Source organism: Homo sapiens, chromosome 16 (genome assembly GCF_000001405.40).
Source record: "Homo sapiens chromosome 16, GRCh38.p14 Primary Assembly".
Taxonomy (NCBI): domain Eukaryota; kingdom Metazoa; phylum Chordata; class Mammalia; order Primates; family Hominidae; genus Homo; species Homo sapiens.
Window position 1 is genome coordinate 10,587,410 of NC_000016.10, and position 241,932 is coordinate 10,829,341.

The window sequence follows — 241,932 nt, forward strand, 5'->3', positions numbered from 1 at the left end:
GGTGCAAACGGAAAAAAATGCCCCTTCCTCTAGGCAGACACAACCCCAAGCCAGGCATATGGTTTGGTGAAGAGTCTGTAGGCTGCATTTCACCCTCTAATCTCCAGGCTGGGAATCCTTGTGCAGGGCACAAATTATACAAAAGGAAGGGGCATGAGAACCAATAAATATTTGATGAATGAGTTAACGAATGAAAGGCACATCCTTGGGGGATGTGTGGTGGTTTTTAAAAATGTCTGCAAATTCTGTGACAGCCCATTGAGAGCTTTGGACCCATTGATTGGTGTCCAGTCAATCAACAGTATATGGTGCAAGCAAGTATGTGGCTTCCAAGGCCAGATCATAAAAGACCATGCATGCTCAGCCTGGTTCTCTGGAGGACCTACTTACTGAGCACCTACTTATTGGCACTGAGCCAGGCACGGGGACTACAATGATGAGCAGAAACAAATACAGCTCAATGCCTCATGAAGTTTACAGTCTGGTGGGATGCACTACTATTAGGATGGCCACAACATGTATCATCCAAAGTAGGACACTTCTGAGAGTGAAAAGGGTGCTATTAGTAATTGCAGTGGGACAGTAAGCATACCTAGAACTATCCCAGGGCGACAAGGGTGTGCAATTGCCCTAACTATAATCAACTAAGTAATCCCTCAACTAAATGTGAATGTATCAGCATGACAGTGTGCTATGAAGGAAGAGAAACCCAGTGCTCTGCAAATCTAGCATAAGGGGATTGACCCAAGCAGAGATATCAAGAGGGCTTCCCTGAGGAAGGGTGCTGGAGCTTAGGCCGGAGATCCAAATGGTAAGTAGGAGTTGCTTCGCAGAAAGCAATGGGAGACAGCACCGAGTGGAGGTGGCAGCTCGTGCAAAGGCCTCGTGGATGGGAACATGAAAGGCAGGAGGGCCTGAAAGAAGCCGTTGCAGCTAGAAAGGCCAGAGTGAGGATGAGGCTTGAAAGATGGTAGGGCTATGGTAAGGCTGGGGAATTTGTTCTAGGAGCAATGGAACACCATTGAAGGATTTTTCTTTTTTTTTTCCCCCTTTTTTTGAGATGGAGTCTCACTCTGTCACCCAGGCAGGAGTGCAGTGACTTGATCTCAGCTCACTGCAACCTCCACCTTTTGGGTTCAAGTGATTCTCCTGCCTCAGCCTCCCGAGTAGCTGGGATTACAGGTGCCTGCTGCCACACCTGGCTAATTTTTGTATTTTTAGTAGAGACGGGGTTTCTCCATGTTGGCCAGGCTGGTTTCGAACTCCTGACCTCAAATTATCTGCCCGCCTCAGCCTCCCAAAGTGCTGGGATTACAGGGGTGAGCCACTGTGCCCAGCTGAAGGTTTTAAGTCAGTAGCAACATGATCTGATTGACTGCTCTGTGAAGAAATTTGGGGAGGGAAAGTGTGGACTCAGGTGGAGAAATAACAAGATGAGAAATGATAGTAACTTGAAATTCAAGATTTCATTCATACTGCAGAATGATGCTGGGTCTAGGAGAAGAATAATCCAAAGGGGATTCCGAGGTTCTTTTGGGGAGATGTCTAGAGAAAATCATGTTATTTATAGGACTGAAGAGTCTGGGGGTCGGATGAAATGGACAATTCTCTGGGGGCCATATGTGAAGGGTTTGGCTCGGTGCCTTGGAGTGTCTGATGGTGCAGATGTTTCTTAAAGTGCTGGGGACACACTGAACTCTGGGGATAGGATGGTCTAACTCAGGTAATAAGGAATAATTCACTGGGCAGCTTCTATGTGAGCTGCACTTTGATGATGGAGTAGTTGGCCAGAGAGCAGGGGGCAGGGGCGGTTCCCGAGGATGCCTGGTCACAAATGAAGCTTCATGTATTTACCCGTCTGGCTTCCAAAGGGAAGCTTAGGGCAGCTTACCATCAAAGACACAGACACAATAGAGCTGACACAAAAGGAATACAAACTACACAGATGGAGGAGGAAGCAAATACATGAGCCCAGAGATTTGAAAGATGAATGCACCTATGAGTCACCGAGGAACATAGTAACTATGTAAATTTCTAGACCCCACTTCTTAAGGTGCTGGTACAGTAGATCTGGGGTGAAAGCCCAGGGATCTGCGTATTTAACAAGCCTCCCTCCCCTGCAAAGTGATTCTGACATAGGTGATGAATGGACCACATTTCAAGAAACACCGCTTTAATCCTTTCAGCAAATGCAGTCATAGTAAGTGAGTATCAGATTTAACGCTGGAGCCCCCGACACCCTAGGCACGATGGTGAGCTGACATCCTATTGAGAAAGGTATTCTTGGCTGATGGAGAGCTGCCTTATATTCCCACAGAGGTGGCCCATAGGAGAGCATCACTGGCTCAATTGAACTACCTTGACCTTCAGTTGCATCTCTCTGTTACTAGAGAGGGCTTTGTGTGAATCCTTGGCTAGGGTAGGTGTCGGATTTTGCCACCAAGGCACCATGGCACAAACAGCACCAGAATAACCAGCCTAAGTGTGTAAACTGCTGGAATATGCATGGTCAACTTGGCATTGAGAATGACGATGAGCTGGTAAGATAAGGGTTAACATTTCCAGCCCCGGAACAGCCACTCTCCCTCCTGGGAGTGATTCTGGGCAGACAAGGTGGGACCATGTTTGCTCAGCCTCCAGGACCAGACAAAGTGGATAGTGTAGGGATGTGATGCTTTTGAAAATCTAGTGTGTGTGCTGTCCTCACCTAAGCTTCCAGAGCATTTTTGATTCTGTGCTCCTTGCAATTTCTCCTACTTCTTTATTAATCCTTTCTTAGGTTTCAGTAGCCCTTTCCTTGCTTCTGAAAAGCTTGAAACCTCTCCCCAGGCATTGAGCAATGGGAGGGAGACATAGATGGTGGGGTGGCTGACTGATGAGGACAGACTTTATCTAGGACATTGCTACTTAAAGTGTGGTCCATGGACCAGCAGCATCAGCGTCCCTGGGAACTTGTGAAAAATGCAGACTCTGAGGTCCCACCCAGCCTTGGTGGCTCAGAATCTATATTTTCACAAAATCTCTAGGTGAGTCACCTGCGTGTTAAAGTTTGAGAAGTGCTGCTGTACTTATTCCTTCATCCCACAACTATTTTTTGAGGGCTTCCCAAGGGCCAGACTCTGTCCCAGTGCTGGGGCACAGTGACAAATGAAAATGACATAGTCCCTGACTCAGTGAAGGGAACAGACTAGTGAGGGGGCTATGAGATATTAATAAATACCCAAGCAAACAAACATTCCATTACAAGTTGTAGCAGCTGAAATTCAAGAAGGAAAAAAAGATCCAAGTGATAAAGTATGAAAAAAGTTGTGGCCGGATGCGGTGGCTCATGCCTGTAATCCCAGCACTTTGGGAGGCCGAGGCGGGCAGCTCATATGAGGTCGGGAGTTCAAGACCAGCCTGACCAACATGGAGAAACCCCATCTCTACTAAAAGTACAAAATTAGCCAGGCGTGGTGGCGCATGCCTGCAATCCCAACTACTCGGGAGGCTGAGGCAGGAGAATCGCTTGAACCCGGGAGGTGGAGGTTGCAGTGAGACAAGATCATGCCACTGCACTCTAGCCTGGGCAACAAGAGTGAAACTCCATCTCAAAAAAAAAAGGTCGTAAGACAAACAGCAGACTTGGAGAGGGATTTGTGACTTGGAGAGGGATTTGTGGCAGACAGAATAGACACAGAGTTAAAAGGAGGGGAAAGACCAAGGACAGCCAGGGCCAGGGAAGGCCTCTCTGAAGACGTGTCTTTTAAGCATGGAAAGTGGGTGGTCCTTGAAGGAGTTGGAAGATTCTAGAATGGATGCCCAGGTCTTGTCCTGGATCATGCAAGTGAATTAGAACCTCAAATGTCAGAGCTCAGATTGTAAGATTCCTGGAGAAGCAGCTAGCGCTGACCATACACGGTTATAAGTTCATCCCGTCCATCCGCGCCCATGGGATCCTCTTCAACCCAGCCCTATTCAGCCTGGTGCTGAAGCATGGAGGCTGAGGATGCCCGGGCTCATTCCTTGCTCCAGGATTGTAAAAGCCTGTTAGACACCAGTCCTAGTGCTTGGAAACTGTTATTCTAGGGCCTCCTTCTTCTAGGGTGGATCCGAGGTTTTGTGGCCAGAAAACTGGCAAATCAGCCTTTGGCTAAAGATTAGGGAAGGAGATGTTTTGTTCTGTTTTTCCTGAAATGGTTTCTAAATGTTCCCCCTCCCAAGGGTACTAATCACCTCTCCAACCAGCCAGTTCCTATGGCATGACAGGAGCCTACAGCATAAGTCTCCACATGGTCACCCCCTCCCGTGGCAGCACTCCAGACTCCCCTAACCAGAGAGAGGAGGCATCAGGTGGGACGGGGTGCTCAGAGCTGAAAAAATACTGGGAAGCTGGAGAAATGACGGAGGGAACCACAAAGACTTTTTCCCAACCTAATACAATGGAGGTGATCCCCCGGGCGGGGGTGGATTGGGCGGGAGGGGAGTGTTTGTTAAAAATTTACATCACTGGGTCCATCATCCAAACCCACTGAATCAGAATCTCCAGGGGAAGGGACTGAGAATTATCATTTTTAGAAGTAAGGGGTGGAGCACTAGGCGACTGTATGTCCAGGGGAGTTGGAAAATCTGATGTGGAAGGAACAAGCTCAGAGAGGACTTGACTTGCTCAAGGGCACATGGCAGGTCAGGAGACAACACAAGATGTTGGTCAAGAAAACAACAAGAAAACCAAGCTCCTGGTCCAGTGGATTTTCCCCTAATTTGGTTGGTTTCAACCATTTTTTTTTTTAAAGAGATGGGGTCTCACTTTGTTGCCCAGACTGGTCTCAAATTCCTGGGCCCAAGTGATCCTCCCATCTTGGCCTCCCAAAGTGCTGGGATTACAGATGTGAGCCACCATACCTGGTCTCAACCTTTTAAGAATCAGAATCTTTTATCTTTTTGTTCAGATGAAATATTGTGGGGAACAGAATGTATAAATCAGACCTAAAGGAGGGGGGGTTAAGGGGGCCATGGCACATAGCAGGTGCTCAACAAATACCTGTGGAATGAATGAAAGAATAATATCTCTCCTAAAGAAAGAGCACACAGGCCTCAACTCAGAAGTTTGGTTAGGCAACAGCCTCCAGGTAGAATTGAAAATCATTGTTTTGCTTTGGCTCTGTTTTTCTAATTTCCTTCCATTCAGGCTTGAGATTGTGATTTTCTGTTTATGGTAGTGGTAAAAAAAAATTCATTTTGAAATAAATTTAAGTCAAAAACATAAGTTGATTTTTTTTAAATGAAGTAAAATCAAAGGTCACGAAACTTTTTCTGTAAAGGGCCAGATAGCAAATATTTTTAACTTTGCAGGCCATTCATCTCAACTATAAATGGGTGGGCCTGGCTGTGTTCCAATAAAACTTTATTTACAAAGGCAGACTTGGGATCATATTTGGCCCACAGGCTGCAATTGAACAAACTCTGAAATAATAATATAGGTAGGAGGTACTGAAAAGGCAGTAACTGTGAAGGTGGTATTGGGATGACCAAATTCAGAACTCTGTTCCAGCATAAATCTAGGAAATCAAGGACAATAACACAGAGAAGTAGAGAGTGAATCTTGGGGCCTCTTCCCCACGTGCAGCCCCCAGACCTTTCATGGCACATCTATCGATCCTGCCCTTTTGCATCCCCCAAAAGGGATGTTAAGGGATCCCCCCAGAAACGTTCTAAGGGCTTTAATTCCTGTCTTTCCTCTTTGCAGTTGTATCCAGTGCCTATCCATTTAATAAACTGGGGCTGGGTCTGAGGACACTTAGCAGACATAGGAGGGCCAAGGAAGCGCCCTTCAACCCAAATCACCCTCTCGTATCCCCTTCTCTGTGCCAGACTCTGCAGAGAATGTTCCTTTGGCTTCTCGAGGTGTCACTGGGTAAAATTCTTAGATGGGAAGCCCCGTGAATCCATTGTCAGTCATTATCCCATTAGCTACACATCAACTGTTAGCACCTTAGCTAGAGCACGAGCAACCAGCTTTGCGAAGTGACAGAACAGAATATGGAGTGGAAAGAGTCCAGAGAGGTGGGGCCCATCCCAGCATTTTCTAGGAAGGGAAAGTAAAACTTAGGGGATAGAGAAAGGAGACATAGCAAGTGATGACAGACACCAGACTGTCCTCAGTATCGCCCATCTAAGCTTCTCTTCCTTACTCCCACCTTATTGAACACCTAAGTGCCGAACACTTTTTACGTGCCCTGGCTTCATCTAATCCTCACCACACTAGAAAGTAGGTGCTGTGACCCCTGTTTTACAGATGAGGGAGCAGAGGCTCAGACAGGTTAACTAAGTAGGTGGCAAGAGCCAAGACTCAAAGCTCTGCGGAACTCCAAATTTTTTTTTTGAAACATAGTTTCGCTCTTATTGTCCAGGCTGGAATGCAATGGCGTGATCTCAACTCACTGCAACCTCCACCTCCTGGGTTCAAGTGATTTCCCTGTCTCGGCCTCCTGAGTAGCTGAGATTACAGGCATGTGCCACCACACCCAGCTAATATTTTTTTTTTTTTTTGTATTTTTAGTAGAGACGGGGTTTTGCCATGTTGGTGAGGCTGTTCTCGAACTCCTGACCTCAGGTGATCCGCCTGCCTTGGCCTCCCAAAGTTCTGGGATTACAGGCATGAGCCACCGTGCCCGGCCTCCAAATTCTTTTAAAAAAAAATATTATTATTGCTACTATTTTTAGAGACAGGGTCTCACTATGTTGCCCAGACTGGTCTTGAACTCCTGGGCTCAAGTGATCCTCCCACCTTGGCCTCCCAAAGTGCTGGGAATACAGGCTTGAGCCACCATGCATGGCCAAAATTATTTTTTTCATTTAAGTTCATGTATTTATTTTTAGTGATATATTAGATATACATATTTTTAGGGTACATGTAATAATTTGATACATTCATATAATCAAATCAGGATAATTGGAATATCCAAGGATCTCCAAATTCTTAATGACCACACTCAACTGTCTTGTGTCCCCCTCAAGCTTTCTCTCCTTAGTGGCCTCTTCATGCATTTATCTTGACCCAATCTCCATTTCATTTCCAGCCCCGGAATACTTCCTCCTTTCCCTCCACCAGGAGGTGAGATGCTCTCAGGAAGCCTGACTCAAGTGACCTTGTGCCCAGCACATCCTCGTTCCTGGAAGGATGCCAGGGAACCTCTGGGTCCTTTCAGTTGATGGTCTCAAACCCAGAGTCAGTGCAGACTGGGGCTGTTCTGAGGAAGGGAGACCAGGTGCCTCCCCATCTGCAGGGCAGGAGTGTCACAGTTCACTGGCTGGCACCCTCACCAGCCCACACCCTACACTCACCCAACCAGTTGGGCCACACCACCCACATGCCAGGCGGATCCGTTTGGACGGGCGCACAGCATGACCCAGCTTGTCTGCCACCTGTCCTCGGCTGCTGGGTTCCTCCCATCCTCCCACCTCCCAGGTGCCCCAGGTCCAGGTGTTCAAGGGCTCCTCCGTGCACATGCCCCTCCTCCATGAGAACGCTTTGTGTGTCTCACAAAGAAGAGAAACAGATCGTTTCCTGGAAGCTCAGGGAAGATCACTGCTGGGGATTCCCTGGCCCTGGGTGCCGGGCTCCCCTTTGTGGGAAGTGATTCTGAAGCCCAAGTATTCCTGTATGGAGGGAGGTTGGAGAAGTTCTTCCCAAGGGGATGGAAGGCCAGGTTGGCGTTCTGATATGACTTCCTTGTCTCTTGCCTGGCCTCAGTTTTCCCATTTGAAAACAGGACAAAGAATTCCCTCATTGTAACTCTCTGAAGTATTCTATAGAGGATTACTTGGCATTACACACACTCCACTGCCCCCTTAATTAATTTATTCTTTTATTCAAATATTTTTAAATTTTGTATTTTAAAATTTTGTATTTTTATTTTTTTGAGACAGAGTCTCACTCTGTTGCCCAGGCTGGAGTGCAATGGTGCCATCTCGGCTCACTACAACCTTTGCCTCCCAGGTTCAAGTGATTCTCCTGCCTCAGCCTCCTGAGTAGCTGAGACTACAGGAGCCTGCCACCACCATGCCCGGCTAATTTTTGTATTTTTAGTAGAGATGGGGTTTCACCATGTTGGCCACGCTGGTCTCAAACTCCTGGTCTCAAGTGATCCACCTGCCTCGGCCTCCCAAAGTGCTGAGATTACAGGCATAAGCCACAGTGCTCAGCCTCAAATATCATTTTTTTGAAACGCTGGCCAAGTTCCAGGGGCTCTGCCTGGCCCAGGAAGGTAGGAGGAGGCGCAACACTCAGAGAAGGGGCTTACACCAAACGGGAGGCCGACAAAAGCAAATCAACATATAAGGCAGCCAAGCAACCTCAGCTCACGATATGTGCCCTGAGGAAAATATAGCTGGAGGACGTGGTAGACACTGACCACAGGGGCAGGGCAGGGCCTGAGGACACCGCGGATAAAGGCTGAAACAACCAGAAAGAACCACCGTGAGAAGGAAGGTCTGCCGCTGAATGTTCTGAGCGAGGAAGCAGCAAGTCCAAGTGCCCTGGGGTGACTAGGAGCTTGCCCTGTCTGAGGCATAATCAGTGACCGTGTTGCTGAAACATGGCGCACGATGGGGAAAGTGGCAGGAATGAGGTCAGAGGGAAAGGCTGGGGCGGGAGCCTGTGGGGAGCCCTCTGAGGATTCTGCGTGCAGCAAGAGCCTCCCCAGCCACAGGAGATACAAGATCTTGCATGACTTGGGAGGAGCCTAGAAGTGGGTACCACCTTCCTCCCCCACCCCTGGTTCCCTGGGGCTGGGACTCCTATTTGGAGAGAGGATCTGATCGGCTTAGCTTGGGTTATATGTCCACCCCCATGGCCATGGGGAAGCCAGAACCCCTTATTAGACACCCCCATCCCCCAGATCTGTACAGCATGGCCAAAGGGTAGTTCCCAAAAGGGAATGCATGCAGCTAGCAGAGAAAGGAGGACTGGGCACTGGGCAAACAGAAGCCACAGCTGTGCGCTCCTTTCCACCTGACTCCCACTTCCGACCTAGATTTTGATGCCTTTCTCTGCTGTCTGAGCCCCACTCGCCACCATTTCCTACCCACCCCAGGAGTTTCTGGGATACTGGGTGGCACCCATTTGTCACTTAATAGAATCATAAAACTGAGAGAAATGCCCAGGACCATCGTGTCACTGTTGCACTTTGGAGATGGGGAAACAGTCTGGCGTGGTGAGAAGCCATGGGTCCTAGAACTTTGTGCTTCTGATTTACCCACCATGGAATTCTGCTGCTTCTTTTAGGATTCCTGAAGGAATTCCTTGTCCCCCGCTCCCACCTTCAGCAGCTTCATTTCACCCATGTGGGTGTGGCCACAATGTAAGGAGATGGTTTTTCTTTTCCTTGTGCAACCCAGCTAAGAAGTTTGCATCACACGTCATGTTTCCCCATAGACATACTACAGCTTATGGAGCTGGCTATGCCTGGGTTTGACTGACTGTGTGACATTACACAGTCATTTAACCTCTCCGTGCCTTCATTTTCTCATCTGTAAAATGGGACTACTACTACTACTACTCCCTACCTCCTAGGACTGCGGAAAGGTTGAGTTCGAATACGCAAAGCACTTAGAATAACCCTTCGGGTATATTACCTTCAGAGTGGTGATGTGTAATTTGTAAGCCCCTACAATGACTTGCACACACTTCATGCTTTGAAACTCTTTGTGAATTTCTTTTGTTCCTTCATTCAACTAACACCTTTTGGGCATTTGCCAGGCCCAGGCACTCACAGTGAACAGGCCAGACAAGGTCCCCACCCTCTCTAGGGGTAGAGATAGACCATGGGGGGAAAAATCAATCAGTCAATAAGCAAGAAAACAAGACACTTTCAGTATGACAAGTGCTAGGAAGAAATGAAACAGGGTGACAGAGAGAGAGTGGTGAGGGCGCTGTTGAGGCAGTGATCTGGGAAGATCTCTCTGAAGGGTGACAGTTAGACTAGAAGAGTAACCAGCCATGGAACAAAAACTTCTTGTAGAGGACATAAACAGCAGGTGCAAAGTCCCTGGGGTAGGGAAGAGTCACGTGCGTGTGATGGAAAGGAGGAAGTTGCTATGGCTGGAATGAGTTGGGGGAATGAGAGATAAGGAGAAACCAGAGAGGCAGGCAGGGGCCACATTAAGCAGCTCTCCTTGACCATGGTAGGAATTTGAATTTGATCCTAAGGATGGTGGAAGCCTGTGAACAGCTGAAGCAGTGGAGTGAATGAGCCAATTCATGTTTTCTGGCTACTGTGGGAGAAATGGATTGGAGGGGACAAGATTAGAAAAGGAGAGACCAGTCATGAGGCTGTTGAGAAATGGTGAGACATATCCTTGGGTCCCTACAGAGCACTTAGCCAGGCACCTGGGGCACCTCATCAAAGAGCACTGCTCACAACCTGCAGGTGGTCCCTGCTTGTGAGGCTTCATCACTCCACGAATGAAAGAGGATAACTCCATACAACCTGGGGTGCCCTGGGCAGAGAACTGGAGGTGTGTCCCTGCCTGGAACCTGCTCCAGGATCAATCCTTTTTTTTTTTTTATGAGACGGAGTCTTGCTCTGTCGCCCAGGCTGGAGTGCAGTGGTGCAATCTCAGCTCACTGCAACCTTCGCCTCCTGGGCTCAAGCGATTCTCCTGCCTCAGCCTCCTGAGTACCTGGGATTACGGGCACCCGTCACCACACTAGGCTAATTTTTATGTTTTTAGTAGAGACAGGGTTTCACCACATTGGCCAGGCAGGTCTTGAACTCCTGACCTCAAGTGATCCACCTGCCTAAGCCTCCCAAGGTGCTGGGATTACAGGCGTGAACCACTGCACCCAGCCAGGAATCAGTCTTGTTCCAGCAGCCCTGCTAGGGCCCTGGCTCTGGCCTCTTTCCAACCTCCGGGGAGTGCCCAGGGCAGAAATCCGGCCCTGCCCACCCTGGGCTGCACACCGATAACCTCCCCAAAGGGAAGCCGTTTGTTTGGAAGGAAATGGTGCAGAATGAGCAGTGGCCACGCTTAAAATAGGGCTGGAGCCTGGTTTCCAGGGCTGAGCTGGGAGCGCTGGAGCTGAGATTTCAGTGGCTGAGACGTTCGGTGGCCTTTCCCGGGGCTGTGGAGATCAGATTCCGTTTGGCACCCTCTGCCTTGCCCCAAGGAGCTTCCAAGAGTTTTCTTGTAATGCCATTCTTGGGGCAATGCGCTAAGCATTCAGGGGCATAATCACTTTTTTTTTTTTTTTGAGATGGAGTTTTGCTCTTGTCACCCAGGCTGGAGTGCAGTGGTGCCATCTCGGATCACTGCAACCGCCGCCTCCCAGGTTCAAGCGATTCTCCTGTCTCGGCCTCCTGAGTAGCTGGGATTACAGGCACTTGCCACCACCCCTGGCTAATTTTTGTATTTTTAATAGAGACGGGGTTTCACCATGTTGGCCAGGCTGGTCTCGAACTCCTCACCTCAAGTGAAGGGGCATGATCACTTTTAATCCTCAGTCCTGGGAAGTGGGGGCATAATAAGCCCTCGTTTCAAAGAGCAGAGCACAGAGGTGTTGATGGGTTTAAAGTCCTGTCCAAGAGCGAGCTCCTCTCAATGCCTTGGGGGGATCCAGAGGAAGATGACAGTTCCACAGAGGGGTCTTTGGGGCTGACCCATGACACTTTACTCTCCCTGTCTCTACTTCCTCCTTCATTCTGGCATTTTCTTGTCCCCATCTCACCCCATGATGAGGAAGAGGGTTGGAAGTTGGGAATTATAATCACCTGGCTGCACCCTGGTAACACCTGGGGAACTTTTAAAAGATGCTGCTGCCAACACCCCACCTCTGACCAATTCAGTCAGGTACTGGGGTGGGGCCCTGGCACTGGTCTTTAAAAAAAAAAAAAAAAAAGATTTCCCCGGGGAATCCTAACATGCAGCCAAGGTTGACAGCCACTGCTTTAAAGCCTTTCCAATTCCAATCCTGCAGTTCCCCGCCTTGACGGATTGTCGCAAATCACCTGGGTAGATGTTATTATGAACTCACATCTGAGCTGCACCCCAGGCCAATTAAGCTAGGATCCCTGAGGATGGGGTCTGGGCACTATATTTTTGAAGAGCTCTCACAGGTGATTCCCAAGGGCAGGCAAGGTGGGGAAGCTCTGTGAGTCCAGTCTCGTAGGTGTACAGATAGGGAAACTGAGGCCCAGAGGAAGGTGGCAACTTGTCCAGGGTCACACAGCAGCTAGTGGAGTTCAAACCCAACACTCTAGACCCCCCAGGCTAGCACAGCCCTAATGCAGGAGGTCTAGGGGCCTACTGCCTGCTGTGATCGTAACCATCAGCCCTCGTGAACCTCACCCTTCTGTAATTCTCCCTTTGAGGATGGGTGGACCTGAGAATATACCGAGCTGTCGCTCCTGTGACTATATTACCTTTATTACCTTACTTAGCAAAAGGGATTTATTGGTTGAGTTTCAGTTCCTCAAAAGGAACTTATCCATGTGGGCCTAATCTAAGCACATAAACCTTATAGAAGCAGAGTATGGCCAGGTGCAGTGGTTCATGCCTGGAATCCCGAGTTGGGCAGATCGCTTGAGTCCTGGAATTCGAGAGCAGCCTGGGCAACATGGCAAAGCCCCATCTCTACAAAAAAGTACAAGAATTAGTAGGGCATGTTGGCACACACTTATAGCTCTAGCCTTTCAGGAGGCTGAGGATGGGAGGATTGCTTGAGCCCAGGGGGTTGAACTGCAGTGAGCTGAGATTGCACCACTGCACTCCAGCCTGGGCGACAGAATGAGACTCCATCTCAAAACAAACAAACAAAAAAAACCCCGCCACCCTTTCTGGTGGGTGGCCCATGGTCCCCTCCTGTGGCCAGGTAAGTACAGGCAAATGCAGCAAGGTTACTGCACCCAGTCTCCCCAACAAAGGCGTGACCCACCTTCTGAGGCTCTTAAAAAGACAGCTTTGCCCACTCACTCCCTTCCTTTATTCAAAAGTCCCAGAGACTTTCCCTGACCCCAGTCCACACGTGATATACTGCACCCCACCAAGCCCACCTTCCTTGATCCCTTTTTGCATCATCCTGTTGTATTTCCCCACAGCGCCACCTGAAATCATCTGCTTCATTTACTCATGTGTTCATTGTCTGCACTCACCCCCAACCCATAGCCACAAGAACCCAAACCCAGAAAGACAGGGACCTTGTCCATCTGGAGCCTAACGCAGTGCACCAGCCAGATCTGTGGGACTAGTGAGGGGGCAGCAGGGAGAGGGTTGGGTTGAGAGGGAGGGGAGGGGCCCGGGGCAAAGAGTTGACCCTGAGCCAGCTGCCTTATGCATCCCACCCCAGGATCCTGGGATCCGCTGAAGGATTCCTGGGTCCTCCAGACTTCAGCCAGGCTGTGCGCACTCCGTGCCTTTCAGAGAAGCCCTGGCAGGTCCCCTGGAAGTTCCTGGAGGGTCTGAGCTCAGAGACATGGAGGGAAGGAGGTGAGGCAGGGTGATCCCGACAGCTGCCAGGAGAAACTCCCTGCTCTCTTCCCGCAGGTCCCTTAGCTCAGTGTTTTTCAAATGATTTGTGGTGAAGGACCAGTCTGTGCATCTGTTTTCAGTTGCTGATTCATCACACACCAATACTTTCACAATTTACTATAAAAATCCCCCTGTGCCTACATGTCGCAGCAATGGCTAATTGCTATGTAGGTTTCCAAACCCTTACTCTGGGAACTGCACTCAGCTCTTGGGGAACAGATAACTGTTTGTGAACGGCTTGCAGGCCACACTTTGAGCTGTACAGATCTGGATATGCCAAGGCCCAGGATGGGTGGGTGGGTGTTGGCAGCTACAAGGGCCCTGACACCCGCCCAGAGGCTGGGCGTTGGAGGGATGAAGGGCAGCTGGTGAGGCGGGGACCTGACGCGCAAGCCTGTGTCCCCCAGCAGTAAAGAGTCAGGGCTGGGAAGTAGGAAAAGGAATCTCCTCTGTCCTCAAACCACAGGAGACAGGCAGGTAGGAGTGGGGAACTCCTCCAGCTCCGTCCATGCCTCCTGGTCCTTCTCACAGTTCAGGGGAAACTTCTTTGGGGGAGGGAGCAGTTTTGCCCCACTCCGTACTTGTCATCACCATGCCACTTTGGCCCGGAGTCATTAAACTCCTCTCGAGATGTTTGCCTCGTACCTTCTAGTGCAGATTCCAGTCCAGGAGGAATGCGTGCTCATGACATGAAGGCAGTGTCAGAGGACCTTGCAACTCTCTGCACCCAGCCTGGGGACAGCTGGCTTCCATCTGCCAGACGTCAGGCTGTTGACAGGGGTGGGGTGGTGATACCATCCCAGCCCAGCATTCAGGGAGCTGGCATCTCAGATTGCCCCACCCTGCCCCTCCCTGGCCCTCAAGGAGCCGAGAGGAGAGTGACATCGAAACTCCACTCCATCAAGAGTGGGCTGACCCAGCCCCCTCGATATCTGGGTGGGGTCCCAGGAATGCCTCACCCCCGTGTTGCACACAGTAGGCACTTAGAGTATTTGCTAAGCACATGCAGGGTCCTCCTCAGCTGGCCTGGAGGGAGCCCCAGCCCATTGGCCTTCCCCAGGGTCACCTCAGTAGCCTTCAGGCCCTGGCTGCATTGTTCCAATTCCTGCAGGTTTGGAATGTCTCTGTTTACCGTCAATGTCAATATGACTGGGAGAACATCCAGTTCCCACAGGCCTTCTGGGGGCTGGCGGGGGACACAAGGCTGAGAGATGGGAGCAGGCCACACCTGGGCCCCCCAGCTCCCTTCAGGTCCCCTATGTTACAAACCCCAATCCAGGCACATTGTCACTCTGGGTCCTGGAATTGCATAAGCAGATGGGTGGCAGCCAGCAGGAGTTCCACAGGGCCTCATACCTCTACCCACGCCTTCCAGCCCCTCCCTCCTTGCCCTTTTATTTGGCAGGATATGGGGAGCAGTGGCTCCTTCTGCAAGGAGCTGCCCCTCCTCCTATGCCTTTGATCAGAGTCCCTCCACCTCCCACCTCCACCTGTCCAAACCCTCTCCGACTCATAGATCTCAGCTCTGTAACTAGATGGCTTGGATTCAAATCTCCCCTCCACCATTTCTAGCTATGTTGCCTGGGCAAGTTACTCAACCTCTCTGTGACTGTTTTCTCACGGTAGAGTGGCATGTTGGGGGCATTTCTTCAATTTCTGGCTGCCTATCATCTTGGAATCCCCTTTCTGTAACTGGAGATTTCTACATTTGCCCATAGTGTGAGTCTGTACTCATTAATGTAGAAGTCAGAATTCAATTCTCCAACCCGTTTGATCATCAATCGGGTACAATCATACAGGACTTCCATGGAGAGAGAGATCACTAGCTCAAGCACTATCTTTTCTTTGGTGAACATGGTGGCAGGAATAACTGGATCTTTGGGGACATCAATGGCTAAACTCTTGTGTCTGAAGAAGCAGTTGCACATTTGCTAAAGCATCCCCCGTAGAGTGGTTGGGTGTTCTCTCTCGCTACCTACCACCCAGACCCAGTTTTCTGTCTCCTCACCCTGAATGCAAAGAGCTGCCTACTCTTAAAAAGCCTTTGCTGCTTAAATTAGCTAAAATTCTGTTATTTGCAACCAAGACCCTTAACAAAGTCATAGGGACAATAATAATATCTGCCTCGTGATGGTGTTGTGAAGATCAAACCCTCCTACAGGCTTGGTGGGAAGTCAAGAGGAAGCCAGCCCAGCTCTTTGAATATCTTCCTTGTATCTGGGGTGCCCCGCTTTATGGTTTGGGGACGGTGTCCTCTGCCTGTGTCCCAGAACACAGCCTCACTTGCAGGCAAGTTGCTTTTCTGAGCCTTCCCTCTCCTTTAAGAAGCACGAGAACCCCAGGGTTGCACGAGGTCCCAGGGTCAGTCACTCACCTCCCCGAAATAAAACCAGGACATCTGACCCATATGTCAAAGAGCTCCATTCTCTGAGTGCAGGATCTGAAACAAGACCTGTTTGCTACAGGAGATGCTATGGCAGCCGGGGCTCTGCAGCTGGGAGCAGCCCCTTTCCCCTTGGGAAGTTCAGTGGAGACCGAGAAGCATTGAGGCTCCTAACACAGGGACACATCCCCAGTCCCAGAAATACCTCACTGGAGTAGACCTGGGATTTCTAGGTCCCTGCTAGTTAGTGACACAGCCAGATCTTGCATGTGGCTCTTATATTCTTGGCCACTTCCCTGGGGCAGCCATGGTGAGCTTGACCGGGCGGATCTTAGAATCCACTGCCTTGCAACCCCAGAACTGACATCTTCCCTTAGTATCCCAACTTTCTGTATACGGAGACATGCCCCCACACAGCCACTCTGGGGCATGTCTGGCCTCCCAGGCATCCTGAGAGTGACCCATCAGTCACTGAGAGAATCAGTGCCAACCCTTGTCCACTGGTGGTGCCCAAGACATGGCCCGTTTCCATTTGCCTCTTATTCACCACAACGGGTCGCCTTGGAGAAGACCTTCAGTGTCACACTCAAGTAGGTCTCTGTACTTGGTTGAATGGTGTCCTCCCAAAACTCACATATACTTGGAACTTCAGGAAATTACCTTATTTGGAAATAGGGGTCTTTGCAGATACGGTTAGTAATTAAGAAGAAGTCATACTGGATTAAGGTGGGCCCCAATCCAATGATTAGTGTCCTTATAAGACAAGGGAAATTTGGACACAAACACACAGGAGAGAAGACCTCGTGACGATGGAGGCAGAGGTTGGAGGGATGCAGCTATAAGCCAAGGATTGCTGGCAAACGCCAGGAGCTGGGATCAGATTCTCCCCCAGCCCTTCCTGCAGGAACCAGCCCTGCCAACACCTTGATGTTGGACTACCGGCCTCCGAACAGTGAGAGGACGCATATTGGTTGTTTTAAGCCTCCTAGGTTGTGGTAACTGGTTACAGCAGCCCCGGGAGATGAATGCAGTTTCCTTTTAATTAATCTTGTTATGAACAGCAAAGACAGGATTGTGGGAAGGAGTGCCAGTGATACTTTTCAGACTTGGGTTCTGTAGGCAAATAAAGATGAATTGCCCATCTTTTCCTCGCTGTGATGTTTAATTGTAATTTAAACATAATTGTAACTGTGATGTGTAATTTAAAGGTGGCGACAACCGGTCGTGGTGGCTCATGCCTGAAATTCCAGCATTTTGGGAAGCTGAGGCGGGTGGATCACTTGAGGTCAGGAGTTTGAGAACACCCTGGCCAACATGATGAAACCCCGTCTCCACTAAAAATACAAAAATTAGCCAGGCATGGTGGCATGTGCCTGTAATCCCAGCTACTCTGGAGGCTGAGGTGGGAGAATTGCTTGAATCCGGGAGGCAGAGGTTGCAGTGAGCTGAGATTGCGCCACTGCACTCTAGCCTTGGCAACAGAGCAAGACACCATCTCAAAAAAAAAAAAAAAAAAGAAAAAAAAAGAAAGAAAAAGAAAAACAAGGTGATGAGGATTTCAGTTAGGAAATTTTGCGCAAGGAGCTCATGGGCCTTTGGCAAAGGAAGCAATTGAGACACTGTCCCCAATCTATGGGTCAGGGATTGTCCAAACCCTTCCCAACCAATAGATGTCAACTCTGTATCCAGGCAGCTTGGATTCAAATCTTACCTCCACCATTTCTAGCTGTGTTGCTTGGGCAAGTTACTCAACCTCTCTGTGCCTACGTTTTCTCACCTGTAGAGTGGTGTGCTGGGGGCCTTTCTCCTATTTCTGCCTGCCCATCATCTCTGAACCACCTTTCTTTAACTGGAGATTTCTCCATTTGCCCATACTGTGAGTCTGTACTCATTAATGTAGAAGTGAGCTCAATAGAAATACAGTAAGAGGCCGGTGGCTCACGCCTGTAATCCCAGCACTTTGGGAGGCTGAGGCAGGTGGATCACCTGAGGTCAGGAATTCGAGACCAGCCTGGCCAACATGGTGAAACCCCATCTCTACTAAAAATAAGGCTGGGTGCGGTGGCTCACGCCTGTAATCCCAGCACTTTGGGAGGCCGAGATGGGTGGATCATGAGGTCAGGAGATCGAGACCATCCTGGCTAACACGGTGAAACCCCGTCTCTACTAAAAATAAGAAAATTAGCTGGGCGTGGTAGCATGCACCTGTAGTCCCAGCTACTCGGTAGCTGAGGCAGGAGAATCGCTTGAACCCGGGAGGCTGAGGTTGCGGTGAGCTGAGATTGCGCCATTGCACTCCAGCCTGGGTGACAGAGTGAAACTCTAATGTCTCAAAAAAAAAACCAAAAACAAAAACAAAAAAAAACTCAATTTATTTTAATGTATTAATTTTTCCAGAAACAGGGTCCTGCTCCCTGCTCTGTAACCCAGGCTGGAGTGCAGTGGTGCAATCACAGCTCACTGCAGCCTCAAACCCCCGGGCTCAAGTGATACTCCCACCTCAGCCTCTCAAGTAGCTGCAACTACAGGTGCACGCCACCATGACTAGCTAATTTTTTGTAGAGATGGAGTCTTGCTGTGTTGCCCAGGCTGGCCTCAAACTCCTGACCTCAAGCGAATCCTCCCTCTGCAGCCTCCCAATGGACTGGGATTACAGATGTGAGAAACAATTCCCTACCCAAATATCTCAATTTAAACAGTAGCATCTAATTTTTAAGCTTTGTGTGGAAAAACTGAAGATGCCAGTTTGCACTAATTTTTATGAAACAACTGGCCAAAAACTGATGGTGTAACTATCTCCAAGCTGTAGATAGATTTCATCTTCTATCTCAGCAAAAGACTCCCATTATCCTTTATTTGAGTAGTTCAACCAGTGACTTTCGGAAAGCGGCTTAGCGGCTTCATGCCTCAGTTTCTGCATTTGTAAAAGAGAGATAATAGTTCCTACTGCACAGGGTTGCTATGAAGATTAAATGAATTACTTTTGTAACTCACTTATACAAAATAAGTGCTCAGTATGTATTGGCTGTTATTATTATTATTGTTAGCCAAAGCAGCTTAAAGGGGGGAAGTTCTGTGTTACAGGATGTTCTCAATTTAGCCCACTCTGAGCCTCCTGCAGGCTTCCTACTGCATTCTTGGGTTCTCTCCCTGCCTATGGAGACTCAGCCAGAGGAGACCCTTCCTCCTGACCCACCCCCACCAGTAAGTGGGGGTCCCAAGAAGGCACACACAGTCTTTGTAAAGACAGAGATTACATACTGGTTTTGGTGTGTTTGGGACGTAGCCTCCTGAGCACCGTGCCTCCAAATCATGTTTGCGAAGTGATTGTTCAAGACCAATGGTTGGGAAGCTGAATGGCTCAGGATCTTGGCTGAACAACAGATGAGAGAGGGCCCCCGGCTTCCCAGAGGAAGGCGAAGAAAGGGATGTGAGTGAATTAGCAGCATGGCAGGGAAGAGAGAGCAAGCGGGTAATAGCTTGGGCTCTGGCAGCTAACCCACCCACCGGGGGCAACCCCCACACTGCATCACAAAGCTCCTGCTCACGATAAATCCCCAGGCTGCACTCCCATGCTTGACAGCATCCCTAGCTCCTAAGCACATTCCTTAGCATTCAAGACCTTCCTGGTTTCCCCTGCTGGCTGCCACCTTCTTCCCAGCTTTGAACTTGATGCTGCCTGGAGCCCCTTTCACAGAACACACTCTCTCATGCCCATCACCTATTCCTTCTGCTCAGAAAGCTCTCTCGCCTTGCTGGATTCCTGTCCTCCTATGAAACTGCCTCCAGGAAGCCTCCTGACTCCTCAGTGGGGTCATGCTCTTCCAGGATGAGGAGGACATTTCTGTTCACTTAACCATTTCCCTCATCGAGGCTGGCAGCACCACAAAAGGGCAGAGAGGGGTCTGAGCCCCCAGCTGCATACTATGAGGTGGACCTGGGAACCCTGAGGAGGACCCCTTAACCTTAGGTCCTCCCCTGCCCCCCCACTCAAACTTTATTTTTACCAAAGATCATCTAAGGATCTCTATTGTACGCCCACCCAGTTCTGCAAGGGGTGCGGGGGAAGGAGGAGGCTCTCCCTACCTTAGGGAGGTATTATGGGGTGAATTATATCACTCCCAAGATGCATATGCTGAAGTCCTGACCCCAGTAACTCAGAATGTGACTGTATTTGGAGATAGTGTCTTTAAAGAGGTAAGTTAAAGTAAGGCCACTCAAGTGGGCTGTAACCCAATATGACCAGTGTCCTTATGAGAAGAGGAAATCTGGACACAGACATGTACAAGGGGAAGACAATGTATAGACACAGGGAGAAGAAGGCCATCAACTAGCTAAGGAGAGAAGGAACCATCCCTGCTGACACCTTGATCTTGGACTTCTGGCCTCCAGAACTGTGAGAAAATACATTTCTGTGGTTTAAGCCAGGGTCTCCAACTCCCCAGGGAACCAGTTAGGAACTGGGCCACACAGCAGGAGGTGAGTGATGGGCAGGCAAGCAAAGCTTCATCTGTATTTACAGCCACTCCTCATCACTTCCATTACCACCTGAGCTCCACCTCCTGTCAGATCAGCAGCAGCATTAAATTCTTATAGGAGCTGGCCGGGCCTGGTGGCTCACACCTGTAATCCCAGCACTTTGGGAGGTCAAGGCAGGCAGATCACCTGAGGTCAGGAGTTAAAGGCCAGCCTGACGAACACAGCAAAACCCCGTCTCTATTAAAAATACAAAAATTAGCTGGGAGTGGTGGTGGGTGCCTGTAATTCCAGCTACTTGGGAGGCTGAGGTGGGAGAATCACTTGAACCTGGGAGGTGGAGATTATAGTGAGCCGAGATCACCCACTGCACTCCAGTCTGGGTGACAGAGCAAGACTCTGTCTCAAAAAAATAAAAATAAAAAATAAAAAATAAAAAAAATTATTATCAGAGCGTGAACCCTACTGTAAACCACACATTTGAGGGATCTAGGTTGCGTGCTCCTTATGAGAATCCAATGCCTGATGATCTGTCACTGTCCCCCATCGCCCCCAGATGGGACCATCTAGTTGCAGGAAAACAAGCTCAGGGCTCGCATTAATTCTACCTTATGGTGAGTTGTATAATTACGTCACTATATATTACAATGTAATGATAATAGAAATAAGGTGCACGATAAACGGAATGCACTCGAATCATCCCCAAACCGTCCCCCAACCCCCATCTGTGGAAAAATTGCCTCCATGAAACCAGTTCCTGGTACCAAAAAGGTTGAGGACCACTGGTTTAAGCCACCCAGTCTGAGGTGCTGTGTTATGGCAGCCATAGCAAACTTACATAAGGAATTGATAGTTCTTCATTTCTGCCTTCATAAAACAGAGATAATAATGGTCTCTACCTCATAAAGTGGTCGGGAAGACTGAATAAGTCAAATGCACATAAAACAGAGCTGCAATTGACAAATACTAGCTGCAGATATTGTTATTGCTGTCATCATCTTCATTCATCTGGTTGGGACAGATAAACTTAGCAACGAGAAATAAGAGAATGCCACAGACGAGAGCTATGAGGAGCTGATATTGATGCATCAAACAATCCTAGGATTTCAGAGCTGGGAAGCCCACTTGGTGTCCCCCTCCCTTGTCTGATGAATGAGCAGAAGAGAAGGGACTTTCTCAAAGTCTCACTGTAAAGGGGGAACACCAGGGCCAGAATAGAGCTTCCAGGCTCCGAGCCTTGGCCACACCATCATGCCGCTCGTGGGTTTCTATTATTAACCAAAATGCATGCTGGTTCTCGGTTGCACAGCTTGCATCAGGGCCTGGTCAGCCCACTCTTGGGGTGCTGGCTTGATCCTTGCTTGATGAGACAAAGATTGCAAGGAGGAAACAGTCTGGCCAGCAGGGAGTGGGAAGTAGCGTTTCCAGCTTTGCATCTGCTACGCTACTTACTCTAAAGGGCCTCTCCACACCCAGGCAGCCAAGAGCTTCCCTCGTGTGGGAGCTCTGCCCAGGACGTGCAGCTGAGCAGAGAGCCATGAGGGGTCCTCCCTCTGCACACTATCTGGGAGCAGGAGAAAATGGGGGCCTCATGGAGCTGACCCTGGAGCTGGGCTAAGCCACAAGGGCACAGAAGGCAGGCAGGGTCCGGTTCTCATTCTGCCAATCCTTGCCCCCTGAACCAACAGTAGTTCATGCTGGATTATTGTTAAGAAGAGATGACTCCTGCTGTGTGGAATGAGAGCTGCTTTCTAGGCCACTTCCAGGAAGACGATGAGCTGCTCTCTAGCTATGCACTTAGCTGTAGTCCCAGAAGCCCCTACACATCGAGGAGACCCAGGAGCTGAAGAAATCTACGGGTTCTCAACTCTGATGTCATCACGTGCTGTCCCTACTTCCCAATCATCCAACCTCGGCTTGAAACGCTCTCAGGACAGGGAACTCACTACTCCACAAACCATTCTATCCCATTGTAACAGAGGTTTTAATCAGTGCTACCCAACAGAAATATAATGTAAACATGTTAACATTACTTTTTAAAGTATATTTAAAAAGTAAAAAGAAACAAGTCAAATTAATTTTAATATTTTCTTTTTCCCAATAGATCTAAAATACGATCATTTCAACATGTATTCAATATTCAGAAATTTAGGCCAGGCACGGTGGCTTACACCTGTCATCTGAGCACTTTGGGAGGCCAAGATGAGGGGATCACCTGAGGTCAGGAGTTCGAGACCAGCCTGACCAATGTTGTGAAACCCTATCTTTACTAAAGATACAAAAATTAGCTGGGCGTGGTAGCATATGCCTGTAATCCCAGCTACTCAGGATGCTGAGGCAGGAGAATTGCTTGAACGTGGGGGGTGGAGGTTTCATTGAGCTGAGATCATGCCACTGCACTCCAGCCTGGGTGACAGAGCGAGACTCAGTCTAAAAAAAAAAAGTTAGAAATTTAATGGAATGTTTTACATTGTTTTACATTCATATGTATTGTACTAAATCTTAGAAATCTGGTGTGTATTTTACATGTCACCACTTCTCAATCAGACTAGCTAGATCAGTGCTCAGTGGTCACTTGGGGCTGATGGCTACTGTTTTGGATAGTACAAACGTAAATTATAGTTTTTTCTTGTGTTGAATTAAAATCTAACTCCCTGCTATTTTTACCTGTTGATCTGTCTTTTTGTCCACTGTGCTTAGCAGGCTTAACTCCTTTTCTATATACTAGCTATTTGGTTGTTGTTTGTTTGTTTGTTTTGGTTTTTTTGAGACAGTCTTGCTCTGTCGCCCAGGCTGGATTGCAGTGGTGTGGTCACAGCCCACTACAGCTTCAACCCCCAGGGCTCAAGCGATCCTTCCGCCTCAGCCTCTAGAGTAGCTGGGACAACAGGTATGCACCACCACACCCAGCTAATTTTTGTTTTATTTTGTTTTGTTTAGAGATAGGGTTTTGCTATGTTTCCCAGGCTGGTCTCGAAATCCTGGGCTCAAGCAATCTGTCTGCCTTGGCCTCTCAAAGTGCTAGGATTACAGACGTGAGCCACCACGCCCGGCCCCTGACATTATCTTTTTATTGGAAGGTGTTGCGCTAACCCGTTTCCTTCCATGCTAAATATTCTCCATTCCTTCAACAGTTCTGTGCGTGACATCACTTCTAATCCCTTCCCCCAGATGCTTCTTTTGATCAGTGTTCCTAGGAGTGAACAACGATCTGACTATTTTTCTGTAACTTTGGAGCTCACGTCCTTTGCCCAATTTGAGCATAAGCGGTATTTCCTTTTGTCCTATTGATGTTCAATTCAGTTATTTCTGTAATTAGGAGTATTTACCTTTGTTGCAATGTTGTAAACCTTTTCTCCCAGTCATTGTTGGCCTTTCAACTTTTTCTGTGCTATCTTTGGCTATACAGGTTTCTGTTTTCAGGAAGTCAATCTGCAAATATTTTCCATTTGTAGCTTCTGGACTTTGTGGCATGCTAAGGAAAGTCTTGCCCACTCTCATGTGTATGAAAAAGCATTATCCTGCATTTTCTTTCACTGTGTCCACTTTTTAATACTTCCTTCATCTAACTGGAATTGTTTTGTGATACAAGGAAGGGGTCCAACTTAATTTCCACCCCCTCCAAATGTGTAACCAGTTGTTCTATTTTGTGAATAATCCATTCTTTCCCCACTCATTTACAATGCCATTTAAAATATCAGTTTTAGGGCTGGGCATGGTGGCTCACTCCTGTAATCCCAGTACTTTGGGAGGCCGAGGTGGGCAGATCACCTGAGGTCAGGAGTTCGAGACCAGCCTGGCCAACATGGTGAAACCCCATCTCTACTAAAAATACAATAATTAGTCAGGCATGGCAGCGTGCACCTGTAGTCCCAGCTACTTGGGAGGCTGAGGCAGGAGAATCGCTTGAGCCCCAGGAGGCAGAGGTTGCAGTGAGCCAAAATTGTGTCATTGCACTCCAGCCTGGGTGAGAGAGCCAGACTCCATCTTAAACAAACAAACAAACAAACAACAATTAATTAATTAAAAAATAAATAAATAAAAATAAAAAATCATCTTTAGGGTCTACGTTCTCTTTGTCAGCAGAGAAGCAAGACTCTAGCAGCTCCAGGGTTGCATCTGATCAGCTCAACAAACTCAGCAAAAGGAGATTTCCTCTTCTCTAATGGTCTCAGCAAAAGAGTCCTAGGACTGACTCCCACTGGACAGCCTAGACCAACATAGAACCAATGGGAGAAGAGAATCTGCTGATTGGCCACGTCTGATCCCCCGTCTCCCTCAGGAGCAGAGGGGAAGAATCACTTGAGAAAGGCGGAAGCGTAGATACTCAAGGGGAAATGAGGATGCTGTCGACAGAAAGAACAGATGCTGTTCAATCAAAATGCTGCCTACCACAATGCAGCTGCCCTCTTAGCCTGACACTGGGTGCCCCACAGCCCCAGCTCTGTAGGCATCTGGGGAGTCCAGATTGCCTCTGCCCTATCTAGGCTTCCCTCTCAAAGATCAGCTAGATTTGTGTCTGCCCCAAAAATGCAGATCTGAGGCTGGGCATGGTGGCTCACACCTGTAATCCCAGCACTTTGAGAGGCCAAGGTGGGCAGATCACTGGAGGTCAGGAGTTTGAGATCAGCCTGGCCAACGTGGCAAAACCCCATCTCCACTAAAAACACGAAAATTAGCCGGGTATGGTGACGTGTGCCTTTAATCCCAGCTACTCAGGAGGCTGAGGCAGGAGAATTGTTTGAACCCAGGGTTGCAGGTTGCAGTGAGCCAAGATTGTGCCACTGCACTCCAGCCTGGGCGACAGAGTGAGACTCTGTTTCAAAAAAAAAAAGAAAAAGAAAAAGAAAAAAAAGAAAAGAAAAAAGAAATTCAGGTCGGATTCCAGATGCCTTTTCAGGGGGATCCCACTAGCCTAGAAAATCAGCCCAGCGAGGTTGGGTAGGACACTCATGCCCGCTCCTGCCCCAGGACCTTGTCCACATTGCTTCTCTCTGCCAAAAAGAGCAGAGTTCAGGAAGGCCAGGAGGAAGGAAGGATGCCAGCAGCATGTGGATGCTGTTTACAAACAGAAAGTGATTCCTTTCTGCCCATCTCCAGGAGCGGTGCTGCCTTGCTCAGCTACTGCAGGGAGGGTCCCTGGAATGCCCCTTCTGGCCTCTTGCCAAAGACCCACAGCCAATCCCTGGGTCACCAGGGGACAGCCTGAGAATCCAGAGATCAGACTTTCTAGAGAAGGGTTTGCAGGCCAGACTGCAGACCCAGAGTGTTGACCTGAGAGAACAGATGGCTATGTTTCTACACGGGGATGCCCCAGCCCTTGATGCCTCATGCCACAAGGTGGGCACGGTGAGCCCCTCCCTCTCACTCTTGAGCCCTCAGGACATCAGGATGTGATTTGGGAGGAGTCAGTGGATGAGGTCAGAACCCCAATTTTTTTGGTTGAGCCCTCAGGACCTCAGGATGTGATTTGGGAGGAGTCAGTGGATGAGGTCAGAACCTCAATTTTTTTGGTTGCCCCCTCCATCTCCATCAGCCCCTACAAAGGCCCCATAATAATAATATGCTAAGCAGAACAATACTAAGTGAAAACGCCATAGAAAATGGAAATTAAAACTCTCTTTAGGCCAGGTGCAGTGGCTCATGCCTGTAATCCCAGCACTTTGGGACGCCGAGGTGGGCAGATCACGTGAGGTGAGGAGTTTGAGACCAGCCTGGCCAACTTGGTGAAACACCATACCTACAATAATAATAATAATAATAATAATAATAATAATAATAATTAGCTGGGTATGGTGGCAGGTGTCTGTAATCCCAGCTACTCAGGAGGCTGAGGCAGGAAAATTGCTTGAACCTGGGAGGTGGAGGTTGCAGTGAGCAGAGACTGCGCCACTGCGCTCCAGCCTGGGTGACAGAGTGAGACTCTGCCTCAAAATAAAAACGGCAGAGGAATAAAAACTCTCTTTAGTAAAGTTTGCTGTGTTGGAAGACAGGTAGCACTTCAACTAAACAAAAGCAGGCTGCTTGCCTGCAGTGTGAGGGATGCCTGAGTTCAAAGCTTAGCCCTGCCACTCGCTGACTGTGACCCAGTGACTTGCAGAAACTTCCTGTGGCTCCATAGACCCCTGTGACATGAGGCTGAGGACTGTCTCTACCTTGTAAGATTGTTGTGAGGATTCAAGACATGAGTAACTGCAGTAAACCAACAATAACAGGAACAATGTGTTAGGTGGTTATGGTTGATGACAGCGTTTGCAGAAGTGAAATGAATGGCAGCAACATTATAAAGGAGGGGAGGGAGGAATTGCAGATACTCAGTGAAGCCCTAGAGCGTTATTTGAAAGTGAACTCAGGGGCTAGGTGCGGTGGCTCATACCTGTAATCCCAGCACTTTGGGAGGCTGAGGCAGGAGGATCACTTGAGGTCAGGAGTTCAAGACCAGCCTGGCCAACAGGGTAAAACCCAGTTTCTACTAAAATTACAAAAATTAGCTGGGTGTGGTGGCGAGCACCTGTAATCCTGCTACTCCTCCTGCGGGAGGCTGAGGTGGGAGGATCACTTGAACCCCAGAGGCAGAGGTTGCAGTGAGCTGAGATTGTGCCACTGCACTCCAGCCTGGAAAAAAAAAAAAAAAAACCCACAAAACAAAACAAACAAGAAAGTGGACTCAGATTACTTGTAAATGTATATTACAAAACCTCTAGGTCAACCACCAAAAAGTTGCTTAAAAGAAGTATAATTGATATGCTAAGAAAGGAGAGAATATGGAATCACATAAAACACTCAAAACCAGAGAAGGTAGAAAAAGAGAAGATTTTTTAAAAGTAAAAACAAGTGTACTGAATGCAAAGTAGTTACAAATGTGGTAGGTATTAATCCAACTACATCAACAATCACTTTAAATGTGAATGGTCTAAATACACCAATTAAAGACAGAGACCTCAGAATGGATTAGAAAAATCAAGACCTAACTATGTGTTGTCCACAAGAAACCCACTTTAAATACAAACAGGAGTGCTAGCAGAGGGTGAAGGGTGGTGGAGCCAAACTGCCCAGGATTTATTGGGCCACTTCTTTAACTCCTTTCCTCCTTCCTTCTTTCCTTCTTTCCTTCTTTCCTTCCTTCCTTCCTTCCCTCCTTCCTTCCTTCCTCCTTCCATCCCTCCCTCCCTCCTTCCCTCCCTTCCTTCCTTCCTCCCTCCCTTCCTCCCTTCCTCTCTTTCTTTCTTTTTTTGAGGCAGTGTCTTGCTTTGTCACCCAAGGCTGGAGTGCAGCAGTGCAATCACAGCTCACTGCAACCTTGGCCTCCTGGGCTCAAGCAGTCGTTCTGCCTCAGCCTCCTAAGTAGCTGAGACTACAGGTGCACAGGTGCACGCCATCATGCCTGGATAATTTTTTGATTTTTTGTAGAGACAGGGTCTCACTCTGCTGTCCAGGCTGGTCTCAAACTCCTGGACTCGAGTAATCCTCCCATCTCAGTCTCCCAAAGTGCTGAGATTACAGGCATGAAACACCACACCTGGCCACTTCTTTAGTTTTAATAAGCCTCAGTTTCCTTTTCTATAAAATCGGAATAGTAGTAGTTCTGATGAAAAATAGTATAATTGATATGCTAAGGAAGGAGATTAAATGGGCTAACTCATATAAAGCATTTATTTATTTGAGAAGGAATCTCACTCTGTTGCCCAGGCTGGAGTGCAGTGGCACAATCTCGGCTCACTGCAACCTCCACCTCCTGGATTCAAGCGATTCTCCTGCCTCAGCCTCAGAGTAGCTGGGATTATGGGCACCCACCACCACATCTGGCTAATTTTTGTATTTTTAGTAGAGATGGGGTTTTTCACCATGTTGGCCAAGCTGGTCTCTAACTCTTGACCTCAAGTATCTGCCCCCCTCAGCCTCCCATAGTGCTGGGATTACAGGTTTGAGCCACCGCAGCTGGCCCCACATAAAGCATTTAGAAGAGTGACTGGTACCTAATAAGTGCTATAAGAATATGCTGCTTTTGTTATTGTTATCATTATTATCCAAGTGCAGCTTCAGAATAAATTGCCTAGATCTCACTCCTAATGAGCCTTTTACTTCAAAGCTTCTCCTAAATAGGAATTTTAGAGCCACTAATTTTTCCTTGAGGTTTTGTTTTGTTTTTTAAGACGGAGTCTCACTCTGTCACCCAGGTGGGAGTGCAGTGGCGCGATCTCGACTCACTGCAACCTCCAACTCCCGGGTTCAAGTGATTCTCCTGTCTCAGCCTCCCAAGTAGCTGGGACAACAGGTGCATGCCACCACGCCCAGCTAACTTTTGTATTGTTAGTGGAGACAGGGTTTTACCATATCGGTCAGTCTGGTTTCGAACTCCTGACCTCAGGTGATCCACCTGCCTTGACCTCCCAAAGTGCTGGGATTACTGGTGTGAGCCACTGCACCCGGCCCCTTGTGTTTTAAGACCAGGATCGGCTACATAATTTTCAGGGCTCAGCGCAAAATGAAAACACAGAGTTCCTTGTTCAATATTACAAGGAATTTTAAGATGGCACTTCTGTGTGATTGTACAGGTGAATGTCCATGAAGCCAGCCGTAAATAAGACCATAGATTAAGAGAGCAAAGTCAGAATCCAAGATGCCACCTACCCAGTCTGTTCCACCCTACCTGAGTCAGGAGGGCTGTGACCTCCTGGCTGTGAACACATCTCACCTCTCTGCCCCCAGGGAATCCCAGCCAAGGCGCACATTTTGAGAAAAAAAAAAAAAAAAAGAACTTCAGCAAATGCTCTGTGGAGCCCTAATGCTCGCTGTCTTGTGAAATCCTGGATCCAGGATTTCCGGGGAGCTGGGGGCTCCTTTCTGGGCCCCATGTGAGCTGGAGGCCAGTCTTCAAGAAAGGAAGGGCAGAGCTCAGACTGCTTCTGTGAAATGCACTCAGGAGTGGGCTGAGGATTTTTGATTTCCCGGGACGCCTGCTCCAGGGAGCCCGCAGCAGCAGGAGCGAGTCCTGGCCTGTCCAACGCTCTCACCCTTCACCCTCAAGTCACCCAGTTGGCCACACTCTCCTGGGGGGGGCGGAGGTGGAGGTTGGCAGAGTCTTCAGAGCCTTTTATTAAAACTTTTTGGGTGCTTTGTTCACGAGGCCTGGCAAAGTCCAGGGCTCTGGCTTACCCTGGTCTCTCCCTGTCCTGCCCCAAAGGTCACCACTGAGAATCCCAGTCCCTTGTCCTTTGGGGCACTCTCAGAGCTGCCCCTCTGGGGAGGGGGAGCCGATGGGCACAGGCCTCCTGTTAGCGGCAACCTCCGCCTGGGGTGCCTGGCCACACAGGCGATTCCCAGAGAGTGTGGGCGGCAGACAAACAAGCGTTCAGTGTCAGCACAGCCCACCCAGCTCTGAAATGCCTCCTTTCTGTCTCCCGGGGGTGGGGCCTGACAGTAACCCCTGGGCCCAGTGACAGCAGGGGCCACCCACTCCCTAGCGCCCCTACCTCCCACTCCTCCTACTTTGCAGATTCAGCCCTCCCCTCCCATCAAGGGGCAGGGACAAGGCCAGCTCTGCAGGGTGTGGGCCAGTTGGTTTTTGATCTCAAAGATACTGTTCATCCCAGCCTGGGCAGGGCACTGGGAAAGCCTGTGGCTCCTCCCGCCCTCTCTTTCCATTTCCTGCCCCCTCAGGCGCCCTGCCAAGCTAGAAATCCTGAAATGCAGGCTGCAGCCTCTTGTGGGTGCTGGCCTGGCTGCAGGGTAGGAAGCCAAGAGGCAGGAGAGCTGGGGAAAGAGGCTGGCTCCTTCTGCTACCCCCAGTCCCTCCTCCCTTCACCCCTACACTCTCACAGCAGATGGAGGAGCCCCACCACCACACCTGACCTCCAGAGCAGAGGCGATGTTCACAGAACCTGAAATTAACAAATACAGACGGAGAGGGGCTCCGATGGAGAGATTGGCAGGGAGAGAGGAGCTGTTTGAAATCCAGGACATACCGTGGTGAAAGGAATACTTCAATTCCAAGTTTAACACTTGGAGGAACTGGAAGGGGAGGGAAAAGAGAGGAAAGCGGTGCATGGCAGGATCTGGAGAGGGAGAGGGAGCAAGGGAGCAGGTGCAGCTACTAGAATGCATGACCTGAAGTGCAAAATGCTCAAAGCAGTTGCCTAGCAATATCCCGATGCCCAAAAGGCACATCTTCATTGCTGTCATTGTTACCCTGTCCTGTCTGGGTCATCAGTTCCCCAACAGGTGTAACCGATTCTCTGCCTCCACCTGACTTTGGGGAGAGATGCCCTCCCAGCAGGAGGTGGGTCCAGCTACATCAGGGTGGGTACTTGTGTCCTCTTCCCATACTCGCCTCAATCCTGGACCCCATTTGGGTTTTATTAACATCCTGTTCACTCTCTCTCAGCTCTGATTCCCAGCGCCCACATCATCCACCTTGGCATTCTTCTTGTGGGCTAGTCTTGCGTAGGCCGGGTAAGAAGTACAGTATGCTCAGAATTGAATCACAGTTAGTTACTGTGACTAATTTCATTCATTCTATAGCCATCCATCCACTTAATAAAAATGTCTTGAGCCAGATCCCATGCCAGACACTGTGCTGGAGGTGGGGTTGCAACGATAAAGAAATGGTGGTGCCCACTTCCTGGCGCTTAGAACCTAGGGTAGGGGCGTCCCTCTGCTGCCAGCCCGTGGTGGTGGTTCAACATCACCCATCTCCCTCTCTCCGAGCTTCTGACTCTAGGGATAGGAAAGGGTCAAGCAATCTGTATTTTTAAAACATATATATTTCACATGACTCTATTTTCAAGGCAGTTTGGGAAACTACATTCTAAGGAAAGGAAATCTACTGGACTGGGGAAAAAAAGAAGCTGACAGGACCCATCAGCGAGATCCAGTAAGGCTTTCCTGGGAAACTGACTGACAGCTGTGACCTCAAGCACAAGGCTGTGAACTGGGGGAAGAAGGGAGGGACACGGACCAATGTTCAGGGAGGAGGGAACAGCACGCGCGAAGACCCTGATGTGGGAAAGTGCAGCTCGGGGGTAATGGGGAGCTGGAGAAGTGGCAGTGAGTTGAAGCCGCAGATGGGGTGTCCTAGGAGCCCTGGGGAGCCCTGGGAGGGTTTTGTGCAAGAGGCCTGCTGTGATCGTTGTTTTGAAAAGGTTTCTCATTCAGCAGATGCCTGTACTGAGCCATACAGGCCCCGTGACAGGTTCTGGCAGAATCAGGCTTCTCTCCCAATTCCCTCTTCCTATCGGGCCCTGGCTAGCCCGGCTTCTGCAGGCCTTGGCAGAGGGAGGAGGGGAAGCCCAAGTGGCCTGGAGGCCCCAGCTCCGCTCCTCTCCTTGTCTTGGCAGACAGAAAGCTGTAGACTGGGTTTTGGCATCTCCCACCGGCTGTGTCTGCCTCAGCATCCCCCCAGACCCAGCGGTGGGTGGGCACCCCCTAGGGAACCTGTTGGTCCTACTGCCAAAAACCCCTTTGCTCTCCAGAAGGTGATGTCAGGTCTACCCCCCATCCCCCGACACACATTCCACCCACCTCCTCCAGCCCAGAAGGGGTCACCTGCCAAGACGCTAACTGATGGGCCGCAGGGAGCTCAGAGGAGCAGGCATGCGGCTCCTCGGGCAGAGTCCTCATCCCTGCACCTGACTCAGCCCCGCGCTCCTACCACCACCTCATATGCTCCAAAGTCTTGAGGAGGAAACGGGGAGCAGGGGGATCCCCAGCGGCTTCTCAATCCCGCAGAAGCTGGTGGGTAGGACGCAGTGGCAGTGGGGGGAGCAGGTGGGCAGTGCCCACGGTGGGCTGGGCTGGGTTGGAACAGAGCTGGCCAGATGCCCGAGGTCTGCGCAGGGGTGTGACGGGTGTGGTGCGCGTCAAAGGGCGGGGCTGCAGTGGCTTCATTTGCATGCAACCGTCATGGCGCCGCCCCTGACGCCTACCATAATTCTTGATCTGCGATCTCCCCACCTCCGCAGCAGCCAGACTTTCCCCCACCCAGCCTCGTTATCTCCTCTTTTATTAGATTTAATGCTCCTAAACCAAATTGCTGGAATCCAGGGAAGACAGATGGGGGTTAGGGACAGAATGAACCCTGCCCTGCAAACTGATGATACTGCTCCCTATTCCATTTCTGGAAAAAAATCAAGTCCACTGGGATTTCTGAGAAACCAGTATGGAGAGGTGCGACAGGGAGGGTGTCATATCCCAACAGCGTGTTCTGCATCCTTCCATTCCAAAGGTCATTTACTCTCTTCCCCAGCTTCCTGGGGTCCTCAATCTCTCTCCTCATCCTTCTCTTATTCCAGAGGCAGCGGTGAGTGAGAAGCCCCCTTCACCCAGCAGGCACCACTGTCTTGCTAAATCTGAGTGCAAGTCAGCGAGTCCTAGGTGGGCAAGGCCCCTGCAGGGTCTCCCACCTGCCAGGTAGCTCTCCGTTTTGAAGCAGGGTGTCCCTAACAGCTCCTAGGCCAGCAGGACCAGCTAGTGAGAGCCTGCTGTGTGCCAGTCTCTGTGGCCCCGACCTCATATACATTCAAATAACCCTTGCTAAGTAAGCCCTTATGAGTAGAGACTATTGTCATTGGCCCCATTTTACAGATGAGAAAACCAAGGCTTGGAGCGTGTGAGTGAGTGGCAGAGGCACCCACAGGGGGAGCTGAAGAACTCGGATTTAAATCCAGGCAGAGGGGCTTCAGACTAAGAGTGGGTGCTTTAAACTCAAGCGCTGACCCATAAAAAGGGTGAAAAGCTGTCATCTGTGCTGGGACAGACATAGGGTGACAGGATGCAAAAGCACAGAGCACCCTTAAGAGGTGACAGGGGCCTGAGTCGGGACTAAGGTGAGCCAAGGGAGGCGTAAAATGTGATGAGGTCCATGGGTTTGTGCCAATGCAGACCCTATAGTTGAAGGGCCATGAGAGCAGGTCCTCCTTATGTGTATATAGATTGATTTATTACATAAATTTTCAAGATATTTTCCAAATTTTTAATCACTAAGTTTTCTTGTATCTAATGGAAATTTCCATGCAGAAATTTCCTTAGAAAGGTTCAAGAATAAGGTTGGAGGAAGGAAGAGAATGGGCTGCACCAGCCATAACTGACCCTTTCTCTTTCTTAAAAAATCAAGGTGAAGGCCGGGCGCGGTGGCTCACGCCTGGAATCCCAGCACTTTGGGAGGCCGAGGCAGGCAGATCACGAGGCCAAGAAGTTCGAGACCAGTCTGACTAACATGGTGAAACCCCGTCTCTACCAAAAATACAAAAATTAGCTGGGCATGGTGGCGGGCGCCTGTAATCAGGAGGCTGAGGCAGGGGAATCGCTTGAACCTGGGAGGCGGAGGTTGCAGTGAGCTGAGATCGCACCACTGCACTCCAGCCTGGGCGACAGAGAGAGACTCTGTCTCAACAAAAAACAAACAAACAAACAAAAAAATCAAGATGAAATAGAAACTATTTTAAAGCATTCAGGAGTATTCACAGTGAATTCACAATGTTCATCAGCTCTATCTAGTTCTAAAACATTTTCATTGCCAACCGGAGACCATGTACCCTTGGGCAGTTGCTCCCCAGTGCCTTCCCCCAGATAATCAAGAGTGAAGTGAGGCCAGGCATCATGGCTCACACCTGTAATCCCAGCACTTCGGGAGGCTCTTTAGGAGGATCGCTTGAGGCCAGGAGTTGCAGACCAGCTTAGGCAACACAGTGAGACCGTGTCTCTACAAGAAATAAACAAAATTAGTTGGATAGGGTGGTGTGTGCCTGTAGCCCTGTAGTCCCAGCTACTCTGGAGGCTGAGAGCAGGGAATTGCTTGAATCCAGGAGTTGGAGGCTGCAGTGAGCCATGATCACACCACTGCACTCTAGCCTGGGTGACACAGTGAGACCCTGTCTGGGAAAAAAAAAAAAAAAAAAAAAAAGGCCAGGCTCAGTGGCTCACACCTGTAATCCCAGCACTTTGGGAGTCCGAGGCAGGTGGATCACTTGATCTCAGGAGTTCAAAGACCAGCCTAGGCAACATGGTGAAACCCTGTCTCTACAAAGAATACAAAAATTAGCCGGGTGTGGTAGCATGGGCCTGTAGTCCCAGATACTTGGGAGGCTGAGGCATGAGAATGGCTTGAACCTGGGAGGCAGAGGTTGCAGTGAGCTGAGATCACGCCACTACACTCCAGCCTGGGGGACACAGTAAAACCCTGTCTCAAAAAATAAAAATAAAGTAAGAAAAGAAAAAAAAAAAAAACTTGAAGTGACCCAAAGTGAAGACTTCTTAGATTTTGCACTCCCAGTGTCCTGCCTGCCTTGCCTCGCCCTGGTCCTCCCTGATCTGCCGTTCAGTTCGTGGATAAGGACAGCCTCTTATCTGCTCTCAGCTCCTAAAGGCAGCCCCTTATCAGGAGAGGAGGCCCACACCCCTGGGGAAGGCAGGTCTCTCTCATTCACACCCTCAGCTGATGGGTCTCCCTTATCTTCCGAGACCACCAACAACCCAGGGCCCAGCAGGGGCGGCTGCAGACACCCACTCCCAGCACACACACACACACACTGCCAGGTGCTGACCTACCAGGCATGGGGCCTGGGCCAGCAGCCCCTCGGATATCCCCAACTCAGGCTGTCCAGGGTTCTGCGGCCCATGGGTGCCCACACCCGTGCCTGCCCCCGGAGGAGCGCCAGGAATCCCAAGCAGCCTTGCTGGGTGGGGGTGGGGAGGGAGGGGCCAGCTGTCTCGGAGACACAGAGAATTCCACCGGGGAGCTAGTCTGGGGTCACATGGGATGGGAGAAGGTGCGGCAAGAGGCTTATAGCCCAGCCCCCTGTGCCATATGGAGACCAAGAATGTTCTGCATGTGGAATAAGACTCCATATCGCCCCTTAGGAATTTTAATTGTGTGCTTTAAACCTGTCTCCCATTCCTGCTCCGCCCCCCACCCCTCACCCTGGGAGCAGGGACACTTGTTTAGAGTGCCTTGGGAATCACAGGAGCCAACAGCCAGGACTTTGTGTGACAGTGACGCACTGACATTTCTGGACCAGGCAAAAAATGCAGCCGCCTCCCTCCCAGGCAGTGCCTTGTCACTGACACTGGCTGGGAGTAGAGAAGCGGGGGCAGAAGCACCAGTGGGGGGCCACCTGGGTGGTGGGTGCATAAGCGCTGAAGGCCAGGGCCAACCCATCCTAGCTGTGTAACTGTGGGCAAGGGACCTAGACTCGCTGTGCCTCAGTTTCCTTATCTGTAAAGCGGGGTTGAGCACGGGGATTAGATAGAGCACTTGGCGTCTATCTCCCAAGCATTCAAGCTGTTAGCACCAGTTGTTGTTGTTGTTTTGTTTGTTGTTGTTTTAGAAATAGGGTCTTGCTCAGTCTTCCAGGCTGGAGTGCAGTGGCACCAACCTGGCTCATTGCAGCCTTGAACTCCTGGACTCAAGTGATTCTCCTGCCTCAGCCTCCCAACTAACTGGGACCACAGGTGCACACCACCGTGCCCAGTGAATTTTTTTTGTAGAGATGGGGTCTTGCTATGTTGTCCAGGCTGGTCTCGAAGTCCTGGCCTCAAGCAATCCTCCCACCTTGGCCTACAATTGTTATTGTTATCATTACTCTCTTCTCCAGAGAATGGAGACACGTTTAATCAAATCAGCCCCTCTGAGAGCAAGACTGTGGGGTCCTCTGCTCTTTTAGATGCCCCTGTGGGGCTTGGCCTTTGCCTGACCCTTTTTGGTCTGTGGGTCCACCCTAAACAATAGTTTTTTCTTTATTTGGGAAGCTGTGGTCAGTAGTAGTTCAGACCCTGGATTCTCATAAGTGGACTTAAATCCTGTATCAGTCATTTATTATTTGCAAATCCTCACTTAGGGGGACCATTATATAGATAAGGAGACTGTGTGGCTATGGGTAAGTTTCTTAACCTCTCTGTGCCTTAATTTCCATTTCCATGTTTCAGGGCTCAGTGATAATTAAAATGAGATGGTACTTTTAAAATTGCCTGGCACAGAGCAAATCCTCAATAAATATGAGCTGTTATTCTTAATATATTACTGAATACCCCTTAGATATGGGAGGTATTAGTCCTATCATCCAAACTTAGTCCTCACAGTCACCCATGAATGGGAGAAATGAATATTGGCCCCCTCTGACAGATAGGGAAACTGAGATCAGTGACTCAGTGACTTTCCCAGGGCAACACAGCTAGTGAGGAGTGGAGTCAAATTAGATCTAGTTGTTAAGTTCTGCTCATGCCAGGATCAGTGGCTAGCACCTGACATCCCAGTGCTTTGGGAGACTGAGGCGGGAGGATCTCTTGAGGCCAGGAGTTCAAGAGGAGCTTACGCAACATGGCAAAACCCTGTCTCAAGAACAAAGAAAGGAAGGAAGGAAGGAAGGAAAGAAGGAAGGGAGGGAGGGAGGGTTCTGCTCTTGACCATGGTGTCATCCCACCACCTCTTTTAAATAATGACAGAAGAGGAGAGATTAAGACAGAAGGAGGCCACCTAATCTCTCTCCACATGAGATTAGGTGGCCTCCTTCTTTATATTTTCAGGATTTGTCAAAGAAAATCTATAACAACAGAAGGCCAGTATCAATTCAATAATGTATTGGTTGAACCCAATGGCATCCACGAACATTTCAATAATAGCTTAAAACGTGTTGGAGATCTATTATTTTTTTCTACCCATATTTTGGTGCTCAGATGGGCTCAAGCATTCTGTCCCAATAATGCTGAGGTTTTCCTAGACATCCTCACGGTGGGGGAACCATTATATACAGACAAGGTGACTGAGGCTCACTGAAGTGCAGGGACCTTCCCAACTCAAGTGCCTGACTTCAAACTTGATTTTTCCTGAAAGATCACTGGCCCCCGTCTGCCCAAATGTAGCTGCATCTGGTGGTGTATAGGCCCTGTGACTCCTCGTAGCACCTGTAAGCGCCTGGGGGGGTCACAGTCCAAGTTGACTCATCTGCATTCCCCACTGTACCTGTTGCCCACGTTGCCCAGGAGACATAATAGGTGCTTACCTCAGATGGTAACAGAAGAGAAGGCGAGCAGTGGCCAATTTCAGGAAAGATTAGGAAGGTAGTATGCACCTGACTTGCTGATGAATTAAATGTGGGGTGTGGGAGAAAGAGAGGAATCAAGGATGAGTTCAAGGTTGAGGATCGGCTGGTGGGGCATTTACTGAGGGAGGAACAGAGCGTGGCCTGGAGCTGGGCGAGTAAAGCTAGAAATGTCGTCAGGAGCTGAGTTCAGGAGCCTGGATTTAGAAGCCAGAAGTTTGGGAGTCAGTGGGGGGATGAATGGGATTAAAAGGAGGGGAAGGCACGCTGGGCTCATGCCTGTAATCCCAGCACTTTAGGAGGCCGGGGTGGGCAGATCGCCTGAGATCAGGAGTTCGAGACCAGCCTGGCCAACATGGTGAAACCCTGTCTCTGCTAAAAAATACAAAAAATTAGCTTGGCACAGTGGTGTGCGCCTGCAGTTCCAGCTACTCGGGAGGCTGAGGCAGGAGAATCGCTTGAACCCAGGGAGGCAAAGGTTGCAGTGAGCCGAGATTATGCCATTGCACTCCAGCCTGGGTGACAAGAATGAAACTCCATCTCAAAAAAGAAGAAAAAAAAAAAAAAAAGAGGGGAAGGAGTGAAATCCCCTACAGAAGAGGTATATTAAGAAACAGAGGCCTGGCTGGGTGCAGTGGCTCATGGCTGTAATCTAGCATTTTGGGAGGCCGAGGCAAGCGGATCTTGAGGTCAAGAGATCGAGACCATCCTGGCTAACACAGTGAAACCCTGTCTCTACTAAAAATACAAAAAGTTAGTCAGGCGTGGTGGCGGGCACCTGTAGTCCCAGCTACTTGGGAGGCTGAGGCAGGAGAAATGCTTGAACCTAGGAGGCGGAGGTTGCAGTGAGCCAAGATCGCACCATTGCACTGCAGCCTGGCTGGAGTGCAACAATTCTATGTCATTTAGTGGACTCACAATGTTGTGCAACCAACTCTCTCTAGTTCCAAAACATCTTCATCACTCCAAAGGAAAACCCTGCACACACTAAGCAGTCACGCCCATTACCTTCTCCCAGCAATCACATCTATTTCTTTGGATTTGCCTATTCTGGACATTTCATATAAATGGAATCATACACTATGTGGGATTTGTGTCTGACTTTTTTCACTTAGCATCCTGTTTTCAAGGTTCATCCACGTTGTACCATGGATCAGTGCTTCATTCCGTTTTATGGCTGAATCAGACTCCGTTGTACGGATTCAGCACATTTCGTTTTCCCATCCATCCACGGATAGACATTTGGGTCATTCCACCCTTTGACTAATGTGATCAGTGCTGCTCTGAACATTCGTGTATGAGTATTTGAGGATCGTTTTCACTTCTCTTGGGTAAACATCTAGGAGTGAAATTGCTGAGTCATAGGGCAGTTTTATGTGTAACTACTTTTTGAGGAGTGCAGTGGCATAATCTTGCCTCACTGAAACCTCCGTCTCCCAGGTTCAAGCAATTCTCCCACCTTAGCCTCCCCAGTAGCTGGGATTACAGGTTTGCACCAACACACCTGGCAAATTTTTGGATTTTTAGTAGAGATGTGGTTTCCCCACCTTGGCCAGGGTGGTCTAGAACTCCTGGCCTCAAGTGATCCACCCACCTCGGCCTCCCAAAGTGCTGGGATTACAGGCATGAGCCACCGCACCTGGCCTCCCATAGCTATTTCTCTCTTTTTTTTTTTTTTTTTTTTAAGACGGAGTTTCGCTCTGTTGCCCAGGCTGGAGTGCAATGGCACAATCTCGGCTCACTGCAAGCTTTGCCTCCCAGGTTCACTCCATTCTCCTGCCTCAGCCTCCCAAGTAACTGGGACTACAGACACCTGCCACCACACCCGGCTAATATTTTGTATTTTTAGTACAGATGGGGTTTCACCGTGTTAGCCAGGATGGTCTCGATCTCCTGACCTCGTGATCCGCCCACCTCGGCCTCCCAAACTGCTGGGATTACAGGCGTGAGCCACCACACCTGGCCTCCCATAGGTATTTCTAAAACACTCCAACAGCCAGACACAGTGGCTCATGCCTGTAGTCCCAGCACTTTGGGAGGCAGAGATGGGTGGATCGCCTGAGGTCAGGAGTTTGAGATCAGCCTGGTCAACATGGTGAAAACCTATCTCTCTACTAAAAATACAAAAATTAGCCAGGCGTGGTGGCAGGTGCATGTCATCCCAGCTAGTGAGGCAGGGAAACCGCTTGAACCCCGGAGGTGGAGGTTGCAGTGAGCCAAGATTGCACCATTGCACTCCAGCCTGGGTGACAGAGCAAAACTCCATCTCAAATAAATAAATAAATACTCCATCTACCAAGGCTGGCATTCAAATCTAGAACTTCTGATTGCAAATCCTGGTTATTTTTGTTTTTGTTTTTTTCTCTGCCCCACACTGCTGACAGTCCCCTGCACCTCGGACTACCCTCATTCCATAGATGAGGACCACAGGTTAGAAGCTTGTTCGAGGCCACACAGCTCCTAAGTGACAGAGCTGGGCTCTAGACTTTGAGCTGCCAAGTCTAATCTTAAAACACCATGGTTTACACTGTGCCCCTAAGGTGACAAGCAGGTGATAGAGAGAGAGAGAGAAAAGAAAGGAAAGAAAGAAAGAGAAAGAAAGAAAAAGAAAGCAAGAAAAGAAAGAAAAAGAAAGAAAGAAAGAAAGGCAGGCAGAGAAGAAACAGATAAGAAAAAAAGAAAGTCGGCCCTTTCAAACAAAATACTGTTTTACTTTGTTTCTCAGCCTTTTCCAATTTTACGCCAGCGCGGAATGAGGCGCCAGGGCGGTGCTCAGGTGTGGCCCACCAGGCGCGGGGTGCAGGGGAAGGTCTTACGCATGCCCATGCACTTCTCCTTGTCGATGCAGAGGGTGTTGGCCTTGATGGCGAGCTCGTGCTCCAGCCGGCACTTGGTCATGACCAGCAGCTGCAGCGTGTCCTGTGTCTCCCGCAGCCGCAGCTTGAGGGTCTGCAGGGTGTCGTCGATGGTGAACACCTCGTTCACCAGCCTGGGGTGAGGGCAGAGGAGAAGGCACAGGTTATTCATTTATTTTTATTTGTTTATTTTTTGAGACAGAGTCTCACTCTGTCACCCAGGCTGGAGTGCAGTGGCACAATCTCGGCTCACTGCAACCTCTGCCTCCCGGGTTCAAGTAATTCTGCCTCAGCCTCCCGAGTAGCTGGGATTACGGGCATGCACCACAACACCCAGCTAATTTTTGTATTTTTTTTTTTATTAGAGGCAGGGTTTCACCATGCTGGTCAAGCTGGTCAAGAACTCCTGACCTCAGTTGATCCACTTGCCTTGGCCTCCCAAAGTGCCGGGATTACAAGCATGAGCTATGGTGCCCGACCTAGCACAGGTTATTCGGTTCAAGGTAGATGCACTCACTGTGCACTGGGAACTGTGCCTGGCACTGAGAGACAGCAGCAAGCAAGACAGGCAAGGCTCGGCCCTCCAGGGGAAGGCAGAGGCAGAACAGGTAGACAAGTAAATACACAAGAGAACTGTCAAGGGTAATGTACACAAAGGAAGAAATAAGACAGGATGGTAAAACAGGATAGGAGACCAATCTGGAGATTCCTCGATAAGTTAGACATAGACTTACCACACAGTCCAGCAGTTCCGCTCCCGGGTATATACCCAAAAGAACAGAAAACAGGCGTTCAAACCAAAATATGTACATGAATGTTCACGGCAGCCCTATTCACGATAACCAAAAGGTGGAAGCAGCTCAAATGTCTGTGGATGGATGGATGAGTGGATAAGCACAATGTAATCGAGCCACAGAATGGGAGATTATTCAGCTATAATAAAAAGGAATGAAATACAGCTGGGTATGGTGGCTCACGCCTGAAATCCCAGCACTTTGGGAGGCTGAGACAGGTGGATCACCTGAGGTCAGGAGTTCAGGACCAGCCTGGCCAACATGGTGAAACCCCATCTCTACTGAAAATACAAAAAGTTAGCCAGGCATGATGGTGGGTGCCTGTAATCCCAGCTACTCGAGAGGCTGAGGTGGGAGAAGCTCTTGAACCCGGGAGTCAGAGGTTGCAGTGAGCTGAGATCACATCATTGCACTCCAGCCTGGGAGCCTGAGCGAAACTCTGTCTCAAAAAAAAAAAAAAAAAGGAATGAAATACTAATACCTGCAACAACATGAATGAACCTTGAAAAACATGATGCTAAATAAAGGAAGCCAGACACAAAAGGACAAATATTGCGTGACTGCATGCACAGGAAATGTCCAGAAGAGGCAAAGCCATACGGACAGAAAGTTAACTGGTGGCTTCCAGAGGTCAGGCGGTGGGGAGAATGTAGAAGATTGCTTAATGGGTACGGGGTTTCCTTTTGGGTTGATGAAAACATCACAGAACTAGAGAGTGGTGAGGGTTGCACAACATCGTGAATGTACCAGATGTCACTGATGGTAAATTTTGTGTTACATGTATTTTATCACAATTTTTTTTTTTTTTTGAGATGGAGTCTCGCCCTGTCATCCAGGCTGGAGTGCAGTGGTGCAATCTCGGCTCACGGCAACCTCTGCCTCCCGGGTTCAAGCAATTCTCTTGCCTCAGCGTCCCAAGTAGCTGGGATTACAGGCACGTGCCGCCACACCCAGCTAATTTTTCATGTTTTAGTAGAGACAGTGTTTCACCATGTTGCTCAGGCTGGTCTCGAACTCCTAAGCTCAGGCAATCCGCCAGTCTCAGCCTCCCAAAGTGCTGGGATTACAGGCATGAGCCACCACGCCTGGCCCTATAATTTTTTAATAAACAGGATAACAGGGCCAGCCTTGTCTAGATAAGAGCCTCACTCAGGTCTTCCTTACTGGCCAGGGCACCATCCCCAGCTGCTACGAGTGAGTGTTGGCTGCTAATGGCTCACAGGTCCGCAGTTCTCCAGGCAATTAAGTTGCTCAGCCAATCTGAGCTATCTCACCTGGGAGGATAGTCCCTGCCAGCGGCCACAGACAATGGCTTGGCTGACTCAGGTACAAAGGGCCTCTGGTGCAGACATCTCTGTGATGCACTTCAAGGTCTGGCGCCCCTTGCAGGATCAGCTGGGACTGGGCTGCCCCGTACTACTTCCTCACCCCTCTCCTTCTGAGGCTTTGCTTATCTAGAACTTTCCGAGGGGAGGACTTTTTTTCTTTTTTCTTTTTGAGACAGAGTCTCACTCTGTCTAGGCCAGAGTGCAGTGGTGCAGTCAAAGCTCACTGCAGCCTCAACTTCCTTGGCTTAAGCGTTCCTCCAGCCTCAGCCTCCCAAGTACCTGGGTCTACAGGCGTGCAAAACTGCACTAGGCTAATTTTAATGTTTTGTAGAGACAGGGTTTCACCATGTTGCCCAGGCTGGTCTCAAACTCCCGGGCTCAAGCAATCTGCACAACTCAGCCTCCCAAAATGCTGAGATTACAGGCATGAGCCACCGCACCCAGCTGATTTTAATTTTTTTTTTTTTAGACCAGATCTCCCTCTGTCACCTAGGCTGGAGTGTAGTGGTGCCACCATAGCTTACTGCAGCCTCAAACCTCTGGGTTCAAGAGATCCTCCTGTCTCAGCCTCCCAAATAGCTGAGGCTACAGGCAGGCACCACCACACCTGGCTAATTAAAAAAAAAAGTTTTTATAGAGATGGGGTTTATTTTTTTGCCTCCAGGTTGGTCTCAAACTCCTGGGCTTAAGTGATCCTCCTCCCTCCGCCTCCCAGGAGAGGACTTTGAGCAGAGAAGAAAGATAAGACTTAGCTGGACATGTTGAAGGCCAAGAGGGAAAGTATGTTGCAGCAGTGCCGTGGAGTAGAACTTTCTGCAAAAATGGAAAGATCTATATCTGCACCATCAAATATGGTACCCACCAGCCCCATGGGGCTAATGAACACTTGAATGTGGCCATGCAATTGAGAACCTGAATTTTAGCTGTATTAATTTAAAACTTAAATTTTGGCTAGGCGTGGTGACTCACACTTGTAATCCCAGCACTTTGGGAGGCTGAGGCGGGCAGATCACTTGAGGTCAGGGGTTCGAGACCAGCCTGGTCAACATGGTGGCAAAATGCCGTCTCCACTAAAAATAGAAAAAAATTAGCCAGGTGTCATGGTGCACACCTGTAATCACAGCTATTTGGGAGGCTGACCCAGGAGGCAGAGGTTGCAGCCTGTCATCCCAGCACTTTGGGAGGCTGAAGTGGCAGATCACTTGAGGTAGAGAGTTTGAGACCAGCCTGGCCAACATGGTGAAACGCAGTCCCTACTAAAAATATATCTATATCTATGTCCATATATATATATATACACACACACACACACACAAAAATTAGCGAAGTGTGGTGGCAGGTGCCTGTAATCCCAGATACTCGGGAGGCTGAGGCAGGAGAATTGCTTGAACCCGGGAGGCAGAGGTCGCAGTGTGATGAGATCATACCATTACACTCCAGCCTGGACAACAGAGCAAGACTCCATCTCAAAAAAAAAAAAAAAAAAGAGAGAGAGAGAGAGAGAAAAGCACATGCAAAATTAAAGGGCTTGGGTTTGTTCTCAGTGCTGTGGGAAGCCATGGGGTGGGGGCGGGGGAGGGTTGAAACAGGGGAATGGCATGCTGACTCGAGTTTCGGGATAACCTCCAGGCTGCTGTGTAAGATGAGATTGGAAGGGGGCAAGAGTAGAGGCAGGAGAAAGGTTAGGAGGTTATTGTGAATCCACATGGAGCGGATCGGGTGGTGTTCCTCAGAAAGATATGTTCAAGTCCTAAGCCCTGGTGCGTGTAATGTTATTAGGAAATAGGGTCTTTGCAGCTGTAATGAAGTTTAGGATCTTAAGATGAGATCATCCTGGATTTAGGGTGACACCTAAATCCAATGACTGATCTCCTGATAAGAGAAAGGAGAGGGAGGTTTGAGACATGGAGACATGCAGGAGAGAAGGCCATGTGGAGACGAAGGCAGAGATGGGAGCGATGCGGCTACAAGCTGAGGGACGCCAAGGATTGCTGACAGCCCTCCGGAGCTGGGAGAGTGGAAGGGAACAGAGCCTCTCTCAGAGCCTCCAGGAACAGCAACCTTGATTTGGGACTTCTGGCCCCCAAAGCTGTGAGGGAATAAACTTCTGTTGTCTGTAGCCACCCAGTTTGTAGTAATTTGTGATAGCAGCCCTGGGAAATGAATGCGGCAAGGTGAGCTGTGATGGTGGCTTGGTTGTGGGACTGTGCTGCGGGTCCCACCTCTGGGGAGAAGAGACAGTGAAACTGTGCTCAGGACCAGAGGACATGAAGCTGGGTGAACTTCCCCATGGGAAGCCTGGGCTAGAGAGAAGCAAAGAGAAGTGACAGAAGCAGCCTGGAAACTTCCACCAGCTCTGTCCAATAGAACTTTCTAGAGCAAGGGAGATATTCTGTGCTATGTTGTCTGATATGGTGAACCCTAGCCACATGTGGATACTGAGCCCTTGAAATGTGGTTATTGTGAATAAGGAATTGAATTTTTAACTTTATTTAATTTTCATTAAAATTCAGTTTATGGTTTTTTTTTTGACAGGGTGTTGCATTGTTCCCCAGGATGGAGTACAGTGGCACGATTATAGCTCACTGCAGCCTCCAACTTCTGTGCTTAAGCAATCTTCCTGCTTTAGCCTCCTAAGTAGCTTGGACTATAGGCATGCCACCATGCCTGGCTAATTTTTGTATTTTTTGTAGAGATGGGGTCTTGCTATGTTGTCCAGGCTCATCTCGAACTCCTGGCCTCATGTGATCCTCCCACCTCAGCCTCCCAAAGTGCTGGGGTTACAGGTCTGAACCACCACACCTAGCCTTTAAAGTTCAATTTTAAATGGACTTTCTTTCTGGGGGATAGGCATGGATGGGACCCTAGTGATTGGAGTAGGTCAGGAGAAGAGAGACCACTTATAGGAGGAAAAGGAAAAAGATGGCCCAAAGGCAGGAATGGAGAGGACGGGGACAAGGAAGATCATGCACAGATGGGACAATTTAGCCACTGGAGAAGGGAGACAGCCTGAATCCTATCATCTGCTCAATTCCGAAGACAGCCATGCATACAAACCAAAACACAACATACACAGATGCAGACACACACACACACACACACACACACACACACACACACACACACGGCCCGGCTCCTGAACCAAACATGCTCCACCTCCTTGCTTTCTGTCTGTCCTCCTCAGTGGTATGACTGTTGAACGGGAAACGGGAAGGCAGAGAGCTTGCCCCAAAGCAGTAGGTCCTCCAGGCAACTCCCCCAGAAGCCCTGTTCTGTAGAAGTCCCCTGGCGGGGCCGCCACTGTGGCTCATGCCTGTAATCCCAGCACTTTGGGAGGCCAAGGTGGCTGGATCACTTGAGGTTAGGAGTTTGAGACCAGCCTGACCAACATGGTGAAACCCTGACTCTACTAACAATACAAAAATTAGCCGAGCATGGTGGCAGGCGAGTGTAATCCCAGCTACTCGGGAGGCTGAGGCAGGAGAATCTCTTGAACCCGGGAGGTGGAGGTTGCAGTGAGCCAAGATCGTGCCACTGCACTCCAGCCTGGGCAACAGAGCAAGACTCAATTAAAAAAAAACTCTCGTTGGGGAGGCAAAGGGATCACCTGAGCCCTCCACTTCAGGAGGTACTGGGGTTCAGCCTGAGCATCGAAGAAGCAGGGGCAGAGGGAAGAGAGGTCAGCAGAGCCCAGCCCCCACTCTCCTGCACCCAGGACCTAGACCCTATCCATCTCACTTCCAGGGCTGAAGACCTAGCAAGCCAGCAGCAGGTCTGCTGGGTGTTGCTCTGTTGCCCAGGATGGAGTGCAATGGCGCAATCATAGCTCACTGCAGCCTCCAACTCCTGGGCTTAAGCAATCCTTCTGCCTCAGCCTCCTGAGTAGCTGGGACTACAGGTACATGTCACGATGCCTGGCTAAGTTTTGTATTTTATTTTTTAGAGATAGTGTCTTGCTGTGTTGTCCAGGCTGGTCTCAAACTCCTGGCCTCAAGTGATCCTCCTGCCTCGGCCTTCCAAAGTGGGAGGGACCCCAGACCCTCAAGTTCAAAGCCTTGGATCAATTTGCCTGCCCCTCCACCCCACCCCAACACATAACCTGCTTTTTCCATTTCCTAAATGGTTACTCAGGCGGTAACTGAGGCTGTGCAAAAATCATCGCTTGGGCACCACCCAACACTTTTTCTTGATTATCTATCCTCCTTCTCCTAACTGATAGCTCTCTTCTTGACATCTTTTCACATCTAGCAGTGGGGTCTCCACACCAGGATGGAGGGAGCAGGGTCCATCGCTGGACCAAGACCTGTGCTCCCTGCCCAGTGAAGCCCTGGCTTAGTGCTGTGTGACTGGGACAGCTTTTTCAACCTCTCTGGACCTCAATTTATCTTCCCATTTGACAACAGTAGGAGTAACTGACTTCCCAACTCCCCTAGGAGTGAGACTAAAGGGCAAAGAACTCAAAAGAAGTTCAAGGGATTGCAGTTAGCCATCAGGGTGAACTTCCCTTGCTGTAGGCTAGGGCTGAAATAATATGCCCAAGGAAGCCTGAGGATGGTCCTTTCAATCTTTTTCTCTTGGGGGATATCAACTCAGTATCTTGTCAAAAGAAGTACTGCTATGAAACCCGGTGAGCACAGCCCTGGGCACAGTGAATGCAGAATAAGGTTTATGGAGCAAATGAGCAGCTGAAATGGGGCCAGACTCAGTCTCTTCCCCCTCCACCGGAAACCCTGTTAGTGCCCATAGGAGGATGCTCCAAGGATGACCCTCAATGATGTGGGGTCCTCCTGGCATCACATCCTTGAGTGTGGACCTAGAGATGCTTCTAAAGAAGAGCATGCAGAAAGAGTGATGGACTGTCACTTCCATGGTTAGGTTACAAAAGACTGTGACATCCTTGTGGCTGGTACTGTCATTGTCCTTCTGGTTTGCATGCTTTGTTGAAGCAAGCCACCATGCTGGAGAGACCCATGGGTGAATGAGGGTGGCTGCCAGCCAACAGCCAGCAAAGAACTGAGTTCTACCAACAAGCATGGGAGTGAGCTTGGATGTGGAACCTTCCCCAGTCCAGCCTTGAGATAAGACCACAGCCCCAGCTGACAGCTTGATTGCAACCTGCGGAAGACCCTGACATGTACAACATAGCAAGGAACCTAGCCCAATTCCTAACCCACGGAAACTGAGATAACAAATGTGGTTCTTTCAAGTCACTACCTTTTGGGGTACTTTATTACACAGCAATAGACAACTAAGATAATGCCCCTAGCATGGGGAGAACAGAGTGGCCAAGTGGTTTGCCCCAAGTCATACAGCACGTTCATGGGAAATAATCCCCATATCTGATGACCTGTTCCTTCTTGGCCTGGCCATCATCCTATTACAATCCCCACCCCCCACCCCCCACAAACCTCCTTTCTGGGCTGGCATGAGCTTTTGACCCCTGTCCTGTGAGAAAGCCCTTCGTCAACAGACACCAGCCTCTTTAGCACAGCAGGATGGGTGGGATCCACCAGCCAGGAGCTCATGAGGCTCTTCCAGGGCTTCATGGTAAGAACTTTACAAAAAGGGAGGTGGGAAATGAGTGAGGAATGGGTGCCTCTTTCATGGAAGCCTGGAGAGAGAAGGTAAAGCCACCACCTGGGAGGCGACCATTCATTGCCTTGGCTTTCAAGTGAAACAAGAGGGTTTCTAGAGCACAACAGAGTTACAAAACCACCCCTAGTTTAGGCAAGTGAGAAGACCACAGTGCACAGGGTGGGGCTCCCAGTGATGAGGAAGCCACGCAGTGGTACAGCCCGAGCTGCATCTCAGAACTCCACCCACACCCTGCACTCTACTGAGTTGTGGGACTGGATGTCCTGATTGAAGGAGGGTCCATTTTTCAGACCCAGTGCACCTAGAAGCTCCTGAGACTCACCCCTTCCCGTTCCTGGATTCCCAGGGGTTCTCCTGCCTCCTCTGGCCTCCCTCACTTACTTCAACTGCGGGATGTCCCTGCACAGCTCCATGTTGGGGCGCCGGGTCCGGCACTCCAGCCTTGTCTGGGCCACCTTCAGCGGGCCCTCCTTGGCCATGATGGACCTTTCCAGCAGCATGATGGTGTTCTCGGCCTGGAAGATCTCCTGCAGCGTCTGCGAGGGAACACACAGGTGTCACCACCCACCAGGCCCTTCTGACCTCCTCTGACTGGGGGCCTGGGGGGAGCAAGTCAGCTAGGTCAGCCTCCAGCCAGGCACTTAAGATACTCCTTCCCCGGCCTTGAGCACCTTTAGGGCAGGAAGCTCACCCTTCCTAAGAAACCTTGAGGCTGGGCGCGGTGGCTCATGCCTGTAATCCCAGCACTTTGGGAGGCCGAGATGGGTGGATCACCTGAGGTCAGGGGTTCTAGATCAGCCTGGCCAACGTGGTGAAACCCCGTCTCTACTAAAAAAACAAAAATTAGCCGGGCGTGGTGGCAGGCGCCTGTAATCCCAGCTACTCGGGGGACCGAGGCAGGAGAATCGCTTGAACCCGGGAGGCGGAGGTTGCAGTGAGCTGAGATTGTGCCACCGCACTCCAGCCTGGGGGACAAGAGCGAGACTTTGTCTCAAAAAAAAAAAAAGGGTTAGAAACCCTGAGAAGCCGCTTCAGGTATCCTCTTGTCACCGGGGCACTGTGGACATGGAAGACGGGCCAGTATCATGGTTGGTTTTGTTCTGAACCTCCAATAGCCATTAGAGTTGCCAATCAGTGCTCAGCAGGAAGAAAGCAAAGTAAGGGAGTGAGGGAGAAGAAGAGGGAGAGGAAGGGAAGGAGGAAGGCAGGCCTTTCAGATTGACAGAGACTGTTAATCTGAAATAATCTCTAAGCCAATCTCTAAGCCAGTTTCACTTCATCTGGGTTTTTTCATATATACATACATACGTGTGTGTGTGTGTGTGTGTGTGTGTGTGTGTGTGTATTCAAACAGACTCAGAGTTTACCTTCTTAGTAATTACCTTCTTAATTACTAAGAAAGTAAACTCTGGATCTGTATGTATTTTCCATTATTATTATTATTATTATTTTGACAGGGAGTCTCGCTCTGTCGCCCAGGCTGGAGTGCAGTGCTGTGATCTGGGCTCACTGCAAACTCCGCCCCCCAAGTTCAAGTGATTCTCCTGCCTCAGTCTCCCAAGTAGCTGGGATTACAGGCACCTGCTGCCTCACCTGGCTGATTTTTTTTTTTTTTTTTTGACGGAGTCTCGCTCTGTCACCAGGGCTGGCGTGCAGTGGTGCGATTTCGGCTCACTGCAAACTCCGCCTCCGGGGTTCACGCCATTCTCCTGCCTCAGCCTCCAGAGTAGCTGGGATTACAGGTGCCTGCCACCATGCCTGGCTAATTTTTTTTTATATTTTTAGTAGAGACGGGGTTTCACCGTGTTACCCAGGATTGATTTTTGTATTTTTAGTACAGATGGGGTTTCGCCATGTTGGCCAGGCTTGTCTCAAACTCCTGACCTCAAGGGATCCACCTGCCTCGGCCTCCCAAAGTGCTGGGATTACACGCATGAGCCACCACACCCAGCCCGCTTTAAAAAAAAAAAAAATCCAGAGTTTACCCTCTTAATAACTAGATCAGTGAATAAAGAAGGAAGAAGGGAAGGATATAAGAATGCAAGAAGGGAGGGAGGGGAGGAGGAAGGAGGAGGGGAGAGGGGAGAGGAAGGGAGGGAGAAAGGAAGGCAAGAAGGAAGACAAAACTTTTTATCTGTCAAGATATTTTTCCCAATATGATGTCACCATTGTACCCTACAATTTATGAAAGTGCAGATCTCAGGGAGGGGCAGGCAAGAGCCTGCTAAGGTCTGAGAATGTTCTACATCTTGATCTGAAGGTTTCACAGATATAAACATAGATGAAAATTCATCTTCAAAATCCATCAAGCTGTAAGCTTTACTGACTGTGATGCCTCAACAGAAAATACAATGAAAATCAGAAAAAGTCAAATACAAGACGCGAGTGGTGAAATGTCAACATTTGTGTTGGGTACATGAAAGTCTTTCATTTATTTCATTTTTTTGAGACAGGGTCTTGCTCTGACACTCAGGCTGGAGTGCAGTTGCGCAATCGCAGCTTACCACAGCCTCGACCTCCAGGGCTCAAATGATCTTCCCGCCTCAGCCTGGCAAGTAACAGGGATTACAGTCACACACCACCACACCTGGCTAATTGTTTAATTTTTTTCAAGAGATTGGGGCTTGCTATGTTGCTCAGACTGGTCTCAAACTCCTGGGCTCAAGCAACCATCATGCCTCAACCTCCCAAAGTGCTGGGATTACAGGTGTGACCCACAGCACCTGGTGGGAGTCTTTTATATGATTCTCTCTACTTCTGTGTGTTTGAAACTTTCCACAACAAAAAATAAAAGAACGAGAGAATGAACAAAGAATGGGCTCAAAAGCCTATGCATTTATTCCAGAAGGAAGCTGTCCTTGCACTTGGCCAACCACAAACACCCGGAACTGAGACACTGGCACTAAACGATGTCACCTGACCGTGACTGAAACATCCACTCTCTACCCTATTGTCACCCAGTGGCCCTTGACCTGTGAGCAGTTCTGCTGGTCACGGTGTCCCTCTTCTGCGACAAGGCCCTTTGAGGACAGGCTGTCTTGACACCCCTTCCCAGACTCAGCAGGACACAATGGTGAGGTTGCATGTGCTCAGTCCCTGAGAAGCCTAGAAATGAGGCAGTGATGTCCTGCCATGATGGCCTTCAATGATCAGAAGGATGTGCCAGTGCAACTCATGATCATGAAGAGTTCGATTTCATTTGCCCAGACACTCCATACCACCTAAAGAAGCTATTCATCAGCTCCACCAGGAACATCTTCATGGGGTCACCTGCTAGAGATGCACCTGCTGTTCCATACAAGGGCATCTGCTTTGTGAATGTGACTGCTACCTTATACAAGACCACAGTGAGTCAACATCTTTGACCATTTCTACCCTGTTCACCATAATTAATGAAGAGGATAATTCAAAGAAACAACCAGTGAAGCCTTACTTGAAAGATTCATCATCAAAACCATGGAAGTCTGGGGAAAGAGACAGACAAGACTATGATGTAAAACAAAAAGTACTATCTGCAAGTGATGGGGGTAATTAATTCAACATTTGTTCAATACCGTCTACCTTTTCCATTTTAGACTAGTGATAAGTGACAATGATTTACAACATAAGGGTCCCAAAGGCACCTTCAAATCATACTCAAGTTTGGGTGCAGTGGCTCACACCTGTAATCCCAACATTTTGGGAGGCCAAAGTGGTGGAATCACTTGAGCCCAGGAGTTTGAGACCAGCCTGGCCAACAGAGCAAGACCTTATCTCTACAAAATAATTTTAAAAGTTAGCCAGGCATGGTGGTGCACGTTTGTAGTCCCAGCTACTTGGGAGGCTGAGGATGGAGAACTGTTTGAGCCCAGGAGTTCAAGGTTGCAGTGAGCTATGATCGCACCACTGCACTCCAGCCTGGAGTCCAAAAAACAAAAACCCTATCTCCAAAAAACAAAAAACAAAAAACCCAAACAGTTGTACATTCCAATATATTCTCCATCCACACACTCACACACCAGAGACAGATTGGGAATAATAGGAGTGCTGAATTGGAAATTAGACCACCAGGGGCCAAATCTTGGTATCACCACTATACCTAAAAGACCTATACCTATAAGACCTTGGGCATCCATGTCCTTAAATGGAGGTGATAAAAGTGCCCTCCCATCAAGTGTGTGACAAGAAAAAAATGGAATACTGCATGTGCAGCTTTCCAAGAGTCCCTAGCACATACTAAGTGCTCATCAGAGGTCAGCTATTCCAGTGCTCACAGTCTATTTTTCAAATAAGACACCAATACATTGAAATACCATTGTTTCCAAGAAGCCTCATCCCATCCTCCCAATTGAAACAAATCACATCTCTGGCATAAGCAAAGGTTTGTGTCTCCACTAACACACCTCAGACAGACTGGTTCACAGCAGGGTAGGTTGGGTCCCCCAATCAGAGTGTGAGCCACTCCTGGGGAGGGTCCAGGCCCACCTGTCCCCTTCTGTGTCCCCTCTGCATCTGCATCCTAGTGCCTGCTCCCAGATCTGCCTTGGGACTGGAGGCTGGCACTGCCTCACAGTCTGATCTCCCACCAGCCCACCCCTAAAGCTTATGCATGCTTCTTCTTTCTTCTTTTTCTTCCTCCTCTTCCTCCTCCTCAGTCTTTCTCTTCCCCTTCTCCTTCTTTCTCTTCCTCCTCCTCCTCCTTTTTCTTTCTCCTTCTTCTCCTTCCTTCCTTCCCTCTCCCCTCCTCCCGTCTTCCTCCTCCCCCCTTCCTCCTCCCCCTTTCTTCCCCTCCTCCTCCTCCGTGTGACAGGGTCTCTGTTGCTCAGATTGAAGAGCAGTGGCAGGATCATGGCTCACTGCAACCTCTGCCTCCCGGGCTCCAGTGATCCTCTCACCTCAGCTTCCTCAGTAGCTGGGACTACAGGTGCCTGCCACCACACTCAGCTAACTTTCTGTTGCCCAGGCTGGTCTCAAACTCCTGACCTAAAGTGATCCTGCCGCCTCAACCTCTTGAAGCACTGAGAATACAGGCATGTGAGCCGCCATGACTGGTCTGTACGTGACTTTTTAAAAAATAGATTTTTTTAAGCTTTACAGCTTTGTTGAGGCATAGTTGATATACAATAAATTACACGTTTAATGTTTACAATTAGCTGAGGTTTGACTTATGTATATACCCATGAAATCATCACCATAATCAAGATAGTGAATGAATCCATCACTCCCAAAGGTTTCTGTATACCGCTTTACAATCCATCTCTCCTGCCTCCGCCTACCCTAGGCAACCACTGATCATAGATAAACACTTCTGTCACGGTGCATTAGTTTGCCTTTCTAGCATCAGAATCTGACAGTATATATATATTTGTTTTTGGAGGGAGGGGGTTCTGGCTTCTTCACTCAGCATAATTATTTTGAGAATTATTCATGTTGTTGTGTGTATCAATGATCTGTTTCATTTCATTGCACAATATTCCACCATATAGCTAGACCACAATTTTCATCTAGCCACCTGTTCATGGACATGTGGGTTGTTTCCACTTTGGGGCTATTACAAATAAGAGCTGCTATGAATATTTGTATCTGAGTCTTTGGGGAGATGTATACTTTATTTCTTTTGGGTAAATGCCTAGGAGTGGAATAGCTGGATCATAGAATAGGTCAATGTTTCACTTTTTTAGAAACTGTCAAAGTTTTCCCCCAGGTTTCTTGTTTTCATTCCCACCAGCAGTATTCACGACTGCCAGTTGCTCCCCACCTTCGTCAACACTTAGTGTGGTCAGTCTTTTTAATTTCAGCCATTCTCATGAACATGTAGTGGTATATTATGGTTTTAATTTGCATTGTGCTTGTCTCTTTGAAGAGCAAGTCTTCAGAGAAGCATGTGGATTAGCCCAGGTGGTACAGGTGGACAGGCAGGTTGTGGTGGGGCCTGAGGGGTGAGCATCAGAGATGATATTAACCGAAAGAGGCTCCTATCCCCACACTCTCCTCCCATGGTCCCCAAGCACCAGCCACTGAGACGTTACAGCCAAGAGGGGCCTGGTATTTCCAAGGGAGAGGAAAATACCACTCCTCATCTCCCAATACACTTAGGTGATTATAAGCAGGCACTAGAAACCCCTAAATTCCCCAGACCCTACCATGTTTGGAGTTGGGCAGTAATATCACATAGAGGCCTGGCGTGGTAGCTCATGCCTATAATTGCAGCACTTTGGGAGGATGAGGTGGGAGGATCACTTGAGTCCAGGAGTTTGAGACCAGACTGGGGCAACATAGTGAGACCTTGTCTCCACGAAAAATAGACAAAATTAGCCAGGCATGGTGATGCGCGCCTGTAGTCCCAGCTACAAGGGAGGCTGAGGCAGGAGCATCACCTGAGCATGAGAGGTTGAGGCTGCAGTGAACTGAGATCACGCCACTGCACCCCAGCCTGGGTGACAGAGTGAGACACTGTCTAATAAATAAATAATCACATGAAAGGAGGAGAAAGGGATCCTGTCCCTTGAACATCTCAACTGGAATTAGGCAAAGCCTTCACAACTTCTAGCACGAGACTAGCTCCAAAGAACAGTCGCAGAGAGCGACAAGCTCTGAAGAAGCTCAGTTCAGGCAATTCCTTGAAATCTCTCTTCCTGTTAAAAGCTAAGGGGCTGGCCGCAGGCTGGCAGGGCTGAGACATGACAGAGCTACTGATATTCACCCAAACCAATCTGGATCGCTGTGCCGTGCCCCTGGCCAAATCTCTTGCAGTATGAGTACATGACACATGTCTTATCTTTTGTGTTCTAGAGCTTTGATATCTGAGGCCTTGCTGACCCTAGAGGCACTAGCCCTCCCAGGGTTAGCCAGTGATAACCTAGCGATAAGCAGACAAGTCACCCTGGAGCACACTCTTCAAATGCAAAGCAACCAACCTAGAGCCCATAGTCCAACCACCTCCTTTACTGGGCATTCACTGTCCACCAGGCCACAGTACACCTGCTCTAATCACCCCAGGCCAGGTACTATTCAACTAGGGACAGTCCCTCTCCCCCAGAGCCCACTGAAATGATCCTCATTAGCCATTCCTAAGCCTCTTACCCTGCCCCACCCTGTCCTTCCCATGGAAACCATAACAAAGGCTCCTGCCCACGTTTCTCCCCCTCCCTCCCTCCTTCCTGAGCCACCCCAGTGCTCCCCCTGTGGACCCCTGTGGTGTGGAATGCCCCCTCTTCTTGGGAACTATCTTTCTGATGGTGATCATCTGTTGATCTGTTGCCCTTAGTCTGGCTTCTTTTACTTAGCCTATTGTAAGAATCATTCACATTGTTGTGTCACTGGTCTGTTTCACTTTACTGTTCAATATTCCACCTTAGAAGTAAACCAGGGGCAGAAAGTTAAACACCACATGCTCTCACTCATATGCAGAAGCTAAAGTGTTGATCTCATAGAAGTAAACAGTAGAACAGAGGATACTACAGGCTGGGAAGGGGAAGGGAAAGGGTGGGGGATAGAGAGTGAGTTCTTAAAGGATACAAAGTTACAGCGAGGTGGGAGGAATAAGTTCCAGTGTTTTATGCCACTGTAGGATGACTGAAACATAAGTTCCAAATAGCTAGAAGGCGGATAGTGGATGTTCCCAACACAAAGAAATGATGTTTGAGATGACGGAAATGCAAGTTACCCTGATCACTACACATGGTGTGCGTCAAAACATACGCACAATTACTGTGTCAATTTAAAAAATAAAACAAAGGCTGGGCATGGTGGCTCATGCCTGTAATCCCAGCACTTTGGGATGCCGAGGCAGGAGAATCACTTGACGCCAGGAGTTTGAGACCAGCCTGGGCAACACAGTGAGACCCCATCTCTAAAAAAAAAAAAAATTTTCTGGGCCTGGTAGCTGATGTCTATAGTCCTAGCTAGTCAGAAGGCTGAGGTGAGAGGATGGCTTGAGCCTATGAGTTTGAGGCTCTAGTGAGCTGTGATGGCACCATTGCACTGCAGGCTGGGCGACAGAGCGAGACTCCGTCTCTTAAAAAAAAAAAAAGTAAAATATAAATATAAAAAAATTTACTGTATGATTATACCTCAAAATTTCCACTAATACACTGTGTTTTAAAACAATGAGGCCAGCTCTTCACATACTATTCATGCTATAGCCTGTGCTGTCCAACATGAGGCCGAGGGCCACATATGGCTGTTAAGCCCTTGAATGTGGCTAGTGCAAATTGAGATGAGCCGTAAGTAAGCACGTAACATGCACCAGATTTTGAAGACTTAGCACAAGAAAAATGTTATAAAATATCTCTGCAATAATTTTTATATTGACAACATGTAAAAATAACACTTTGGTATATTATTATCAAAGTATTATGCATTACATAAAACATATTATTAAAATCAATTTCACGCCGGGCGGGGTGGCTCACGCCTGTTTTACCAGCACTTTGGGAGGCCAAGACAGGTGGATCACCTGAGGTCAGAAGTTCCAGACCAGCCTGGGCCACATAGTGAGACCCCCGTCTCTACTAAAAATAGAAAAAAAATTAGCCAGATGTGGTGGCAGGCGCCTGTAATCCCAACTACGCGGGAGGCTGAGGCAGGAGAATTGCTTGAACCCGGGAGGAGGAGGTTGCAGTGAACCGAGGTCGCACCATCGCACTCCAGACTGGGCAACAAGAGCAAAACTCTGCCTCAAAAAATAAATAAAATAACATAAAATCAATTTCACATTTTTCGCTTTTTCAAGCAGCTACTAGACACTTTAAAGTTACACAAGGGGCTTGCACTGTATTTCTAATGGATGGCACTAGTCGAGACCCTGCTGAGCGTTTTTCAGTTTACAAAGTCCTTTCCCATCTTTTACGTCATTTGATACCCACAACTGCCCTGTGAGAAAGTGAGTCAGTGACTACTATTCCCATTGCACATATGAAGTCAACTGAGGCCCAGAGAGGAGCTGTAAACAGCTAAGTGCATCATCAGAGGTGGACATGAGGCTTGAAACCCTAAAGTCATTTTTCTCAAAGTGGCGTTCGCAGATCCCCACATCGGATTCTTCCAGAATGGCTTATTATCTATGCAGATCCTTGAGCCCTACACACTTACTGCATCCAAATCTCACCTCTCCAGGTCCTTGCTTAAATGTCACCTCCAAAGAAAGAGCTTCCCTGTCTACTCTATTCAAAACGGACAGCCACCTCCATCACTGCACCCCTCACCTGGCTTCCCCCTTTCTTCCTGGATCTATTTGTCTGCATGAATCAGTTTGTCTCCAGACCCTATGGGGGCACCAGGAAATGGCTTCCTGACTATAACATAAGCTATCAGAAATCAGGGGCTGTGTTTTGTTCACACTGTTCTCCTATCGCCTAGAACAGTGTTTGGTGCAGCATTAGGGTTACCAGTTAAACTATAGGACTCCCAGTTAAATTTGAATTTCATATAAACAACAAAGCACTTTCTCGTGTATGTTCTGTAATGGACTGCCTGAATGTCTGTGTTCCCCCAAAATTCCTATATTGAAAGCTTAATCTGTCCCAGTGTGCTGGAGGTGGGGCCTCTGAGAGGCGATTAGGTGATGAGGTGGAGCTCTCATGAATGGGATTAGTGCCTTTATAAGAAGAGGCTACTTTACTCTCTTTCTGCCAGGTGAAGAAATACAAAGGCTGTCTACAACCCGGAAGAGGGCCCTCACCAGAACCCGATCATGCTGGCACCCTGACCTTGGACTTTTAGCCTCCAGAACTGTGAGAAATAAATTTTGATGTTTACAAACCACCTAGCCTATGGTGGTACTTGGTTATAGTAGCATGAATGCAAGGAGGCAAGCCCCCCCAGTTATTGCATGAGACATACTGATGTTAAAACATGATTTGTAGGTCAGGCACAATGGCTCACACCTATAATCCTAAACACTTTGAGAGGCTGAGGTGGGAGGATTGCTTGAGCCCAGGAGTTCGAGACCAGCCTGGGCAACATAGTGAAAACCCATCTCTACAAAAAATACAAAAAAATTAGTCAGGTGTGGTGGTTTGCACCTGTGGTCCCAGCTACTCAGGAGGCTGAGGTGGGAGGACTGCCTGACCCCAGGAGGTGAAGGCTGCAGTGAGCCGTGATGCACCACTGCACTCCAGCCTGGGCAGCAGAGCAAGATCCTATATAATAATAATTTGGCCAGGCACAGTGGCTCACGCCTGTAATCCCAGCACTTTGGGAGGCCAAAGCAGGCAGATCACCTGAGGAGAGGAGTTCAAAACCAGCCTGGCCAACATGGTAAAATCCCATCTCTGCTAAAAATACAAAAATTGGCCAGACATGGTGGCAAGCACCTGTAATTCCAGCTACTGGGAGGCTGAGACAGGAAAATCGCTTGAACCTGGGAGGCGGAGGTTGCAGGGAGCCAAGATCACACCATTGCACTGGACTGCAAGACTGGGCAACAAGAGTGAAACTCTGTCTCAAAAACTAAATAAAATTTAAAAAATATAATAATTTGTTGGCTGGCCATAGTGTCTTAGTGCCTGTAATTCCAGCACTTTGCGGGGCACTGAGGTGGGAGGATCGCTTGAGCCAAGGAGTTTGAGACCAGCCTGGGCAATATAGTGAGACCCCATCTCTACAGAAAAAAAAGAAAAACTGGCCAGGCATATAGTGCACATCTGTAATCCCAGCTACTTGGGAGGCTGAGGAAGGATTGCTTGAGCCCAGAAGGTCGAGGTCGCACTCAGCTATGATCACAACACTGTACTGCATTCTAGCCTGGCCAACAGAGTAAGACTCTGTCTCAAAAAAAAAAAAAAATTTGTTGATCTGACATTCAAGTTTAAATGGACATCCTGTATTTGTCTTTGCTAAATCTGGAAACCCTACTTATGGTAGTAGCTCAATAAACATCAATTGAATGAATGAATCACAGTGGGATCTGGAAATCTAGATTTTTAACCAGCTTCCCCCCAGTGACTCTTGTGCACACTCAAATTTGGGAACAACCTGCCCTACAAATTATAGAATCCTGCCCATCTCGGATTTTAAGATAGGGGAAAACTGATTACACAGTAAATTGCTCCTGAATGAGGTGGGATTGCAAGTATAACACCCAGTCCCTGCCTTCAAGGATTTTACAGTCACTTTGCTTTTTTTCCTTTCTCATAAGCTGTAAAACATTCACACATCTTAATATGCAAGGAATGACTGAATGAGGTTGGGCCCATAACCTATGGGCACCAAGAAATTGCTTAAAACAGAATTTTTTTTTTCAAAGAATCAAAGTCCTGGCTTCTGTATTAGCTTAAGAAAAAATCCAGGAAAAATAGATAGCAGTTTGCTCCCTAAAGAGGACAAAAGGATGCCTGTTTCCTACTGGTGGAGTCAAGACGAGAAGCTGGGTTATGGGAGGGCAAGGAGGCCCAGCCTCCTCCAGAGCCCACCTAGGAAGGAGGCCAGCCCTTCACCTGGTCCTCTGTGAGCCACAGCAACTCAGCCCACACGCTGGTTAAACATTATCCCATAAGAATGTTCTGTGCCCAGAATGTGAGTGGCATATAAACACTCAATGCGGCAACACCTCTCTTGGAAGCCCTGGGGATTTTCTTCAGAAACCTCCCCTTTGTGGGGGCAGTGGGTGGGATGTACAACCCTTAGAATGCACCACTTCAGCCCAGCGCAGAAGAAAATAAAGCCTTATATAGATGAAAAATGCTCCTTGGTGCCACTTTGCCCAGTGTTTGCCCTGTCATGGAAAACAGCCCCTACCATCTAGGCGTCCCTACTTGAAGAGCCTATTGCTGGGGTGGACGGGACATTACTGAGGGTTCAGCGGGTGATAAGAAGCTGCCAGTGGGCTGGGCGCGGTGGCTGACAACTGTGGTCCCAGCACTTTGGGAGGCTGAGGCAGGCAGATTGCTTGAGTCCAGGAATTCGACCAGCTTGGGTAGCATGGTGAGACCCTGTCTCTACAAAAAATTTAAAAAAAAATAAGCCGGGCGTGGTGGTGCACACCGGCGGTCCCAGCTACTCAGGAGGCTGAGGCAGGAGGATCGCTTAAGCCTGGGATGTCGAGGCTGCAGTGAGCTGTGATGACGCCACTGCACCCCAGCCTGGGTGACAGAGTGGGACCCTGTCTCAAAAAAAAAAAAAAAAAGCAGCAGCCACCTGTGGTACGCGCCTTCCTGGCCCCACCCTGAGCCCATCCAGGGCAGCTCCCAGGATGCTCCCCTCCACCAGTAGGTGCTGTTGCTAGGGAAATCTAGAGATGCCTCAGGCCAGAGACCTGAGCCCACCTTGTCTCTTTCTTTGTTCACTTTCTCCATTTCCTGGTCACCATGCTTAGGGCTCAGTCAGCCTGTGATGGGGACCTGAAACTTTACAAAAGGCCTGTCTCCTGGGTCTGGGAAAGGAAGAGCTAATACTCATTCATAAGCTCAATCTTTTCTTCATTCATTCATTCATCCACAGAGTCATTGATTCATATGTCAGTGCAACAAATGTTCGTTGAGCACCTACTTAGTGCCAAGCACTGTTCTAGGCAGTGGATCCGAGTAACCACAACAGCTGGAAAACCCTGTCCTTGTGGAGTGGACATTCTGCTGGACTTTACACTCTGTTGTTTGCTTTTTTACACAACAATCACTTGTTGAGCACATACGAGTACTGGCTACAAGTGAGACAAATGGTCACTGTCAGCATCACAGAACTCAAGTCCCTCCCACCTCCTGTTAAAAATATTTATTAAATGCCTTTGATGTACAGCACATGGGTGGGGGACAGGGCCACAAAAAAAGGCACCATGTCAGTTCTCCTGGAATTCCTGTGTAAGCAGAGGAACAAGGGCACAGGCACACACAACCATTTATCAAGAGTTTACTCCAGGCCAGGTCCTGCGCCAAGACTCTTACATGAATCATCTCATTATAGAACCAAACCAATCCTATGCAGAAGGTTCTAGCAACATTCCCTGGCTTTTATTTTTATTTATCATTTTTTTTTTTGAGACAGAGTCTTGCTGTGTTACCCAGGCTGGAATGCAGTGGAGTGATCTCGGCTCACTGCAACCTCCGCCTCCCAGGGTCAAGTGATTCTCCTGCCTCAGCCTCCTGAGTAGCTGGGACACAGGCATGTGCTACCACATCTGGCTGATTTTTGTATTTATTTATTTATTTTTGTTAGTAGAGACAGGGTTTTGCCATGTTGGCCAGGCTGGTCTCGAACTCCCGGCCTCGAGTGATCCGCCTATCTCGGCCTCCCAAAGTGCTGGGATTACAGGCATGAGCCACCACGCCCTGCCTGCATCCCCTGGTTTTTAGATAAGAGAAATGAGACAGTTACCTCCTTGTCAATTCTCTTTCAAACCTGCTGACCATTTCCAGGCATGAGGCCCCACGTGGTGCCAGCCTATCTTTGTCTCTCTAGCCCTTGGCCATCTTGCATGGTTCACAAAGAGCAGCTTCAGCATTGAGCAGTTTCTGCAGGCCACAGGCTCAGACTGCATTTGAATGGTTGGCTCTGCTTCCCTTATATTTATTTTCTAGCTACCCTCTGCTTACAGCAAGTGCTGATGGTTTTGCATTTATTGAAGAGACCTGAAGTTTCTCTTTTATTTTCATTTTTAATTTTATTTTTAGAGACAAGTTCTCTCTCTGTTGCCCAGGCTGGAGTGCAATGGCATGATCATGGCTCACTGCAACCTTAAACTCCCGGGCTCAAGTGATCCTTCTGCCTCAGCCACCTGAGTAACTGGTACTACAGGTGCATGCCACCATACCTGGCTATTTATTTTTATTTTGTTTGTAGAAATTGGATCTCACTATGTTGCCTAGGCTGGAGTGCAGTGGCACTATCATATCTCACTGCAGCCTAGAACTCCTGGGCTCAGGTGATGTTCCCAACCCAGTCTCCTATGTAGCTGGCATTACAAGTGTGTGCCACCATGCCTGGCTAATTTTTTGTAGAGATGGGGTCTTGCTATGTTGCCCAGGCTGGTCTTGAACTCCTAGCCTCAAGCCATCCTCCTGCCTCAGCCTCCCAAAGTTCTGGGATTATAGGCATGAACCAATGCACTCCGCTGTGTCTCTTTTAAATTATTATTTTTTTAATTTTCTTTTTCTTTTTAACACAGGTTCTCTGTCACCCAGGCTGGAGTGCAGTGGCTCAATTTCTCCTCACTGCAGCCTCGACCTTCCAGGCCTCAAGTGATCCTCCCACCTCAGCCTCCTGAGTAGCTAGGACTACAGACGTACACCACCATGCTTGGCTAGTTTTTGTATTTTTTTGTAGAGACTGGGTCTCCCCAAGTTGCCCAGGCTAGTCTTGAACTCTGGGCCTCAAGTGATCCTCCCACACTGGCCTCCTAAAGTGCCGGGATTACAAGTATGAGCCACTGCACTCGGCCTATTTTTTGAAATTTTTAGGTGACTCAGTTTAAATAGAAATACAAAATCAGTAATGGTCCAGGTGGCACACGAATATGGTAAAATTGAGAACATGGCATTCCTGCGCTTGGTACGTAGATAATGCAGGTGAGAGAGAATTGAAGCAGAGCTAGGAGGAGGACACTGAGGGGCAGGGACCCTGCTCCTACGGAGCCTGTTCCTACCCCATATCCTTCCCAGGTTGGAGACTGGAACTGACAGCTGCCTGTTTCTCCACCACCCCCAACCCCGTTCCACTTTCTTCCTCCCCCTGGTCTCCTCCCACTCCCCCTGCCATTTCTTTTTTTATTTTTATTTTTATTATTATTTTTTTTGAGACGAAGTCTTGCTCTATTGCCCACGCTGGAGTGCAGTGGCGCAATCTCGGCTCACTGCAACCTCCGCTTCCTGGGTTCAAGCAATTCTCCTGCCTCTGGGATTACAGGTGTGTGCGACAAGTAGCTGGGATTACAGTAGCTGGGATTACAGGTGTGTGCGACAAGGCCCGGCTGATTTTTGTATTTTTAGTGGAGACAGGGTTTCACCATGTTGGCCAAGCAGGTCTCGAACTCCTGACCTCAGGTGATCTGCCCACCTCGGCCTCCCAAAGTGCTGGGATTACAGGGGTGAGCCACTGTGCCCGGTCCCCCTCCCATATCTTTACGGGGCCTGTCTGCAGCTTTTCCAGAATTGGCTTCCCTAGAACCTATCGATGACTCACACCCAAGGCAAATCTGCCCATGTGGGTGTGCACTCTGCCAAAAAACATGCCCCTTAACATCTTGTCCAGACTCTGTCACTCAAGGCCAGGGTCATCTTCATTAGAAGGGAGGAAAAAAGCCACATCTGGCCAGGTGGGTGGCTCACGCCTGTAATCCCAGCACTTTGGGATGCCAAGGCAGGCGGATCATCTGAGGTCAGGAGTTCGAGACCAGCCTAGCCAACATGGTGACACCCCGTCTCTACTAAAAATACAAAAAATCAGCCAGGCGTGGTGGTGTGTGCCTGTAATCCCAGCTACTCAGGAGGCTGAGGCACAAGAATCACTTGAACCTGGGAGGCGGAGGTTACAGTGAGCAGAGATTGTGGCATTGCATTTCAGCCTGGGTGACAGAGTAAGACTCCATCTAAAAAAAAAAAAAAAGCCACACCCACTGTATCTGGGGGGCAGCCCCTGCTTGTGCACTAGAAACACTGGGGCACCATGACAGCTTCCAGAAGTTTGAGGAATGGGACTCCCAATGCCAGAGAGGCAGACGGCTGCATGGGCTGGCCAGGGGCAGGGGCTGGAGACAGAGCAGCCTGAAGCTTCATGCTGAGGAGGAAGCCCAGGGGACCGTCATCCTGAGCAGGAGGGACAGTTTAGTGACATGGTCTTTCTGCAGGGCAACCCAATGCAACAAGATCAAATCAGGGAGCTGCCGATTCACCTGGGATGCACCTCCCCAGGTATCCACATGCCTCATTCTCTCACCTCCTTCAGGCTAGGGCTAAAAAGCCAAGAAGGCCTTCCCTGACCATCCCAGTTTAAACTGCAGCCCTAACCAGCCAGCACCCCCAATCGCCTGCTTCTCTGCTTCATTTTCTCTCTAGCCCTTATCCCTGGCATACTGTATGTTTTACTCATTAATTTTGTTGTTAATTCCCCTAACTCAAAAGCAAGCTTTTCCTTTGGGAGGGGTTTTGGTCTGTTTTGCTCCCTTCTGAATTCCCAGTGCCTACACAGGATCAATGTCTGGAGCATAGTAAATAATAATGATGATGATAATAATAATATGTAACACTTAGCATACTGCTATTGTGTGCCAGGCACTTTTCCAAGGGCTTTGCATATATTAGTCAATTAGTGGGTGCTCAGCAAACACTGGCTCCCTGGATGGATAAATATACACCATGGAGTGTGCGTTAAAGACAAGGGTACACAGCCGGGTGTGGTGGCTCTCACCTGTAATCCCAGCACTTTGGGAGGCCGAGGTGGGAGGATCACCTGAGATCAGGGGTTCGAGACCAGCCTGACAAACATGGCGAAACCCCGTCTCTACTAAAAATACAAAAAAATTAGCCAGGTGTGGTGGCAGGTGCCTGTAATCCAAGCTACTTGAGAGGCTGAGGCAGAAGAATCACTTGAACCCGGGAGGCAGAGGTTGCAGTGAGCCAAGATGGCACTACTGCACTCCAGCCTGGGCAACAGAGCAAGACTCCATCTCAAAAAAATAAAAAAGACAAGAGGATAAGCATTGGCACCAGACTATCTAAATCCCAGCTCGAGCACATCCAAGCTGGGGGGCCTTGGGCCAATGTCCTATCCTCTCTGAGCCGTTCCACTACAGCAGGGATCATAATCATTCCTAGTCCATGGGCTGGAGGTGAGGTTTAGTGAGACAATCCAGCAATGCGATTAGCACAGGGTCTGGGAGACAGAACTCTCGAAAACCTTAGCAAGTATGGAACCCCTTCACTGCCTCGGCACACAGAGCTGGCAGACGCAGACACCCTTCTGGTCACAGAGCAAAGGTGGCATGCCCAGCTCTTCCCACAGTTCATGCTTTTCTCCCACACACTCTGAAAAATGCCAAAGGAAAGTCCTGCCCTCCCACTCTCTCCAGGCCAGGTAGAACTATCCCTTATATACTCAGGCAAAAACACACACACACACCCTCCAGGCCAGGTACAGCAATCCCTTATATACACAGGCAAACACACACACACACACACACACACACACACACACACACACACACCCTCCAGGCCAGGTAGAGCGATCCCTTATATACACAGGCAGACATACACACACACACACACACACCCCCTCCAGGCCAGGTAGAATGATCCCTTATATACACAGGCAGACACACACACACACACACACACACACACACACACACACCCTCCAGGCCAAGTAGAGCGATCCCTTATATACACAGGCAGACACACACACACACACACACACACACACACACACACACACACCCTCCAGGCCAGGTAGAGTGATCCCTTATATACACAGGCAAACACACACACACACACACACACACACACACCCTCCAGGCCAGGTAGAACGATCCCTTATATACACAGGCAGACACACACACACACACACACACACACACACACACCCTCCAGGTCAGGTAGAGCGATCCCTTATATACACAGGCAGAGACACACACACACACCCTCCCTCTCCAGGTCAGGTAGAACAATCTCTTATATACACAGGCAGAGACGCACACATGCACAGAGCTGGCATCTCTCTGCCCATCCCCCAAGCTCTGAGGGGCTTCCCCAGAGTCCCCACTGCAGGTCCCCTCCCCAGGGATGTTAACCTTCCTGTTCCCATGAAGTTGGAGGAATCTGGGGAAAAGAGGCTTCTGGGGCACAGCCTGGCATATCCTAGTGGCTGGGCAAGGCTGCTGGGGATTGGCTCAGGGGGTCACCCCATGGGAGGAGTCCTGGCATCCTGGGTCTGGCAGCCAGCCCTGCCTTCCCCGCCCAGCCCTGCCTGGGAGCTGGAACTCTGGTGGGAAGAGGGTGGTGGCGTAGACGGCTCACCTCACTCCCTTTCCCGCCCAAACTCTGTGCTTTGCATACAGTAGGCTGCCTGCCAGTGGAGATGAGGCAAGACTGGGGAGCAGGAGTCCTAAGCCTCCCATGTGCTGTACACCTGGGGACAGGTTACTTCACCTTCCTGAGCCTCTCTACAGTTGCACAGATGTAGGTTCAATTCCACTTCCTGCTGTGTGACCTTGCATGGATCACAACCTCTCTGTGCCTCATGCAATATGCATTCAACATCGATTGAGCCCTTTCTAGCTGCCAGACACTGTGTAGGACACTTGTTCTTTTGTCTGTAAAAACAGGCTTAATAATAACTTGCCCGGCCAGGTGTGGTGGCCTACGCTTGTAATCCAAACACTTTGGGAGGCCAAGGTGGGGAGATCACCTGAGGTTAGGAGTTCGAGACCAGCCTGGCCAACATGGTGAAACCCCGTCTCTACTAAAAACACAAAAATTAGCCAGGTATGGTGGCAGGAGCCTGTAATCTCAGCTATTTGGGAGGCTGAGGCAGGAGAGTCACTTGAACCTGGGAGGCAAAATTTGCAGTGAGCCGAGACCGAGCCATTGCACTCCAGCCTGGGCAATAAGAGTGAAACTCTGTCTCAAAACAAAAACAAAAACAAAAACAAAAGAAAAACACTTGCCCACAAGGTTACTGGGGGAACTAAGTAAAATTGTGTGTGTGTGAACGTGTGTGTGTGTGTGCATGTGTGTGTGTGTGCACATGTGTGTGTGTGGTGGCTGTTCTATCATTTTTTTGAGAGAGGTTCTCACACTGTTGTCCAGGATGAACTGCAGCGGCACTATTATGGCTCACTGCAGCCTCAACATCCCAGGCTCAAGGGATCCTCCCACTTCAGACTCCCGAGTTGCTGGAACTACAGGCACATGCTACCACATCCAGCTAATTTTTGTGTTTTTCACAGAGATGAGGTTTTCCCGCGTTGGCCAGGCTGATCTCAAACTCCTGGGCTCAAGCAATCCATCCACCTCAGCCTCCCAAAGTGCTGGGATTACAGATGTGAGCCACTGCACCCAGCCAGTGGTTAATTTTATATGTCAATTTGACTGGCTTGACTGGGTTAATTGTATATGTTAACTTAAAGGGACAGCCAGATAGCTGGTAAACCATTATTTTGAGGTGTGTCTGTGAAGGTGTTTCTGGAAGAAACTAACGTTTGAATTGATGAACTCTGCGGTCATGTCCAACGTAGGCAGGCATCACCCAACCCACTGAGGGTCCGAACAGAACAAAAAGGCAGAGGAAGGGTGAATTCGCTCTCTCTGCTTTAGCTGGGACATCCATCTTCTCCTACCCTTGGACATCAGAGTTGCTGGTTCAGACTCAGACGGAAGCTTACAGCCTCAGCCCCTGACTCTTAGACCTTAGGACTGGAACTCAATTACACCACCAGGTTTCCTGGGTCTCCAGCATGCAGACCACAGGTTGTGGGACTTCTCAGCCTCCATAACCTCACAAGCCAATTCCTACAACAAATCTCCTCTCAGATACATTTCTATATATCGTATTGCTTCTGTTTCTCTGGAGACCCTTAAAACAGTGTGTAAATTGCTTATTCCAGTGTCTGCCACCATGCCATGGACTGTCCTGTCTCCCCCCCCTCCCCTCCCCCACCCCCCCCCCCCAGTCTGTGACGAGATTTTTCACTTGGGATCATTGATTTTTTTGTTTTTTAATGTAAGACAATAGGAAATTCAGATTTGCTTGAAAGAATTTGTCTTTGCAGGCAACTTAAATTCTGTAAGGCAGGAAGAGAGACTTATTGCTGGAGAAAAAACTGCCTTTCCTAAAAAAACAATTGAGGACTACATTTATCCTTCAAGAACTGTTGTCTCTTTTACATACACACACATGCTGAACGGGTAACTCAAAAGCCCAATTACATAAACAATGTTGCCTTTACAAACAGCCTCCAACCATATTTACACGTTCTTATCGCTCCCAGTCTAAACGGAGGGAGTGTAGTCCATTAGGAAAAGTAGGACTTCAGAACCCACCGGAACTCCTGGTTCCAATCCCAGTTCCACTACTTACCCCCTATTCAACCTTGTAAAAATTACCTGATCTGTCTAAACCTCAGTATTTTTTTAAAATTATGAAATAATATTTTTAAGGCCTGCCATATAGGATTATTGTGAGGGTTATGTAAGATTATGTATGTTTATATGTTTGTGGCATTGTGGCTAGTTGACACATAGAAAGGGCAATATTAATACCCACTTCCTCTTAACCTGTGGAACACTATAAAAGACTACATTTTCCAGGCTCCCTTGTAGCTCCAGGCCATGTGACTAATTCTAGCCAGTGGAAAGGAATCAAAATGTTGTTTGGGACTCTTGGGAAGTCTCTTTTAAAAGGGGGTGGTTGTACCCTTCTCTTTCTCAGGTATCTTCCTGCTAGCTCAAACTTAAGATGTGATGGTGGAGCTCCAGCAGCCTCCTTGGACCATGAGGTCTAAGTGTGAAAAATAAATGCTTGGATGGTGAAGCAGAAAAATAGCAGCCTGGGCATCTGATGATACCATGAAGCCATCTTGCAACCCAAGATTTATTTTATGTGAGAGGAAAGTAGACTTCTAACTTACTTAAACTGGTGTTATTTGGGGTCTTCTATTACATGTGGCTGAACCTAATCCCAAATGAGTTGTCATATATGACCAAAGAGTTCATAGCAAATCATCCGTGATGAGGGTATCTTGACCTCAGCACTACTGACATTTTGATAGACTCTTTGATAAAATTTGTGGAGGAGACCGTCCTGTGCATTGAAGGATGTTTAGTTAGCAGCCTCCCTGGTCTCTACCCACTAGATGCCAGTAGCACCCACTTCCAGTGTGACAACCAAAATTATCTCCAGACGTTGCCAACTACCCCCTAGAGGAAAAAATTGCCCCAGGTTGAGAACCACTGCTCTTGATTTATTTATTTTTATTTTTATTTTTTTGAGAGTCTTGCTCATCACCTAGGCTGGAATGCAGTGGCGTGATGTCAGCTCCCTGCAATCTATGCCTCCTGGGCTCAAGCGATTCTCCCACCTCAGCCTCCTGAGTACCTGGGACTACAGGCGTGTGCCACCACACCCAGCTAATTATTTTTATTTTTCTTAGAGACAGGGTCTCACCATGTTACCCAGGCTGGCCTCAAACTCCTGGGCTCAAGCGATCCACCCGCCTTGGCCTCCCAAAGTGCTGAGATGACAGGTGTGAGCCACCACACCCAGCCATCTTGATTTATTTATTGAGAAATTTGGAAGCCAAAGAGGTAAGGCCTATAGAAGTGAACCCCTAGAAATGAATACAAACACCTGAGATATAATAAACTGATGTCAAGAGGAAAAGATAACCAAAGACACAAACATTTAGGTTATACTGATCTCTCTAGAAAGGTATTCAACTGGGTACATGCAAACTACTTTTTGTTTTGTTTTTGAAACAGGGTCTTGCTTTGTTGCCCAGGCTGGAGGGCAATGGTGCAATCACTCCTCACCACAGCTTTGATCTCCTGGGCTCAAGTGACCCTCCCACCTCCACCTCCTGAGTAGCTGGGACTACAGATGCACACCACCATGCCTGGCTAATTTATTATTTTGTGTAGAGATGGGGTCTGCTAGATTGCCCAAGCTGGTCTTGAACTCCTGGGCTCAAGTGATCCTCCCACCACAGCCTCTCAAAGTGCTGGGATTACAGGTATGAGGCATTGCACCCAGCCTATATTTTTGACTTGAAATTCAAGCCTAGACTCAGATTGATGGACAATTAGTTGTATATAAAGCCAAAAATTAGGTCTGCCTTTTTTTTTTTTTTCTTTTTTTTGAGACAGAGTTTCACTCTTGTTGCCCAGGCTGGAGTGCAATGGTGTGATCTTGGTTCACTGCAACCTCCGTTTGCCAGGTTCAAGCGATTCTCCTGCCTCAGCCTTCTGAGTAGCTGGGATTACAGGCATGCACCACCATGCCCAGCTAATTTTTTTGTGTATTTAGTAGAAACAGGGTTTCACCATGTTGGCCAGGCTGGTCTCGAACTCCCGACCTCAGGTGATGCACCCGCCTTGGCCTTCCAAAGTGCTAGGATTACAGGCATGAGCCACCATGCCCGGCCTAGAGCTGCTTTTAAACAACTGTATTTAGGATAGGAATCAAGAGGATAAGACAGTAGAGAAATAGGAGTGAATCCAGTGCTATAACCAATGACTTCCAAAGTGATTTTAAGTGGTAAATGATAACATTAAGTCACGTTGTAGAAAAGTCATTCCCCTTTCAATTTTTTTTTTTTTTCCCTGAGATGGAGTCTCGCTCAGTCACCCAGGCTGGAGTGCAGTGGCGCAATCTCGGCTCACTGCAAGCTCCACCTCCCGGGTTCATGCCATTCTCCTGCCTCAGCCTCCTGAGTAGCTGGGACTACAGGCGCCCACCACTACGCCAAGCTAATTTTTTTTTTTTTTTTTGTATCTTTAGTAGAGACAGGGTTTTACCGTGTTAGCCAGGATGTTCTCGATCTCCTGACCTCGTGATCCGCCCGGCTCGGCCTCCCAAAGTGCCGGGATTACAGGCGTGAACCACTGCGCCCGGCCTCCCCTTTCAATTTTTTCCAACATCTTTATTGAGATACAATTTACCACAAAGTTCACCCACTTAAAATGTACTGTGGTTTTCAGTATAGTTACAGTTGTCCAGCCATCACTATAATCTAATTTAGAACACTTTCATTACTCACCCACAAAAGAAACTTTGTATCCCCTGTCTTTGAATGTGATTATTGACTTGTAATCTAAATGAAAGAGATGACAATTCTAAGTGTTGACTAGGATGCAGAGAAACTGGACCACTTATATGCGGCTGGTGGAAGTCAATATTTGTCAACCTCTGAAAAGCCGTTTGACAGAACCTACTGAAGCTGAAGATACACCCACTCTATGAGCCAGGGATTCCGTTCCTGGGAACGCCCATGAGAAAGAGTCCATATGTCCACCAAAAGATTTGTGCAAGAATGTTCAAGAATGTTCATAACAACTTAAACATCTATCAACAGGAGGATGGATCAATTGTGGAATAGCCCCACAATAGACCACTATCCAGCGGTAAAAAACAACTTCTAACACACACATACCAATACAATGGATGAACCTCACCAATACTATATTGAGTAGAAGCAGCCAAGCACAAGAAAAGAACATACTGCATGATTCTATCAATATGAATTTCAAGACCAGGCAAATCTAACGGCTGGTGATAGAAGTAAGAATGATAGTTCCTTTGGGGAGGGGGTGTAGACTGAGAGGTGGTATGAGGGGGGCTCCTGGAACTAGAAATGTCCTAGCCTTTGATCTGGAACAGGGTTTCCCAACCTCATCACCTATTGACATTCAGTGACATTTAGGACTAGATATTTCTTTTTCTTTTTTTTTTTGAGACAGAGTCTCACTCTGTCACCCAGGCTGGAGTGCAGTGGTGCCATCTCAGCTCACTGCAACCTCTGCCTCCTGGGTTCAAGCAATTCTCGTACCTCAGTCCCCTGAGTACCTGGGATTACAGGCATGCGCCACCACACCCGGTTAATTTTTGTATTTTTAGTAGAGATGGGGTTTCACCATGTTGGTCAGGCTGGTCTCGAACTCCTGGCCTCAAGTGATCCACCCACTTCAGTCTCCCAAAGTGCTAGGATTACAGATGTGAGCCACGGTGCCCAGTCTGGGACCAGATCATTCTGTGTGTGGTATCTGTCCTGTGCATTGAAGGATGTTTAGTAGCATCCCTGGTCTCTACCCACTAAATGCCAGTAGCATCCACCCCGCAAGCTGTGACAACCACATTGCGAAATATCCCCTGAGGGGATAATCACCCCATGACTGAGAGCCACTGAACTAGGTACTGGTCACACATGTGCGCACACACGTAAAAATCAAATTCAAACTGTACCCAGATTAATGCAGTCAAATATCACATGTACCTGACGAATATGTACAACTATTATGTCTCCATAATGACTAACCATTTTTTAAAATTTGAAGATTAATACAGTTGTGTTCTTTGCTGTGTTATACCTTATTTATTTATTTATTTACTTATTTTGAGATGGAGCCTCGCTTTGTCACACAGGCTGGAGTGCAGTGGTGCAATCTCGGCTCACTGCAAGCTCTGCCTCCCGAGTTCACACCATTCTCCTGCCTCAGCCTCCCGAGTAGCTGGGACTACAGGTGCCCACCACCACACTTGGCTAATTTTTTGTATTTTTAGTAGAGATGGGGTTTCACCATGTTAGCCTGACCTCGTGATCTGCCCGCCTCAACCTCCCAAAGTGCTGGGATTACAGGCGTGAGCCACCACACCTGGCAATACCTCACTTTAAAAAAAGTTTTAATAAGGCAACCGCAGAGAAAACAAATCAATGTATTCACATTCAAAATAAGAAAACCATGAAAGGCCTGTACGCTCATTATTAGTGTTACGATAGCTTAAAGGTGAAAGGTGAATGGGGAAAGTTTGGGGAGGATAGATTTCAGTGGGCACAGGGTTTTGTTTTGGGGTGACGGAAATGGAACTGGGTAGAGGTGGTGGTTGTACAATATTATCAATATTAAATGGCAGTGAATTGTTCACTTTAAAGTAGTTAATTTTATGTTATGCGAATTTCACCTTAATAAAGGAAAAAACTCATTTTTGTCTCCACCACTCTCAATACGTATTACTATTTTAATTTACAAGGAATCCACCTTCAGAAGCATTTAATCCAATTCCCTGGATATCACAGGCAACATTCTGAGACATTAGGCAACGTGATGAGGTCACAGCTGGAGAGAGGCAGATCCCCAGATCTCCAGTATGGGATCCAATTTAACATCCCCCACCCTAGCCCAGCCTCCCTCAACCCACTTATTCCAGTGTAAGGGGTCAAGACGGGGGTTGCCTGTGTAATAGAAAAGGGCTCTCCTCAGTCTTTGGAATGTGGCTCAGAAAAAGAGCCTGCCCAAGGCAGGTGGCAGGTGGCTCTTTGGGCCACATGCCCCCACCTTTGGCTGACCAAAGGGTTTCATGTTAAGTAACTCCCCCCACCCCACCCCCACCTGCTGGCAGAATTCTGTGCAGGGTGTCCTGGAGGTAAAAGGTCAGTCAGGAGGCCCAGGTTCCCATCTCAGCCCTAACACAAACCAACTGTGGGGCCCAGACCCCCACTCAGAACCCCTGACTGCTCTGAGCCGCTATCTCCTCATCCGGGAGACAGAGACTGGCCAGGTAATGTTCTCTATGAATTCCACCTTCAAACTCCCACACATGCCCAGAGCCGCCACTTCCTTCAAAAGCCAGTCTGAGAATGTTACCAGCAGGAGTGCAAGGCTGTGTGTGTGTGTGTGTGTGTGTGTGTGTGTGTGTGTGTGTGTTATTTATTTATTTGAAGACAGAGTCTTGCTCTGTTGCCCAGGCTGGAGTGCAGTGGCATGATCTCAGCTCACTATAACCTCCACCTCCTGGGTTCAAGAGATTCTCCTTCCTCAGCCTCCTGGGTAGCTGGGATTACAGGCCCACACCGCCACGCACGGCTAATTTTTGTATTTTTAGTTGAGATGTGGTTTCGCCATGTTGGCCAGGCTGGTCTCGAACTCCTGACCTCAAGTGATCTGCCCACCCTGGCCTCCCAAAGTGTTGGGATACAGACGTGAGCCACCGCGCCCGGCTGTGTTTTGTTTTTTCTTCTTCAAGTCCATCCTCTTTAAATTGCTGCAAGTCTCAATATACAGCTTTATGATCTCTGTTGAAACTACTCAACCTGACCACTGTAGCACAAAAGCAGCTGCAGACAACATGAAAATGTATTGGGCATGGCTGTGCTCCAATAAAACTATTTACAAAAACAGGCGGAGGGGCGGGGATTTGGCCCTTGGGGCTGTGAGTTTGCAACCCCTGTTATAAACTATTCCAGGGGAAATCACAATCCCCCAAAGCTGTCCATCTCATGTAAGTCTGCTGCTCCTCTGGGGTTTCTGTGTTCAGAGAACAATTTCTGCAGCACCTCGCTACTCCAAGTGTGGTCCCTGGACCAGCATCTTTGGACTTGAAGAGCTTGTTAGAAACCCAGGCCCCACCCCAGATCTCAGCACAGAATCTACATTTTTACAAACTCCCAAGCTATTCATATGCATATTAAAGCTTTAAAGCAAGAGAAAGACATGATTATGTTTGTAGTTTCATGCAGATCTCTCTGGCTGCCATTTGGAGGATAGACAGAGGGGACAATCTGGACAAGCTGAGAGACAGGAGGACTCACACCCAGGCAGTGTGGACAATTGCTAAAGAAACGAGGTCACCAAAGTATCCAAAAGATGAAGTAGGAAGGACTTGAGAACTTATGGAATGTGCGGAGTGAGGAGAGGCCAGTGGTATTCGGATTCCAGTGTGCCCACCTCACTACAATCCAGAGGAACCTTCTAGAAGAGAGGTTGGGGAGCCACCAGCCACTGCCAAGCATGTGGCCTTGGCAAATCACCAAACCTCTGTGAGCCTCAGTTTCCCCATGTGTATAAAGAAGATGATAATAGCATCTATCCTAGAAGGTGACTTCCAGGATGGATTTAGGTAACCCGTGTAATGTGTTCAGCACTGTGGCCAGCACACAGTAAGCCCTTCAGAGCCCTGGGTCCCTCAGCCTCCACACTATCTACCCTACCATCTGCCTAGCCATCTACCTATCTACTATCTTTTTTCCTTTCTCTCTTCTTAAATTAAACCTTAATGCTAGCAGATCAGGGTTTCTTAGCCTTGGCACTATTGACATTTGAGGCTGGGTGATTCTCCATGGTGGGGGGTAGGGACTGTCCTGTGCACTGTGGGATGTTTGGCAGCATCCCTGGCCTCTACTCACTGGATGCCAATCATCAGTAGCACGCACCCCCATTTGTGACAACTAAATGTCTTCAGACATTGCCAAATGCCCCTGGGGGAAATGGGGGCAAAATCACCTTGTTTGAGAACTGCTGCTTTAGATGTTGACCTATTACTGTTGTCATAAGGCTGGGTGGAGGTGGGGGAAGTGTCCCTATTAACCTGAAGCTCAGAATCTAGAGCAGGACTTGTGGAGTCCTAAGTCAGCAACAACGAGGAGGCGGCCCCAGGTTGGGGAGAACAATTGTTCTGAGAGACGGTTAACCACAAACAACTCACTTGCACAGCATTCTGTTCCCAAATACTTTGTTCTGCACGTAGCCCCGGCACCACCACCCTATAAAACTTCCTTCCAGCTCCTGCCTCTTTGCAGGCAGCCCCTTCTGTGCTGTGCTGCCCATTGCTTTCTTGCAACGTATCCTTGTACTTTCTCCAATACATCTGCCTTTCTTTACCCATGACTATCTTGGCAAATTCTTTTACCATCCACAGCACTGGCCCCAGCCAGTTGCACCCATGACAGGACCACCTGGAGTAAAACACAGCTCTGCCATTTCCTAGCTGGAGTGGTTAGTGGTGGGGACTTTAGGCAAATCACTTTTTGTAATGAGTCCTCAGTTTCCTCATCTGTAAAACAGGTCTAATAATAACCCCTTCTTCATGGGAGGGAAAGATAAGCTCACCTAAGTAAAGCTCTCAGTAAGGCTAATATGTCTTTGTTACAGTAAGTTATCATTTTCTTTCTCCTTCGGCTTGCAGCAGGATGGAAAACTCAATTATGATCACCCACTCTCACCCCCTGCAGAGGAGAAGCCGGAAGCAAATCTCCACTCCATCCACCCACTCACCCTCAACCCTGCACCCAGAATGTGGAAAGGGTTGAGGTCAGCACTGGGAATGGTCTCTGGCCATGCATGGGGTGTGAAAGGCAATTATCAGGTCTGCCTCAGATAAAACCAACCTCGGCTCAGTGGAAAAGTGTGCTGATATTCCTGGCTGGACTAGAAATCCACCCAACAGCTCTGAAAGCAGAGATATGTTTGGCAGGGTTGTTCACCATGTAAAACTATCTGCCTGTGTCTTGTGACAGTGGAGAAAGCCTCTAAGGCCAAGAAATTATTTTTGATGTGGAAGGAAAAAAATGGATTTAGTAGTTCCAGCCAGCTTTAGGCTTCTGGATGTTTTGTGCAACCTTGCAAATTTATTGTTTTCCAAATTGCATGAAGCCAAGGAGTTTCCAAGGAGATGCTTGGCTCAGTGCAGATCCCCAGCTCAGGAAAGAGGAAGGCAGCTTGAAATCCTTTTCTGGTCAAATGGTGGAAGATTTTCAAGTTCAGCCAAATTCAGGAGCAAGGAGAGAGAGAAAGAGGAGAGGAGCGCTCCGGAGGGACCCGGTCAGGGATTCAGAGCATGAACGCCCCAGAGCTGGGACTCTCAACCCTTGGCACTCTTGACATTTGAGCCCAGATATATCTCAGCTGTGGGGGCTGTCCTGTGCATTGGGGGCTGTTTAGCACAGCATCCCTGGTCTCTACCCACTAGATGTTAGTAGCATTCTCCACCCCCAGCCATTTCAACAACCAAAAATGTCTCCAGATATTGGCAAATGCCAGTGGGGTGCAAATTCACCCTGGTTGGGAACCACTACTCCAGGAGATAAATGTTGAGCAGGTCCTGCTCGCAGCCGTTTCTCTCAAGTGGTAGCCCAGCTGCTTTCGGAATATGTCAGGCCAGCACATGCATCAGCTGTTGAGAGGCTGTCTGAGGTCAGAGGTCCTGAAAGTCCTGAATGGGGTTAGAAACGGGTAGAAGCTTTCTTGCCTGAGAGACCAATATGCTCTTAAAAAAATTCATGATAATTCATCATCTCAGGCCTTTGAGGGCCTCCTTCTTAACACTTATTACCACTTTTAATTAATTGTGTGTTTGCTTATTTTTTTAACTCTATTTCCCCCTCTAGAATGTAAGCCCCCTGAGGGCAGAGATCTTGTCTGTTGTTCACTGTTGAATCCCCAGCGCCTAACTCAGTCTAGCACATAGGATGGGCTAAGTACATATCTGCTGCAGGGAGGGAAGGAAGAGGGAGGGAGGGAACAACAGATAATTGTTGCATGTCTACACCTGGAAGATATACCTAGCGGGCTTGTTAAAACTCAGATCGCTAGACCCCACTGGCAGACTTTCTGATTCAGTGGGTCCTGGATGGAGCCTGAGAACGTGCATTTCTAACAAATTCCCAGGTAATGCTGATGCTGATGGTCCAAGGACCACACTTTAAGAACCACTGGTCTGAAGACCTAACTTTTGGTCCTCAGTCCTGGGCTGTGCATTAGAGTCACCTGGGGAGTTTTAAAAAGATCTGCTGCAGGCCAGACCCTGGCCAATTAAATCAGAATCCCTAAAGTGAGGCCCAGGCATCTGGGCAATTCCAATGTGGCACTAAGGCTGAGAGCGGCTCACCTGCACCTTCTCACTTGTTCCTCACAGCTGGTAGGATTGTTCCTTTCTTATAGATTAGGAAACAGATTCAGAAGGGTTAGTTACTTCCTCAAGACCCCTTAGTCATACCAAAATTCAAACCAGGTGCCAGGTTCTTTCCGTTACTTTGTCATCCCTCCCACATCAGCAGATGAGAAAGCAGACCATAGCTTTGTACTATTTTTATAGCTAATAGTCATTATCACTAAGGGATGGGCACAGCTGCTGTTATTCTCACAACTGCTTGTCAATCATCATTACTCCCATTTGACAGAGGAAAAAACTGAAGCACAGAGAGGTAGGGCAACCTGACTTTGGCCACACAGCCAGGAAGTGCTGGAGCCAGAAATGAGCCCAGCACTCTGCAATACACTATGGGTCTTACCTGTCGGGACACAGAAGGTGGAGATGGAAGGGGAGGCTGGACCAAGGAGGAGGCCAGCAGATGTCAAAGCTGGAGCATAGGTGAGGCTAGCCAGTAGGTCCCATGCTAGCAAGCAGACAAAGACACAAAGGTGGAGGAGTCATCACTTGGAAAAAATTAGGGGAATGCTGGGGCATAACATTACCCGGGAGATGACACCGCAACCCTCTGCCTTGGCCAGGCTGCACCTTATATTCTTCTCATCTCACCAGGAACCAATCCCAGTGATTGCCCTGCCCAGGGCTTCCAGGCAAAGCATATGATTGGCTGTCACCATTTGAAGCCAGCCATGGGAGGAAAGAAGTACTAGCGTTCCTGAGCATAGGTGGTGTTCACAAAATGAGCTAGAAACAGTCTCGTTTGTGCTGCCCTCTCCCGTGTTCGTTCTCTCCATCTCCTGCATGGTCCCTCCAACTTCCTGCATCTGTCGCCTACCTCCCCAGCTCTGGACCTTGGCTCCACCTTCCTGATTCCAGCAGCTCCTCTCCCATTTGGCATAGTGTTCCCATGAACTGATAAGCTGTGACACAGTCACCCTGACCAGCCCACCTTTTGGCACAGCTCTCAGAATTTCCCATGTCTGAACTCCCAGGGACCCCTCATGCTGGGTCCATCCAGGCACACACCACCCACGTACTATGATGAGACCTGAGCCCACGTGACACTGGAAGGGCTTTTGATTCCTCCTGGTGCTAAGGTGGGCATCAGGTAGAGACCTACCTATGCATGCATATGGCCCTGAGCCTTTTCCTGAGAGCTATAGCCTGAGATAGCTGGAAACCCACAGATAGCAGAGCCTCTGAAAGCCACATTCACACCAAGCCCAGCACCTACAGGAACGCAGTCTTCAACAGAACAGGGGCTGGGCGCGGTGGCTCAGGCCTGTAATCCCAGCACTTTGGGAGGCCGAGGCTGGTGGACCTCGGAGTTTGAGACCAGCCTGGCCAACATGGTGACACCTTGTCTCTACTAAAAATACAAAAATTAGCCGGGCATGGTGGTGTGCACCCATATAGGGGTGTGGATGCCCTGAAGAACCACCCTGTTTACCAAGCCACGGGGAGTAGGCACAGTCCAGGTTTTATACACTCAGATTCTTCCTATCTTCTGGAATCTTGTAGTTTATAAGAGGGCAATTGGCCTGTTCAGGCAACAGTTCATGAGTTCAGGACTCACGCAGATCTGAAGAATTCTGGAGGTCTTCTACCTCCTCAAACCCTCCCCTCCTGTTCCTCGGTGGTGCCTGGAATTCCTTTAAAACAAGGTTTCTCAGCCTCAGCACTACTGACATTCAGGCCCAAACATTCTTTGCTGTGGGGGGCTGCCCTGCGCCGTGTGGGATGTTTAGCAGTATCCCTGGCCTCTGCCCAGTAGATGCCAGCAGCACCCCCTCACCAAACTATAGCAACCAAAAATGCCTCCAAACATTTCAAGTGTCCTCTGGGGGACACAACTGCCTTCAGCTGACAACCACTACAGTGAAGAATTACTCAGGCCACAACTTCTAAGAAAATGCAGACTGCAGAGAGAGGGAACGCCTGCACAGGAATGAACAGCAGCCATTGATTACTGAGTGTCTGCATGGGTGGATCACCTTATGAAGCCAGGGATGGGGTGTTGTTCTGAAGTCAATACAAGGCGTGAGAACTGTGTCTCGTCAAAAGTGCCCTTGCAACCTGGTCATCCCTCCATCAGGACATACGGCTGTTTCCTTATTTGAATACTGATGCGGGTGTGTTTTCCTAAAACATGGCAGTCACTTTCATGGCACAGTTGCCCATATGAACTATCTACACTGATGCAGGGGTAACTATTCTGCCAGGGATTCCGATGAAATGAACTAAACTTCATTCAGCCTAACACTGGCTCCTTACTTTTTTTTTTTTTTTTTTTTTTTGAGACAGGGTCTCACTCTGTTGCACAGGCTGGAGTGCAGTGGCACAATCACAGCTCACCAAAGCCTTGGCCTCCTGGGCTCAAGTGATCCTCCCACTTCAGCCTCCCAAGTAGCTGGGACTACAGGCGCATGCCACCATGCCCAGCTAATTTTTATGTTTTTTGTAGAAACAAGATCTTACTCTGTGGCCCAGGCTGGTCTCAAACTCCTGGGCTCAAGCTATCCTCCCACTTCAGCCTCCAAAAGTGCTGGGATTACAGGCATGAGCCACCACGCCTGGCTTCCTTCCTTACGTATGTTAAAGATCTCTCCCCTACACAGTGAACTGTAACCTAACTGGATGTGTGAACAGCCTGGAACCGACTCCTATACCAATCACAGAATTTTAGCCAATCGCAGGCAGCCAACTGTTCAAATCATGTTCAAATAAGGCAAACAAACAATGAGCAGTAACCAATCTGGCTGTTTCTGTACCTGACTTCCGTCTTCTGTGCATCACTTTCCTTTTTCTGTCTGTAAATATCATCCGACCACGTGGCAGCTTTGGGGTTGCTCTGAATCCATTCTGGTTCAGGGGGCTGCCCAATTCACGAATCATTCTTTGCTCAATTAAATTCTGTTAAATTTAATCTGCTTTAAGTTTTTCTTTTAACATTCCCAAATTTCAGGTACTGGGCAGCATCGTCATCATATTTCCCATATCCACATACCATCTACATAATCATTTAATATTTTTCTTCAAATCAGCCTGTTTCAGGCTTTAACATATGTATTTGAAATGAAATCTTTAAATTATTTCCACAAGTGGAAAACTACTATTGTTTTCCACCAATAGAGGGTACCATAACAATAGGCAAAATGGGAAAAATAAGTTAATAATTTTTTTTTTTTTTTGAGATGGAGACTCGCTCTGTCGCCCAGGCTGGAGTGCAGTGGCATGATCTTGGCTCACTGCAACCTCCACCTCCCAGGTTCAAGTCATTCTCCTGCCTCAGCCTCCCAAGTAGCTGGAACTACAGGCATGCGCCACCATGCCCAGCTAATTTTTGTATTTTTAGTAGAAACGGAGGTTTCACCATGTTGGCCAGGCTTATCTGGAACTCTTGACCTCAGGTGATCTGCTTGCCTTGGCTTCCCAAAGTGCTGGGATTACAGATGTGAGCCACCACACCTAGCTGGAAAAAAGAAGTTAATAATTATATCTAGGTTCTATTGCTTTCCAAAGCTTCTAAGCCTGAGGCCTGATGCCTTTGTTAGAAAGGCAGACGGGCAAAGGAAGGATAGGTGTTAAAGAGAGGTCGGCATCATGATGAGTCTTCCTCCGTGACACCATCAGAGAAGAGAGAGACTTTCTCCCTGGGATGCAGTGGTGTCTCATGAGGAGGGTAGCACAGGGCCAGGCTGCCAGCTCCACTTCCCCAGGGCTGGGCCGGTTTTAGAAACCAGCCGTCAGTAGCTTGGCTGCAGGCTCCAGTGCTGGAAGGAATCGGCTGCAAAGCACAAAAGCATTTCCCACTGCACAATGGGTTCCAGACCTCCTTGGACAAACAGAGGGGTTGGCAGTAGACACGCAGGGCCTCAGATCACCAGCAGGGGCCCTCACCCCTCAGACGCCAGGCCTTCCTGCCCAGGCCTTCCTGGGAAGGGGTGGTTTTGCTGATGCTAACAATGGCTGCTTGGGAGTCAAAACCCCAAAGAAACTTCAGAATGAAACCAAAGCCCTTCAAGGTTAAAATTCATAGCCCTTCTCTGTTCTGTTCAACCTCTTCCTATGCCTGGATGTTTTGTTTATCTGCCTGTCTGAGTTTCCTCTGATATATAAAGCAGAGTGCACAAATACAGGGCTACAGGATCAAGTAAATAATGCAAATGAGGGAAGCGTGCTGTAATAGGGAGTGGTGGGGTCTGAGGCTAACTGGAGCACCTGACCCAAAGAGAGGCAGCAGCCACTCAACCCTTACCCACTGTTCCCCTGTAGAAACATGAGCTCTGAATTGCTAGAGCTACTAATTTTTCAAGAGACGCTGGAAATCTGAAATTTTTTTATGTGAAATCACCATTTTTTACCAAATATTTTTTGAACTCTGTGAGAGTGCATACAAATATGTGTACATGAGTGTTCACAGCAGCTTTATTTGTAACAGCCCCAAACTGGAAACAACCGAAATGCTTATCAACAGGTGAGGCCACGTACGGTAGCTCACGCCTGTAATCCTAGCACTTTGGGAGGCTGAGGCCGGTGGATCACCTGAAGACCAGCCTGGCCACCATGGTTAAACCCTATCTCTACTAAATATACAAAAAAAAAATAGCTGGGCAAGGTGGTGCATGCCTGTAATCCCAGCTACTCGGAAAGCTGAGGCAGGAGAATCGCTTGAACCTGGCAGGCGGAGGTTGCAGTGAGCCGAGATCGTGCCACTGCACTCCAGCCTGGGCAACAAAGAGAGACCCTGTCTCCAAAAAAAAATTATAAAAGGGAGATTGGCAGGTGTTAAAAGAGGTAAGGAAGGCATTCTAGCACTTTTGAGATGGTCAGAAGCAATGAAGAAGGAATAACCTTCTCATTGTATGATTCAGTGATATTAATGCTATATCCATGTAACACATATAATATTTCACCTGCCAGGGTCTAGTTCCCACAATGTCAGAATAAGCACTTTCTCCATAGAAGTATCCCTGACCCCACACATCCTACCCCCAAAAACCATATTTATGCATCTTTTCCCCCTACACATTAAGAGATCCCCCACTCAAATGCACATTCACTTGGGTAATTGCATGTAAATGAGGGGTTGTTTTTCTGGAAGTTTCCAGGGCCCTGGGTCTCAGAGGAATCAGCACTCAAAGGCAGCAACCCACTCTGTGGCCACCAACTTCTTTAGTCCAGAGAAGTCACCAGCTCCTTTGCTAGCAGTGGTCAGTATGACACAGTGATACCTGGAGCCTCAAAGTGCAAGGATGAGGCCCCGGGGCAAGCTATGAGGCTTGGGGTGTGGCCGAGGTGACAGAACTCTAGCATCCCAGTGAACAGATGAGGCTGTCTGCACAGCCCCAAACCACTGTCTGCACGTGGAGCCGTGTAGATTTGGTCTTACAAGGTGGATTCCTGTGACCACTTGGGAAATAACTGCCTTGCAGCATAGGTAAGGATGGGCACTTGGAATTTTCCAGAAATGCCTTTTGCCAAGGACTATCAGGCTAAGCTCAACTAATAACAGTTACATTTTTAAAGAGAGCATTTCAGTCCGGGCACGGTGGCTCAAGCCTGTAATCCCAGCACTGTGGCAGGCCAAGGCGGGTGGATCACCTGGGATCAGGAGTTTGAGACCAGCCTGGTCAACATGGTGAAACCTCATCTCTACTAAAAATACAAAAATTAGCCGAGCATGGTGGCAGCTGCCCAGCTACTCAGGAGGCTGAGGCAGGAGAATCACTTGAACCTGGAAGGCAGAGGTTGCAGTAAGCCAAGATCTCGTCACTGCACTCCAGCCTGCACGATAGAGTGAGACTCCACCTCAAAAAAAGAAGAGAGCATTTCAAATCCTCTAGCCAAAGTAAACTGTTGAAAAGTGAAATGGTTGCTATACATTTATCTTCATTGCATCAAATTCCTTTATTATTTTAGAATAACACCATGTGAAATTCACCAACCAGAAGACAAATCCTTGCTCAGGAAAATGTCAATAGCGTAGGGTTGGAGTTTGGTGCATTTCAGATGGGTGCTAACTTATTTGCAGAACAGCTGGTGATTAAATTATGACTATTAATAAAAATCCATGAGGTTGCAAAAACCCTCCAGTCTGTAGTGATGAGGTTGTTAGTAATAATTCAAAACTTCCCTGGAGGAATTTTTATTTTTATTTATTTATTTATTTATGTATTTATTTATTTATTTCAACTTATTTTAATTTTAATTTTTTAGAGACAATGTCTTGCTCTGTCACCCAGGCTGGAGTGCAGTGCCACGATCATAGCTCACTGCAGCATCAAACTCCGGGGCTCAAGGGATCCTCACTAGAGGAATTTGGAAAGCGAAAAGGTTTTGCTCTCCCCACCTCCATTCAAAAGATCCTTTCTCTCTCCATCAGTAATTATATTAATACTTACAGTTACCTTTTTACTGAGTGTTTATCATTTGTCAAGCACTGTTTTAAGAGCTCCAGAGATTACCTCATTAATACAGTAATGTTACCATGTAGAAATTCTTATCCCTGTTTCACAGGTGAGAAACCAGGTACCAATAGCCAACTAAAAGAGCCTTTCCAAGTCATCCCCAGACCACAAACTTCAGGCAATGAAACATGACAATGAACTACATTTGATCCACCGTATGAGATGCCTCATTAAAAGAAGATGCACAAGAGCCAAAAGATGGACGCCACCAAGTCTCCATAAATGGATGAATGGATAAAGAAAACGTGGTATAGACAGACAATGGAATATTACTCTGACTTGAAAAAGAAGGAAATTCTGACACATGCTACAACATGGATGAGCCTTGAAGACATTATGCCAAGTGAAATTAACCAGTCACAGGAGGACAACTACTGTATGATTCCACTTATATGAAGTCCATAGAGTAGTCAAATTATCAAAGACAGAAAGCAGAATGGTAGTTACTTGTATTTGTCTGTTCTAATGCTGCTGCTAATAAAGACATACCCAAGACTGGGATATTTATAGAGAAAAAGAGATTTAATGGACTCACAGTTCCACATGACTAGGAAGGCCTTACAATCATGGTGGAAGGCAGAGGAGGAGCAAACGCACGTCTAACATGGCAGCAGGCAAAAGAGAATGTGCAGGGGAACTCCCTTTTATAGAACCACCAGGTCTCAAGAGACTTATTCACTATCACGAGAAAAGCACGGGAAAAACCTGCCCCCATGGTTCAATTACCTCCCACTGAGTCCCTCCCACTGACACATGTGGTTTATGGGAGCTATAATTCAAGATGAGATCTGGGTGGAAACACAGCCAAATGATATTACCATGGATATGGGGGGAGATGGAAAAGGGGAGGGAGTGTTTAATGGGTGCAGAGTTTCAGACTGGGAAGATGGAAAAGTTCTGGAGATGGATTGTGGTGATGGATGCACAATGTATGAATGTACTTAATGCCACAGAACTGTACACTTAAGAGTGGTTAAAATGCTAAGTTTTATGTTATGTGTATTTTACCATAATAAAAATGGGTCTTTGCATGAAAAAAAGAAAAAGGGACATTTAAGGCATTCATTCATGCATGCTTCATTCTTTAAAAAAAAACCTCAGTACAAAACTCAACATTGCAGGCTGGGCATGGTGGCTCACACATGTAATTCCAGCACTTTGGGAGGCAGAGGCAGGTGGATCACTTGAGCCCAGGGAACTTGGGCCCGGAAGTTCAAGACCAGCCTGGGCAATATGGCAAAACGCCGTCTCTACAAAAAATACAAAAATTAGCTGGGGCGTGATGGCGGGGGGTGTCTGTAATCCCAGCTACTCAGGAGGCTGAGGCAGGAGAATCACTTGAACCAGGGAGGCAGAGGTTGCAGTGAGCCGAGATTGCGCCACTGCACTCCAGACTGGGTTACAGAGCGAGACTGTCTCAAAAAAACCACCTCAACATTGTAGATTCCTTCCATTCATTGCAGAAAGATGTAAGGAGTACCAGGCAGTTATTAAGCAGTAGGGGGACAAGGTTAAATCAGGAGCAGTGCTCTGAAAACATATAGGCAAGTAAATCAACTAGTACATTAAGATCACAGCCACTAGCACAAACATGGTGCCTACTATGTGCCCGCACTCCTTCAGGTGTTATGCCTGCATTAACTCAATCCTCACGGCAGTTATTTTTTGTTTTTGTTTTTTTTTGTTTTTTTTTTTTGAGACAAGATCTTGCTCTGTTGTCCAGGTTGGATGGAGTGCAGTGGTGCAATCACAGCTCACTGCAGCCTCCACCTCCCAGGCTCAAGTGATCCTCCTTGCCTCAGCCTCCTGTGACAGTAATTCCTATCCTCATTCTACAAACAAGGAGACTGAGGCTCAGAGAAGTTAAGAAAGTTGTCCAAGTTTATAGAGGATTCATCATAACCATGCAGTCTGGCTCAGGGTCAGTGCTTCTAGCCAAAAGATATGAGATGGAAGGAGCAATGAAAACACAGTCTCAGAACGCAGTGGCCACCCAGAGATGGTGAGTGCAAATAAACCGTGGAGTTTAGGAAGGATTCCTGGAGGAAGCGACTTTTGAGCTAAGTTCCAGAGCAGGGGTTGTCAAAACTACAACCTGTGGACCAAATCCAGCCCACTGCCTAGTTTTGTGAAGTTTTATTGGAACACAGCCACACTCATTTTTGTACAGATTGTCCACGGCTGCTTTTGCAGTATAGAGGCAGAAACCGTATTGCCTGCAAAGCTGAAAACAGTTATCATCTAGCCTTTGACAGGAAAAGTTTGCCAACCCTGTCCTAGAGGATTAGTAGGAAAATAGTTCATGAAAGATAAAGGGAAGGTGCACAGGCCAACTCGATGCCAACTTTGCCTTCTCCAGGTATCTCACCCTTTTCTGGTCCTTCTTCCACTTGATGTCACCACCACAGCACAGGCAGCCTTCCCCACTCCCTGGGCCTCTTCTGGAGCCTCCTAACCACTGCACCCATTCTATTTTTTTTTTTTTTTTTTTTTTGAGACAGATTCTCACTCTGTCTCCCACGCTGGAGTGCAGTGGTGAGATCTCGGCTCATTGCAACCTCTGCCTCTTGGGTTCAAATGATTCTCCCGCCTCAGCCTCCCGAGTAGCTGGAATTACAGGTGCATGCCACTATGCCCAGCTGATTTTTTGTATTTTTAGTAGAGATGGAGTTTCACTATCTTGGCCAGGCTGGTCTCGAACTCCTGACCTCAAGTAATCCTCCTGCCTCTGCCTTCCAAAGTGCTGGGATTACAGCCGTGAACCACCACGCCCGGCCGCTGCATCCATTCTTAACCTCTGCGTCCCTTCTGCCACGCAGGCAGAAAAGAAATCAACAAAAGGACAAGCTTGGATCCAAACACTGTCCTGCTTAAAATCTTCAAAGGCTCCCCATTGCTCTTAGGTAGGAATCCAAACCCTTCACCAGGCCTACCCAGACCCACCTGCCCCTTCCTCCAGCTTCATCCCGGACGCTTCCTTTGCCCTTGCTGCTCTCTCCGGAATCCTCTTCCCACCAACTTTTGGCCGCTCAACTCCCTGTTGATCTGTTCTCGGTGGCAACGTCCCCTGCTTCTCTGCTCCACCCAGTGTGGGTCCCATGAGAATATCTGGCTCACCCACCCTTGCTCCCTCCCTATAAAAATGTTGCAATGATTTCATGGAAACTCCTGTTTCGAGGCCAGTCATGGTGGCTCACGCCTGTAATCCTAACACTTTGGGAGGCTGAGGTGGGAGGACTGCTTGAGCCCAGGAGTTTGAGACCAGCCTAAGCAACATAGCGAAACCCTGTCTCTACAAAAAACTAAAAAACCTAGCCAGGTGTGGTGGCACGCACACGTAGTCTCAGCTACTTGGGTCGCTTGAGCCCAGGAGTTCAAGGCTGCAGTGAGCCGTGATTGTGCCACTGTGCTCCAGCCTGGGCAACAGAGCAAGATCATCTCAGAAAAAAAAAAAAAAAAAAAAAAAACAGAGAGAGAAGAAAAGAAAAATAAACTTTATTTATTTATTTTATTGTCTCTTTTGGAGTACCAGATCAACGGGTGGCAGATGTAGGTGGGCTGAAACTACCACTGTAATTTCCATCAAACCCTGCCTGCAGCCCACTAATCCCCCCAAAGATAGAGACACAATAAGAAAGGGCACAGTTCTTATTTTTTTTTTTTTTCTTGATACGGGGTCTCGCTGTCACCCAGGTTGGAGTGCAGTGGTGTGATCTTGGCTCACTGCAACCTCTGCCTCCCAAGTTCAAGCGAGTTCTCCCACCTCAACCTCCCCAAGTAGCTGGGATTACAGGCAAGCACCACCACACCTGGCTAATTTTTTCTATTTTTAGTAGAGCCAGGGTTTCACCATGTTGGCCAGGCTGGTCTCAAATTCCTGGCCTCAAATGATCTGCCCGCCTCAGCCTCCCAAAGTGCTGGGATTACAGGTGTGAGCCACTGTGCTTGGCCTTAAAAAGGGGTACTGTTCTGCAAACACAAATTCAAGGCTAGTTCCCTCTGACTTGACTATCATCCAAGTTCTTTCTGTGTATAAATTTCACAGCCACCACTGTTCCTCCAGGAGAATGTCAAGTCCCCAGAGGCCAGCGCCCATGTTTATACGGCTCCTCATTTTATTCCTAGTGCCTAGCGCAGCATCTGGCACCCAGTGGGAATCTAAATTTGCATTGAGCAGGGACTATAAATTCCATCCAAAGAGGACTCCAAGAGCCAACCCAGAGGTGTGAAAAAGCATGACGCAAAACGCCTAAAGGGCACACTGGTGTAGGCATAGCACGCAGACGACAGAATCGGGCAGTGCTGCAGACTCCTCAGATCCAAAAAGCACCCCACCCCTCAGCAGGGAACCTTTAGACTGTTACGGTACCGTTCAGGCCTTTGGAAGTCAAAGATTACACTTCCAAAGATGCTGCTGTGGACGGAGAAGATGTGCAGAAGTGGCAGAGACTATGGTGTGCCGGGCTCCGTTCTCTGCACTCGCGCTCGGCCACATGGGTCTTAGATGGAAAATAAGGGGTCCTGGGAGTGTCACAGCCTCTTGGGCACAGCTAGGCCAAGCTCCAGGCTTGTAAGCAAGACAAGATGGACTATGGATGCTTAAATCCCCCCAGGAAGCTCAGCCCTTGGCCCCTTTTAGGAAGAAAAAGACCACAGACCTTGGGAGAGAGGGTACTGCTTTGGCACCAGGGGCAGGGCCAGCTTGGCCCAGATAACACTCAGATTCACGGGAGAAGGGTGAGGGCTTGGCAGAGAAGGCAGGGGTCCTGGGAGGATCTGCTCACCTTCGCCAGCTGCGTCTGCAGCTTATTCTTCACATCCGTCACCTCAGAGATGCGGGCGTTGAAGGCCAGGTTGGTGTCTGTGAACTGCCTCCACATCTGATCCGACAAGGTCTCAAAGAGGTGCTCCGCCTCCTCCCGCAGCTGGATGGAGTTGGCCCGCATGTTCTGAGAGTGTTTGATGTTGTCGTTACTGAACTTGGCCCAGGTCTCAGGTACGGAGATCCTGCAAAGGCACAAGGGTGAGTTGCAGCAGTCCTGGAAGACCTCAGAATCTGTGGTTTCTCCGCCTTGGCAGTCTTGGCCTCTGGGTCGGGATTATTCTCTGTCCTGTGCATTGTAGGGTGCTTGGGATGTTTAAGCAGCATCCCTGGCCTCTACCCACTAGATGCCAGTAGCTCCCCAACCACCCCGTTGTGACAACCAAAAAATGGCTCCAGACATCGCCAAATGACCCTGCCAAATGGGAGGGTGCAGTCGCCCCTTGTTGAGAACCACTGTCCTGATCCAATACCCTCATTTTACAGGGGAAGCAAGAGAACCCTAAAGAGAGCAGCTGGTTGGCAGAAGGGCACTCAGTGAGTGGGTCAAAGAGAGGGGCTCCCGCAGAGAGCTCTTTTCCCTAACACCCACACCACCACCACCAGAAACACAACGTGGACAAGCCAAGAAGCAGGCTTTGGGCCTGCTTCTTCATTGGGGTCCCTGAACCCCCTAACTCTGCGATGGGAATGTGGCCACGCTACTTTCACTGCCATTCATTCATGGAATATTTCTTCAACTTCTACGACATGCCAAGCATTGTTCCAGGCAGTTAGGAGAGAGCCATGAACAAGAACGGCAACATCCGTGTCCTCATGGCGGTTAAGTGCCAGAGGAGGGAGATTGACAGTGAATGAGGAGATAGTTACACATTGTGTTATGTGCTGGGAAGGGATTTAGAAACTGGAGGGCTGGGCCAGCCATGCCTCTAATCCCAGCACACTGGGAGGCCAAGGCAGGCAGATCAGTTGAGTCCAGGAGTTCAAGACCACACTGGGCAATGTGGTGAAACCCACATCTCTATAAAAAATGTCAAAAAAAAAAGTACCTACATGTGGTGGTGCATGCCTGTGGTCCCAGCTACTTGGGAGGCGGAGGTGGGAGGATCGCTTGAGCCCAGGAGTCCGGGACTGCAGTGAGCCATGATCGCACCACTGCACTCCAGCCTGGGCAACACAACAAGACCCTGTCTCAAAAGAAGCAGCAGCAGCAGGAGGATGAAAGAGACAAATGGAGTGGTGTCATTATGTGTTGGTCAGGGTTGTAAACGGGAATAGATGGAATACTCGGAAGGGTGTTGAGATCGTCTGGGATTAGAAAATGTATGAAGTGCTGAATGTGATGGCTCATGGCTGTAATCCCAGCACTTTGGGAGCCCGAGGCGGGCGGATCACTTGAGGCCAGGAATTTGAGACCAGCCTGGCCAACATGGTGAAATCCCGTCTCTACTAAAAATATAAAAATTAGCCGGGTGTGGTGGCACACGCCTGTAATCCCAGCTACTCGGAAGGCTGAGGCAGGAGAATCACTTGAACTGGGAGTCAGAGATTGCAGCGAGCCGAGATCACGCTACTGCACTCCAGCCTGGGCAACAGAGTAAGACCCTGTCCCCCCCAACAAAAAAATAAAAAGAAAATGCATGAAGCTGTCACTATCCCAGCTGTAAAGGGCAAGAGAAAAGGAAGCAATAGGTGTTATAAAAGCCCCAGAAAAGGAGGAACCATGGTTGACCAGTGTGTCTGGGAGGGAGGTAGCAGGAGAAGAAATCGCAGCCTCTCCCCTCCCACACTCTGTCTTCTGCTGGTACCCCTCCTCCAGGCTGAAACCATCTGGAAACCAAAGGACAGAGAGCCCAGGAGAGGTCTGCAGAGGATAGTCGGCCATGCAGGACTCACAGCGTGGTAGCTGGAGAATGGATCTGGGGAGATCAATGGACATGGACACAGGCTACATTAGCAAAGGCAGGCAGGGAAGGCTTCTTAGAGGTGGTGACACATGAGGAACTCCTCAGTAAAGTTCTTCCTGGCAGAGCATGTAAATCCCTGCAACAAGCAACCAATGGACTATGTGGGGTTTTCTCATCTGGGAAGGCTTTGAGGAAGGGCATGCATTTCTTTGACCTGGCTTCAGGTCCTGGGTAACTTCTGAAGGTCTTGAGTGGCGGGATCTCGGCTCACTGCAACCTCTGTCTCCCACGTTCAAGCAATTCTCCTGCCTCAGCCTCCCATGTAGCTGGGACTACAGGCGAGTGCCACCACACTTGGCTAATTTTTGCATTTTTTGTAGAGACGGGGTTTCACCATGTTGGCCAGGATGGTCTGGATCTCTTGACGTCGTGATTCGCCCACCTCAGCCTCCCAAAGTGCTGGAATTACGGGTCTGAGCCACCGCACCCGGCCTCTTTTCAGACATTTTAAAGCACACTTAGGTTGCATGGTGCATAGAAAGTTTTAAAAATCATATAGCTTGTGTGATTGTTTTGCTTGGCTTTTGCAGGAGTTAAAAATCAAGCAATAAACAGGCATCTCGGGCTTCTGGAGATAGGAGTGGCACTAAGTCAGGTTCAGAGCTTTCATCCAACCAAGACCTGAGGCTCAGAGAGTGAAGCATCTTGTTCAAGGCCGCACAACAACGTCCCATCCCAGGACACTGAGGAAAGAGGAGACAATAAGGACAGCAGAGAGAAACATGCAGATTTACTTTGAGTGTCTCTGTTGCCTCTGAATGGGGGGACAGTGTCAGTGTCATAAACAGCAACCTCTAAGCCCTTGTCCTCCCCTGCAGCAGGCAGCTGAGCTCCCCAGAGAAAATAACCCGCTTAATCACATTCTCCCTGGGGAGGAATTTGCCAAAGACAGTCTGCCTCCTCAGCAGGCAGTGTGTCTCAGTAGGGGGAAGTGCTTTCTGGAGTCTTTGTTCTCTAAAGATGGAGAGGACAGCTGGCTTTGCTGGAGAGGCAGGAAGGCACCATTGGTAAAACACACAGGCTCAGTATTCAATGTAGATTCAGAATCACAGCTCTGCCATTTGCTGTGTGAGCTTGAGCCAATCGATTCACCTCTCCGAGCCTTAGTTTCCTCATTGTAAAATGGAGATAATAATGGTACCAACCCCCAGGGTTGCTGAGTGTTTAAATGTGAAGTCCTTGTCATGGCACTGGACAGAGTAAGCGCCCAAAAAATGTTTATTATTCATGAGATGTTGCATATGAAGCTGTCAGCACAATGTCTAGCACATAGCAAACACCAGGTAAAAGGTGTCTCTCCCTGCCCAACATGGTGAAACCCTGTCTCTACTAAAAATACAAAAATTAGCTAGGCGTGGTGGCATGTGCCTGCAGTCCCAGCTACTCGGGAGGCTGAGGCAGGAGAATCACTTGAACCTGGGAGGCAGAGGTTGCAGTGAGCCGAGATTGTGCCACTGCGCTCTGGCCTGGTGACAGAGCGAGACTCTGTCTAAAAAAAAAAAAAAAAGGTGTCTACTGCCATCATCATTATCATCATTGTTAATCCATGGTAATGAGAACTGCAGTGAATAGAGATACTGCAATTCAGACAGTCACCAAACGTCCTGTTTCATCCGCCCAGACATAGCCCTGCTTTAAGAAAACCCTAAGGCCAGGGGTGGTGGCTCACACCTGTAATCCCAGAAATTTGGGAGGCCGAGGCGGGCAGATCACCTAAGGTCAGGAGTTTGAGACCAGCCTGACCAACATGCAGAAACCCCATCTCTATTAAAAATACAAAAAATTTAGCTGGGCGTGATGGCACATGCCTGTAATCCCAGCTACTCAGGAGGCTGAGGCAGGAGCATCGCTTGAACCCAGGAGATGGAGGCTGTGGTGAGCCGAGATCGCACCATTGCCCTCCAGCCTGGGCAACAAGAGCGAAACTCGGTCTCAAATAAATAAATAAATAAATAAATAAGAAAACCACAAATACAAAGCCCCAAGCTAGCACATCTGGGGAGCAATTAGTTGCTACAAACAGCAGCTCTCTTCTCCAGATGGAGTCTCCAGATGGGGGACTTTAAGGAGCAGGTCCCTCCTGGGTGTGGAAATTGGAGGCTCTGGGGCTGCCAGGTTTCTGGAGAGGAATCTGTTTGGGAAGAGAGACCCTCTGGACTCCCTGTGCAGATGAGGGGGGCCCAGCCCCCAAAGTCCTGCTCACCTTGCCAGTGCCATGGAGGAGAGCACCTTGTCAGGAAGAGAAGGAAAGTCCCCAGGAGTTGTCATTACCAGAAGTCCCAAAGGGTCACCTCAGCACTGTGACATTTGTAAGATCCAGAAAGTGACCCCAGGCTTGGGCCAAGGAGAATGCCAAGGAACACCTTCCTTCTCGCTTCCCTTCCTCCCTTCCTGTGGTTCTTCTTTCCCTCCCTTCCTCCTTCATTCATTCTTCTATTCAATAAAAATTTATTGCATACCAACATGTGCCAAGCACAATTCTATGTGCTAGGGATTTTTTTTTTTTTTTAACAGAAGAAGGCAGAACTAAGATAGACTCCACCCTCTTTCTCATCCCGAGCATCTCTCAGACCTCAGACTACCAACTGGGAAGCATGTTTTCATTCTGCATAAAATCTCACAATAGCAAAGACTTGGAGCCAACCCAAATGTCCAACGATGATAGACTGGATTAAGAAAATGTGGCACATATACACCATGGAATACTATGCAGCCATAAAAAATGATGAGTTCATGTCCTTTGTAGGGACATGGATGAAATTGGAAATCATCATTCTCAGTAAACTATCACAAGAACAAAAAACCAAACACCGCATATTCTCACTCATAGGTGGGAACTGAACAATGAGAACACATGGACACAGGAAGGGGAACATCACACTCTGGGGACTGTTGTGGGGTGGGGGGAGGGGGGAGGGATAGCATTAGGAGATATACCTAATGCTAGATGACGATTTAGTGGGTGCAGCGCACGAGCATGGCACATGTATACATATGTAACTAACCTGCACATTGTGCACATGTATCCTAAAACTTAAAGTATAATAATAATAATAAATAAATAAATAAGAAAAATACCAAAAAAAAAAAAAAAACCTCACAATGCTGTGATATGCCCACGATCATGACAGGCTCACAGAAGGCACCACCTCATAGCTGCTGTGACGAGAAAATGAGGTCACACAGTAAGCACTTGATAAATGTTGGCTGTGATTATTCTATACTAGGCTCTGTGCTTAAAACTTCACACACCCACCTTTTTCATACTCCCAGCAGCCCTGGGAAGTGGGTACTTAATTTTCTCCCAGTGGTATAGATTCAGAAATGGCCCAAAGAAATGAAGTGACTTGCTCAGTGTTAGCGTAGAGGCTGGGATTTGAAGCCACGTAGCCTGGCTCCAGATTCCACTCTCTGTCTCTCTCTCTCTCTCTCTCTCTCTCTCTCTCTGGCTGGTCTGGAAAACTCCTGGAACTCCTGGCCTCAGGCAATCCTCCAGCCTTGGCCTCCCAAAGGGCTGGGATTACAGGGGTAAGCCAACAAGCCTGGCGAAGCAAGAATTCACTCTGTTAAACCACCCCGCCACCAGCCGACCCCAGTTGGTCTCCCTGCCGAGGTTGTCACTTGTTTCGGAATTTTTTTTTTTTTTTTGGTGAAACTGCTGAGTGGCAGTGGCTGTGCGACCCTCACTAAGCCAATGCCATGCCCTCTCTTCCTGAAATTTGGATCTTGAATGGTGGGGCAAGGATGGAAAGATGAAGGCGCTCTGACCACACAGCTCCTACTGCCAGAACCTTTCCTTCCCGCTTTCCCCTTGAGTTCGTGGCTCCCCCATACCTCCTCCGGTAAATTCCATCTTGTCTTAAGCTAACCCGACTTGGATTCTGCCGCCTGCGCTAGAGGATCCCCGTTCAACCATGCCACTTCCCACTTAACTGGTGCACGATGCCCCTTCGCCATTCGTTGGCAGGAGCAGAAGCCCTCACTCCAGTTGGACACGCCAGGGATGGGGAGGGGGAGTCTGATACTTACGTGCCGTCAATTTTCTCCATGCCGTGGAAGAAGCTGATGCAGTCTGACGTATTTCTCAGGTTAAAGCACTTCTCATCGATACACTGGGCCGAGCTTTTGTCTTCGAGGTCCCTCTCCAGCACGTGCTGAGCATCCCGGTTATCCCTGCAGGGAGGGAGGAGTCATTCCTGGACTATGCACCTGCACAGAGTACCCAGCTTGGGCCACACAGCAGGTGTGTGTTGCAAGCCCTGGACTCCCAGAAAGCCACCCAGTAGCTTCTCAGTCCTCTTCCCACCTCCATGTCCCACCACATACCCAGAGGCTCCCCCCAATCCAAACAGATTTGTCCTTTATTCTTTTTTTTTTGTTTCCAGACAGAGTCTCACTCTGTCACCCAGGTTGGAGTGCAGTGGTGCAGTCATGGCTCACTGCAGCCTTGACCTCCCAGGCTCAAGCACTCTTCCCACCTCAGCCTCCTGAGTAGCTAGGGCTACAGGCATGGGCCACCAAGCCCGACTAACTTTTTAAATATTTTTGTAGACATGGTCTTGCTGTGTTGCGCAGGCTGGTCTTGAACTCCTAGGCTCAAGTGATCCCCCTGCCTCAGTTTCCCAAAGGGTTGAGATTACAGGCATAAGCCACCACACCTGGCCCCTGCTGTCCTTTAGAAGAAGGATGGGTAAGCACTTACCGTAAAGGGTTACATGATAAATAATTTAGGCTTTGTGGGTCATATGGTCTCTGTTGCAACTACTCAACTGTGCACGAGAGCAGTCGCAGATATGTAAAAATCCATGTGGCTTCATCTCAATAAAACTTTATTTACAAAAACAGATGGCGGGCCAGATTTGTCCCTCCAGCTGTAGCTTGCTGACCTAATTTTGAAGATATCAATCCACACTTTGGACAAAGCCTGATGCAAGTCAAATCACTTTGTAAATCAATCATTGTGTCTGACCCTATGCTGGGCACCGAGGGATGAGACGCAAATAAGACGACCCAGTCACTCCCTTCAGGTTGCTCACAGATTTGTGTGAACAAATATAAAATATATGTATATATGTACAGAACAGAATGGTAAGGGCATTGTGCAGGTTTGAAAATATGAAACAACACAGAGGAAACCATTAACTGAGGGTGAGAGGGTGGTCAGGGAAGGCTTTCCAAGGTGTCTGAGCTGGGTTTTCACAATAAATAGGAGTAGACCTTATGGGGGAATGAGAATTCCAAGCCGACAACATCACACGTGCCAACACAGAGAAGCTAGAAACACCAGATGTTTAGGGACCTCAGGATCAGGAACTGGGTGGAGTCAGGGGCTACGTGAGGACAGGGATTGGGTGGGGTCAGGGACTGGGCGGGGTCGGGGGCTAGGTGAAGACAGGAATTGGGTAGGGTTGGGGCTGGGTGGGATCAGAGACTGGGCTGAGGTAAAGAGAGGACAATGGATCAGGGCCAGGGCTTAAGCCAGGAGGGCTGGTTGGTATCTCGGCTAAGAAGCTTAGACTTAAAGATTACTGCCAAATTCCAGACATTTGAGAATCACTTCCACGATTCTTGCCAAATACCAAACTCGACTATTTACTTATTTTTCCTTTTTAAAATCACTTTTATTTAATTAATTAATTTTTTTGAGATGGAGTTTTCCTTTTGTCGCTTAGGCTGGAGTGCAGTGGCACGATCTCAGCTCACTGCAACTTCCGCCTCCTGGGTTCAAGGGGTTCTCCTACCTCAGTCTCCCTAGTAGCTGGGATTACAGGCACCCGCCACCACTCCCGGCTGATTTTTGTGTTTTTTTAGTAGAGATGGGGTTTCATCATGTTAGCCAGGCTGGTCTTGAACTCCTGACCTCAGGCGATCCGCCTGCCTTGGCTTCCCAAAGTGCTGGGATTATAGGCATAAGCCACCGCACCTGGCCTAAAATCACTTTAAAAATGTAAATAAATGTATGATAAAAGGAAAATTTACATCCCTGTCTTTAAAGAAAAACCCATCACCCTTTCCATTAATAGAAGATCACCTCAGACCTAAATATTAATACTACGTAGGCACTCGCTAAATCCTAGCTAGAATCTATTTCCTCCAGAAGGTTCTAAGCCTGGACCTTTTTCTGTTTCCCTGTTGGCTGAAAAAAAAAGAGATCAGTTGATGGTACAGACACATAAGCAGCAGCTGAAACTTTTGCCTTGAAGTGTTTAGAAGAATTGTTAGAGTAGAGAAGGGAGTAACTTCCATTAAGTGAGGGTATGTCAGACACCAGCTAAACCGAGTGTATCTGTTCTCTATCTGTCTCTCTGCCTTTCTCTCTCCCTCCCTTCTTGTGTCTATGTCTCTGTCTCTCTAACCTTTGTCTCTTTCTTGGTTTCTCTCTGTCTGAGCCTCTGTGTGTCTCTGTGGGTCTCTCCCTCCCTCCCCTCCATCTTTTTTTTTTTTTTTCCTGCTGTGGATGTTGGTTGCGGGTGAGGGGTTCCCAGCAGGCCAGGAGCCAGGAAGTGAAATCCTCACAGTGGTGGCGGTTCCCACCTATCAGGAAGCTCGGGTCATGTCGGAGCAGGAGGAACCCCAGTCCCGGGGCCCTTGGGGTTTCCAAATTGGCAGAGTCCTGGAGAAATGGGGCCCTGTCCTGCCTAATGAGCTGGAATGTGAAGCGAGGCCAGGATGTGGAAAGCAAACATGTTAGAGAATTAGAGGGAAACCTGGGGGCCTCAGAGTCCAGCGTGTCCAGCTGCCTGGCCCTTGTCATGAGGCCTAGGGAAAGAGGAGGCAGTCCTGTCCTCCCTACTCGGCCCACAACCAAGGGCCAGACCAATGCCAAGCTCACCCTGCTGTCAGCCCACCAGGAAAAGACCAAACGTGGCTCCTTCTCTATCAGGAAGAGCCTTTTCTCACCTGGTGCAGCAAGGACCCCACCCTGCCCAGATGCGGGCCTCAGGCTTCGCAGAAAACCATGAGCCAAGAGCCTGGTGTTGGCCACCTGAGCAGGTCAGTGGCAGAGCTTCCCCAAGGGGGTGAGGACACACCAGACTCTGCCTGGCTAATGAGGCTCTGGCTGGCTCTCGGTTAATTAGTATAACCCCAATCCCTCTGGCAGCACAAGCTGTGAGATGGCAGGAGTCATCTGACACACAGCCACTGCCCAGCGACAAACAGCCTCCATCCGGCGTGGCTCGGCCTCCAGTCTCCACAAAGTGAAATGCTGCCCTGACCTGCTCTCATCCTCTTCCTCACTCACTCTGTGCTTGCTTTCTCTCTCTCCTGCTGTCTGCCTCAGTTGCTCTCATCTCTCTCGGTCTCTATCCAAGCTCAAGCATCTCCCTCTCTCTTTCTCTCTCTCTCTCTTTTTTTGAGACAGTCTTGCTCTGTGGCCCGGACTGGAGTGCAGTGGCACGATCTTGGCTCACTACAACCTCCGCCTCTTGGGTTCAAGCGATTCTCCTGCCTCAGCCCCCTGAGTAGCTGGGATTAGAGACATGTGTCACCACCCAGCTAATTTTGTGTTTTTAGTAGAGACGGGGTTTCACCATTTTGGCCAGACTGGTCTCGAACTCCTGACCGCAAGTGATCCACCCACCTCGGCCTCCCAAAGTGCTGGGATTACAGACATGAGCCTCCACGCCCAGCCTCTTTTCCTCTTTCTCCATATCTGTCTCTCTCCTTCTCTTTGCCTTTCTCTGTCTCTATCTCATCTCTTGCCAGATACTTCTGGCATATCTGACTCTGTGCCTCTCTGTCCGTCTGTCTCCCTACTCCCCACCCGTCTCTGTTTATCTCTTCATGTCTCTGTCTCTTTTGATGTCAGTGCTCATCTCTCTCTCTGTGTCTCTCAGTCTCTGGGACTGTCTCCATCTGTCTCAGTCTTCCTGGTTCTCCCAGATCCCCCCACCTCTGGTTGCATCATCTGGGGTTGCAAAAGCGGCCTCCTGATCCCAGTCTCAGGATTTCTCCTCTGAGGTCCAGCTCCCCACTTCAAGTCTGGGATTAGTTCACTCTGCCGGCTCAAACTATCCCACTTCCCAAACGTCAGCCCTCCTGTCCCCACCAGCGCCACGGTTTTTCACATCCCATCGCAGCTACAAATGGAAAACCATTCTCTCTTGCCATAAATAGAAGATCACAAAAATAACTGGAAGAAAGAACAGAATAGAGAGCCCAGAAATAAATCCAGGCATTTACAGTCAATTGATTTTCAGCAAAGATGCCAAGAACATACAGTGGATAAAGGACAGCTTCTTCAACAAATGGTATTGATACAAGTGGAAAGGTACATGCCGAAGAATAAGTTAGAGCCCTATCTCACACTGCAGACAAAAATCAACTCAAAATAGATTAAAGATTAGCTGGGCATGGTGGCAGGCACATGTAACCCCTGCTACTCAGGAGGCCGAAGCAGGAGAATCACTTGAACCCAGGAGGAGGAGGTTGCAGTGAGCTGAGATTGCACCACTGCACTCCAGCCTGGGTGACAGAGGGAGACTCCATCTCAAAAAAAAAAAAAAATAGATTAAAGACTAAAATGTAACACCTGAAACTGTAAAACTACTAGAAGAAAACATAGGGGAAAAGTTCCATGACATTGGTCTGGACAACGACCCCAATAGCACATGAAATCAAAGCAAAAATAGACAAATGAGATTACATCAAACGAAAAAGCTTCTGCACAGCAAACGAAACAAACAAGAGACTGAAGAGACAACCGCAGAAATGGGAGAAGATATTTGCAAACTACACCTCTGATAAGGGGTTACTATCCAAAATATGTAAAGAACTCAGACAACTCAATAGCAAGAAAACAACCCAGTTTTAAAATGGACAAAGTTATTGCGGCACAATTTACGATAGCCAAGATACGAAATCAACCTAAGTATCTCATAACAGATGAATGGATAAAGAAAAGGTGGCATGTATACACAACAGAATACTACTCAGCCTTAAAAAAAGAAGAAAATCCTGTCATTTGTGACAACATGGATAAGCCTATAGGATATAATGTAAAGTAAAATAAGTCAGGCACAGAAAGACAAATATCTCATGATCACACATGTATGTGGAATCTAAAACAAGCGAACAAATAAAAGCACAGAGTAGAATGGTTGTTACCAGAGGCTGGGGGTGGGGTATTGGGGAGATGGTGGTCAAAGGGTACAAATTTCAGTTCGTCAGGAGGAATAAGTTCCAGAGACATGGTGACCATAGTTAACAACAATGTACTGTGTTCTTGAAAATCACTGAGCTTTTAAGTGTTCTCATCACAAAAAATAAGTATGTGAGGTAACATATATGTTAATTAGTTCCAATTAGTTCAATGTTTTGAAATACACACGTAATTTCAGAACATCATGTTTTATATGTACAGCATATACCACTTTTGTCAATTAAAAATGAATAAGTAATTAAAAAAATAAGTGTAAGAAAAATGCAATAAAACAAAGACACTGGCCTGTCCCAATTCTCCCTTTGTTAAAATTTGCCTGTTTAAATAAGAGTATTTAGGCCAGGCGCAGTGACTCATGCCTATAATCTCAGCACTCAGCACTGTGGGAGCCTGAGGTGGGCAGATCACCTGAGGTCAGGAGTTCCAGACCAGCCTGGCCAACATGGCAAAACACTGTCTCTACTAAAAATACATAAAATAGCTGAGTGTGGTGGCATGGGCCTGTAATCCCAGCTACTCGGGAGGCTGAGGCAGGAGAAACGCATGAATCTGGGAGGTGGAGGTTGCAGTGAGCTGAGCCCATACCACTGCACTCCAGTCTGGGCAGCAGAATGAGACTTCGTCTCAAACAAATAAATAAACAAATAAATATGAACATTTAAGGGATTTTATTTACTGAATTGATTTTTATTTATTTTATTTTATTTTTTAAGCCTTTAAGGGTACATAGTAGGTGTATATATTTGTGGGGTACCTGAGATATTTTGATACAGGCATGCAATTTGTAACAATCACATCAGGGTAACTGGGGTATCCATCCCCTCCAGCATTTATCATTTCTTTGTGTTACAAACATTCCCATTTATACTCTTTAAGTTATTTTTAAATGTGCAATAAATTATTGTTGACTGTAGTCACCCTGTTGTGCTTAAGGTTTTTTTAAGTGAATCAATTTATAGACAAACTATAGGTAACAATAGTCCCGGTGATAGGTGGAATTGTGAGAAATTAGAACAGGGGCACACAAATTATTGAACTTCAACTCTGTTTGTGTCCTTTCAGCCATCATCCCTCCTGCTATATTTGCATCTTCTCTGTACACCTCCACCCCGATGTCTTTCTAGGGGTCTCCAATGTGTCTGTCCGTGACCAAGCTCTTTGCTCTATGGGTAGCTTGCCTGCGATGTCTTTCTCCCTAACACCCAGAACTAACCCCTTCGGGGGATCCAAGGGCTCCTAGAGGAGGAGGTGGGTTCTGGGGCACAGCAAACCAAGATATGTGCTCCCAGGGCTGATTTGGAAGGTGCCCGCCCCCCCTGCATCCACGCCAACTGCCCATGTGCACCAGGCAGCGGGAGGGACAGCCATTGCCAGGTTGCCAGGCTGTCCCGTGCTTTCTGTGTCTCTGTGTCAAGAGGGAATGAAGTGGAAAAACCAGCAGAGCAGCGTGCCCTGAAAGAGTCAAAGGTGAGTGCCAGCTGCAGGTGGAGGTGAGGCGGCTGCTTTCGGGGGAGCTGGTGCCAAGGGCTTCACTATGGGCCCCAAGCCCCGTAAAACTTAAGTCTCCCTTTAATTATGTGAGGGGCCCCCAGGCTTGTCGGGATACTGGTTACATAATCTTGTAAGAACAAAAAGCTGATTTTGTTTGAAGACTTCTGGCTCAATGCGTCCACCAGCTCCCTTGTGGAGGTGCCCAGCCCCTGGCCTTGCTACCTAATACCACCCACCCTCTGTCATCTCCCAAGGTTCAGAACTCAAATGGGGAAGCCACAGGCTAAGAGGGGCCTCAGGGAGGCCAGTTGCCTCTGGCCAGGGCTCTCGCTGTAAACAAGAGAAACCAGCGATGCACGGGTTGTGAGAGTCAGTTGTACACATCTCAGTAACATCATATTAGCAGCTTAAAATCAGCCACTGTGGTAACATTTACACCAGCGAAACTGGCAGATACTATGATCAGGACTCTTTTTTTTTTTCCTAGAAGGCTGGTTGTTGAACATTTACCAGCATACCACTGACCAAAAGAACCACCCAGAGACAAGTGGGCCCATCTGGCTTGTCCCCCAGAAATCTGAGAGTCCTAAAACAAACCCCAAGGAGAGGGAATTAAAAAAAAAAAAAGCCCTTACCGCATCTGGATATCAATTCTTTGAGCTAATTTTCTCATCTGTTCTTGGCAACATTTTAGCAAATCCACTTCCTGAAATGAAAAATGTCAGAAAGAGCAGTGCCTCTTAGAACCTCACAGTCTTCTCTCCCAGGCCAGAGCCCTCAGCTCTCCCCTCCCCTCTCACTGACCACCCTCGACCCCAGGAGGTGAAATGTCAGCGTGGGGCCCCGCCTCAATCCACGTGACCCCAGGGCCAGGCAGCTAAGGGTTGATTGTGGAGGCTCCACCTTTTTTTTTTTTTTTTTTTTTGCCCTACTTTCTTTTTATAGACTCCCAGAATAAAAGAAAATTTAGCACCTACCATGTGCCAAGCACTCACTTATAGATTATCATTACATTAAATAATGCATATGATGTGGTACAGCCTATGACATATAGTAGGTGCTCAATAAACGCTAGCTTTTATTATTGTTATTGGTATATTATTATCATGCCCATTTTGGAGATGAAAAGACTGAGGGTCAAATAACTCCATTACTCCCTGTTCCTAAATTGCAAACTAGACCTCCACCCATGCTTCCTGAGCCCTCACTTTCCACACAGTGACACGTGTGGCTTCTGCTCCTGACAGGTAGCTCAGTAATTTCTCTGACCTGCTGGCCTTCCCGCCTCCTTCAGGGGGCTGGGCAGAACCAGGAGATGCCTTACCCGGATAAGGTTTTTCTCCACGTTGTCATGGACCAAATCAATCCCAATCCTCTTCTCTCGATGGTACAGACACTCCAAGGCCACCTGTGGGAAGCAGCAGAAAGAACGTATTCTTCCTGTAGCTGTATGTAGACCCTGAGCAGAAGGGACTCACATCCACCCTTGCCACAATCTGTTCCTTTCTCCCGGAAACCTGGGTGCTTCATGTGACCTCACTACTGGGCATTGGATGGGCTTCTGCCTCCCCTTCTCCCCGGATGAGAGCTGTGGGTTGTCATATGACCAAGGCATCCGGAGATGCAAGGCCCATGTAGAGAAAACAGGATAAAGTAGCATCCCAAGAACCAATTTTGATTCCCATAATTGCATCAGCAGCCCCAAGCCTTCCCACAATACAATAATACATAGAATAAAACTTCATAATAATTTCAGATAAGACAGTGTTGGCGGCCATCTTCCATGTAGCTTCTCTTCTGACTTCAATCGGGGCTTGACCACTTCCTATTGTGTGCATTTGGGCAAACTGCTTAACCTCTCTGCTGGTTTCCTCCTCTGCAGATGGGTGCCATATTGGTGCCTATCTCACAGGTTCATTGTGCAGGTGAAGTCGGCTTGACAAGTGTAAATCACTGAGAACACTGCCCCTAAATATTACCTGTGAATATGCATGAAAACCCCTCTTTGCAGATCTCCCAGTGGAGGGACAGTTTGGGGAAGTGGTCAGGACAACCCTGCCACCTAGCCCTGGGCCTTACAACTCTCATGCAGACCTGGGCAGAGCAGAAGAGAGGACAGGACAAGGGGCTTTTCAGGGGCGCTCTATGATGGGAAGCTGACAAACAGCAGTGATTAGCAAACCAGCCCGTGATGTCACAAAGGGCCCAGGAGCAGAAGGAAGCAGGATGTCAAGGTCTGGATGTCAGGATGCAAATGTATGTGAGAACTCAGAAATGGGAGGGGGTCACTGACCCGTGCCACAAGGATTTCCGGAGCCCCTTCTGTGAGACATGCTCTGCTGAGGTGCTGGGGATAGCACAACGAACCAGGCTGAGAGTCCCTGCTCTCACACAGCCTGTGTTCTACTAGGGGAGAGAACACCCATAAGAAACTCAGTCAGGCTGGGCACAGCGCCTCCTTCATGCCTTTAATCTCAACACTTTGGGAAGCCAAGGTGGGAGGATTACTTAAGCTCAGCCTGGGCAGCATAGTGAGACCCCATCTCTACAAAAAATTTTAAATTAGCCAGCCATGGTGGTGCATGCCTATAGTCCCAGCTCCTCAGGAGGCTGAGGTCGGAGGATCTCTTAACTCCAGGAGGTCAACTAATGAGCCAAAATCATGCCACTGCACTCCAGCCTGAGCAACAGACAAAGACCCTGTCTCAAACAACATCAACAAACCAGGAACTCAATCATTTCCAACTGTGTGAAGGGCCAAGAGGAAAATATTCAGGGTGAGGTGAGTGGGTGAGGAGTAACCAGCGGAGTGGTCAGGGAGGAATTCTCTAAGGAGGAGAAGGACTGTGTCATGAGAAGCAGAGATGCAGAGCTGGGCAGGAATGCACCAGAAGGGAAAACAGCAGGTGCAAAGGCCCTGAGGTCAGCAGAGAAACAGACAGGAAGCCATTGGCCCTGGAATAGAGGAAGCGAGTCTAGAGCAATAGCGGGGACAGGGGTTATGGGGAGGGGTGGAGGAATTCCGGAATTAAGATGTTAATTTCTGGGGGACCAGACACGGTGGCTCACGCCTGTAATCCCAGCACTTTGGGAGGCTGAGGTGGGCGGATCACGAGGTCAAGAGATCAAGACCATACTGGCTAACACGGTGAAACCCTATCTCTACTAAAACTACAAAAGATTAGCGGGGCATAGTGGCGGGCGCCTGTAGTCCCAGCTACTCGGGACGCTGAGGCAGGAGAATGGCGTGGACCCGGGAGGCGGAGCTTGCAGTGAGCCGAGATCGCACCACTGCACTCCAGCCTGGGCAACAGAGCGAGAGTCCATCTCAAAAAAAAAAAAAAAAAGGTTGTTAATTTCTGGGAGGCCATCAAGGGAACCAGTGGCTGCTGTAAGGACAATGGATTGGAAGGGAGCAGGAATTGGGAGACCAGGTGGCTTACATTGCGCAGGGAGAGGCTGCCTGGATTGTGGGGGCAGCCTAGGAGATAGAATTGAGATGTCGATGGTCCCCCTGCCACCACATGGCTGATCAGAGAAAGCCAAATGTGACCAGGCAAAGCTGGACTTTCCAGACAGGATGGGGGAGTGAGAAGAGAATGGGAGGGAGAGCAGTAGGTCTGGGATACTGCTGTAGGGCTCTGAAAAGCTGCCCTGCCCATCATTCTTCCCAGGGAGAATCTGGGGTTGTATAGAATCTGCTCCCTGCATTCCATGGATTTGGACATCCTAGAGTGATAGAAACCTATGCCATGTCTCCCAGGGAGATCCGGAGGCAGGATCTCTCCTACGGAAGCCCCTGTAGCTGCAGGAGGCTTCCAGGCAAGAGGTCCTGAGTTCCCCACACACTCCAGGGAGCAGCCGATCATCTTCCTCTGTGGCCAAAGTCAGTTCCCATAGGTGCTGCTGGTTCCTTACCCAGTGTCCACTCAACCCCTTCCATGATTTTCTCCTGGACGTGGTGAGAAACATTCACTTATCCAGACCCCTTTGCATCCAGGGTCCATGAGAGTGCTGGCTAATAGGCTAAACATGGAGACACACGACGGACCTTCTAGAAAAGACATTCCCTGATAAAAAGCAATGGTGCCCATTGATGCTTCTGCTCTTTGTTCTACCCTTGCCTTCCTGCCTCGAATGAGAATATCAAGAGGCCCCTGGCATGCAGGAACTTGCAGTATAAAATGCAAAACCTCCTTGGGAACAGGAGAACACAAACCACATGCTGTGGGTGGCAGAACAGAGAGAGGAGCCTGGGTCCCTTCTGGCACCAAGTTGAGGCTGGAGCCGCCTGATCTGTCTCCCTCTGGAATTTTCCTCATGACAGAAAAATAAATTCCTGTTTGGCTAAACCACTATCGTGGAGTATTTGTTACATGCGGCTAAAAACTATCCTAACTGAGCAGGGAGACAACTGGAGGCTAGGAGACCAAGGAAGTGTTAGGAATGTCCACATTTAGTTTTTGTTTGTTGTTTGTTTGTTTGTTTTGTTTTTTGAGATGGAGTCTTGCTTTGTGGCACAGGCTGGAGTGCAGTGGCGCAATCTCAGCTCACTGCAACCTCCGCCTCCTGGGTTCAAGAGATTCTTATGCTTCAGCCTCCCAAGTAGCTGGGATTACAGACATGTGCCACCATACCCAGCTAATTTTGTATTTTTAGTAGAAATGGGGTTTCATCATGTTGACCAGGCTGGTCTCAAACTCCTGACCTCAGGTGATCCACCTGCCCTGGCCTCACAAAGTGCTGGGATTACAGGTGTAAGCCACTGTGCCCAGTCACATTTAGATATTTACTCATTTATTCAGCATGTATTTATTGAATGCCTACTCTGTGCTTCGCCCTGTCCTAGGCTGGGAATACATTCAAAACATTAGTGTAAACAATACCAGTCAGCACCGACATTGGTCACTACGGACCCACACAGACATACAGGTGCCCTGCACTGAATAGCAGTCTTGAATACATCAGTGACAAAGCAGGCAAAAATCTCTACCTTGATGGAGACTATACTGTATTCTAATATTCAATCAAGTATAGAGCATGTTAAATGATAAGTATTACGGGGAAAAATAAGGCAGTTATGGGCCAGGCACAGTGGCCCATGCCTGCAATCCCAGCACTCTAGGAGGTCAAGGCGGGAAGATCAGATCGAGACCAGCCTGGCCAACATAGCAAAACCCTGTCTTCACTAAAAATACAAAAATTAGCTGGCCATGGTGGCGGGCACCTGTAATCCCAGCTCCTCAGGAGGCTGAGGCACGAGAGTCGCTTGAACCCAGGAGGCGGAAGTCGCAGCGAGCCAAGATCGAGCCACTGCACTCCAGCTTGGGTGACAGAGGGAGACTCTGTGTAAAAAATAAATAAATAAGTCAGTTATTTTAAGCATGTGCTTTAAGGACCAGAACACACACATGCTCAGGCATGCATAAGTATGCACACAATATTTTCATGAAACCCCTGCAACTTTGATGTAGCTTCAAGGAGAAAAGGAAATTCTATTCAGTCCAAGAAACCCTGATTTGACTGGGATTATCCTGAATTGACTAAGATTGTATTACTGATCGTATTCGATGATGCAGCTCAAACCGACCTGCAAGGTGCCTGCCACCTTCATCTTCAGTCAAGGGAAGCAGAATGAGCGTGCAGTATCCCCAGGACACAGCCACAGCCCTGTCCCCACCCCTGTACTCACCTGCAATGGGCAGTTCACCTCATTGGCCGCGCACTCCAGCCGCCTCTTGACCGTCTCCAAGTTCTGGTTCTCAGTCAGAAGCCTGTCCAGCTCATAGCTCAGCTCTGACTTCCAGAAGCCAATGTCCGACAGCCTCTGGCCCAGGTTCCGGCAGGTGCCCTCCTGCATCTGGTGCGTCAGCTGGTCCTTGTCCTGCAAGAGCCTCATGGAGTCATCCGTCAGCCGGCTGGCCCACAGCCGGGAGGCCTCGGCCCCACGCACCTGCAGCTGGTTGGACTGGTCCCAGTCGTGGGGGCTATAGCGAGAGAAGAGTGCGGAGCGCAGTGTGGGCAGGATGGTGGGCGGCCGCAGGGTACTGGTGCTCTCGTCCGGGCAGGTCTGGACGTTGGCTATCTTGTAGAAGAGGCTAGGCCTCCATGAATTGAGGTAGCGGTACCCGGGCAGGTAGTAGGGCTGATAGCATTCCTGGATCACTGGCGCCTGTACAGCTGGCAGTGAGGTCAAGCCACAGCATTTCTTGGGACCACAGTAACTGGCGGTCTGAGTAGTCCCAAGAAACTCCATCCTCCCTCATGAGCCCCACTCGGGCAAAACTCAGCTCAAGGAGCCAAAGGCATCACCAGGAAAGGTGAAAGTGCTTCTCTTGGGGACTAGCAGAACCTCTATGACTCAGCACTGGTGTCATAAAGCCTGGGGAGAGGGACTCTTAGCGGGGCCTTTGCTCACTTACAGGCCAGCTGCAGCCATATTGTCCAAAACAAAAAGACAAAAACAATAATCAGCAAAGTGAATGTGAGTTTCATAATCCACAGATTCGGTTGCAAGAAGTGACATTTTATCTTCCTATTACAACTGGGCGGGAGGAAAATTAATGTAGTTTACCCAGTGAATTCATCAGCTCAGGGACAATTTGGTCAAAGCGAGTTGTTTTCTTTCTTTCTTTGTCCCCAACATGGCATCAAAATGGTCCATCTGAGGTGAGGCATGGTAGCTCATGCCTGTCATTTCAGCACCTTGGAAGGCTGTGGCCAGAGGATCACTCAAGTACAGGAGTTACTAGTATAGGAGACTAGTATAGGAGACTAGCCTGGGCAACTTATTGAGACCCCATCTCTACAAAAGAATTTTAAAACGAGCTGGGCACAGTGGCTGGCACCTGTGGTCCCAGCTACTCAGGAGGCTGAGGCAGGAGGATGGCTTGAGTCCAGGAGGTGGAGGCTGCAGTGAGCTGTGATCGCACCACTGCACTCCAGCCTGGGTGGCAGAGCAAGACTGTCTCCAATAAAAAAACAAGGTTCATTGGTACCATGGAATACCACTCAGCAATACTACTCAAAACAGCACAAATGAATCTCAAATTTTAAGCTATGTGGAAGCAGCTAGGCTCAAAAGATGACACTGTGTATTAGTCCATGTATATGACATTCTGGAAAAGACAAATCCATACGGACAGAGGACAGATCAGTGGTTGCCAGGGTCTAGAGGTTGGGGGAGAGTTGTTGGCTCCAAAGGAGCACAAGAAAATCGGGAGGGGCGAGACAGTATGTTCTAGATCTTAATTGTGTTGGTTACACATTTAGTGGAAACCTATAGAAGTTTCCACTAAAAAGAGTAAAATTTACTGTACATCAATTATACTTCAATAAACCTGATTTTTAAAAATAGAGGGAGGGATCTTGAGCATCAGGAGGCAGAGACCACGTCTATTTTGCTCACCATTAAATTCCTGGCATCCAGCACACTATTGAATGAGTGAATGAATGGGTATCTAAAACGAGAGCTTTCTTGTTCCAGAAAAGTTATTAACTCTACATTCTATAACAATTTTTTGTTTTCAGAGAGACAGTCTTGCTCTGTTGCCCAGGCTGGAGTGCAGTTGCATGATCGTAGCTCACTGCAGCCTTAAACCCTTGGGCTCAAGTGATCCTCCTGCCTCAGCCTCCCGAGTAACTGGGACTACAGATGGATGTCATCATGCCTGGCTAATTTTTTTTTTTTTTTGTAGAGATGGGGGTCTCACTATGTTGCCCAGCCTGGTCTCAAACTCCTGGCCTCAAGCGATCGTCCCGTCTTGGCCTCCCAAAGTGCTGGGATTACAGGCACGAGCCCCCCACCCCCACCCTACCACCACCACCCAGCCTATAACAATATTTTAATTACACCAAGAAATTTTCCTCCCTCTTTGGCTGGTGAGAGTAGCAACAAAGTGACAAGGTACAGAACAAGAGGAGTGCTTGATTTGTGGGGCTTCTTTCTGCTGTTGAACTGGGAAAGAGATGAATCTAACTCTCAAATGGTCTTTGTTAGTAGAGTATGATGTTCAATAGCAATTTTCCCCCAATCGCCTAAAATCACGAGTGGGTATGAGAGGACCAAGGCAGCAAAAATGAAGATAAATAACATTTAGTAAGCATCTTCAATGTTCTTGTGCTTTACATAGACTCATTTATTTCATTTCCACAGAAAACCTTTAAGGAAGGCATCACACCCACATCTTCTAGCGTGGGATCAGAAAAGCAAGTGGGCCCTGGTCCTCCCGACGTTCACAACCCTTACCTCTCAGGATCTTCTAAGATGGGACGTCACATACAGGAGGGGACTACACACAGAAGGCAGCCAAGAAATGGACGAAAAAGTTTCGAGTATTTTTTTAAGCACTAAATGGTTATGGTAAAATATTATTTTGGAGGAAGTGTAGGGGGAGGCGAGGGGAAAAAAGGTTTTTTGTGTAACATCAACAAGTATAAAGTGAAATTTAGGGTTTCTCATCATCCTTGGCTTCTTGTAGCCTCCTCAGATATAACTAATATTATCAGATTTTTCCAGAGATAATTCATACATATATAGCATATATCTAGATATTGTCATATATAACACACTATGATATTAATAAAATATCTAAAATATTTATAATAATATCAAGTGTTAACACACAGTGTTACCACACTATGATGTTAACAAATATCTATGATATTTATAATATCTAGTGTTAACACAATGTGATATTAGTAAACTAACACAGCTACAAATTCTAGTGTTAACACACTGTGATATTAATAAAATCTCTATATTTATAATATCTAGTGCTAACACATGGTGTTAACACACAATGATATTAATAAAATCTCTATATTTATAATATCTAGTGTTAACACACTATGATATCAATAAAATGTCTATATTTGTGATATCTAGTGTTAACACACTATTAACAAACTATCTATGATATTTATAATATCTAGTGTTTACAGTGTTAACACACTATGATATTAAGAAAATATCTTTATATTTATCATATCTAGTCATGACACACTATGATATTAAGAAAATATGTATGCTATTTACACGATCTTGTGTTAACATACAGTGTAAACACACTATGATATTCATAAAATAGCTATGATAAATATAATATCTAGTGCTAACACACAGGGTTAATACATTATGATATTAATAAAATATCTATGATATTTATAATATCTAAAGTTAGCACACTGTGTTAACATGCTATAATATTCATAAAATATCTATAATATTTATAATAACTAATGTAAACACACAATGATTAATAAAATATCTATATTTATAATATCTAGTGTTAACATACAGTGTTAACACACTATAATATTAAAAAATATCTATGATATTGAAAATATCTAGTGTTAAAACATTAAGATATTAATAAAATATCTATGATATTTATAGTAGCTAGTGTTAATACACACTGTTAACTCACTATGATATTAATAAAATATCCATATTTATAATATATAGTCTTAACACACAGGGTTAACACACTATGCTATTAATAAAATATCTATGACATTTATAATATTTAGTGTTAACACAGTATGATACTAATAAAATACACATGGTATTTATAATATCAAATGTTAACACACTATGATATTAATAAAATATCCATGACATTTATAATATCTAGTGTAAAAACACAATGATATTAATAAAATATGCATAATATTCAGGAATTAATATCATGGATATTAATAAGATAGCCATGATAATTATAATATCTAGAGGTAACACACTATGAAATTAATAAACTATCCAAGACATTTATAATATCTAGTGGTAAAACACTACAGTATTAATAAAATATCTATGGCATTTGTAATATTTAGTGTTAACACACTATATTAATAAAATATCTATGATATGTATAATATCTAGTGTTAAAATGCTATGATATTAACAAAATATCTGACATTTATAATATCTACTGTTTACACACAGTGTTAACAAACTATGACATTAATAAAATTTCCATGATATTTATATCTAGTGTTAACACACTATGATATTAATAAAATATCCAGTGTTAACACACTATGGTATTAATAAAATATCCATGATATTTATACTATGTAGTATTAACACATGTGATACTAATAATATATCTATGATATTCATAATATCTAATGTTATCACAGGGTGCTAACACACTATGCCATTAAGAAAGTATCCATGACATTTATATTATCTAGTGTTAACACAGTAGGATATTAATGAAATATCCATATCGCACCCCCTGTGACATTAGGAGTAATATCTCCCTAGAATATTATGAATAATATCACAGGGTGTCCACATATGATGTACATCTCTGTGACATTAGAAGTAATGTCTCCCTTGGATATTATGAATGTCACAGAGTGTCCACACACGGTGTACACCTCCTGTGACATTAGGAGTAATATCTCACTAGGATATTAGGAATAATATCACAGGGTGTACACACATGGTGTAAACCCCCTGTGACATTAGCAGTGATATCTCCCTAGGATATTAGGAATAATATCACAGGGTGTACACACGGTGTACACTTTCTGTGACATTAAGAGTAATATCTCCCTAGGATATTCCGAATAATATCACAGGGCATACATCCCCTGTGAAGTTAGAAGTAATATCCCCCTAGAATACTACAAGTGATATCACAGTGTGTACACCTCCTGTGATATTAGGATTAATATCCTTCTAGAATATTATGCATAATATCACAAGGTGTATACCCAGTGTGACATTAGGAGTAATATCTCCATAGGATATTATGAAATATATCACAGGGTGTACACCCACTGTGACATTAGGAGTAATATCCCCCTTAATATATTAAAAATGATATCACAGGCCGGGCGTGGTGGCTCATGCTTGTAATCCCAGCACTTTGGGAGGCTAAGCGGGTGGATCATGAGGTCAGGAGATTGATACCATCCTGGCTAACACGGTAAAACCCCGTCTCTACTAAAAATACAAAAAAATTAGCCAGGCATGGTGGTGGGTGCCTGTAATCCCTGCTACTCGGGAGGCTGAGGCAGGAGAATGGTGTGAACCTGGGAGGTGGAACTTGCAGTGAGCCGAGATTGTGCCACTGCACCCCAGCCTGGGTAACAGAGCGAGATGCCATCTCAAAATAAAAAATAAATAATAATAATATCACAGGATGTACATCCATTGTGAAATCAGGAGTAACATCCCCCTAAGATATTATGAATAATATCACATGGTGTACTCCCACTGTGACAAGAGAAGTAATATTACCCTAGGATATTATGAATACTATCACAAGAAGTACACACGTGGTATACACCCACTGTGACATTAGAAGTAACATCCCCCTAGGGCATGATGAATAATATCACAAGGTGTACACACATGGTGTACAACCACTGTGACATTAGGGGTAACATTTCTCTAGAATATGATCAATAATATCACAGAGTGTACATCCTGTGAGTAACATCCTAGGAGTAAAATCCCCAGAGGATATTAGGAATAATATCACAGGGAATGTACACACATGGTGTACACCCACTGTGACATTAGGTGTAACATCTTCCAAGGATAAGACGAATAATATCACAGGGTGTACATACATGGTGGACACCCCCTGTGACATTAGGAACACATCTCTTTAGAATATCAGGAATAATACCACAGGGTGTACATCCCCTGTGACATCCCCCTAAGAATTAACATTCCCCTAAGATATTAAGAATAATATCACAGGTTTACATGCCCTGTGACATTAGGAGTAACATCACCCTAGGAGATTACAAATAATATCACAGGGTGTACACCCTCTGTAATATTAGGATTAAAATTCCCCTACAATATTACGAATAATATCACAGGGTATACACCCCCTGTGATATTAGGAGTAACATCACCCTAAAATATTACAAATAATATAACAGGGTATACACACCCTGTGACATTAGGAGTAACATCCCCCTGGGATATTAAGAATAATATCAAAGGGTGTACACCCCCTGTGACATTAGGAGTAACATATCCCTAAAATGTTACTGATAGTATCAAAAAGGGGTACATAACCTGTGACATTAGAAATAACATCCTCCTAGGATATTACAAATAATATCACAGTAGATATTACTGCTAACGTCACAGTGGGTGACCACACATGGTGCGCACCCACTGTGATATTAGGAGAAATATCTCCCCAGAATATAATGCATAATGTCCCAGAGTGTACACACACGATGCAAACCCAGTGTGAAATTAGGAGTACTATCTCCCTGGGGAATTACGGGTAATGTCCTAGGGTGTACACACAGGCTGTACACCCACTGTGATATTAGGAGTAATATCTCCCCAGGTTATTATAAATAACTTCCCAGGGTGTACACACATGGTGTACACCACTGTAATATTAGCAGTAATATCCCCCAAAAATATTACAAATAATGTCCTGGGGTGTACACACATGGTGTACACCCACTCTGATATTAAAAGTTATATTTTTCTGGGTATCACAAATAATGTCCCAGCATGTACACATGGTATACATCCACTGGGATATTAAGAGTAATATCTCCCCAGGATATTACAAATAATATCTCAGGATGTACACATAGGATGTTCATTCAATGTGATATTAGAAGTAATATCTCCCTAGTGTATTACAAATAATGTCCTAGGGTGTACACACACAGTGTACACTCACTATGATATTAATGATAATATCTCCCCATGATATTACAAATAATGTCCCAGAGTGCACACACACAGTGTACACCCACTGTGATATTTGGAGTAATATCTCCTTAGGATATTACAAATAATGTCCCAGGGTGTACACATGGCATATACCCAAGGTGATATTAAGAGTAATGTCTCCCTATGATATTACAAATAATTTCCCAGAGTGTACACCCACTGTGATATTAGAAGAAATATCTCTTCAGGATATTTCAAATAATATCCCAGTGATGTTAAGAGCAGTATCCTTCCAGGATATTACTAATAATATCCCAGTGTGTGCACACATGGTGTACACTCACTGTAATATTAAAAATAATATCTCCTCAGAATATTACAAATACTATTTCAGAGTTTACACTCATGTTGTACACCCACTGTGATATTAGGAGTAATATCTTCCCTGAATATTGTGAATTCCAGGGTGTACACCCACTGTGATATTAGGAGTAACATTTCCCCAAGATATTACGAATACTATACCAGGGTGAACACACATGGTGTACACCTACTATGTTATTAGATGTAATATCTCCCCAAGCTATTACAAATACTATCTCAGGGTGAACACACATCCTGCACACCCACAGTGATATTAGGAGCAATATCTGCTCTGGATATTACAAATAATATCCCAAACAGTACACACATGGTGTACACCCACTGTCATATTAAGATTAAGGCTGGGTGCGGTGGCTCCCGCCTGTAATCCCAGCACTTTGGGAGGCCGAGGTGGGTGGATCACGAGGTCAGGAGATCGAGACCATCCTGGCTAACATGGCGAAACCCCGTCTCTACTAAAAATATAAAAAAATTAGCTGGGCGTGGTGGCGGGCGCCTGTAGTCCCAGCTACTCGGGAGGCTGAGGCAGGAGAATGGCATGAACCCAGGAGGCAGAGCTTGCAGTGAGCCCAGTTCGCGACACTGCACTCCAGCCTGGGTGATAGAGCGAGACTCTGTCTCAAAAAAAAAAAAAAATTAATATCCCCCAGAATATTACAAATACTATACCAGCATGTACACACACGGTGTACACCCCCTGTCATATTATAAGTAATATCTCCACAGGATATTATGAAGACTATACAAGGGTGTACATGCATGGTGTACACCCATTGTGATATTAGGAGTAATATCTCCCCAGAATATTACTAATAATATCTCAGGGTGTACACACACAGTGTACCCCCACTGTGATATTAGGAGTAATATCTTCTCAGGATATTACAAATAATGTCCCAGGGTGAACACACATGGTGTACACCCACTGTGATATTAGGAGTAATATCTTTTCAGGATATTATCAATAATGTGCCAGGGTATACACACATCGTATACACCAACTGTGATATTAGAAGTAATATCTCCCCAGAATATTACAAATGATTTCCCATGGTGTACACACTTGATGTACACCCCCTGTGATACTAGGAGTAATATCTCTCCAGGATATTGTGAATATTGTCCCAGGGTGTACACACATGGTGTGCACCCACTGTGATATTAGGAATAATATCTCCCCAGGATATTATGAATAGTGTTCTAGGGTGTACACACATGGTGTACACTCTGCTGTGATATTAAGAGTAATATCTCTGCAGGATACTACAAATAATATCCCAGGGTGTCCATCCACTGTGATATTAGAAATAATATATCCCCAGGATATTACAAATAATATCCCAGTGTGTTCACACATGGTGTACACCATCTGAGATATTAAAGGTAATATCTCCCTGGAAATTATGAATACTATCTCAGGGTATACACATATGGTATACACCCACTGTGATATTAGGAGTAATATATTGCCAGGATATTGCTAATACTATTCCAGGGTGTACACACATGGTGTAAAAGCATTGTGATATTAGGAGTAATACCTCCCCAAGATATTACAAATGCTATACCAGTGTGTACACACATGGTGTACACACACGATATTAAAAGTAGTATCTCCCAAGGATATTAATAATAGTATCCCAGGGTATACACACATCGTGTACACCCACTGTAATATTAGGAGTAATATCTCCCCTGGATATTACAAATACTATCCTAGAGTGTACACACATAGTGAACACCCACTGTGATATTAAGAGTAATATTCCCCAGGATATTACGAATACTATACCAGTGTGTACACACATGGTGTACACCAACTGTGATATTATAAGTAGTATCTCCCCAGGATATTATGATTACTATCCCAGGGTGCAGACATATGGTGTACACTCTTTGTGATATTAGGAGTAATATCACCCCAGATATTACTAATAATATACCAGGGTGTACACACATGGTGTACCTACCCCCACTTTGATATTAGGAGTAATATCTTCCCAGGATATTACAATAATGTCCTAGGGTGTACAGACATGGGGTACACCCACTGTGATATTAGGAGTAATATCTCCCCAGGATATTACAAATAATGTCCCAGGGTGTACACATGTGGTGCACAACAACTGTGATATTAGGAATAATATCTTTTTAGGATATTATGAATAATGTCCCAGGGTGTACACACGTCATGTAAACCAACTGTGATATCAGGAGAAATATCTGCCCAGCATATTACGAATAATGTATACACCATGTGTGTACACCCACTGAGATATTAGGAGTAATATCTCTCCCCAGGATACTACTAATACTATCCCAGGGTGTACACACATGGTGTACACCCACTGTGATATTAAGTGTAATATCTTCCCAGGATATTGTGAATACTCTCCCAGGGTGTACCCACCTGGTGTACAGCCACTGTGATATTTGGAGTAATATCTCCCAAGGATATTACGAATACTATTACAGGGTGTAGACACATGTTGTACACCCACTATGATATTAGGAGTAGCATCTCTCGAGGACATTTTGAGTACTATCCAACACATCGTGTACACCCACCATGATATTAGGAGTAATATCTTACCAGGATATTATGAATAGTATATGAGGGTGTACAGGGTGTACACACATGATGTATACACACTGTGATATTAGGAGGAATATCTCCCCAAAATATTACAGATACTAAAACAGGGTGTACACACATGGTGTACAACTACTGTGATATTAGGAGTAATAGCTCCCCAGGATATTATGAATACTATCCCTGGTGTACACATATAGTGTCATATTAGAAGAAATAATAGGCACACATAGTGTCATAGTAGAAGAAATATCACCCAAGAATACTATGAATACTACCTGAGGGTGTACACACATAGCATACACCCACTGTGATATTATGAGTAATATATCCCCAGAATATTATGAACACTATCCCAGGGTGTACACACCTTGTGTACACCCACTGTGATATTAGGAGTAATATCTTTCCAGGATATTACGAATACTATCCCAGGGTGCACACACATGGTTTACACCCACCATAATATTAGGGGTAATATCCGTTTAGGATATTATGGATACTGTCACAGAGTCTACACCATGTATGTGATATTAGGAGTATATTTCCTCAGAATATTATGAATACTATCTCAGGATGTACACACATATTGCACAACTACTGTGATATCACCAGTAATACCACCCAATGTCATTACGAATGCTATACCAGGCTCTACACATATGGTGCACAACCACTGTGATATTACGAGTAATATCTTTTCAGTATATTAAAAACACTATCCAGTGGTGTACACACATGATGTACACCCACCGTGACATTAGAAGTAATAGCTCCCCAGGATATTACAAATACTATACTATCCCAGGGTGTACATATATGGTATACACTCACTGTGATTTTAGTAGAAATATCGCTCCAGGATATTACAAACACTTTCCGAGGGTGTACACACACTGTGATATTAGGACTAATATCTCCACAGGATATTATGAATGCTATCTCAGGGTTTAAACACATGGTGTACATCCACAGTGACATTATCTCCCCAGTATTTTATGAATAATATTCCATGATATTAAAAGTAATATCTCCCAAAATATTACAAATACTATCCCAGGGTGTGCACACATGGTGTACACCCACAGTGATATTAACAGCAATATCTCCCCAGGATATTATGAATACTATCCTAGGTGTACACACATGGTGTACAACCACTGTGATATTAGGAGTAATATCTCAACAAGATATTATGAATAATATCCCAGGGTGTACACACGTTGTACACCCACTGTGATATTAAGAGTAGTAACTCCATAAAATATTACAAATACTATCCCACACATCGTGTACACCCACTGTGATATTAGGAGAAATATCTTCTTAGGATATTATGAATATTATCACAGGGTGTATACAAATGGTGTAAGCACTGTGATATTTAGAGTAATATCTCCCCAAAATATTAAGAATACAATAACAGGATATATACACATGGTGTACACCCACTGTGATATGAAGGGTAATATCCCCCGGGATGTTATGAATACTATACCAGTGTGTACACACATGGAGTATACGCACTGTGATATTAGGAGTAATATCTCCCTAAGTCACTGTGATATTAGGAGTAATATTTTCCAGGATATTACCAATGCTATCCCATGGTGTACACACATGCTGTACACCCACTGTGATACTATAAGGAGTATCTCTGCATCATATTACGAATTCAATCCCAGGGGGTATACACAGGTTGAACACACACTTTGGTATTAGGAGTAATATCTTTCAAGGATATTACAAATAGTATCCCAGGGTGTACACACATGGTGTATGCCCACTGCGATAATAGGAATAACATCTCCCAAGAATATTATGAATAATAGAGCAGAGTGTATACACATGGTGTACACCCACTGTGATATTAAAAGAAATATCTCCCGAGGATATCACAAATAATATCTCAGAGTGTACACACATGGTGTACACCCATTTTGATATTTGGAGTAATATCTTTGGAGGATAATATGAATAATATCGCAGAGTGTACACACATGGTGTACACCCACTGTGATATAAAAGTAATATCTCCAGAGGATATTACAAATAATATCACAAGGTGTACACTCACTGTGATATTAGAAGCAATATATTCGAAAGATATTATGAATAATATCACAGGGTGTACACTCGATATTAGGAGTAATATCTCCCTAGGATATTACAAATATTATCACAAGGGGTGCACACACTGTGCTATTAGGAGAAATATCTCTCTAGGATATTACAAATAATATCACAGGCTGTACACACATGGTGTACACACACTGTGCTATTAGGAGTAATATTTCCCTAGGATATTATTAATATCACAGGGTGTACACACATGGTGTACATTTACTGTGATATTAGCTGTAATATCTCCCTACAATATTACGAATAATATCTCCCTCGGATAATATCTCCCTCTGATATTATGAATAATATCAGAGGGTGCACACACGTGGTGTACACCCACTGTGATTTTCAAAGAGAAATATTTCCCCAGGATATCATGAATAATATCCCAGGTTGGGCAAACATGGCATACACTCACTGTGATATTAGAAGTGTAATATTTCCTCAGGATATTACAAATATAATCTTAAGGTGTACACATATGGTGTACACCCACTAAGTTATTAGGAGAGTAATATCTCCTTAGGATATTATGGATAATATTTTTGGGTGTACACATGGTGTGTACACCCATTGTGATATTAGGAAAATATTTCCCTGTGATATGGGGTGTAACATCATCCTTTTCCCCGCTGGATATTAGGGACTATATACACCCCCTGCGATATGGGAAGTAACATTATCCTTTCTTCACCTGGATACTCCAGACAATATCTCACGGGGGTGTACAACCCCTGCGATATGCAGAGTAATATCATCCACTCACCCCCTGGATATTATGAACAATATCATAGGGGGGTGTTCACCTACTGTGATATGGGGAGTAATATAATCTTCTGTCTTCCTGGATATTGCAAACAATATCACAGGGGGGTGTACATCCCCTGCGATACTGGGAGTAATATCATCCTCTCCCTCCCTGGATATTATGAAAAATAAAATGGGGGGGTGCTCGCCCCCTACGGTAGGGGGAGTAATATCATCTTCTTCCTCCCTGGATATTACTTCCTGCAATATTGGGTGTAATATCATCCTCTCCCTCCCTGGATGTTATGAACAATAGCACAGGGAGGTGTACACTCCCTGTGGTATGGGGAGTAATATCATTCTCCTCACTCTTGGATATGATGAAATATAGCACAAGGGGGTTTATACTTTCTGTGATATTGGGAGTAATATCATCCTCTTCCACCCTGGATATTACAGACAATATCGCAGGGGGGTGTACACCTCCTACGATATGGTGAGTAACAACATCCTCTGTTTCCGGGATGTTAAGGATAATATCGCAGGATTTTGTAAACCCACTGCAATGTGGGGAATAACATCATCCTCTCCACCCCTGAATATTACCGACAATATCGCAAGGAGGTTACACCCCCTGTAATATGGGTAGCAACATCATCCTCTCCACCCCTGGATATTATGAACAATATCATATGAAGGTGTACACCATGAGGTATGGTGAGAAATATCAGCCACGACCCCTCTGAATATTAAAAAACCATATCACAGGACGTTTTATACCCCCAGCGATATGGAGAGCAATAGTATCGTCTCTCATCCTGGATATTACGAACAACATCATAAAAAAGTGTACACCCCCCGCTATACGGGTAGTAAATACCACCTCCCCGCTTCTGTATGTGATGAACCCTATCGCAGGTGAATGTACACCCCCCGCTATATGGGTAGTAAATGTCACCATCTCCCTCTCTGGATGTCACAAACCATAACACGGGTGGATGATACGGGGCGTACTATCACTAATTCCCCACCGGATATTACGAACGATGTCACAGAAAAGGTGTACACACCGTGCGATATAAGGAGTAGTATTATACATTTTCCTCTTGGATATTCAGAACCACATCAGAGAGGATGGAACACCCACCGTGATATAAAAAGTAGTATCACCCTATCCAACCCTGGAAATTATAAATTATATCACAGTGGGGTGAACACCGCCAGCGACATGGGGAATAACATCACCAAATCCAAATCGAATATTACGAATCATATCACAAGGACGGTGTACACCCCGCGCGACATAAAGAGTAATATTATACAATTTCTTCTTGGATATTACAAACCACATCTCAGAGGGGTGAACGACCCCCGCGATATGGGGACTAACCCTCCTATCCCGCCCTGACTGTTAGGAGCCATGGCTGTTCGCCCCTCTCGTTCGCCGTGTTTCCGACACTGGAAGAAATATCATCTCCATATGATGGAGGAGTCTGCACCCCCTGCAATATAAAGAGAAATATCATTCTCTCCTTTCCGGATATTAGGAAGAATAACACAGGGATGTGTACACCAGCTGAGATATGAGGAGTAATATCACCCTCTTCTTTCCTGGATATTAGTAGCAATATCACAGGGGAGTATATACCTCTTGCGATATTGGGTTTAATATCATCTTTCCCTCACTGGATATTACGAACAATATCACCAGGAGGGGGTTTAGACCCTCTGAGATAATGGAAATAATATCTTTTTTTCCACTCTTGGATATTAGGAACCACATCACAGACAGGTATACACTTCCTGCAATTTTGACAGTCATATCACCTTCTCCTCCCCTGGAAATCAGGAACAATATCACAGAAGTGCTGTGCACTTTCTGGGATATTGGTTGTAATATCTTCCTCTCCACCCTGGACCTTATGAACAATATCACAGGCATGTGTACACGCCCTGCGATTTTGAGAGTAATATCATCCTTTCCTTCTTTGCATATTAGGAACCACATCACAGGGGGTGTATACACTTCCTGCAATATTGACAGTAATATCACCTTCCTCTCCCCCTGGAAATTAGGAACCATGTCACAGGAGGCGTGTACATGTCCTGCAATATTGTGAGTAATATCCTCTCCCTTCCTGGATATAGGAAGAATATCATGGGCAGCTCTACACTCCCTGCGATATGGGAAGTAATACCATATTCTCCTTTCCTGGATATTGAGAACAATATCACAGGGGAGGTGTACAACCCCTGCGATATTGGGAGTAATGTTATTCTCTCCACCTTTGGATATTAGGAACTATATCACAGAAATGCTGCACACTTCCTGTGATATTGGTGGTAGTATCTTCCTATTTACACTGGATATTACGAATAATGTCACAGGGGTGTGTACACAGCCTGCGATATTGGGAGTAATATCATCCTTTCCCCCCCTGGATATTAGTAACAATATCACAGAAGGGGTGTACGTTCTCCCTGCAATATTGGGACTAATATCATCCACTCACCTCTGGATATGAGAAACAATATCACGGGGGGGGGGGGGGTTGTACACCCTTCTGAGATATTGAAAGTAACAATATCCTCTTCCCCTCTGGATATTAGAAACATATTACAGAGGGGTGTACACCTCCTGAAATATTGGGAATACTATGATCCTCTACCCTTCTAAATATTACGAACAATATCACAGAGAGTGTACACCCCCTGCGATATTGAAAGTAATACTATTTTCTCCCCTTCTGGATATTATGAACCGTATCACAGGGGGATGTACACCCCATGCGATATTTTGAAAAATATCATTTTCTCTCCCCTGAATATTATGAACAATATCACAGAGGGGAGTACACCCCCTACGATAGTGGGAGTCACATCATCCTCTCTCCCCCTGGATATTACATACAGCATAACAGGCGGTTGTAAAACTCCTTCTATCTTGGGAGCAATATCATCTTCATTTCCTTGGATATTAAAAATAATATTACAGAGGGGTGTACACTTTCTGCGATATTCAAAGTAGTATCCTCTCACCCACTGAATATCACAATAATAATAATGGGTTATTATTATGAACAATATCACAGGGGAGTGTACAATGCCAGCAATATTGGGCATAATATTATTCTCTCCATCCCTGGATTTTATGAACAATATCACGGGGGGGGGGGTGTACACATCCTGCAATATTAAGAGTAATATCATCCTCTCCCACCCCTGAATGTTAGGAACAATATCACAGGGAGGGTGTACACCTCCACCGATTTGGGAAGTAATATCACCCTCTCATATCTTCGGATATTATAAACAATATCACAGAGTGTGTGTACACCCCTTATGGTATTAGGAGACATATCATCCTCCCCCCTACTGGATATGAGTGACAATATCACACGGGGGTATACAGCCTCTGTGATATTGGGAGTAACATCATCCTCTTTTTCCCTGGATATTAGGAACAATATCAAAGGGGGGGTGTGTACACCCTCTATGATATTGGGAGTAATATTATCCCTTTCCTCCCTGGATATTAGAAACTATATCACGGGGAGGGGGGTGTACACCCCCTGCGATATTGAAAGTAATATTATCCTCTCCCTCCCCGCCTAGATATTAGGAACAATGTCTCAGGAAAGATGTACACCAGTTGCGATGTTGGAAGTCATATCATCCTCTCCCCCTCTGGATATTAAGAACAATATCGGCCGGGCGTGGTGGCTCACGCCTGTAATCCCAGCACTTTGGCAGGCTAAGGTGGGCGGATCACGAGGTCAGGAGATCGAGACCATCCTGGCTAACACGGTGAAACCCCGTCACTACTAAAAAAAAAAAAAAAAAAAAAAATTAACCAGGCGTGGTGGCTGGCGCCTGTAGTCCCAGCTACTCGGGAGGCTGAGGCAGGAGAATGGCGTGAACCCAGGAGGCGGAGCTTGCAGTGAGCCGAGATCGTGCCACTGCACTCCAGCCTGGGCGACAGAGCGAGACTCTGTCTCAAACAAAACAAAACAAAACAAAACAAAACAAAACAAACAAAACAAACAAAAAAAGTCACAGGGGGGTGTATACACCCTGCAATATTGGGAGTAATATCCTCCTCTTTTCAACTGCATATTAGGATATTACAATATCACAGAGGGAGTGTACACCCCCTGCGATATTAGAGGTAATATCATCCTCTCCCCCCCGGATATTGTAAACAATATCAAAGGGGGAGGGTGTACACGTGCTATGATATTGGGAGTAATATCACCCTCCCTTCCTGGATATTAGAAACAATGACACAGGGGGGTGTACATTCCTTGCGGTATTGGGAGTAATATTATCCTCTCTCCCTTGGATATTAAGAACAGTATCGCAGCAGGGGCATACGCCCACTGCGATATTGGGAGTAATATCATCCTCTGCTCCCCTGGATATAAGAAACAATATCACCGGGGAGGTCTACACCCCCTGTGATATTCAGAGTAATATCATCCTTTCCTCCCGTGGATATTAATAATAATATCACAGAAAATGTGAACATCCTCCAGCAAAATTGGAAGTAATATCACCCTCTCGCCCCCTAAATATTATAAACAATATCACAGGGGCTGTGTGCACTATCTGTGATATTGGGAGTAATAACATCCTCCCCCCACGCCTAGATATTAGAAACAATGTTACAAAGGGGTGTACACCCCCTGCAATATTGGGAGTAAGTCATACTCTCTGCCACTGGATATGAGAAATAATATCATCAGGGGGCGTATACCCCGTCCAATATTGACAGTAATATCATCTTCTCTCCCCGTGGATATTAGGACCAATATCACAGAAGGGGTGTACATCCCCTGCAATACTGTGAGTAATAACATCCTCTCCCTCCCTGGATATTCGGAACAATATCAAGGGAAGGTGTACGCTCTCTGCGATATTGTAAGTAACATCATCCTCTTTCTCCCTGAATATTATGAACAATATTACAGGTAAAGTGTACACTCCCTGCCATATTGGGAGTAATATCATCTTCTCTCCCCTTGAATATAAATAATATCACAGGGGGAGTGTACACCCCCTGTGATATTACAAGTAATATCATCCTCTCCTTACTAGATATTATGAACAATATTACAGGGAAAGTGTACACCCCCTGTGATATTGGGAGTAATTTCAGCCTCTCTCCTTTAAATATTAGGAAGAATATCACAGGGGGGTGTACGCCCTCTGCGATATTGGGAATAATATTATCCTCTTCACCTTTGAATATTAGGAACAATATCACAGAAGTGGTGTACACCCACTGTGATATTAGGAGTAATAACTACCTAAAATATTACAAGTAATGTCAAAGGGTGTACAGTCACTGTGATATTAGGAGTAATATCTTTCTTAGATACAACAAATAATATCACAGGGTGTACACCCACTGTGAAATCAGGAGTAATATCTCCTTAGGATATTACTAATATTTTCCTAATATTCGTAATAATATTACGAATAATATCACAGGGTGTACACCCACTGTGCTATGAAGAGTAATATCTCCCTAGGATATTACAAATAATAACACAGGGTGTACAGCCATTGTGATATAAGGAGTAATATGTTTCTTAGATACTACAAATAATATCCCAGGCTGCACACCCACTGTGATATTACAAGTACTTTCTCCCTTAGATACTAGGAATAATATCACAGGCTGTACACCAACAGTGATATTAGGAGTAATATCTTTCTAAGATACTATGAATAATATCACAGGCTGTCTACCCACTGTGATATTAAGAATAATATCTTTCTAAGGTACTATGAATACTTTCACAGGGTGTATACCCACTGTAATATTAGGAGTAATATCTCCCTAACGTACTATGAATATCACAGGGTGTACATGCACTGTGATACTAGGAGTAATATCTCCCTAAGATACTACAAATAATATCACAAGGTATACACCCACTGTGATATTAGAAGTAATATCTCCCTAAGACACTATGAATAAATCACAGGGTGTACACCCACTTCGATATTAGGAGTAATATCCCCCCATGATACTATGAATAATATCAGGGTGTACACCCACTATGACATGAGTAGTAATATCTCTCTAAGCTACTACGAATAATATCACAGGGTGTACACCCACTGTGATATTAGGTGTAATGTCTCCCTAACATATTACGAATAATATCACTGGTGTACACACATGGTGTTCACCCACTGTGATATTAGGAGAAATACATCCCTAAGATATTATGAATAATATCACATGGTGTACACACATTGGTTCACCCACTGTGATAGTAGGAGTATAATCTCCCTAAGACGTTATGAATAATATCACAGGGTGATAATGTACACTCACTGTGATATTAGGAGTAATATTTTCCTAAGATATTATGAATGGTATTACAGGGTGTACACACATGGCGTACACATACTGTGATATTAGTCATAATATATCTCTAAGATATCATGAATATTACAGGGTAAACATCCACTGTGATATTAGGAGTAATATCTCTCTAAGATAATACGAACAATATTACAAGGTGTACACCCACTGTAAAATTCAAAGTAATATGTGCCTAAGGTATCACAAATAATATCACTAGGTGTACACTCACAGTGATATTAAGTGTAATATCTCCCTCAGATATCAAGAATAATATCACAGGGATTAAACCCATCATGGTATTAGCAGTAATATATCCTTAAGATATCACGAATCTTTTCAAAGGGTGTACACCCCCTGTGATATTAGGAGTAATATCTTCCTAAGATAGCACGAATAATATGATGGGGTGTACACTCACAGTGATATTCATAGTATTATCTCCCTAAGATATCACAAGTAATGTAAAAGGGTGTACACTCACTATGATGTTAAAAGTAATATCCCTCTAAGATACCATGAATAATATCACAGGTTTACACCCAATGTAATATTAGGAGTAATGCCTTTCTAAGGTATAACAAATTATATCACAGAATGTACACTCACTGTGATCGTAGAAATTATATATCCCTGAGATATCATGAATAATATCACAGGCTGTACATCTACTGTAATATTAGGAGTAATATCTGCCCAAGATATGATGAATAACATTTCCCTAGGATATTACAAATAATATCACAGAGGGTGTATACCCTGTGTGATATTACGATTAACATCTGCCTAAGATATCATGAATAATATCAAAGAATGTACACCCACCATGATACTAGGAGTAATAGCTCCCTAGGATAATACAAATAATATTATCACAGGCTGTCCACATACTGTAATATTAGGAGTAATATCTCCCTAGGATATTATTAATAATATCACAGGGTGTTCACACATGGTGTACACCCACTGTGATATTAGGAGTAATATCTGCCTAGGATATTATGAATAATATCACAGGATGTACACCAACTGTGCTATTAGGAGTAATATCTTCCTAGTATATTATAAATAATATCGCTGGGTGTACACACGTGTTGTACACACACTGTGACATTGGGAGTAATATCACCCTAGGATGTTACCAGTAATATCACAGGGTGTAAACACATGGTGTACACCCACTGTGATATTAAAGGAAAGATCTCCCTGGGATATTAAAAATAATATCCCAGGGTGTACAACCACAGTGATATTAGGAGTAATATTTCCCTTGGATATTATGATCAGTATCACAGGGTGTACACCCACTGGGATATTAGGAGTAATATCTCATTAGGATATTATGAATAATATCACACATTGTACACCCACTTTGATATTAGGAGTAATATCTTTCTAGGATATTATAAATAATATCACAAAGTGTACACCTACTGTCCTATTAGGAGTAATATCTCCCTAGGATATTACAAATAATATCACAGGGTGTACACACATGTTGTACACCCACTTTGATATTAAGAGTAATATCACCCTAGGATATTACAAATAATATCACAGGGTGTACACAATGTGTGTACACCCACTGTAACATTAAAAGTAATATCTTCTGAGGATATTATGAATAATATTAAAGAGTGTACAAATATGGTGTACATACACTGTGATATTAGGGGTAATATCTCCTTAGGATACTATGAAGAATATCACAGTGTGTACACTCATTGTGATATTAGAAGTAATATCTCCTGAGGATATTATCGATAATATCACAGGCTTTGCACACATAGTGTACACTCACTATGATATTAGGAGTAATATCATCTCCCGACGATATTACAAGTAATATCACAGTGTGCACACACATGGTATACACCCACTGTGATATGTGGAGTAATATCTTTGGAGGATATTATGAGTTATATCGCAGAGTGTACACACATGGTGTACACCCATTGTGATATTAAAAGAAATATCTCCCAAGGATATTACAAATAATATCACAGAGTGTACACACACTGTGTACACTTACTTTTATATTTAGAGTAATATCTCCACAGGATATCATGAATAATATCACAGAGCATACACACATGGTGTACACCCACTGTGATATTAAAAGTAATATCTCCTGAGGATATTATGAATAATATCACAGGGTATACACTCATGGTGATATTAGAAGTAATATATCACCATATATTATGAATACTATGAATAATATCACAGGGTGTACATCCACTGAGAAATTAGGAGTAATATCTCCCTAGGATATTACAAATATTATCACAGGGTGTGCACCCACTGTGATATTTGGAGTAATATCTTTGGAGGATATTATGAATTATATTGCAGAGTGTACATACATGGTGTACACACACTGTGCTAGTAGGAGTAATATCTCCCTAGGATATTACAAATAATATCACAGGGTGTACACACATGATGTACATTTACTGTGATATTAGGAGTAATATCTCCCTAGGATTTTACTCCTAATATCACAGGACGTACACACATGGTGTACACCAACTGTGATATTAGCAGTAATATCTCTCTCAGATATTATGAATAATATCACGGTGAGTGTACACAGGATATTACGAATTTCCTCAGGATATTTCCTCAGGACATTACGAATAAAATCACAAGGTGTACACACATAGTGTACAACCCCTGTGTTATTAGGAGAGTAATATCTCCCCAGAATATTACAAATAATATTTCTGGGTGTACATATGGTATGTACATCCACTGTGATATTAGGAGAATAGTATTTCCCTGCGATATGGGGAGTAACATCATGCTTTTCCTTGCTGGCTATGCTGGCTATTAGGGACTACATCGCAGACACCCCTTGCGAAATGGGGAGTAACATTATCCTTTTTTCACCTGGATACTATGGATAATATCGCTAAGGGTGTACATCCCCTACGATATGTAGAGTAATATCATCCACTCACCCCCTGGATATTATGAACAATATCACGGGGGGGTGTTCACCTACTGCAATATGGGGAATAACATAATCTTCTCCCTTCCTGGATTTTACGAACAATATCACAGGGGGGTGTACATCCCCTGCGATATCGGGAGTAATATTATCCTCTTTCTCCCTTGATATTATGAAAAATAACACAGGAAAGTGTACACCCTCTGCGGTATGGGGAGTAATATCATTCTCTTCACCTCTGGATATTATGAAATATATCACAGCAAGGTGTATACTTTCTGCGATATTGGGTGTAATATCATCCTCTCCCTCCCTGGATATTATGAACAATAGCACAGGGGGGTGTATATCCCCTGCAGTATGGGGAGTAATATCATCCTCTTCACCCCTGGATATTATGAAATATGTCACAAGGGGGTGTATACATTCTGCAATACATTCTTCCACCCTGGATATTACGGACAATATTGCAGGGGACTGTACACCTACTGCGATATGGAGAGTAACATCATCCTCTTCCTTCCTGAATATTACGGACAATATTGCGAGGGGGGTACAACCCCTATGGTGTGAGTAGCAACTCTTATCACTCCCCGTAATATTAAGGGTTTTTCACATGGGTGAATATTCGTGTTGGCTAGATTTTATTGTACAGTTAATAATAGTATGTGTTAGTTGATTAAGAAATTTTGATACATGCTTATATGTATGTGGGCTAACTTTGATAACCCTGGATATTATGAACCATATCACATGAAAGTGTACACCCTGCGCTATGGTAAGAAATATCATCCCCTCCCCCTCTGGATATTAAAAACCATATCTCAAGACGTTGTACATCCCCGGCAATATGGGGAGTAATATTATCATCTCTCATCCTGGATACTACAAACATCACAAGAAGGTATACGCCCCCTGATATATGGGCAGTAATATCACCCTCTCCCTCCCTGAATACTACGAACCATATCACAGGGGGTGTACATCCCGTGCGATATAAGGAGTAATATTACACTCTTTCCTCCTGGATATTACGAACCATATCATGGGGAATTGTACAAGCCCTCCATAGGGAAAGTAATATCACCCTATCCCCCTTAGGATATTACAAACCATATCACAGGGGGATTTACACCCCCATCGATATGGGGAGTAATATCACCCTCTCTTCCCCTGGATATTACGAACCATATCACACTCCCCGCGATATATGGAGTAATATCACCCCCCCTTCCCCCCTGTATATTACAAACCACATTGCAGTGGCGTCAACACGCCCCGCGATATGGGGAGTAATATCACCGCCCTCTCCCCCCTCAGATATTAGCAACCACATCGCAGAGGGGTGAACACTTTCTGAGAACTGGGGAGTAATATCACCCCCCTCTCCCTCCCTGGATATTTCAAACCATATCACACCCCCCACGATGTAGACAGTAATATCACCCTCCTCTCCCCACCCCTGGATGTTATGAAACATATCACACCCCCTGCGATATGGGGAGTAATATCATCCCCCCTCCCCCCTGGATATTACAAACCATATCGTGGGGCGATGATCACCCTCCTGCGATACGGGGAGTAATATCACTCCACTTCCCCCTCTGGATATTACGAACCATATTGTGGGTAGGTGAACACCTCCCCCGATATGAGGAGTAATATCACCCCCTCTTCCCTCCTGGATATTGCAAACCATATCGTGGAGTAATATTCCTATGTAATATTAAGGGTTTTCCGTATGGGTGAATATTCGTGTTGGATAGATTTTATTGTACAGTTAATAATAGTATATGTTCTATAGTTGATTAAGAAATTTTGATACATGCTTATATGTATGTGGGCTAACTTTGTATGTACTTTAATATATGAATGTACTATGTGCGATTAAGTATATATAGTACAATATATTATTCTTGGGGACTAACAGTAATGCCCGAAGTACACAGAAGAACTAATGTATTAGTGCTAGTTTATTAATACTGACATGGTAGTTAAAATGTGTGCTGAGAAAAGTACATGGAAGAGTTTAATTAGAATTTCAGTTTTGGGTGTTGACGGTGAAGTGGGAATGCTTTTTGCCTGAGTTGTCCTGGGAAGGGAATCCTCCATTTCTGGTTTACAAGACCAGAGTATTGAATTATACTATAAGGGTAGTTTAATTTAAATAGCTTATTTTCCTTCAGGGCAGTGAGTGACATAAGGGTGAGGAGAGTGGAGAAATACACAATGGATGCTGTTTGTCCAATAATAATGAACTGGTAGTGGATGGGCTGTCCTCTGATTCATGTAAGTGTGAGCAGGTCAGCTATTAAGATTCAGAATAGGCATTGACTTAATGGACAGAATATTATGCTTTATTGTTTAGATGTATGAAGTATGGGATAATTGCTGGAATGAGAAAGGAGGATATAAGAGCTAGTACACCTCCTGGTTTGTTAGGGATGGATCGTAGAATTGCATATGCAAACAAAAAATATCACTCTGGCTTAATGTGGGGGGGGATATTTAGTGGGCTGGCCAAAGTGTAATTATCTGGGTCGCTTAGAAGGTCAGGTGAAAATAGTGTTAGAATTATTAGGAGGAGGAGGAGAAAAATTAAACCTAGAATATCTTTGATCGTGCAGTAGGGGTGGAAAGTGATTTTGTCTGGGTCTGATGAGACTCCTGAAGGGTTGTTAGATCCTGTTTCATGTAAGAATAAATGGTAAACAGTTGCTGGAGCTGTAATGATGAAAGGTAAGATGAAATGGAAGGTGAAAAATCGTGTAACGGTGGCTTTGTCAACTGAGAATCCACCTCAGATTCATTGTAGAAGGAGTTCCAATATATGAAATGGCTGATATTAGGTTTGTAATTACTGTAGCACCTCAGAATAATATTTGGCCGCATGGAAGTACGTAGCTTAGAAATGCTGTTGCTATGGTGGTAAGTAGGAGGATAATACCAATATTTCAGGTTTCTAGAAATATAAATGACCCGTAGTATAAGCCTCGGCCAATGTGTAGGAAGAGGCAGATGAAGAATATTGAGGTGCTGTTAGCATGAAAATGCAGATTATTCGGCCATAATTTACATCTGGGCTGATGTGGGCAACTGAAGAGAAAGCAGTTGAGGTATCTGATGTATAGTGTATGGCTAGAAATAATCCCGTGATAATCTGGACAATTAGGCAGGCACCAAGAAGTGAGCCGAAGTTTCATCATGTGGAAATGTTGGACGGTGTGGGGAAATCAATGACTGAATGGTTAATAATTTTTATTAGTGGGTGCGTTTTGTGTATTTTGGTCATTAGTGTTCTTATAGATGAAGTGCAATGACGGTTTTTCATACCATTGGTCATCATTATAGTCCATGTAGGAATAATGGCATATGCTTTATTTTCATTAAGTATTCTTTTGGTTATAGGGTTTGCAGGTTTTTCTTTGAAATCTTCTCCTATTTATGGGGGTTTAAGGTTGTTAGTGGTACTGTAGGTTGTCATATTGTGTTGAACTTTCGTGGGGCTTTCGTGGGGTTAATAGTGTTTTCAATTTATTTGGGTAGTTACATCTAGTGCTGTAAGTCTTAGGTGATGCGGTAAAATTGTCTGGGGGAATGAAGTAGTAATAATACTGTTGGTGATAAGGAACCCAGCGAAGATACTGCCAATTATCAGGCATTTAACTGAGTTAATTAGGAAGGGGTTATTTTCGTTACTAATGATCAGGTTTGTAAAGCGGGGTTGTCCTATCAGAGCGAAGAAAATTAATTCGGATACTATAGACAGCTGCTAGGGAGTTTGCAATAAGAGTAATACAGAGGGCTCAGCCGTTGGTATATGATGTGTTTGCGGTTTTGATAATAAGATCTTTAGAATAAAAGCCTGTGAGGAAAAGCATACCTGTAAGTGTGAGGCTACCAATAATTAGGGAGGAGGAAGTGAGGAGTAAAGTCTTGAATAGATCTCCTGTTTTTTGGATGTCTTGTTCATCATTGAGGTTATGGATCATGGATCCTGAACATATAAATAATACAGCTTTAAAAAAAAGGCATGGGTGCAGATGTGAAGAAATGCTAGGTATGGTTGATTAATGCCAATTGTGACTATTATAAGGCCTAGTTGGCTTGAGGTGGAGAACGCTACGATTTTTTTGATGCCATTTTGTGTTGGAGCACAGATTGCTGTAAATAAGGTGGTCATAGCCCCTAAGCATAATGTGAAGGTTTGCACTAATAGTTTATTTTCTATTAAAGGGTAGAAGCGGATGAGTAGGGAAACTCCTGCTATACTATAGTGCTGGAGTGGATTAGGGCTGACAGTGGGGTTGGGACTTCCATGGTGGAAGGAAGTCAGGGATGAAGGCCGAATTGAGCTGACTTTCCTACTGCTGCTAGGAGAAGACTAATTAACGGAAGAGAATTGGAGGCAGAATCTATAATAAATGCCTGTTGAAGCTCCCATGTGTGGGAGGACAAGAGGAATCATGCTAGAGCTAAAATGAAGCCAATGTCACCGATATGATTATACAGAACCGCTTGGAGGGTTGCTGTATTAGCATCTCCTTGGCCGTATCATCAGCCAATTAATAAGAAGGACAAGATTCCTATAGCTTATCATCCGATAAAAAGTTGAAAGAGGTTATTGGCAGTAACTAGAATTAATATTGTGATGAGGAAAATGAGTAGGTATTTGAAAAATTGATTAATGTTAGGGTCTGAGTTTATCATATTGAGAATTCTACAATAGATCAAGTAACAAATAGTGCTACTGGGAGAAATATTGTGGAGAAGTAATCTAGTTTGAAGCTTAGTGAGAGTTTAAGAGTTTGGATTGTTATTCAACGTCAGTTTGAGATAATTACTTGTTGGTCTGTATATATAAATATTGCCGCAGGGATGAGGCTAACGATGAAGGCGCACACAATAGATATTTTTACATAGTATGGGTATGAATCTTTTTTGCAGGAGTTGGCTAAGGTGATAATAATTGGTAAGATTAAGGGAATTAGAATTGTTATAGTAGTGGAAAAGTACATGTTTATTACTTTTATTTGGAGTTGCACCGATGTTTTTGGTTCCTGAGACCAATGGATAACTCTTATCCTTTAAAAGTTGAGAACGCAATGTTGTGAGACACAGGGGCATGACTTAGCAGTTCATGCATACTTTCTCGGTAGATAAGAAGTTGCGGGCTTCTATTGTTAGATTCATAGTCTAATGTTTTGGTTAAACTATATTTACAGCATGCAAATCCCACAATAATTTTAGAGTTTAAGGATAATAGGAAAATAGGTGCAACATGTGTAAGTATTAGTGTATTTTCTCATGTAAAGGAGGGTTTAATACTGTTAAGGTAATACGCAAGTGTTCCTCATTGTATCGTGGTTAGCATACACAGGGAGTAAAAGGGCTGTGATTAGCATATTAAGTCCTATAAGCATAATGGTGGTGTTTGATCAGGAGAATGAAACCATAGTGATGAAGAGTTCTCCTACTAGATTAATAGTAGGGGGTAAGGCAAGGTTAGTAAGATTTGCTAGAAGTCATCAGGAGGCTATTAGTGGAAGCAATGTTTGAAGGCCTTGGAGAAGTAGTATAATTCGGCTATGGACTCGTTCATAGTTCCAATTTGCTAGGCAGAATAGTAAGGATGAAGTGAGTCCATGGGCATTTATGAGGGTGACTGCGCCTGTAAAGCTTCAAGAGGTTTGAATGAGGATAGCCACAATAACAAGTGCTGTATGGCTTACAGAGGAGTAAGCGATTAGTGATTTTAAATCGGTTTGTGGTAGACAAATTGAGTTTGTCATGACTATCCCTCATAAGGATAATATGAGGAAAGGGTAGGCTATGTATTCTGTTACGGAGCTGAGGATAAGGGTAAGCCCTATGATACTGTAGCCGCCTAGTTTTAGGAGTACCGCTGCAAGTACTACTGAGCCGGCAATAGGAGCTTCTGCGTGGGCTTTGGGAAGTCATAGGTGAAGCCCATATAGAGGTATTTTTACTATAAAAGCCAAGATACATGCTAGTCATATAATGTTATTAGATCAGGCATTTAATAGTTCTTCGGTGGTAAACGTCATTATTAGCATACTTAGTGAACCTGAGACATTTTGAGTATAGATAAGCGTGACAAGTAGGGGAAGGGATCCCACTAGTGTATAGAATAAGAAATATGAGCTTGCATTGAGGTGTTCTGTTTGGTTACCTCAGCAGGTGATGATAATTAGGGTAGGAATAAGTGTGGTTTCAAAGAGGACATAAAATATAATTAGTTCAGTGGCTGTGAATGCTATAACTAAAAAATTTATAGGGAAATTAATATAGAAATGAGTTTTTTTCATAGAAGTGATTCATTGGACAGGTGATATTGGCTTGCTAGAATTATAAGAGGTAGTAGTCAGGATGTTAAGATTAGAAGGGGCGACGTTAGCGGGTCAGGAAAGAAGGTTAATGAGAAGTTAGATGAATTATCGTTTAACTGGTTAAAAAATAGTAGAGTAATGAGGCCAATGAATATGCTGTGAATAGTTATGTTAATTCAGATTACAGAATTTTTTGACAGTCATGTTATTGGTAACAGTATAATTGTTGGAATAATAACTTTTAGCATTAGAGTAAATTTAAATTTTGTACATAATCTAGGCCGTATGTGTTGGAGATTGAAACTAGTAAGGCAAGGCCCACAGCAGCTTTGCAGGCAGCAAATTCTAGGAGGATAATGGGCATTATGGATGCTAGAATAAAATGTATATTTAAAGTTACAAGAGTACTTATGATAAATATTGATAATATTATGCCTTCTAAGCATAATAACGATGATATTAAGTGGGATCGATAGATTAATATTCCCAGCAGTGCTATGGTATATGCTAATATGTTAATATAAATAAAGGGCATTTAGTAAATATGGTCTATCATAATCTAATGAGTCAAAATCATTTATTTTAACTTAAACTATTTATCAATTCAACTCAATCTAATCCTTTTTGGGTTGATTCATAAATTAAGCCTAGGATTAAAATGATAACTAATATAAGGGCTGTACTAATTATTAGTGTTAGCTTGTTTGTTTGAAGGGCTCAATGGCAGGGCTAGTAGTAGAGCGACGTCTAAGTCGAACAGGAGAAATGTGATGGCTACTAGGAAGAATTTTATGGAGAAGGGGAGGCGGGCAGAGGTTAGTGGATCAAATCCACATTCATAAGGGCTGGATTTTTCTATATAAATATTAAGTTGTGAGAGTCAAAATGTAACTATTATTAGTAATAGGGCCAGTAAAGTGTTGGTTGCTAGGGCTAGTGTCAGGTTATTTACTCTTTTTCAGATCTTATCGAAACTAATTGATTGAAAGTCAATGCTTATACTAAAAGAGTAGGGCCCTCATCAGTAGATAGAGACATATAAGAATAATCAGACTACATCTACGAAGTGTCAATATCCGGCGGCGGCTTTAAAGCCAAAGTGGTGGTTGGATGTAAAGTGATATTTTAATTGGCGGAGGAGGTAGATAGTGAGAAATGTTGATCCAATAATAACATGAAGTCCGTGGAAGCCTGTGGCTATAAAGAATGTTGAGTCATAAATTCCATCTGAGATAGTAAAAGGGGTCTTGAAATAGTCTGAGATTTGTAGAAGAGTGAAGCAGATACCTAAGGTAATCGTGATGGATAATGCTTGAATTATTTGCCTTCGACTACTTTCTATCAGGCTGTGCTGAACTCAAGTAATGGAAACTTCTGATGCGAGTAACCCAGACGTATTGAGGAGAGGTACTTCTAAAGGGTTACGGGAAAGAATGCCTGTTGGAGGTCAGTGTCCCCCTAATTCTGGAGTTGGCGCTAAGCTCTAGAGTGGTAGAATGCCCAGAAGAAACCGGTAAAGAAAAACACCTCTGAGATAATAAACAGAAGCATTTCATATCAGAGACCTTTTTGGACAATTGTCATATGGTGGCCTTGAAATGTACTTTCTCGGACAATATCACATCATCATTGATATATAGTTAGTGTGTTGGTTACTAGGCTTAGGGTTAAAAGAATTATAGAATTAAAGTGAAATTGTATGGCCAGGCCAGATGTTATTAGGAGAGCCGAGAGAGCTCCTGTTAGCGGTCAGGGGCTGGGATTAACTATATGGTAGGCATGTGTTTGGTGGGTCATTACGTGTTATCATATAAATAAAGGCTTACTAATAGTGTGAAGACATAAGCCTGAATAAGAGCTATGACGAATTCGAGAATACTCAGTAGGATTAGAATAATGAGAGATATTGAAGCTGTGGGGATACTAATAGTTGACAGTACTAGTGTGGCATCTCCTATTAAGTGTATTAGTAGGTGACCAGCTGTAATGGTGGCTGTTAATCGCACAGCCAACGCTATAGGTTGAATAAATAGGCTAACAGTTTCAGTGAAGACTAATATAGGGATAAGTGGCATAGGTGTGCCTTGTGGTAAAAAGTGAGCTAAGGATATTTTGGTTTTAAAGAGAAAGCCTGTGATTACTGTTCCTGCTCATAAGGGGATTGCTATACCTAGATTTATTGATAGTTGTGTAGTTGGTGTAAATGAATGGGGAAGAAGTCTGAGGAGATTGGTTGAAGCAATAAAAAGAATTAGGGATATCAGCATAAGGGATCAGGTTTGTCCTTTAATGTTATGGGTGATTATTATTTGTTTTAGTACAAGTTGAACTAATCATTGTTGGATGGAAATCAGTCGATTACTGATTAGGTGATTTCAGGTAGGAAACAGCATGGTGGGAAATAAAATAATTAATCTACTACGAGTAGACCTAGGATTGTCGGGGTAGTAAAAAAGGTGAATAGATTTTCATTCATTTTAATTCTCAGGGGGTTTTATGCTTTTGCGTTTTGATATTAATAGAATATCATCTCTATGATATTTATTTATAATACCTCTAGTGTTAACACACAATGGTATTAATAAAATAACATCTCTATAATATTTATAATATCCCTAATGTTGTTAACCACTATGATATGAAGAATATCATCTATGATATCTGCATGTGTATATATATGTATAAAATAAATGGTTAATACCATACAAACCATTTTCCACATAACAAATGCTCTTGGAGACCATACCACTTCGAGTTATAAACATCACTCTCTTCCTTTTTAGTAGTTGTGTAGTACTCTATTGTACAGATATCCCATTATTTATTTGACCATTCTCTATGGCTGGGCATTTGAGTTATTCCCTGACTTCTGCTACTACAAGCATTGCTGCAATAAATATCTTTCCACGTGCAACTTTTTTAAGTCAAGTTTATCGAGGTGCAATGTTCACGCAGTGAAATTCTCCTCCTTCAGCACACAGCTCCTGAGTCCTGAATAAGTCATGCAGGCGTGGCCCCACTCACAGCCAAGATCAGAGCATTTCCAGCACCCGAGGAAGCCTCCTTGTCCCTTCCCCCGCCACCAATAGGGCCCTTGATCCCCACAAATGTCACATAAAAGGAATAATATAAGACGCAGTCCTTTGAGTCTAGCACTCTCACTTAGCATAATGTTAAAAGCAATAAATATCCTTCCATATACGCTTCTGGGCATATGTGAGATAACTTCAGAAGAAGCTGCAGGATTGAAGAGCGTGTGTATTTTTTACTTGCTATATATATATTTTTTCAAACAGTCTCACTCTGTCGCCCAGGCTGGAGTACAGTGGTGCGATCTCGGCTCACTGCAACCTCCGCCTCCTGGGTTCAAGCAATTCTCCTACCTCAGCCTCCCAAGTAGGTAGGACTACAGGTGTGTGCCACTACACCCGGCCAATTTTTTATTCTTTGTAGAGACGGGTTATCACCATGTTGGCCAGGCTGGTCTCGAACTCCTAGCCTCAAGTGATCCACCACCCTCAGCCTCCCAAAGTGCTAGGATAACAGGCATGAGCCACCGCGCCCGGCCCCCATTATATTATCATCTTGATGTTTTCTCGCTCCTGTGGACCTCTTGTTATACACTTTATTACTAAGTACTTTTTACGTGCATATATTCTGTTCTAAGGGTCTCTGCAGGGAGCATACAGGGTTTTCCTTGGGCCCTGGCTCAGATGCCAACAGATCCCATTCAGGCTTGGCAGCTCCTGCCTGTTTGAGTTGGTTGGGATCCTGGTGCTCGGGTGTAGGGGAGCTCAGGAGTGAACACCAAGGCCAGAAAGGGGCTTCCCAAGATTCCCCCAAACTGATGCCAGTTACAGGGGCTGCTGTAGAGGGGAAGGCAGAGCCTTAGAAAAGGACAGCAAGAGGCCAAAAAACGTCCCTTGGTGATTTCCAGGGTGGACTGCTCTCTGCAGGCTGGAGGTGTCTGGGACCTTGCTCATCTGGGCTCCAGGTCAGCTGCTTGAGTGATTTGGGGAATTGAGTGAGGACAGACCCCATGAAAATCTGCCATCCACTTGGGGCTCTTGCTTGATCTTCCTAAGCAAGGTGGGGCTCCTTGAAGGAAAGAATGAATCTCAAATTTCTGATATTTGACTTTGCATATATAATATATATGGACAAAATATGATCTCTGCTTCAGTGTGTGCATGTGTGTATAACCCGTGTGCATTTTTCCCTGCTGCAAAGAGAGATAAGAATCTATGTCAAGAGTCCAACAGTAAAGCAGAGTGCAGCCTGCAAGGTGTAATATTTTTGTTTGGAACATGACATTTTTAGTTCCTCCATGAAATCTTTTACTGATTCCAAACAATGTCTTTAACATTGGCCAGGCGGCCGGGCGCGGTGGCTCACGCCTGTAATCCCAGCACTTTGGGAGGCCGAGGCGGGCAGATCATGAGGTCAGGAGATCGAGACCATCCTGGCTAACACAGTGAAACTCCGTCTCTACTAAAAAAATAGAAAAAATTAGCTGGGTGTAGTGGCTGGCACCTGTAGTCCCCGCTACTCAGGAGGCTGAGGCAGGAGAATGGCGTGAACCCGGGAGGCGGAGCTTGCAGTGAGCCGAGATCGTGCCCCTGCACTCCATCCTAGGCAAGAGAGCAAGACTCCATCTCAAAAAAAAAAAACATTGGCCAGGCATGGTGGCTCATACCTGTAATCCCAGCACTTTGGGAGGCTGAGGAGAGGAGGATCGCTTGAGCCCAGGAGTTCCAGACCAGCCTGGGCAACGTGGCGAGACCCCATCTATTAAAAAAAAAATTAATTAGCCAGGCATGGTGGCGTGTGCCTGTAGTCCCAGATATTTGGGGAGTCTGAGGTGAGAGGATCACTTGAGCCCAGGCGGTTGAGGCTCTGATGAGCCATGATCACACCACTGCACTCCAGCCTAGATGACAGAGCAAGACCCTGTCTCAAAAAAAAAAAAAAAGAAAATTGAACTATATTCTCCTTTTATTTAATTGTTACAAAACCATAAAACTAACCAAAAACATAACTATTACTGAAAATGTTGTACAGTGGAGGAAAGTGTTTTAAAAAAAATGATCTACTCCAATGCAAATACCCTAGCTACACCACTGCTTAGAGGCCTCTCGTCCATCACCAAGATTGTTTTCAATCTCTCTTAAACCGTATTTATTCATGGGAAACACATTCTCTTTCTGAAATGCCAGATGGCCAGCAGAATCCTACCCTGTGTGGGCAGTGGAGGAGGAGGGTCAGAGAGATGGGAGAGGCAGAGACCTCACTGTCCCTAGGAGCAGGATTCCTGATCCTGCTCCCCCACCTGGGCCTCCCACACTTTGGACGCTCCAGGTCAAGGTCGCCGGGCCATTTTCCTGCCATCTCTGCCTGGAACCTGCCCAGATTGTTTTGAGACAGCTGCTTGAGCTCCACGGGCTGGAAAGAAACCGCGCTGCATCTGTGAACCTGATGTGAAACCCATCTGCCTGCCGAAGGAACGCATTGGGGACCGTCTTAGGTGACAGCTGGCACAGCGCTGTCTGACAGAAGTTTCTGTAGCAATGGAAATGTACTGTTCTGCGCTAACCACATGTGGCTACTGAGCACTTGAAATGTGGTTAGCCAACTCTTAATTGAAATTTAAATCGCCACATGTGGCCACTGGCTATCATACTGGACAGCACGGGGCTAGAAAATCTATGTGTGCTAATGTGGAGTAACCGTGCAGAGGGATGCATGAGGTGCAGGGAGAGGCAAGAGTCCAATCTGCTATCATTTGGCTGAAAACGGGGGTGGAGGGTGGTGTTTGCAGAGGTACACAACCCGCCAGAAGGACCAAGGAAGAGGACAGGAGAGGAGCTGGCAGAGGGCAAGAGGGAGAGCTTCCAGGTGTGCTCTTTTGTACATTTTGTATTTTGAACTATGGTAATGTATTACTGATTCCAAATGTTGACCCATTGAAAGGTATTGCTAAATGGCTGCAGGGGAGGAGCAGAATATTGCTGGGTATTATTACAGCATATGGGTATATTATATGCTATATGGGCATATTATAACATTTATTATATGTCTTGGGTCAGGGGATGTGGCCACAGTGTGCAGGCGGATAGCTGTGAAAGAATGGGTGTGTGAATGTGAGTGCACGTGTGTTGAGTGTATAAGAATGGGAGTGAGAATGAGTGTGTGTGCGTGAGTGAATATGACTGTGTGCATACGCAAATGCAAATTATGTGTGTGCGTAGGTTAGAGGATAGGTGTGTGAGAGGATAGTGTGTGTGTAAATGTGTGAGTGTGGATGCGTGAGTCTGTAAAAGAATCAGTGGGAGAATGTGCAGTGAGTGTGAGAAACAGCAAATGTGAGTGTGTGAATGTGTGTGTGTGGCTGAGTATGGGTGTGAGTGGGGGTAGGTGTGTGTGACAGTGTAAGAGTACGTGTGTGCAAGTGTATATGTAAGCGTGAGACTGAACGAGTTCTGTGTGTGAGAGTGAGCCTGGAGAGGTGTGAGGCTGTGTGTCAGTGTGGGTGCGTGTGTGTGTGCACTGTGTGTGAGATCAGGCATGGGAGTCATCGAAGAAGAAAAACACAGATGAGACACAAACCCCGACCTTGGAGGGCTCAGCCTGGTGTGGGAGGTGGAGAGGAAACCCCTAAGTGAGAACCACACAATAGGATGGTGGAAATTTAATTTGCTGGCGTTTGACTCAGGGGGAGCTGGCTGTGCTTGGAGAAATGTTTCCTAAGGGTTTGGCATAGAAGGTGGTAGCAGCAGCAATGGCATCTGTTGGGTTTGGAGCCCCTGTCATGGCAGAGCCTCCTGAGTTGAGAACTTCATGTTGTCATCTCCCGGCCACGTCCCCACCCAGCCCCAACTCAGGGCCTGCTCACAGCGGGCACCTAGCACCCTCCAACCCGCCCAGGAGCAGCTACACAGCCTCACTCATCCCTGTTCACCCAGCCCCAGATCCCTGCAAGCACGGGAGGCAACGTGATATTCCGAGGAGGAGGAGGGGAAGAAAGGGAGAATCCCTCAGATCAAATGAGTCATCAGTGCCACTCGAGCCAACAGGCGTTCCACTGGCGCACCCTATGGCAGGCAGGAATCTTGTCTAACCTTTGCCTTCCTCGAAGCCAAAATTTGTGACTGGAGGTGGCTCTAAGCAGTGCTTAGGAAACAGGGAAATGGGGACATACACACACACACACACACACACACACACACACACACACACACACACACACACACGAGACAGAGAAAACCCAAAAAGAACCTGCTCTGCTTACAATTCAGCATCCATCTCAATTTGTATCATTCAACTTTTTTTTTTTTTTTTTTTAGACAGTCTCGCTCTGTCACCCAGGCTGGAGTGCAGTGGCGCAATCTCGGCTCACTGCAACCTCTGCCTCCCGGGTTCAAGCGATTCTCCTGCCTCGGCTTCCCCAGTAGCTGGGACTACAGGCGCCCACGACCACGCCCGGCTATCATTTTGTACCCTTCAAAACCTAAAATGTATTTTATAGCAAAGCATTTTGTTTTTCATTTTCAGTTTCAGAAGAAATCTTTCTGTGTTTAGAGCACTGGCCCTGGTTGGCATCCAGTGATCCAATAATCTTTCAGGAAATCTACCTGCAGACACACGCACGTGTGCTAAAAACACACGCAGAACTATGTTCATTGCTGCACTGACCGCAAGCAGCAAAAAAGGTAGAACTGACCAAATATCCCCAAGTAAGGGCAGCTAAATAAAATATAGAACACCCATTCTACAGAAAGTTCAGCAACACAGAAAGAGTAAGGCAGACCAGTATTGGCTGATAAGGAAAGCGTTCATATTAAGTGGCCGGGCACAGTGGCTCACGCCTGTAATCCAGCACTTTGGAAGGCCGACGTGGGTGGATCACTTGAGGCCAGGAGATCGAGACCATCCTGGCTAACACAGTGAAACCCCCGTCTCTACTAAAAAATAGAAAAAATTAGCCTGGCGTGGTGGCTGGCACCTGTAGTCCCCGCTACTCGGGAGGCTGAGGCAGGAGAATGGAGTGAACCTGGGAGGCGGAGCTTGCAGTGGGCCGAGATCGTGCCACTGCACTCCATCCTGGGCGACAAAGCCAGCCTCCATCTCAAAAAAAAAAACAAAAAAAACAGTAAGTCAGACCAGTATTGGCTGATAAGGAAAGATTTTGTATTAGATGGCTGGGCACAGTGGCTCACGCACTTTGGGAGGCTGAGGTGGAAGGATCACTTGAGGCCAAAATGAGACAATATAGTGAGACTCCACCTCTACAAAAAATAAAAAATTTAGCCAGGCATGGTGGCTCACACCTATAGTCCTAACTACTTGGGAGACTGAGGTAGGAGGATCACTTGGGCCCAGGAAGTGGAGGCTGCAAAGGAAGTGGAGGCTACAGTGAGCCATGATCATACCACTGCACTCCAGCCCAGGTGACAAACCAAGACTGTGTCTCAAAAAAAAATAATAAAAGGGTATATTAAGTGAAGAAACCAAGGTATAAAACAGCAAATATAGTGTGATACCACTTAAGCAGATACATATGGAATTGTACACACAAACACTTCTGGGAGGATACACAGGAAACAGTGCCAAAGTGAGAAATCTTTGTGGGCCGGGCAGGTGTGGAGTAGGGGAATGGGGTACAGAAGAAGACTTTTACTTTTCAGTCAAGCCCTTCCATACCATTATTTATATATTTATTCCTCAAAAACATAAAAGCAAACATATATATAACATATGTATGTGTTTAAATATAAATATACATATAACATATATATGTATTTAAATATAAATATACATACATATAACATATATATGTATTTAAATATAAATATACATACATATAACATATATATGTATTTAAATATAAATATACATATATATGTGTATCAATAAAAATCTAATAGATTTCACCTTCTAGACAAGATTGAGTAAACAAGGATTGATCTTACCCTCCTACCTGAAATGACTCCAAAAACACTCAAAAACCATAAAGCAATGGTGTTCCAGACACCGGCCATCAGGTCTTGAAGGATGGTGATCCCCGTGCTGTGGGAAAGAGATGAAGTGTGTCCTATAATTGCCCAGCTGACTGCCTGAGGAAAGTTTCCAGGCGTTGGCACACGAACAGTCCGCCAAAGGGAGTCCATTGACCTTCAAGAGACAGAGCTGGGAAGGAGGAGTGCCGATGTGGCTAGGGTGTGAAGGATGGAGCAGAGGCAGCAGAGGGCCATGCAGAGAATGTCCTGAGATGGGCAGAGGGCTCCCCTAAGTCTTCAGTTGAGCAGGTGCATGCAAGCAAACAACCCCAGGCTGGGGAAAGAACCACCCCGGCCTTAAAGTGAACAATTCCCAGAGCTCATGCAAGGCTGGGTAGTTCCTGATCCCAACAACTGCAATAGAAAATGTCATAATTCATGTAGCATCAAGTCAGATCCCAGAAAGGTTTTACCTCAGTATTAAGGCAAAATGAGCTCTGGACTTATACCACTCTGGTCCCATCTAACAAAACTTTTTTTTTTTAATTTTTCCTTTGAGACAGGGTCTCACTCTGTTGCCCAGGCTGCAGTGCAGTGTCTTGATCTCGGCTCACTGCAACCTCCACCTCCTGGGTTCAAGCAATTCTCCCACGTCAACCTCCCAAGTAGCTGGGATTACAGGCATGTGCCACCACACCTAGCTCATTTTTGTATTTATAGTAGAGACAGGGTTTTCACCATGTTGTCCAGGTTGGTCTCAAACTCCTGGCCTCAAGTGATCCACCCACCTCAGCCTCCCAAAGTGCTGGGATTACAGGTGTGAGCCATGGATTACAGGTGTGAGCCACCGCACCCAGCCCCATCTAGCAAAGCTTAAAAGGAAGTCTCAAAATGATAAAAATGTTTCCAAGTAAATTATCTGTGTCCTAGAAAAAAAAAGATCAAGAATATTTGTAAAAGCACAAACATTTTTAGCACTCTGGCATGCAATTTAAAAAAAAAAAAAAGGCAGTATCCATGCAAAGAGACAAGAAAATATGACCCAAAATGAGGGGAGGAAATCAATCAATTGAAACCAAACCAGAAATAACACAGATAATGGAATTAGTAGATTAGGATATTTTAGGTTATTATAACTGTATTCTATGTGTTCAAGAAACTAGAAAAAAGATTCAGCACATTCAGTCTTAAAAATGAATGATACTTAAAAACAAACAAACAAACAAACAAACAACAACAAAAAAAAAACCTAAGCTGAACTTCTAGAGATGAAAACTATAATGTCTGAGACGCAAAATATTGATCCCATCTTGATGCAAGATGGGATTAAGAACATGTCTTAGCTCAGGCTGCCATAACAAAATAATAGTCTGGGGGGCTTAAACAACAGACACTTACTTTCTCACAGTTCTGGAGGCTGGAAGTCCAAGACCAGGCGCCAGCATGGTTGCGTTCTGGTGAGGACTATCTTCCTGGCTTGCAGACTGGCTTCTTGCTCTGCCCTCACATGGCCTTTTCTTGGTGTGTGCCTATGGAGAGAGAGAAGGCACAATCTCTCTGGTGTCTGTTCTTATAAAAGCACAAAGTTCACTATGAAGACCCCATCCTCATGACCTCATCTAGCTTTAATTACCTCCCAAAGTCCCCATTCCAAATATCATCACATTGGTATTTGGTTTGGGCTTCAACATATGAATCTGGGGGAGGAGGACACAAGCATTCCATTCATAACAATGCAAATTAGACCCTGTAGAAGAAAATATTAGTGAAGTTGAAGACATGGCAATAGAAAGTATCCAAAATAAAACAAAGAGAAAAAAAAAAGACTGAGGAAAAAACTACTAACTGTTGCTGAAAAAAATTTTAAAATAGATAAAATAAAATAGAAATTTAAATAGAAAGATATGTCATACGTGTGGACCAGAAGGCTTCATATTGTTATGATGTCAATTCTTCCTAAATTGATGGACAGACTTAACACAATCCCATTCAAAATCCTAGTAGGCTTTTTTGGTACAAATTAATAAATTAATTGTAATATTTGTATGAAAATGCAAAGACCTAGAATAGCCGAAAACAACTTTGGAAAGAAAAAGTTGGAAGATTTAGGCTCTCTGACTTCAAGCCTTATATATTTTTATTTTTATTTATTTATTTTTTTTTGAGACAGAGTCTTACTCTGTTGCCCAGGCTGTAGTGCAGTGGTATGATCACGGTCAAGTCTTATTATAAAACTACCATATGGTATTGGCATAAAGATAGACAAATAGATCAATGGACAGAATAAAGACTCCAGGCCAGGCGAAGGGGCTCACACTTGTAATCCCAGAACTTCAGGAGGCTGAAGCAGGCTGACTGCTCGAGTCTAGAAGTTCAAGACCAGCCTGGGCAACATAGTGAGACTTTGGCTCAATATATATATGTGTGTATATACATATGCGTATATATGTATGTGTATATATGTGTATATATGAATGTGTATATATATGTGTATATGTGTGTATAGATAGATAGACAGAGAGAGAGAGAGTCCAGAAATGGTCCATTGATTTTTCAATGAAGGTACAAAGTTAATTTTGTGGAGAAAGGCTAGACTTTTCAACCAATGATGTTGGAACAATTGGATATCCAAACAGAAAAAAATGAATTTCAACCCATATTTCACACTACATACCACAATTACCTACAAAAATTTACTCCAAATGGATCAGAGACCTCAATGTAAAGTCTAAAACTATAATATGTCTAGAAGGAAAAACAGGAGAAAATCTTTGTGGCATTGCATTCGGTTAACTCTTTCTTAGATATAATATCAAAAATACAATACATAAAAGAAAAAAATGAACAAATAAAACCTCATCAAAATTAAGAATGGCTCTTCAAAAGACACTTTTAAGAGAATAAAAGGACAAGCTACAGTCTAGGAAAAAACATTTGCCAAACACATTATTGATAAAGGACTTCCAGCTGGGCACAGTGGCTCATGTCTGTAACCCCAGCACTTTGGGAGGCCGAGGCAGGCAGATCACCTGAGGTCAGGAGTTCGAGACCAGCCTGGCCAGCACAGTGAAACCCCATCTCTACTAAAAATACAAACACTAGCCAGGCGTGGTGGCATGCATTTGTGGTCCCAGCTGCTTGGAAGGGCGAGGCAGTCGAGTTGCTTGAACCCAGGAGGCGGAGATTGCAGTGAGCCGAGATCATGCCATTGCACTCCAGCCTGGGCAACAGAGTGAGACTCTGTCTCAAAAAAAAAAAAAAAAAAAAAGACTTCCATCCAGAATATATACATAATATCAAAATTCAATAATAAAACAAATTACCAAATTTTATAAAGTGGACTTGAAGATTTGAATGAACACTCTCAACAAAAAATATGTAATGTCAAGTGAGCACATGAAAAGATGTTCAGGCCGGGCCTGGTGGCTCACAACTGTAACCCAGCACTTTGGGAGGCCGAGGTGGGCAGATCACTTGAGGTCAGGAGTTTGAGACCAGCCTTGCCAACACAGTGAAACCCCATCTCTACTAAAAAACAAAAATTAGCCCGGTGTGGTGGCACATGCCTGTAATCCCAGCTACTCGGGAGGCTGACACATGAGAATCACTTGAACCTGGGGGGCAGAGTTTGCAGTGAGCAGAGATTGGGCCACTGCACTCCAGCCTGGGACAGAGTGAGACTCTGTCTCAAAATAAATAAATAAATAAATAAATAAATAGGAAAAGATGTTTAACACAGTCATTAAAATAATGCAGATTAAAACTACAATAATACAGCAGTATGCATCTATTGAAATATTTAAAATCCAAGGTTGTCTGTAACCTATGCATCTATTGAAATATTTAAAATCCAAGGTTGTCTGTACCCACTGCTGGCAAGAATATGGAGCAGTTAAAAGTCTCATATCCTGCAGGTGAATATGCATAATCACTATGGAAAACAGTTTCGTAGTTTCTTTTTTTTTTTTTTTTTTTGAGACAGAGTCTCGCTCCATTGCCCAGGCTGGAGTGCAGTGGTGCGATCTCGGCTCACTGCAAGCTCAGCCTCCTGGGTTCAAGCGATTCTCCCACCTCAGCCTCCCGAGTAGCTGGGACTACAGGCCACCATGCCCGGCTCATTTTTTGTATTTTTAGTAGATATGGGGGTTTCACTGAGTTAGCCAGGATGGTCTCGATCTCCTGACCTCGTGATCCACCCGCCTTGGCCTCCAAAGTGCTGGGATTACAAGCATGAGCCACCGTGCCGGCCTCGTAGTTGCTTAAAAGTTAAATGCACATCTACCATTCCACTCCTAGGTATTTAAGCAAGAGAAATGAAGATACACGTCACTATGAAGACCTGCACAAAAATGCTCACGGCAGCTTTATTTGTAACACCCCAAAACTGGAAACAGCCAAATGTCCATTAACAGATAAACTAGTATAATCATACAATGGAATACCACATAGCAACCAGAGGAAACGAGCTTCATACACGCAACAATGTGGATGAAACGAAAATAAATATGCTGAGTGAAAGAAGCTGAATTAAAAAGCGTGCATGCTGTATGATTACATTTATATAAAATTCTAGAAAATCCAAACTAATCTACAGTGAAAGAAAACAGGTCAGTGATTGCTAAAGAACAAGAGCGGACCACAAGGAAACCTTTGGGTACATACATATGTCAAAACTTGGCAATTGTATACTTACAATATGTGCAGTTTGTTGTATATCAGGTATACCTCAACAAAGCAGCTTAAGAAATAAACCGGCCGGGAGTGGTGGCTCACGGCTGTAATCCCAGCACTTTGGGAGGCCAAGGCGGATGGATCACCTGATGTCAGGAATTCGAGACCAGCCTGGCCAACACGGCGAAACTCCGTCTCTACTAAAAATACAAAAATTAGCCGGGCGTGGTGCCAGGCACCTGTAATCCCAGCTACTCAGGAGGCTGAGGAAGGAGAATCGCTTGAACCTGGGAGGCGGAGGTTGCAGCGAGCCGAGATTGTGCCACTGCACTCCAGCCTGGGAGACAAAGCGAAACTCTGTCTCATTAAAAAAAGAAATAAACTGATAATTACTAACACCTATATAGGGCTTGAAAGTGCCAGACACTCTAAAAAACTGTTTTACTCATTAACTTGTTTAATCTTCCCAACAATAATTCCTTGAATATTATTGTTGACATTTTTCAGAGACGGAAACTGAGACAGGGAGCCTGAATGCGAACACCTGGCATTCAAGGATCCACGTCCTTTCCAGTTTCTCTCTATATAATGCATCTGAGCCTTGTTTTTCGACTCAATTATGTGTTGAACACCTGGTGTGTATATAGCCCCTTGTTATATTTGCCGGATCCCAGGGAAGAAGCAGAAAATTTTCTACACCTAAACTTAATTTTGTTTCCATTGCCTGAGTACCTTGATCATAGGTGGGGGGAGAGCTCCACCTGCTGGTATAACTAAGGAACCGCAGGCACTTCCTGTGTTTTCTAAGGGTGCTCGCTGACCTTGTTTGAATATTTAAAGTGCCCCTGTCTGGCTGAAATTTTTAGCCGCTGTAACCAGGTTTTAGTCTTGTTTCATCCACTAATCTTTTTTTTTTTTTTGGTAAGGCAGATTCTCGCTGTGTTGCCCAGGCTGGAGGGCAGTGGTGAGATCGCCTGCCAGGCTCAAGCGATTTTCCTGCCTTGCAGCCTTCCGAGTAGCTGGAACTACAGGCGCACACCACCACATCCGGCTAATTTTTATATTTTTAGTAGATACAGGGTTTCACCATGTTTGCCAGGCCGGTCTCAAACTCATGACCTCAGGTGATCCACCCACCTCGGCCTCCCAAAGCGCTGAGATTACAGGCATGAGGCACCACGCCTGCCCAGTTTCCCCCATTTTTAACATCTTGCATTAGTGTGGTACATTTGTCACAGTTGATGAACCAATATTGACACATTATTATTAAATAAAGCCCATGGTTTATATTAGGCCTCACTCTTGGTGTCGTACGTTCTATGGGATTTGACGAATGCATAATGACATGCATCCACCATTACATAGTCACACAGAGCAGCTTCCCTGCCCTAAAAGTTCCCTGGGCTCCCGTTTACCCCTTATCCCCTCCCACCCGCTGAACTCCTAGCAACCCTGATCTTCGGACTCTATAGTTTTACTAATTTATTTTTAAAATTATTTTGAAGTCTATTTAAATCCTTGGCACTTACTTAGCTTTGTAAATTTAACTTTCATTTTTAGTCATTATTCACCATCTTCAGTCAGAGGAACTGAAATAAAAAAATTTAAATTTAAATTTAAAATCTAGTCTTTCAAAATCACAGAACTAAGTAAGTGTAAAGGAAAATTACACAAAATTTCAAATGCTAATTTTTGTTAAGTTTATGGCATTCATACTTCGGAAGTTGTTAGAATGGAAAACCGTGCTCAGACTTCTGGAACGCAGTGTGTTCAGTTCCGCAGGCCAGGAATGGCCTCCATGGGGAGATGCTGCTGAGACTTGGCCTGTCACAGAGGACTGGGCCACAGCCAGATAGGCGAGAGACAGGCAGTGGCCTTTCCTGGCAGAAGGGCCTGTGTGAGTGACAGCAATGAACTAGGGTGCCAGGCAAAGGCCAGCTGTTTAGTGAATAGACTCGATATTCTCAGTGACACTCAGGCTGGAAGGGTCAAAATGAGTCATGCAGGCTACTGAACACCATATGAAAACTGGGCCTTATCCTGTGGGCCATAGGGAGCCACTGACGGTTTATGAGCAGCAGAGTGACTTGGTCTGATTTTCATGGGGAAAGAATGTTAAGACTGAGAAACAATTCAGGGAACTGTGGGAAACATCACTGTGATCCTGGATATCTGGTTTTCCTCCACTTCCAGTCATATAAAACTGTACTTCCTATACTTTTTTAGGCATGACCATGTGACTTTTTTTTTTTTTTGCGACAGAGTTTTGCTCTTGTTGCCCAGGCTGGAGTGCAGTGGTGTGATTTCGGGTCACTGCAACCTCTGCCTCCCAGGTTCAAGCAATTCTCTTGCCTCAGCCTCCCAAGTAGCTGGGATTACAGGCATGCGCCTCTGTACCTGGCTAATTTTTGGTATTTTTAGTAGAGACGGAGTTTCACACTATTAGTCATGCTGGTCTTGAACTCCTGACCTCTAGTGATCCAACCGCCTCGGCCTCCCAAAGTGCTGGGTTACAGGCATGAGTCATCACGCCCAACCTTTTTTTTTTTTTTCTGAGACAGAGTCTCATTCTGTCACTCAGGCTGGAGTGCAGTGGCACAATCTTGGCTCACTGCAACCTCTGCCTCCCGGGTTCATGCAATTCTCCTGCCTCAGCCTCCTGAGTAGCTGGGATTATAGGCGCACACCACCACACCCAGCTAATTTTTTGTGTATTTTTAGTAGAGACAGGGTTTCGCTATGTTGGCCAGACTGGTCTTGAACACCTGACCTGGTGATCCACCCGCCTCGGCCTCCCAAAGTGCTGGGATTACAGGCGTGAGCCATCGCGCCTGGCCTTTTTTTTTTTTTTTTTTTTTTTTTTAGACAAGGTGTCACTCTGCTGCCCAGGCTGGAGGGCAGTACTGTGATAACAGCTCATTGCAGCCTCCAACTCCAGCAATCGTCCTGCCTCGGCCTCCCAAGTAGCTGGGACTACAGGCATGCACCACCTTGCCCAGTTAATTTTTAAATTTTTTGTAGAGACAGGGTCTCACTATGCTGTTCTCCAACTCCTGGCCTCAAGCAATCCTCCTGCCTTGGCCTCCTAAAATGCTGGGATTACAGGTGTGAGCCACTGCACCTGACGTGTGTGACTAATTGTAGCCAATGAAAAGTGGGCAGATAGGTGTCATTTCTAGTGGAAGCATTTCAGAATCAGGGTACAATTCCCCTGGCTTGTGTCCTCTGTGTTCAAAAGGGGCCACAGGAGACGGTGGAGCTTCAGTCTGTGTCCCTGAGGAACCACAGGGAGCAGGAACCTCTGTCCATGAAGTTACATATGGAGCAAATGCCAAAATAAACTTGATTGCCTTGAGCCACTTCAGTTTGGGGATGTCTGTTTTGGCAGCGCAGACTAGCCTATCCTGGCTGAAACAGACACTGTTGCAGGACCAGGAGGAGGAGGGGGCCTGAGCTGAGGCAGGAGGGATGCTGGAAGGCATGGAGTGTCAGTTGTCTATAGCTACCCCAAACTCAACAGTGTCAAACCACCAGCATTTAGCTAGTTCACCAGCCTGTGCATTGGCCAGGTGGTTCTTCAGGACTCACGCATCTATGGCCAGTTGTGGGTCTGGATGGGTGGATCTGTGGGTCTGGATGTGTGGATCGGTGGGTCTGGATGGGTGGATCTGTGTGTCTGGATGTGTGGATCGGTGGGTCTGGATGGGTGGATCTGTGGGTCTGGATGGGTGGATCAGTGGGTCTGGATGGGTGGATCTGTGGGTCTGGGTGGGTGGATCTGTGGGTCTGGATGGGTGGATCTGTGGGTCTGGGTGGGTGGATCTGCAGCTCTTGGCTGGACTCTTCTCATGTGTCTTGGGCCGCTGGTTTAGGAGGCCTTCACTGAGAGCACAGGGGTGGCTCAGCTCAGTTCCAGGTGTTTCACCTCCCATGGGCGAGCCCAGACCTTCTCCTAGCCTGTGTACCTTTAAGTGGCAGGGGAGCTGGAGAGGGATTAAAACAGGCAAAAGCCCCATTACAAGCTTTTTCTTGAATCACATTTGCTAAAGTAAGTCACATGCCTGAGCACAGAGTCAAGGGGTAGGATGGAACCCCCTCCCCGCACGTGGGAGGGCACTGCAAAGTTCAGCAGCCAAGGGCACAGATCCAGACAGGGAGAGAAGTGGGGTCATGTGTGCTACCAGCCTACCACCTAGGGGTGCAGCTGCTGACCTGATGTCTGATTGGATGCAGGGGGTGCTGTGGGCGTCTCTATGGACAACACTGACCCCCATCCCTGTATAGGTACGCCACCCCACTAATCAACAAGAGGAGTCTGTGTCTGTGACACTTTGACCGAGAGAACATGGTGAAAGTGACTGCCACTTCCCAGCTTTGTCATTCCCAGCTGCCATTTAAAGGGACACAGGCTAGACCACTGAAAAATGAGAGAGGGAGGCCACGAGGGGGGAATCAAGGCCAGTGTGAGAGTGAAGCCATTTGAGACCTTCCAGCCAACTCCCAGCTGAATGAAGCCACATTAAGGGAGCCCAGGTGAAACCAGAAGAGTCACAGGAAGCAATAAACCATGGTGGGTTTAAACCACTACATATTGGGGTGACTTGTCACACAGCACTTGATCACTGATGGAGATGGAGAAAACTAAACAAGGCTGATACTCAGATTTACGGCTTGAGTTCTTAGCCCAGGGGTCATGCCCTGTCCAGGTATAACAAATCCAGAGGCAGGAACCGCCTTGAGAAGAAGTTGTAGACGTTTATTTGTTACGCTTGTGGGATGTCCATGCAATAAAATCCAATAGGCACAAGGTAGGATCCACAGATCCGAACTCACGGAGCAAGAGGTGTGGGAGCTGGAGACAGAAGATGGATAGCATCAGGGCTGTCAGTTGCTTGCCCAGGAGGAAGTGGGAAGTGGGACTGGAAGTGGCCCAAGAACAGAGTCTTGGGGAGCACTCACCTTAAGAAGCGGCCCTGGCCAGGCGCGGTGGCTCACACCTGTAATCCTAGCACTTTGGTAGGCTGAGGCGGGTGGATCACCTGAGGTCAGGAGTTCGAGACCAGCCAGGCCTACATGGTAAAACCCCGTCTCTACCAAAAATACAAAAAATTAGCCAGGCGTGGTGGTGGGCACCTGTAGTCCCAGCTACTCAGGAGGCTGACACAGGAGAATTGCTTGAACCCGGGAGGTGGAGGTTGCAGTAAGCCAAGATCACACCACTGCACTCCAGCATGAGCAACAGAGTGAGATTCCATCCCACAAAAATAAAAATAAAAAGGAGAATAACTTGCATCCTGCCCTCTAATATACAGTATAGTGATTAATAGCAAAGGCCCTGTATCAGACTTGGTTAAAAACCCAGTTCTGCTCTTTCTGCCTCTCAGACTGTGGACAAGTAAATCTTTGCAGCCATCTTATCACCTGTAAAACGGAAATGACAACAGTCCCTACCTGATAGGTGACTTCCTCTCTGCTCTCCAGGCCTTTGCTGATGCCCCATCACTCTGGTCCTCTTCTCCCGACCAGACTGTGCTCCAGATGGCAGGGTCCAGGTTAGTCTGGAATCATTGGCATCTAGCCCAGTGCTGGCTGGGACCATGTGTTACTAAGTGCAGGCTCTGCAGCCAGACAGACCAAGTTTATCACCCTGGTTCCCCTGCTACCAGTCATGCGACCTCGGGAAAGTAGTTTACTTTAAGCCTCAGTTTCCTTATCCAAAAATGGAGACAGTAGGACTATGAAAGGACATAAATTAGGTAATTCACATGAAAGCACAAAGATGACAGCTGCCAAACGGTAAGTATTCTACAAAATGCTGGCTATAATTAGTGGTAGTGACAGGCAGCTGATACACTGCTGTTTAATAAATGTTTCCGAGGCCGGGTGCGGTGGCTCATGCCTGTAATCCCAACACTTTGGGAGGCCAAGGCGGGCAGATCACGAGGTCAGGAGATCGAGACCATTCTGGCTAACATGGTGAAACCCTGTCTCTACTAAAAATACAAAAAATTAGCCGGGCGTGGTGGCCTGTAGTCTCAGCTACTCGGGTGGCTGAGGCAGGAGAATGACGTGAACCCAGAAGGCGGAGCTTGCAGTGAGCCGAGATCCCACCACTGCACTCCAGCCTGGGTGACAGAGCGAGAATCCGCCTCAAAAATAAATAAATAAATAAACGTTTCCATATTCTTAGTGTCTGGGGCTAGGTAAAGTTTGTTCACTCATTAATATTCCAGGTGCCAAACCTGTGAGCAATGACACTCCAGTAGCAATGAGCATTTGTGGCATCCACATCTTGGTTTCTGAACTGTTGTCTGCTAAAAAGTAACCAAGGCTCCCTGAAGAAATGACTGCAGCAGGGAGAAGGGATGACTGAAACATCTTGTATCAGAAAGCAAGAAAATGCTCAAAGAAGCTGGATTAGTGCCCAAAGAACATAAGAACTGTCTTGAAGGGGCTTCACTGGCCACATCTGGGGGAAAAAAAATCGACCAGAAAGAATAATAATTGATTATAAAAGACAATTTTAAAAAATCCAGGAATCCATAGTGAGTCTTCGAAAAAAAAGAAAAAAAGAGAGGGTATAAAACTGATATATATTTATCATATATATAATCTATAGTTTTATATATATATATATAAATGCTGCTAAAATCACTGAGTGAAAGGCTGATAGAGAAGAAGATGGTCCCAGAGAGTACCTGTTAATTACAAATGGAAGAAGGAAACATTAAATGGAGAAATGGGGCAGACACCACCTTTAGCAAGCGATCAAGCTTCACATTACCAAAAACGGGACAAACTGACATTATCCAAGTGTGTTCTGCAGGAAAAAAGAAAAATTAACCTTTATCTAATTACAAGGCAAGAGGGAGGGGAGGATTAGACAAATCAAGAATATGGGATATTCTATTACACAACTGGTCTGGACCCGTCAAAATTATCAAGGTGATGAGACCCCCCCTAAAAAAAGAAGGACTGATCTGAATTAAAGGAGACCGAAGAGAAATAACTCCAGGCAGTGAGTGAATCCAGCAGGGGAGGGGGTCTAACAACTGAAATTGAAATATAAACTGTCTATTGGCTAATACTGCATTGGCTAGTACTGCATCGATATTAAATCTCTTGGGTATGAAAATGGCACTGATGTCATGAAGAATGGCTTTGTTCTTAGGAGATGCACTGCAGAAGTATTTATGATAGGAAATCTCTGAAAAGGAACAGACGTTGAGTCCCAGTCTTTCGGCCCAAGGTTCGCGCGTGCGCACAGCCCCCTTTCCGAGACTTATTTCGCGCGGTCGGAGAATCAGATTGTGCCCACAAGGCGGAAATGTACGACAGCGGGTTCCGGTGACCACGAAGGCGGCAAAGGCGACGGAATGGAGGAGGTGCCTCACGGTAAGCTCGCGGAGGGGGCGTGGGTCGCGGGGCGAAAGTGTCGGGAGCTGCTCTAACTGTGGTCTTGTCTCTGCGCAGACTGTCCAGGGGCCGACAGCGCCCAGGCGGGCAGAGGGGCTTCATGTCAGGGATGCCCCAACCAGCGGCTGTGCGCTTCTGGAGCGGGGGCCACTCCGGACACGGGTGAGAAAAGGGCAAGGCCTCAACAGGAACTTAGAGGCGCAGGCCCGGAAAAGGCGGGGCGTGGGAGGGAGGGGGCGGGATCTGCAGAATGACTGACAGCGGCAGGCTAGAAGGTATTGTATTCGGAGAGGGGTGGGGCCCAGAAGGGGCGGGGCGTGGAAAGTGGGCAGGGTGAGGGCGGAGCTTGGAATGACTGACAGGAACGAGGCCTTTAGAAGGCGAGCGCGAAGGACCTGGCGCGGATGGAGGGTGGAGACTGACCGGCGCGGAGTCGAAAGGGACATTAATTAAGAGGGTCGGGGCCAGAGGTTTGAGTGACAATAACAGACCGCAGAGAAAAACGGGATAAGCTTCGAAGTCGGGGAGTCTTCGGACTTACATCCTGGCTCTGCCAGCTACTTTCTTGACACAATTTTCTTCCTTTTGAGGAGTGATTCTCCCACTCATTCAGCAGAAATGTGTTGATCGCCTCGTAGGTTTGGTGCTGTCCTGGGGACACAGCTGGGGATCAGGCGTGGTCACTGCTCTAGTGGAGTTTAGCTTTACTGGGGAAACAAACACGTGAGCTAGCAACTAAACCACCGCAGCTTTAAGTGCTGTGAAGCACAGATTCCAGGATGAGAGGACCCAGGGAGCCTGCTCAGAAGGACCTTAAAAAGCAGGAGGCAGGAGGACAATATTTTTTTTTCTTTTTTTTCCCCCTTTTTTTTTAGACAGAGTCTTGCTGTGTAGCCCAGACCAGAGTGCAGTGGTGTGATCTCGGCTCACTGCAACTTTCACCTCTCAGGTTCAAGCGATTCTCGTGCCTCAGTCTCCCGAGTACCTGGGACTACAGGCGCCTGCCACCACGGCTGGCTAATTTTTATATTTTTAGTAGAACCAGAGTTTCACCATGTTGACCAGGTTGGTCTCGAACTCCTGACCTCAAGTGATGCATCTGCCTGGGCCTCCCAAAGTGCTGGGATTACAGGCATGAGCCACTGCACCTGGCCAAGGGGGAGAATCTTGAAGGAGTTCAGAGAGAGACTTGGATTTGATTCTTGGATCCATGCGGTGTGACCTTCAGCAATAGTCCTAACCTCTCTGAGCTTCTGGTTCCTCATCAAAAATGGAGACAGGCCGGGTGCAGTGGCTCACGCCTGTAATCCCAGCACTTTGGGAGGCCGAGGCGGGTGGATGGATCACTTGAGGTCAGGAGTTCGAGACCAGCCTGGCCAACATGGTGAAACCTGTCTCTACTAAAAATACAAAAATTAGCCAGCATGGTGGTGCATGCCCGCCCTCGAGGCTGAGGTGGGAGGATCACTTGAACCCGGGAGGTGGAGGTTGCAGTGAGCTGAGATCGTGCCACTGCACTCCAGCCTGGGTGACAGAGTGAGACCCTGTCTCAAAGAAAAAAAAAAATGAAGAGAAAAATAGTTATCTCTGTCAATGCAATGGAGAGACTGAACTGAGCCTCAGTGGAGGTTTATTGGGCCAGAGCTTGAGGGCGTGCCCTGGAAAATACAAGTGACAGAAACATCTGTGGCCTGTGCTCGATGGAGTGGTTCCAGAAGGCTGGTGTTTATATATTTCATTAAAAGGGGAAAAAGCATGCAGGAAAAAGTGCAGTAGGCCTCGTGGCAGGTAGTTACATTCTTGTGAGGTTTTAATTCGTGCCCAGTATATCTACACTATTCAGAAAATAAAGTAAACATTCAAAAGAGGGAATAAAGGAAGAATTAATTAGGCAGACGTCTCAGGGTAGGAGAGGAAGGACTATCTCATCCCATCTTTGTTTGGCATGTGGGAGGATAAGCTTGTAATGGACATGGTCAGTGTGGCGTTTAACAGACATCAGTAATAGGGAAGGAGTTAGACTGAGGTTACAGTCCTAAAGTTACAGTTGGCATGTCCTTGTTTATGGGAGGATACTCATCTTCAAAGATTTAGGGGCCAGCAAAGGAGTTCCTTAGGAGCAACTTGTGAGGGCAGTCATCCCACAATGGATTGCATGGGGCCTTTGGCCTTTTGCAGGTGTCTGGTTAATGTAGAATGCTTTGACACAAGGTTGGGAAGTAACAGCTGTCTGTTGATGGGGAGGAGGACAGCAGTGTTGGGAGGTTTCCAGGCTTAACTTTCACTTGAGTTTGGCCAGTCATGAGACTTTTTAATTTCCTTTATACCTCGTGTATTGTTTTAAGGATTTGAAATAAGATAGTTTCATTGGCAGATACTTAGTATGTGCCTGCTGTCTATCAGAGTTTCTCAACCTCAGCACTGCTGACATTTGGGGCAGGATCACTCTTTGTTGTGGGGGGCTGTCCTGTGCATTGTAGGACATTTAGCACAATCTGGGCTGTACCCATTAAATGCCAGCAGTACCTCTCCTGTGACAATGAAAAGTGTCTCCAGGCTGAGCATGGTGGCTCACACCTGTAATTCCAACACTTTGGGAGGCCAAGGTGGGTGGATCACTTGAGGTTGGAAGTTCGAGACTAGCCTGGCCAACATAGAGAAACACCGTCTCTATTAAAAATACAAAAATTAGCCAGGCATGGTGGCAGGCACCTGTAATCCCAGCTACTTGGGAGGCTAAGGCAGGAGAATCGCTTGAACCCAGGAGGCAGTGTTGCAGTGAGCCGAGATCACGCCACTGCACTCCATCCTGGGCGACAGAGCAACACTCTGTCTCAAAAAAAAAAGAAAGAAAGAACAGTGTCTCCAGACATTACCAAATGTCTCTGGGGGATTTTGTCCCCAAGTTGGTGACCATTGCTGTTTGCAAAGTTCTCTTCTGGAGCTGGGAATACAGCACTGAAAGCTTCAGACAGTTCCTACCTTTGTGGAGACTATGTTCTAGTTGGGGGAGACAAACGTGTAAACCAATAAATGAGACCCCTTCAAGTGTGATAATAGCCTTATTTTCTTCCTAGCACTTATTTCTACCATTGTCTGAGAGGTATTTCAGAGGATCGTTTTAAACAGCCCCAGGACTAGTACTAGGACTAGGACTTAGCTCTTTCTAGTTGACTGGAAGCGTGACATTCGAGGTTTGGTGTGGGACCTCATCCCCTGAACTTTGGTTTTCTTTGCAGCTATAGAGGAAATCAAAGAGAAAATGAAGACTGTAAAACACAAAATCTTGGTATTGTCTGGGAAAGGCGGTGTTGGGAAAAGCACATTCAGCGCCCACCTTGCCCATGGCCTAGCAGAGGATGAAAACACACAGGTGAGACCTCAGGAACCACTGGGAGATGCTCATTTTGTCTGAGGGTCGTGATGGCTACTAAATAACTGATTCCTAGGCCAGGCGCAGTGGTTCATGCCTGTAATCCCAGCACTTTGGGAGGCCAAGGCGGGCAGATCACTTGAGGCCAGGAGTTTGAGATCAGCCTGGCCAACATGGCAAAACCTTGTCTCTACTAAAAATACAAAATATTAGCTGGGCGTGGTAGCGCAGGCTTGTAATCCCAGCTTTTCGCGAGGATGAGCCATGAGAATCGCTTGAGCCCAGGAGGCAGAGGTTGCAGTGAGTCAAGATTGTACCAGTGTACTCCAGCCTGGGTGGCAGAATGAGACTGTCCAAGAAGAAAAAAAAATGATTCCTTATACTAAGTTGAATTGGCCTCTTTGGAATCTCAATCCGGCAGAGAGCAAAGAAATGCCCAGTAGTCAAATGAAGCATTTCACTGGATTCCCTAGCCAAGAAAATGGCTAGCAGATGTACATCTGTCCTTGCATGTGGATAGTTTATTACATTACGTTCACGCTTCTTTTTCCTCTTTATTAACCCCTTTTAGCTTTTCTCTAAGCCAGGGACCTGCAAACTATAGCCAGTGGGCCAAATCCAGCCCATCTCCTGCCTTATGGCCTTTGAACTAAGAATGTTCACATTTTTGAAATGTTTTTTGTTTGTTTGAGACAGGATCTCACTCTGTCACCCAGGCTGAAGTGCATTGCTATGATCAGGACTCATTGCAACCTCTACTTCCTGGGCTCATCAAGCTATCCTCCCACCTCAGCCTCTCAAGTACCTGGGACTACAGGTGCTTGCCACCATGCCCGGCTAATTTTTGGGTTTTTTGTAGAGATGAGGTTTTGCCATGTTGCCCAGGCTAGTCTTGAACTTCTGAACTCAAGGCGTCCCCCTGCCTCGGCCTCCCAAAGTGCTGAGATTATAGGCATGAGCCACCGTGCCTGGCCTAAAATTGCAATTTTTAAATTAGTACCTAAGTACCTACATATGATCCTTGATTTTGCCCACAAAGCCTAATAATATATTTGCTGTTGGCCCTTGTGGAAAATTTTTGCTGGCCCTTACACGAGTTTATTCATTTCCACCCATGCATACAGACGAGCATGAAAACTCAGATTACCCACTGCTGCCCTCTGGATCTCAACTTTAATAAAAGGGGTTGGTGGGTCGCTAAGAGCACACACTCTGGAGTCAGACAGCCCAAACTCAGGTCCCAGCTCCATCTACACCACTGCTGTGACCTTGGGCAAGTTACCAGGCTTACTCTGCCTCCGTTTTCTCATCTATAAAATGGGACTCCAAGGACTGAGTGAGATGGCACAGTAAAGCACTTAGCACGGGGCCCGACGAATAGTCAATGCTCAGTAAAGGTCTGTGATGGCCACCATTTTTATTACTTTATTTCACTCTCTGGATATGAAGGGATGATGATTACATCTGCCTTAGAGATGAGTTTGTAGCCTACCCAAGGTATAGTACTGGGCAGATTCAAAATACACTTGTTGGGCAGGGCATGGTGGCTTACACTGTAATCACAGCACTTTGGGAGGCTGAGGCAGGCGGATCACTTGAGGTCAGGAGTTTGAGACCAGCCTGGCCAACATGGTGAAACCCTGTCTCCACTAAAAAATACAAAAATTAGCTGGGCATGGTGGTACGTGCCTGTAGTCTTAGCTACTCGGGAGGCCGAGGCATGAGAATCGTTTGAACCCAGGAGGCGGAGGTCGCGGTGGGCCAAGATTGCCCTACTGCACTCCAGCCTGGGTGACAGACAAGACTCCATTTAAAAAAAAAAAAGGATATAGATAGATACACAGACACATACACACACACACACACACACACACACACACACACACACACACACGTTGATTCGTCATTCTGTGAGTCAGCGATCTCTTGCCATTTGAGGGTCAAATCTGTACTGGCCTAGTGGGCTGGCCAAGAAATCTGCTTTCTCAGATTGTCTGTATCGTTTAGAAGAATCTTTGCTTTTCGAAGCTGTCAGGAATATTCCTAAACAGCTCACTGGAGATGGGCTTTCATCTCACCACTTGCAAGTAACCACTTGTGAGTAGACAACTGTTTACATCCTTCACTTTCATGTAATTACGTTCTGAAGTCTTTGCTGCATGCCTGTCTAGACTTTGCAGTATACAGAAGGAAAGCACACCATTCAGTGTGGAAATATGGCTAGATCAGCTGTATTTTTTTATGCAGTGGTGGTTTAAAAAAAAAAGAAGTCAGCATTTAGGAAAGTGTGTTTTCCCCAGGCAGACCTACTCATGACAGTGACATCACTATCTGCAAAGTGTCAACACATGGAAAATGCTGAATATGTCTTGATTAAAGTCAAGCAGCACAGATTTCTCCCTGCCCTAAATCCAGCAGGGTGGTGGGACATGCCCTGACCTTTTTCTGCCTGCCATCTGGTGGAAGCTTGGCTCTAACTCTGTGCAAGACCATTCCATGTTAGCGCTTGAGGCAGGCAGGCGCCTGTCATCTCATTGGCACAAAGGGCCTTGGATCAAGAGAGAGCAGAATTAGAAAACACCCCTGACGAGTCACAGGCTGCCCAGGGAGTGTGTAAGTTGTGGTGAAGGCAGAAGGAGCCTCTGTAGCATAAGCCTGAGCCATGAGACAGCCAAGAGTCATACACTGTCTTCCACTGCAAAAGTCACCGACTCCCAGCCTGGGCTTCAAAGTGAGACCCCTGTCTCTACAAAACATAAAACATAAAAAAAGTTAGCCAGGTGTGGTGGTAAGCACCTGTAGTCCCAGCTACTCAGGAGACTGAGGTAGGAGGATCACTTGAGCCTGGGAAGTCAAGGCTGCAGTGAGCCGTGATTATGCCACTGCACTCCAGCCTGGGCAACAGAGTGAGACTCTACCTCAAAAACAATGAATAAATAACAAGTCACCAACTTCCATAAATTAAACTTTTTTTGTTTGTTTTTTTGAGACGGAGTCTCATTCTTTTGCCCAGGCTGGAGTGCAGTGGTGTGATCTCAGCTCACTGCAACCTCCACCTCCCGGGCTCAAGCAGTTCTGCCTCAGCCTCTGGAGTACCTGGGATTACAGGCGTGTGCCACCACACCCAGCTAATTTTTGTATTTTTAGTAGAGACAGGGTTTCACTATGTTTGCCAGGCTAGTCTCGAACTCCTGACCTCAGGTGATCCGCCTGCCTCAACCTCCCAAAGTTCTGAAATTATAGGCGTAAGCCACCACACCCAGCCACCATAAATTAAACATTTATGATCTTTGTGATCTGAAAGGCAAACTGTCATAACAAGGTCAGCACTAGGTGTTTCAGGACTGAGTGTGCGAGGCCCTCCTCTGGGTCCTGGGACTGCAGAGCTGAGAGGGGCCTTGATGACCCCGGAGCAGTTGTCTCACAGATCAGAAGCCCAGACAGCCAAGGCTTCGAAAGCAGAAGCAACTTGTGCAAGGACTAAAAGTTAGGACTAAATCCCTCTTCCCCTACCCTCCTCATCAGGGGCAGTTTGGGGTGCTGAGTAAAGGAGACGCTTTGGGTCCCGACAGCCTTGCAGCATCTCCACCTTCTGCAGCAAACGCGGCCTCTTCCCATCAGCTGCAAACACAGGCCCAGAGGTCCTGCTGGGAGGAACGCAGGCGCATTGCTCTCAGCTTTGCTTTTCTGGCCTAACCTAAGCAAAATTAAATGGACAGATTTTGGGGTAGTAATAAGATCAACAGGAAGTCTGAACAGACAGGACCCAGGGCCGTCCTGGCCATCTGGGTAGCAGGAGCTTGTCAACAGCCTCTCGGGCCTGCCACGGGAGTGAGAGAGTGCGCTGGATCTGCTTCTCATATCCTTACATCATTTCGCTCAAGATTCACTCCCCAAGGGAGTGAAATTCCTCTAAAGGGAATTGATTAAATTGTTCCCTAAAGGAAGGGCATGGAGACAGAGTCACTAGAAACCTGAGAGTATCGAGGAAAGTCTCTATCACAGTCATAGTGATAGTGTCATTTCCCCGTGGATCATTGACACATCAGTCCCAAGTATCAAGGTCCGGAGAGAGCAAGTCAGGTTTTCCGATGATGTCGCTCTGCTGTTCTCCCCGGATGGCTCCATAGAGGGCACCTGAGGCCAGTGCTGGTCTGTGGATGGCGTTTTCCCGTGCACAAGTTTGAGACAGCGCTGGGTGCTGAGGAAGTAGGAGGCTGGGTTTGTTGAGAGGATTGAAGAGGGTGGCAAGAAACTAATTCAGGGCAAGTTAAAAAGTGACGCGGAGGTGCAGCACTTTGGATCCGAGTCATTGCAGCTTTCAAGATGAATACTAGCCCTGTTCTCAGAAGGTTCCTGAAGGCCGTCTCAGACCTCCTGTATCAGAGGGGAAGGCTTGGGGTGGAATGGGGTCGCCTGAAGCTGCACCTGAGTCACAACTAAAGAGCTTTTCCAGGTTTCCATCTTACTTTAAGTTTCTGTTCTGTAAGTTTAGCCTAAACCATCATTCACCTTCAGGATCAAAGGAAAACAGGGCTTGGTCAGGGTTCAGCTAGAGGCTCCACTCTGGTCCTCCACAGCAGGCCCGTGGTGTACTGGAAAGAGCCCCAGTTGGGGCCGAAAGACCTCAGTTTATGTCCCAGCTCTGTTCCCTGCTTATTGAACTGGTCCCCTCTGAACCTCAGTTTCCTCCTCTGTAAACCAGAGATAATGATACTTACCTTCTAGGCACATGGCCGCCTCAGCCTCCCAAAGTGTTGGGATTACAGGCGTGAGCCACTGCACCCAGCCCCCAATATTTTTTAATACATTCATATTCTGCTTAAATAGTCTAGATTTGGCTTGTATCTGAGACTCCTGAACAAGATAGGATGAGTTTGAGAAAAATTTAAGATGCAGAGACCAAGGCTTGGTGAGGGGTGAGCAAAAGAGAGCTGTTTAGGGTGGCTCCAACACTGCCGTCTCTTGGCTGTTCCATCCATTCTGTCACACAAGCCAAACAGGCGCTAGGTCCCTTTCCCCGTCTCCTCCAACCAGGGCTCAGTAAACAAGGTCTGAGCCCGAGCCTCCAAGTGACCTGACAGCCAGGTCTGTAAGATCACCCTTGAGGAGCTCAGCCAGGCTGAGGGGTAGGGGAATGGGGGCATCAGTGTTTATGAACCTTGAGATCAGCGTTAGGACTCTCCCTCAGGAGAATCTGATGGCTCCAAGTTTAACCCAGTTTCTGTCTTCTCCCCTGTCCTTTTCCTCTAACCCCGCTCCCCTCCTAGTTGTGTGTGTCTGGAGTGTGTGCATTCAGTTATATAACCGCTTTGGTCTCTTCTTGTCCCCAGATTGCTCTTCTAGACATCGATATATGTGGGCCATCGATTCCCAAGATAATGGGATTGGAAGGAGAGCAGGTAATAGCCGGTTACAGAACTCAGGAAATTATTCTCTTAAGGCAAACTCTGTAGCACTGAACTGTCAAACCTCAACAAAGAGGCATGCGGAGCCCATAAATGTTTTTTTGTTGTTGTTTTGTTTTGTTGTTTTTGAGACAAGGTCTCACTCTTGTCGCCCGGGCTGGAGTGCAGTGGTGCAACCTCAGCTCACTGCAACCTCCACCTCCTGGGTTCAAGCGATTCTTGTGCTCAGCCTCCTGAGTAGCTGGGACTACAGTGGTGTGCCATCATGCCCAACTAATTTTTGTATTTTTGGTAGAGACCAGGTTTCACTACGTTGGCCAAGCTGGGCTCCACCTCCTGACCTCTAGTGATCACCTGCCTCAGCCTCCCAAAGTGCTAGGATTACAGGCGTGAGCCACCGCACCTGGCCTGTAAATGTTTATGTGGACATGAGGAGCTCATACATGCTCAGTAGTCCATCTGTCTACTTTTAACAACAACTGTGAGTCTTGGCGGGGGAGGGGCGGGATTGTATATGAAGTCTGTCTACACCATTGGAGAAGCATTGGTTTCGATGCCTCCTCAGAGGGGAAGGGAAACAGCCAGTGAAATGCAGAAGTAAGACACGGAAATTTAGCTCTGACTGGGAACATTAGACCAGGGCTTGCTATGGGTCTGTACCCTGGAAGCAAGGGAATATTTCTGCCCTTGTGGTCTCCCCTGGGGAACTGAGACTGCAGGGCGGGTGAGCGATGTGGGCTGGGGGCAGGGCTGTAGCAGTCTATGTAGTTGCTGGCCTCTTCTTGCTAGCAAGAAGCTCTCCAAGAGAGGATTCCCCCAAGGGCAGTGCATGGAAGCTGGGGCTGGGGGTGCTGGGATGTCCCGAGAGTCTCAAGATTGGTTCTTTCTTTAATTAGTGCCAGGAATGCATTAATCCTGTTTTGGGGATGCAGTGGTGAACAAGGTCCATGAAGACCCCTGTCTGGGTGGGAGAAGGCAGATGCTAGATAATGTGAAACCAACCCAGAGTGAGGGGATGGACAGTAGGGCAGAGTCAGAGGGGCTGAGGGGTGGTCAAAGGTGCCCTCACTGAGGGATAGCATTTGAGCAGAGGATGACAGGAGGGGAGAGCTGGGGGAAGGGCATTCTGGGCTAAGGGAGCAACTGCATGGGCCGCTGACACAAGGTGTCCTTGTGTCCTCAGTGGAGTGACCAGAGGGGCTGGAGGGTGGCCCGAAGCAGATGGGGCCGGCCTTGCAGGCACTTCTAAGGCCTTGGGGTTTGCTTCCGAGGGAGTAGGGAAGGAGAGCGATGTCACCCTGTGAGGCTTGGTCACATACCCCAATGGATTTGGTAGCACACGCCACAGTGAAGGTATAAGCTACTGTCATCACACGTAATTATTTCATGAAACAGAAAATTTTAAAATAAAAGAAAATAGAAGTTTCCCTATTTTCTTCTCCTGCACTATTGGATCATCCTGTTTACCCCTCTTTTAAGACAAATGGACTTAGCAAACGAGTGTAAATAGGAATGAATGGTTTTGTGGGGTTTATTTTATTTTATTTTATTTTATTTTATTTTATTTATTTTATTGAGACAGAGTTTCACTCTTGTTGCCCAGGCTGGAGTGCAGTGTCGCGATCTCGGCTCACCACAACCTCCGCCTCCCGGGCTCAAGCAGTTCTCCTGCCTCAGCCTCCTGAATAGCTGGCATTACAGACACACGCCACCACGTCCAGCTATTTTTTGTATTTTTAGTAGAGTTGGGGTTTCACCATGTTGACCAGGCTGGTCTCGAACTCCTGACCTCAGGTGATCCTCCCGCCTCAGCCTCCCGCAGTGTTTGGATTACAGGTGTGAGCCACTGTGCCTGGCTGGGTGTCTTTTAATAGAACTTCGAAGTCAGTCACAGAGGACCGCATGTTGTGTGATTCCACTTACATGAAATGTGCAGAATAGGTCAGTCCACAGTGAGAGAAAGTGGATTAGGGGTCCTGTAAGGCTGGGAGGATGTGAGACAGACTGTGGGGGGTGGTGACAGCTGAGGGGTATAGGGATTCTTCTTAAGAGTCAGGCAAATGTTCTAAAATTGTGGTGACTGGGTACAGTGGCTCACACCTGCAATCCCAACACTTTGGGAGGCCAAGGCGGGTGGATCACTTGAGGTCAGGAGTTTGAGACCAGGCTGGCCAACATGGTGAAACCCCGTCTCTACAAAAAATACAAAAATTAGCTGGGCATGGTGGCGGGCACCTATAATCTCAGCTACCTGGGAGGCTAAGGCAGGAGAATCACTTGAACCTGGGAGGTGGAGGTTGCAGTGAGTCAGGATCACGCCACTGCACTCCAGCCTGGTCGACAGGGCAAGACCCCATCTCAAAAATAAAAATAAAAAATAAAACTGTGGTGATGGCTGCATGCTTGTGACTGTACAGAAAGCCACTCATTCAATGGGTGAGTCATATTGTCTATGAATCATGTCTCAGTAAATCTGTTGAGAAAAGTAAGGCTTCATCAAGAAAATTAAACTTTCAGTGTGCGCTTTGTGTGCTGCTGGACACCTGCTGGGGGGAAGAGGTCTGAATCTTGTTGCCCCAGGAAGCTCCCCTTTGTGGCTGGAGCTGATTGGGGACAGGTTCTGAATCAGCTGTTTCGTGAGAGCTCATTCCCTTCACTCCTGTGCTTTTACAAAAGCCACCTCATTGCTCCACAGGTATCTGCATTTTCTCATCAGTCCCCAGCCGATTTTTATGACTCTTTTAAGATACCTTAGACACAACATCATATTTGAACTTGAGTAACTTTGGTTCCCTATCTAGACATCCAAGTAGAGTTTCCAAATAACCCAGCTTAGGGCACAAAGGGAGTTGAGTTGCATCTTTATTACCCACGCCCTAGCTGTTCACCTCCTTTTAGGAATTTCGTGGTACCATGTAAGACAATGAATTATATTTTAAAAAACCATCGTCTTACTTTGTACAATTTGTCTGTGCATGAAATGTGACCAGGGTACATGATTTCTACTAATGAACATCGGTGCTCATGTTCACACAGGTTCACCAGAGTGGCTCAGGCTGGTCTCCAGTGGTGAGTTTTCACCTCTTTGCCCTATTTTCACAGTAGTGTGTGGTTGTGTGTACATAATGGGTTTGTGGTTTGTTGGTCCATAGGTATTTATTAGGGTACTTTTCGAGGCACAGAGGATGTGATTAAAACCAGTGATTGGCAGGCTTTTTCTGTAAAGTGTGGGACGGTAAAGATTTTCAGCATGTGGGCCTACATTCCTTGCTGTTGTAGCACAAAAGTAGTAATATGTAACTGAACAACCAGGACAGTATTCCAATAAAAGTTTATTTACAAACACAGATGGTGGGCCAGATTTGGCCCTGAAGTCCATAGTTTGTAAATCTCTGGTTAAGAGAGTTAAGGAGGCAGGGTGCAGTGGCTCACACCTGTGATCCCAGCACTTTAGGAGGCCAAGCCAGGCAGATCACTTGAGGCCAGGAGTTCGAGACCAGCCTGGCCAACATGGCGAAATCCCATCTCTACTAAAGATACAAAAATTAGCCGAGCATGGTGGCACGCGCCTGTAACACTGGCTACTCGGGAGGCTGAGGCAGGAGAATTGCTTGAACCCGGGAGGCAGAGGCTGCAGCAAGCTGAGATTGCACCATGCACTCCAGCCTGGGCAACAGAGCCAGACTTCATCTCAAAAAAATGAAAAATAAAAAAATAAAAGAGTTAAGGAGATGACATTTACTTATTTTAGCTGAGTTCCCTGTCATTGCCGTCACTGCAGCCCATGGACATACAGTGCCTCTTTCAAATCCCCCAACATGGTACCCTTTTTTTTTTTTCCAAAAATGATTTAGGAGCAAAGAGTGAATATGCTCATAGGTCACATGGTAGTTTTGTCCTGAAAATGTTTTTTTCAGTCAGAGCTCAAACAGAAGACCTGGGGGAGGGCCTCACTGTGTGGTTTTGAGTAAAGCGTGTCTTGCCCTCACCCTGTTCCCTCTGCAGTACGTGGAAGACAACCTGGGGGTGATGTCAGTGGGCTTCCTGCTCAGCAGTCCTGATGATGCTGTTATCTGGAGGGGACCCAAGAAAAACGGTTTGCCACTCTGCCTTTTTTTGTCTCTCACATTCTTCCACGAGCGTTGTGGCTCTTGGCTTTATCTGCTCCCTGTCCTGCCAGTCTCAGCCTGCTGGACTTCACAGTATATTATTTTTAACCATCCAGTGCCTCTTTCTTCACTGGTTGAAAAGAGCTAATAGAAATACCAGTTTCCATTACGTAATTATAAATATCTGCTGTGAGTTTTTCTCTCCTTAAAAGCTGTAGAACCCTGGTCGGGTGTGGTAGCTCACGCCTGTAATCCCAGCACTTTGGGAGGCCGAGGCAGGTGGATCACCTGAGGTCAGGAGTTCAAGACCAGCCTCGCCGACATGGTGAAACCCTGTCTCTACCAAAAACATAAAAAATTAGCCGAGCATGGTGGCACGTACCTGTAATCCCAGCTACTCGAGAGGCTGAGGCAGGAGAACCCAGGAGGCGGAGGTTGCAGTGAGCCAAGATCATGCCACTGCACTCCAGCCTGTGTGACAGAGCGAGACTTTTTCTCAAAAAAAAAGCTATAGAACCCTGAAATTATTTTTATCATGGTTTTATAGTGGCTTATTTGGGTCAGAGAGGTGAGATCAACAGGAGGTTGATCTGGTACTGAGACTTAAGGTAATAATGTGAAAGTGTTATCAGGGCAAGCTTTAGCCTCAGCACTATTGATATTTTGAGCCAGATAAGTCTTTGTTGGGGGGAGGAGTAGACCGTGTTCTACACCATAGGGTGTTAAACAGTGTCCCTGGCCTTTACCCACAAGATGCCAGTAGCACCCCCTACTCTATTTGTGACAACCCAAAATGTCTCCAGACATTGCAATTCACTCCCAGTTGAGAGCCACTGACTTACAGCATAGACCAAAGGCACAAAAAGATCAGATCATGCTTCTCCGTGAGCTGGGCACAGTGGCACGCACTTATAGTCCTAGTTACTTGGGAGGCTGAGGTGGGAGGATTGCTTGAGCCTCAGAGTTAAGAGCCAACCTGGGCAACATAGCAAGACCCCATCCTTTAAAAAAAAAAGAGGGAGTTGAAAGTACAGAAAAGAAAGGAAAAGTAAGCATCCCCTGTGGATTCCTCTTTCTAGGCATGATCAAGCAGTTCCTCCGAGATGTGGACTGGGGAGAGGTCGACTACCTCATTGTGGACACCCCACCTGGGACGTCGGATGAACACCTCTCGGTCGTCCGGTACCTGGCCACAGCACACATCGATGGAGCAGTGATCATCACCACTCCCCAGGTGAGCGAGCTGCCAGCTGGAGCTGGGTCCAAACTGTGCTCCACACTGTGAGATTTCTTTCCTACCTGGCTCTGATACTCTGGTCTCACCAAGGCTCTTCCCAGTGTGTGTTCCGCAGCTGCATCTGATGTGGGTCTGCAGAAACCTCGTGTTAAAAACTTCAGCCAGCACAGTGATTCACACCTGTAATCCCAGGACTTTGGGAGGCTGAGATGGGAGGATCACTTGAGCCCACGAGTTCGGGACCAGCCTGAAAAACATAGCAAAACCCCATCTCTACAAAAAATATTTTAAAATTAGCCAGGCATGGTGGCTCGCGCCTGTAGTTCCAGCTACTTGGGAGGCTGAGGTAGGAGGATCATTTGAGCCTGGGGAAAGGAGGTTGCAGTGAGCCATGATCACGCCAGTGCAGTCCAGCCAGCGCAAGCGAGTGAGGCCTTGTCCCAAAAGATAAAAATAAGAAAAACTTCATCTTTGGTCTAGACATTTGCAGCTGACAACCATTCAACGATTTGGTTTTTTTTTAGTCCATGGATTAAACAATAGTGGGTCAAGAATGCTTTTTGAACTTTCCTTGAGGAAACTAGGGAAACCACCAGTGCAGTTATAATTCATACTGTGCTGCCTGGCCCCGTCAGCCTTGCCGTGTCCATGTGTCAGGTCCCCCAGCCTACAGTGGATTTTCCGTTTACATCCCAGGATGATTTAGGAAATCTCTCCAGTTTTCAACAGAACCAGCTGGGTGCAGATAGGGATTTCGGGATAAGCCACTGGGTGCCTTCGCTTCTTCCGTAGTGACACCCAGCAACCCTCTGTAGCAGTCACCTAGTGGCTGTACTCCAAGGCCCATGGTGAGCCCGAGCTGAGAGGAGAGCGATAGGAAGTTTCCTCTCTGTAAGTCCTGCAGAGAGCAACTGCAGGCAGGACCATGGTGCTATCCATCTCAGGGGCCTGAGAAACTGAGGGCTCTTCTCCATCTCCACAGTTACGCCTGACTTCTCTTCATGACGTTCTCCTCCACACTTAAGAAAGCCCAGCAAAGGAGGTTTGATTTGATCTCACTGGCCAGAATCAGTCAGGACGACCCATAGTCTCACCTCATCCAGCACTCACTGAGCTCTGACTCTGACATGCCGGGCACCAGGGCAGTAAAAAGGCCTGGCTCTCCCTGGTGGCCCCTGTGGCTCCCTGAGGAACACAGGTGCTGGACACAGGGATGAGGGTACAGCCAATGGAGTGGCAGGCCCAGCGGCCATGGGAAGGGTGTCCGGGTCAGAAAATGGTGCAAGATTCATGTCCACCCTGGCATCCTGCAGAGAGGGGACATGGGGACGCAAGGAGGAGCAGGACACCAGCTGGGACCCTGGACAGGAGGGAGGATGGCCTGGCCCGGGTGATGGCAGTGGAGAGAAAGTGTATTTGTCCTTAGGAATGTTTTCTGTCCCATTTTTAAAAAGTGGTTGGTGCTGGGCACACTGGCTCATGTCTGTAATCCCAGCACTTTGGGAGGCCGAGGCAGGCAGATTACTTGAGGTCAGGAGTTCGAGACCAGACTGGCCAATATGGCAAAACCCTGTCTCTACCAAAAAAATACAAAAATTAGCCAGGCGTGGTGGTGGGCACCTGTAATCCCAGCTACTTGGGAGGCTGAGGTGGGAGAAGTGCTTGAATCCAGGAGACAGAGGTTGCAGTGAGCCGAGATCGCGCCACTGCACTCCAGCCTGGGCGACAGAGCAAGACTCTGTCTCAAAAAAAGAAAGAAAGAAATGAGAGACTGAGTCGCAGCCCATTGACTTTCTAGCTGAGCGCCCCTTCCTCCGCATCCCAGCCTCAGTGTCAAGAGCCAAACAGGCATCTCAGGAAAAGAACAGGCCCAAAGCTGCGAGCCTTTCGGGCTCACGTGAGTGGTGAAGCTCCAGGTGCTAAGGAGTCACTACACCTGACAGTGACAAGCCACAGCAGGACTTGGGTACAGGGATCTGTGATAACATTAACTGAGGAAAATAGGGAGCTACTGAGCGGTGTTTATACACAGTAATCACATTGGAAAAACTCAGAGTTGAGAAGGAAATGCAAAGTTGTCCACATTGGGCAGTATTCCTTATTTCCTTTTAGTCAGTTGTTTGTGTTTATAATTATCTAGAGCAGGGATTGGCAAACTTTTCTGTAAAGGGCCAGATAGGAAGTAGGCGTTGCGGACCCCACGGTCCCTGTCCCAGCCCCTTAGCCGTGCCACTGTGGCATGAAGCAGCCACAGACGGTGCCTAGAGGGACGGGCATGGCTGGTTCCGGAGGAACTTTATTTATAAAACCAGCCAGATTCAGCCCCCAGGCTGGGGTTTGCCAAGCTCTGGTCTAGAAAACAGTGCACACACTGGCTTAATATAGTATAGTATAGGGACATGGAGCATGTAGATGCGTTAAAAGGTCATTTTCAGATAGGCACAGTGGCTCACGCCTCTAACCCTAACACTCTGGGAGGCCGAGGCAGGAGGATCACTTCACACCAGAAGCTTAAGACCAGTCTGGGCAACAACCATCTCTATAAAAAATTAAAAAGTTAGCCAGGCAGAGTAGCACATGCCTGTAGTCCCAGCTACTCTGGAGGCTGAGGCAGGAGGATTGCCTGAGCCCAGGAGGTCAAGGCTGCAGTGAGCAATGATTATGCCACTGCACTCCAGACTGGGCAGCAGTGAGATCCTGTCTCTAAAAAAAAAAGTCATTTTCTTTTAGGTTGATTTCTTGCTATTTGGCTGTGTGGGAAGTAAATAGCACCTCGAACAAACAGGGCTTAGCACTAGTAGGTACTAAATAAATATGGATTTGGCAGAGGGCATACATTAGTTCATTTTCACACTGCTGTAAAGAACTGCCTGAGACTGGGTAACCTATAAGGGAAAGAGGTTTCATTGATTCACAGTTCTGCATGGCTGGGAAGGCCCCAGGAAACTTAACAATCATGGTGGAAGGCAAAGCAGGCACATGTTACACAGTGGCAGCAGTGAGAGAGAGAGTGTGTAGGAGGAACTGTCAAACACTTACAAAACCATCAGATCTCGTGAAAACTCACTATCGAGACCAGCATGGGGGAAACTGCCCCCATGATCCAATCACCTCCCACCAGGAACTGCCTGTTCCTGTAGGGATGTAGGGATGATGGGGATTACAGTTCGAGCTGAGATTTGGATGGGGACACAGAGCCAAACCCTATCAGGGCAGAAACCTCTAAGGCTTTATGATCGCAGATCCACTGCATTGCAGCCATCCCCTCGGTTGCACAGACATTCCCTTTCTCGCACTTTGATGCTGGAATCACTGGTCTTTTCACCTTCGTAGGAGGTGTCACTCCAGGATGTCCGGAAAGAAATCAACTTCTGCCGCAAGGTGAAGCTGCCCATCATCGGGGTGGTGGAGAACATGAGTGGCTTCATCTGTCCTAAGTGCAAGGTGAGGGCGCGTGGGGCTGCCAGGCGAGCAAGATCTTGCTCTCATGGATGAGGAAACGATCGGAAGGCTGCTCTGCAAACTATTTCTGCTTTCCCTGTCATTTTGGGAAGTGGAATCACAATTAAAATCCCTTTCTGCTGACTAAAGGAAAGTTCTTTAGGTGTTAAGGGTTCCACATTCAAACTAAGCCTTTTTTTTTTTTTTAAGTTTCTTTAAAATGTGGTCCATCCTTGTGATTCTGCAAAAAAATTATGTTTCCTCCCCTTTGAATTTGCCTTGCAGAAAGAATCTCAGATATTCCCTCCCACAACCGGGGGCGCGGAGCTCATGTGCCAGGACTTGGAGGTCCCTCTCCTCGGCAGAGTGCCCCTGGATCCGCTCATAGGTGGGTGACCCCAGTGTGGGGCGGCACCTCACTCCTCGGTCAGCCCCACAGGCACGGGTCGGGCACAACAGGGGGCGGCTACAGAGAGGGGCAATGGAAGGAGGAGGGTCAATGGGGCGCTGGAGCCAGACCCACCCTCCAGCTGGCACCCCAAGAGGCCACCGGGAGAGAGGCCGAGACCCCTGCGGGCAGGTAGCGGGAGCAAGCAGGCCTCAGGCAGAGGGGTGAGGCCTGGAAGAATGGGGTAGAGGTTGGTGAGGGTGGTGGTGGCAGGGGACTGAGGAGGGCACCCGATAGAGGGGCGGCTCCAGGGGATGCACATGGCGTCCAGGTTACAGAGGAAGGCGGCCTGAGGTGAAAATCCCTTAGGAAGGGGCCGGGCCTCCTGTGCCCGGAGAAGCCAGCACGGCACAGATGAGGCCCCTTTGTCTCCAGCACCGGGACAGACCGGAACGCGGATCACTGGCCTGCGAGCAGGGGCCAAGTTCCCAAAAAATGCTCTTCTTAAGTACGTGGGTCTCCCAGGATCCCAAGAGATGCCCACTCCCTGAGTGGCCCTGAGGCTGAAGGAGGGACGGGGTTTCACGTCTCCACCCACACGCCCGCCGGGCGCCCACTCGCCGCGGGGCGCTGGGCAGGGCCTACACTCGAAGCTGCTCCCCCAGGAGGCTGCTGTCCCCCAGGACCGCGGAGCCGGGCGGGCCTCCGTTACTGGGGCCCTTTAGTGGGGCTCCTGCGGGGCGTCCAGCACTCGCCTTTAGGTCTGAGGGGAGAACAGAGAGAGAAGGCTGGAGGGGAGGCCGGGATCCAGGAGTGCCGGCTGCACCCATGCCTCGGAACTTCCACTCCATTTGTCAGGGAACCAAGGCCAGTGTGAGGTGTCTGTGCCGGGACAGGAGAGAGGGGCCGGGCGGGTGAAGTATGGCCTGGCCAGGAGAGGGTGGGGGCCGCGTGCTTGGGGAGAGGGCGGGGCCCGTGGAGAGCCTGGAGGCGGGGAGGGCGGAGGCCACGTGGGGAGCCTTGGGGAAGGGCTGCATGGGGAGAATGGGAGCCTGTGGGAAACGACTGTCAGTGTCATGTGCCTGGGAACAGGAGGCTCAGGAGTGGCTGCCCTGGGATAGGGGTTCAGGATGAGGCCCTGGGTTCTGGCGTTGGTGTAGAAAGGAAGGGACACACACAAGAGAGAAAGTGACGGCATCTGAGGGTCAAGGTTGTCCCTGCTGCCAGTACAAGTCACCTGGAGGAGGGTCCGTCCCTCAGAGACAGTGAAGCAGGGGTGGTAGAGGGAGGCCGGGCCCTCTGGGGTGCTGCGGCTAAGGGGCTCGGGGGCTCAGGTTGTCAGCAGGTTCTGGGGTCCGTCAGGAGAAGGTGGTTCATGTCCGTGCAGTTGAGTTTTGAAGCCACAGGACATGGACAGGATTGCCAAGGGGCCGTGCAGAAAGCGGGAGCCAGGAGGACAGTGTTGGGGGATGGCTGCCTCGAGGAAGTGGTAGGGGGGTAGGGTGCGAGGGCCACTCTGAAGATGGGAACAGCCCGGGAGAACGCCAGAGACCCCATGTGCCCAGGAGGCTGTGTCCCCAAATCCTTTTTCCCTTATTCCCACATCCCACAATACTTCTCTGGCATGTGATTTCCCCAACAACATGCAGAAAAGTACAGCTGCTTTCTCAACCTTCCCCAGCATCATAAAACACTCACCAGGCAGCTTTTGCAGTGGCCGGAAGTGGTGATGAGAGCTGCCCTCTGAGGCCCCTGGAGGCAGTTGGGCTGCATGAATGGATGTGATTGGGGACAGGAGCTTGCAGCAGCCCAGGGCACATCCATTCCTGCCAGCCTGCACCTCTGCCACAGTTCAGCTCTGCCGAGATGGGATTGGTGGGCAGGACGTTTGTCAGGGGAAACATCTGTGGGAGAAAATGACAAGGGAGAGCGTTAGCCCACGATGAAGGAGTGGGGGAAGGAACATATCAGCCCGAAAGAGCATCACGGCCCATAGGAGTATCTCAGCCCCTGGAAGCATCTCAGCCCAAGGGAGCATCCCAGCCCTCAAGAGCATCTCAGCCCATGGGAGCATCCCAGCCCAAGGGAGTATCTCAGCCCACAGGAGTATCTCAGGCCACGGGAGCATCCCAACTCAAAGGAGCATCTCAGCCCACAGGAGTACCTCAGCCCATGGGAGCATCCCAGCCCAAAGGAGCATCTCAGCCCACTGGAGCATCCCAGCCCAAGGGAGTATCTCAGCCCACAGGAGTATCTCAGCCCACGGGAGCATCCCAACTCAAAGGAGCATCTCAGCCCACAGGAGTATCTCAGCCCACGGGAGCATCCCAGCCCGAAGGAGCGTCTCAGCCCACTGGAGCATCTCAGCCCATGGGAGCATCTTAGCCTGCTGGAGCACCTCAGTGTACTTTGCTTTTTGGCATCTCAGTCTGCTGGAGTATTTGTCTATTGGAGCATCTCAGTCTGCTGGAGTGTGGCAGTCTATTGGAGCATCTCAGTCTGCTGGAGTATGCCAGTCTGTTGGAGCATCTCAGTCTGCTGGAGTATTTGTCTATTGGAGAATCTCAGTCTGCTGGAGTATGCCAGTGTGTTGGAGCATCTCAGTCTGCTGGAGTATGTCAGTCTATTGGAGCATCTCAGTCTGCTGGAGTATTTGTCTATTGGAGCATCTCATTCTGCTGGAGTATTTGTCTATTGGAGCATCTCAGTCTGCTGGAGTATGTCAGTCTATTGGAGCATCTCAGTCTGCTGGAGTATGTCAGTCTATTGGAGCATCTCAGTCTGCTGGAGTATGTCAGTCTATTGGAGCATCTCAGTCTGCTGGAGTAGGTCTATTGGAGCATCTCAGTCTGCTGGAGTATGTCAGTCTGTTGGAGCATCTCAGTCTGCTGGAGTATGTCAGTCTGTTGGAGCATCTCAGTCTGCTGGAGTATGTCAGTCTGTTGGAGCATCTCAGTCTGCTGGAGTATGTCAGTCTGTTGGAGCATCTGTCTGCTGGAGTATGTCAGTCTGTTGGAGCATCTCAGTCTGCTGGAGTATGTCAGTCTGTTGGAGCATCTGTCTGCTGGAGTGTCTTGGCTGCTGTCGAGGAAAGCTGGGCACAGCCACCAGGGCATTCCTGAGCCCACTTACCCATCAGAGGGGCTGCATCTCCCAGAAGCGTGCCTGCCCGAGTGCCATGCTCGTCTCAGTCACTAGCTAGGAGCAGCCTGGGAGTGGCATTGCCTCAACACAAACGTGGTGGTGGATTTTGGAGCATGGCAGCTGCTGCCAGAGATCCAAGAGGTGTGTCCTTATGGCCATCACAATTGCCACATTTTCCAAGGTTTAATGAAGAGCTAGAAATCTATATCCTTACCCAAAGTCTCCTGATACTAAATGATAGCAACTAACTCCATTAAATACACACACACACACACACACAACCATGCTCTAGCCTGGGTAACACAGGAAGATACCTCATCTCTTAAAAAAAAAAAAAAAAAAAAAAGGAAAAAATTCACCCAGTGTGGTGGCATGTGCCTGTGGTCCCAGCTACTCAGGAGGCTGAGTTAGCAGGATCACTTGAGCCCAGGGAGGTTGAGGTTGCAGTGAGCCATGATCACACCACTGCACTCCAGCCTGGGCGACAGAGCAAGAACCTGTCTCAAAAAAAAATTTAAAAATGGCATGCTTGCTGACCCACCCAAATATGTCCACGGGCCCAGCCACAGGCCTGCCCTTGCCATTGTCTGACAGATCAGGAAGTGACCTTGGGGCTATTAGATCCTGATACGGCTTTTCTTCCAAAGAGCCAGCAACCTCCATCTTCCCACCTCCCTCACACCAAGCCCTGGCATTGGCCCTGGTCTTTCCTTTCAGGGCCACTTTTCACAAAGAAACAAAGTTCCAGGTGGTTCACAAGAGCTAATTTCAAAGCAGAGGAGCCACCAGTGACAGCTGCGAGGCTCATTCTGAGCTGAGAACATTAAGTGCCTTCTAGTGGGCATGGTCCTGTGTGTCAAATGGCACATTGCAGAAGCTCACCTTGAGGGGAAGCCACAGATAGCAAGGCCAGGGAGTGCCAGAAAGGAAGGGGTGGTTAACACTGTCACCCACCCAAGAGGGTGGAGCATGAGGGCCAAGTGACAGACACGCATCTGGCAAGGTCACTGGGGACAGAGTGGGGGAAAACCCACCTTCCTAGGAACAGACAGGAAGGCATGAGGACAGCACTTCAGTCTCCTCTGGGGACATGGTGGCAAAGAGTTACAGATGCCAGCGCTCTGGTGCTATGGGTCCTGGTCCCGGTGTGCTGAGGATCACAGGAAGGGCTGGCCTCAGAGCCCTGCTCCGCCACCACTAGCTGTGGGACTTGGGCTAGTCATTTCCGCTCTCAGCCTCGATGGCCCCGTGTGTAAAATGCAGGTGACAGTGGTGCCTAGTGAGAGGGATCTGCCAGGGTGGGGTGAGAGGATGCCTGGGATCTCTTGGAACAGGGCTGTGCTCACACCAGCTGTTCTGATAATGCTGCCCGTTCTTGGAGAGGTGGGAGCCCAGGGGGAAATGCAGTTAGGAAGGGAAAACACTAGAGCATATATGTGTGTTGGGGGCTGGGGAGCCCTCTGGGGAAGGGAGACCTGGGTGAAAGTCAGGGACAGAAAGTAGCCCCAGCATGACTATTCTGGGATCCCCAACCTCCCAGGTCTGGCCCAGCGAACGTGCACTCAGGGGCCTCCCTAGCGAGTTCCACATGGTCTCATGGGCCCAGCGTTAACGGCGGAGGATGTCCAGGTTCTTGGTGTCTGGAACAAAAAATTGGACAAAACGCACAAAGAAAGGAAGGAAGGAAGGGATTTATTGAAAATGAAAGTCAACTCCACGGTGTGGGAGGAGAACGGGCCTGAGAATAGGGGCTCAAAGGCCCCATTACAGAGTTTTTGTGTTTAAATACCCTCTACTTGAGGTACGCCCTATATAAACGAAAAGGATGAAGTAAAGTTACAAAGTCATTTACGGCATACGTCCTATGGAGAGGACATTTCCTGTTATGGCTCAAGTGCGAATTGGCCTTATGTTCCCTGCCTCTGGACCCTATTTTCCTGACTCACTGGGCCATATGGGCTCCCCATCTCCCACCAACCCCTCCCCACAGGCTTCTTCCCCGACTTGGACTTCCCTGTCCCACAGGGCGACACAGTAGTGAAGTTGAGGAAATGATGAGTGCTAGGTAGGAACCCCTCCTGGGGTTCACCTGAGGCTGGTGACCGGCCATGGGCAGTGCAGTCACTTGCCTGTTTCGCCAGCAGCTCAGGCCTGGGGAGTGGGCAGAGCAAGCTGATGGCAGGTCCACCCACGACTGGGGGCTGGCAGGGCAGACTGGAGGCGAGAACACCCCCATTGACCCCTAGCCCCTTGTGTCCTGTCCACCTGGCTCTGGGATAACATGGTCCTAGAGAAACCTGGGTGTGCATAGGAGGGGACTGGAACAATGGCCACATGGCGGGGAAAGACTAGCAGACTGATAGACACCAGCACAGATGACCTGGAAGATAAAATTATACACAGACAAAGCAGCAGGCAGAATGTGTGTGTCATGTGCTCCCATTCGTATTTTAGGTATATGAGAGTGTGTGTATGTGTGTGCGCACACATGCAAGTGTGCACATTTATATGCGCATAATCTTTCTGGAAAGACACCTAGAACACTAGTAGCCCTTTTCGGACTTGGCCTTTTATGCCATATCCTTTTGCATTCTGTACTTTTTTTAACCATGTGCATTCATGATCCTTTCACTCAAAAGCTAATCTCTTAAAATGCAGACTCCTGGGCCCATGTGGAAGCTGCTGAATCAGTTCTCTGTAGGGCCCTGGAACCTGCATTTTCTGTACACCACCTGATTATTTAGCCACGCTGAAATGCTGGCTGGGGACCCTGCTGGAAGGAAGGTCCCTGAGACCCCACTGGTCTTTTCTACTTTGTTCTTCATTACGAGTGAAGCGGGCTCAAGATCTTCCCATTGTCACCAGCACGGAAAGAGCCCCAAGATCTTGTGGCCATTCTGTTTTCCTCTTGGACTGAATTGTCTTCCGTTTGTTTCTTTTTTAAGGTAAGAATTGTGACAAAGGCCAGTCTTTTTTCATTGACGCCCCAGATTCCCCAGCCACGTTAGCCTACAGAAGTATAATTCAGAGTAAGTATTTCCATGAGTACTAAATGCAGATGCCTGTGGGGCAGGAAGCAACATAAAGGAGCCAGGGGTGTGGAAGGACAGGTGGGTGGTGGGGTCTGTGATGACCACAGAGTGGCCCCCATAGCCGAGGAAGCCAGGAGTCCATGAGAAATCTCTCAATGTGTGAGTATTGTGAATTAATTCATAGTTTAAAAAACATGGTGAGGGTGAAATTTATGGCTTAGGAAATACATCCCAATAAAGGGATAAAGTAATTCATTTTTAAAAGTAACTGATAAAAAAAAAAAAGGCCAGGTGCAGTGGCTCACACCTGGAATCCCAGCACTTTGGGTGAAGGAGGCAGGCAGATCACTTGAGGCTGGTCAGGAGTTCAAGACCAGCCTGGCTAACATGGAGAAACACTGTCTCTACTAAAAATATGAAAATTAGCCGGGTGTGGTGGCGCATGCCTGTAGTCCCAGCTACTCAGGAGGCTGAGGCAGGAGAATCGCTTGAACCTGGGAGGCGGAGGCTGCAGTAAGGCGAGATCGCGCCACTGCACTCCAGCCTGGGCAACAGCGTGAGACCGTGTCTCAAAAAAATAAAAAATAAAAATAAAAACTTTGTTGAGCCAGACCAAACCCACGTGCAGGCCACATTCAGCCAGTGGCAGCCATCAGAGGCCCCAGAGTTAGGGCAGAGGTGTCAGTGTTTGTTAAAGCTGTGGTCTCTGAGTTTGTGGCTGGGTTTTACTTGCCTAGAAGAATGATGTCAAGGGTAAGGAAACAGCATTCCCAGAATCCTCCATCTATAGATGGTCCGAGGAAGGCCGCAGCCACTGGTTATGAGCAAGATGGGTAGTGTGAGGTATTCCGGTCACTTTCAAAGACTCAGGGCATCACAGACACAGGTCTTTTTATGGAACTAGCCAGAGGATTCCACCCCTGTCAAAACACAGCCCTCCCCAGCACAGGACAGGGCTGTCAAGGGGTAGACAAGCCATTAGCACTCTATGCCTGTCGTCTTGTTTTCCAGGAATCCAAGAGTTTTGTAATCTCCATCAGTCAAAAGAAGAGAACCTCATCAGTTCCTGAAACGAGAGAATGTTCAGGACCAAGCAGTTACCGAGCGAGGCACTCACTGGGCAGCACATCCAGCCAGACCCGACCAGCTCCGGGATGGGGTGGGTCACAGCAAAAGGACCAGATGCTGGTGTGGTCCGAAGCCACTTTCTCAGAGACACTTTAATCATTGAGTATTTGTACACTTTTCTTTAGAACATATATAAAGGGCATTCTCTACAAATGTGCCGTTTTAAGAATAAAACCCCCTCAAATCTCTCCCCCGAGGCCTGTTTCACGTAAAAAACAAATGGGTTGTGGGATCGTGGGATTCTGCTGTGTCGGAAGCTTAGTCGATTGTAGAAACTCCCGTTTAAGCCATTTCTGCCTGTGAAGATAAGAAAGCCTAGAAAAGAACCAAAGGGGTGAGTGTGCGGCTTCACTGCAGAACACACAGGCTTGTTTTCAAACACCACAGTCCAAACGCTTTTCTTCAGATTGAGGAAAAATCTAAAAGCAACAGAGCTCAGGCTGGGCTTCGTTCTAAAATCACTGCATATGACACAGCTGGGTCAAATCAAAAAGCCCTTGAAGAGTCCTTGAATCACCCAGTAAGACAGAATGTGGGGTCTGTGTAAATTCCCTGTGTAGTAATATGTGCACAGTATATCCAGTAATGTCCAGTGTCATGCAAACCAACTTTCAGGTTTTTTAATTATATAAAAAAGAGGGACAGATGTAAACTCTACGATCATCCTCTTTGCCATGAGGTGCTTGCTCTGTTTGAGACACACAGGATCTGAGACCACGTGGGAGAAGAGTAAATTCCTGTTTTCCCTCCACTCTGGGGCATAAAAGTGGGTGGGTGGGAAACAAGAACAAATCCCCTTGTTCTTTCCCTCCCTTGTCTCTTCCCTCCCCGCCCTTCCCTAGGACCATACATATGATCAGATTTGCACATGTTCAGTGTGAGGAAGGTGTGACCTCGCCCCCCGACCCCCAGCTCCTCACGCCAAGAGCAATGAGGCTGCAAAGCCCAGGGCAGGCCCATTGCCCAGTCTGCTTCCTGCCTGGTCACATGCCTGGCCACCCCAGGGAACAGGGGAAGCCCACCCAGACCCCGGGCCCCTGTGCCCCAAGAGCTGCATTTTTCAGAATTCCCCAGTTCCTCCACACGGGTGCCATGATCCATTTCTCACCTAATGCTGGTGAATCTCCAGCCCCTCGAGGCCAGGCTTCTGAAAGTCACCTGGGCAGGCCTGCAAGGGGAAAAGTCAACCATGGTTTTCTGTCCTTACACGCGAGTGGGGCGATCCTGCTGATGGAAGGCCAGAGAAAACCCACAAAGTACAGAAAACCTGCGGAATTGGTTGCTTGATGTCTTGGCATAAAGCAGTGCTGTTCAAATTTAGGACGGTTCTACCCATTTCAGGATGAACCTGGTCAAATTTCAAAGACTTCTGTCTCTCACTTTTAGAAATATCTATTAAGTTAAAAAAAAAAAACAAAACAAAAACAAGCTGGGCACGGTAGCTCCCGCCTGTAATCCTAGCACTTTGGGAGGCCAAGGCTGGTAGATCACTTGAGGCAAGGAGTTCGAGACCAGCCTGGTCAACATGGAGAGACCCCGTCTACTATAAATACAAAAATTAGCCAGGCATGGTGTTATGCACCTGTAATCCCAGCTACTTGGGAGGCTGAGGCAGGAGAATCACTTGAACCCGGAGCCGGAGGTTGCAGTGAGCCAACACATGCCATTGCACTCCAGCCTGGGAGCAGAGTGAGACTCCCATCTCAAAAAAAAAAAAAAAAAAAAAAAAAAAATTGAAAAACCGTTTGTGACTCTTTCCTTAATTCTATACTTTTAAAAATCACTGAAAACTAACAATGGCAGTCACAAAAGGACAAAAACTATAATTGCACTTATAGGAGGTCCCTAGGGCTGTCAAACCAATAGATACAGAAAGCAGAATGCTGGTTGCTAGGGCTAGGAGGCGAGGAGGAGGGGGAGTTAGTGTTTTGTGGGTACTGAGCTTAAGTTTTGCAAGATGAAAGCAGTTCTGGAGCTGGGTGGGGTGAAGGTTGCACAATAAAGTGGTTATACTTAATGCCACAGAACTATACATTTTAAAATGGTTACAATGGTACATTTTATGTAAATCTTACAATTAAAAAACAAAACTGCCAGGCACAGTGGCTCACTCATGGCTGTAATCCCAGCACTTTGGGAGGCCAAGGCAGGCGGGCTGCTTGAGCTCAGGAGTTCTAGAGCAGCCTGGGCAACATGGCAAAACTTCGTCTCTACAAAAAAAAAAGGCCAGGCATGGTGGTACACACCTGTAGTCCCAACTGTGCCAGAGGCTGAGGTGGGAGGATCGCTTGAGCCCAAGAGATGGAGGTTGCAATAGGCCGCGATCACACCATTGCACTCTAGCCTGGGTGACAGAGCGAGATCCTGTCTCCCAAAAAATATATAAACAATAAAACATTGGCAGCCTGGCGGATATGTTACATTACAAACCGCAGTTGCCAGCAGGCCACCTTGACTTTGACTACCTGGAGAGGAGTGGTCCAAGAGTCAGACCTCAGTTACTCACCGTCTGGAACACTGTCTGGGACAGGAAACTGGCTGTGACCTTGCCAATGTCACTGTTGCCTCCCATCTTACAAAGGATGTAGCCATACAGGTTTGCAGCTTGGAGAGAGATCCCAGCAACCACCAGAGCCTGCACTCAGACAAAGAAAGCAAAGGTCACTTTTTTTTGAGACAGAGTTTCGCTCTGTCGCCCAGGCTGGGGTGCAGAGGCACGATCTCAGCTCACTGCAAGTTCCGCCTCCCGGGTTCACACCATTCTCCTGCCTCAGCCTCCCGAGTAGCTGGGACTACAGGCGTCCGCCACCAGGCCTGGCTAATTTTTTTGTATTTTTAGTAGAGACACTGTTTCACCATGTTAGCCAGGATGGTCTCCATCTGACGCAAAGGTCACTTTCTAAGAGCATTTACAGAAATGCACCTCTCAAGCCACGTAGAAATGCTCTAGCCTGCACCTAAGAATAGTAACAGCCAACATTTACTGAGCATTTGCAAATACCCACGGACACCTCAGAATCATTACAACTGGAGAGGTTGCCACCATCATCATCCCATTTTACAAAGAGGAAACTGAGGCTCAGGAAGACGAAAGCTGCCCAAGGTCACAGAGCTGGAGCGTGGTCGAGCCGGGATCCAAATTCCAGGGCCCGCACTTTCATTAAATGACACTGTTGTTTTACTATCTACAAATATTTTGTTTTCTCTATTTATTGATTTTTTTTAAGACGGAGCCTCACTCTGTCACCCAGGCTGAAGTGCTGTGGCACGATCTTGGCTCACTGCAACCTCCGCCTCCTGGGTTCAAGCGATTCTCCTGCCTCAGCCTCCCAAGTAGCTGAGATTACAGGCGTGTGCCACTACGCCCAGCTAATTTTGGTATCTATAGTACAGACAGGGTTTTGCCATGTTGGCCAGGCTGGTCTCAAACTCCTGACCTCAGGTGATTCACCTGCCACAGCCTCCCAAAGTGCTGGGATTACAGATGTGAGGTACTGTGCCAGCCTGTGTGAGTCCATTTATATGAAATGCCCAGAATAGGCAAATCCACAGAAACAGAAAAATTAATAGGTGCCAGGGCTTGGAGGAACAGAAGCACAGGGAAGCAATGTCAAAAGGGCGCAAGGCTTCTTCCGGTGATGAAAATTTCCTAACATTGATGGTGGTTTTGGCTGTACAACTCTGTGACTGCACTAGAAGCCACTGAATTCCACACTTAGTATTTATTTTATTTTTTGGAGACAAGGTCTCACTCTAGCACCCAGGCTGGAGTGCAGTGGCACAATCTTGGCTCACTGCAACCTTTGCTTCCCGGGCTCAAGCGTGCACACCATCATGCCTGGCTAATTTTTGCATTTTTTGCAGAGATGGGGTTTTGCTATGTTGCCCAGGCTGGTCTCGAACTCCTGAGCTCAAGCAATCCTTCCACCTTGGCCTCCCAAAGGCCTGGGATTATAGGCGTAAGCCACCATGCCAAGCCCCTAATTGTATACTTTAAATGGGTAAATTGTATGGAATGTGTATTATATCTCAATAAACTTGTTATAATTGATCAATCAATCAATAACAAATAACAACAAAAGCCTAGTGGTGCAAACACTTTTTTTGCAGAGACATCAAAGCAATGTGGAAGTCAAGATCTGGCCTTACCAGCCACTTTAGCTTCAAGGAAAATAAGGTGCTAAAAAAAAACACAATCCATATCATGGGGCAGATTATGAGGCCCAGCCAGAAGATTCGTGCTTCAGCTTCTGTGGCAGCAATGCTATTCGGAGAGACCTGTTAAAGGAAAGTAATTCAAATGTCAAAACAAGTGGAAATGGTTGCAAACGAGCGTGCTCACATTTTCATTTATTTTATTTTGCAGATGCTTTTGTTGCTGTGGGATTTTTTGTTGTTGGTGTTGTTTTGTTTTGTTTTGTTTTTGAGACAAAGTCTCATTGTGTCACCCAGGCTGGAGTGCAGTGGCGTGATCTTGGCTCACTGGAACCTCCGCCTCCTGGGTTCAAGTGATTCTCCTGCCTCAGCCTCCCGAGTAGCTGGGAATACAGGTGCCTGCCACCACGCCCAGCTAATTTTTGTATTTTTAGTAGAGACAGGGTTTCACCATGTTGCCCAGGCTAGTCTCAAACTCCTAACCTCAAGTGATCCACCCACCTCCGCCTCCCAAAGTGCTGGGATTGCAGGCGTGAGCCACCACGCCCGGTCTATTTTGGAGACACTTTTGCCACACCCATGTTTCACCAGAGCACCTTGGCAATGGTGGCTTTTGTGTAAGGCAGGAATCAGATATGCACAAAACTCCAAAGGAACCCACAGAAACTTTCCACACCCATTATCCCCGCTCTGGTTAGTTCAGCTCGTCATGGAGAATACCTTCCTGGCTTCAAAGATCCAGTGGCTCTTCCCATCTTCATCTATCTGGTTCCACCATCGAAGGCCCACCAGGAGTCTTCCGGTTACATTCTGAGAACAATAGACAAAGGACTCTGAGCAGGTCACAGGCAAAGAGGCTTATTCACTGTATTGATAAACAAAAGTTCCTTGATTCATTTCAGACTTGTACTGGGAGCAGGAAGAAAAAAGGCCTTGAATTGTAGTGGATTCTCAGATGTCAAGACTTCTAGTTTTCAACTAAGCTTACTTTAAAAAGTTACACACTCCCCCCACAAAACATATATAATTTATATGTTCATATTATATATGTTTTAAATATATGTATTAATTCGTATACAAGTGATATGGTTTGGCTGTCTCCCCACCCAAACCTCATCTTGAATTGTCGCTTCCATAATTCCCACGTGTTGTGGGGGAGACCGGGTGGGAGATAATTGAATCATACAGGCAGTTTCCCCCACACTGTTCTCATGGTAGTGAATAAGTGCCACGAGATCTGATGGTTTTTATAAGGGAAACCCCTCTCACTTGGCTCTCATTCTCTCTCTTTTTTTTTTTTTTTTTTTCCGAGACAGAGTTTGACTCTTGTCACCCAGGCTGGAGTGCAATGGCACAACCTCGGCTCACTGCAACCTCCGCCTCCCGGGTTCAAGTGATTCTTCTGCCTCAGCCTCCCAAGTAGCTGGGATTACAGGCACACACCACCGCGCCAGGCTAATTTTTGTATTTTTAGTAGAGACGGGGTTTCTCCATTCCCCTTACTTTTAAGTGACACTGCTCAGCACTCTTAAGCATGTCTCAGGAGTCTAAACCAAAGTACCTCTTGGTACCACGCACACAGGGGACAAGCCTCGTGTTTCGGAAGTGATGACATCACACGAAAGGGCCTCACCTTCACAGACCAGAAGTCCAGGGACAGGAGGAGCAGCACCATGACAAAACAGCCCACAAAGCTCTTGCTGAACCAGTCGCAGCTCACGTAGGTGACGATGGCACTCACTCGGAAAAACAGGTGGAAAAAGGTGGCCAAGGGGTGTCTAGGAAAGGACCCAGAAGGCGCCCTCACTCCAAGAGCTAAGCGGATGGTCACTGAACTCCCTTTACCACTTCAGACTTTGCTGGGGGTGTTAGCGTGGCTCAATGGAATGTTCTCCCCGGTGCATATGACGCAGAAACTCAGGCTGTAGCCCTGGGGACACATCATTAGGTCAGCAGTCCCCAGACAGTCATGCTGACACTGTTTTTTTTCCTCCCCTTCGAAGAATCCAGTACTTTCCCGCCACTTGACTCCAAATATCACTTGCCCTCTTCGAAACACGGTCATCTTTGAAGTGAAACGTGACAGCAGTCACTGCCTTCCCGCCTAGCAGAGATGACGGCCAGTTCCCTAAAGGTAAAGGTTGGGTTTTTCCACCACCAGTCACTGAGCTCCAAGCTCACACGCAGCCCACGGGGCAGGTGTCTCATGTCATCGGGGAATGCGTGTTCCTGGACAGAGGGAAACATGTGACCTGTGAATGGCAGGTCTAACTCATCATACTTGCTCAGTGGTGAATGGCACGTGAATCCTGGCATTTAATCTAGGGGAAGGTGGTTCTTGTTCACTGTGCCTTTAGACACAAACCTGGCCAGAAAGAAGAGAGGGAGCCAAGGGGAACATGCTCATCCTGTGTAAATTGCTTTTCTTTTTTTTTTTTTTTTTTTTTTGAGATGGAGTCTTGCTCTGTCCCCTAGGCTGGAGTGCAGTGGCGTGATCTCGGTTCACAGCAACCTCCACCTCCCGGGTTCAAGCAATTCTCCTGCCTCAGCCTCCCAAGTAGCTGAGATTATAGGCGCCTGCCACCACGCCCAGCTAATTTTTGTACTTTGAGTAGAAACAGGATTTCAACATGTTGGCCAGGCTGGTTTCGAACTCCTGACCTCAGGTGATCTGTCCACTTTGGCTTCCCAAAGTGCTGGGATTACAGGCATAAGCAACCACGCCTGGCCTTATTTTTTTTATTATTATTATTTTTTAATGTAAGTCTGATATAGGCCAGGCACGGTGGCTCACACCTGTAATGCCAGCACATTGGGAGGCCGAGGCGGGCGGATCACCTGAGGTCAGGAGTTCAAGACCAGCCTGGCCAACATGGTGAAACCCCATTTCTACTCAAAATACAAAAATTAGCTGGGCATGGTGGCGGCTGCCTGTAACCCCAGCTACTCGGAAGGCTGAGGCAGGAGAATCACTAGAACCTGGGAGGCGGAGGTTGCAGTGAGCCAAGATCACGCCACTGCACTGCAGCCTGGGTGAGAAAGTCAGACTCCAACTCAAAAAATAAAAAAATAAAAAAATAAAAACAAGAAAAGAAAGGTTACCAAATTGTATAGAGCAGGTGATGGCAGTGGGTGATGTGGGCCAGACTGAAGACACTTGTGGGTTTCTGTTTCTTTCTGTGGTTTCCCAGTTTAAATAGAGCACACAGGTAGAGAACGATACTCAACTATGATCAGGAAATCAATGGCACGAGCCCAGTTGTTATACCAGAAAGGGTTTCAGATCCAGACCCCAAGAGAGGGTTCTTGGATCTCACCCAAGAAAGAATTCAGGGCAAGTCCATTGAGTAAAGTGAAAGCAAGTTTATTTGGAAAGTAAAGGAATAAAGAATGGCTAGTCTATAGATAGAGCAGTCCTAAGGGCTGCTGGTTGCCCATTTTTATGGCTATTTCTTGATGATATGCTAAAGAAGGGGTGGATTATTCATGCCTCCCCTTTTTCGACCATATAGGGCAACTTCCAGACGTTGCCATGACATCTGTGAACTGTCATGGTGCTGGTGGGAGTGTAGCAGTGGGGACGACCAGAGGTCACTCTCATGGCCATCTTGGTTTTGGTGGGTTTTAGCCGGCTTTTTTACTGCAACCTGTTTTATCAGCAAGGTCTTTATGACCTGTATCCTGTGCGACCTCCTATCTCATCCTGTGACTTAGAATGCCTTAACCGTCCAGGAATGCAGCCCAGTAGGTCTCAGCCTCGTTTTACCCAGCCCCTATTCAAGATGGAGTTGCTCTGGTTCACACGCCTCTGACACAGTGATGGATGAGAATGAAACCCGCACCTCAGGGCAGGGGAGGAAAAGGGAGGGATGAAAGGGACTCTTCCCAGCACCAGGCAGCTGTGCAAACCAGACCCAGTACTGCCAGAGCCAAGATTTTCATGAGAAGTCAGAAATCCAGACTTGCAATGGGAAATCTGATTTTAAATGATGGCCACTAATTCTTTTACTGAAATATCAGTCTGTGTTTCTCACTGGCCTGCGAGCAGTGAGCTTGCAACCTCTGGATTAGGTTACAAAATGTTGTGGGCTTTGGAAAATGCGGGGCCGAATGGGGTGGTCACAGAGATCCACACAGAACTGCAGGGGAAAGCGCCTGCTCATTCTCCCCAAGAAGAAACGGAGTCCGAGTCAACAAACCACAGGTGCCTCTACAACTGTGGGGCTTCCGACTCCCAGGGGAATGTTAAGATTCAGAAGCAGACTTCACAGTGACTTTTTTGCGTAGCAAAGCACCAACTATTCACCAGGATGGGTCTCATCTGAGCCTCTCAGGCTCTTGGCTCTCCTGGTGACCTGAATGAAAACCAACCCAGGAAGTGCACCCGGCTTTTAAGAATTAGACAGGATCAAGCCGGGCGTGGTGGCTCACGCCTGTAATCCCAGCACTTTGGGAGGCTGAGGCAGGTGGATCACGAGGTCAAGAGACTGAGACCATCCCTGGCCAACATGGTGAAACCCCGTCTCTACTAAAAATACAAAAATTAGCTGAGCGTGGTGGTGGGCGCCTGTAGTCCCAGCTACTCGGGACGCTGAGGCAGGAGAATTGCTTGAATCTGGGAGGCGGAGGTTGCAGTGAGTTGAGATCGTACTACTGCACTCCAGCCTGGTGACAGAGCGAGACTCCGTCTCAAAAAAAATAAAAATAAAAATAAAAGAAGAATTAGACAGGATCACCAGGTGTGGTGGCTCACACCTGTAATCCTAGCTCTTTGGGAGGCCGAGGCAGGCAGATCAGTTGAAGTCAGGAATTCAAGACCAGCGTGGCCAACATGGTAAAACTCCGTCTCTACTAAAAATACAAAAATTAGCCAGTTGTGGTGGCAGGTGCCTGTAATCCCAGCTACTCAGGAGGCTGAGGCAGGAGAATCGCTTGAACCTGGGAGGTGGAGGTTGCAGTGAGTCGAGATGATGCCACTGCACTCCAGCTTGGGCAACAGAGCAAATCGCTGTCTCGAAGAATTAGACAGGATCACATAGAACTTAAAAACTTCCTGGAGTGTTCCAGAAGATAAGACTCTTGGGTGTCTCTTTTTGCTGTAAACCTAATTGAGAATTTCCTAACTGAATAAAATTTTGTCCCTTGCCCCTGGAGATAAATAAATGCTCTTTCAATAACTGAAAGTTCTTTGAGGGCACAGACCATGTTTAACACATTTTTATATCCCCAAAAGCACCCAGTATTTAAGATTCTCCGCAAACATATTTGTTATGTTGAACCTTGTAATCGAGTCAGTTAGAATCACTGGAAACATCTGTCCTCTTTGTAGAACAATACAAATGTAAAAAAAAAAAAAAAGATAGAGGGTCGGGCGCGGTGGCCCATGCCTATAATCCCAGCACTTTGGGAGGCTGAGGCGGCTGGATCACTTGAAGTCAGGAGTTCGAGACCAGCCTGGCCAACATGGTGAAACCCTATCTCTACTAAAACTACAAAAATTAGCCAGGCCTGATGGCAGGCGCCTGTAATCCCAGCTACTTGGGAGGCTGAGGCAGGAGAATTGCTTGAACCTGGGAGGCAGAGGTTGCAGTGAGCTGAGATTGCACCACTGCACTACGGAGCAAGACTCCATCTCAAAACAACAAAACATACAGATCTCAAAAAAATGTCAAAGTGTGAGCCAAGTGTGCGCTGACCCATGGTAAAATGTGGAAGTAAATGCATTCGAATAAATCCCTTGCCCACCCGCTTCTTTCTTTTTTCTTTTTGGCTGTGGCTCTCCTAAAATAAAATGCAGAAAAATTTCCAGTTGTTGATAGCTTCCACTTAGCTGGGCCCTGATTAACTCAATGGAAAGTGGTGTTACTCAAACAGAGTTCAAAGCCCAAAGCAAGTAGAAGAGGACGCCTGTTGCCCTTTTAAATGTTGCTTTAATCCTATTTTATGCAGGTTGCTCCATCAGCATCCTCCAAGTCCTCATTCAGTCCCTATCTGGAGTTTGCCCAGCCTGTGCCTCTAGCTAATACTGTGTGATCTCAGACCAGTTTTCCAGAGTTTTGAGAGTCATGGCTTAAGTCCTGTCCACTCGTCTCTGCCATCGGGTCCTCCATCCTCCTGCTCCCCAGCAACATGGAGCACACACACACACACCACCAATCACCTCCAGTTCCCAGTGCCATTGCTCTCTAACTCCGCCCTCCCAGGCACCAACCTGGGAGGTTGCCCCTTGAGAGGCAAACAGCACAGGGGCATGGCACCAGCTGCGTGTGTTCCCGGACCAACTGAGAATCAGGCGGCATATTCTTGTGGCCCAAAAACGAGATGCAGATGAACTGGGAGAGGAAGTTTTTATTTCTGTAGCCAGTTACAGGGAGAAGACCTAGAAAATATCGCCAGGCCAACTTAAAATTACCAAGTTTTCCAGAGCTTATATACCTTCTGAGCTATATGTCATGGATAAGTTTGCATTCATCTAAAATAAGTGATTGGCCGGGGGCGGTGGCTCACGCCTGTAATCCCCAGCCCTTTGGGAAGCTGAGGCAGGCAGATCACTTGAGCTCAGGAGTTCGAGACCAGCCTGGCCAACATGGCAAAACTCCGGCTCTAATAAAAATACAAAAATTAGCGGGTGTGGTGGTGCACGCCTATAATTCCAGCTACTCGGGAGGCTGAGGCAGGGGAATTGCTTGAACCCAGGAGGCAAAGTTTGCAGTGAGCCAAGATCGTGCCACTGGACTCCAGCCTGGGCGACAGAGTGAGACTCCATCTCAAAATGAATGAATGAATGAATGAATGAATGAATGAATGAATAAAATAAAATAAAGATTAACTTCTTTTAATCTATAACTAATATCTGAGTCCTGAAGACCTTCCTCTGGAGCCTCAGTAAATTTACTTAATCTAAATGGGTCCAGGTGCTGGGGTGATTACCCTTATCTTGTCTCCTGCTAAATGATGGAGGTTTGGGGAGTCTCTTCAGACCCCTAATAAACTTGTTTGTGGAGGCCTGGGGAGTTTCTTTGGACCTCCCAATAAACTTATTTCATCCTAAATGGGTCCTTTGTTATCTTGTCATACTTCAAGGACCAGGAAAGACCTGGGCACAACTCTAGGTGGGCTTTTGTCACATTCCAGCCTTTGTATAAGGGCACTGGCTCTCTCAGCTTTTAATATTTAACTTCACCACTCATTCAGTGCTGAGACAGCTGTTATGGAGGCCTATGTTAGTGAGAACTGGCCTGCCACCCATGGGCTTGGGCGCTAGACCACCAGCATTCCAATCCTGGCTCTAATCTCTGAGTAGCTCTGTGGTCTTCCCTAAGCTACTTAACTCTGTGATCCCTCCATCTCCTCTTCTGCAAAATGGGAATGCCAACAGGATCCACTTCCTAAGACACTGAAAACATCGGGTGAGGGTGGTACATAAAAGTGCCTGAAACACACACCATGCTCAAAAACAGGTGACAGCCATTACCATCTCAGTCCTCCGTGTCATTCGAAACAACGGTTCCACCACCAAGAGCCAAACTGTGAAATTCCCCCTCTGACCACAACTTTCTCTCACTCCTGAGGGGACTACCTTTTGTCTTTGCAGGGATCTCCCAAGACTCCTGGGCCCCTCACATTCCCCCAGATGAACCTTCATCATGTTCAACTTGAACAGGTGCTATTTCCACACAGTATCCAACATCCCCAACCCCAGCCACATAGAAACCCATTGTTTCAAGAAGAGGAGACTCGGTGCTAACGCCTATAATCCCAGCACTTTGGGAGGCAGAGGTGGGCAGATTACTTGAGGTCAGGAGTTCAAGACCAGCCTGGACAACATGAAGAACCCCCATCTCTACTAAAAATACAAAAATTAGCCTGGGATGGTGGCAGATGCCTGTAGTCCCAGCTGCTCAGGAGGCTGAGACAGGAGGATCGCTTGAACCTGGGAGGTGGAGGTTGCAGTGAGCCAAGATCACATCACTGCACTCCAGCCTGGGTGACAGAGTGAGACTCCATCTCAAAAAAAAAAAAAGAAAAAAGAAGAGGTGAGAAAATGACACAGTGATGAAAGGGGGAAAGGGATTACTCAAGTAAAGTGTTGTCAAGGCAGGGAGAGTCCTGATGGGGGCTTCTGTTCAACTTTCCTCTCTTTCTAGATCCACTTATGCAGCTCTGGGCCCTTGTCACCCATTGTCTTCCTCCCCGGAGGGAAGCACAGTAGATTCTCAACCTGGAATGTGTGTGAAAGCCACCTGAGGAGGTCTCACGTTGTGCACAGGATACAAGGATTCAGATTTCAGGTGGGACCTGGACACATGAATTTCACAAAGAAAAAGCACAGCTCTACCCGGGTTCAGCAAACTACAACCTAAGGGCCAAATCTGGCCATGGCCTGCTTTTGTAAATGAAGTGTGGAGTCTTAATTAGGGAGAGTCAGGTTGGCAGAAATGAGGGAAAACAAAAAGAAAAGGCAGATAAGCTATAAATCTCCCTCTGTTCACGGTCCAGAACACGCAGCCCTCCTTCACAACTAACACAATCTTTTTTTTTTTTTTTTTTTTTTTTTTTTTGAGACAGAGTCTCACTCTGTTGCCCAGGCTGGAGTGCAGTGATATGATCTCGGCTCACTGCAGCCTCCGCCTCCCGGGTTCAAGCAATTATCCTGCCTCAACCTCCTGAGTAGCTGGGATTGCAGGTGCCTGCCACCACACCTGGCTAATTTTTGTATTTTCAGTAGAGACAGGGTTTTACCATGTTGGCCGGGCTGGTCTCGAACTCCTGACCTCAGGTGATCCACCTGCCTCAGTCTCCCAAAGTGCCAGGATTATAGGTGTGAGCTACCGTACCTGGCCAAATAACACAACCTTCCCACACTCAGCTGTCATCAGACCCTCAGCTGATACAAAAATCACAAGTGAACTCACTGCAACCTTGGCATTATCAGTACTTCCCAAAGCCCTCTTCAGCACACAGCACAAGCACTATCCCAGAAAATCCCCAGCAAGCCTTTGTTTCCTGGCAGTCAGCTCCTCTCTTGCTGGCCTGCCCCTTGCTCCTTTGAAATGTACTTCCACACTTGCCTGTCTTTACCTATAACTGTCTTGGTAAATTCTTCTTAAACCTGTGCCACCAGCCCCAGGTAGTTGCTGCTCACCTGTGTCATGAAGTTTTGTTGGTTTTGTTTTCGTTTTTGTTTGTTTTGTTTGTTTTTAAGACAGGGTCTCACTCTGTCTCCCAGGCTGGAGTGCAGTGGTGTGATCAAGGCTCACTGCAGCCTCGACCTCCCAGGCTCAAGCACTCCTCCCATGTCAGCCTTCCAAGTAGCTGTGAATACAGGCAGACACCACCACACCTGGCTAATTTTTAAAATTTTTTGTAGAGATGGGATCTCACTATTTTGCCCAGGCTGGTCTCAAATTCCTGGGCTCAAGCTGTCCTCCCATCTTAGCCTCTCAAAGTGCTACAATTACAGGTGTGAGCCACTGCGCCCAGCCTGTAAATCAAGTTTTACTGGAACACAGTCACACCCACTCATTCGCTGGACTACCAAGCCCAAAATACCCAGAGAGTGTGCCAACCCCTGCTCCAGACCAGCAAGAACAACTTGGTGATGACATTAGGCTCCCTTCAAAACAACCCAAAATGAAGCAAACTGCCCCTACCTGCTCCCCAAACCCACACTCCAAAAAAATCTACTTTCAAAAGCTGTTGGGTGGTTGCTGCCTGACTGGCACAATCCCAAGGGGTTGTGTTCTTTCTTGGAGTGGGTGAGGGGGTAGTGATTGGGAAGGGATATGAGGGAGACTTCTGGATGCTGGGATGTTCTGTATCTTTATCTAATGACTACATGTGTGTAAAAATTCAGTGAACCATACGAATCTCCTGTTGGAAGCCGCTGACCAAAGCCAACCTTTGCAAGTCACTCTGAACATTTTACATGTGATACAATCCAGCAACCACAATCCCCAGGGTTTACCGAAGTGAGCTGAAAACTTACGTCTGCACAAAAAGCAACACACAAATATTTATAGCAGCTTCATTCATAATTGCCAAAACTCAGAAGCAACTAAGATGTCCTTCAATTGGCCAGGTGTGGTGGCTCATACCTGTAATCGCAGCATTTTGGGAGGCTGAGGTGGGCAGATCACTTGAGACCAAGAGTTCGAGACCAGCCTGGCCAACATGGCAAAAATCCATCTCTACTAAAAATACAAAATTTAGCCGGGCGTGGTGGCGCGTACCTGTAGTCCCAGCTGCCGGAGAGGCTGAGGCATGAGAATCACTTGAACCCAAGAAGCGGAGGTTGCAGTGAGCCAAGATCGCACCACTGCACTCCAGCCTGGGTGACAGAGTGAGACTCTGTCTCAAAAAACAAATAAGATGTCCTTCAATAGCAGAATGGATAAACCATGGTACATCCAGACAACAGAATGTTATTCAGCGCTAAAAAGAAATGAGCTATCAGACCTCAAAAAGGCATAGAGGAACCTTAAATGTGTATTGCTTAGTGAAAGAGGTTAATCTGAAAAGGCTGTGTATGGACAACTTCCACTATACAACGTTCTGGAAAAGGCAACACTCTAGAGACAGTAAAAAGATCAGTGGTTGCCAGGAGTTCCAGAGGGTGGGGAGGGATGCATAGGTGGAGCAGAGGGGACTTTTAGAGCTGGGAAACTACTCTGTATGATGTTGTGATGGAGGACTTTTGACATTACACATTTGCCAAAACTCATAGAATGGGCTAGGCGTGGTGGCTCATGCCTGCCTACAATCCCAGCACTTTGGGAGGCCTAGGGGGCAGATAGCTTGAGCCCAGGAGTTCAAGACCAGCCTGGCCAACATGGTGAAACCCTGTCTCTACTAAAAATACAAACATTAGCCAGGTGGTGCACACCTGTAATCCCAGCTACTAGGGAGGATGAGGAAGGAGAATTGCCTGAACCCAGGAGGCGGAGGTTGCAGTGAGCCGAGATCTCACCACTGCACTCCCACCTAGGCGACAGAGCAAGACTCTGTCTCAAAAAAAAGAAAAAATATCAACCTGGGCAACATGGTAAAACCCAATCTCTACCAAAAAAAGAAAAAAAAAAAAAGAAAGAAAATTAGCCAGGCATGGTGGCACACGCCTACAGTCTCAGCTACTTGGAGTGCTAAGGTGGGAGGATGGCTTGAGCCTGGAAGGCAGAGGTTGCAGTGATCCGAGATCACACCAATGCATTCCAGCCTGGGCAACAGAGCAAGACCTTGTCTCAAAAAAAATAAATAAATAAAGAAGAAAGAAAGAAAAAAAAACCTCATAAAATGTACAACATCAAGAGTAAACCCTGATATAAACTATGGATTTTAGTTAATAATAATGTATTGGTTCATCAAGTGTAACACATATACCACACTAATGCAAGATGTTTAAAATGGAGAAATTGGGGGAGAAGGGGAGTATATAAAAATTATATGAACTTTCTCCTCAAACTTTGCTACAAAACTGAAACTGCTCTAAAAACAGAGCCAGGTCCAGGTGTGGTGGCTCACACCTATAATCCCAGCACTTTGGGAGGCCGAGACAAGTGGATCACCTGAGGTCAGGAATTCAAGACCAGCCTGACCAACATGGTGAAACCCCATCTCTAAAATACAAAAAGTAGCTGAATGTGGTGGCGGGCGCCTGTAATCCCAGCTACCTGGGAAACTGAGGCAGGAGAATCCCTTGAATCCGGGAGGCGGTGGTTGCAGTGTGCTGAGATCACAACACTACACTCCAGCCTGGGTGACAAAGCGAGACTCCGTCTCAAAAAAAAAAAAAAAAAATAGAGCCAGGCCGGGCATGGTGGCTCACGCCTATAATCCCAGCACTTTGGGAGGCCAAGGCGGGTGGATCACCTGAGGTCAGGAGCTCACGACCAGCCTGGCCAACATGGTGAAACCTGCCTCTATTAAAAATACAAAAATTAGCCAGGTTTGGTGGCGGAAGCCTGTAATCCCAGCTACTCAGGAGGCTGAGGCACGAGAATCGCTTGAACTGGGGAGGTGGAGGTTGCAGTGAGCAGAGATCGCACCACTGCACTCCAGCCTGGGTGACAGAGCAAGACTCCATCTCAAAAAAAAAAAGAGCCAGAATTTATAAAAGTGGGTGGACATAGGTATGAAGCTCTGTCTAAGAGTACACAGAGAAACTGGGAGGAGGCACAAACATCACTGTCCCACAACTTCTAAAGCAGGTCTGATTTGGGGGTGTAAACCCTGAATATCTGAGACAGGTCTCAGTTATTTTAGAAAGTTATTTTCCCAAGGTTGAGAACACACTCAGGAGATCCTGACAACATGTGTCCAAGGTGATCAGAGCACAGCTTGGTTTTGTACATTTCAGGGAGACAGGAGACAACAATCAACTTATGTAAGATGAACATTGGTTGGGTCTGGAAAGGCGGAACACCTTTCCAGGCATCTGCTTCTCAGATCTATGTGATTGTACTCAATAAATAGTGTGGAGACCAGAACTCTGAGCCCTTTGCAGCCTCTGATTTGCTCTGGCCCCCTGGCTCCCACCTTTATGAACTCTTAACCTGTCTCTTCTCATTCCTTTGTCACCACCGGACTTTGGGTACCCTACAGGTGGTGTTGAGGCTGGTCCCCAACAGAGACCAGCCTGACCAACATGATGAAACCCCGTCTCTACTAAAAATACAAACAATTAGCTGGGAGGGGTCTTCCAGGTCATAGGTAGATTAGAGACAAATGGTTGTGTTCTTTTAAGTTTCTGATGAGTGTCTCCAAAGGAGGCAATCAGATATGCATTTATCTCAGTGAGCAGGGGAGTGACTTTGAATAGAATGGGAGGCAGGTTGGCCTTAAGCATTTCCCAGTTTGACTTTTCCCTTTAGCTTAGTGATATGGGGGCCCCAAGATTTATTTTTCATCCACAGGGGAAGGTGAGTTCATCCTAAATTCGGCAGTGATCTAACAATGTCTTTAAAAGTTGTCCTGTGGCCAGGTGCAGTGGCTTAGGCCTGTAATCTCAGCACTTTGGGAGGCTGAGTCAGGAGGATCACTTGAGGCCAGGAGTTTGAGGCTGCACTGAGCTATGATCACACCACTGCACTCCAGCCTGGGGACAGAGGGAGAACTTGTCAAAAAAAAAAATACCCTTTACTTTGAAAACTGTACTCCTTTTTTTAAGCCCATCTCCAACTAGAATTCCTCATGAAACATCACATTTTAAATTCTGTGTCCTCTTTCAGACACTCTGGAAACCTTCCTGCTTCTCAGTATGGCAGGCCTGAAGAAAGGCATTCTCTTCCCTTCTTGGTTTGCTTTGCTCTGTGATGATGTCTAGAATTTGCTTAAAAATAACCTGAGTGTGCGGGGATGGGAGGGGGTGAAGATGAAACGGGCCACATCCTGGTGATGACTGGGGATGGGCATTGGGAACCTGGTGATGACTGGGGATGGGCATTGGGAACGTCAGGTTCATTGTTCTCTATACTTTTACGTAAATTTGAATTTAAAAGTAGAAGAAGAAAGAAATCGGCAGAAGCAGCCCTGACTTTGCATTGAGGCCAGATGCCTTTTGGGATAAACCAAGCTCATGGGCTGATATTCTGGGTACCTAGATGGCCCAGCTGTGGTCCAAAAAAAAAAAAAATTTAGACCTAAAAATCCCCCATTGAGTAATGGACTGTTACAGCTGGATACATGAAGAAAATTCCAGAAAGCAGGTCCTTTCTTCTGGGCTTACCAGTTCCTCTACAAAAAAAGAGGCCACCCCTCTCTGAAGTACAAATGCCCAACCCTCCCTGCACCTGGCCAGCGTGGTGCAGGGAAAGCCAGAGGGTCCAGCCCCACGCTCCTGCTCCATGCTTGCTGGGTATGCAGTCCTGGACAAAGTACTAAACCCTTTTTGATATAGGAGTTAAGAAGAAATTATTTAGGCAGATAGTGAGGATATGAGAGTCCTCTGTAAGGTTTTCCTTTTAATGAAAAGCAGCCCCAAAATTATTTTCTTTCCCAATAAAGAGCAGCCTGTAAAATCCAGCTGCAGACAAGCAAGCTGGAAGCTTGCACAGGTGAAGGCCAACAGCTGTGCCAATAGGAAAAGGCTACCTGGGACTAGGTATGTTCAAAATGGCGGCTCCATCTTCCCTTCTCCTTTCCAGTCACGTGTACAGTAAGGGGCAGGCAACATGGGGCAGGCAACATGGCACCAGCCAAGTGGAAAGCTCATTTGCATAATAAGATTAGGGTTGGGGGGGCAGCCTTCCGTGAGCGCTATGTGAATGTCACCCCGGTCCAACCAATCTGTGGGCTCTATGTAAATCAGACACTGCCTCCTTAAGCCTGTCTATAAAATCTGGTGCAGTCTGCAGTGGGCTGGTTTTTTTCCCTTTCAGAAGCCCCTCTCTCTCACAGGAGAGAGAGCTGTTCTCCTCTCTCTTTCTTTTGCCTATTAAACCTCCCCTCCTAAATTCACTCCTCATATGTGTCAGTGTCCGTGATCTTCTTGGCATGAGATGACAAACCCAGGGTATTTACCCCAGACAACAATGCCGCTTCACTTTGAGCCTCACATTATCCATCCATAAAATGAGACAGTAACATTTGCGTCAGATGCCGGAGGCTTTCAACTAATAGAGTCAAACTCTGTAAAATATTTAAAGAGATTAATCCTGAGCCAAATATGAGAACCGTGACCCATGACACAGCCCCATGGGGTCCTGAGAACATGTGCCCAAGGTTGTCGGGCTACAACCTGGCTTCATACATTTTAGGGAGACAAAGGCATCAATCAATACATGCAAGATGTACACTGGTTTGGTCTGGAAAGGCAAAACAACTCAAACAGGGAGGGCGCTTCTGGGTCATAGGTAAATTCAAAGATTTTCTGATTGGCAATTGGTTGAGTTATTATCTAAAGACCTGGAATCAAGAGAAAGGAGTGTCTGGGTTAAGATGAGGGGTTGTGAGCAAGGTTTTTTTTTTGTTTTTTTTTGAGATGGAGTCTTGCTCTGTCGCCCAGGTTGGAGTGCAGTGGTGCGATCTCAGCTCACTACAACCTCCATCTCCCGGATTCAAGCGATTCTCCTGCCTCAGCCTCCTGAGCAGCTGGGACTACAGGCGCCCGCCACCACACCCGGCTAATTGTTTGTATTTTTAGTAGAGACAGGGTTTCATCATGTTGGTCAGGCTGGTCTCTGTTGGGGACCAGCCTCAACACCACCCGTAAGGTACCCGAAGTCCGGTGGTGACAAAGGAATGAGAAGAGACAGGTTAAGAGTTCATAAAGGTGGGAGCCAGGGGGCCAGAGCAAATCAGAGGCTGCAAAGGGCTCAGAGTTCTGGTCTCCACACTATTTATTGAGTACAGTCACTTAGATCTGAGAAGCAGATGTTCAGGGGTGAAACGGGGAAAGGGAGACAGTATGTCATACTGTAGTAGTAGCGGTTTAAATGAATCTCCTTTGTGCTCAAACAGCGTATTTTTAACTTAACAGAGAGTAGCTAGTAGGAGTGGGCTTAACAAGGAGCCTGCATGTCTCTCCACATTCCAGTGCTTCAAAGGAGTGTCCTTCTCCTTGAACACAGTGTTTGCAGATAAGAGAGCAGGTCTCACTCTGAGCATGGGAACATGATGGCAATTAGGAGGCTTTCCTCCTCAGCGGCCTCTTGTGGCTTTCCACAACTTATTGTCCCATATTTTTATGGCCAGTTTATGCAGGCACCCCACAAGCCTTTTTCCCAACAGATCTCGAACTCCTGACCTTGTGATCCACCTGCCTCGGCCTCCCAAAGTGCTGGGATTACAGGCATGAGCCACCGTGCCCGGACAAGAGCAAGGTTTTTATATCACAGATGATGCCCTCCTGGTAGCCAGCTTCAGAGAGAACAGATGGCAAATGTTTTTTACCAGCCTTAAAAAGGCACCACTCTTAGTGAATTCTCTCCTGGATCAGAGGAAGCACCTGGAAAGGGAAGGGGGTTCTCAACAGAGTGCAGAATTCCCCCCCAAGAGACAGTTCTGTAGGCTCTTTCAAAATACGACAAAAAAATGTGTTGATGAAAAGAGTCAAACTCTCTAAAACATTTGATGAGATTTATTCTGAGCCAAATATGAGTGACCGTAGCCCATGACATAGCCTTCAGGAGATCCTGAGAACATGTGCCCAAGGTGGTTGGGGTACAGCCTGGTTTTATATATTTTTGGGAGATATGAGACATCAATCAAATACATTCAAGATATACATTGGGGCTGGGTGTGGTGATTCACACCTGTAATCCCAGCACTTTGGGAGGCTGAGGCTGGTGGATCACCTGAGGTCAGGAGTTCAAGACCAGTCTGGTCAACACGTGAAACCCCATCTCTACTAAAAAAAAAAAAAAAAAAAAAAAGCCAGGCGTGGTGGCAGGTGCCTGTAATCCCAGCTACTTGGGAGGCTGAGGCAAAAGGCTTGAACCCAAGAGGTAGAGGTTGCAGTGAACTAAGATTGTGCCACTGCACTCCAGCCTGGATGACAGAGTGAGACTCTGTCTCAAAAAAAAAAAAAAAAGGTACAATGTTACATTTGTTTGTTTCAGAAAGGCGGGACAACTCAAAGAGGGGCAGGAGGAGGGGGCTGGTTGGTAGGGACCTTCTAGGCTATAGATAAATTTTAAAATTTTCTGGTTGACAATTGGTTGAGTCTAAAGACCTGGGATCAATAGAAAGGGAATGTTCAGGTGAAGATAAAAGATTGTGGAGACCAAGGTTCTTTTGAAGTCTTATAATGGCAGCCCTTAGAGACAATAGAAGACAAATGCTTCCTATTCAGACCTTTAAAAGGTGCTAGGTTCTCAGTTAATCTCTTCAGCATTGGGAGGGCCTGGAAGAAAAAATCTAGCTATGTTAATAGAGATTCTTTACAGATGTAAATTTTCCCCCACAAAGAATGGCTTTGCAGGACCATTTCAAAATATGACAAAGAAACATGTCTTGGGGTAAAATTTTTTTTTTTTTTTTTTTTTTTGAGACGGAGTCTCGCACTGTCGCCCAGGCTGGAGTGCAGTGGCGTGATCTCGGCTCACTACAACCTCCGCCTTCCAGGTTGATGCCATTCTCCTGCCTCAGCCTCCCGAGTAGCTGGGACTACAGGCGCCCGCCACCATGCCTGGCTAATATTTTGCATTTTTTAGTAGAGACAGGGTTTCACCGTGTTAGCCAGGATGGTCTTGATCTCCTCACCTTGTGATCCGCCCGCCTCGGGCTCCCAAAGTGCTGGGATTACAGGTGTGAGCCACTGCGCCCGACCATCTTGGGGTAAAATATTTTGATTTTCTTCTTTGTCATGTAATGTTACACCAGAATCAGATTGGAAAGTAAGTCACGATATATAGGGTTAAATAAAACCTATCTGATGAAAATTTATGGTTTGTAGGGGTCCTATCCAGGCCCCTTAGATAGGAATTTGGGCAAGATAGGAAAAAAATTAGAGTTTAGTCCTCAAATGTAGTTTGCGGTAAAATACTTCAATTTCTTTCAGGGCCTGCTATCTGTGCTGTTGGGATGTCATTGCTAAAAACAATCTGTTTGTCCAGTATTAAGGTCCCTGTGTTAATGTTAATGCTGGTCAGCTGTGCCTGGATTCCAATGGGAGGAGGGTAGAACGAGGCATGTCTGACCCCCACCTCTTCCCATCATGGCCTGAACTAGTTCTTTAGGTTAACTTTGGAATGCCCTTGGCCGATAGGAGGGGTCCATTCAGTTGGTTGGGGGGCTTAGACTTTTATTTTTGGTTTACAGGCTTCTGGGAGATAAAAAACTACCATGCCAGATCAGAGAGAGCCCTCCAGCAGCTGTGGTTCCTATCACTCTACTTATTGCTTGACTCATTAATAGTCAACATTTTTGAGAACGGAAGAAAGAGGAAAAAACCATGACCAGTAACGCTCTTTTTGGACATCCTTTGTCAGACGAATGTTTTTCCCCATTGTTAAAAATAAGTAGGGTGTTGCTATTTCTTTCTTTGGCCCCGACACCCACTTACACTCAGGTGGCTTCTCTGCTACTGATGTAGGAGTTCAGAAGAAACTACTTAGGCAAATAGGGTATGGGAGTACCAACTAAGGTTTTCCTTTTAATGAAAATCAGCCCCCAAATTATTTTCTTTTCTAACAAAGAGCAGCCTGTAAAATCCAGCTGCAGACATAGACAAGCAAGCTGGAAGCTTCCAGGGTGAATGCCAGCAGCTGTGCCAATAGGAAAAGGCCAAGTTGTGCCAATAGGAAAAGGCTACCTCGGACCAGGCATGTCCAACATGGAGGCTCCATCTTCCCTTCTCTCTTATTTTTTTGAGACAGAGTCTTGCTCTGTTGCCCAGGCTGGAGTGCAGTGGCACAATCTTGGCTCACTGCAACCTCCGCCTCCTGGGTTCAAGCGATTCTCCTGCCTCAGCCTCCTGAGTAGCTGGGACTACAGGCGCGTGCCACCATGCCCGGCTAATTTTTTTTTAATTTGTATTTTTAGTAGAGACAGGGTTTCACTGTGTTAGCCAAGATGGTCTCAGTCTCCTGACCTCATGATCCGCCCGCCTCGGCCTCCCAAAGTGCTGGGATTACAGGTGTGAGCATCTTCCCTTCTCTTTGCCAGCCATGTGTACAGTAAGAAGCAAACAACATGGCATGGGCCAAGTCGAAAGCCCATTTGTGTAATAAGATTAGGGTGGGGTGGCCAGCCTTCCCTGAGTGCTACATAAACGTCACACCTGATCCAACCAATCTGTGTGCCCTATGTAAATCAGACACCACCTCCTCAAACCTGCCTATAAAATCTGCTGTGGTCCACCTCCGGCTGGATTTTTCCCTTCGGAAGCCCTTCTCTCTCACTAGGAAGAAAGCTGTTCCCCTTTCTCTTTCTTTTGCCTATTAAACCTCTGCTTCTAAACTCATTCCTTATGTGTGTCCATGTCCTTAATCTTCTTGGCACGAGACAATGAACCCCAGGTATTTACCACAGACAACACTGCTTCACTAGCAGTGGCATGCCACCATGAAGATGCTGGGTTCAAGGAACCCCCAGGTGCCAGGGGAGGCAGCTAAGATGATGTTTGCCCAGGAAGAAGTACATTCTCAGCCACTTCTCCATCCACTAGTTCCACCATACCTCCTGGGAGTTACGAAATGCAGGACCCACAACCCCACCCCCAGGCCTCCTGAGCTAGAATCTGCACTTTAACGAGTCTCCCGAGTGATTCTTCTGTGTGGGACAATTGAAGTGCTCTCTTCTCTTCCATTTGCAAGATGAACTCAGTTTCAGCAACAAAGCAGAAAGGACTTAAGAAACCCAAGCCTAAAAAAGCAAAGGTCCCTATAAACCCTTCAGGAACGCCGTGGGGCCTGCACTAACCCAGGGGATGAACCATCTGGGCTGATCTGATTTTTCTTTTCCAGAGTGACCTAGATGCAATGTTAGCTCCATCATCCTTCTGAAACGGGCTTCTTAATTCAAAAGACAGCACATCCTCTTACTGCCCCAACATCTGAGCCGGGAGGTCAGGGTTTGGGACTGTTGGGATATCTGAGCAGAGGCTGATTGCCAAGTGCTCAGTTTCCATTCAAAGGTCAGCACAATAGAGGTTTATGTGTAGAAGTGAATAAAAGAACAAACTTCCCTCTGGTTGCCACAGTTTTTTCCTCTTGTTTCTGTTCTTTATTTCTTTTTAAAGAGACATACCCAGCAGGGCATGGTGGCTCCTGCCTGTAATCCCAGCACTCTGGGAGGCCGAGGTGGGTGGATCACTTGAGGCTGGGAGTTAAAGACCAACCTGGGCAACATAGCGAAACCCTGTCTCTACTCAAAATACAAAAATTAGCCAGGCATCGTGGCACGCACCTGTAATCCTATCTACTCGGGAAGCTGAGGCAGGAGAATCGCTTGGAGGTTATAGTGAGCCAAGATCGCACCACTGCACTCCAGCCTGGGCGACACAGCAAGACTCTGTCTCAAAAACATAAAAATAAAAAAATAAAGAGACATATCGACTCTAGAGTCTGGGTATGCTCAGCATCAAAATGAAAGTGTGAGCCCCAGGGACAAGTTGGGGGGGTGCCTCTGGATGCTGGGCCCAGGCTGGGCCCTGTGTGTGGCTTCTAACCCTTCACCCTCCACCTCTGGGCACTGCTTGGCTTGTAGTGGCATCATTCTAATCTCTGCCACATTTTCAGGTACTTGTTATAGCAACACTCCACTTCTCTGGTACCAATTTCTAACTTGGCCCATTTCGTGCTGCTGTAACAGAATATCATCAACCAAGTAATTTACAAACAACAGAAATATTTATTTGGCTAGGTACGGTGGCTCACGTCTGTAATCCCAGCATTTGGGAGGCCAAGGTGGGAGGATCACTTGAGCTCAGGAGTTTGAGACCAGCTTGGGAAACATAGGGAGACCCTGTCTCTACAAAATAAAAAAAATAAACCTAGCTGGGCATGGTGGCATACACCTATGGTCCAACCTATGTGGGAGGCTGAAGTGCGAGGACTGATTGGGCCCAGGAGATTGTGGCTTCAGTGAGCTGTGATCACACCACTGCATTCCAGCCTGGGTGACAGAGTGAGACCCTGTCTCACCAAAAAAAAAAAAAAAAAAAAAAAAAAAAAAAAGTATTTTTCACAGTTCTGGAGGCTGGCAAGTCCAAGATCAAGGTGCCAGCACACTCGGTATCTGGTGAGGGTCCGGTCTCTGCTCCCAAGGTGATGCATTGAATGCTGCACCCCCAGGAGGGGAGGAACACTGTCTTCACATGTCAGAAGGGCAGAAGAGCCCTGAGACAGGACTCACTCCCACCAGCCCCTTTATAAAGGTATGAAACCCACTCATGAGGCACAGCCCTCACGGCCGAATCATCACTTAAAGGTCCCAGCTCTTAACAGTGTTAGAATAGCAATCAAATCTCAACATGCATTTTACAGGGGACAAATATTCAAACCATAACAGTGGCAATTCTTGGCATTGCTTGTCTTGTAGCCACATCATTCCAATCTCTGCCTCTCCCTGTGTCTCTATCCTCACATGTTCTTATAAAGACCCCAGTCATACTGGATTAGGGGCCTGCCCTACTCCAGTATGACCTCATGTTAACTAATTACACCTGCAAAGACCCTAGTTCCAAGTAAGGTTCAGTATTTGAGGGAGTTAGGATGTCAACATATCCTTTTGGGAAAACCCAGCTCAACCTATAACATCTGCCTTAGGTCCAATGAGCCAGAGAAAATAAGTGAGGTAGGAAGAGGACATTGTGCTATTTTACAGATGAGGACACTGGTGCTCAGAGAGGTGACATGAGCTTCCCCGAGTGGGAGTAAAGAATCAGTTATGTATGCAGGTGGTGCACAGGGTGAGGGCGCTTGGCTGAGATGGGGGTTGGGGGCAAGTGCTGAAATCTGCCCATGCTCTACTCCCCAGCTAGGTACCTGGTAGGGGTCTGTGTCTGTCTGAGAGGGGGCCACCTGTCCTAGTTTTCAGGGTAACATCCTCTGGGCTAGCAGCTGCTCTGAGTGGCAGAATCAACAGGAGGTCCTAGGTCCCCACTCACTCTCAGCCCAGGGTTTCCAGGCTGCCCCTGGAACCCTCAGATTAGCAGGCTTAACCACAGAGAGCTAGTAACACAGGCGACCCGAGGCAGTGGCCTCTGAACTCCAATCTCCACTCAGAGGAGCCTGGGATCCCTGGAGAAATGGCAGATTCCAGGTAGAGATGGAGAAATGCACACAATGGGGCAGGGACATTGGAACACCCCAGAGAGCAATGAAGCTGCCAGACGCCATGAGAGTCAGGTTAAGGAAGTTGCTTGAGCCCAGGAGTTTCAGACCAACCTGGGCAACATGGTGAAAGCTAACTGAAAGAGGCTCCCACTGGCCAACAGTGGGACAATTTGAGTAGCAATAACAATATGTCTGCATCCATGAGTTTATATGATGCTTTTTTTTTTTTTTTTAAAGACAGAGTCTCGCTCTGTTGCCCAGACTGGAGTGCAGTGGCATGATCTTGGCTAACTGCAACCTCCACCTCCCGGGTTCAAGTGATTCTCCTGCCTCAGCCTCCCGAGTAGCTGGGATTACAGGCGTGCACTACCACGCCTGGCTAATTTTTGCATTTTTGGAAGAAATAGGGTTTCACCATGTTGGCCAGGCTAGTCTCGAACTCCTGACCTCAGGTGATCTGCCTGCCTTGGCCTCCTCAAGTGCTGGGATTACAGGTGTGAGCCACTGTGCCCGGCCTATCTGACACTTAAGAAAAACCCTCATTGCTCACCTCATGGAAGACGCAGGGGACCGAACTCATTACTTTGAAAACTGAGCAGCGAAGGACAAGTTTCAAGCATGCATTATGCCTTTTCTCTACAAAGTGTACCGTGCAAGGACCACACATTCGATGAGGGGAGTTTCTCCTTCTGGATCCCTTCAGCTCACAAATGAAATGATAGAGTCAGAATGCCACCGCCCTGTCACAATCCCTGAAGAATTCAAGGATGGAGGACTGAGCACCAACGGTTCCTGAGAGACCGCCAGGCGCTGGGAGCCTCCTGATGGAAGAACATACCCCCTCCTTTGAAGACCACATGCTGAAAACACTCGGATCTGGATAACATCAGGACTGTAGCTCTCACTACTCATTTACAAGAAATACAGAGAACCAAGGAAAATATTAAAGGATGCAACAGGATGCAACCAGCAAGCCTCACAGAACAACAACTCGCCTGCAAAGCAAAAAAAATAAAAAAATTTAAAAGATGGGCTGGGCACGGTGGCTCATGCCTGTAATCTCAGCACTTAGGGAGGCTGAGGCAAGAGGATCGCTTGAGCCCAGGAGTTTGAGACCAACCTGGGCAACATGGTGAAACCTCATCTCTCCAAAAATAATAATATAAAAAGTAGCCAGGCGTGATGGTGTGTGCCACTTGGGAGGCTGAGGTGAGAGCCTCACTAGAGCCCAGGAGTTCAAGGCTGCAGTGAGATGTGATCATGCCACTTGCACTCCAGCCTGGGCAACAGAGCAAGACCCTGTCTCAAAAAAAAGAACAATTTAAAAGATAAGAAAGAGAGAGCGAGAGAGAGGAGAGGGTGAGAAGCCTATGTAGTAAAAGGGATTTTATTTTATTTTATTTTATTTTATTTTTTGAGATGGAGTCTGGCACTGTTGCCCAGGCTGGAGTGCAGTGGCACGGTCTCAGCTCAAGGCAAGCTCTGCCTCCCGGGTTCACACCATTCTCCTGCCTCAGCCTCCCAAGTAGCTGGGACTACAGGCGCCCACGACCATGCCCAGCTAATATTTTTTTTTTGTATTTTTAGTAGAGACAGGGTTTCACCGTGTTGGCCAGGATGGTCTTGATCTCCTGACCTTGTGATCAGCCCGCCTCAGACTCCCAAAGTGCTGGGATTACAGGCGTGAGCCACCGCGCCCGGCCCATAAAAGGGATTTTATATAGCAACCAACTGTAATATTGTGATGTGTGGATGTTATTTCAGTTACGACTCAAATGAATAAGCTGTAAAAAATAAAGTTATGAGACAATCAAGGATAGGGACGCTGGCTAAATATTTCATTCCATTTGAGTATTGTGAATTATTTTAAAGTTTAGAAAACTGGAATCTGGGCACGGTGGCTCATGAACCTTGGGAGGCTGAGGCAGGAAGGTGACTTGAGCCCAAGAATTCGAGAACAGCCTGGGCAACATAGTGAGAGCTCATCTCTACAAAAAATCAAACAATTAGCCAGGCGTGGTGGCATGACCTGTGGTCTCAGCTACTCAGGAGGCTAAAGTGGGAGGCTCACTTGAGCAGGGGAGGTCGAGGCTATAATGAGCCCTGATCATGCCACTGTACTCCAGACTGGGTGACAGAACAAGACCCTGTAGAAAAAAAAAAAAGATTGAAAGTTCAGAAAATTCTATTGTAGTTTTATTTTTAAAAATGAATCTTGGCCAGGCGCAGTGGTTCATGGCCTTTGGGAGCCACTTTGGGAGGCCGAGACGGGCGGATCACCTGAGGTCGGTAGTTCGAGACCAGCCTTACCAACATGGAGAAACCTCATCTCTAATAAAAATGAAAACATAAAAAAAAAAATAAAAGAATAGCCAGGCATGGTGGCACATGCCTGTAATCCCAGCTACTCGGGAGGCTGAGACAGGAGAATCGCTTGAACCTGGGAGGCAGAGGTTGTGGTGAGCTGAGATCACGCCATTGCACTCCAGCCTAGGTAACAAGGAAGAAACTTCATCTCAAAAAAAAAAAAATGATTCTTATCAAAAATTAGCCAGGCGTGGTAGTGCGCACCTATAATCTCAACTACTTGGGAGACTGAGGATTGAACCTGGGTGGTGGAGGTTGCAGTGAGCTAAGATCATGCCACTGAACTCCAACCTTGATGACAAAGTGAGATACTGTCTCTAAAAAAAAAATCATTTTTGTCTCTTAGGGATATCAAAATATGTATATTTGAATTGATGTGATCTCTGTGGTTTGCTTCAAAATGATCGGGGGAAGGTGAAAAGCTGGGATAGAAATGCGAAATGATTGGTCATGAATTGGGCATCATTGAATGAGGGTGATAGGGACATGGGATTCACTGTATTATTCTATTTTGTATGTTTGGAATTCTCTATAGTAAATATTTTTTCTTTTTCTTTTTTTTTTTTTTTTTTGAGATGGAGTCTTGCTCTGTCTCCCAGGCTGGAGTGCAGTGGCGCCATCTCGGCTCACTGCAAGCTCCGCCTCCCGGGTTCAAGCAATTCCCCTGCCTCAGCCTCCCGAGTAGCTGGGACTACAGGCACCTGCCACCACGCCCAGCTAATTTTTTGTATTTTTTTTTTAGTAGAGACGGGTTTCACCATGTTAGCCAGGATGGTCTCGATCTCCTGACCTTGTTATCTGCCCGCCTTGGCCTCCCATAGTACTGGGATTACAGGTGTGCGCCCGCGCCCGGCCTTTTTTTTCTTTTTTTAAGTAATCAGGGAAGCAGACTACTTCCTTTCAAATTACAGTTCTGCCATTTACTTGTGTGACCTTGAGCAAGTAAGTCAACATTTCTGGGCCTATTTCCTCACCTGCAAAATGGAGATAATCACATCTACCTAACATCAAGGCCTGGAGCACAGTGGACACGGTAGATACCCATGCGTTTGTTCCTTCTTTGGGATGGGACCTGTGGTAGCCAGCCTCTGAGATGGCCACCGGTGATCCTGACTGCCTGGTGGTCATACCCTCGTGTAGTCACGTCTCACAATGAAGCAGGGGTCCTGGTCATCAGAGTGGCCAATAAAATATATCAGAAGTGATTGTATGTCACTTTTGAGATTAGGTTATCAACGACATGGCAGCTTATGTTTTGTTTTTGTTTTTGTTTTTGTTTTTGAGATGGAGTCTCACTCTGTCGCCAGGCTGGAGTGCAATGGTGCGATCTTGGCTCACTGCAACCTCCACCTCCCGGGTTCAAGTGATTCTCCTGCCTCAGCCTCTCAAGTAGCTGAGATTACAGGCACACACCACCACACCCAGCTAATTTTTGTATTTTTAGAAGAGATGGGGTTTCACCATGTTGGCCAGGATGGTCTCGATCTCCTGACCTCATGATCTGCCTGCCTTGGCCTTCCAAAGTTCTGGGATTACAGGTGTGAGCCACCAAGCCCAGGTGACTCTGTTTCTGTCTTGATCACTCTCTCCCTCATTCTCCCTAGGGCAAGCCAGCTGCCATGTTGGGAGCAGCCCTATGTTGAGAGGCCCACATGGCAAGGAACTGAGGCCTCCAGCCAACAGCCATGGGAGGACGCCATCTTGGACACAGCTCCTCCTGCCCCAGTCAAGCCTTCTGATGACTGCAGCTCTGAGCAACCTCTGACTACAACCTCTGGAGACCCTGAGCCAGAACCACCCAGCCGAGCTGCTCCAATTCCTGAACTTCAGGTATAAGATAATAAATGTTTGTTATCTGTAGCTGCTAAGTTGGGGGAAATCTGTCATGCATCAAAAGCTCCCTGCTACAGGCTCTAATGTTGAAGAAGTTCTTTTTGTTTTTGTTTGCTTGAGACAGAGTCTCACTCTGTTGCCCAGGCTGGAGTATAGTGGTGGGATCTTGGCTCACTGCAACCTCCGACTCCCAGGTTCAAATGATTCTACTGCCTCAGCCTCCCGAGTAGCTCGGATTACAGGTGCCTACTACCACGCCTGACTAATTTTTGTAGTTTTAGTGGAGACAGGGTTTGGCCATGTTGGTCAGGCTGGTCTCAGACTCCTGACCTCAGGTGATCCTCTCATCTCTGCCTCCCAAAACGCTGGAATTATAGGCGTGAGCCTACATGCCCGGCCTGTTGAAGAATTTTAACTCTGCATAAGGTATGTTGTTGTGTTAGGTGGTTTCAAGGGGCAGGAAAGACAAGGAGAGTGAGGTTCCTCTTAGAAGCAGATGGTGAAATGAGGGGTCCCAGGCTTACTTGAGGAGAGTTGGGGGTGAGTGGATGAGACCATGAGGACAGCTGTACTCACATTCACCTTTTCAAAACAGGGGACTCGGAGTTATTAACTGATGGACAGAAAAGAGCAGAGAGGCCCGAGACTGACTTTCCAGAAGTCTGGAGCAGAAACCAGCCAGCCAGATGGCATGAAAAGAGGGAGTGGCTCACAGAGATTGCAGAAGTTATGGAGCCTTTATTCTTGTTTTTGTTTTCACCCTGAGTGGGGTTCTTTTTTTTTTTTTTTTTTTTTTTCGCACTGGCAGTAAAAAGTAGTATTCCCCCAGTTATATGCTTTTCATTTTCTTTTCTTTAATTGAAAACAATTTTTTTTTTTAGAAACAGGGTCTTGCTATATTGTCCAGGGTAGTCTCAAACTCCTGGGCCAAGCCTGCCTTGGCCTCCCAAAGTGTTGGGATTATAGGTGTCAGCCACTGTGCCTGGCCTTGTGCTTTTTCTTCTGAAGAGCTTCTAGATTCTGCTAGAAACTGGACAAGATCTGAAGGCAGCAAATACTCACTTGTGTCTGCTACCTGGCTCTTGGGAACTTCAGTTTCCTCATCTGCAAAATGGAGAAAGAATCTTGTCTTCCCTTGCATTTTTATTTTTGACCATTTTAATATTTCTGGAACCAGGGTGTGTCTACTAATGGTTGCAAATATTTAATATGGTGTTTATGTCCCACCTCTACTTCTTAAAAGCTATAACCAAACCAATGTACCCTAAAATGTATGGCATTCTAGAAACTATGGACATCAGTGGTAAACCCTAACTCAGTGGTTATTTAATGGGAGAATTGAGTGGTCATATTAACTCCTTCAGCAAATACTGAATCACTACTGCAACCTGGCCTGTGGGAGGCTCTTTAGTTTATTTATTCTTTTTGAACAGCCTATAACTTTTTAAAAAGCATTTTTGGCCAGGCAAAAATCACAGGTGGCTCACACCTGTAATCCCAGCACTTTGGGAGGCTGAGGTGGTTGGATCGCTTGAGCTCAGGAGTTCAAGACCAGCCTGGGCAACATGGCGAAACCCCATCTCTACTAAAAATAATTTTTTAAAAACTTAGCCAGGCATGGTGGTGCACACCTGTGGTCTCAGCTATTTGGGAGGCTGAGGTGGGAGGATCACTTGAGCCTGGAAGGCAGAGGATACAGTGAGCCAAGATTGTGCCACTGTACTGCAGCCTGGGCAACAGAGCAAGACCCTGTCTCAAAAAATATACTTTGTTAAAAAAACAGTATTCCTGCTTTTTGTCAACAAAAGGATGTCCCAGATCCAGTCTGACTGGTTTCTGCCTCAAGACTTAGAATCAGCTCCTTTCTAAGGAGTCCTGGGTTCTTTGAGTGGCAAAGAGAATGAAAGACCAAAATCTGGGGCCTGGGATTGTAGGTAAGAGGTAGTGGATGACGAAAGAAAAAAAAAATGCGATTTCTAGGCCATCTTTAGTAGTGGCACAGCTCAAAAAAAGAAAATGTCCCTTTATCCTAACATCATTTCTGCAGTATCTCTGCCAAGAAGCATAACCTGGATATAATCAGGAGAAGCATCAGACAGACCCAAATTAAAGTGTATTCCTCAAAATTGCTGCCCTTTTACTCTCCAAAAATGTCCATGTCATGAGAAATAAAGAAAGGCTCGGAATAGTTCCAGAATAACTAAATGCAATGGAGATCCTGGATTGAGTCTTCTTTTTTTTTTCCTGAGTCTCGCTCTGTCACCCAGGCTGGAGTGCAGTGGCGCGATCTCAGCTCACTGCAACCTTCACCTCCTGGGTTCAAGCGATTCTCATCCCTCAGCCTCCTGAGTAGCTGGGATTAGAAGCACATGCTACCATGCCTGGATAATTTTTGTATTTTAGTAGAGATGGGGTTTCACTATGTTTCCCAGACCGGTCTCAAACTCCTGAGCTCAGGCGATCCTCCCGTCTCAGCCTCCCAAAAGATTACAGGCATGAGCCACCGCCCAGCCTCTGGATTGAATCTCGAACTGAGAGAAAAAATTACTCTAAAGGACAATGGAATATGAACTACAGATTAGATAGTCTCTTAGTTTCCATAATCGCACTCTGCTTACATAAGAGAATGTCCTTTTCTTACAGTACACATTGATGGCTGGACACAGTGGCTTAAGCCTGTAATCCCAGCACTCCGAAAGGCCAAGGCAGGAGGATTGCTTGAGCCTAGGAGCCCTGGCGCAATATAGCAAGATCTTGTTTCTACAAAAAATAAAAAATAAATTTAAAAAGTGCACATTGAAGTATTTAGGGGCAAGTGGGCATGATGTGTTACTTACTCTCTAACAGTTTAGAGAACAAATACACATACACACACACACACACACACATACACACACACACAACTAGGAAGACTCAGAAGCCAACTGGAAGAGGCTCCTACTGGTCAACAATGGGACAATTTGAGTAACAACAAGAGTATGTCTGCATCCATGAGTTTATATGATACGTGTGTGTGTGTGTGTGTGTGTGTGTGTGTGTGTGTGTGTGTGTATATGTGTGTGTGTGTCAGAGTCTCATTCTGTCACCCAGGCTGGAATGCAGTGGTGTGATCTCGGCTCACTGCAACCTCTGCCTCCTGGGTTCAAGTGATCCTCCTGCCTCAGCCTCCAGGGTAGCTGGGATTACAAGCATGTGCCATCATGCCAGGCTAATTTTTGTATTTTTAGTAGAGACGGGGTTTTGCCATGTTGGCCAGGCTGGTCTCCAACTCCTGAGCTCAAGCGATCCTCTCGCCTCAACCTCCCAAATTGCTGGGGTTACAGGTGTGAGCCAGTGCACTCGTCCAATTAGTGAATCTTGGTAAAATGTACCCATCAGTTCTTCGTACTATTCTTGCTACCTTCCCGTAAGTCTGATATTATTTCAAAGTAAAAAGTTTTTTTTAAGTTATTTTAAGGACACTAACTCAAAATATCATTTTCCAATTCAACGTATCTTGCTGCTGTATTTTACATATTTATTTTATTTGCAGTTTCATTAACCACTAAAAAATCCCCACCACTCTGTAAATAGTAAGTTTTGTCATTGCTGTGTGTATTTTAGGTTCCATGTTTATTTGGTGCTCCACATAATCACGAATGCTAAATTTGAGATGTCATTTAAATTGCGCAAGGATACAGAATTAAGTTTATGGTCAACACATAAACGTTTTTAATTGATTTTCAACACTGCTTAAGAAACATTGAGTTTAATAAATTGAGCTGAGAGGCTGGACGCAGTGGCTCATGCCTGTAATCCCAGCACTTTGGGAGGCTGAGGTGGATGGATCACCTGAGGTCAGGAGTTCAAGACCAGCCTGGCCAATGTAGCAAAATCCCGTCTCTACTAAAAATACAAAAATTAGCTGGGCGTGGTGGCGGGTGCCTGTAATGCCAGCTACTCAGGAGGCTGAGGCAGGAGAATCACTTGAACCCAGGAGGCGGAGGTTGCAGTGAGCCGAGATCGCGCCACTGTGTGTGTGTGTGTGTGTGTGTGTGTGTGTGTGTGTGTGTCAGAGTCTGGGCGACAGAGCAAGACTCCGTCTCAAAACAACAACAACAAAAACACATAAATTGAGCTTAGAGCAACAACAACACATGTGTGGAGAACCTCCCATCTACCAGGTGGAGGGCCAGGTCAGAGGGCAGTGAACAGGCTGGACAAAGTTCTGCCCTCCCAGATGTTACTCATCTCTAGCAGGGAGGGAAAGGAGCTCAGGAGTGGTTTCGACCCAGTGTGCACAGTGTCATTAATGGGTAAACAGAGTCACAATCAAAATATTCAACAACTGATATGGGATGACCACTGTCTAATGAGAATGGCCAACGGTGCAGGGTCCCATCAGCTGGTCCTGGTGTTCGGGGTTCTGACCCTTTAGTTGTGGGAGCTTGTCCCAGCAGGGTATCCATGAGGCTCTCGGTTCTTTATTGACATTTTAACCAACACAAGGACCCAAGAGGTGGACACAACAGCTGACCATCAGGGCTGGGTAGACATTGGGGTTGTGGGAGCTAAGGAGAGATGCCTTGTTACAGAACACTGCTTAGCAGTGATGTAGATTAGGATCTACAGGACATGGGGTTTTTTGGGGTAATGAAAATGTTTGGAAATTAGACAGTGGTGATGGGTGCACAACCTTGTAAATATACTAAAACCAATGAATTAAATAATTTAAAGGGGTGAATTTTGAATTCATGATATATGAAATCTATCTCAATTAAAAAATGTATTTTAAATTTTGTTTTAAAGATCTAAGGACAAATTTAGGAAGCAAGAGAGCAGCATATACAAAGGCCAGGGGCTGAACAGGAACATGGGGCTCTGGGTGAGTGGCCTTGGATGGCCTCAGATGTCCATATGCACAGCCTGACCGTGGGGCTGGCCTATCCACACAGGCCCCTCAGGCCCCTGTAGGTGGCTTCAAGAGGTTTAGGGAGAAAACCACGGCATCAGGGAGGAATTCCAACTCAAGGCCTCTTGGGCCCCTGGAAAATGCTTTCGTTGGGATAATATTTTCTCACCACTGTTTTCAGGGCTGGGGTTGGGGGCTGCAACCTCAGGTGCTCACAGGGCCGGGCAAAGCTGGGAAATCAGTCAACTGAGTGGGTGAGGGCCGAAGCTCACCCACAGGCAACTCCTGGCAACTCCAGACCATTCTTCTGGCTCTAACAGATTTCCAAAAGAAGCCAGCAGGCCGGGCACAGTAGCTCATGCCTGGAATCCCAGCACCTTGGGAGGCCAAGGCAAGAGGATTGCCTGAGGCCAGGAGTCTGAGACCAGCCTAGGCAACTAGAGAGACCCTATCTCTACAAAGAACAAAAACATTAGCCGGTGTGGTGGTACATGTCTGCAGTCCCAGCTACTCAGGAGGCTGAGGGGGGAGGATCGCTTGAGCCCAGGAGCTCGAGGCTGCTGAGGGCTGTGATCATGCCACTGCACTCCAGCCTGCGCCACAGAGCTAGACATTGTCTTTAAAACAAACAAACAAAAAAGCCAGCAATCATATTTTTAAAAACCAATTTAGTGAAGTGAAATTCACAACCCACAAAATTAACCATTTTAAAGTACACACTCCAGTGGCATGAAGGGAACAATTCATACTGTTGTCCCAAACATTTCCATCACTCCAAAGCAAAACCCTGTACCTCTTGGGCAGTTTCTCCCCATTCTCCCCACTCCTCCCAGATCCTGACAGCCACCAATCTGCCTCTGTCTCGGTGTGTTCATCTATTCTGAGCAATCCAGATTTTTAATGTAATCTTTTCTTTTTCTTTCTTTTTTTCAGACAGAGTCTCGCTCTGTCGCCCAGGCTGGAGTGCAGTGGTGTGATCTTGGCTCACTGCAACCTGCTGGGTTCAAGCGATTCTTGTGCCTCAGCCTCCCAAGTAGTGGGGATTACAGGTGCATGCCACCACGCCTGATTAATTTTTGTATTTTTAGTAGAGACAGGGTTTCACCATGTTGGCTAGGCTGGTCTTGAACTCCTAACCTCAAGTGATCTGCCCACCTCAGCCTCCCAAAGTGCTGGGATTACAGGTGTGAGCCACTGCACCCAGCCTAATGTGATCTTTTCTAATTTTAAATTTTAAATTCAAATTAATGTAAAATATCTCCCTGGCCGACAAGAGCATACCGGAGGCTTGGAGTCAGTTGGCTGACTGTCACTTTGCAACTTTTATTCTAAAGTATCTTAAAGTCCAGGGGAGAGATACATCTGTACTTTAATGCAGGGAATCCATGAACATGATTTGTGGCTGTCTCTGAGTCATCTCGGAAGCCGGCTTGCTCCTGTCACGAGTGAAGGGTTAGCAGGGGGCCATGGAACCCCCGAGGCTGGGCTCCACGTGAAGAGGACTCCTCAGGGCTGAAGAAAGGCCCCTGGACGCTTTTTTATCACATTCCGCTTTACTCTCTCAAGTTACTTTGTTTTGATCATTGCTTATATGTTTATTGTCTTCTCCCTAAGTAAAATGTCAGCTCCAGGAAGGCAGGGACCAAGCCTATCTGGTTTTCTCTGTGGTCCCTAGAACTGTGCTTGGCACACAAAGGTCCTTGAAAATGTTTGTTGGTTTAATGAATAAATGAATGAGCAAAAGAATAAGCCAGTGGTTCTCAAAGAGGTGGGCGATCTGGAGTGTCCCCCAGCAATGTCTGGAGACATTTTGGTTGTCACAGTGGGGGCTGCTACCAGCATCTGCAAAACTCCTATGATACACAGGACAGATAATGACCTGGCCCCAAATGGCAAAAGTGCCAACCTTGAAATAAATGAATGATTAAATATTCGGCCGGATGCGGTGGCTCACGCCCTTAATCCCTAGCACTTTGGGAGGCTGAGGCGGATGGATTGCTGGAGGTCAGGAGTTTGAGACCAGCCTGGCCAACACAGTGACTCCTCGTCTCTACTAAAAATACAAAATGTAGCCAGGCATGGTGATACATGCCTGTAATCCCAGCTACTCAGAAGACTGAAGCAGAAGAATCACTTGAACCTGTGAGGTGGAGGTTGCAGTGAGCCAAGGTTGTACCAATGTACTCCAGCCTGGGTGACAGAGCAAGAGTCTGTCTCAAAAAGAAAAAAAGAAAAGAACTAAATACTCTAGGTCCATGCAGTCAAGCTGCCGTCCAAGATAAAACATCAAAGAACCTGGCCAATGTCCTCTCCCAAATGCCTTCCCAGATTATGTGGGTCACAGGTCAGCAGAAATCACACTTCAGATTTTATTGTTTTTTATTTTATTTTATTTTGACAGAGTTTCATTTTGTCACCCAGGCTGGAGTGCAGTGGCACAATCTCAGCTCACTGCAACCTTTACCTCCCGGGTACAAGCAATTCTCTTCCCTCAACCGCCTGAATAGCTGGGATTACAGGCGCCTGCCATCACGTCCAGCTGATTTTTTGTATTTTAGTAGAGACAGGGTTTCACCATGTTGCCTAGGCTGGTCTCGAACTCCTGAGCTCAGGCAACCCACCCGCCTCAGCCTTCCAAAGTGCATGGATTACAGACATGAGCCACCACACCTGGCCCTTCAGTGATTTTGTTGTGGACACAGCTTATGCAATAATTTCATGTGAACAAGAAATATAAATAAGAGGAAGTTAAGCTGCCTTAGATGTAAGGAGTTAATTTCAAAATACGTAATTCCGTGCCCTAATCAAAGAGAACTGAAATTTGTCTAGTTCCGTGATTCTGTGGGTTATTTTCCTTGGTAATCATGGACCTTCCTTAAAATTAAACAATCAGCTCTTGATGGGACCTGCTTATGTGTCATATTTCTATAATTTCAAAATAGATTTTAGAGAGCCGGTGACAATATAACTTTGTTCCCCAAAAGCTCAGGGGACAGGGGTCTGGATAAGGGGTCCTCACTCATTGAGGTGAGCAGAACTCCTGGAAAATCAACAAAGAAAAACTAAAAATCTTCTCCTTAGTGTGTGGGAGCATGATGTGTGTGCATGTCTGTGCGTGGGTACCAATTAGAGATGTGCTATTGTTGATTTCAGAGGATGAGTGCCCACCAAGGTGTCATCAATACTGTCACCTGTGCCCTCTCCTTCCTTGCCCCCCACACCTCCGGCTTCTCTTGGGTCAATGTCACACACAGAAGTATTAAGAGGTGCTTTGAGTTCCCTCAAATACAAATTTCACTTATCCAAATCCAAACCCCAGACAGAGAGGGGATAATCTAAATCAGAGATCTCAACCAGGGGCAATGTGGCTGTGAGGGGACACTTGGCCACATCAGGAGACATTTTTCATTGTCACATCTGAGGGGTTGGAAGCTACTGGCATGTAGTGGGTGGGGGCTGGGGTGCTGCCCAGCATCCTATGATACATAGGACAGCCTCCACCACATAGAATGATCTGCCTCAAATATCCATAGTGCCAAGGCTGAGAAGCTGCTCTAAAGAGTGGGGTCAATTCTGCATCAGCATTTACAGGAGGAACATATAAAGTACTCCCCAGGGTAAGCCTAAGATGGAAGCCCTGAATCTGCTGTTCTCACAGCAAAGCTCACGCTGAGTGTCTCGCCCTGTGAGTATCTGCGCACAATGTAATGTAAGATATGGAGTCTAGAGCCCGATTCCAAGGGTTCAAATCTCCTCTGTTTTTTCTTTTTAGAGGTGGGTTCTTGCTATGTTGTCCAGGCTGGACTCGAACTCCTGGACTGAAGCCATCCTCTCACCTCAGCCTCCCTAGTAACTGGGATTACAGGTGCATGCCACCGTGTCAGGCTCAAATCCCTTCCTTGAAGTGAACAGGTGTGTGACATTGAGCAAGTCACTCAGCTCTCTCTGTTAGCTTCAGTCTTTTTAATCTTGACTCTGAGAAAATGATAGTGCCTAGGTTTGTAATGAAGATGAAATGAATTATGCTAAATAAAAAACCTGGAATAGTGCTTGCATATAGTAAGTGCTGGGGAAGTGTTTGCTATTGTTATTTTTCATTCAACATAAGTTCCCCCAAACAGCAGCCAACAATTTCAAGCGGGGCTCATGTCCAGGACTGCTTTTGTATCCAATGGCAGATAAAGTGATGGCTAAAGACTTCTTGAAAGACAAAAGTTACTTGATTGGCTAGTTAGGGATTTTCAGGGGTGATTTTTACTTCACGTGTTTGCCTGAAGACCTGAGCCCACTAACATGTGATTTCCTGTAGTGTCTGAGACCACAGGACAATGATCTTCTCAATATGACATTCACTAGGCTGAACAAGGACCAACCAAGAAATAATAAGCAGGCTGGGTGCAGTGGCTCATACCTTTAATCCCAGCACTTTGGGAGGCCAAGGCAGGAGGATCACTGAGGCTAGGAGTTTTGAGACCCGGTCTCTACAAAAAATAAAAATAAAATTAGCAGGGTGTAGTAGTGCATGCTTGTATTCCCAGCTACTGAGGAGGCTGAGAAGGGAGGATTGCTTGAGCTCAGGGGGTTGAGGCTGCAGTGAGCCATGATTACACCACTGCACTCCAGCCTGGGCAACAGAACAAGATCTTATCCCCCCACAACTCCCCAAAAGAAAAAGAAACACTGGTCAAACCCCACAAACAAAACCAGCTCTGACAGCTGAGACCAAAATTAGATCTAAGAAATCTGTCTGTGGCAGGAAGAGACTTTCCTACTTTGGGTGGAAATTCATGGAAGCCCATGACCTTTGGGTTCGGAGGAATTCTGTGAAAACAGTGCCTTGAAAGCATAACATAACTTTCCACAGGAAGACAGTTTCCAACTCCAGGAGAACTCCAGTGTGATGGGGTGAGCTGAGAACATGCCTCTGCACAGCCCAGGATGCGGAAGTCACACTCGTGATCAGAATAACAGGTGCCACTTCTGAAGCCCACAAGGGGCATCAGGAGCCCTGCCAGGTCCCCTAAACACATTGTGCACCTCATTTAATCATCTTTTTACAACCTTATAATACAGCCAACATCAACCCCATTTTACAGAAAAGAAAAGTGGGTACCCAGAAGGTGTCATGGTCACTGTTCAAGTTCAAGGTCACTGTGAGTCAAGGGTTAACATCGGGCCTGGGCTGATGGGGGCCTGCCTGGGAATGACCCTGGCCTCCCGTAGCACAGAGGCTCCACGAGGACTGTTGTATCTGCCACCCACTGCCCCTGCACTGGAGGGACTGAGTTGGCCAGCAGGCCTTGGGTCTGGGTAAACAGAGTCATAGAAAAGGTTGGTGGGAAACGGAGGCTACAGCTTCTGTGATTCAAGGTAACCCATAGTGCTTTGGCTCTCGCCTGTGGCAGCCAGACACAATTCTTGCAGTAGTAGAGCAAAAGGAGCTATGTGGGTGCAGGGGCTAGATCTCCCAATGAGCTGAAGATGCCCTACCTCTGTCTTCCTATAGAGCTGAGGAAACATAGTTTTATATCAAAGCCTATTTGCACCTGCCAGCTTGGGCCCAGAACTGTACTGTGGGGGTGCAGTCACTTGGCTAGGGAGTGGTAGAATCAAGATCCAGGTCTGTCTGACCTAAAGCCCAGGCTCCTCCTGCATCCCAAGGCAGCTGGAAACCCACAACACTCACTCACAGCTGGTCTGCAACACAGCACGGCTAAAACAGAGTTACCATGTGGCCCAGCAATTCCACTCCTAGGTATGTGCCCAAAAGAACCAAAAATGTATGCCCCAAAAAAAGCACGTACATAAACATTCATAGCAACATTACTCATAACAACACAAAAGCAGAAACAACTCAAATGCCCATCAATGTATGAATGGATAAACAGAATGTGGTATGTCCACACAATGGGTGATTATTTGACCATCAAAAGGAATGAAATAATGGTAAACACCTAAACCGGGATGAACCTGGAAAATATGCTAAGTGAAAGAAGCCAGACAAAAAGCCACATATTGTACAAAACATGTGTCACCTAGACTGGGCTAAGGGATACCCAGATCACATCTGGGTCTGTGAAGGTGTTTCTAGGAAAAAAAAAAAATTAGCATTTGAATTGGTGGACGGAGAAAAGAAGATCCACCCTCATGCAGTGGCTCATGGCTGTAATCCCAGCACTTTGAGAGGCCAAGGTGGGAGGATCACTTGAGCTCTGGAGCTCAAGACCAGCCTGGGCAACATAGTGATCCCGTCTCTACAAAAAATAGAAAAATTAGGCAGGCGTGGTGGTGCATGCCTGTAGTCCCAGCTACTCAGGAGGCTGAGGCAGGAGGATCAATTGAGCCCGGGAGGTGGAGGCTGCAGTGAGTTGAGATCACACCATGGTATTCCAGCCTGGGTGACAGAGCAAGACCCTGTCTCAAAAAAAAAAAAAAAGAAAAGAAAAGAAAAGAAAAAAGAAGGCCCTCCCTTCCCAATCTGGATGGGCATTATCCAAACCTTTGAGGGCCTGAATACGACAACAAAGAAAGGAAGAGGGAATTTCCTCTCCCTGCTTGAGCTAGGATAGCCGTCCTCATCTCCTCTCAGACATCATACCTCCTGGTTTTGGGGCCTTTGGAGTCAGACTAGGCCTTACACGTCGGCCCCTCTGTTCTGGGGCTTTCAGATTCAGAATGAGACACTGTAGGCTCCCCTGGTTCCCAGGCCTTCGGGCTAGGATGGGTTTTATGCCACCGGCGTTCCTGGGCCTGCTGCTTGTGGATGGCAGATCGTGGGACTTCTCAGTCTCCAAAATTGCATGAATGAATTCCTCATAATAAATCTCTTTCTCCATACTTACAGATATCCTATTGGTTTTGTTTCTTTGGAGATCCATGACTAACCCAGATTTCATTTACATGAAATGTCCGGAACAGGCAAATTCATAGGAACAGAAAGTAGACTAGTGGTTCCCAGGGGCTTGGGGAAAGGGAAGATGGGTAGGGACTGTCTGATGGGTACAGGGCTCCCATTTGGCGCAGTGAAAAACTTCTGGAACTACATAGTAGTAATGGATGTACAACCTTGTGAATGTATCAAAATCAAAACTGAATCATACACTTTTAAAGAAGAAATTGGTGGAATGTGAATTATATTTCTTTTTATTTATTTTGTTTTTTGAGACAGGATCTTGCTCTGTCACCCAGGCTAGAGTGCAGTGGTGTGATAATGGCTTACTGCAGCCTTGACCTCCCAGGCTCAAGCAATCTTCCTACCTCAGCCTCCCAAGTACCTGGGACTACAGGTGTGTGCCACCACGTCTGGCTACTTTTTGTATTTTCTGTAGATAACGGGGTTTTGCCATGTTGCTCAGGCTGGTCTCAAACTCCTGGCCTCAAGCAATCCACCTGACTCAGCCTCCCAAAGTGCTGGAACTACAGGCATGAGCCACAGTGCCTGGCCATGAATTATATTATATTAAATTAAACACACACACACACACACATACACTGACACTAAAAGCAAAGGAAACAAAAGGTACAAATCGGCCACTTTAGGAGGCCGAGGCGGGCGGATCACGAGGTCAGGAGATCGAGACCATCCTGGCTAACATGGTGAAACCCCGTCTCTACTAAAAATACAAAAAGTTAGCCGGGCATGGTGGCTGGCACCTGTAGTCCCATCTACTCGGCAGGCTGAGGCAGGAGAATGGCGTGAACCCGGGAAGTGGAGCTTGCAGTGAGCCAAGATCACGCCACTGCACTCCAGCCTGGGGGACAGAGCAAGACTCCGTCTCAAAAAAAAAAAAAAAAAAAAAGTACAAAAAGGCAAACGGAATTACATTAAACCTAAAAACTTTTGTGCATCAGAAGACACAACCAACAGAATGAAAAGGCAGCCTATAGAATAAGAGAAAATATTAATATACAGAATAAAGACCTCAACAACAAAAATCCGATAACTGATTAAAAAAAACGGGCAAGAGACTTGAATAGACATTTCTCCAAAGGTGATATACAAGTGGACACATAGCACATGAAAAAATGCTCAGCAGCATCATTAACCATTAGGGATATGCCAATCTACACCACAACGAAATACCATGGTTATCACACCCATGAGGTGGTTACTATCAAAAACACAGTCAATAACAATGTTGGCAAGGATGCGGAGAAACTGGGACCCTTGTACAGTGTTGATGGGATTGTAAAATGGTGTAACTGATGTGGAAAACAGTATGGTAGTTCCTCAAAAAATTAAAAATAGAACTACCATAGGATCCAGCAATCCCACTTGTGGGTATATGGCCAAAAGAATTGAAAGCAGAATCTCAAAAAGAGATTTGCATACCCACATTCATTGCAGTACTGTTCTCAACAGCAAGAGGTACAAGTGTACCCAAGTGGATGAATGGGTCAACAAAACATAGTTTATTCATATCATGGAACTATTATCCAGCCTTAAAAAGGAAGGAAATTCTGGCACATTTTGTAACATGGATGAAACTTGAGGACGTTATGCTAAGTGAAGTAAGCCAATAAAAAAAGGACAAATACTGTATGACCCTTTTATGGGGTCCCTAGAGTAGTCAAATGCATACAGACAGAAAGGAGAATGGTATTTACCAGGGGCTGGGGGAAGGAGAGTTGTTAAACGGCACAGAGTTTCAGTTTTGCAAGATGAAAACACTCTGTTTCACAACGTGACTATACTTGAACTACTAAACTGTATAATTTAAAATGACTAAGATGGAATTTTACGCTGTGGGTTTTTTTTAATCACAGTTTTTTAAAGTTGAAAAAAAAAGTAAAAAGAAATAAAAAGTTTGCCCACCGGGGAAAAACACATACAGCATGGCTAACATTTCCTCTGTGTGCCCAGCTCTGCTGTGGAATCACACCCTCCACTGATCCTGCAAGATGTGATGTACTTCCCAGGCCCCCCACCGCAACACTGCACCTCACTGACCTGGAACCAGGGACAGAAAGAGCAGAGACCAGAGCTCCATCCCCAGGGCTTAGCCCAGCACCTGCCCCTGGCAGATGTTGAATAAATATTTAGTAAATAAACTGTATAATAACCACGTGGTGAAGTCAGGCTGATACAATTATCCCCATTTTACCGACTGGCCAATGGAGGCCCAGCAAAGTAAGGTGACCTGTCCAAAAATCACAAAGCCAGAAAGTGATAAAGGAAGAGATGAACCCAATGTCCCAGACTCCTGTGACAGGCCCCCTTCCACAGCATCACCTCCTTTCGATGTCAGCCTGGAATCCATTTCAACAAGGGATTTACAAATAACTGTTTTCACTCTATACTAGCGATTCTTAACTTTTTTGGATCATGGGCCCATTTGATAATCCAATTAATGTTTGGATCCTTTGGGAGCACTTTGGGAAGATGAGGCAGAGAGATCGCTTGAGTCCAGGAGTTTGAGATCAGCATGGACAACATAGCAAGACTCCGTCTCATAAACAAACAAATAAACAAATAAATAAATAAAGTTTGGATCCTTTTTCTAAAACAACACACATATGAAACTTAGATAATAGTTTTCAGAGGTTTCCTGAACCCCTGAAGCCCATCTGTAGACCTCAGTTAAGAATTCCCTTTCTAGGCCGGGCATGGTGGCTCACGCCTGTAATCCCAGCACTTTGGGAGGCCAAGGCACTAGGATCACTCAAGATCAGGAGTTCAAGCCTGGCCAACATGATGAAACCCTGTCTCTACTAAAAATACAAAATTAGCCAGCGTGGTGGCACGCACCTGTAATCCCAGCTACTCAGGAGGCTGAGGCAGGAGAATCACTTGAACCCGGGAGGCAGAGGTTGCAGTGAGCCGAGATCGCACCACTGCACTCCAGCCTGGGCAAAAAGAGTGAAACTCCATCTCAAAAAAAAAAAAAAAAAAAAAAAAAAAAAAATTCCCTTTCTACACTGCAATCTGGGTAAATTCATTTGTTCTCAGGATTTTAGAGCCATCTCTACATTCCTACACATCAGAATCAATGGGGTGCTATTTTAAATTCATGTTCCTAGGCCCATCCCCTGTGAATCTGGTTAAATAAGTCCAGGGCCAGACCCAGGAATCTGCATTAGGCACACCGAGGATTCTGGGATGGGTGGCTCTCAAACATACCCACCTGGATACATGAACTGCTGCCTCCCAGATCTCTGATTGCAGCCCTGGTGACTTCTCGAGCTCCTGGCCTCTCCTCCCAGCTGTCCACTGGCTACTAGAATGTTCCAACACAGACTAACAAGGACCACTCTGAGTTCAACATCTTTCCCCCAGAAGTGCTTCTTCACCTGACTCACCAGACCACCAGCCTGAGTGTCACCCTGATGATCCCTGTCCCTACCCCACATCTTGACCACCAGCAAGGCGGGCCGATTCTACCTCCCCTGTGCCTCTGGGCCCCTTTCCTCTGTCATCCCTGCCAGTGCCTTGGTCTGATCTCCTATCCTACTTCCACCCCAACAACCCAGCCTCCATCACTGCCCTGAGCAAAATCCTTCCATGGTGACCGAACTCTGGAACTGCCCTGCCCAATGCCACAGCCACATGTGGCTATTTACATTCAAATTAATTAAATAATATCAAAACATTTGTCCCTCAGGCGCCCTGGCCACATTTCAGACATTTAATCACCACAGGTGGCTGAGGCCACCGTGCTGCACAGCACAGATAAAGGCACAGCCCCATCCTCATAGAAGGTTCAGTGGACAATGCACCTCCAGAGCTTGGAGCTTGGTTGCTAAGTGCTGCAGGGTCTGGCCCCGATCTCCACGCAGGCCACTTCCCAGCACCTGGGTCTTGAGCCACATGGAACCACCCTAAATTCATGACCTTACCTCCAAGCCTCCCCATGGTATATCTACCCTTCCCAGCCTAACCAACTCCTACCCTACCTGTGGGTCCCAGCTTAGCTGGTACCTCCTTCTCTGGCCAGGATAGGAGCCCCAGCTTCTGCCTATCCCAGCGTTTAAAATACTGAGTTCTGGCCAGGCACAGTGGCTCACACCTATAATCTCAGCACTGTGGGAGGCTGAAGTAGGTAGGTAGGGAGGCTGAGATCAGGAGTTTGAGACCAGCCTGGCCAACATGGCGAAACTCCATCTCTACTAAAACAAAACAAAACAAAAAACATAAAAATCAGCCAAGCGTGGTGGCGTGCACCTGCAGTCCCAGCTACTTGGGAGACTGAGGCGGGAGAACTGCTTGAACCCAAGAGGCAGAGGTTGTAGTGAGCCGAGATTGCACCACTGTGCTCCAGCGTGGGTGACAGTGAGACTCCATCTCAAAAACAAAAACAAAAACAAAACAAAACAAAAATACTGAGTTGTAATAGCCACTGGTATGCCTACTCCCACCCTGCAAACCAGTGGTTTTCAACCGGGGGCAAGTTTGCCCCACAGAGGATATTTGGCAATGCCTGAGACTTTATGGATGGGCTGCTACTGGCATCTGGTGAATAGAGGCCAGGAATGCTGCTAAACATCCCACGGTGCACAGGACACTCCTTACAGCAAAGAAGTATCTGGCCTAAAATGTCTGGAGTGCTAACATTAAGCAAACCTGCCCTAGATTGGGCAATCTGTAAAGGCAGGAGTGGGGTCCTGAACACTGCATTTCCCCAGCCACTAGCCCAGAGTTGAGCATACAGTAGATACTCAATAGAAATTGAACACATATGAGTTCAGATGTTCTAGAAGATTCTTTACCCAGGATTCCAGTTCTTTTGGAATCTTCATTTGCAGTGTCTTCCCTTAAAGATAATCATTGGCCATTATGGTGGGATGAATAATAGCCTCCGAAAATATCCAGGTCCTGGATGGGTGCAGTGGCTCATGCCTGTAATCCCAAGGCTTTAAGAGGCTGACACGGGAAGAGTACTTGAGGCCGGAAGTTCCAGATCAGCCTGGACAACATACCAAGACCCCATCTCTACAAAATTAAATTTTTAAAAAATTAGCCTGGCATGGTGGCAACACCTATAGTCCTAGCTACTAGGGAGGCTGAGGCAGGAGGAACTCTTGAACCCAAAAGTTTGAGGTTCCAGTGAGCCATAATTGTACTACTGCACTATATAGCCTTGGCAACAGAGCAAAACCCTATCTCAAAAAAAAAAAAAAAAAAAAGAAATCCAGGTTCTAATCCCCAGAAATTGTGACAGCCACCATATATGATGAAAGGGACTTTGCAGATGTAATTTAATTATTTAATTAAGAATTTTTTTTTTTTGAGACAGGGTCTCACTCTGTCGCCCAGACTGGAGTGTAGTGGTGTGATCTCAGCCCACTGCAGCCTCTACCTCCCGGGTTCAAGTGATTCTCCTTCCCCAGCCTCCTGAGTGGCTGAGATTACAGGTGCATGCCACTACACCCAGCTAATTTTTGTATTTTTTGTAGAAACAGGGTTTCACCATGTTGGCCAGGCTGGTCACAAACTTCTGACCTCAAGTGATCTGCCCGCCTTGGCCTCCCAAAGTGCTGAGATTACTTACAGGTGTGAGCCATGCACTCAGCCTATAATTAAGGATCTTGAGATGCAAAGGTTATCCTAGATTATCTGGGTGGACGCTAAATGCCAACACAATAGTCCTTATAAGAAAGAGGCACGGGGGAAGTGGGGAGGGATAGCATTAGGTGATATACCTAATGCTAAATGACGAGTTAATGGGTGCAGCACACCAACATGGCACATGTATACATATGTAACGAACCTTCACGTTGTGCACATGTACCCTAAAACTTAAAGTACAATAATAATAAAAAATAAATAAAATAAAAAAAAAGAAAGAGGCACAGGGAAACTTCACACACACACACACACACACACACACACACACACACGTCACCTGACCATGGAACAGAGAGAGATGTGAACATGCTATAACACTGGCCTTGAAGACGGAGGAACAGGCCACAAGCCACAGAATGCCAGCAGTCACCAAAAGCTGGAAAAGGCAAAGAATGGATTTTCCCCTAATTCTTCCGAAGGGAGTGTGGCACTGCTGCCACCTTGGTTTCAGCCCAGGAACACTGACTGTGGACTTCTGGCCTCCAGAACTGCAGGAGAATAAACTTCTTTTGTCTTAAGCCAAGATGATAATGGTAATTTGTTCTAGCGGCCATAGGAAACTAATACAGTCTATTACTTTCTGGGGTTTATTAGGTTTGAATCAGAGAGTTTGATTTTAAAAACAGAGACTTTACAAGGAATGGCATTTGGGTGCCAGGGCTCGTCCCATGCCTACTGGCTCTGATAGCTGGAAGCAGAACTGGGTGGGTGAGTGAGGCTGAGCTGTGGGTGTTTCTAGAAGTGGCTGCCGCCTGGGCCATCGGCAACCACGTTCACAGGTCATCCCTCATGCCTTGGTCATGCCACCTTCTGGGATGCTAGAGGTCTCAGGCAGTTAAGTGACTTGACCCAGGACAAGTCTGTCTAGCTAGACTCAGCAGGGATTAGAATAAAACTCCAAGCTCTCTTCCACTTGTCCAGCCCACTGCCAAGCTTGCTCCCCTCTGGCCTCAGTGGCTTTCTCTGATCTTACAACATAGCCCCAGGGCCTTTGCGCTTGCTGTTCCTTCAGCTTGGAACACTCTCCCTCTGGAGTCTCCCATGGCTGGCTGCTTCTCATCATTCTGGTCTCAGCTCAAATGCCACCTCCTCAGAGAGGCCCTCCATGGCTGCACTAAGGCAAGTGGCCTTCTCTAGTTACCTTCTCTTTCATCACAGGGCTGATTTTCTTCTCACATTCAATTATCTCATTAATCTCCTTGCCTGTTCAACATCAACTCCACCCCTTCTTCCTCCCTCTCCCAATGCAGGCTCCAGGAGGGCAGGGACTTTGTCTGATGTGTCCACAGATATGTCCCCAGCCCCAGACCTGGCACACAGTAGGTGCTCAATATATTTTGAATGAATGAGTGAGTAAATGAATGAATTTGCAGCTTTGGGGAACGCCTGACCCAAGCTCCATCCCAACACACCTGATCTTGGCTTTCCTAAAGGCCAGCTCCTCCTCGTTTCCAAAGTCCAGGGACACATCCTCGGTATCGTCCACCAGGGCCTGGGAGGAGAGCAAGGGCAGGTGGCAGGCCCAAGCACGGCGCACACCCCAACCCCACCCGCCCTGTCCTCCTGGGCTTGGACTCCACTTGCACCCCACCGGGTTCCCAAGTGGACCCTCCGAGCTGGCGGGGCCCCTCCGCTGCGGCTGCAGTGCAAAGCCCTCTCCACCCTCCCGACCACCGGGTGCAGCCCAGCCCCAGGCCCCGGCGCATCCCTCCTCCTCCTCCCGGCTTCTCCAGCGCTCCCGCAGGCTCCCCTCGTCCCGCCCCGCCTCCAGCCCCAGCATCCCCGAGGCCCTACCTGCTTCATCACCCTCCCAGGAGCCCACCTGGCGCCCAGGCCCGGGGCTCCAGCTCCGCCCGTCGCCGCTGAAGGGGTCGGACGCCGGGCGGGCGGATGTAGGCAGCAGACGGTGGACGCTGAGGGTCGGGGCCTGCGCCCTGTGGGGCAGCCTCAGCGCAGCTTCTCGGGTGGGGCGGGGCGCTCGGGGCCTAAGGCGCAGTCGCAGGCTGGGGAGGGGGCTCGGCTCGCCGGGGACGCGCCCAGGAGAGAAAGCGGCGGCAGGGAGGCAACGGCCTGGGGAACTGCGGACAGAGATAGTGGGAGGAATGGGAGTCGGGGGCGGGGGGCGGCTGCGTCAGCGAATGGTGTGGACGGCGCATAAACGTGGATGTAGCGAATGATAAGGCAGTGAATGAATGTCAGTGGTGGGCAGCCGCATTCAGGGTTGGGAGAAGGTCAGTGTTTCCCAACAGTCTCTGCGCGCAAGAAATTCCCAGGAACCTTGTGAAAAGCAGATTCTCAGGCCCGGCCCGGGGGATGTGGAAGGCCTGGAGTGGGGCCCTAGAATCTGCCTTCCCCGCGCCCCCACCCCCCACGACAAAATGCAGTTAGGATGGGCCCTGCTGTGTTCTTTTTTGGGGGGTGGGGTGGGGAAGGCAGATTCTAGGGCCCCACTCCAGGCCTTCCACATCCCCCGGGCCGGGCCTGAGAATCTGCTTTTCACAAGGTTCCTGGGAATTTCTTGCGTGCAGAGATTGTTGGGAACATTCTCTGCACCTAGGCTGGAGAGCACTGGTGCCATCGTAGCTCACTGTGGCCTCAAACTCCAGGGCTCAAGCAGTCCTCCCGCCTCAGCCTCCCGAAAAGCTGGGACCACAGGCTGCACCACCACACCTAGCTAAATTTTTATTTTTGTAGAGAGGAGGGTCTCACTATGTCGCCCCGGCTAGTCTTGAACACCGAGGTTCAAGCCATCCTCCTGCCTCAGCCTCCCAAAGTGTTGGGATTACAGGAGTGAGCCACCACACCCGGCCTCACCTGCCTTTTAAGGGGTGGCGCTGCTATAGCCACAGCTTCAGAACCACAGTGAGATCTGCGTGCATCGCCGTGCCAGGCACTTATTAAGCGCAAAGTTATTAGTAGTATTAATACTATTATTGACAGTAATAGTAGTGTTTCTTGAAGTGAAAGTCTTCCTGGGTACCTCCCAGGAAAGAAAACTTGTCACCTGAGGGTCTTTCCTGGCCCAGGACACAGTGACTCTCCTCTCCTGCGTGCCCTCTCCCTGTCCTGATCCCCCACCCACGGACAGAGGGCTGAGCATCGAGATGCCAAAGCCAGTGACCCTGCCCTTTGCCCTCCCACCATGGACAATAGGTACGTGTCCCCTGCCCCTGGTGACCCCAAAGAGGGCTCCTGGGCCACAAGCCCCTGACACATTTTCCCCACTGCTGGTCTCCATGGGCGGAGGTGGAGGCAGGAGCTGTCTCATCTCTGATCCTGGGCCTGGGTTCCAGGCTTTCTGTCCTCCGCCCCCACCCCAATTCCCTAAGCTGACCCCACAAGGGCCTGCCAGGTGTGTGTGGAGGGAAAGTGCTTTCTCCTATGCCATTTCTCTTTTTTTTTTTTTTTGAGATGGAGTTTCCCTCTTGTCACCCAGGCTGGAGTGCAATGGTGCGATCTCGGCTCACTGCAACCCCTGCCTCCCGGGTTCCTGCAATTCTCCTGCCTCAGCCTCCCAGGTAGCTGGTATTACAGGCGCCTGACATCAACCCGGGTAATTTTTGTATTTTGTATTTTTAGTAGAGAGGGGGTTTCACCATGTTGGCCAGGCTGGTCTCCAACTCCTGACCGCAGGTGATCCACCCACCTTGGCCTCCCAAAGAGCTGGGATTACAGGCATGAACCACTGCACCCAGCCTCTACTATGCGATCTTCAGGAACCAAGATTTATATATATACAATGTGTATATATGTGTGTGTGTATGTATATATATATATATATATATATATATATATATATATATATATATATGTATATGTATATATATTTGCCAAACTCTGCTGCGATTTGGATAGCTTCTAAAAGACACACTGCCCAGATTGTGTTATGGACCAATTAAATCAGGCTCTCTGGGGATGGGACCCTATACCAGTGCTTTTAAAGCTCCCAGGTGTTGGGCTGCAAGGTAAAGAACCAGTGATTTAAATGAGTGCTTCTGACCCCTCAATCTGCAAATGAATCTCCTGGGGTTGGCTTAGAAGCTGGATGCTGACTCAGCGTTCTGGGGGTCTGGGGGTCTGGGCAGGGGCTGAGATTCTTTCTTCCTTTCTTTCCTTCCTTTCTTTTCTTTTCTCCTTCCTTCCTTCCTTTCTTTCTTTCTTGAGATGGAGTCAGTGGCTAGATCTCAGCTCACTGCAACCTCCACCTCCTGGGTTCAAGTGATTCTTGTGCCTCAGCCCCTTAAGTAGCTGGGACTACAGGAACATACCACCACGCCTGGCTAATTTTTGTGTTTTTAGTAGAGACAGGGTTTCACCATGTTGGCCAGGCTGGTCTCGAACTCCTGACCTCAAGTGATCTGCCTGCTTCAGCCTCCCAAAAGGCTGGAATTACAGCCGTGAGCCACCACATCCGGCTGAGATCCTGCATTTCTGAGAGCCCGTGGGAGAAGCTGATGCTGCTGCTCCCTGGACCACCCTTTGAATTGTAAAGATCTAAACCACCAAGGCCTGGTTTTCTAGAAAGGCCTGTGAGCTCTTCCTGCCCAGAAGGGTGAACGGAGAGGCCCACTCCCAGCGGGGCCCCAGCAGCCTGGGAAGGGGATATTGGGAGGAAGGAGGCAGGAGGGCAGCTGGAGGGAAGAAGCCGTTGCAGAACATTTAGGGGCTTTTTCTCTGACCCTAAGAATCACCAGCTGTTGGTGTCTGTTGAGTTGGGGTTCCTGGAGTCATGGGAAAACCCCCGTGGAATCCCCAGTCAGGACCAACTGTCATTCTCAGCCACTGGGTTGGAGGTTCCTCCAGAAATATCCTCAGCTCCTGCCATCTGGAGGTGGCTCTATAAATACAGGGTCACTTCCATCCCTCCTGACCTGTCCACATGGGGCAGAGGGCTGAGGATACAGATGCTGGGGCCACATATGAAGCCCTATTATTCCCTCCTTGGAAGAAAGCACCCTCCCTCTACACGTGGCCCAGACGGCCCTCTGTGGGGTCAGCTTCCTGAATCTGAGGGGTGGGCAGAGGGCCTGAGGGTTGCACAGAGAACTCATCTTGGTTTTAAAACTGGCTGCGGCAGAGACACCTGGTTGAAAGGTAGATTTTAGGCCGGGCACAGTGGCTCACACCTGTAATCCCAGCACTTTGGGAGGCCGAGGTGGGTAGATCACTTGAAGTCAGGAGTTTGAGATCAGCCTGGCCAATATGGCGAAACCCCATCTCTACTAAAAATACAAAAAATGAGCCGGGCATGGTGGCGCAAGCCTGTAATCTCAGCTACTCAGGAGGCTGAGGCAGGAGAATCGCTTGAACCCGGGAAGTGGAGGTTGTGGTGAGCTGTGATTGCGCCACTGCACTCCAGCCTGGGCCACACAGTGAGATTCAGTCTCGGAAAAAAAACAACAAACAAACAAACAAAAGGGTAGATTTTAGGATCTCACTCTAGGTTTTCTGAACCTCCAGGGTTGCGGCTTGGAGATCTGCCTTAATAAGAGCCGCAGAGAGGGCTTGGAAGCCCGACCTTTGGGAAACACTGGCCCTCTCCCCTCCCCCTACCCACACTGGTCTTGGCCCCTGAAGGATTTGGGGAGTAGACCTGTGAGAAGCAACCCCATCTCCGATCCCTGCAGCTGGGCTTGGGACCTTGAAGCCAGAACAACCCCAGGGAAGGAGGTCCAGGCTCAGGTAGCCACTGGCCTCTGGCTGACCTTGGAGGTCAACATCTGGAGTCTGCAGGCTTTGTTGGGGAGGGGACAGGTCACCTTAGGCAGGGGACTTCACCTCTCTGGCCTCAGTCTCCACATCTGTAAAGTGGCGCCATACTTTCCCCCTACCTGGCAAGGATGATGAAGGACCAGAGAAAACATGTCAGATTCCTTTCTCTGAATAGGGGCTCAGGAAACAGCGGCCTTGTTGACAGTGACTTAAGGTCATCAGCAGAGGGGTCTCGGGTCAGGAGCCCCCATGGGCCAGCAGCACACAGGACAGGAGCCTCGTGTCAGGGGCCTCTGCTGGGGATATCTGTCTTCCCAGCAGAACAGGGCTGGCCTTTCCTGAGTGGCTCCTGTTGGCCTCACACTGCGTGCCCCCGGGACATAGGGCACCTGGACAGAGGTACACACACAGTCTTTCTCTCCAGTGACCCCAGGAGTCCTGGACCAGGAGGCAGAGGCTTGGGTGTGAATTCTGGCAAACACAGGTCAGGGTGCTGGAACCCAGAGGCTGGAGGAGAACATTCGGCCAGGGGAGGAAGGAGACGTCAGTCTGGCAGGACCATGGCAGGCTGTAAGACACGCAGAGTGTTTGACTCTTTAGCTGCGAGCAAAGGGCAGTTGGCATAGAGGGTCAGTGGGGAGTGGAAAGAGTTTGACTACATCTGGGGCCTGAAAAGGCCCAAGATGCACTCCGTGTCCCCACCAGGCAGGATGGAAGTGGCAGCCCCCAAACCTGTCACACCAAAGCCAGCAGCTGCTCATCACCCTCAGCCCAGCATTCCTATGAGTGGCACTCCCTACGATCCCACTGGCCCCTAAGATCTGCACCCCACTCCCTGGCATCTGACGACGATCCTGTCATTTCTCCCCAGGTAGGGTTGCCAGATCTAGCAAATAAAAATAAGGGAACTCAGGCAGGGCATGGTGGCTCACGCCTGTAATTCCAACACTTTGGGGGAGGCCAAGGCAGGCTGTTCATTTGAGGTCAGGAGTTTAAGACCAGCCTGGCCAACATGGTGAAACCCCATCCTGATTAAAAATACAAAAATTAGCTGTACGTGGTGGTGTGCACCTGTAATCCCAGCTACAAGGAAGGCTTAGGCAGGAGAATTGCTTGAACCTGGGGGACAGAGGTTGCAGTGAGCCAAGATTGCCCCACTGCACTCCAGCCTGAGCGACAGAGTGAGACCCTGTCTCAAAAAAAAAAAAAAAAGAAAAAAATACAGAAACTGAGCTAAATTAGAATTTGAAATAAATGACAATTTTTTTAGTGCAAGTATGTTCCATGCAATATTTGGGACATAATTATACTTAAAAATGATCACTTGTGGCCGGGCATGGTGGCTCATGCCTGTAATCCCAGTACTTTGGGAGGCTGAGGCGGGCAAATCACGAGGTCAGGAGATTGAGACTATCCTGGCTAACAAGGTGAAACCCCATCTCTACTAAAAATACAAAAAATTAGCCAAGCTTGGTGGCACGCGCCTGTAGTCCTAGCTATTCAGGATGCTGAGGCAGGAGAATCACTTGAACCAGGGAGGCGGGGGTTGCAGTAAGCCAAGATTGTGCCACTGCACTCCAGCCTGGGTGACAGAGCAAGACTCCGTCTCAAAAAAAAAAAAAAAAAAAAAGATCACTTGTGTTATTTCCAGTTCAAATGTATCTGGGTGGCCCCTATTTTCTGGCAGTCCTATTGTAACCATACACAGGCTCGGCTGCTGATCACTTACAAAGCCAATAACAAGGACGAGATGCAGTGAAAGGAAAGTGACTTTATTCCAGGGCTAGTGGTGGGGAAATGGCCCAGGCTTGTGTTTACAGGAACCATTTCTAACTTTAGCCTGGGGAGAGGGACTTAAAAAAAGGGCACTTGGAAGGTTGGGCATAGCGGTGGCTCACACATGTCATTCCAGCACTTTGGGCGGCCAAGGCGGGAGGATCATTTGAGCCCAGGACTTCGAGTCTAGCCTAGGCAACATGGCGAGGTCCTGTCTCTACAAAAATAAAAAAATTAGCCAGCCACAGTGGCACACACCTGTACTCCCAACTACTCTGGAGGCTGAGGCAGGAGGATCACTTGAGCCCAGGAGGTTAAGGCTGCAGTAAGGTGTATTTGTGCTACTACACTCCAGCCTGGGCGACAGAGCTAGACCCTGTCTCAAAAAATAAAATATTTTAAAAAGGGAACCTAGAACGGGAGTGGTGCCGGGTACAAAGCCAGTTTGTCTTGTTCCAGCGGCTATCTCGAGCCTTGCTCCACCTGAAGCATAGCCTGGCATCATCCCAACCATGGCCGGGTTGTTGACAAACCACCTAGAGATAATCTCTGGAATTTTGCAGCTGGGTCTCCAAGACTGATATGTTTCAAGGTTAGCTCCTGGAACTTCTAAGTGAACACATAATTAATACAAGCATACAGCCAGATAAATGTGCATGGGATAAGGGAGAGAGACAGAGTTTGAAAATACAGTTCAAGGCTATATTTTAAGACTAAGGAGGGAGGCCGAAGGGGAGGATCACAAGGTCAGGAGTTCGAGACCAGCCTGGCCAGTATGATGAAACCCCGTCTCTACTAAAAATACAAAAAATTAGCTGGGCATGGTGGTGCACACCTGTAATCCCAGCTATTTGGGAGGCTGAGTCAGGAGAATCACTTGAACCCAGGAGGTGGAGGTTGCAGTGAGCCGAGATCATGCCACTGCACTCCAGGCTGGGCAATAGAGCGAGACTCTGTCTCAAAAAAAAAAAGACTAAGGAGGGAAAAAAAGGTTTCTGCAGTTTGTTTTGACGTTACATCTTGAGACTAAGGAGAAAAGAGAAAAAGGGAAAAAAGTATAAAATGCGTTTTGAGGCCTGGCACAGTGGCTCATGCCTGTAATCCCAGCACTTTGGGAGGCCCAGGCCAGGTGGATTACTTGAGGTCAGGAGTTTGAGACCAGCATGGCCAACATGATGAAACCCCATCTCTGCTAAAAATACAAAAATTAGCTGGGCGTGGTGGTGGGTGCCTGTAATTCCGGTTACTTGGGAGGCTGAGGTAGGAGAATCACTTGAACCCGGGAGGCGGAGGTTGCAGTGAGCCGAGATTGTGCCACTGCACTCCAGCCTGGGGAACAGAGCAAAAAAAAAAAGCATTTTGAAGCCAAGCTACTCAGTTACGGTATGACTCCAGGCCAGGGGACATCCAGGCCCACGAGGTTGGGGGGCTCCCACCCTCCTGTTTGTATGGCTGCCCCTGTGACTGTCACACTGCTGCCTGTTTCACAGAGGCTCCTTTCAGGTGACCTAGTCCAGTCCTTCTTCAGGCTGGCAGCCAGTGCAGGTTACCCAGGAGGGCGGAGCAGAGGGCCAAGGGAAGAAGGAGGGTCCCCTCCCGTGGGCTGCCTTCAGGGCCCCATCCACCTTGTCAGGCGCAGGGAGTGGTACATGGAAATAGCCCTGGATTTCTACCCAGACAGACCTGGGTGCAAATCCTGACACCAGCTGTGCCCAGCACGCTGGTGTGGACATGGACGCAGCTCTTAGCAAGAGATATAAGCTGCTGATTGCTGACCCTCTTTAGGCCAACTTTCTAGTTACAGACAAATAAATACAGCCAAGTGAAAAAACAACAAACTAGAGCTTGTCAAAAGTGCACTAAATGCCCCCATGCAAAGCTGTGCTGTCTAATCCAGGAACCACAAGTCATTACTGAGCCCTTGAAATGGGGTAAGGCTGGATGGAGATGGGCTATCAGGGCAAAGTACACAGCAGAGATTGAAGACTTGTTAGGAATAAAAGGCCGGGCGTGGTGGCTCACGCCTGTAATCCCAGCACTTTAGGAGGCCGAGGCAGGTGGATCACCTGAGGTCAGGAGTTCGATACCAGCCTGACCAATATGATGAAACCCCATCTCTACTAAAAATACAAAAATTAGCCAGGTGTGGTGGCGGGCACGTGTAGTTCCACCTACTTGGGAAGCTGAGACAGGAGAATTGCTTGAACCCAGGAGGCAGAGGTTCCAGTGAGCCGAGATCGTGCCATTGTACTCCAGCATGGGCAACAGAGTGAGACTCTGTCTCAAAAAAAAAAAAAAGAAAAGAAAAAAGACTTGGTAGGAATAAAAGAATGTAAAATAATAATATTGAAATCATGTTTTAATTGTTTACATGCTGTAATGATAATCTTTTAGACATAGTGGATTAAAGAGAATGTATTATTATAATTAACAGCCTGGGCAACATAATGAGACTCTGTCTCTACACAAAAATAATAATTAAAAAAAAAAATTAGCCTGGCGTGGTGGTGCATGCCTGTAGTCCCAGCTATTCACGAGGCTGAGGTGGGAGGATCACTTGAGCTGGGGAGTTAGAGACAAGCCTGGACAACATAGCAAAACCCTGTTTCTATAAGAAATACAAAAATTAGCCCGGCATGGTGGTGTGCGCCTGTAGTCTCAGCTACTGAAGAGCTGAGGAGGGAGGATTATTTGAGCCCAGGAGGTCAAGGCTACAATGAGCCGTGATTGCACCACTGCACTTCAGTCTGGATGATAGCGAAAGCCTGTCAAAATTAAAATAAACGTCCAGGCACTGTGGCTCATGCCTGTAATCCCAGCACTTTGGGAGGCCGAGGTGGGCAGATCACTTGAGATCAGGAGTTCGAGACCAGCCTAGCCAACATGGTGAAACCCCGTCTCTACTAAAAAATACAAAAATTAGCCAGGTGTGGTGGTGCACACCTGTAATCCCAGCTACTCTGGAGGCTGAGGCAGGACAGTCGCTTGAACCCAGGAGGTGAAGGCGTCAGTGAGCCAAGATCACACCACTGCACTCCAGCCTGGGGGACAAAGCAAATAAATTTTACCTTTTTTTTTTTTTTGAGTTGGGGTCTCACTATGTTGCCCAGGCTGGTCTCAAAATCCTGGGCTCAAGTGATCCTCCCACCTCAGCCTCCTGTATAGTTGGGACCATAGGCACATGCCCACTCTGCCTAGCTTATTTTATTTTATTTATTTATTTATCTATTTTGAGACAGAGTCTTGCTCTGTCACCCAGGCTGGAGTGCAATGGCACCATCTCAGCTCACTGCAACATCCGCCTCCTGAGTTCAAGCAATTTCCTGCCTCAGCCTCCTGAGTAGCTGGGATTACAGGCGCCCGCCACCACGCCCAGCTAACTTTTGTATTTTTAATAGAGATGGGGTTTCGCCACATTAGCCAGGCTGGTCTGGAACTCCTGACCTCAAGTGATCCTCCTGTCTCGGGCTCCCAAAATGTTGGGATTACAGGCATAAGCCATCGCACCCGGCCTGCTAATTTTATTTTTTGTAGAGACAGGATGCCAGAAGCACAGAGAGGGGAAATTCCAGACCAGGGAACAAAAGGGACAGCCAAGTTTTGATGTGGCCCGCCTGGCCTCCCCAGCAACACACCCTGTCACCAGGGACGTGGAGAAGTCAGCAAACAGGCCAAAGAAGGCCTCTTGTCACTCAAGGGCCTGGACAAGAGACAGAAATGTCAGGTCAACAGGGCCTTCTCTGCGGCCAGCCGGGATGGGGGACAGTGGCTGTGACCCCAGTGGACAGGATGGGCCCTGGACCTCTGCCTCCTGTTGGAGCAGCCAGAGGTCGGCAGGCCCCTCCCATGGAGGCAGGGCTGGGGAGGTCATGACACTGGTCGCTCCCTTAGCAGCCGGGGGGTCTGAAGCTTGTCCCTACTAGAGAAAGTGACCTAGCCGGGCCCTGCTTGGTCAGGAACTGCGGATCTTTCCCACTTCTCCCTGCACCACTCATCATGCTCTGACCACAATGGCCAGACTCCAAGATTTTCAGAAACTTCCAAGCCTCTTCCTGGCTCAGGGCCTTCGCTCCTGCTGACTCCCTGGCCAGGAAAGCCCTTCTCCTCCTGATTTTCTCAGGGCTGAAAATATGAGGTCTCCCCGCAAGGGGCCTTCCCTGAAGCCCAGCTCATGTCCCACCCAGTTTCTCAGTCCCTCTTGAGGGTCTGGGATCTAGACTGTGGCCTGACATGTTTGTTCCCTTTCTAGCACTTTCTACGATCTCTAATTCTCTTGTTTTCTTATTGGTTTAGTAAGATTCCCCTCCCCATGCCTCCACTAGGGTACTGTCTCCATAAGGGCAGGCGTCTCTTAAGTTCATAGAGCATGGGGCCAGGTACACAGCTGGCATTCCACAAGCCAGCCAGAGAGTGGGTGAACAAAGGGATGAGCGACTCAGAACACACGCCTGGCAGCGAATCTCTGCAGAGTCCCCTGATGAGGACCTTACAATTCAGGGGACACAGAGACCTGGATTATTGCCTCCCGAGGGGTCTGGTCTCAATCTAGTTCTCTCTTTCACACACACACACACACACACACACACACACACACACACACACGCCACCTTTCAGCACAGGCCCACCTGTCCCCATCCCTCCCAAAACGCCCTGCCCTGCATGTCAACATGGAGGACGCATTTAAGCTATGAGGCGGGGAGCCCAGAGTAGCCGCTGCAGCATGCCTGGCCCTCCGCCGCAGGGAGGTTGGGTTGGGGCGGGCAGCGGGACTTAGATTACCCAGGACCCGATTTGGGAGCCCTGGGGGCCTCTTGCAGGAGGAGCCCAAGCAATGGCTGGCTGCCTGCCCTAGCAGGTCTGCGAGCCAGCAGGCAGGCTGCCACCACTTACGGGAAATGCTCCACTGAGGAGAAAGAGTGGTAGGTTGTTTAGCCCAGCCCTGGCCCCTGTCCAGACTGGGTCAGGAAGCTTTGCCCTGTGCCAGCGTCGCCCACGCAGGCTCAGTTCCTCCCCAGACGGCTTGTCCAGAGACCCACAAGGCAAGCCGGGGAGTCACTGCCCATCTCTCTCCTTCCTGTGTATCCAAAGCAACAACAACAAAAACCAAAACAGCAGTTTGTGGACTCAGACACTTTGCAGTCAGCGTGCTTTGAAGCTCAGCTC

At 47.1% G+C, this 241,932-nt stretch overlaps 3 protein-coding genes, 1 long non-coding RNA gene and 8 pseudogenes across 23 annotated transcripts, besides 13 other annotated features; 3 read left to right on the forward strand and 9 right to left on the reverse strand.

Moving 5' to 3' along the window:
* Positions 6,880–7,396: an enhancer, noted in NCBI's record as "H3K27ac-H3K4me1 hESC enhancer chr16:10688146-10688662 (GRCh37/hg19 assembly coordinates)". NCBI's record gives its function as "activates a minimal SCP1, AML or CMV promoter by ChIP-STARR-seq in primed H9 embryonic stem cells {active_cell/tissue: H9 hESC(primed)}" and the evidence as "EXISTENCE:reporter gene assay evidence [ECO:0000049][PMID:30033119]".
* Positions 9,823–10,117: an enhancer, noted in NCBI's record as "tiled region #2211; HepG2 Activating DNase matched - State 4:PromP". NCBI's record gives its function as "activates a minimal TATA promoter and a strong SV40 promoter by Sharpr-MPRA in HepG2 cells {active_cell/tissue: HepG2}" and the evidence as "EXISTENCE:reporter gene assay evidence [ECO:0000049][PMID:27701403]".
* Positions 12,648–12,737: an enhancer, noted in NCBI's record as "active region_10383". NCBI's record gives its function as "activates an Ori minimal core promoter by ATAC-STARR-seq in GM12878 lymphoblastoid cells {active_cell/tissue: GM12878}" and the evidence as "EXISTENCE:reporter gene assay evidence [ECO:0000049][PMID:35858748]".
* Positions 33,839–34,540: an enhancer, noted in NCBI's record as "H3K27ac-H3K4me1 hESC enhancer chr16:10715105-10715806 (GRCh37/hg19 assembly coordinates)". NCBI's record gives its function as "activates a minimal SCP1, AML or CMV promoter by ChIP-STARR-seq in primed H9 embryonic stem cells {active_cell/tissue: H9 hESC(primed)}" and the evidence as "EXISTENCE:reporter gene assay evidence [ECO:0000049][PMID:30033119]".
* Positions 38,603–38,897: an enhancer, noted in NCBI's record as "tiled region #10228; HepG2 Activating DNase matched - State 5:Enh, and K562 Activating DNase unmatched - State 6:EnhF". NCBI's record gives its function as "activates a minimal TATA promoter and a strong SV40 promoter by Sharpr-MPRA in HepG2 cells, with weaker activation in K562 cells {active_cell/tissue: HepG2 | K562}" and the evidence as "EXISTENCE:reporter gene assay evidence [ECO:0000049][PMID:27701403]".
* TEKT5 (tektin 5) lies at positions 40,092–107,521 on the reverse strand. Its single transcript, NM_144674.2, has 7 exons — positions 106,901–107,521; positions 102,533–102,616; positions 101,844–101,914; positions 94,584–94,727; positions 88,550–88,772; positions 48,355–48,509; positions 40,092–40,390 (listed from the first exon to the last, which is right to left on the reverse strand). Exons 1-7 carry the CDS (start codon positions 107,462–107,464, stop codon positions 40,174–40,176), a joined length of 1,458 nt encoding a protein of 485 aa, NP_653275.1. The 5' UTR covers positions 107,465–107,521; the 3' UTR covers positions 40,092–40,173.
* Positions 48,205–48,264: an enhancer, noted in NCBI's record as "active region_10384". NCBI's record gives its function as "activates an Ori minimal core promoter by ATAC-STARR-seq in GM12878 lymphoblastoid cells {active_cell/tissue: GM12878}" and the evidence as "EXISTENCE:reporter gene assay evidence [ECO:0000049][PMID:35858748]".
* On the forward strand, positions 103,454–105,564 carry LOC105371079 (uncharacterized). Its single transcript, NR_188625.1, has 2 exons — positions 103,454–103,990; positions 105,209–105,564. It is a non-coding gene; the product is annotated as an uncharacterized LOC105371079 (long non-coding RNA).
* On the reverse strand, positions 131,224–132,353 carry MTCYBP33 (MT-CYB pseudogene 33; annotated as a pseudogene).
* MTND6P33 (MT-ND6 pseudogene 33) lies at positions 132,424–132,606 on the forward strand (annotated as a pseudogene).
* On the reverse strand, positions 132,606–134,055 carry MTND5P33 (MT-ND5 pseudogene 33; annotated as a pseudogene).
* MTND4P34 (MT-ND4 pseudogene 34) lies at positions 134,289–134,856 on the reverse strand (annotated as a pseudogene).
* On the reverse strand, positions 135,656–135,946 carry MTND4LP24 (MT-ND4L pseudogene 24; annotated as a pseudogene).
* Positions 136,015–136,357, reverse strand: MTND3P13 (MT-ND3 pseudogene 13; annotated as a pseudogene).
* On the reverse strand, positions 136,427–137,208 carry MTCO3P24 (MT-CO3 pseudogene 24; annotated as a pseudogene).
* Positions 137,211–137,887, reverse strand: MTATP6P24 (MT-ATP6 pseudogene 24; annotated as a pseudogene).
* Positions 150,299–150,348: an enhancer, noted in NCBI's record as "active region_10385". NCBI's record gives its function as "activates an Ori minimal core promoter by ATAC-STARR-seq in GM12878 lymphoblastoid cells {active_cell/tissue: GM12878}" and the evidence as "EXISTENCE:reporter gene assay evidence [ECO:0000049][PMID:35858748]".
* Positions 156,242–156,291: an enhancer, noted in NCBI's record as "active region_10386". NCBI's record gives its function as "activates an Ori minimal core promoter by ATAC-STARR-seq in GM12878 lymphoblastoid cells {active_cell/tissue: GM12878}" and the evidence as "EXISTENCE:reporter gene assay evidence [ECO:0000049][PMID:35858748]".
* On the forward strand, positions 156,433–181,942 carry NUBP1 (NUBP iron-sulfur cluster assembly factor 1, cytosolic). Of its 7 annotated transcripts, none has more exons than NM_002484.4 (11): positions 156,433–156,473; positions 156,552–156,656; positions 159,734–159,867; positions 165,201–165,269; positions 168,312–168,344; positions 169,281–169,371; positions 170,464–170,618; positions 173,955–174,065; positions 174,348–174,450; positions 180,540–180,623; positions 181,638–181,942. In NM_002484.4, the coding sequence occupies exons 1-11, from the start codon at positions 156,455–156,457 to the stop codon at positions 181,694–181,696; spliced, it is 963 nt and encodes a 320-aa protein (NP_002475.2). In that variant the 5' UTR covers positions 156,433–156,454; the 3' UTR covers positions 181,697–181,942. The 7 variants fall into 7 exon arrangements, with proteins under 7 accessions (NP_002475.2, NP_001310524.1, NP_001310525.1 ...); NM_001323597.1 differs by having other exon boundaries at positions 156,460–156,473; positions 174,348–174,454; positions 180,545–180,623; positions 181,638–181,940; NM_001323595.2 differs by lacking the exon at positions 180,540–180,623.
* TVP23A (trans-golgi network vesicle protein 23 homolog A) lies at positions 169,909–231,385 on the reverse strand. 14 transcript variants are annotated; one of them, NR_134901.2, is made up of 10 exons: positions 231,076–231,385; positions 230,694–230,773; positions 221,128–221,197; positions 187,543–187,687; positions 186,630–186,719; positions 185,904–186,032; positions 184,261–184,389; positions 182,863–182,922; positions 176,149–176,354; positions 173,503–174,159 (listed from the first exon to the last, which is right to left on the reverse strand). NR_134901.2 is itself a non-coding variant. In XM_047434604.1 (8 exons), exons 1-7 carry the CDS (start codon positions 231,082–231,084, stop codon positions 182,863–182,865), a joined length of 642 nt encoding a protein of 213 aa, XP_047290560.1. In that variant the 5' UTR covers positions 231,085–231,385; the 3' UTR covers positions 175,108–178,744. The 14 variants fall into 14 exon arrangements, 5 of the variants coding, with proteins under 5 accessions (XP_047290560.1, NP_001072980.1, NP_001305802.1 ...); XR_007064910.1 differs by lacking the exon at positions 221,128–221,197 and adding an exon at positions 178,629–182,069 and having other exon boundaries at positions 173,955–174,159; NR_134903.2 differs by lacking the exons at positions 221,128–221,197; positions 230,694–230,773 and adding an exon at positions 212,888–212,929.
* Positions 202,393–202,931: an enhancer, noted in NCBI's record as "NANOG hESC enhancer chr16:10883659-10884197 (GRCh37/hg19 assembly coordinates)". NCBI's record gives its function as "activates a minimal SCP1, AML or CMV promoter by ChIP-STARR-seq in naive H9 embryonic stem cells {active_cell/tissue: H9 hESC(naive)}" and the evidence as "EXISTENCE:reporter gene assay evidence [ECO:0000049][PMID:30033119]".
* Positions 207,546–207,645: an enhancer, noted in NCBI's record as "active region_10387". NCBI's record gives its function as "activates an Ori minimal core promoter by ATAC-STARR-seq in GM12878 lymphoblastoid cells {active_cell/tissue: GM12878}" and the evidence as "EXISTENCE:reporter gene assay evidence [ECO:0000049][PMID:35858748]".
* Positions 225,753–225,802: an enhancer, noted in NCBI's record as "active region_10388". NCBI's record gives its function as "activates an Ori minimal core promoter by ATAC-STARR-seq in GM12878 lymphoblastoid cells {active_cell/tissue: GM12878}" and the evidence as "EXISTENCE:reporter gene assay evidence [ECO:0000049][PMID:35858748]".
* Positions 233,923–234,132: an enhancer, noted in NCBI's record as "active region_10389". NCBI's record gives its function as "activates an Ori minimal core promoter by ATAC-STARR-seq in GM12878 lymphoblastoid cells {active_cell/tissue: GM12878}" and the evidence as "EXISTENCE:reporter gene assay evidence [ECO:0000049][PMID:35858748]".
* Positions 241,537–241,606: a silencer, noted in NCBI's record as "silent region_7194". NCBI's record gives its function as "represses an Ori minimal core promoter by ATAC-STARR-seq in GM12878 lymphoblastoid cells {active_cell/tissue: GM12878}" and the evidence as "EXISTENCE:reporter gene assay evidence [ECO:0000049][PMID:35858748]".

Coding starts and splice junctions, on each gene's coding strand:
- TEKT5 (NM_144674.2), bottom strand. CDS start 107,464: ATGGAGTTTCTTGGGACTACTCAGACCGCCAGTTACTGTGGTCCCAAG. Junction 48,510..88,549: donor TGCAGACGCAGCTGGCGAAG/GTGAGCAGATCC, acceptor GTTCCCTCGCAG/ACGCTGCAGGAGATCTTCCA. Junction 40,391..48,354: donor AGGGACATCCCGCAGTTGAA/GTAAGTGAGGGA, acceptor CCCTCACCCCAG/GCTGGTGAACGAGGTGTTCA.
- NUBP1 (NM_002484.4), top strand. Junction 156,657..159,733: donor GGGGGCCACTCCGGACACGG/GTGAGAAAAGGG, acceptor TTTTCTTTGCAG/CTATAGAGGAAATCAAAGAG. Junction 170,619..173,954: donor TGATCATCACCACTCCCCAG/GTGAGCGAGCTG, acceptor TCACCTTCGTAG/GAGGTGTCACTCCAGGATGT.
- TVP23A (XM_047434604.1), bottom strand. Junction 184,390..185,903: donor CCTTGAAGCTAAAGTGGCTG/GTAAGGCCAGAT, acceptor GTCTGAGTGCAG/GCTCTGGTGGTTGCTGGGAT. Junction 182,923..184,260: donor CCCAGACAGTGTTCCAGACG/GTGAGTAACTGA, acceptor TTCCCCTTGCAG/GCCTGCCCAGGTGACTTTCA.